Source organism: Buteo buteo, chromosome 1, assembly GCF_964188355.1.
Source record: "Buteo buteo chromosome 1, bButBut1.hap1.1, whole genome shotgun sequence".
NCBI classification, from domain to species: domain Eukaryota; kingdom Metazoa; phylum Chordata; class Aves; order Accipitriformes; family Accipitridae; genus Buteo; species Buteo buteo.
This window is the reverse complement of record NC_134171.1, coordinates 36,740,792-36,989,594: the sequence shown is the minus strand read 5'-3', so window position 1 is coordinate 36,989,594 and position 248,803 is coordinate 36,740,792. Positions and strand designations below refer to the sequence as shown.

Sequence of the window (248,803 nt, the reverse complement as noted above, 5' to 3'; positions counted from 1 at the left end):
AGACGAACTTTAGCTGCTGATCTTGCCAGCTGACTTAGTGGGCATCAGCATGTAAATCCCTTTTCCACTGAGACAGATGCAGGGCTGGGACCTCACTCTCTTGTTAGTTGGTGGAATGATGTGAAACAGGTGTCAGTTGGAAATACAGGAAGTGTGGTTTGATCTCTGTAAACAAATGGAAAAAAGAAACCTCAGGTTTACGCAGGATCCAGTCTTCAGCAAAGTTGCATAGGCCATACTGAAGCTCTGCTGCTTTGTTTTCTATTGCTGCCTAAGCTACTTGTAATCAGTGTGCAGCAGGAATGCTTGACTGCAGTGAAATGCACTCCTGGGAAGAGAAGTTGGAGAACTGGATACAGCAAAAGTAATGATGTCCCTGAATGCGATTGTTATAAATCCATCCTGCCATCCATACTGTATCTTGTCAACTGTAGATGGGAACTCTTTTTTTTTTTTTTTTTTTTTTTTCCTGAAAAAGCTTTTTGGATTTCGAAATGGATTGAGAGGATGCAATGGCTAGATTTTAGTCTAAGAAAGGAATTTGTGATTTTTCCTATTAAGGAGGATGTTTTCTCAGAAATTCTGACTTTGAATCTACAGCTTTCAGCTATGTATGAATACACATGCAGTTCTGAGATATTAATTGTTGGCTGTGGTTTTACTTCCCTTTCTCCCTCTCCTGTCTCATATTCTTTATTCTCTGCATATCATTTGGGCTTTGCCACTTTATTCCTGCTCTCTTTTAAAGACTTTTTCATTTACTGTAAACACAGTACAGTCTAACCTCTTTTATCTTCAAGTGTTACTGTTTTAAAATTAGTTAGTCTACTGCCAAGGTTAAACAGTTTAAGATGAAGAGAAACTTCACCTGTTAATATATTCAGGTTTTTTGGTTCCTGCAAGAGTTTTAGTCTTCTAAAGCCCTATACAGTTCTTCATATGTTGGCGTTCTCTACTGCTAGAGAAACATAAGCTTGAATCTTTACTTGAGATCAAATAGGAAAAAGGCTACAAATTTATCTTAACATATGCGCTTTAAATGTTAATAGATGCAGTCTAAAGACTAGGTCGTCTTACTGTAGTTTGCTATTTTTGGGTAGCTTCAGATGCCCCCTTTTTTTTTTCAAAAAAAAAAAAAAGAAGTTAATATATTTGTTCTAGAGTTTCCCTTCTAGAACACAGAGGATGGATGAGTTCTTAAAGCAATGCATCTGTCTCCTAGGCAAAAGAATGTTTAAGAGTTTGAGCTTGCATTGCATGTAGCTCATCACATAAATAGTTCCCTTTGGGTCTGGACAAAATTCCAATTTCATGGATTTTTCATTGTCTTATTCAGGCTTTGATCTTTCTGATCCTGAAAAGGAGAAGATGGGGATTTTATCCCTACAGTTGAAAGAGAAAAATGTCCTTCACTCGGTAAGTTTTATTCTACAAAAAAAAGTCTGTTTTCTAATATTATCCTAATGTTTGCATATATAATGATATCAGTAATGGTTTTATCTGTTAGGAGCTAATAATCACTTTGTTGAGTAATGCTGTCGCGCAGTTCAAGAAATACAAATGTCCAAGAATGAAAAGTCATTTGAGTGAGTATAGATAATCTAATGCATTTTTTTAAAATTAATTTTGCAAAGACTTTTGGTATTGATCTGGAACTTTTTTTTTAATCAGTGGTTCAAATGGGAGAAGAATATTACTACGCTAAAGATTATGCCAAAGCTTTGAAGTGAGTACCATCCATCATTGCTTCTTTCACACAACTATTCTTCTCACTAAGACCTAAGTCTTATTGCTATGGAATAATGTTGGAAGCTCATATAAGATGCTTCTTGTACCTGGATTTGATTGAAGCACAGCTTTGGAGTCTATGAACTCCACTTATATTAAAGAAGGCAAAACAGATATGATGAGTCAGAGTAGAAAAACTTCCTGCTGTAAGCTGTTGTGGAGATTTGCCTTATTGGACAATTATTATTTATTTCTAGCTCACTGATTGAGTGCTGTCTCTCTCCCAGAAGTGATTTCTGAAACTTGCCTGCTACTGCAATGAGAATGTAGTTACATTTAATTACAGACTTTGTAGTTACAAAATTAAAAAAATATTGAAATGTAGCTGAATTTAATTTTTGCTTATATACTAGAGAATTAGCAAAAGGAATTGTTTTTATTGATGTAGTTTTCTGCTATTAACAACTACAGAGCTAGGAAAGCTTAGTGCTGAGGTACAGCTACTGTCTTTTCTGAAGGATGTGTCTTATGTTTAGTTTCTTTGTATTTTTAAGGGGAAACAGGTCATGTTAAGTAGGAGTCTCACAATGTTTTCATTAACTAGGTTTCAAAGATCACATGTTGTAAAGGGAGTATGTTTGAGGTAGGAGAGATGTGTTCACTGTTGTGACTAGCTGGCTGGAAGCTACATGGAGGAGAAGGTAGGCTAGGATAAGCAGATCAATTTGCATCAAGCCTAATTTCTATACAAACAAGCATTTCTTATTTATGTTTAGGTAGATTTATCTGAAGTAGACAAACTCTTGTCTTGAACAGTTGAACAGAGTTTAAAAATTTCACTTGTCTGCTTTGTTAGTAATAGCAAACATTGCTGAGTATTAAAATCATATTAAGGTGTGCAGTTTTGCCTGATAAAGGATTGGTGCATGTGTTGTTTGTAGATCTTTGAAACCCTTGAAGGGAGCAGAGGATAGGAGGTAGGAGGGAAAAGAAACATCTCAGCTTAAGGAACATTAAAATTCTTCAGTTTGGAAGGGGACTTTATAGTGTGGGTTTTGGTTTGGTTTTCTTAAAACTTACCGCATACTCAATAGTAAAGCGTATTTTCAATGCAGTGCTGGATTAAGACTCTTCTGTCCAGTTGCTGTTTTGCTAGTTCTTTATGTGAAGACAGATGAGTGTTTCTGTTGTTCTTTTGTGAAGATTGTTCTAGCCTGAAATAGAAAATTCATGGAATAAATGTGTTTCTTTACAATAATTTCATGCTGTTTTCAATAAATCATTGCCATGTGTAAACAGTAGACTTTACTTTAATCTAGCATTTATATTAGTGAAGATGACTTTTGTATTAATAATACCAAATAAATGTGAGCTTCTAAAAAAATATTGGTGTGTCTAACTTGTTTTTCTCTCATTTTTACTCTGTTGCAGGCTCTTGGATTATGTTATGTGTGAATATCGCAGCGAAGGATGGTGTACTCTTCTCACTTCCATATTGACGACAGCTCTCAAATGTTCCTATCTGATGGCCCAGCTGAAAGATTATATAACGTACTCTTTAGAGCTACTGGGTAGAGGTATTCTTAAGAAATGTACTCGGCCTATACAGAAAAATTAAAGTACATGTATTTGGAAGTCTGACACTTCATTGTCAGACACAGTGCTTACAGTACTTCAAATGATTTAACTACAAAAGAACTGTATACCTGCGCTGAATTTTTACTACTTTCTCTCATATGCTGGAATTTGAATTTTCTTGTTCTTCTATTATAAAATTCACTGCATTCAAATAAGCTCTGTGCCTTAGATATCCTGACACAGTCTTATTTGAGACTGTTCAAATAATGTAACACAAACTTCCTGAGCTTTGGGATGGGGGACTAACTGTAGTATAGCTAGCACCATTTTTCTGGACTTTAAAATCCAAAATATGCTTCTCTCAGGCTTTTTACTAGAACTCTGCAGATGAAATATGCATGTGGTGTGTTTTAGGGAAAAAATGTGACATAGGGTGGCTGCACAGCAATAATGCAAGCATTCTGCTTTGTATAATGTCTGTTACCTGATGTTGCAGAAATAATCCTTTCGTGCCCTAAATTGCTAACTAATAACACTATTAGGGTAGGTGTGGTAAAAAAGGGTTTGCATCTTCTGTTAGCTAGCCAGGCTACTCTGCTTTGTATTAAAGAATAGCCAACAAGACAAACCCACCTTTCTTCATTTTCAAGAGAAGAGTGCTTATTTTAAGTAGTACTTTTTTCTTCCTGTCTAGTTGTTGTTTCTAATATTATCCGAGCTTGCCTCTTTGCATGCTTCAGACTTTTCTACTGTTCCTTCTGTTTTTAAACATAAATAACAAGAAGGTTTAGGCATTATTCTCTTGCGGTTTTCCTCCAATAACTTATGAAATGCTTGTCTAACCAAAAAATATTTTACTTGTTTCCTCTTACTTCCACTGGGCCCACTTAAAATGGGGGAAGTTCTAAAAACTGAATGAATCCATTACTGGTAGATGGATGCTAGATTTCGCCCCCCCCCACCCCCCCGCAATGTGTTTTTTGAAAGGTGCAATCTAAAGGAAAGATTTATTCTTAAGTTAAAAAAAACCAGTAAGTTCTGTCTTGTAATCTCTGTTTTTGTTCTGTTTGCTAGCATCTACTCTTAAAGAAGATCAGAAATCTCGAATAGAAAAAAATCTGATAAAAGTTCTAATGGTAAGCGGTAAAACTCCTGTCACCCTTTTAAATAATCTTGAGAGTGGTCAATGTTTGGTAACCTCCTTTTATTGTTATTTGTAATCTTCTTTCTGGATACAGAATGAAAGCCCTGATCCTGAACCTGATTGTGACACTGCTGCTGTGAAAGCATCACAAAAACTGTGGGCTGACCGTGTTTCATTGGCAGGCAGTAATGTTTTTACAATAGAAGTCCAAGATTTTATACCGTTTGGTAAGTAAGAAAGCAAATGTACACCAGATTATAAAATTTGGTGTATTTATATCTTGAAAATAACTAATTAGGAGAAAATATAAAGTGTGTGTTAAAGGCAGCAACACTGAAACTCTTGTTTCAGCACTGCTCTGTTCTTCATCTAAATCAGTAAGATAAGAAATCATGAGGAAGCCAGTGACCTCCTATCCCTGGTATGGATTACTGAAGAATAATCCCTTGCTTTTTGAAAGAATTCTGCCACTTTGGTGTGCTTAGAAGTAGGATTCTGAGGAAAGGGCAGAATGTGTGCAAAGTAATACTCCCCATAGAAAGGGGGCATGAGTGAGCATTACCTACAAAAGAAGTGTATCTAAGTGTACAGGTTTATTTTTTTTTCTGCTGAACATCTGCCTCTCCTCTGCAAAGGTTTTGGCCAAGTGCTGAAAAGTGGCTTTCTGTGACAGTGTTAGTAGCCAAACTTGTCCCACTTACATACAAACCAAAGTTTTAAGAGTATACACAGAACAATCCTTACTGCAATTATTTCAAGAGTGTACTTCTGGAATTTAATGTTGTAGTTTGATGTGTTTAACGCCTACTACTTGTTTCTTTTCTTTTTCCTTTTTTTTTTTTAATTCCAGTACAGTGCAAAGCAAAATTTCTTGCTCCTAGTTTTCACGTTGATGTTCCTGTGCAGTTTGATGTATACTTGAGAGCTGATTGTCCTCATCCTATCAGGTTTTCTAAGCTCTGCATCAGTTTCAATAATCAGGTAACTATGTTCTATCTATCTCTAACCTAGTGGTAGAAGCTTATCATAAGAATGGAATAATATCTACTAGTGTTTTTAAACACACAAAAAATTCAAAAGTCCTTTTCCAAAAATTATGTTAATACTTAAGTTGGAAAGGTGTTTTTTCTTTTTGCATTGTCTGTCACTTTTGACAAGTCTATTGATACTGTGATAAAACTCCCAAATGCAGTTTGATTAGTTCATCTATCATATCTTTGCTTTTCTATGAAGCTCTCTAAAGTTTCAGAAGGATCGCTTTAATGTCTTATTTTTCCTGATGTTCTTGCATGAAGTTATGTTAATATAATGGATATCTTGTGTCAAAGAATTGCATTGTAGTTACTCGCTAAGTCTAACTTCAGTAATGTGAAAAGTAGCAAGAACCCATCTAGTTTGATCCCCGTAACACAGAGCCTTAATCTTTGCTGTGCTACTATTACTTTCTAAAGATGTCTTAAGTTTGGGTTTATCAACTTTTTCCACACTCCTCCATTGTAGGATTACAACCAATACTGTGTGGTAGAAGAAGCCTATCAAAAAAGTGATATTCTAGAACAGTCATCACAAGGAACAATGTGCTTAGTTCCTGGCAAAACAAGAAAGTTCACTTTCAAATTTGTTGCAAAAACTGAAGATGTAGGAAAGAAGATTGAGGTTTGTCAATTTGTTTTACACCTTTCTTACTGATGCTTACAAAGAACTCAAAACTACAAAGCTGCTTCTAATCTGGCACCAGTTACTAATGTCACTGCAGTTCCAAATATTTGAATTCTTGAAACTAAGTACCAAAAATGACAGTAAAATTTTATTGACAATGCCAAAGCAAAAAACTGTAGCACAAAAACTTAACTACTGCTTCAAGGGTTTTTTGTGGTGTTTTTTTTAGTATGTGCAATACCTTAAAAAAAAAAACAGGGGAGGGGGGAGGTGATATAGCACTGTGGGAGGGTAGGAAACTACAAAATACTACACTCCACAGCACGGAGATGGTTTTCCCACCACTGTTTCATTAAATGAAATCCTGGGATGGTGAGGTGTATGCAGTCTGCAAAGCTGCCAGAAACGTTTTGATATACACAGCTTTATTGTGCCTACTTATGTCAGAAAACTATATTCTTAAAGTAGGTGATCTGAAGACAAAGTTATCAGTATGTGTTTAAATTTGTATCTCTCAGATCACCTCTGTGGATTTGATCCTGGGAAGTGAATCTGGCCGATGTGTGATTCTGAACTGGCGTGGAGGAGGTGGAGATGCTGCTTCATCTCAAGAGGCATTGCAGGCAGCACGTTCTTTCAGGCGAAGACCTAAGCTTCCAGATAATGAAGTGCACTGGGACAGTTTGACTATTCAGGCAAGCACTATGTGAGTAAAGACTTGAAAATACATATAATGTATCATTGTGAGTCTCCTGCGAAGTCCTGATCGCTCTGCCTGAAAGAAGACAAATTATTGGGACTTTAATATAAGCTTTTTAATATGTCTTTGCTTAACTGGGGATAAGATAGTACCTATCTTAATTCTTTAGGCCTTTTGAGGCTCCACATAGCTTGAAGTACAGAAAAAGCTTATACTGGTCTTTGAGCATACCAAGTATGCTTTAGTTCTTCCCTTCACCTAACTTTGCTAGGCAGACTTTTCCCAGATTTTTGTGTAGGCTAGGAGGTGTTATTGTTCTCTTACAAAAGCTGTCGCACAAAGAAAGAATTCCTAAGAAACTGTTTTGGAAAATAATTATTAATAAATAGGCTAACACTAATTTAGATGTATTCAGAATAATTAAATGCAATTGCTGTTGGTGGGGGTGCTTTTTTCTTTCCTGGCAGAACATCTGAACCATTAATGCTTATTACTGGGGTTCCAAATAGTTTTTATAGAGTTGTTCCCATTATGTTGCTTTTCAGGAATCTCGCATCTCCTATTTGGATAGGCTACCAGTTGTCAAAATTCTCTTAAACAATAGACTGTTTTAATCTTGTTTAAACTAGTCTTAAAAACTTGTTATTTAAGAAACATAGAATAACTGAGTCTTTTCTCTTAAAGGATTATTTCTAGAGTGCCAAACATTTCTGTTCAGCTCCGTCATGAACCTCCTGCCCTGACTAATGAAATGTATTGTTTGATTGTGACAGTCCAGTCACATGAGGACACAGTGGCCAAAGATGTTAAGCTTACAGCAGGTTTAAAGCCAGGTATTTGGTGTTATTTTATTTTAATCCTGCAGTCTCCTAACTGACTCCTTGTTCTCGATGCAATGCAGAGAAATGTAGTAAATGGCTCTCCTGCGGTAATTAAAAGCCAAACCAAAGTAAAGGTTGGGAATGATGAGATACTAGTGGTAAGAACAAGAGCTAACCAGACTCATTCAGCTATGGTTATCTTAACCGCTGCTTGTCAGTGGTGTTTATATGGCTATTTTCAAAAGATAAGTCTTTGAAAGAAAACATGGAAGCTTTTGTATTCCTTCCTAACTTTTATTAAATTTGGTCATAACTTTTTTTTTTCCTAAGAGATAGATCTTTTTCTTGCTGAGATGAAAGCATTAGACAGTGCTAGATAAATGTTTGCTAAGTATAGTCTTTGTGGGGTTTTTCCCACACCCACCTTTTTTTTCCCTGCCCTGGACAATGGGGTTTGGTTTTTAAACCACTTGAAATTTGGGGAGCAGTGGAGAACTGAGACAGCATTCCTTCAAATGAAAAGGAAAAAAATGCAAGTATTGTGTGTCTAAGTCCTAGTTAGCTGTATGTAGTTATTGCTGACAGTTTTCAATATGTGAAGTCCAAATGTTATACTCGGTACACCTGTTTGTAGAAATCAGCCTAAAAGGCAAAAGTATTTTTCAGCCACTAGCATATAGGATGCAAAATGTGCTGTGTGCTCTGAAATAGAACCACATTCCCTATACAGTTATATGGTTCATTAAAGTCAATGGAGTGTTCTTTAAACTTATTTAATCGGATGTTTGGGCTTGGTTCCTAAAGCAGTGTTTAACAGTTGGTCTTGACTCCCCCCCCCCCCCGATCTTAACTCTTAACACATGATATGCAAGGTCAGTGTGGGCTTGCTAACTGCATTAAAAGAACAATTGAAATTTGACATTTCATTTATAGGAAAGGTGATATATTTTCCACAGTTGCAAGCCTTTGGCAAGACATGGCTTGTTTTACTTTGAAAATTATCCCACATGAATGCAGTAATGCCATTATTCTAGTCAACCTCTGACTGAAGAATGGTGTCATTTAACATCTATACACATATGTATTTTCAACACAGATTTGGAAGAACAGTTTTTAAAATATGTAAAATCATTAAGCTATGCTCTTGAAAACAGAAGAATCACAGAACAGTGAAATTCCTTTTTACTTCATAAAAGTACAAAGAAAAACTTGGATCGCATAATCATGTTGTGTTTTGTATATGGTAGGGAACATCTAGATATGACTTCTGATTTTTTGAATTATTTTTTTTCCTGGCCTAAATAGATGAAACAAAAACCTTGCAGGGTGTGAATCCTCCAACTTAGAAAACTTTGTTGTCAAATCTACCCTCTGCTGGTACTTTTGAAAGACTCCTCAACCAAATGAACAAAGTTAATTCCACATGCATTGCTGTTTGAGATGAATATCTTATTGTTTGTAGTTATTGCTTTCATGCTTCAGTGATGTAAGCCTGTGTGGATATGAAGACTGTTTTTAATCCTAGGGCAAGATGCCAACCTGACTCAGAAAACTCAGGTGACTCTTCATGGAACAGATGCATGTGATGAGTCCTTTCCTGCACTGCTTCCTGATATCCCAGTAGGAGACTTGCAACCAGGGGAAAAGGTGAAGGCTTAAAACCTTATTTCTATATCACACTTAAGACAATGGGGATCAACTAATAAAAGACTCTTATAGAAGGACCTATGTTTACTTTCAGATACCTGAACCGATAAATGAAATACGGCATATTTTACCTATTGTTTACTTGTAGTTTAGTATTTCTTTAGCTAGATCCCCTTTTGGACTAAATTTGGGAATAAGATATATTCTGGGATTGATGATACAGCTAGGAGATAAATAAAATAAGGAGGCTAATCTCAACTGCTAATTAAACACACTGTCTAATGGACAGTACATAATAGTCAGCAAGTGTGATTCAACGTGGTAGAGGATCAAATATGCAGATGTTGCACCAAACCAAAATTGTGACTAGTAAATTAGAAGTTGGGTATATCATATATTACACAGTAACGGTTCTTTTCTTGTACTGTTAAGTAAGAGGCAAGCATCAGTCGCGAAGCCACTGGAGCTGTGCTACTCTGATTAAAATAATTTACTGTGTGATTAAGATCATGCATTGTAGGGGATTCTTTATGGTTAAAAGAATACCCATTCTACTATTGCCCTCTTGGACCAAGATGATTAACAAGTTTTGGACAGCTCTAGGCCTAATTAATGTAATTTAGGTATAGCTTGGCTCATACTGTCTCCTTTATTTTGCAGCTGGAAAAACCAATATACATTCGTTGTGGAACAGTCGGTGCAAGAATGTTTCTGGTTTACGTTTCTTACTTAATCGACACTATCGTTGAGGGGAAAGAAATCCTCTGCAAGTGTCACCGGGTAGGATGTAAAGATGCACCAATTGCTGGAGATACATTCATGAAATGCAAGAAGTATTTTCGATGTAAAAGCTGTAATTCCAAGTCTCTTAGAGGCCTTTCTAGTAGACAGAAAAAAATGCTAAATCAGCAGTAAGGTAGCCCAATTTAGGGTGAGCAGTTTCATAAGTATAATTAGAAGAAAAGTTTTCTATATTTATTCTTAAATATCTTGAAGATACATTCTGCCCTGGGGAGGGCTTGGTTAAAGTGATGATTAAAAGTAACTTTACATTAGTAATCTTTGACATCAGTAGCCAAGTCTGAAACTGAATATGACTTTTTCCCCCTCCTCTTCCCACCCCTTTCTTTGCCTATACAGGATGAAACTGTAACCATAGAAACAGTATTTCCTTTTGATGTTGCTGTCAAATTTGTCTCCACAAAGGTATGTGTTTGAAAAGTTGTTGATATTTTGGAATTGCACCACTTCCAATGGTTGTACCCTGTTTAGTTAGAAATAGCAACATCTTGTGTCTGTCTTGACAGTTGGAGCACTTGGACAGAGTATTTGCAGATATACCATTTTTACTGATGACAGACATCCTGAGTGCCTCTCCTTGGCCTCTCACTATTGTAACCACCCAGCTACAGCTGTCACCTTCCATGACCCCAGTAGATCAACTGGAATCTTATGTGGAGAATGGTAAGTTTTCTTAGATTATGCTATCAGGAGGATACTTTTTGCGTAAGTTGGGAGTAAGAAAGGGGGGTGTCTTAAACAGCATTTGCTTATCAAACTCTAAATAGAAGAAAGCTGCTTAATACTATAGTTGCTTGCCAGAACACAACTTAGCAGTATGCTTCAAGATGTAGTTCTGCTTCACTGGATCAAGTAAATAGTCTTGAATGATAGATGGTAACCAAAATTCTAAATATAACAGATGTAAGGGAAAGCACCTGAAAGTACTTCTGATATGCAACTTCTTAGACATCCATATGAAAAGATACTCAATAATTCCAGTGTTTATGGACTACATATGCTTTCTGGAATGCAAACGCTTTACCATGTGATAGAGACAGCATCCAAAGCCTAAAGTGATCCATGTCCATGATTGCAGTCATGAAACCAAAAAATGTGAAGCTGGACAGGTAGGCTATAAAGAATAGTTAGAAGTAAGCATCCTTTTTTATAATAACACAACTTAATTATTAATTACTTAATGTTACAAAATTACCTTACAGATATCAACCTTTTAAGAGTTCAGTATGTTAGCTTTAAAGTCAAATAAGTGGAGTACTTGGCAGTAGAGCTGATCCAAAATTTTCCAACAAAACATTGTCTTTGCATTTGCTGAGTCAGAGATGTGAAAATGTGTGTATTCTGTCAAAACTTGAAATAAAATGAGGCAGTCTGGATTGCTGCCTGATTGTGGGGCAGCTGTCCACCCATGTAATCAAGGACTTGCAAGACTCTAGTACCTCTGTAGGTTCAAGAGTTACCTGGCAAAACCCAATTATTTCCCAGGTCCTTTAGTCTCCAAACTATGAGAGTTCATCTTTAGCTCTGGCACCTTTTGCTTCATGGCTTCTGGCTGATGCTTCTAAAGAGCTAACTGCCAGAAGATACGAACCCCCTCAGATACCAGCTATTCAGCTGTCCACCTTTTGGGTGATTTCAGCCCCCCCCCCCCTCCCATAAGACTTGGTTAATTGTTATTTTGAATGACTGAAACACCTATTTTCTTAGTACTGTGTTTTTTTTTTTAGTTCACTTTCTAAGTGAAAAAGTACTTTTTTCTCTAGCTCATGCGGGGAGGGGGGGGGAGAAAAAAGTGAAAACTCAAAGCCAGTAGATTTTTCTTGGTTTCCCTCTCTTGCCCACCTCTCATCTATTTGGGTGGGAGAGGAGAATGTGTTCATTTTCATTTTAAAACCTGAGAGGCATCTTATGCTGATGTCTTGGAATTTGCTGTGGGAGAAGTATAGAATCTGAACTGGCATAATTTTGCCTTTTTTTTGTGCGTGAACTCTAAATTTGCAATGATTTGTTCTGTGTGTACATGAAAGATCTCATAATGCTGTTCAGAAAGTAAAATGTTGTATATTTGTATATGTCACCCTTTTATATGTTGGGATACTTCACAATCTTCATTGAATTTATAAAGGTATAGTTTGCAAGGCACTTCAAAGGCCTTTCTGGCTGAACACGTGTGTTTGTGTCATATTGGATTTTTAGACTTAGTGGCTTCTGCAGTAACGATTATGCTTTGATTTTAAACAAAATCTTGCTGATAGTTGTTTTACAGACAGGTGAGAGTGCCAGTGAGTGCTTTTGCCTTCGATGTCCTCCAGTTACTAATGCTAGTGGAGTGGCAACTGGATGTTACATAATTTCCTGGAAGAGGCAAGTCTCTCATGGCCTGGGTGGGGAGACAAATAATTTGGCTTGGTTTTAGGGATGATGGTGAATTGGTTGGGTTTGGAGCGGGGGGGCGAGCAGTGGTTTTTTGGCTTTTTTGGGTTTGGATCTTCCTGTAAGCAAGCACTGTCTATACTTTAGACCTTACTAATCACCACTTAGCCTCTTAGACTTTTGAATAAATACATATTTCACTTAAGAGAAAAATGTTATGTGGTTATCGTTTTAACATTTTGTAAAGCTTTCTTCCTTGTAAGATCTTAGATCAGTTACAGACCTGTTTTGTCACCTTCCACTCCCTGTTTTCTCCAGTCATGAAATACTTCACTTGAGAAGCCAAGTCAAAGGAATAGTTTTGTGATAGTAGAAACAAACAAACTTTTTTAATGGGGAAAACTGTTTTCCCACCCTAGATTGTGGGTTTATGCATTCACTCAGTTTTCAAAGACAAATGTTGAGGTATATCTTTCTTTTAGTTCACTTTTATTTAGTTTTAGAGCTGTTTAGTGTTCTTACTTGCCTTTTGCTATTTTATCCCCATGCTATGGCACTTTTTTTTTCTCACTTCAAACAATCCAATCTAAGGATTTGGGTTTTTTCTTTCCACCACTATAATTTCAGTTCAGTCACATATAGGTGGTGATCTTTTTGTGTACTTACTTGATACTTTGTTGTATAACTTTCAGCATGGTCTGTGTTTGACTTTTTCCTGCAGAAGTTCACCTGTGGAAAGCGTACCTGTTGTTAGTACAGTCATCACTCTACCACATGTGATTGTAGAGAGCATTCCCCTCCATGTTAATGCAGGTAATACTGATTTGGCAACGTATATGTCCCAGTTAGAATTTTTTAGGACTGCCAAAGCTTTACAGCATCCAGAGCTTGCCTTTACTGTAGCAAAAGACAAAAAACGGGTGCTGGATATTATGGAGCTAGTGAAAGAAACTGTATCGTTGCTTAGACTGTCTCAAGCCTTGCCCCTCTCTCCCCTCATCAATTCAAGGGAAGAGCTGGAAGATAGTTACGTGAATGCATTCTTTTAAAAGCTGTCAATGTTGACCTGTTATGTGGCAGCACAGAGGCCAGAGTTACCTCTGCTGATGCTACCTTCCCACTAGGTTTCTCTAGATGCCTATGGCAAGCATTGTTCCATCCACCCATGCTCTGGCTGCATCCCAGGAAAGAAATAGCCTGGAGAATTGGACCTGCTTGCAGGCAGGTGAACTGTTTCTCTTCTAGCACTTCGCCTGCACAAAGAGCAAAGGGGGAGTGGAGAGCTCACTGAACACACAGAATTACTATGCTTTCCTCAGTTTGGTTTCATTTGTACTGAGATTCTTCCACCATCCTTTCCTGTTACATTTTGAAAGAGCTTCCTGTCAGTATCTGGTAAGGTTTTGGTAAGCTGAAAATACCCAGCAGCAACCAAAGTGACTTCCTAGTTAGCATTCTTAGACAGCATTAGCAGTTGGGAGTTCTGTAACTAGATGTTGAAGGAGTGTTACTGAAAAGTTGTAATGAAGTTGTGTTCTGTTCTTTAATCTCTTTTCCTGAAAAATCTTGTCAGAAATACTTTGGATGCCTAGTTATTGTATATATTTTTTTCTTCTTCTTCAAACTTTTCAGTGCTCTTTGATAGACTTATTTTTTATGTATGGAACTTTTAAAATGTATTTTGTATTTGAGATTACTTGTTTTCTTTCCAAAGATCTGCCATCATTTGGTCGAGTCCGAGAGTCCCTACCTGTCAGATATCATCTGCAAAATAAGACCGACTTAGTCCAGGATGTGGAGGTGTCAGTGGAACCCAGTGATGCCTTCATGTTCTCTGGCCTTAAACAGGTACAAAATTGTCACATCTATTGATCCTGCTGGCTTATCTGGTAGTGAAGAATACATTGATTAGACTTTCACTGATGTGCAGAGAGGACAAGCTCATTGTTTTTTAGATGTTTAAAGTATGGTAAATTCTGTCTGGAAGACTGCAGGGATGCAGATTCCATGTAAAGAAGGCTAAATGGAAGCCTGACTAAGAGCTGTTTGTCATGTTGTTTATGGGTGACATGGTGTTTCAGTATAGAAGTAATAGATTAACTAGAATAGGACAGTAGTTGCATTCTTAAACAGTGTATAAATAGAAAGTAAACAGAGGACTGCTTCTGGTCACAGAACTTATCTATGCATGTGGCTTTTTTCTTTTCTTTTTTAAGATCCGATTAAGAATCCTTCCTGGCACACAGCAGGAAATGTTATATAACTTCTATCCTCTGATGGCTGGATATCAGCAGTTACCATCTCTTCATGTTAACTTGCTGCGATTCCCAAACTTCACTAATCAGTTGCTCAGACGATTCATACCGACACACCTTTTTGTAAAGGTAAGACTGTGAGAAATGCCTTATGTTTAAAGGCTCCCCATGGGGCTGCTCAGTTTTTGGGGACTACTATCTCAGCAGAATAAAATGGCCAGCTTGTAACAGAGTTACTTGCCTTAAAAAGTCTTGGGTAATGCATTGGTGTTGGCAATCAAAATCCTTAAGAAATCTGTTCAAGCACAACAGGTATTTGGTTACAATTAGATGAACTCGCTGAATGTGCTTAGCCTGTCCCTGTTATTCCATGTCTTACTCTGTAAAATGAGTTTTAAAGTTGTCTGTATTATGAGTACAATGGCATGAGCTAAGTGTAATGAAATACTTTTAATACCATAATTTGTAGCACTGCTGAAAAAAAAAAAGTGTTTGAGCAACCCATATGACTAGGTTCAGAAACACTGTAGCATCCCACACCTCCCTAAAAAACTTCTAAAAACACATAGTCTCAGTGAATCACTCCGTCTAGATTATTATGTTTTTTTCTTAAGTGGTATGACTGAAGACAATTCAATCTTGTCATGAAAAATAGATCACAGGTTTGACTTTTTAAGAATCATTTAAATCCAATTGCCCAAAACAATGCTTTCTTGTTCCACTGCTGCTGTCTCCAGAATATTGTATTCACTTTTTAGTCAGACTCCTAGCAAGCAAGCAGCCTGAAGAGTTTGTTTAAATGACTTGAGATGGACTTGTTCAGACATCTGTAATCCGGTTTCCAGGAAACAGGCCTGGCATTCTTTCAATTTTGTTTTAGCCAAAAGAGATAGGCAGAATTTACTCTTTACATATGCTGTCAATCAGTGGCTCTTCTAGATTGGTTGTCAAGATGTCCTTCTAAGCCAGTACAAAAGGTTTTTTTCCTCAAAATTATGGTGATCTCAATGGTCCTGTGGATTCTCTCAGGCTTCAGAATTATGCTTGCTTTTGATTCGGAGTTGTCAGGACCTCAAAAAACCTTATTGTAAAGATGCCTTTTCTTCTTTAAAACTTCCTCCTTGCTCCCTCCTATATCTAGTGATTCTACTTAAAATTCCTTTGTGAAACTGTCAGTTTCCTTCCTGTTTTATGGATCGGTAATTATCAGCTTTTTATACTACATAACTCTGATCAGCCACGCCTTGTGCTGTTGTCCAAATGTGTTTAGAGATGCTTTTGGCTTTTAACAGAGGTAGTTAAGGAGCTGAGACCTCTACCAAGCACTCACTGGGACAAACTGAAATTTCAGTTGCATGTCCTCTGTGTTTGTGCTGTGATTGGAAACCATTAGAAATAAGGATGGCCTTAATGCCTCACTTGTATACTAGAGCTGCATTGACCAACACAATGTATTGCAAAGTGAGTTTCATAACAGCCTTAGTCTTCTGTGTAGGTTTTTTTTTTTTCCTTTAATTCTCCATCTTTATTTTCTTAAAGCCTCAAGGTCGTCAAGCAGATGATAACTCGATTGCAGCTGCGTAACTTCAAGACCTGTACCCTGCACTTAAAGAAAATGGGATGTTGCACAGGATATATAAAGCTCACTTTGGAAACATGGCTTTGTTCAAACCATAAGAATTAAATTTTATTTTAAAATTACAACTCTTAGCAGAACTAATGTTTTAAAAAACCCTAGTCTTTCATAGACTTTCTTTAAGGAATAAACATACGGGGAAAACTTGGTGCTTTATTTAACAGGAATGTTCTTAAAAGTATTATTAAGGCATATTAAATGTCTTGAGTATCTAAGTGAAGAAATGCTAATTGATTTGACCAAAACCAAAAGACATTTTCATAACTAACAGTAAGTTGAAATGCAAAGTTTGTACTTGGAGATTTACAACACTGAAAATTGATCATCCTTCACAGAAGTTTGTTCTGTGCCACTTGTGTTGAGGGCAGAACAGGGTGTGCAGTAGCACAGTAAACTACAATTGGTTACATTGTACTGCTGGAATCAACCAGCTTACTTGTTCTTTAAAACCATAAATCTAAAAGGCATTATTTCTTCAGGGTAAGCCATACATCTGAATTTGAGGTCAGCAACAGCTAGTCTAATGAACAGAGAGAGATTAATTTGTAACAGCTGGACTATCCAACCTGAAGCTGGTATGGTTTTGGGTTATTTTTACACACACAGCTTCCAGATCAAAGATATGTCTTGGTAGTATCCTGCTGTGTGAATTTAAAAAATGGACATCCTACTGTTGTACAGCTCTGGATGAACTGGTGTTTAAAATACAGTAAATCATGTATATAAAAAAATGCATTGTGAAAACTTGGGTTGTTTAACTTTCTAAATAATTACATTTTGATTGCTTGGGAAATACCTTATTTATTGTCAAAGTGAAGTTCTAATAAACAGCTTGTAACAGAGTACTTCTGAAACTGTGTCCTTAATTGCATTGTTTTCACAGCTGTTGTTTCATAACTTTGGTCTGTCTTGTGGGCTGATACATTCATTTATGGCACTGAAGTCCAAAATAACAGCTGTAATACTTGGAGGAAAGCGTTAGAGAAGCATGTAAACATTCCTTACCAGTGAAAGGACTGTAGGCTAATTGGCAGTCCTGAAAAAATATGTGTGAGAATATACAGCTTTTCCATGGAGTGCAGATAAGATTTTTTTCAGTGTATAGAGGAAAAGACGATAACTGACAAACCTTGCTAGGAAGAACAAATGAAACCTTCCTTATTCCTTGCTTAAATATCATGAACTAAGTGGCAGTCATGGAATAGGTATGTTAACTTTGAGTGGAAAATGTATTTCATTTCCAATTTTTTTTTTATTTTAAGTAGCCACTCATATTACGGCAACTCTGGCACTTCTGCTACAGCTTCTTAAAAGACATGTTGATGCAAGTGGTGTAAGTGTTCAGTATAGAACTGGGGTGCCTTCCCCCCCTGCCCCAAAACAGTTTAACAGCAAAATAGCGATTTGCATTCCTTTGAGAAAGGAGAGGGCATAAAATGCTTTCGTGGTTACAATGATATTAAAGTCTTAAGTGAATTGTGTAAATAGATTTCTACTTAAAATGGTGAGTCGTAAAAGTAGGAACTGTATAAAAATAATATAGAAATACAGAAATGCAAACTTACCTCACACCATGGAAAAAAAAATTACTTGCTACTTACCTATAGTTGTAATTTCTATTCTTTTTGTCATTTGCAAAAAGAATTTTTTCTTGTTTTATGTGATCTTATTGTAGCTGTAAACACTACAAAGCAACGATTTTTGTCTTAGTTGTCTGTAAAGTGCTAGGCACACCTTTTATGCTATGTAAATGACTGATGTGGATGAAAACATGCAGCAAGCAGGAACCACCTTGTTAAAAATGCTTGAGAAGTGATTAATGATGACTATCTTACTGACTCATAAGACTCTAATGCTGAGGGGAATGTTTGTGATTCATAACCCAAATCACTTTGGAAGTCTTGAGGAGATAAAAAGGACACATATATTTCAGTGTAAGTACAGCTTTTTTGTTGTTTACTGTATTTTGATGAGCACCATTCAAACTCCAATATATACTTCTTAAATGTAGCCTATTTTAACTGGAACTAATTAAGCATCAAAGAAAAGAGAAGCTACTTTTAGACTCGTTTAAAAATAGCTTTCAGGGGAAGAAAAGTTCGAGATCAACATGTTCAGACTGCTACTCAGCTGGAGACGTAGCCCTAGCAATATTGTTTCCTCCCCTTTTATGCTACCAAGTGCGTGAGAGGGGAAGGACATGTCCCATCACCTTGGATCTCCTGGCCTACAGTGAAATCTGGAGCAAAGAAAGGTACTCTTTCTCTTCTTCATTGCTTCTGACTGCTAAATTCTAGTTACAAGAAATTCAGTAAAAGTGAAGAATGAAAAGAAAGATTTTAATTCCTGATCAACTTTTAGGGTCTTGCATGATGTCTTCTCAGATCATTGATTTACACGGGGGTTTTGGAGCTTCAACCAGCTTCCTTTTTGCATGACCTAATGAACAAGATGTTTTACTTCATGCTTTCTCTGCCTTCATTTGGGAGATTGGGAGTCTCTAGGTAAGAATACTTGTGCTAGGACTCTCCTTCAGGTTTGAGGTTGCTGTGTGTAGAGTAGGAAGAAGAAAAAAACATCTCAAAAGCAGCTCATTCCTTAAACCTGCTCTGCTGCTTCCTCTTCCGAAAAACAATGAGCTCCCGCTCCTTCTCGTCTTTTCAGTGAAGAAGTTAAGCTAAAGGAGTGCAACAGTGAACGTGGGTATCTTACCCCAACCTACCTTGCCAGTCCTTCTCCAGGGATGCTTTTGACAAGATACTGATAGGGCTAAGAGTAGTAATCTCTGCTCTATTCCAAGGCATTTTACCTGGTTAAATGAAGTGAGGGATGGAGACCGGTGCAGGACTTGTGACTAAGTGTGTTCAGCTTTCTCAAATTCAGCATGACTATTCAGATTGCTTTGCATCTCAGCTTTCAGGGTATCAGGCATTTGCTCAATGGGGTACTGAGGCAGCTTCTACTAGCCTAGTAGGTTTGTCCCATTGCCCCACCACACTGGGTTGTAAAATAGTTCATGACTATAACGCTTCTTGCCTCACCAGGAACATGATTATTGGAATAGCCGTAAAGTGCTGCTGAAAGCGAGTTGTGTACTCAATAAAAATTAGGATGTATCCCAATTAGTCATTTTGCTTAAAGAAGGTTCAGAAAACAAGTTTATATAATGTGTAAAATAATTTTAGGGAATTGGTTCTTTAGAGCATTCTGTGGGGATGGCTGTGGGTACTGTAGTCTGATAAAACTAGGTAAAGGGAAAAATAGTTTTAACTGGCTTAAGGTTTCTGCTAAAGTAAACTCTAGGTTTTGTGTGGTTTTTGTTTTTTGTTGTTTTGTTGTTTTTTTTTTTAAATGAGGGATGAACAAACCTAGTGGAAGTGTTAAGAGCTACCTGGGACCTGTTTAATCCTGCTAAATTTAAGGGCTAATATGCTGGGCTACATCTTTGTGTGCTCTGCAAAAAAACCACAGAGGTGACTTCAGATAACGTAGATGCAGACTGGTCCCGAGATGTGCAAACTGGTCAAAACTTATCCCAGCTCTTCTGCTCCTCTTCTCAGATATCGGCAATCCCTCTCTACCGGCAAGAGTGCCATCCATGCAGAACGTGACTGACTGCCCTTCCCCGTGCTGGTGGAGGGGGCTTGGCAGGAGCGAGGTCCCCGCTTCCCAAGAGGGTTGCTCGAAGGTTCTCTTCAAACCCAGGCAGTGCGCTTCCCTGCTTGCTTGCTTCCCTCTGCAGATAGGTACCCGCTTCCAGAGATCACTGTGACCTTCTGTTTGATCTCCCTTATGTTATTGTATTTCCTGATAATGTTTTTTCTCAAAAAGTTCTGCAAGTTTCCTCTAGAATGAGCTCTGATTTTTGCAATTAGTTAAGGAACTAATCGGTCTGCTGCCTTTCCTGGACCCCAGAACTCTACGGCTGAAATGCCCTTTGCACCTTGGATGCCAGACATGCCTTAGCTTTCTGGTTGTTCAGGGCAAAGCAGGGAAAACCCTTCCTTTGTTTGTACAGCAGATTGCGTTGGGACCTGCTGTGAGATTGTGCCTGTGGATTTCTGTGATAAAAGCCTGCTCTGAGAGAGCTCCCTCAGCCTCTGGACTTGGAGGGAATACTTCTTGGCGTTGCCCCACGTGAGACTGCGTATGCGCTCTCCTGCTGTGGAAATACATAGACGTGGTGCAGGACTTGGAGAAGTTTCCAGTCTCAACGCAGCTCTGAGACTTGTCTTTGTTTACTCTGCAGTGGAGGTGGAGACTGCTCAGTGTCCCCTGCAGCGTGACAAGCCGTAGGGATGGCAGCTCACAGGAGAAAGGATGGTTACCTACCAATTAACCACAGCTTCTTCACAGTGCGTTACTGATGTGCATGCTCACATTGGCATTTAAAAGATGGTTACTAGCTCTTTCACTTCTACTTCAAATTCCTGTGAGAAAGCAATTCTGACTCTTCTAGACAATTTGTCTAAAAGAGCTCTGTTCCCTTTTTATCCAGTTTCTGAACCACCTCTTCTTTCACACCCCAAGGGGTGTCATCCAGAGCTTAGAAACCCTCCCACCTTGGTGTTCACTTATTTGGTCGTGTATCTTAAAGCCCCTCAGGTTAGAAGTAACCAACCTTCCTCACCTTTTACTGCAGAAGGCTTCATGTTCTTTGCCTTGTTGTCTCATTGCCAGTGAAACTTTACAAAATGCAAGAACGTTTCACGTTGCAAGGTGTTACATTAGGTAGACTTGAGCATGATAAGCCAAATGAAAAAGAATAAGCTCAGTTCATCTTGTTTGTCTTTTATCTTTGTGGGCCTTACAGAAACAGTTTTAATTTGGGGGGAGGTGAAGAAGGAATATATGTTGCAAATACTAATGGGAGTGAAACAGATTTTAGGAAAGCAGAACTCTACATTTCCCAGTGCTGTCATTTTTCTTACTTCTAAAGAGATGGCAAGTGTTGGATAACTAAACCCAGGCATTTATGTATTTAAATAGAATTTTAAAATACCCCAAAGATTTATTCATGAGAGTACAAATTCCCTCACCTGAACAGAATGTAAATATTTTATTCTAATTTCTTCAAGAAAATTATGTCAAATTTCCTTGCCAGATCTCTAGATAATTTGCTGGGGAACATGATATTGTGCAAAGGCAATCAAGTTTGTATAGCCATGCTTAAAGGATGTGTTGTATCAATGCAAAACTATGTTAACTATGTGTGCTAGCTACCACAGTCTGAACTTGCCAGTGGGATGGGGAGATCTGGGAGTCAAAAATTTCTCCCTGGAAAGTAAATGAAAATATGTAGCTAGCATTTTTTTGCCTGCATTTAGGAGTTGTTAAAAATATTTGATTCCATTGGGACATTCAAAGCTGACCTTCAGGCTGCGATTTCAATTATTCTTTCTAAAAGTTTAACTGTGCATCCTCCAACAGTATTTCTACTTTAAAGCATGCATGTACTTTCTCCCTGTAAACCATTTTGCATGCAAATGTTTAGGTTTTCTGTCTTATCTGCACTCTAGCAATTACTGTGGGTTTTTTGGATATTTCAAAGTAGTTAATGGAAAAGCTTGAACTTTTAAAAATATTTGGTTTTCCATGCTTGAATTTTTTTTTTTGCCAACCAGTATTGAAATTACTCATTTCCCAAACTATTTTAATAAGTAATTATATGTAGTATATTGAATCTAGATGGCTCTCATTATGTAGCTTTTATCTATACATACGTGTATATGCACATGCACCTATGTATGCCAGTGAAATAAATTAATTCCAGTAAAAGAGCAATGAATACCCAAATGAGGATAAACCCCCTTGAATTTCAGTTCCCTGTCCATTAGCCTGCACTACGGGATGAACTTAGCCTGATTTTTCTTCACCATTTGATTTCATGATGCCATCTTAGAAATCTTGCCACCTCTTTTTTGTGAGCAGTAGATGTGCTTGCTTCAGCCCTGAAAAGTAAGCAAAACCATGGAGCTGCTTCACAGCAACCACTACCCTGTCCCTCCCAGAGCCACCAGCTATAAGCCTGGCATAAGCATATACATGTGTGTACACACACACACACACACACACACACACACATATATACACATCCTCTATTTTGTTATTGACATCAGGGAATCTCACCTTAACATCTCTTGGAAGCTTGGTACCCAGACATACGTGCTCAGTAACAGATTCCCCTTGGCTGTAAGAGCTGTGCTCTCTCAAGATAGTCCACAAGCAACAAAGCAAACAGCTGTAATAAATAAAAAAATATATATAATAATCACAGAGGGAAGGAATTTAGAAATGCACTTGAAAGTACTAGAAGGCTTACTATTTGTTTTTCTGTGTGATGTTTTTTCTGTGGGCAAACATTAGGAAGCTAAAAAGCAAAATGAAGCTATTTTAGTCCAATTTTCAACTACCAGCCTCTTTATAAGAAAGAAAATGCTGATTTTTCTCTATCTGCTACAAAATAGCCTGTTTATAAGACGTTTACCTGGCTAGGAGGTTGCAGAGATGTCAGACAAAAGTTAACCTTTTAATAAAGTCTGGCTCTCCCTGGCTCACTGCTCCTCCACTGAAGACTTATGTAGGTAACGTAGCAAGTGCCTGCGTTAATATATGACCTTGAAGATACTCATCACTCGGTGTGGATTTGGACTTGAGAAGTTTTTAGTTCAAATACGCTTATAGCCCAGGAATGAAGGGGATGCTGATAAGAATGATTAATGAATTCAGTGAAGGAGTTTTTTAGGCAGTGAGAGAGGAATGCTCTTATCCCCCTCAGCCAGGTACTGCTGAGTAGATGGGGCAATTTTAACAGAAATGTTTTTCTATTTCCTAGATTGGTTACATGTCCCTAAGAGGCTGTGCTCTTTGCAGGAGCAGCGTGGTGTTGCTCCACTGACTGGAAAGGAGCTGTGCCCGTTTGCACCTGGGGGAACCTGGCATGATGCTCTTTGTGCCAGGATTACCCCATGGGATGAAACATGCACTGCTGAGCGAAGCACGTGGGATTTACCTGGAATTTCATTGCCAGGGGAAAATCAGCATTACGTACAAGCACTATCAGTTATGAGCTATCCATGATGAGGAGAGGGCACAGCATTTTCTATAGGGAAATAGAGATGTACAGCTACGATTAAGCTTCATGTTTGTTACTGTAATGCAAATCATTGTGGTAAACTTTGGCTTGCAATTGCTGTCCTATTTCTAGGTAAATTAATTTGATGTTTTATTAATTTATCCATATGAGGAGATCAACAAATGCTGGCTGTTTGAACTCTGCTCTATGGCTTTACTGCAAGTAACCTGACTTCTTAGGTTGTAAAACTGACATCTGTCTCCTGCAAACTAGGATCTGGATCTCCTGGAGTTTCCCCTACCCCGTACCCACAGGCTGGAAGGAAGACTGTGCTCCTGCCCCTTCAGGAGCGAGCTGCCGGCCACTCCCCAAGCACATGTTCCCAGGGCAGCTATGGCCCACACTGCAGTTTAAGTATGGTGATTTTTTTTTATGGTAAAAAAAAGAAACAAAATAAGGGATGGGCTCTTCCACTTGGACTCCACTGAGCCCCAGAGAAACAACTTTCTAGGAAGCTCTCAGTTCTTTTTGTGTCAATAATACTTGGTTAAAACTTCCTTTTCTTGCTTGTAGACTATCTTTCTCCCAACAGCATCCGTGCACTTGGTCTGTGCTCCAGATTTGTGTCCAAAGTCAGGCCAATCTGCAGCCCACAGAACTAAGGCATGCCCCAGACGCCCTCCCTACCCTGTGCTGTTGCTCAGGCGTTGCACTGACCCTCACCTGTTCTGCTGATAACTTGCAAAATAATGAAATTACATTTTAGTGACCACATGGTATTTCCAAATCAGCTGGGTATTTTCCTTGCCCTTGTCTTGGAAAGCCAGCTAGCACCAGAAGAGGAGCTGGTCGTGTGGTGAACAACAGACAGGTCCTGCACGGTGAGTCCTGCGTTTGCTGTGTCCTAGAGACTCAGCTTGCATTGCCGTTGGAAGGAGGAGGTGTGCTGCAGGGATTCCTCTCTTATAAAGTCTCCTGAGGGTATATGCACACCAGTGATTGATTTTGCATAGCCATTTCCAGAAAGAAAAGCCCCCAAAACCTACATAAATGTTGAACTGGGATTTTTCTGCTTCTCTATCCTGTTTAGTTTCCAGCGTGCTCTGAGCCGCCTGCATTGCACGAGGGAGGTGTAGGGGGCTCCCAGAGGCAGCACGCACCAGCGGCCGCAGCCAGGCCACCCTGAACCCTCACGTCCCCTGCGGCAGGAGCCGTCCCCTGGGGCTTTCCCAGACCCCTGGCAGGGACGAACCCCAGCTCCTCCTCAACCTAAGCCACGATCGGGTGCGAACACGAGCACTAAAACCCGGAACGCTGCTGACAAGCTGGTCAGCGAAGGGGTGAACCAGGTGCTGCTAAGGACCAGCCCTGCAGGACTTACCTACGTATCTCCCTTGCGATCAAGTGGTTGCCATTTGGAGTGTGCCCGTGAGCAAGATGCTCTGCCCTGCCAGCCTTCGGCAAGGCTTCACGCACATCGGGAATACACCTGTACTGCTGAGCACCTGGCCACAGCCCAGTCCAGGGCTGGACACGAGGTGGAAAATGCCAATGGTAGAAAATACTGCTGCTCCTCGCCTGGTGGGCATGCCCACCATGGAAGCTGGGAGGGGATCTACTGTGCTCCTAGGCAGAAATGGACACCTTTCTCCCAGGTTTGTACAGGGATCAAGTGAAAATAATCACACCTCAGCTCAGCTGGGGCAAAGGAGGACATTATGGTAAAGTAAGAGTAGTAAAATGTTCAGAAATCTTCTTAAATGGTGGATAAAGGACCAGATCTGTTGAAAGATTAGTGCAGCGCTATGGGAAAACCTGAATGCTGGGGGCTGCAGTGGTTAAACGGTGTGAAAGAAAAAACAGAGAGGCCATGGAAAGTGGACTGGGCAAGGGACCCGGAGGCACTGCAGACCGGGAGGAGTGAGGAACCCTGGCTGTGAAGTACTGCTGCTTGCTTTGGGGCCTGAAGAACTCTTGCTCAGGGTTTTGACCCCCAGGAAGAAGGATGACCCAGCCATAGCTGTTTCCCACTCTACCCTGGCCTGGGTGCCACCTCCTTCCAACCCTTCTCCTCCTCTGGCCCTGGAGAAAGGAAAGATGTTGGAATGGAGGCCAAGCTCCAGGGGCCCCCCAAACCAGCACTGCTGGAGCAGCGGGTCTGCCAGGTCCCTCATCACCCAAACATTGTCACCTGAACTTCTTCCACCCTTGGTTTTCAGGGAGTGCCAGGTGTGCCTGTTCATGCTCTGCTGTTAGCTGTACTCCTCTGTGCTTTCAGGTTTCCCCTAAGGGTGCCCACGGCTAAGGGTGTGGGGCAAGACACAGGACTCGCTGCCAGAGCCCCGCAGGTGCCCACAGACTCCATGCACATTGCTCTGCATGTCAAAAAGATTGTGGGTTTGAAAACAGAAGTCATTGAGGCTCAGATTAGCAGCAGTCAACCCAGCTGCTCCTGCTCCCCTCCGTACTGCACCGTCTGGTGGCACCTGCTGAAGTGGGATTGCCACAGCCACTGGCCGGTTGGAGAGGGGTTACGTCCAGCTCTGATCTCCACGGGGGTCTTTCCAGATGCACTGCCTTGCGTGCTTCATGCAATGAGGCAGCATGACCAGAAAAGGAATTAAGCAAACCCTGAGGTTTCCTCCTTCCTCCCCCCCCTTCCAATAAACTCATGCCTCCTTCATGCCTGTGTCAGTATGAACCACCCGAAGCCATCCACCCTTTGAAGGCAACAGTAGATTGGCCTCAAAAAGGACCACAAGGTCGAGTATGGGCTGACCACAGTCAATAGCTGCAGCACCTCTGAATGTGCTCATTCAGCGTGGGGAAGCTGGAGTACAAGAGCTGGCTCTTAGGTTCTGTAACTTGCAGTGTTTCCTACAGCAAAGAGAAGGAAAAGCCTAAGTAGTTTTTTTCTAAATCTACCACATACCCTGGCAAAGCTCGTCCCATAAAACCCGTGGTAAAAATTACTCATTCCCACCTCTTCCTTGCAAAGAAACGATCTGATTCTTGGCTATTATCATGTAACTCTCTTCTGCACAACTATGAAGTAGTGATGTGTCCATTTATTATAAACAGACAACTTCATTTCCATGCAAATCAAGACAAAGTTTATTTATAAGAGTTACTACCTTAGCAGGAAATGATGTTTTCTCCTGGGTCTGACGTTTGCCAATGAAGTGGGCTCAGATTTAGCTGCTGAAATTTGCACTGGCCCAAGAAATAACCCAGCAGAGCTCAGACTATTCCCTGGTACATCTTACAGCCCTGCTACCAAGCTCTTAAGCTCTTGGTGAACTTTCCATCCAAGCCCACCCTCCACATCCCGGTGGGGCCAGGATTTCCTCCAGGAGCCACGGTGAAGTCACAGCTGTGCTGCTGATGTGACCAAGGCCGTTCCCTGCTCTCTCCTTCCACAGCTGAGCTCTGCTGCACGCTGGGGACAGCAGGGAAATGCAGGGTGGCATTGCAAGGAGGGCAATTTTCCCTAGGGAAAAAGGTGGCATTTTCCCTAGGGAAAGCATGAAAATGAACGAGGGAGAGGAGAGTGGAGGGTGGGTGGTACTGAATGGGGGAGGAAAGGAGAAAAGAGGAGCATAGTGGAGAGATAGCCACTGCTCACCATGCCCGAGACGTTTGAAACAATCAGCTGATAATGGCTAATAGAAGAACAAAAGCTAAACTTTCTGGTTTAGCCTGGCGTTGGGTCCATGGACAATCTTCAAAGAGGAGCTACAAAATTTAAAAGGAATTAAGCTCTGGGAAATGTTAAATCTGGCACACCTGGTTTACAAAGGGGTTTGTTGTTTGTTTTTTTTTTTTTTTCTGGATGCTGCTGTGTTTTCATTTTTCTGTCGGAGTGCCAAAGGCGATTCTCTCTGTCAGATGTAGACTCTTGACCTTCTAGTTGGGATGACGAGAGAGTTATCTCAGGGTGTGTCCACACCTGTCAGGCAATATTAGGCACAAAGTAGAGCTGTCTGTCTTCTTTAGCTAAAATGGTTTCACAAATACTTCATAAATGCCTGTCTTCACAGAGCAGAGAATTGCCTGTATTATCTCGGTGCATTCAATATTGAGATTGATGACAACTGGGGTCATCGGTTAAACTGTCTAATCCTGACAAGCCGAGGCAAAGGGAAGAGGCAAGAGAGCAGCAGGATGGCTGCTGAAAATACCGGCGAGAGAGAGGAGACGGGAGAGCAGGCAGGGCTAGTGCGGAAACCGGCGGCTCTTTGCTGTGACTCACACATCACATCCCGCCATTCGGAGACGCTGCCGCACGGACTTGGCTGTACTTGAGGATCACCGGTTGTGACATCGGGCAGGTTTACCTCAGCTCCCATAAAATAAAAGCGGAGCTTGCATCTGTAATTACGGCTATTATAAAAAGTCTAATGCAAGGGAGCAGCGTTCAGGAGATGGGAGCCAAACTGCCATTTACGCAAAAGGCTTAGCTATAATGAAGGGCTATTAAACCAGGAATAAATTCTCTTACACCCACCCCACCACCCCTTTCACCGACTCTGTGTTGCCAAAGGGGACCTGAAAGTGAGCACCTAGCCCATCAACCTTCATATTTCTCTCTTTGCTCTGAGTGAAAGGAAAATGACGGAGGAGCGGAGCAGCTAGCCGATGGCTGGCAGACACCGTAATCTTACTGTGCGCCAGTTCCTGGCACCCGCCTGACAGCTACAAAACCAGTGCTTGATGAGCTGCAGCCGGTCCTGCCGGAGAAGGTGGCTCTTACCTCCCTCCCCATGCACATGAGCATTTGCTGGGCTATTCCACTGCCCCTCACCAGTTAAAAGAGCAGAAGGGGATGATTCGCACGACACCATAACAGGTATTGGACTGTGTTTAAAAGTAATAATTGTTTATTGTAGGCAGCTGTAGGGTGCCTGTTACTTTCATATTTGTAAACCAAGCATGGCTTTGACTGAACTAGCTCATCAAGGGCAAAAAACTTAAGGCCTGAAGTGACGTGAAAAGAGAGAAGGTTATTGAACAGAGCAAACTGGGTAAGAAATTTCTGTAAAAAGGAAAAAGAAAATAAATCCCATGATGGTAATTTCTTTCTCAGGTCCATGTTGTTCTTTTCCAGAGGCATCTGTATCAAGCAAAGAAACACCAGAAATTGGCATCCTGATCAAAAGAAGACACAGATGTGTTAAATGCATGCTGGTAGAATGTCAGTGGCTGGAGAAGCAGCAAGCAGCAGCAGTGAATTAAAACCTGAGGCGGACATGTTATCCATCATCCTTTGCTACATCCAGCCTTCCCCTACATGCAAAGACCGTGGTAGTGGTTAGTCCCCTTTCCCACAGGAATTTTTCCTTGCTTGAGTGCAGAAATCGTCTTCCTGCAAAGCTCTGGGGGTTGGAAAGACATGCGCTTGGTTTAGGGGAGCCCAGAGGAAGGCTGTAAGCCTGGCACACATTTTCTGAACTGAGTTGTCGTCAGTGGATCAGCGCACAGAAAGTGGAAGGACGTCACTGGCCAGTTACAGAGAGCAAGCCCGCCGATCAGCCTGTGCTTTCTGGCACGAAAAGCAAGAATATCTTCGCACAGGTGGAGCCTCCTTGTATCGTGATTTACTGTATCTCTCTGCTGCCTATCAGTATGGGTGCCTGCCTGTTTGAAAGGGAAGGCAAAATCTCAAAGGGCTTTTACCCAAAACCAGCAACACCGGTCGCTTTCCCTTTTCCTTTCCCCGGTCAAAAAGGAGGTGCTGTCATCCAAAATGACAGCCAAATGACAGTAGAGCTTCACCATCCTGTGATCTAGGAAAGCCTCCCCAGACCTGTGCCATCAAGGGGGTCTCCGAGAAGCCAACATGCATCAACTAGTCCCTCCAGTGCCCCATGCCAGCTCCCACCATGCCTGAGGGCACCAGTGAAGGTCCCTCACCCCTGCCTGCAGGGGTGGACCAAACGGTTCCCCCCAATGTGGTGTTTTATAGCTCCACAGCCATGGTATTCTTATCCTTTTCAAGCCCCCATCGGAACCGTTCAGCTGAGACTGATGCCTACTCATCGGCCACAGCTCCGCTGCCAGGGCAGAGCCAAGGCTGCTCACAAAGCCTGTGCCCAGCTCTGGTTCCCACACTCCCATGTGCTGATCACCCAGCCTGCAGAGTGGCTAGTTGCACAGAATCCTCTTTTTAAAATATTTTTTTATTTTTAAATAATTTTTTCTTTTCTTTTTTTTTTTTTTTTTTTTCCCCAGGTGGGTATTGCAATAGCAGCCCCTGCTTAAATTCTTCTTCTGGAAGAGTTCATTTAGAAGTGGTCAGCTCTGCCTACTGTGCCTTCTTGCTTAGGCATAGAATATACTTCCGAAATTAAAGTGCAGGGCCACGGGTCACCATGCTCTCCTTTTGGTCCCCACTCTAATGGGGTCCCTACAGGAAAATCGAGCCAGTACAGGTTGGAGCTCTCGGCTATGCATGTTACATGAACGAGGATTTCCCTTTACCTCGCTTTGCCTATGTATGCCATTTACATTTGCATACTCTTAGGGGTATATGTATTTCACTGTAATTTTATTCTCCCGAGTGCAGCTTTGCACTGCCCACAGCACTTATACACAGGACTTGCCTTGCACTACATGGGAAGGGGCAGTAGGAGGAAAACACATCTATTCAAAGCAGAGAAATTTCAGATTAAAATGCCAAGGCTGGTGGACACCTTCTGATCTTCTTGGGCTGACTTTGGAGTCATTAACTCGGCGATGTGAGAACCACCAGGGATCAGCCACACACCTTTGCTTGGCTGGGTGAGGAGTCAGCAGAGCCCCCATACTTCGGGCCACAGGCTGTGGAAGGAAATATGAAAAAGGGCAGAGAAATAGATTTTATTGCTCTTTCTTTCAGGGTGCTCATGAAAATTAATGGCCATTTCATTCACAATTTCTTTCCATTACTGGTAGGGGAATCATAAAACCAAACCCCAGTTCTTCTGGTGTATCAGTACCCGCGCTGCCTGAATGTGTTTTCAGTGGTTCTTGCAAGGCAATGCAACAAGCAGATATTTTAGGGAAACTGGTGTGCCATTTCCATAATTAAAATTGCATGTTACCTGCAAGTATTGAGTCCTTTATGGCTTCAGTAGAGCACAACTGCGGAGTTTGAAATAAAATCCTGTCTCTGTCAAATACATCGTCTAAGCCCCCGCCTTAGTGTCTGACTGTAATCTGGCCCAAAGCAACCATCAATATCATAGCAGATAAGAGACAATTATAGGTTGGAAGGCACATAAAAATTTCTCTGCTCTAGAGATATAAACATACCCTTCTCTTCCCTCCTTATTAAGTTACAATCAAGAACTTCCCATGCAGGGAATCTATTCTGGCCCCTTTTACCTGTGGTGCTGTGATGAGCTCTTTACCAGCTTTTTGACTTCAAAATACCTGTAAGTCATTTCCCTCTTTGCAACTTCATAAATAAACAAAATTAAAGGGCTTCCCAATCCAGGGGTTTTAGTGCAGTGTTATTTACCTGTCTAAACATAGGCACCTGAGTTTGAATGTGAGAGAACTGTACCCTGTATTAAATGTGTCCTGTGAGTAAAGTGGGAACTTGTTTTCCGTGTCTGCTGGGAGGTGTTTTTTCTCCTGGTCAGCAGTAACTTCCCCAGTATAGGTAGGCTATTGTTAAGCAGATAATAGATAGTTGTCTACCTACCGGCTCACCTACCAAAGCGGTAGTCACCTCATTGCAAAGATTTAATACCGTTGCCAAAGATTTTCCTGAAGAGGAAGATGGGCACGCCTGCCATAACCAGGGATCTCCTCTCCTCCCTTGGGTTGCATCCTGCCCCTGGGATCCTTCTTGATGCCAGCAAGTCTGAGTCAGGTAAAAGCACAGAGCTTAAAAATTATGCAGTCAGCTGTTTCCTACGCTGCTTATTAGTTGGGTGTTTAGTTTGGACCTAGCTCATCACTCCTCACGCTGGAAACTCCCATTGACTTCACTGGGAACTCTGCCTGAGCAAGGACTTCTGAGCAGGACTTCTTGATGGAGGATGGCAGGACAGGACCGAGCACAGAAATACTTGGCTCCTACCAGAGCAGAGATTGTTAAACAGCCATTTCAGGGATAATTTATAATATCAGGTCTCAAGGGGCGTTACAAACATGAGAAGTACTTTCCCTGTATTACAGAAACTGATTACCAAAACAAAAGGGTAAAGCTAAATGAGGTGCTGTTTTAGGAATTCTTGGTGGCAAATCAGTGTCTTCATGTGATGCAAACTAGGCAAATGTAGAGCTACATTTACCTGCAAAAGCTGCCACGCTTCAGGCAAGTATTTTAAGGAACAACTACTAACACCCACCTTCCACAATCTTGCTTTTCTTAGATGCAAGTTGCCATCATCGTTCAAGATCTCCGTTGGTTTAGAGCATTCACTCTTCTAAGATTGCTCCTGGCTTTTCTCAGGGTATGACAAGAAGAGCATCAGGCCTGTGTATTACCAGCATACCTGCTCCTGGCCCTTCTCCTACCTGCGCATCCGCAGCGGCAAAGCCAGAAACCAGAGCCAGTTTACATCGTCTCTGTGTCTGAGCAAGTCTGGCCGGGCTCATGTAGCTCTTGTCTGGGGCAGGAGGAGGGGGCAACTCTTCTCAAAATTTATTATCGAGGTCTGTAAGCTCTGGTCTCGTTAGGGCTGCAGTAAGTGCCGTATTTGATGATGGCAGTCACAATGAGCTCCATGTGTCGCTGGGCCCCCAGTGTGAGTCTCCAGCTTCAGTCAGCCTTCCACAAAGGAATAAGTGCAGGTATGTTCAAAAAAAACCCTGACAGAAATATCTTAAAAATCTGTCCTGTAGCTGGCAGTTTCTTGCCAAACACACTTTAACCACCTGAAAACCCACGTAACAGTAAGAGTAGCTTCTTCCCGGGAATGAAGCGACTCGGCTGGGAAGTGTGCAGGACTTTCTCGCCATGTAACAACACTGGACAGACAGTAAGGAGGGAAGGTATCATTTCTTCTTGTATAAAACCACTAGAGAGATTAAAAAAATAGTTTTCTGTTAGGAAATACTCTTTCAAAACCTCTCGCAGAAGAAATCCTGAGTAAGGCACTTGCTGCCTTACTGCCTGAATATTGCCTCTGAAGCAGATCCCTTGCTGACATACCATGTAGGCTGCAAAATTGCGTAACTTGCCTTACTACCACCACTAAATATATATATTTCACCTCAACCTTTCTTTTCCATTTCTTTTCCCGGAGAGTTTTTAATGAGGCGATGTTTGCAGCAGGCAGAAGTACCACACCTGAGCTCTGGATCAGTATAGACAGCCAGAGAACACAGCTTCGTCAGGTTTGGTTTGGCTTTCTGCTCCTACCTAGAATAAACGACGCCTTTTGCTGCAGACCTCCTGCCACCGCTGATGCATTTCAAAGAGTCGCGTCTAAATCTTTAGGGGTTTCGCACTGCTAGCAAGGTAAACTTCTGCCTTTCCAAACACTTCAGAGGCACTTAGGAGTTCCACTTGACCGGCTTTCATTACTTGGCTGTAAGAAGATTGTAGGCTGTCTTCCTGCTTTTATTTCTATCGGGAAATAACAGATCAGCTTTAGTCTCCCTATAGGTCTTGATTGCTTGGGAGAAGTCCCTTGAAGTGACAGTGAATGAAAAGGAAGGAGATACTGTTCAACCCCAAACTGGCAAGCAACAAAACATAAATAAACTGAAATAAACCAAACCCCCCAAGATTCTGAGGCAGAAAAATTGTTTGAAATCAATAATGAGATGGGAAAAAAAGGGGAATAATGAATGATGAACAGTTTACTCAGTACACACTTGTTGTCCACAGCCTTTCCCCCGGCCCTTGAAACAAGAGGAGTCCCTTAACCGGGGCCTCGAGGTCCCGCTCAAGCAATCCTGGCACCGGCTTTTACGGGGGTGGCACCTAACCCCAAGCACATGGTGTATTTTGATTCGTGCCACAAGCACCGCGCTCCATCCAGCACGTTTTGGACAAATTATAGCATGCTCTCTTTTGTTCCTTTGCCATTACATTTGTGTGTGACATTACATTACGCGTGCGCAAGCTGCGGCGAAGGGGCAGCGTGCCGATGGAAGGAGAGAGGGCGGGAGGGAGGGCCAGCCTGCGAGCGCAGGGGAGAGGCGTGAAGCAGCGCGAGGGAAGAGGTGGTGAAAGCAGGGTGGGAGAGGATTAGCAGGCTGAGGACTAGCCTTTACAGGAGAATAAGCCAGGGATGAGGAAGATGTTGACAGCCCGCAAGTGTTACTGCAAATCCCTTGCAAGGGGAGGCAAATGACTGCGTGGCATGTTTCGCCACACCAATTGCTTCAGAAATTAGTATCGAAAGGAAGAGGAGCTCAGCTAATGGAGGGAGCAACGCCGGTGCTGTGACTGAAGGCTGCCAGGCGTGCTGCGCTGAACGCGCACTTTTTCCAGAGGCGGCAGGAGGATCACAGATTTGGCTAACGCTTGGGATATGGGGGCTGCAGGCAAAATGTGGGGCCCCGGCATCTAAGCGCTCAGTACGTATCTGGTGCAGAAACCTAAGAACAGTCAAAAGGCTTAATTTAGCTCCTTTGTTCTTGCAGGTAGGAATAAAAACTGAAAACCCATCCAAGCCCTTAAGTTACCTGATGACTCTGATCAGCGGTTGAGATGTCAATGTGATGTGCTCCACACAAAGGCAACACAAAGGTGAGCCCTGCCCAGGAGAACTGAAATGCAAGTATGATGGGCAAGATAAAAGGCTGATATAATGGAGAGAAGAGGAAGGCACAAGGTAAGAATAACATGAGTATGACAAGATCATGACAGTAGTTTCAACACACTAAGACTAGCTCTTTTAACAGGCAATCAATGGCTCAGGTGAACTTTGGGAAGCAGTTTGGAGGACAATGAAGATGCCGGGGAGGCCTCTTGCAAAGCTTAGGGCTGAATGACAACGCGAAAGCGCTCCTTTGAAATATTGACGGCAGCACCATCAAAACTATTGCTGGCTCAGGCAAGGGGCACCTTGAGATCTTGCTGTGCTGGATATTTGGGAAGGGGTTAGAGACTTGTGAGCCAGCGTTAATAGGCTCTGCTCCTGGCTCAAATGACTCACTGTGATTCTGGACAATTTATTTTACCTCTAATTTCCCCTTTGGTAGAGTTTGTTTCATACAGCTTCCCTCTTCGTAAAACCCTTCAGGATGCTGGTAAATTTGACCTTCCTTGGTACAGTGCCTAGACAGCACTGGATGAAACCTAAAAAGTAGGGAGTGGGAATATCAGAGGAGCCTGACTGTTGTAGAGTTCCCCGGAGAAGGAAATGGATGAAACTAGATGGAGAGTGCCACAGGATTTGAATGAAGTTACAACCGAACAGGCGATAATTTAAGGGGGGCAAAAGTGCCAAGGGATGTTGATGTGAGGGAATTTGGGAGCCACAGGTAAAACACCGTAGCTTGTGCATGGTGCAGAGTGTGGTGGCTGTAGCCTCCTCAGTTACAGCTCTTAAACCACCACCCGGCAGCATGGCCACTGCCTCTTCTCTCCCTCCCCTCTCCTCTGCCTCTGCTCTTGCTCCTCTTCTCTACGGCGCAGTTTTCTCCCTTGCGTCCTTTGCCTTTCTGGTGCATTCCCACACTTTGCTGCCCGTTTCCCCAGTGCTCTGCTGGGAAGAACCTGGGTCCCTCCATTTCTGCTCGCACCTTGCCTGTTTTTGCTGAGCTCTCCCTCAAGCCTCACAGGCAGCCGGTGTGACCTGGAGCACAGAGGAGGCAAAATCTTAAACTGCTGGAAAGAAGCCCCTTGCAGTGGCTCCGTCACTATCAGATTTCAGTACCCCTGAGACACAGCACGACACAGGATGACTACGGGTGAAGAAGCAGCTTATGGACGTTGGGACACGGCGGGGTCAGTGCCGCTCGCTAGGTATTTTACCCACAGCTGCGTGACCACTGGAAGAAGCAGAAACCTAACGACCGTGAGAGGCTTGCTGGGACAATCTGGAAGTGGCGGGGGGGATGCCCCCGTACAGTTCCACACGGGGAAGGGGCGGGTGAGATCTCCCGAGACCGAGGAGTGCCGGGAAGCCTACTCCACCAGCCGGGGCACGCAGCGGGCTCGTCTCGTTCCTGGGGACGGTGCTCCCGTTCCCGTGCTAGGACGGGGAGACGGGGGGGGCGCGGGCTTCCCGGCCGGGAGGCGGCGGCCGCTGCCCGCTGCGGGACCGGTACCCGCGGGATAACGCCCCCGCCTCGCCCGCCGTGCCGGACCGCGCCGGGGGTGTGCCGTGCCGTGCCGTGCCGTGCCGTGGCGGGGGTGTGCTGGGGGCGGAGCGGCCCCGGGCCGTGCCGTGCCGTGCCGGGCCGTGCCGTGCCGTGGCGGGGGCGGAGCGCGGGCAGCCGTCCGCGGGAGGCAGCGCGTCCGCGGGAAGGCATGCCCGTGCCCATGCCCGGCGGCGGGCGGTGAGCGGCCATGCCGCGCAGGGCGGAGCGGTGCCTGCAGATCGCCCCGCACTCCCTGGCCATCGTCCTGGGCGCCGCGGCCGGGGGGCGGCCGGGGGGCGGCGGCGGCGGCGGCGCGGGGCCGGCGGCGGAGCTGGGCCGCCACCGCATCGGCTACGAGATCTTCGCGGACTTCAAGCGGGAGAACATGCAGCACTTCTGGGACCGGCGGGCCACGGCGGCGGTGGCCGAGACCTTCTTCCTGGGCTGGATCGACGAGCAGGTGCTGCTGGTGCAGGGCAAGGAGGAGCACCTGGAGGTGCTGCGGCAGGGCTGGGCGCGCCGCTCCCTCAAGCCCCCCAGCGGCTTCCACATCAAGTGCCTGGGTAGGTGCCGCCGGCGCCGGGGGGGCCTGGGGGGCTCTCCGCCCCGGGCGGGGGGCGCGGCGGCGGGGCGAGCGCGGCGGCGGCCCCGCGGAGCTGCCCCCGGAGCGCCCGCCGACGGCGGGATCAGGCACTGGGAGGGAGGGGGGACGGGGGGGGCTACCCCTCTCCGGGGGGGACGATTTGCGCCCCCGAAAGCGGGGGAGCCGGGACAGGACCGGCGGCGTTACGAGGATGCGCTGCAAGTGATTGGGGTTCGCCAGAAGAGCTACAGGCGACAGCCGTGGGGTCGGGTTGGGGAGGTGCGCTCCCCCGTCTCCTTCAGCGGGCGAGGTTAAAACCATAAATTGTAAATTTTGGAATATACCCCTTGCAGGCTGAAATGCCGGCTGTCCTCCCGCGGCTCGCTCCCCGGGCACGCTTGTCTCTGGTGTTTCGCTACAGGGGGGTCCCGCACCCTCCTGAGCTACGCGACCTTCACACGATTCAGGAGTAACTGCTAGCATTTACACCCCGAGCTTTTAATTAGAGTTATAATCAGTTCACTAAACAGAATAATTTCTAGCATTAGAAATTTTAAAAGTTAATTTTAGCATTTTTAGGCTTGCTAAACCAATAGTTCGCTTTGTATTTGGAGCTACTTGGTAGCTCGGACTTGTGTCACAGTATTGCTGAGAAGGTGCCTTCCATAGCGAGGAGGAGGAGGAGGAGATGAGGAATGAATACGTGGGCTTTCACGGTGCAAGGCAGGTGGCTTTTGGAGCAGTAAATGGCAAGTCTGTCGCGCCGCAGTGGGCTGAAGATTCAAGTTACGGTGCGATCCCCCAAGGGAGTCCCGCCTGTGTGCAGCGCGGCCTAGGAAGGAGCACGTGTCTTCCTGAATTTTCTTCAGGGGGAAAAAAAAACTATCTTGGCATGGACAGCAACAATTTTTGCAGCACTTATTTTGACACAGAAAATCTCCCCAGAAGAAATAAGGCTTGTGGTTATTGGGTGTATGTATTCGAGAGTTGTGAAGAGCAACAGACCTGAAGTTTTCCTTAGGATTTAAGGTAACTTGCAGCCTTCACAGCTTGAAACACGCAGCTTCTCTTATAGAGGGAAGACAAATTGTGAGGATTTGTTTTATTGCTGTCAAGGTCTCGTTGCTTCCCACAGCCGCTGCAGTGGTGATGGTGAGGCAAACTCTCTTTTCCCTATGTACAACTTCTATCATCTGTGTCTTATGCGGCAGGCACCTGGAACAGGTCACAGAGCTTCAGATGCTCTTTCTGCACTGGGAGTTTCAGACCCTTAAAATGGGATGCTCCCAGGCATTTCTTTTAAAAAATTATCTGCGTAAAGTTCCTGCAAAGAATGGAGCGTGAATATTCAGTGTGTCTCAGTTTCCTTTTTTATAATCTTGATTTTGAGTGGTTTTAGCTGTTGCTGTCCTTCTGGAATAGGCAATACAGAGTCTGATCACTTCTGTTCATCTGCAGTCTTGCCTCTTACACAGTTTTCAGACACTACTCTGTCACTCACTCTTTCCTCATCAGACTTACTCAAATATTAGCATTTCTTCATGCTGAGGGAGAAGCTCAGGACAAGTTGCCCATTTGAAAATTAATTGATGGATCTTTTTTTCCTCATCATAGAGAAATTCCCTCTGAACCTCTGACAACAAACCAGTGTTGGAGAACAGGTGGTAAATCCTATTCTGGTGATGGAAAAGTTCTCTGCATTCCACCAGTATTTAGAGAAGGGTAAAAAGTTGATAGACAGGTAGTGGACTTGCTTTGTGGCTGTGGTTTGGATGGAACTGCTGTTCATGGCCAGCAAACAAGGTGAGAAAACCTGCATGTGCTTTCCACCCAAGGCTGTTAAATGCTTATGCCTTTACTTTTGGAACGAGGTGTAGTGGTAAGTGTGGAGATGTGGGCAGTGGTTAGTGCCAGCTGCTCAGTATAGCCCATGTGGGCTTTTTGGCTCCAGCTGAACCGAGGAAGAGCTCCCGAATGGGTGTCATCGCCTGATGGAGTGTAAGGGTCAGTGTTTGATTTTTGGGGTGTCCCTGGACCTTGCCCATCGGGCAGCATTCCTCAGCCTGCTGCGCAGGAGGGCTGTTGAAGGGTGCGCTCTGACCTTGACGTTACTAAAGCCAGACGTGGAATGTAAACAGGTCTTTTGTGGCCCGTTTTAAAACACGGAAACACAACTTTTGCTAGAAGTTCGCATTAATAAGTAAGCTCACTGCTGTGTAAATAATATGCATTCCTTGGGGGGTTATCTTTGCTGTGAATTTACAAAAGACTGGAGCCAAAAGTTTTGATTTGACTTTAAAAATAGAAAATGCCTCTCAGTATTTGATTAAAGGCTATGGCAGAAGAGTGGGGACCTGCTGGAGTCTTACTTGTTGTGCAGTGTCCTTAACTGTGGTAAATGAGATGGGAACATTGATTTTTCTTTTTTTTTTTTTTTTTTCACTGCCTTTTTTCCACACCCAGACTGATAATTTAGGTCTTGTATCTAAGTAGATTCAGCTTGCACTTACTGTAAAGTTGGGTAGATAAAGAAGAGTCAAAGTAACGGGCCTGGCCCGTGGGCATGAGCATCTGCTTAAATGTGTGTAATTGTATTTTCAACATAATTAGGTGCCTAATGTGTAAATGGCCGTGACTTATTTAGGAGCTCTCTCACACTTTATTCTCCACTTTGCAGCATTAAAGCAGTGAACAGTCCACCTACAGACAAAAAGAAAAAGTCTCCATACTTTCCAGCTTTTAAAAAAACATGGTGGGTATCTTGGGCTGAGAGGAAAACCTGCCTGGCTGGGAGGTGAAGAGCAGTAATATTTTACTACTGTTAATAAATAACTGATGGGGTCAAGGGGAAAAAGCGGCACAGTATTTTTGCTGAAGGTGAAGCTGCTGTTTTCTGCTGCTCTGGCCCGACCCGTAGCCCCCGCGCTGTGGTGGGAGTAGAGGGTTGCCATGGCCGGGCCTAGCGGTGAGGGGGTGCATGGGGTTGACCCGGGGGGTCTTTCTCTGCACCCCAGGGCCATTGGGGTACCCAGGCAGTGCTGTGGCAGACTGTGGGGTTGGTTCTTGCCTTTTCTCTTGGGTGTCTGGCTGCTTGCAGAGAGGTGGGGGTGGCTGTCTGCCCCAGCTGCCCCCGGAGGCCGGCTGGGACGGGGTAGCTGGAGGACGAGCTGCCGGCCCCAAAGCGGTGTGGGGAGAGCATCCTGACCTCCCACTGTTGGCTGGCAGGGGGCAAGGGACAGAAATGTCTCCTCTTCTCGGCTGCATGACCTCCATGCACAGGCACCCAAGAGCCTTGGACAAACGCTTCCCGTCACCTGCATCGTTAAGTGCTAATGTGACCCAGAAATTACGACCACAGCCTGACTTTCAAACCTCTGCTGGTGTTGCTGACATTTCTTGTTCGTTGTGGTCCAGAGCCTTGGCTGGTCTGATGAGTAATGGGTTGTGATGGCCACGGAGATAATAACTGGAGGAAAAAGTAGCTGGTGAGGAGGAGGGAATACTAAACCTTCAAGATGCATAACATCTTTTCTGCTGCTAGGATTGTAAGATGTAAACCAGGAGGAGACTCGTCGCTGAATAGTCTTTCCACACCCTGGCTTGCTAATGAAAAGTTCATGAAAGTGTAATCTGTAGTTAACAGGGACTGGACAGTCCTAGTATGCTTGGTGCAGGCGTATCTGAGCCAGAAGGTAAATGGATTAAAATCTATGTGAGATTCCAGCGTCTGGAGATTCGACTCTTGAATTGTAACGTTAGACCCTACCACAAAATAGGGCAGGAATATGAAGCACATCAGAAAGTTGCTTTAGCACCGACAGCTAAGGGCTTGAGCATACAGGGGATGAAGTGTTTCACGTGTGACTTTAAAACTCCCTACTCTGGCAGTTTTCTTAAACTAAATGGTTATGCCAGAAAAGCTTGCTCAGCGTCCATTTTTGCAGTGATCAGAGTTACTCGGGTATTAGGAAATTGGTGGGTGTATCTAGGTTCTTAAGTTGGCTGAAGGGGAAGCTTTGGGAAACATAAGCAGTCTTTGAATAAACAACCCCCCCAAACCAGTACATGCTAAATACGCTGATTTAGAGGGTCAAGGAAACCTTATGCAAACCTATAGGTCCCGTGATGAAATTCGTTGTCTTTGGTAAGAGTGATTTGAAGCTTTCCTGTAACTTTGCAAGGCTTTTGCAACTTAAGTCTTTAATGAGCGTTCTTATTAAAATAAGATTTCTGTCTTTGACACACCTTCCATTTGCACCCACTAATATTTGTCATCCTGGAAACTGAATTATTTTTTTCCCCTTTCAGCTCTTCTATGCAAGGTGCTGCTGGTGTAGCAGGATGCTCCACCTTGTTTTCGTGTCTTCATCGCCTTTTGTGTTCCCAGCTGAGACTTCCTTCTGTATCTCTTGCACTTGATTTCTGTGTCTCAGACAATGGGCATCTTTGAGAGGTTTTCATACGCTTCGTGGAAGGGCCGTGCCCTTTTGTAACGATTGCTTGAAAGGAAGTGACCAAACTTTATAATAACCCTTCGGTCATGCCCCAAGCAATTTCTCCAATTAGAAGCTGATGTTTCAAATGGAGTTTTCAAGAAATGTACGTGCAATAATTAAACTAACTAGCAGGAGTTATAATTCAGTGAAGTCAGTGGGGCCAGACCGTTGTGCATTGTTCCTGCTCGGCCAGGCGTGGGGGGGGGAACTTTTTTTTCCGGGCTCGGAGCTGGAGCTAAGTGCTCCCTTTCTTTTCTCTCCCTGCCGTGTTCTCTCTTGCCACCAAAAATTAAATTAACACCCCACCAGTTTAGGTTCAGTAATTTTCACAGCAAGTTTTCCAGTCATTAGTGGATGATTATGGTGCAGTGTAGACTGTTGGACATTAAATGTTATTCATCTATAGCCAGTCATAAAACATGAATTGTCTTTTTTCCTCCCAATTATCTCCTTTATATCATGAAAATTTCTTTTCAGTGAGGGAGCATTAGGTTTCATAGTAATAAAACCTCTGAGGAGTTTACCGCACACTCATCTACACCTTTTGTATACCTCGTGGTATTACCATGGGAACTTCAGGGGTTTTAAACTACAGGTTTTTTCCTCCTTCTCTCCCACCCCAACTTAGAGCCAGTTAGAGATCCACTAAGCACTTTTTATATCCGTGAGGTTGTTATTGCAGCCTAAAAAAAAAGGGGGAAGGTAAACTTAAGCTGATGGCCTGGCTGAGGGGCTTATGAATTTACTCTCAACTTTGAGCAAAGAAGTTCGCTGCTCAGAAGTGCTGGGTTGGGCCTTTAATGTACTTTGTAAAAGCAGCTTTTAGAAACTGGGGAGAGAGAGGCAAGAGCTAAATGAGTATGGACTGCATATCAAGTGCTTGATTTCTCAGTATGTGGTTTGTGCTTGTGTTTTGGGAGTGAAATCTTGGAGTCGGAAATGCTTTTTGCTCTTTAAAGTAAGCTGTGGATGGTCTGCAAGGCTAATGCAGGTTATCTAAAATGTATTGCGAAAATAAAAAACACACAGGAAGGAAAGATATGACCTATTAAATTTCATTTCTCTTTTCACTCAAAGCGGCTTCTCTTGAAGAAGCAAAGTCAGATACACTGATGTATTCATTGTGCAACTCAAGTGAAGGATTGATACGGTTAATGGCCAGCTAGTACTGTCTCCCCACCTCCTTCCCCCCCACAAAGAGTGCCATTGTATAGTAGAGAGTCCTTCGGTGGCAAATAAGTCATCCAGCCTTGCAAGTTAAGCGTACACTCGGTATAAAGAAGCAGCGATGCTGTAAGGGAACCGCGGTGGCCAAGAGCAGCCCTTGGTCGCGGGGCTCTGCTGAAGCGGAAGTGGCACCAGGGCCCTCGCTCCTTCCATCTCTTTGTCTGTGCGTGAGGGTCCGGTCTTTAATTAAATGCTCCTCGTTTCCCTCCTCAAAGGGCCCTTGTCTTTACCGGGGAGCGGTACAGTGGCTGTGCACTGAATGAAGCCCTTGTCAGGTGTTATTCCCAGCGCTTAAACGGGCTCCTGGCCTACCAGCATCACATGCTGCCAGGCCGCTCGCTAAATCACTTTTCCATCCGTCCTGCTCTTCTTTTGTACATAGTAATTTTTGTTTTTAAAAAGGCTGAGGTGGATGGGGTGCCCCGGAGCCATGGCAAGGGATGGCCATGGGGCCACCAGCCACAGGCACCCCCATCCTGCCCGCTCCTCTTCACGGTTTTGCGGCATGAAAACTCAGTAATGTGTTCCCAACTTTGTTTTGTCTTTGTAATTTGCTAGTTAAAGGCATGTTGCTTAATATTTTATTTATGGAATTGTAATGATTTTAGTGGACTAAGTTCAGACATTCTATGCATGTTGCCACAGCTTAAAACAGCTTGAAATGGGTTTGTTTTGATTCCTGGAGAAATGTGTGTTCAGCGCAGAGATGCTGTAGGAAGGGTCAGTCTTGTATGAGAACACTGCTATCCCTGGGCTTGAGTGGCAGGTTTTTGATTCAGCTCCTTTGTGAAGGGAATGGTAACAAAGTTGGCGCACTCTCCCAGCTCTTCTGGTGCTGTTGCCTCGGGCCGTTCATCCGGATGGTGAACCTGTCCTCCTTTCTTCTGGCCAGGAGAATTACAGCTTGTCCCCCAGGTAGGGCATGCCAAAGCTTTACCACGTTCTCATCTGCATTTGAGACATTCATTTAGAGTGAGTGGCAGAAAAGATGCAACCCAGACGGATCGGGTGTCCTCCAAGACTCTTGGCATCCAAAACTGCCTTCTGAGCAACATCACACCTTCCCTTGGCTTCGGCAAACATGTGATGGCCAGGCTCCTGTTTTCTTGGTAGTCAAGTGTTGTGGTTTAACCCCAGCCAGCTGCTAAGCACCACGCAGCTGCTCACTCACTTACCCCCCACCCAGTGGGATGAGGGAGAAAATCGGGAAAAGAAGTAAAACTCGTGGGTTGAGATAAGAACAGTTTAATAGGACAGAAAGGAAGAAAATAATAATAATGATGATAATAAAATGTCAATAGTAATAATAAAAGAATTGGAATATATAAAACAAGTGATATACAATGCAATTGCTCACCACTTGCCGACTGATACCCAGTTAGTTCCCGAGCAGCGATCCACTCCCCCTGGCCCACTGCCCCCAGTTCCTATACTAGATGTGACATCACATGGTATGGAATACACCTTTGGCCAGTTTGGGTCAGCTGCGCTGGCTGTGTCCCTTCCCAGCTTCTTGTGCCCCTCCAGCCTTTTTGCTGGCTGGGCATGATAAGCTGAAAAAACCCTGACTTAGTCTAAACCTTACTTAGCAACAACTGAAAACATCAGTGTGTTATCAACATTCTTCTCATGCTGAATCCAAGACATAGCTCGATACCAGCTACTAGAAAGAAAATTAACTCTATCCCAGCCAAAACCAGGACATCATGGAAAGGCTGAAGTGTTTGGAGAAAATAAAAGCTGCAACCAGATGATGATTTCCCCTGCAGAAACTGTGGCTGTGAAACATGAGGATGGGAGGAACTTCTTAACAGCCGTTTTCTACAGTAGCAGAAATTTAATGGGGTTCTGAAAATTCAAGCTCTCTCCAAACTTTGTTTCTTTGTTTTAAATACAAAAGCGTACATGTTTTGATTATTTTCTAATGTTGTTGACTGCTGGGAACATTACTGTAGTCTCTAGTTTCCAATATTGAAACTGCTTCCTGGGTGGGCCAGATCTGGACAGGTTTTTAAGGATATTATGTTCATCTTGGAATAAAATCCCTTCACCTAATACGTAAACATTCTTTCTTGTGTCCGGTGTACTTGATCCCTCAGTTTATGACCTGGGATTTCACCTGAGACCTGTGATGAGAAATATCTGAATGTTAAGAATGTACAAACATGTATATTTTGGTGAAACAAAAGTGCTTTCCTGTTGACATTTGAGCAGGTCTTTACAGCTCCTTTTTTAATTGAGCTCCTGTTCTGAGCCACAGTAGTAGTAGAGCATGCATTCAAAGGTTGGTAACTACCCAGGGAGTCTGAATAGTGGTTCTTCTAGTTGTTGGTTTTTTGTGTTTTTTTTTTCTGTAGCAGAAGAGCAATGGTGTAATATTGCCATTGGCACTTACTAAGCCTATTTTTGGTTTTCTTATGAAAGAAAGTGACTATACTGTGCACTTAAATATGCACAGTATAATGACTTCTGTAGTGTGTTTTCTGGAGCTGGATATACTTCTAGCCCATGCAGTATGAGACTTCGTTGTTCTTCTTCCGTGGGGGGATGGGATGAGACACCAAAACTTCAGAAGTCTGAGTAAAATACAGCAGCCTTTATCAGACGATTAACAAAGGGATATGCAGTGTATCAAAGATTGCTCTTTTAGAAAGGCAAACCAAAGGCAAACCAATTCACTTAAACTCTAGGAAATTACTCCAAACTTGGTTCTTTACAAAATATATACACTGTGACAGTGAAAAAAGTTTCTATCTGAAGAGCATGGTTTGGGTAGCTTAATGAAGTTTTAGTTTTAAAGCAGTTTTTGCTAGCTGTTAATGCTTCAGAAGCTACATACTCTAGCTCATGCTTGCCTTCGGAGGAGAGTGAGGATGCCGAAAGGGCCATTGCTGGCCCTGGTATGGGGAGTTCCGCCGAAAGAGTGGAGACGGGCTCTTGGAAGGTGACAAGTCCCATTGGCTTTCCCAATAACATGGCCAGCAGGACTAGGCTGGCCGTGGGGGAGGCTGATTTCTCCTTCTGGTGCAGGCAGAAGGGGAAGAAAGGTGTGTTTTGGGAGGGGAAGACCTGGGGCTGGACTGTGGCTGAGCAGTGGCTCGGTCCCCGCATTGGTAGCGAGGCGCTGCATCACTGTGTCCATCCTTACCAGTAACTGCAGCTCCAGTAACTCCTGCTTGTCTGCTGGTGGAGTAACGTATGCTCTCTCTGGGTGTTCGGAGACTCTAAAGAAGGAGTGAGACTGCAAGGACCGTGTTTAACACTGGAGCTGTAAAACTTGCAATTTATTATGAGCATTAGAAAAAGCTGGGTGCTGCCAGTGTGTTTGAGATTTGGCGGCAGAGCCTTAGATATTATTGTGGGGCTATAAAATGAGTATTTTTTTTTAAAAATGGGAACTTTTTTTTGTCCTTTAAAAAAAAGCCTATACCAAGTCTAGTGAAACTTTTAGCTTGAGAAGAAAGACAAATTAATATTCACTCTTTCAGACTGTAGTTGTATTTTCCACTTTGGTCACAATATCCATGGATATCTTTCTATATGCAAAGAATATGGAAGAAATAGATAGGTTTCGGGATGCATCAGGCTTTTTCCAGGTCATTGTGAGGAAGACTTAATAGGCTAATAAATATATCATGTCTACTTACCCTGTCTTACCGACATCCTTGGGTTCATGAGCTTATAGAGCCCTGCAACTATATCAATAGCAATGCATACAGTTCATTACCGATGTCCCTTCCCAAAGACATCAACCCAACATAAATGGGATTTATCACTGCCTGTTAATTTATTGTGTTCAAATTCTAGAGAGGTAACCAAAGTGCTGCAAGCTCCATGTGAACTTCTACGCATTTGGTGGGGGTTTTTTTGTTTTGTTTTGGGGATGGGGTTTCGTTTTTTTGGGTGTTTTTTTTTTTCCTCATTTTTTTAGTGGTGGTGTTTTAGTCAAAGGATTCTCAGTGTGTTATTTGGCTGCCAGCAGTGCTCAGCCTGCCCTCGAGCCTTCCAGCCGCTCCTCAGCCCGTGTGGGAGTGGACTCTGCCCTTGTCTCCCGCTCCAGCAGACCGGCATTTAATGTTTGCTCTCCCGCTTGCGAGTATTGCACAGTTAGTGCCCAGACAAGTTCCGTTTTCATTGACAGATGAAATAACAATAGCTGGCATTACGAGCAAGCTGAGTGTTTTCTTCGGGTTTCCCTGAAGGGCCTCCTTTGTCTCCACCGTGTCCGCTCAGGGAAACCCGTACACCTTGCTTAATCCGAGGGTGCTGTCAAGATGCTCTAACTTCTGAAACCAGAAGTAGGTCAGCACCCGTGTGAAGATTTCCAATCCGCTCTGCTTGCCTGCTTAGCGGGAGCCTCCCGGTGAGGCTTTGCAAATGGCCCCTGTCCGGCGGGGTGGTCCAGGCTGATGCGGGTAATCTTGGGAGCCCAAAGAAGAGGGTGAAACGTCCACAGCACTGGGAAGGAGAGTAGACGAGGGAAGTCCTGGTGGACTGTCACATACTTGGTGTTTATATGGCTGTTTAAGTCAAAGGAGGAGCAAATTGTGGACAGCCGGATGAGCCTGAACAGGGGTTTTCAGGTGCCTGGTGTCACGTTGTGTGTGGCCCTGGTCCAGCTGTGAGAAGTCAGCAACTCGCCTGGGCTGTAGGGATGTCCTAATTAGCTGCATGTTCACAAGGTGGTTTAACCAGTTGAAAAACAGGATTTTAAGGTCTATTTTAAAGCAAAGACAGTATCTGACGTAGTAGACATTATTAGCAGGAGGGGTTATTAAAAAATAAATAAAAGGGTGGGAATTTTCTGCCTAGTTTAATTTGAGAAAAGAGAATTCACATTCACCCACTGTTTCTGAAGTGGGGCTAAAAAAAGCTTTGAGGACCCTGAGCTTTCCTCCTGTCATTGCTGATTTGTCATAATTATCCTTTCGGTTAAAAAGAAATATCTTCTTCATGTTACTGATTGAAAAATCCTATGCAGTTAAAGAAGAAAATATGAGTTTTGTGAGAAGCTGTGGAGAACAGTCATGAAGGGGTAAACAGGCAGCAGGAAAATAATAACTTCCAGTCTCTGCAATCTTAGATGCTCTAGAAGGAAGAGTGTTTTTCAAACAGGCATCTTTAGACTAGGCATCAGCCTTGTATAGAAGCCTCCTTTATGAATATGAACATTTGGAAGGAGTGGGAGACAGAAAGAGGAGGGGGGTCAGCCAGGTTTTTAGATAGTCTTGGATGTAGTGCTTCATGTGGTAGGGAAGCAAGTCTGATAGGTGTCAGGTCTGCTCTGTTTTTATTGAAAGGGGAGACTTTAATAGTACTTAATGCATTTTCTTAGCAGGTCTAGCTACATGGTATCATCATCTTTCAGCAGGTTGGGAGGTGCCTGCAAGGTGGGAATGGAAGAACATAGGGCTCGTAGGGCTGTGAAACTTTGCAGGGTTTCTCAAAGAAATTTTCTGTGCAAAAAGTAGGCAACTTGACCTACAATCATTCTGGTTTCTTTCCTTGGGAAGAAATTAGTGGCTATCATCTTGTTATTTTTTATTTATGGCAGTAGCTTGTAGCCTTTAGTTTATAGATTTCTTATTAATTCAAGTTCTTTGGTTTTGTTTCCAAGGTATCTTCTGATTGTTAGTTTGTCTTTGTTAGAGGTGTACAGCTAGAGCTCCTTGGTGAAGCTGATGCCAAATAGCTGTTGCAAGGTCTGTAGGGACTTGCTTCTTGGCTACCTTTCAAGTGCAGTATGGCTGTCAAATGTTTTAGTGTCAGAATCACTACATCTATCATTGTTCTGCTTTTCTCTGTCAATAACTAGTCTCATTCAGTGACATATTTGATCTTAAAGAAGGAAAGCAGATTTATCTGTGTGCCAGCTCACGAGTCTTTTTAATTTTTCTGCTCAGATAATTGTTGGGCTTCAGGTTTCAGTGGTTACTTAAATTAATCCCAGTGCTGTCTTTCCAATCTCTTCAATGTTTGTGTTGAGAGAGAGGCCAAAACATACCCTGTCTGTTGGGAGCCACTAGACACCAATCATCTTGTGAGGTGGAAGAAAAGTGAGCTACAGACTTCAGAGCTGATTTTTGTGATGAGTGATGGGGGTAAAAAGGAAATAGTTTTGACAGAACTTTCTTCCCACTAGCTAGGAAAACGTTGAACAACTGGGACATGCTATTGTAATTTTTTTCTTGTTTCCGTGCTCGTGAACACTTTTGCTCAGTGGCTTGTGCTCCCATTTCCAATTCCTAAGGATTTTCCATTGCTTTGAATAATTTATGTTGCCTCCTGTGCCAGTGAGTAATAACCCACTAGTGTAATGGTCCTCAGCTTTCTTTAGTTTGCAGATTGCTGAGTTTCCAGCAGAAATACAGCAAATATAAGTGGCGCTCTTCACTTTTATCTTTTGGTAGACCTTTTGGAAAGTAGTTCACAGATCACTTGGGGTTCTGCAGGCCCAAAGTTGAAAACCACTGACCTCACCAAGCCCAGCATTTAACGCCTGAGTACCTGTGCAGCTGAAGCTTGTGCTCCCCTACAAGCATGCTGCAGACGCCATCAAACCTTCCCTTCTCATAGTTTACAATTTGTCATCTATGGCAGCTACTCTGAACCTTGGTGCTTGCTCTGCACCTTTTCCCCTTCTCTGCTTTGAGGACACCTGTGGTGGTAACTTTTGGACCAGCCCACCTAACTGTGTACCGGGATGGCTGGCGCTTTGAGGGCTGCCTGCTGGAAAGCTTGGTCCAAATGTTGCTCCTTGTCTTGTGTTTGACAGCACAAGTGCTTTGGGGCAGAGAACTTATTGGCTCTGTCAGATCAATGTTGTGCTGGGCACTGCAGCGCTGACCTGGGGCTGAAGTCTGTAGGTGCTCTCGCAGTGCAAACCTCGAGATAATTATACTCACATACGAGGTTACTTGTGAATGAGAGGTAATAACAGGCAACCAGGCAAAGAATTCTTGCTCCAAACCTGCCTGGATTTGCTTTACCTGTTTTCTCACTGCTTGGGCTGTAGTAATTACTTGCTGTGGCACCCCTCAGCCTGCTTCATGAATGAGTTTCATGCATAAGTCTTTTGAAAGCTTTAGTAGAGCTATGGTGAATTTGCAATCACAGATACTTAGATATGTGTTTGGCTTGAATCTGGAGCCATACTTTATTTGCTCTGGTTGTTGACTAAGAAAATGAGTGCAGGACCCATCAGGTCAGTGGACGTAAGAGTAGGCATGTCATACTGTCCCGGTCTGTGGTCTTGCACGCTTGGTATATGCCATGAGAACACCCGCAGTGATTGCATGGAGTGTTGCCGAAGGGAACTGGAGCCTGTAATGTCTTATATGGTGTTACTTTCACTAACCTGCAAAATAATGGTTCTTGTGTGATATTACCTATAGATTTTAGTACTGTGTATGACTTCTCTTAGGCTTGTTCTTTCCTAATTATGATAAGAAAAGATGAGATTTGCACCTCAAGGCAACTCTGTGTCTTCTACTGAAGCATGTTTGTCAGTACTGTCCAGTTCTCTTCTCTCTGTGGCAATGCACAGAAGTACATCTGGGGAAGTGACCTACTCTCATCCTGGAAAAGTGAGAGAGGGGAAGTGGTATCTTGTGAGGTTTTCTTTTCCCTTCCTGAAGCCATAGGTATCAGCGCTTTTGTAGGATGACGAAGCTTTGTTTCATCATTAGGCTCCTTGATTTTTTCCTGCATGTGTTGCAGCTGAACATAAATGTATCTGAGCTAGTTTTGAGCTAGCCAGCTCAGGTATGGTTTTCAGTCTTCAACTCCAGCAATGATTATGGTTTTCAGCAGTGGCTGACTCCCCTTGCTGCTCAGGCAGCCTGTGGTGAGCTGCTGCAGTAAGTGACTTAAATCGTTAGATTAAAGCTAGCTCAGGCTTATCTAGACTACACTGCAGCATTGGGACACTGTAACCCTCCTTTATAAACGGAGCTGTTGCAGTGAATTCCTCAGGGCTTTTTACTTCCTGCCTTTTGAATTTCTTTTTCTGTGAACTTAGCAATTGTGGCTTTTACCTTTATTCCTGACTGACCTTTTCTCAATGCTATCTCTCTGCTTAAAAGCTTGCAGCAGCATGCAAGCTCTTGTCTTCCTTCCCACTGGTGGCTTTGTGCCAGGATCACACCAGCCTGATGAAGTGTCGATAACAGCCTGTCCCTTTCCAGCCTACCTGCCACCCCGCTGCTTGCAGCATCGTCATTCTTCTCTTGGCTCTGCTCTAGCTGCTTTTACAATCTCCACCTTCCTCAGAGACATCTTGTCTCTCCTGATGGCTCCAGAAATGTCATTGGCTAAATTTGGTGATAGCTGGGGTTGAGCCTTCAAAAGTTGGCTCTTGGAATGGATATAGAGCTATTTTGCTTTGAAGTCAGACCCTGCGTTTTGTAAACGGCACATTTTTGACCCTTAAAAACATGAGAAGGTTAAGGCAAGGCATGGTGCTGAACAACGTGGGAACAGCAGGGTTGAGAAACCATCTGTTGGGACCTAGCAGGGTGGATATGGAAAGTGCTTGACTCAGTCTTTACCAGTGTTGTCCCTAACTTCCCTTTTTTATCACAGCTTCCTTTTCATTGAGGAAGGTGCAGGTCCATTTTCAGATGTTTTACTACAGGAGTGTAGTCACTCCTTATCATTTTTAGCAGGAACCGAACTTTCCTCTGTATCTGCACTGACACAGTGGTTTGAGCTGGCATGGGCCAGCACCACAGAAGGTCTTCCAGCCTTTCCTCTCCCTTTTGCTCCGACACAGGAGCCCACAGTGAGCCACCTCAAAGGCAAAAACCTAACCTGGGGTGAGGGGGGAGGAAAAGAGAGATTGGGATAAATTGCTATGGATCTGCAGCCTTATCTTCTCTGCTTTGTAGTCTGCGAACGGATATTTGTGGGATCATAAGGTAATTTGGGTGGGACGGGACCTCCAGAGGTCTCTGGTCCAACCTCCTGCTCACAGCTGTGACATTGAGCCAGGTTGCTCCCATCAACTAACCTGTAATGCCCTGTTGAAGCCCACAGCAGCTAACAGCAGCTCTGGTGGATCTCTTATATGATTTTCATATTTCCTGCATGTTTTGCTGTGGACAGGTCCTTTTGTAACTCTGGCTCCTGCATAACAGGTTCCCCTGGTCCTCCTGCCTCCAGTTGCTCTGCGTAATGGGAGACTGGGGAGCACACAGCACCATCAGGCTGGCTTTTCCACCCACGCTGTTTGGACACTGGCTTTTTTTGAGGCAAATGGGATACCTTCTTGAATGCACAGCTATGAACAAGATTAGGCAGCTGATGCCGTCGGTTGCAATGTGCTTGTTTTTTGAAGAAAAAAAATCCCCCAAAAGCACACACACACACACTGCCCCTCAAATGTTGGCCTGCCTCAACTGTATTTGTCTGTTTTGACAGATCCTTAAGGTTATCGACAGAGTCATAGTTGCCAGCAGCTTTTTATAGGAGGATCTCTTCTTACTGTGCTGCTTGTTCTTGGGAAAGACTTCTTTTTTGCCAGTCACTTAATCCATGGTTTAATATTTTTTTTTTTTGCCAGAAACCCAGCAATAGCTGCTTTATGTAATTGTGGCAGATGTCTTGAAATGGCCAGTAAGGCTGCCCTTTCTGTAATTTTAAATGCTGAGAAATTAGGTTGTAATGACTTGGTGAATGGAAGTTACAGAAAACCAATTAATGAGTGCTCTTTTTTTTCTGTCATAGCCTCATTTTCCCACTTCTTTTGTGACTTTTCTATCTGCAGTTGACCTGCTGCTTGTGCTACCACAGTCTTTTTACTCAGCTCATTAAATCATGTTTTCAGTCTGGCTTTAGACTCACGAACTACTCTTGTTAGTGGGCATTTCCTTCTTATCTCCTTCCTTTCATTCTTATCTCCTTCCTTTCATTCTTATCTCAGCCTTTTGGCAGAAAGCACTTAATGGAGGCTGCGAGCCTTGAAGTTGGTCTCACTGAATAGAGGGGAGGAGGAGACATTGACCATTCACACTTTAATTTGAGTGTTTCTGCAGTCTTATGGATACCCTCTGGGCTATGCAAATACGTGCTTCATTGACTCGCAGAGAAGTAATCTTCTGAATAAATAATTAAAAAAAAAAAAGAAACCTTAGTTATGTATTTTTGCATAGATTGTGGTGTCACTAAAACCACAGAAAACATACAGTTTGTAAGCTTTTTGGCCCATCTACTACAATTCCTAATACAACAGATCTGTTAATCTGCTCCTGATGCAGGGTAAGACTGGTTTGTTCAGTGTGGCTGGTCAGCAGATTTGGGTGTCTACACCACAGAGGATGTGGAAAGGGACTAGTTAAAGGAAGATGCCAAGTAGATGGATGACCCTTCTGCTTTTAGGAGCTGTTCCCTAAACCCGGTGGGCTGCTGGAGGAGGCACAAGCTTGAACTACAGAGCTTCCCATCCCATCTTACTTAAAAGATCCAACTTTTATTTCCATCAGTGGGAATTTTCCAGTGACCATAGGAGTTAGACTGTGTTTCTAGTGACATGAGAAACAGAGCTGCCTCAAGCTAAGAGGAATACAACAGGGAAAGAATATATGAAAAAATAGGCTTTGCGATTTGTCTTATTCTTTCTTCTAATATCCATTTCCTCTCTTCTTGCCCCCCAAGATATGTTTTGCTGTTGAATTATTGACAGATCAGCTTCTGAGGGTCCAGCCAGGAAATACTTTCTTAGTCACCAGAATGAGAGTGCTCTTTCAGAAGCAATTTACAGCTTTCATCATGGTTGTGAAGATAACATGAATAATGACAGTTGGGTAAAACTGCTCTGTAAGTGCTGGAGCCAAACTCACCCTGGACTCAGTAAAGAGAGGAGGTCACACACCTTTTTTACTGTTATTCCGAGTTAACTATGAAGGCTGCTGGTAAAGTTGAATGTTCATGTTATTTAGTTGCTAGCAAGAGCAAATACATTATCCTAGTATCTTCTGGACAAACTGTAGCTTTCTTTGTAGTGCCCTAAGTGGCTGGTTTCAGAGAATTGTAAAAGATAAGGTGGGATGAAACAAAGCAATTCTCTGCTCATGTGTTCCAGTTATTCTGCTTTACATTTAAACAGTTCAGAAGTGTGTGTGTGTGTAAGCAAAGTTTACTGCCAGTGGAGCGAGATTATATACCTTTCCTGATGGTATAACTCAGACAAAATATGCTGCCCAAAGCATCGCTAGAAATACGATATAGTGGCATTTGCAAGCCCAGGCAATTATATACAAGATTTTCTAAATGTAGAATCCAGAGCTGCCTGTCTGACTAATACATTGGTAAGGGCATGCCTGTCTTTATTAGATAGGAGTCTATTCTTTGGCTTTATTAGATAAGTCTATTCTTTGACTTTATTAGATAGCTTTAGTGACTTAATCAAAGAATAGACTCCTACCTTATTTGTTTTGTTGTTTTTTTTTTTCTTTCTGACTAGCTAGCAATGTCTGGGCAAGCTGTCTTACACTGTTAACTCCTGACTCCTTGAAAATAAAAGCATTGTCCTGTTTCTTTGGAAGTTTCTGAAATTTATTACTGTACATTGTAAACAGGGAGGGGAAAATACAGGTGTTGTGTTAAAAGGATTATTGTTGGTGCAGTTTGTATTTCCTTCTCTTGGTCCGTTTGCCACTTATTTAAATTAAATCTCTCTTCCTTCCCCATCCCATCTTTGTGTTGAGTGTCAGCGTGTGTATTATTATTTATGGTGGTGGCGCGGGGCATCCCACACGCCTGGCACTTATGACCAGGAGTTCACGCTGATGACTGGACAACGCTGAGAAATGCAGATGCACAACAAACATAATTAAAATGTCTTTGTTCCTTTTAAGAACAATTTTTGTTAGGTATGTTTAAATGCAAGGGTGTGAATTAGCTTCCTAACTACAGTTGGGTTTTGGTTTTTTTTTTGAAGGTCACAGCTTTTCCATTGGAGGAGTTCTTGTGTATTTATTCTGGCTGAGAAGACAACTGGACCAAAGGTTTTTGCTCAGCCTTCTTTAGGCAGCAGCCCAAGTATTCAGGCACTTTCTGTATAAAGGATAGAAAAACATTTGAGAAACAAACTTAAGTTGATAACAGAAAGGTAGATAGAAAATTGCAGAAACAAAGGTAGGAACTTAGGCTTCCTCTTTGATTTTTTGAAACTTACAGTGTTTTACAAGTTTATTTTGAACTTAATATATGGGTTTTTTTCTGTAAACTTATGGTTTAAGAAATTGAAAATAGAACTTAAGATGATAGGTTACCAATGTATAACCACTGTGGTGCATAGGTATGTTGAATACTGTGTGAAGTTTGTTTCTCCAAGTTGGAAAAACCCACCACCAAAAAACAAAAAAAAAAGAAAAAAAACCACATGAAAAAAGCCAGAGAACTAGAGAAGATGCAAGGAAAGGTAACAAGAGTGCTCCAAATAATGGAGCAGCTATATTGTGGAAGCTGATTGAATTTTAAGTCCTGTGGAGAAAATGAGCAGAGCAATGATGTTTTTCTGTCTTTTCTGATGTAAGGATTTGGTAACATGAAATTAAATTATTAGGAGGTAAGCTTGAAACAAACAAAAGAGCTACTTTTTCAGAAAACATAAGAAAACAATGAGAAAGTTATGTTTTAATCTTTTAGCATCCCCTGTATCTTATATGAAAGATTTCTCTTAAAACTAAACAAAACAAAACAAAAAACCAAACCAAACCAACCAAACAAAAAAACCCCAACAAAACAACCTTTCCCCCCAAAACCTGAAAGTTCTTCTGTGAATATATCTATTTACTTTTGAACAGAAAAAAACCTGGCATACACAAGAACTTCTTTGTGTGCTGCCAGACCTTGTCTGGCTTCCCCTGTGACTAATGCGGAGCCGTTTTCTGTAGCCACAGGTGGCTCCTAGAAGAGTTCACAAGAGGAGTCACCCGTGGAGAGTGGTCGCCGAATCCCAAGGGCCAGGGGGAAGTACCTTGCCTGTGGTCTCAGAGCAATGAGAGTTTGCCATCCATGGTTTGACTGGGCTAAGAAGGTGGGCAGTAGGTGCTGGAGACAGGGAGCCCTTCTCGCTGAGAGCCAAAGAACAGGGGTGCGTTGAGTGGAAGAGCCCAACCTGGAAAAGCTGCGTTTGAATTCCCCATCGTAGGTTGAAGGGGGTCAGTGCACTGGTATGCTGCCTATTATATGATCTTCCTTCTACTTTTACAGACACATCATTTTTTTCATCTGATAATTTGCTTCAGGGACCAGAAAAGTGAGTCTGTGGAATTTGCCCCCGTCGCTGAAAGAAAAACCTGGGGACCTCCCAAGAGCTTATTATAGACTTGTAAGGACCTACGTGAAGCCAGGGGCTCTTGCTGTCAGGGGCTTGTTACAAAAAGAGATATTTACTACAGCATTCCTTTAAAAATGGACTTTTACTTAAAAATGCTGAGCTTGGAACAAACTGAGTGCAGCACATTAGTGGTTTTGGGGTACTGATCTCTGCAAATGCCTGAAGAGGAGATGAAATGTTTCTTCACAGGGGTAGTTATAATGACTTTGGTGTGATTACTCATGTGAATATTTTCCATAGCGTGACCATAAAGAACAAACATTTGGGATAACATGTAATCTAGGGAGGTGGGGAGAATTCTTTTGTCACCTCTTTTGAATAGCACAAGCAGAACAAAGATAACATAGTTCATTAATACCTCCAGTAAAAGAAAAAAAAGTTAATGCTACCCGTGCAATGTGAAACTATTTGACAAGTAAAAATATACCTGCTGAACTCTTGTGGAACATAGGGTCTCACATAGGGTCTCATTTAAGATTTTTGCTCATTTCTGATTGTTGCGTAGGGGTTTGTTTTTTTTTTTCCCCAATGTTCCTGGTGGAATAATTCAGTGTGGCAAATAACAGAGTATGAAACGGTTGTACTGGGCTTGCTTTCTGTTGGTATCATTCCTTAAGGTTGGATCCACCAGTGAGAATGATCTCCCAATTTTGGTTTATTGTATAGGGCTTTATGTAACTGGTAGTAGGAAGGACAGCAGTGGCTGGGCCCTCTGTAAGTAATGTAGGGAACACCAAGAAGCAAGATGCTCACTAGAGAGAGGCCTGTCTTACGCCATCTTATGTGGTGGTTTGAGAAGTAGTTACTTGGAAATCTTTCTCTGCACAGATCGGCTCAAGGGGTGGTTTCATGGGATTCAACGAGCTGAATGAACAGCTCGTCAACGTGCTCCTGCGACTTACCTTGTGTTGACATGAGCTATAACGGGGTGTCCCAAGAATTGCTTTGCTTTGCCAGCCCTAAAGAAAACAAACAGCTGAGCCGTGCACATCCTTAACATGGCAAAAATGCCAGGAGCGGTGGGGACAGAGGAAGGGCTCGTTCCTGCAGATTGGGGCGTAATGTCCAGCCCACGTAGGGTGTTGGCAATTTGTTGGGGTAGTGAGGGGGGAAGCTGAGCATGTTAGGGACTGTGTCCTTAGCCACTGTGCTTGTGTGCAAGACAGGCTGATGACAGTGTTGGGAACAAGGCTTGCTGATGTTGGTGTGGCACGCTGAGGAGAAAGAAGAAGTTTTTGAACAGTTAGTCCTTTGCAATAGCTTTTCCTTCCTGTGATGGCTTCAGCATGATTAAATATTATTCTCAAAATCACACCCTTGTTTCTTTTCTTGCATCTGCTAGTGTGGCTCAGCCAGACCATGTCCTACAGAGGCAACGCACCTTGTGAAATGCCGCATCCTAGGAGAAGGCTTTAAATCCCAGCAAGTGCTTTGGGATAACCACTCCCTTATGCTTCAATCTACTGGGCTGTGCACAAAACTAGATTTTTGACAGAGCATTTATTGCACTGATACCTGCAAAAGCAAAGTAAGACTGTATGTTGAGGGAATCAGGCCTTCAAGCCTAAGAAAACTAAAACTTTCAGAAGCAAATCCTAATGTTAGAGCTTAGTCCTTTGCGTGACCCAGCTGGCCCAGCTAGCCAGATTGGTGGCAGAGAGACAGTGTCTTGACATGGGATGTGTCTAGTGTTAACTCAGTGTTATGGAGAACAGAGGGAAGAGAGAATGGAAAGAAAGGAATTGGACAGAAATAGTAAAAATGAAAAGAACAGTTGGGATATACATTCATTTGGAGAGGAAAGTCAATGTAAGTAATCCTCTGGGTCTGGTACATGTATGTGTGTATATTGTGCTGTGGTGGTGGCCATATGCCATTTGCAGTATGGGGAAACCCCGATGTGGCTGGGGTTTCAGTGCTTTGGCCTTCCTGTAAGCAGAATGTCGAAAAGGCTCTCTATCTTAAAGATTTAGAAATAATTTGTAAGTTTAATTTAATATTGAATATAGAGTATTTCATGATCAAAACTTGAACAGAGTAGGCAAGGAGTGGCTTCTTGAGGATCTGGGGTTTATCACTGGATTTTGACTTCCCAGTCTCCTTCCCCTCCAAACTTTTCTTCCCCATTAAAAAGCTCAGATGAGGTAAGACGTATTAGTGTGGAATCCAGGGGCTTTCCTTGCCATCACGTAGGGTTGCTCTGCTGAGTATTTTGGAGGATTTATCCCTGTGTGGTTCTGTTGACATTATGGGTACTCGCCCTCTGCTTCTAAAACAGTGGCAGAGCTTCATGAAGTAGGGCCTTTATCTTTGCTTTGGGTGAGCTTTTTTATTACAGGGCAGCAGTCTAGCAAAGCGCATCTTCACTTGCATCGATCTATATAAATGTACTGTTTTTGTCTTCTCTCTTGCGTCTATCTTTGTCCAGCTTATTAGTTGCCTTGTGGAAGGAGAGATATATGTGTCTTGCTGGCTGACTGGTAAAGCCTAATTCATTTTGCTCTAAGCCATTTCTTGAGTTTATGTTACAAAATGTAAAGCCCTTTGACGCAGTGCAGAGCAGAGTTTCAGCTATTATGGGCGTAATGATAATTGGTGAAGAATGCAGGATAGTTAAGTGCTGCTGTCAAGCTGGGCTGCGTTTTAGACCGATCTGACAGGTAAAGAAGGCTAAGAAATAGCTATATTTTGCTCCCACGACCTCGTTTAAAGGTGATACAGGACCTTCCTCCTCCTGCTTTTTCTCTCCTGCAAAATACTCAACTTTTGGTTAAGAGCTGAGCTCGCTGCTGTCTTCCCCCTGCCGTCATGTGAGCAGTTTCAGCTCAACAAGGAATGCTTGATGTAATCTTCTGAAATTAGGCACGTAGGTGTGTTGTCATTATTAGCCTGCTAGTGGCCGTTTAGCTATTTTATCTTAGTTATAATTAAAAGAGTGTTACCTGGAAGGGAGTGAGAGGAGGTGGGTCAGGGAGCTGGATCCAGGGCGGAATCTGTTTGGGCTTGTGGATGGGAAGTGTCTGGCAAAGATGGTGCCTGTGTCTTCTAGCTATCAGACTACCTTTATAATGAAAAAGGAGATTTCTGGTACCAAAACATCCCATTTACCCTGTTGTTTGAAGAGGTTTTTTGCCACTTGGTGCAAACTTCTGCATAGCTCTCCTCAAATCACCCACATCAATGTATGGGGTGTTTCTGTCTAACAGAGATAAAGCATTTTCCTCCTATAAAACTATTTATTTTCCCCTACAGAGAGGTGAGAAGGTGCATGGAGTTTAAATATGACCAGCTGAGTGTGTCTGCTTGGTTTGAACTATTTTGTTTTAGGATCTCACACAACCCACAGCTTTCCTTGTGAGCTGTGACTGACTCTTCAGGTGTCAGGGAAATGGACTGTGTCTTTGTTTCAGCCTCCTTCATCTACAAAATTAAAATAAAGTTGAAGTCTTTGTTGAGTGCCCTTCTATTGTTATGGCTTTCCCTTGGAGTGAATTTGACAGGGACGTCGATGGAGAGCTCCTGAAAATGGCTGGTGCTCTCTGGCTTCCTGTTTATACATCCCTGGAAGATCTACGGATAGAGGAAGCTGAGCAAGTGTGAAATCACATTAAGAGGTTGGGAGATCCCTTATGTCTAAATTAGTGCATTTGAAATGATGGAAATATATTGGTAGGGGTAAAATTACCATCCTTTTAAAAGCAACTGGCAGTGTCATCAAGGGAGGGGTAAATGTTGTAGCATCCTGAAGTGACGAGGAAGCTAAACCAAAGGTGCGCAGGAGAACAGTGCGCTTTGCTTCACAGAAAACCACCCAACCTTGTGATTACTTGCGATAGGCCAGATGTAGCTTTCTGCCAGAAATTAGTAACAATTTAGAGAAGAACCAAAGTTTGCCTCTGGATGGGGCAATAATGGTGTAAATGAGATTTTTGAAATGTTCTTATAAATTATTTTAGCAAGTGTCAAGTGAATTCTTTTCTTCAAATGAAATTGTGGACTAAGTTGTTTCTGGCAGAAAATGAAACCTCATTTCTTTAGTGTGGGGAAAGGGGGCTGGGACAGTAGCGACAGACCCAGAAAGACGCTGAACATCTGCAGGTCTCTGGTAAGGAAGGAAACTGGCTGTAGCTGTTGTCAAGGAAGGGATGCTGCTTCTCATAACCCAGAGGAAAGGGTGTGAAATGTGGTAATAATTGTAGGAAACAATTGTCATTGTTGTTCTGGCTGGACTGCGCCCTACACGGTGTATGGAAATAAACACGGATCTCTCTGAATCTCGTCACTGCGCTGGTTCAGCCTCGTGGTGCGATGAGAAAGAAAATCATGAAGTAAAAGGGATCTTGGCAGGCTTTGGTTTTCCTCTGCAGAGAGGTGGGAAGGTGAGCAGAGTTTAAATGTACCCTGCAAAATATGTATGTTTGGTTTGAAGTATTTCAGAGTCAGGCAGAAGGTAAAACACCTATATAAACTCCTGACTTCTTGTCCCTGTGGGCTACCTCTGTTTGGGGTTCTGGTATTAACACTATGTAAAAGTTTTGGGGTTGTTTCCTCTCTCTAACCTATATTCTTTCTCCTGGGCATGAGGAAACCTTTCTCCTTGAACTCTGATTTACCTTCACATCTTTTCTGTCTCAAGACCCTTTCTTGGTCAGGTCAGTACCTTTCACCATCTGTGTTTGGCTGCTTTGCTTTCAACTCTCCTCTTCTTATCCCCTGATCTTCTTTGACCTCTCTGGCTGTCCTGCCGGCACCTCCTTGGTTCAGTTCTCGCTGCCTCTTTTCTGGGCTGTCCTGCACATTCCCGTTGGCTCTCTGATCTGTCAGGCCCCTTGCCTGCTGTACACCAGCCTGCTCCAGGGTTTCAGCTACCATTTCCATATTGCTCACCTGCTCTCCCTTGTTCATCTCTTTCCCTTTAGCCTTTCATTGCCTTTCTCGTGACACTCCTCTCTATGCAGCTTACTGGTGGTACGAGCCATCTCCTTACCCTCCCTCCCAAACACCCTTTCTTAATCCATCCACAATTTTTGCCTGTCCCATCCCATTTGGGCATGTAGTGAGTAGTTCTTCAGTCTCTGCCTCTTGCCCATCCCATGCGTCCGGACTACGTGCACAATCTTCAGCTACAAACTTTCGAGGAAATCTAATTCTGTCTTCATGAGCTCAGGCCTTTGCAGGCTGTAATTACCTCTCACTGTCATCGCTGAGACCTCCTTCCTGCTGGCTCACCTGACGCAGGCACGCACGCACACATGTGTACATATACAGCATCCCTATTTCCCCCAGGTCTTTAGCCTGTGCAACCGTCGGATCACCTGCGCTGGATCTTTGCTGTCGCTGTCTCTTGGCACGCCTCCTTCAGCTGCTTGCAGGCTCTGCCTAATTTTCCTCCCGTCTGCTGAGCCAGGTATTGTCCCCCACGTTACCCTTCCCCATCAAGCTGGTGAGGAAGGACTCGCTCGTGAGTGTCTGTGGTGTCGTTCTGGGTTGGCCAGGCCTTACTTTTACCATATTGAAATACCCTCGGCGGTTTCCTCCTTTGAATACCTTCATGCCTTTTCTTCAGCATCTCCAGCCCCCTGTTAACACCCAGCCTTGCAATAACTGCTCTGTGTTTGTGGTTCCCTTAGCTCTCCTGTGGTCTAAGGCAGGCAGGCACCCTTCTAGGTAAGGGTGCTTTCACATTTCAGTCTGTCCTGGGCAGTGCACAGCATCCTATTCGGTACTGAAATACTTGTTAACAGCTGTGGTGAACTCATCCCTAGAGTGACATCGCCTGTCAGTGAGGTTAAATTCTTATACTGACCTTTGTAAGAAAAAAAAAATAGCACTTTGGAAATCAATTGCAGGGGTGTCTGTGAATTTATGGAGGGCATAAAAGGAAAGTAGGCTTTCTTGGAGAAACAGCCTTATGTCAATGTACCTGCTTTCTCCCTCCCTAGATGCACAGTCAACATTGTCACTGCTGTTCCTTGGGTTGAATGCCTGAACCATTAAAATAGAGAGGAGGAAAAGCCCCTGGATGTGAGGCATGAAGTAGCATTGCTGCATTCACTCTGGCTTGGACATGCTTGTCTGATTTCAGAGTCATTGGAACAATTGTGGTATCACCCTTTGTTTTCTCCCTGCTTCTCCTTGGAGGCCCCTGCCGCACCCCCCCCCGGCAGGTCTCCGAGGGCAGAGTTTGCAACCCAGGATGGTATGATCCTAGATTTCAGAGCAGAAACCCAAGGAAGTGTCATTTTAAACATATAAAAAATCTCTGCATATCCAGCCCACCAGCACAGGGCACCCAGGTGAAGGCTTCCCTCTCCTGTCCTTCATCCCCTGGTTCATTTTCCTCATTTCTTGGTGTACATGAGGTCATATACTTTGAGCAGTGGGGCCGCAGAACAAAGCAGTTTTCAAAGGAAATAAAGATAGTTTTTATCCAGTTTTCATTTCCTTTTTCTTCTATTTGGTAAACTGTACAATATTCAATAATAAAAGACTTGCTAGTTCTTGTATCACAGACGCTGAATTATTAAATCTCAGAATCTCTGATTTTGCTAAAGTGTAATTAGTGCATGTAGTACCTTCCTGACACGTGCTAGAGATGTAATCAGGAACCAAGGTGCTCTTAGCAAGAGCTTTGTTAAAGCATACTTTAAAACACAATCTTACCAGGAATGGAAAGAGCCTGTAGTCATATAAAAAACCACTCCTCTCAGAAGCTGAGAGGTTTGGGAAGATGGGATCAGGTATATGTAGCATTAGAGACTGCGCTCATCTGCTGGGTTTGTCCTTTGTTAAATTTTCAGCATAGATCCTCATAACATAGTGTCAGCAGAAACACAGGCAAAGCTTTAAGGATTACTCTGAATAATACGAGGATGCGAGTTTTGGGTTTTGTTTGTTGCATTAGAGCTGAAGGAATCATTTGGGTGCTTAGCTTGGACTTGAGCCCACGTCTAACCATATGGTAAAGCAGTTGATGGAATGCAGATAATAACTTCATTTTCTTTGCTATTTATGTTCAAACTTGTGCTAACAGGTCCCCCCTCCCAAGCTTTGTTTCGACCCACTATGTGAACCTAGTAGCGAAATTCATCTCTCTGTGCCTCAGTTTCCCCATACTGCAAATGGCAATAATAACACACATCTTCTCTGTTAATGTGTTTGGAGCATATGGATGAAAAGCACCGAATATGAGCTTGCTATTTAATTATTTGGCCTATTGCTTGTACTCAATTTGTCTGACTGTGCAATGGGAACACCCATGATTGGGAAACCTGGGCTTCCCACGTCTATCTGGGCAGCACCGGGCAGTGGTGCTAGCCTCCCCAGTTGGGTCATGACCCGCAACGCTGGCAAAGATAGCTGGCATTAGCCAGCTGGCCACTTCAAAGGGTGAGGGTGAGAAGGGAGTGAGAACTTGCAGGGGAGAAAGCATGCTTTGAACCTGAATAAAGCAAAATTTTCCTCTTCTGACCAAGGAGCCTGAATACCCAGGCAGTGCTGCTTCCTAGGTAATTTGAAGCTGTTTTAATGTTTCAAAAGAGAAGTGAGTCAAACCAGCTAATCCATGTCAACTATCGTCATAGGTACGTGGTGAAATCCATGTCTGTCAGCCCTGAGAAGTTGTGTGGGGTTGGGTCAAGGCATATCGGAGCCACCGTTTCCCTGAGTAGTATGGGAGCAGGGTCACAGGGAATGGGAATACTAATTTCTCTTTCTGTAATGAATCGCTGATGAATGACCTGTCAGATTTGGGGTCCTAAGACACACTGTGAACACGGATAGCATATTTTTACTACTTTTTACAGGATTAAATTTAGCACAGGAGGAATCTGCTTTGGAAGGTACTTTGAAATTTTGTAGGCAGGCTAAACCAGCCCCTGGAGGGCTGATAGTAATGTGCATGCTATCCAGATAAGTCATGATCTTCTGAGGATAAGTATAGCTATTGTATGTACATTAGATATTATATGCATATTTTAAATCTTCCCATTTAAAAGTAAATGTTTAAACCCTGCAAATAAACCAGTAGCTTAGAAAAAAGTGTAATATGGAGCGATTGTACAAAGAATTGTATTGTGATGTAGTGTTACACCAACTATACCAAGCCTATAGGCAAAGGCTTATGCCTTGGATTTAAGGAGTATATGGTGTGTCTTGGTCTCACTGTAGAAACTGCATGTAGGAGGAGACAGTTTCAAGATGCAAGACCTCTTGTTCTCAGTGATTGCTCAGTCTCCTGACTCTAAGGCTTCTTGGCCTGAAAGCAGCAGGCAATCGGTGAGGTCATTTTAAGGGGTTTGGAGCTGATCTTCAAAGTCACGTTATTTTTATAATGTTTTCAAGGAGAAATCTGATTGCGGAGTCACACGTTACTCCATGAAAAGTCTGGGGAGTTGATAGTGGTCCAAAAAGTTTGCATAGATAGATATATAAGAGCATAGTTTGGTAAAATGAAGATTAAGTATAAATGGTTAAGAGTGTCCCTAACTTTTAAAAGCCCTAAGGTGCTTTGCCGTCTAGCAACTGATGAAATCTTCACTCTCTCTTTCATGTTTTTGTCCTGTTGCCTTGCATCTTTTATTTGATTTCATTGTGCTTATGCAGTTTATGTCAATAGTGGTATCTTCCAGTAACAAAGTTATGTCCTTCAGATAAAATGGAGAGCCCTGATTTCTCTTTTAGGTAGGTGAAATATAAATTCATTTATGTGATCTGAAAAAAGTCTCAGTATCAGAGTACTGCTGATGTCTGCGAGCTAGTTTCAGTCTAGCCATTTTCCTGTGTAGTGTGACCTACCTGACATATTATGTGCTCCCTCCACCCCGCTACCCCCACCCCCCAGCTTTTCTCCTTTTCCAGTTTTAGTGCTGTTTTGCTTTCCTGTTGTGTGGAGATGGTGCTGATGATATTTTCTTTTCTGCGTGTGCAAGCCACCTTCTTCCCTCCTCCTGCTCTGTATCACTGCTGTTGTCTCTTCCAGCTGACTGACCTCCACAGCTTCTATGTGAAATGGAAGTTATTAAATGTAAATGGTATCTCAACAGCCCTTTAAAATTTAAGTACGTATAATGAAATTGGTTTAGCTGTAAAAGAAAAAGGGGAAAGTGACCCTGTACTTAGTTTTGATGCCGTAAGTGATTGCTTGTTTATCTGAATGACCTGAATAACTTTGATCTAGATTCTGCTAATGCATATGGTCTGCAGATACCTAGGTTTGGAGAATTATTTGTGCACCAAGTAATTCAGGATGATCACAAAGTTTTTGCAGGAATGGTGTTAGAATATCTCGCAATAACTTTTCCAAGCACCTAGCCTGCACACAGTGTTTTGGGTTTGTTTTTTTTTTTAGTTATGCTTAAAACCCAGCCTCAGAACTTGTTTTTAAATATTAGTTAAATATTTTCTTAGTGTGCAAGCTGTATTACTAATTAAGACTAAAGTCACTGTAGCATTAAATCACAGTGCAGAAAGCCAGAAATATGCAGGATCCAGGCCATTAGTTGTACATGGCGAGGGAGGAAAACCCTGCAGTATCCCACACTTAAAAACTCCCATTCAGCAAGCCCTCAATTTAATACCTGCTGCCCTCATTTGTGTTGTGTGGGACACAGTTTATACGCCAAGAAGTGGAGAAACTTGCTCTCGTCTGTTATTTTGACGTTGAAAAGAAAACATCACGTCTGGTTCCTCTGCATACATTTCTCCCAATGAAGCAAGGTGTCATAGTCTGGTGGAGCGAGTGAGAAATGGAACTGGAAGCGTCGGTCACTGCACTCCCCAGCTGGTAGGCAGCTCCATGCCTTGCTGTGGTCTAGACCAGATTTTTCTTGGCGGATGCTTCCCACTGGTGTTGGCAGTGATGATGGCAAGTATGTAAGCAAGGCTTACTGATTCCTGCCCTCATTAGTCATGTCACCGAGGTTATTACTGCTGGCCTCAGGAGCCCTTCTTGCTTGGCCCTGCCAGCCACCTCCACCTCATGGGACAGGTACGTTGGGAAGTGCTCAGCTGTAAAATGGTAGGGTAGAGGCAGTCTAGGCATTACTGGTTTTTTAAATTTATTTTATTTATTATTTTTTTACCTGCTTAATACCTTTCCAATATTTTCTGAAGGTCAGGAGCTGCAGAGTGCTTGCCGTCAAGCTTGCACTTGCTCTGCTGCTTTTGAAATCAGAGCTAATTTTGCCTTCTTCCAAACTTCCTGAATGACTGCAGGTCTTGGAGGTTTGATGCTTCAGATCACTGAATAACTTACTGCTACTTGTGATGTACTATCCTGACTTTTGGGCATGATTCTGCAGGCTCGTTTCAATGCCTGCTCTGTTTCTGAGGGATGCTCATTCAGGAGGCAGCTTTTGTCCTTCTCCGATAGGAAACGTCTCACGTGGCCCTTGGCGATGCTGTCAGGGGCTCGATGCGGCTGGCTCGGTATTCCTCTACAGGGAGAGTGAGCGAGGAGGTGAGAATTTGCCTTGTAGCATCTGTCATGGTTTGGAGCTGTTTGAACAAGTCCCAAGCTCGCCGCCTTTTCAGGCCCTCAGATCCTGGGAATGCTGCTGTGGTTGCACACTGGGAGTTGTACGGCATCGTGGCAAACACCACAGTCTCTGTGCAAATATGTTTGTGAATGCAATAATGTTTGCAGCTTCTGCGTGGTTGGAAGGACACAATGTCTTTTCTCTGGCCAAGCCCTGCGATAGCTACTGGCTGCAAGCAGGTCTCTTAACTTGTGGAAATAAAATCAAATGCCACTGTCAAAAGTTCTTGCAGACCTTCCTGGGTCTCCTCAGCCTGGTTGTGCCTGGCCCTGTCTGAAAGTCCAGCCCAGAAGAAGCATTGGGCTCTCGAGGATGTTAGAAAGAGGGTTTCACGTCAACCCGGGACCTTCCATGTTTGGGGCTGTCCGGGGCAGCCTCTCGGGTAGACCATCACATGGAAAGGCCACCTCTGAGCAGGCTTAGCAAGCTGGTGTTGCCACAATGCCATTTTGCTGATCTTCAAGCGAGCACTCCTCGGTGCTGGCTGCAGAAAGGCCATCCATTGCAGGCTGCTCGTGCCAAAGACAGGTTTCATCGGTGCGCAGAAAACCAAACTGGGACTGTGATGGGGTAAAAGCATCCTCCCATGGGAATGGATCTGGAGTACAGATTTACACCAACTCGTTTGGGTAGTGCTATCACCATGACCCTTAAACACTGCTGTTTCCCTGCTGCTGCTGCTGGATGTCATTACCTGTCAGGAAACAGGTGGAAAAACTGTCCAGGAAAAAAGGACCAAGTTTTTGTAATAGGCAGTTTGGGTTTTGGCAGCTGGGGTAAGCAGGCGTGTTTCCATTCAGCATCTGTTTCTCCATGCAAAATGGCAGGAAATCTGGCCTTTCAATCCCTTTGACACTTTTCTGTGCATTAACTCAAATGCCCCAAATATTTCACACCTGAGATAATATCAATAACAAAATAATGTTTAATTTCAGTGTTGCAAAAATCTGAAGCAACATGTTTTGAATATTGCTCCCATCCAAAGTGGCCATTGCCAAACCTGCACTCTGTGTAGCCCTGTGTCATGGGAAGTGGTAGCTAGAGAAAGCGTTAGCCCCTCTCCTCTACCCATTTGTCTTTGCCTCCTGCTCCCCTGTTTGGATTTGGACACCCCTCACGTTTCCCCATAACAAATCTTTCCAGTTCCCTTAATCATAGGAGTGAGGCAAGGGAGCTGAAGGGTGGTTGGTGGCAATCCTGTCCAACTCCCTTCCTCTCCCCCAAATTTGTGCCTGCTTAAATGTGCTTTGTGTAAGTGGCAGATGGGTAAGTCTGTGTTCCTGTGGAGTCAGGAATAAGAGAAGCATCAGGAAACTCTTGTGTTACGAAGACTGGTGGAACTTCTCAGGCTCTGCTCTCTACTTCTAGATCAGGATGATTGCGGAGCGCTAACGCTAACATTTTTGCTTAAGGCTCCTTGATCAAGATGAAGGCTAGGACTGTGCAGCTATGAGCCTTGAGTCATTTTAGGTATGGAAGAACAAAGCAGGCCCCTGGAGGGCAGGAGGGAGAAAGCTGGTCTTGCTTCCTTCAACAGAAATACCTTGTTGTGTGGTTTTTTTTTCTACCACCCTAGAAGGGTCCCTAGCTGCAAGCCTGTGCATGTGTGAGCTGAGCAGGGTAGTGTGTGTCACACCACCTAGCTCTGTCCCATTTACAAAAGTAGCATCAGCTTCCCTCTACCTTCACGATCTTCTGCTTGAAAGTCCTGGGCCCAGCTGACCCCTCTGCAACCCAGTAGGTTTGGTTTTCCTTTGCAAATCACTGAGATCCTGCTGCAATGCAGTACAAACAGCCATGCAGCTTTTTCTTCCTCAGGACCAACCTGGACAGAACTTCACTTCTTCAGTGCTGAAAACCTGCAAATGTAACTTTTCTTTTTCTTTTTAACAAAAGGAAGCAATTCTAACTATGTAAAGTTTATGAAACATTGAAGTTTTCAAAATGCACTGTGTACAAAACAGGTGTACTTCCAATTTCAAACCTTTTTTTCTATAGCGAGGGGGTCAGAGCTTTCCTGCAGTTATCAGCAGGGCTGTACCTTTCAATAGCTTTGAAAGTGAGCAAACGGTTCTCTCTCTATAGTGCCTTGCTAAATATTACACTAAAGCAGTTTGCGTACATTTAACTGGTATTGTGAACTGAAGCGATCCCCCTCCTCCCCCTTTTTTTTAACCTCTTTGAAACTGCCCTGGAGCAGAGATAAAAACTACTAAAATGAGAACATGACAGAAATACTCCACAAGTGAGCAATCTAGGATTTCTTTTTATTTTTTTCTCCTTGACTGACTAATCTGCAAAAGCACCTGGAATGAAAAGCATCCAGCTTCATGCTTGGAGAAAAGAAGTCTTTGGGTATTTTGTAGAGTAATTGCAGCAGCAGAGATCGGGAGCTGGCTGTAGGGCCCCTTTGCTGTTCCCATGTACCTATTAGTCAGTCTGGAGTGATCTCAGTATTTATGGCATGGGCTGAAAGAAGAGGCTGGTGGCAGAGCCCTTGTGCAGAGGCTGTGGGTGCTTGCTAAATCTTCCTCCTCCTCCTCCTCCATCACTGGGTGCTGCAGCTGAGCCTGGCCACTGAGGCACCTGGCAGCCTGGTGGTCTGTGCGGCTTTCAAATGAGTGGCCACTCCTCTCCGAAGAATGAGCTCAGGAACACTGGCCCTATTAATTTATTTTATTTGGCATTATTAGAAAAAAACCCCATCCAACCCCAAACCCTCTGTTGTCAGGATTTTCTTTAAATAGCCAGCTCTGGAAACAGGAAATTCCTTTACCTCTGGAAACAGGAAACAGATCTGACTATTACATATTTGTTTTAAATCTTTCAATTATCCACTGCTGCCCCTCACCTCTGACTTTCTTTCCACTGCTCAGTGAAATTCTCTATTTTTTTTTGATAAGCCAGTATCTGTGGGTATAGTGCAAGAATCCAGGGTATGCTGCTGTGGAGTAATTCAATGTATTTTGTTACAAAGCTGTCAGGGCTGGTGTTTTCTGTATCCACCATGTTCATTATACATATGAATACAAGAAGTTCTGTTCACTGAGGTTTGATACAGAGGTATGGTCTGATGACTCAATAAAATAATAGAAAAAGAAGGGAGAAAATGAGAATTGGCATCACAGAACTAAATGAAGGACAAGATTTTAATTTTTTTTATAATTTTTTTTTAAGGCTAATAATCAGAGCCTACTGACAAGAAAGGACATACCAGTGGAACTGGAGTACTTTTAGAAATTCAGGGCCAGAAGGGACTTCAAGAGATCTTCTAATCCATCTCCTTGCCCCCAAGAAGGATAGATGTTTATCTTCAAAACCTCTGATGAGGGTGATTGCACAACCCGTCAACAACTCCTGTGCCAGGCCTTCACTCTCCATGTAGTCGGAAAGATTTTTCATAATACCCTCAAAACTTATTAGGTGTAAAGTAGGGTTTTGTTTTTCTTTGTGCAGTAGAACAACCGATGACCGTCCTTTTTGCGCAATTATCTGGTCTCAGGCCTGTGTATTCTCAGGATGTATTCGCCACCTCTGTAACCTTCTCTCAACCTTCTGAGCTTTTACCTATAGATCATGTTTCCAAATGTCTTTTGGCTCTTGTTGCTTGCTTCTTGGACTCTATCCCAAATGTACCTGTCTTTTTCTGAAAGGGTTGTTTCCCAGGCTGGGCAAAGTCTCCATCTGAAGCCTCACGGCTGTTGAGCAAAGAGAAATAGCTGCCTCTCAAGCTGTGCCTGTGATAACCTGTAAGTCTGTGCTTTGGTGGCCTTTGCAAAAGCTGTGTGTCATTGACCCCTGACTCGTTTGCAATCCTCTGCAATTGCAGCTTTGGTGTTTTGGTGGTACTGCTGCCTCTCCGTTTATTCCACTTTTGTTTCTGTGTAGTCCTCCTTTCCAAAGCAGAGCACAGTGCTATTAACTGTCCTGGGAATGTGTTGGCTCTTAAATAATCACAAGCGGGGCCACTGTGCCAAGTTTTGGTTTGGAGTAACTGTTTTTTCTGCTTCCAGACCTTGATGTAGCTCCAGAAAAATCAAGGTGTTTGCGGATGCATTATGAATTAGCACCCTGGTTGCCAGCCCTTTGTAGCTGGGTCCCAGCTCCAGCAGGGTGCTGTGACGCCTCTCGTGCCGTGAACATGCTCGAGCTGGTGGGAGTCTCGCTGTTGATCCCGTAGCGTTCGTGTCCAGACCCTCTCCCTGCCATGGTGCAGTGGCTTGTTCTGAAAGCCTTTTGGTAGCCTCTTACACGCAGGGTGGGACTCATCTTTGCTCACCCCAGCCCTGCTGCTGCCCTTGACACTGAATTCGTTACCTCTTGCTCGTTCCCTCCAAGGCTGGCAGGGCATCAATGCCTCGTTCCCTCCTTCCCAAAGCACTCTGAGATGCGCAGAGCTGCAGGGGTTGCAGAGGATCAGCGGGGTGTATTTGCTGTCCGACCTGTGCGATGCTGGGCTGCAGAGACCCCCTGAGCCGGAGCCAGAGGGAGGAGGGCTCCCCGCTGCCCCCCAGCACTGCAGCTCGCCCCCCACGGTCCCAGGACACAGTGTCAGCATCCATCTCACGCACTCCCTGTTTGTAACCTTGCTTTATGCTTAGCTGACTTCTCCTGTAAGGGTCTCGGGAACAGATGGATAGGTAGCGGTTAACGCTGGTTTAGCAGTGACCTGCTGCCAGTAGGTGCAGCTGTTAATCTCTGTACACCCCACTGGGTAGCCAAGTAGAAAGTAGTTAACCAGCAGGCTTTAAAACCTGGGGAAGCCTAGCTTGTTCAGCAAGCAATCCCCCAAATATATTAACAGTTTTAACTCCTGGTTAGTACAGAATCTATAGTGTCTCGTCCATGCTTTAAACAGCATGTTGGTGCCAGGCACAGCGTGCTGCACTGCTCAGCCCTGCAGCTTCCACCTGATCTCTGGCATCGGTCTGGTCCAGGACACAACTGCTTTTGATGTTAACTTTATTTGCTCTCAGCAAAGGGTAGCTGCTCTTAGCAAAGGATCCTAAAACAGTCACCACATTAGCAAGGAAATAAAACAAACCAGAAATAACTCTTTGTTTTAATTCCAGCGTAACGTGTTGGAGCAGTTCGAGTATGCTTTGGCATGCTGAAGCGTAATGGAGACTTTTTTTGCATTGGTTAGTTTGAAAAATAACAATTGATGGCAGCTGAAAGAAGGAAGATGTGTGTCTTCGGATCAATAGCTTTGTAGCTCACAGACAGCCTGTACAGCCCGCTGACCATTCTGATACCTCCTTGTTCTCAATTAGTGTGATGTTTTTCCCTTTGAAACATAACCAATGGGGAAAAAAAAAAGTGATTAGCTGCTAGTTGAAGATAAGCTTCCAAATGATGTCACCAGAAATGTAAGGAAAAAGAAAAAGAAAAAACTTTTTTTTGCATCCAAAATAGTAGTGGTATTAATTTTTTGTCTTTGCCAAGTTTCTTTGGAGCCCGTTGCGGTGTATGGTTGAGTTTACCTGAGGTCAATGGGAGCCTTGCCGGTGATTTCATCATGTCTCAGTGCAGCTCTGAACTGGTGACAACTCATCTTTCCAGCTTGCTTGGGGAGCAAGTTGGAAATCCTGATTCTGATGCAGAGGAGCGGAGTAGCCAGCTAACCAGTCTGGCTGGGTGGGTTTGATGTCGTCTTCCTGGATTGCAGAAAGGCAACTGATCTGTGAGTTTTATTCAGTGTCCCTGAGCCAGGGTGCTGTGCTTGTGCCTACGTTTGGGTGGCAGCTCTTGTCAGTGTCAACTCACTGGGTGTGCTGAAGTAATTTTGCACAGAGGCTGAATTTCCTACTTACACAGCAATGACTTGCCAGGGCACCTGCACACATACATGAGCTGGGTTTGGGAGCAGTACTCGCTCCGGCTGGCGCTTCTTAGCAACTCTGACCAAGGATGTGGCTCGTGGCTGTAGCAGAGGAGGAGGGCTGCTGCCAGAGTAACCTCCCAGGCTGGCCAGATATGCCTCCTGTGCTTGCTTCACCTGGGAGTTTTATTCAGGCCTCATAATATTTAATTATTCCCATTCCCATCAATGTATATGAAGGTGCTAATCATTCTTCCAGTTCTCCCCAAGCGCTAGGCACTAAGCACAGTCTCTTGGACTGCAGCGTGTATTTTTCTAGTGACATCTGTTTTGCTCCAAATAATTTACCTGCATCAAATGATCATTATACTCCTGTTTGGTATGTGAATCAGAGTTTTGGTATAAAGCACGCTAGCATTTTGGAGCATGACTCATATTGAAGGCATTAAGTTTTCAAGGAGTTAAGTATATTCATGTGTATTTCACAGTAAGGCATGTGAAAAATGGTAAGTAGGTTCCCTCTGCTGCCTTGAAGGAGACTTGCCCTTCTTTTAAACCACAGATGATCTCTACTGTCTGCCTTTCCTTTAAACAAATGCATAGCTGGTAAGTTTGTTGCTGTTGTTTTGGAGAACTATTGAATCTTTGACCTGTGGCTTCACACATGTATTTTCACATTTGTGTTAGTTTCTATAAAATATGAGTAGCACATCACGTAAACCAGTCAAATTGCTGGGTTTTCTGATGGCCAGAGGCCTGGAGCACATGCTATGGAAGAGGCTGAGGGACAGGGGCTTGTTCAGCCTGGGGAGGAGATGGCTTTGGGGGGGACCTTACAGCAGCCTGCCCCTACCTATGGGGAAGTTAATGAAAAGATGGAGCTAGGCTCCAAAGCACAATGGTTGCAAACTGGAATGGAATTTTCTGACAAAATATTCAAAAAAGAAAATCTCCATGAGGATAATTAAGCATTGAGAAATTGCTCAGGGGGTCTCTAGGAGCTCTGTCCTCAGAGGTTTTTAAGGCCCAACTATACCAAGCCATGCGCAACCTCACGTGAAGTCAGGGTTGGCCCTGCATTGAGCAGGAGGCTGGAGACTTCCCAAGGTGCCTTCCCACCTGAACAACCTTATTTAGTGACATTACCCATAAACATGGGCTTTGGAGGCGAGTGAAATGCAGTGTGGACTGAGCTTGCAGTCCCTCTAAGTGTTCCACATCTAAATGGGAGTAAAAAGGGACTGCACTGTGATTGTGCTAAACTTGGTGTTAGTGGGAAGGTCTGTCACAGCAAATGTTTCCATAAGCAATTGACTTCTGCCTGCCTAATTGCATCCTCATGGGGGAGCACTGGGAGGGCAAGTGGGGTGGTTATCTGTGATGCAGCAAGTACAGCCCTGAAGTCATCCTAGCCTTCAGCCTTGCCATTATCCCCCTTTCCCAAATTGATGGGTGAACATTGTCAGACTGTATGACTTGACCGAGATAGTGTTGCAAATCCAGATTTTGTTGTAGGAAACTGGAAGAAAAAGTAAATCAAATAAAAATAAGATAAAGTCTTCCGTGTGGGCTGGAGCCTGCTCACCCCAAGCACACTGGCCCTCCAGTTGTTGCAGTGCCTCTTCCAGTGGTCAGGCATTGGGCCATCCATGGGGGGGGGATGGCAAGCCCGTGGCAAGCAGGCTGTGGCAGAAAGCTGTTCTCCAGTGGTCCCGGGGCCGGTGTCAGCGGCTTGGGTGGCAGCCGTGGGTTGATCAGCATCCTCGCCAGCACCAACTAACGTTTTTGCAGTCGTGTTTTCACCAACTCCGGGGGCCAGTTCTGGAAAGCGAAGTCTGTGGAGCACGTGGGGGTCTTGCGAATGCGTTTATGGATGATGCGCGTAGTTCAAAAAGCCATCGGCAACAGCTCGTACATCCTTGGCGTTTGGTTAAAAGCTGCAGGGCCGCTGGTGCAGGGAAGGCGACAGTCGGGAGTGGCACTGCTTAGGGAGTAGAAATCGTGTGGAGCTGCTGCTGTTGGGGTGGGTGGGGAGAGGGGTGCTGGCGCGGAGACCCTGGCCACGGCAGTGGGGCTGGGGGGCGTGGGGCCGGGCGGCGTGGGGTGCCGCTGGAGGCCCCTCCAGGCACGGGGATGGTGCGGGGATGGCGTGGCCGTGGGTTCATCGACTCCCCTTAGCACAGCCGTGGCACTGCTGGGCGGGCAGAGGAGAAAGGGTCCCACAGTCAGATCCGGTTTTTTTGTGTTTTAAGTTAAAATCTTCTCAGCAGAAGGGAAGAGGGAGGTGATGCATTGTGGCTCTCTGTTTTTTTGTGGGATTGTTGGCACCGGCCCCCATGGTGATCCTCCGGACAAGCTCCACATGGGTCGAGCCGAGCTGAAACAGTGGCGATGGGTGCGTGTCCCGACCCAGTGGGGGAACAAGGCAGATCCCCTTCCAAATCTGATCTGTGGCTCAGCCTCAATAGATCCCGTGTTTTGCACCGTTTGCTCTGAGCACTGGTCTTTCTGCTGACACACAGCACGAGATTGCGGAAACACAAAGTTGAAAGTATTACCTTTGCCTTTTTAGCTCTAGATTATTTTATCCTGCCTCCGCATGTCACGTTCTCTGGGAAATATGTGCCACTTTAGGTCACTGGTACTTACGTTATTCCCTATTTTCTTCTTTTTTGCCCAGTCTCTCTTATCTTTCTTCTCAGTCGTGAGGATTTTAAGGCAGAAATTACTGGTGGTCTGAAAACTTCAGCTGCATAAATTTATCATACAGATTGTGTTTGGCCATTGCAAAGTGTATTTGACAGCGCTAAGCTAAGTGGCTAAATGCCTTGGTGGTTTATAGTTCACTTAGGGTACAAACATAGTTGTTCATTTACCTCATCAAAACAAAGAAGTTCACCATTAATGAGGATAGTTCATCACAGCTCGGCTGCCCTGACATAGTTTGAGATGCAGGGATGGCAGCTGAGATCTGGGGAGGGCGCAGAGAGTGCAGCCTGGATGCTCAGCGTGTTTGGGGAAGGTGTTGCTGGCACTTGCCCTCTCCTTGCAGCCTGCCCCATTGAGGCTTGCAGTAATTCAGAGTGAAAGGGAAGGGAAATACTTTTTCTTTCTTATGTGAATATCCCTGGATATATTTCTACAGTTGTTGGGCACTATCCTGTTAAGTATAGTGTATATAGTTTAGATAATAGCAAGCATTTAATGCATTTAAAAACTGTCCAAAGCTGTTCTTCAAATGTAGGGTAACCCAACAGTACTGATGTACTCCTTCACATTCAGAAGCTTTATTGAATTTTGGGTGAACACTTTTGTGAAAATGGTAAGTATGGAATCACTTAAAAACAAACGAACAAACAAAACAAACAACTGATGAAAAGCACACTGTTCTTCCCTTTTTTTACCTCTCCAAAATGTGTGGGGTTTGGGTTTTTTTTTTGTTTAGAGGTACACCAAATCAGATTTTTCAATACAGCTGCATTATTTTTATAATCTTAAGTACAACAGCACTAGGAATGAAGTTTTGAGCTGAAACAGGAGCTCCCAACTTTCTGTCTCACAGTGAGACTTTGTATTTGCATTTTTAAGCTTATAAAAAGTAGGGAGTTAGAAGTTCTGGCAAACCGTGCTTCAGCATGTTGCAATAACACTCAGGCTGCAATGCCTGTCTGCACAGCTCACCACCATCTGCCTGTTTCTTCCCCTCCGCTTTTTTTCCTCTTTATATTGTTTAGGTTTGAACGACTGTGTCTAAACAACAGGCTGGCTTCCTATACACAGTATCTTCTGCTATTTTAAAGGAAAAGTTTACAGAGTGGAAAGTCAGCAGGAAAATGTTTTAGAGATGAGAAGAATGGTGAAAAGGAGGCAAAGCCTTCTTGATCCATGACTTCTAAGGGATAAAAGAAAGATACATTTCTCCTAGCTCTGGTTCCCGAGGGTTTTGACACAGCCTTTTCCATCTTCTTCTTATGATGGGAGATCTAGGAGAGAAATTGAACTCCCACCCATCAGCAGTAGCTTGGTTGTTTCTTCCCCCATCCTAACTGCTTGGTCTTCAGCAGCTGGGTTGCTCTTCCACAGCCTTTTTTTTTTTTGTTCTTTTTCCTTTTTTAGGGGCCAACTTCTGTTTCTACCATATCTCTTCCTTCCAAGCTGCTCCTCCGGCTTTTCACAGAGCTGTCTGTCCTCATTCTCCATCTCGTCCTGCTCTCCTGCTCTCTCAGACGTGCAGTGTCCCATGGCTGGTTCCTCCTTGTGTCCCACGGTTGCGCACCTTGTTCCTGGGAGGGGGAACGGTCCCTGGGATCCAGCAAACAACCTGAAGGAGTCAGGCCAGCACGCAGCCTTTTACCAACCTGCAGGTGAGCGGGCAATGTCAAAGCAAGACCACAGGAATGAAGGGCAGGAGGTGTGATGGAGCACAGCCAGGTCGGGGATAAGGACTGGCGTTGGCCAGGTTCCTGCAGCGGTGCTGCCTCCTTGCCCTCTCCTGGGGTCCCACCCCGGGCTGCGGCGCCGATGCCTGTCTGGCCCTTTGGAAGCTTGCGTTAGCTTCAGCATGGTGGGCTGAGACATAAATGTCCCTGTCCTGCAAAGGGGAAGAAAAAAGACATTTTGGAAAGCTTCTCGCTGATCATCTGGCAGCAAGTCAGAGCAGTCTTGGGCTGGGGCTCAGCTCTGATCTCCCGGTGGGGGTTACTTTCTAAAGCACTGGGATAATAAACACAGCAAAACGTGAGAGAGAGATGGAGACAAAGAAAATCTCCCCTCCCTTTCCATCTCTGTGTCTAGCTGTGCTTTCCTTTGGTCCTGGGAATGTTCCTCTTCAACTGAAGAGGATATAAATGATGAGATTCACTTCTGAACAGCCTATGGAATAGCCCAGGGCAAGTCATTCCTAGAAGACGCTTTCCCCTTCTTAAATGGGTCATTAACGTTTGGAGCTAAATACCGCAGCAGCGAGATGAGAGAAACAAATGGGGAAATATTTTCCTGAAAGGAGGAAGAAAGAGCTGTTATTCGTATTCACTCATCTGTTCAGGATATTCTTAGATCTGCGTGGGAACAGCCTAACAAAAGGAGGAAGCTTGAGAGAGGCAAGCCAGGTGACAGTGATGTGCATGGGGACAGTCCTGAGGGAGTTGGAGCCATGTCATCCTTAGGCAGAGACATGGTAATTCTTCCCGAAGGAGGTTTCTTCCCCATTTCCCATCTCCATCCCCTGCTCCCAGTAGAGGGGACTGGAGGGAGGAGAGGTCTTTAAAAAGAAACTTGGTAGCTTTGATTGCTGCTGTGCAAGTGTCAGTTGTGATGTTGCTGTTAGTCTGGTGCAAGGAGCTCAAGGGAGGCATCGTGATGCAGAGCTGATCTCAGGTTGCTCTCCTGGAGATCCCAAAGTGTTCATCCGCTCCGATGCGCTCTTCCAGGATGGTGGGATTTAGCCAGTGGAGCAGGGGCAGGTCTTGTTGAAGTGATGGGGGAAATGTGGCTCACAGAGAGCTGGACAAACGCTGTGAACAAGGAGTCTGTGTTGCCTGCAAGGAGGAGAATGAGGTCCTGCGGGGTCTGGTTTGAGGCTTGTGGCAGGTTTGCAGAATAGCAAAGGATTAGAGCTTGCCGCCTCTCTCTGTTCCCTACTGGCAGATCACTTTTGACCCCAGTCAGATTTAATTACTTTGGATAGGTAATTAACAGACACTTTTATTTAGTAATTAGGGGTGTGTGCTTATATTCCCAAGGGGGGGGAAAAGTTGTGGCTGAAAAGTCCAACTGGCAGGGCTGCTTTCATCTGCCTGCAGCATCCAGCAGTACAAGGTCCTAATACCCCTGCAGGTCTTCACTCCCCACGGCAGCAGCTGTGGGAGGTATCGCTATAGACTGTCGGGGAATGCAACGAGTCTACGGAATTCCTGACAGTTCGAGAACAGCGCGACCTTGAGCAGCTTGTAGTATATCTTGAAGAGTCTGGAAAGATCCGAGAAGACCAGTACAAAAACAAGATAGTGATAAGAAGAACCGTCCTAACGAACTCACCAATCATGAATTGTTAGTTACTAACCAAACCAATCATATACTAACACATACTCTAAAGAAGGATATAAAAAGGTGTGTTAGAACAATAAAGTAGCCATTTTGCGTGATCTATTACTTGTCGTGTCCATCTCTACTGCGACAATAGACCACTTGGATGTGGATTTAGGTTTTTGTTGTTTTTTTTTCCTGATCACCTGAAATGAAAGAGTGATAAAATAGACCTTAAAGAATGACATGCAAGAAGGGCAGTTTCTTTGTGGAAATTGTGGAGATGCTGGTGTTGCTCTGCCTGGCTGGCAAGGCTGGGGGAGGTGTGAAGGGTTGTGCTGAATTTCTGTGGCAAGAGAAAGTGGTCAGTTTGATGGTCATCTCTCCAAGCTTTCATAAAATACTAGATCTTGGATTATAGCAGCTGCATTAGGATTTAAATGCCATGTCTATTATGCTGTAGCTAAAAGGAGACAAAGTGTATTAATGGATAGCAAGGTTTTGCACCTGCTTAATCAAATTATCTTTCCTTGCCATATTTCACTCCTGTAGATGCTTCTAATAGGTGCTGATGGATATATCATGGCAGAAGAAAATAACATTTGCATTGCCTGTTACATTAATTTCTCTGATAAAATGAGGCTACCGGGATGACCCATCTGACTCCCATGATATTTTTATAAAGAACAAAATTGAGTAGTGTTGTTATGATTAGTGTATTAAAAGTATTAGGTTTGTTGTCTTAGCTGTGCTGTGTTTTCTCATGCTCTCTCTCATGCTGATTGCTAATGACAGGCTTTGGCAGGAGCTAGCCTAGGCAGTCTTTGCTGTGATGGGAACCAGATGGATGGTTTTGCTCTGGCTGCCCCTCCCATTGAACACCAGGAACGGGAGGAGGGGGAGCCCTTTTGGGGAGGTCATTGGTAGAAAAGTAAATGAATGGCGGAGGACCAGTTCTCCTCTATCCCCCGCTTCTCTTCCCTTGAGGCTCCCTGTTTTGCAACTTTCAGCCTCACCCTTGGCTTCGACTTCTTGGCTTTCAAGGGATTGTGCTATATGCTACATTTTCATTACTGGTACAATTGATGGAAAATCACATTTTATTATGTGAAAAATGCAGTGTTCTTGACTGTCAAAGTTCCATTCAGCTGTAAAAAATCTCTGTGAGGCACTCTTTTATATTTCATGTATTTTGTGCATTGGTTGGAATGAAAAAATAATGAAAGGCTGTATTTTGTCAACTTTTGCATCTGTCTGACTGGCAGCGCTGACTGATTTGTTTTTTAAATGTATTTATTTCTTGCACTGAGCACTACTATTCTCCACCCTTTCACGATAAATGCAAATAATATGTGGAATGTTGGGAAAAGATAGATGCAAATTATTTGGTCCCTCCAGGTAGGTCTGTGAAGGAACTGGAAATGTGACTGCAGTGTGGAAAAGTACTGTCTTTAAACAAGCTGCAGCAATGATAACAGGGCTGCTGTCTATATGTGTTTCAGGTTTCTGTGGACACAGCTATTTTATTTTATTTTTTTTAATTTATTTTTTCTTCTTCCCTTTTTCACTTTCCTCTCCTGCTGTGAAACTTTAAATGGGATCTGGGGACTTTGAGCATCTGAGGTACATCACTCTGTCCCTAAATCCCTCTGCCCCTCGTAGGACCACTGCTGCTCAGGCATGATGTGCCCAAGCTGCTGAGGCTATTGGGTTGGGCGCTGGGAGGGAGCTAAATAACCTTGGTGTCAGCGAGAACAGGCAGATACCTCTCCTGAGATCCAGACTGGTACACCTTTTAGTGTGAATCAAGCTTTCCCTTAGGGGAGAAACATGGCTTCCCTCCCTGCGCAGCCATGCGCCAGCTGCATTGGTACGTGGGCATGAGTCAGGTGGAAGGAAGCCAGACTGACTTGGCGTTGTGGGATGCTGCAACTCTTGGGATGTCTTTGTAGCAGGACTAGCTTTTGTTCCTACCTCACCGTCACTCCCAACTGTGCTTCTGCCCAGGGGAAGATATCATGCCACTCTGCACTGCTGAGTGTTGGGATGTGGCCCCAGGCGTCTCCACCATGCCCTCAAGTACCGCATGAGCCGGTAGCCTGGGAAGGACTGCGGTGCAGCTGACAGACCCATCCTGCCAAGCGCTGGAGTGTACTCCATGGTTCAGGCATACCTGTGATTCAGGATCTCCCCACAAACTGAAAAACAGCATTTTCTTTTCTTACAACAACTTTTTTTTTTTTTAAATGTCAGAATTGTCTTTGTACCTAGATCATTATAATCGCAATTTCAAGTGAAGAGCCTGTGAAAAGAGGTGTCAGGGTGCTCCTTCTCAGCATTGTTTCATTATTGCCACTTGTAAAATTCACTCCTGATTCCAGTTAAGATTTTAACGTGACACAAATTTTCAGTTATTCTAAATACTAAAAAAGCGATGTCTTTATTCTTGCTAGATCCATATGAGTTTTCTTTCAATGCAAAAAAAGTAAGATGAGCGGTAAAATCTTACTGCTAAAAGTAAAAGCTTGCAGAGAAATCTAGAAAATCCTTCTTTATAGCTGAGACATTGTTTATCTCTGCACTTCTCGACTCCCAACCCTGTATGTGTTAGGAGCTCTTCAGTGGGGCCACTAGGAGAACCTTGCTCCGGAGACCTTCCTGGCTGGAAGAGGGAACCTCGGTCTGCCTTTGTAGTGAATTGGCCCCAAAATCCTTGCAAGGGTGTTGGGCTTCTGAGGACTTGCTGGCCTGGATAGTAAATGGTCAGCAGCGCTCTGGTTTGAGTGAGAAGGTCAAACAGAAGAGGATCCCAGGAGAAGTCGGGTAGGAGGAGACCTCAGGAGGTCTCTGGTCCAACCTCCCGCTCAGGGCAGGGACAGCTGTGAGATCAGACCAGGTTGCTCAGGGCTTGATCCAGTCAGGTCTTTGAAAGCCTCCAGAGACCTGGATAGCACAGCCCTGCTGGGAAACCTGTTCCAGGACACTCTTGGTAATTTGCTGTTAATTTGCTGCTCATTATGCCTAGCACATAGAGCAGTCAGAGGTGGTCAGAGGTAAATACGTGCCGTCATTCTCTCGCTCTGTAGAAGATGTTCCTGAGACTCTTTTTGTTTAGGAGGCAGTGTAAGCAATGACCCCACGAGCCTGGGACACTTCTACATGGCGCTCCCTGCCATGAAGAGGTGGATGTGAGGGATGAGGACCTGCTTTGTCCTCTTTTGGGGGCAGGTGTGGGGCAAGCAAAGCCATCCTGCCGATCAGGGGGGCGAGAACCAGTCCAACCCCTTCTGTCCCTGGTTCTCCCTGACCTTTTTGCCACAGTCACATCTAAGTGATGGAGTAGGGACTGTGGTGCTCGTGGGCTGTCCTCCTTTCTCCCTGGTAGGCTATAAATCTGTCCTGGCTGAAATAGTTTGCCCTGGATTGGTGACGGGGTAGCTGTTACTGCGGTTAATAGCAGGGCTGAGCCTTGGTGTCTGCCTTTGGCAGAAGTCATTCTTGCCATTTGGCTTCCGACACAGGGTTGGGGCATGGGGATGTTGCAGCACCTCACTCGGTGCCCGAGATGCCCAGCGTAAGCCTTCAGAGAGGTGGGCACCTCCCGAAGCCTCAGCTGGGGATGGAAAGCCAAGCCTCGCCAGGCAGGACGCAGCCCAGGAGGTGCCTATTGGACTCCCTGCGCATTTGCATTTTCTAATCTGCTGCCTAAAGCATTATCTTGCTTGCTCAGACAAGTCATTCACCACATCAGGAGCGTGTGGGAAAATAACCCAGTCGGTATAACCAGAGGAAAATAAATGATTGTGTGGTTGGCCATTTGGAGCTGAACTAGCTTGGGATTTTTTTTTTTCTTTTAGCAACACCCTGAAAAAAATGCAGTGTGAATGGGTGTGAAATATAAAGAGAGTTTGCTTCCTTCTCGCATAGGCATACATCCAAAAAAAGGCAAAAGTAAATATACAGACAGTTAGTCCTAAATGCTTTGGCAGGGCTTTAGAGGATCCAAAGGCTCAGTGTGTTTGACTGGTAGGACATCGGATCTTCTCCACTCGAATTAGCTTTGAATACAAGGGAAGTCTCTGACACGGGAGAGAGGAGAAGCCGTGGTGATCACCTGGGGTGCCTCAGTGTGCTGCTTGGTCACCCAGAGTCTACTTCTCCTCTTGATTCTCCATTTGTATTTGAAGAGAGGACCCCAGACGTAATGTAAGTACAGAGGGGCAAACCATGTCCTGTGGTGGAGGCAGCAATATGAAGCTGCAGTGGGTCAGATCTGAAAAGGGGCTGATGTTTGTTACCAGGGCAGGGAAAGAAGAGAAATGTGTCCAGGCTAAGGGAATTCTGAATTCCTGCCTATTAAAACCCTGGAGTTATTTTGCTCCTGTGAGATGTAAACTGGATTTCACAGCTACTGTTTGCTGTTGCTATTTAAGAGATGGCAGCAAAACAGAACAGGATAATGTCTTCTGCTGCAACAGAACTGCCAGTGTAAATAATTTATTTGCTAATTGGTAGACATTGCTCTAATGACAGAGATCTTTAACAAGTTATTTGTATCATATCAAACCCTGTATTCTAGAGGTGGCTTTTTCCATCTATTGGGTGTTAATGCAGTTGTGTGGATTAATCACACTATAATGCAGCTGAACAGCTCTTATCCCTGCTTCACTCAGGGAGCAGAGGCTTTATGGCGTGATACACGCATGAGAAAAATCACATCCAAGTTTTACAAAGTATATTTTGGAAATAAAGGCTGAAGTTTAATTAAAAAAACAAACAAACCACTTTTTTTTTCCCCAATAAATGAGGTCATGCAGCCTGATTGCCTGGCCCATCTGTTGCTGTTCATAAGTATGTTATTTTTTTAAAGGGCAATACTAAATGGTATTATGTAGTTATCTACTTTCGTATGCCTCTTGGCTTGTCAAGCACTGTCATTATATCGACCGCTGTTCTTAAAACAGGATTTTGGTTAAAATAGTATATACCTGCCATCTGGTTGAAAAATGTAAGCTTCCTACACAACTAAGTGGAGTTGTACTGCAGTATTAGGAATAGCTCGTGTTCTCTTGAAAATAGCAGCTGATGGCAGATTGCAGAAATCAGCCAGTTATCAGTTGTCATTAAGCTATTTGATATGTGACACACATGGAAAGCATGCTATTTATAAGTATGCAATTATGTTATAGAACTATGCCTCTTTTTTTTTTTTGGTCCCTTTTTTTTTTTTTTCCTTTCCTTTACCCATTTAAATGTGTTGGTTTGACTGGACTAGAAAGCAAAGTCCCCCTTAATATCCGCAGAATAGATGTGCTGCAGACTGAAGATGTGCCAGACTGTGGGCAATATTCTGCCATCAAAAAGTCTAAGAGGGGTGTATAAATGAATTTGGTGTTCCCGTGCTATAGAACTATAGGTTTCTGAAGAGAAATGTCAGCTACAAAGAGCCCAGGAAACAGAAGTGCATGGAACCAACTGGTAGAAGACTGCACAACTAGAAATTGTAATGGAAAAGATGCATTTTACTTTAATATGCATTTGCATTTCTGCTAGGAGAAAAGAACTCGAGTCTCAGGATCAGCTAAAACAGAAACATGAAAGACATAATTATTTGCTAAACCTGGGCAAGGCACTGAAGGCTCTCAAAGCTCTAGGCTAGTCGCTAACATGGAAGCTTAATGCTAACCACTAAGTAAGGGTTCATGTACAATGCAGGGCAGAGGATGCTGCTGGAGAAGGCAGTGAGGCATGGTGATGCTATGACCCGTTGCCTTGTAATAAGTGTTGAGGTAAATGATGATTACAGAAAACAAGGCAGAAAGAGTCAGCTGAAAAAGAGGATTAAGTATTACTTCTGTGAGTGGAAACGTGAACAAGAAGAGCAGTTAAAATAGAATGGAGTGCTGCAAGGCTATTAATTTTACTCAGAGATGGTATGAGGAAGTATTATTTTCATGTGGGCTGGGGGTTAGACCATGATTAATCTGCCTCAGTGACACTGAAATCTTGTGAGCACATCCTGCAAGATGTTGGTCAAAAATGCTATAAATAATAGCTGATTATTCTCAAAAGATTTCAGATATATTAAACCAGAAATGTTTTGAGAACTATGAGGAGTTTGTTGTCCCCACTGGCAGCCCCCAGGATCTCTTCTCCTATATGAGGGTTGACTGGAAAATTAAGGTCTTTGCTCTTTTGGCTTCAGTACAATCCTGATTAGGTTTGAATCTGTTGGGTTTGAATCTCAATCTGAATCCTCTTGGCTTTTCGAATGACATCTGAGATTCTGGTTGTGAAAGGTCTCTAGTCATTTTGCTTTTAAAAGTTACTTCACCCACAACCATCCATCCACGATGAAAATGCATTCAGCTTCGTAATTATAAATTTTAGGGTGTTACAGTCAACAGAGGTATGTTCTAACAGAAAACTGGGTAGCAAAGGTGTAGGTCAGAGGTTGTGGTTTGCTCTTTGTTCATTGGCTTTTCCTCACTAGAGGAAAATTGGAGATTTTATTATGGAGAATAATCACGTCTCCCTTGCTTCAGGCTTTTGGAGACCTTCTTGGGCCATCAAAGCAGCTTCAGCAATCTCAGCTTTTTAGCAACATTGCAACTACCTTGACCATCAAAAGACTGGAAGCTGGTGCAGAGAGCACTCCCAGCAGAGGAAGGTTTGCAGGAGCGGGTGGTGCCCAGGAGCGATTGTGGCTCTCAAGCACTCTTTTCCAGGTGTGTGCACACATGCCAGCTCCCTGCGCTTTCCTGCTAACCGAGCTGGTGTTCCCAGTGGAAAGCTGTGGTCTGCAGGTGCTGTGGACAAGCCTTCTGCTGGCACACAGGGAAGGCTGGCGGAGGGGGGCGGGGAGGGTGGGGGCAGAGACCCTTGCAGAGTGAAAAATGCAGATGTTTGACAGTTCAGGGTGGTTTGGCAGAAAATCTCTTCCTCTCCACTTCCCAGACGGCGTACAGTTATTTGCAATTCCTAGCTGCTTATTCTCTAATTTAGTAGCTAACCACTCATCTGCCCTGGTGCGCTTCTCCTCCCCTCCCAGCCACCAGCTCTCCCTGCTTGCTCACTTGCTTACTGGCCGACAGGAGCAAATTTGCTGCCTGGTTTGGTCCCCTTTGGCTCAACCTTCGCAGGCCATTTCAGCTTCCCCACCCTGGCAAAAGGTTAGTGAAAGCCCATTTATATGCTTCTCTTTCTTCAGTTTGTAACTTTTTCATGTGTTTATCTGCACTAATACAGGTCCAGCAGATGGCTAATAAAAAAAAATAAAATCAAGTTATCTAAGTTTGTCTTGTGTGGAGGGATTTGCAGAGAAAATTGGGAGGGACAACAAGCACTCATAGGTCAAAAGTAGCTGTGTAGGCAATTCTGTTGATGGACAGAACACAGTATGGTGTTTTGCTTATCACAGTTGAGAAAAAAAGTGTTAAAAACAGTGATTATAGTTGAAGAAAGCATTTTTAAGTGTATCAAAACTTGTAAAGACAATCAGGAGTGGTGTGTGGTAATTAGGTGTCAGTGTGAGAAGCAGGCAGCATCCTGGCAGACAAGGATATTTCTCAAAGAAACTCAATGGTTTTGCAACTGCGGAACAAAGTTTTCCTTTCTCTGTACTGGAGGCAGGTGCCAGTAGTACTGGATATGGTGGCGTGTTACTCCTAGCGTGTGTATAAGGAGGTTAGGAAATGATGTAAGAACGTGGTAGCAAAAATAAGTTGTTTCTTTCAGATGGGTTCTGAGAGCATTGCATGTCCAAGTGAATTCATTGTGTCAGGTGTAAATGTGAGAACTTACTCTCGTCAGTCCCAAACTGCTAAACTTTTCCAGTAGAAACTTGTCTTGGAAATGAGCTTTCTGGGACATTGTCCTGGTGCTGTTCTCAGGTTAATTATTCCAGGTCAATTTTTCTTAGAGAAGCTTAAGTCATTTTCTCACCTTCTCAAATTCTGACCTCTTTGCGTCAGGGGGGAATCTGGTAACACCCATATTTAGGCCACCAAATGTACTGTGTTATGAACGTTTGGGTTTTTTTTCCCTTATTTTTAGGGGAAGCAGCGGGTGGGGGAGAGGAACTCTAAAACTGGTTTTGTTTGCAGCAGCATATAACTTGCCTTTGGCTTAGGGGAGCATCTCTTCTTTGACTCGGGAAGTTCTGCTCTTACCAAGAGAGAGCTAGAAAGTGAAAATTTTCTTACCATGGCCTACATCCCTTGAGAAAACTTTAGGCGTGCCAGAAAATACGTACTCTGACCACACAGCCTGCAAAGCAACAGCAGCCAGAACAGCTCTGGGATTGCCTCGGAAACTGCGAGACAAAGGAGGGCTTCCCAGCATCCAGCATATACCCCAAGTACCTTGCTGAAGGGCACCAGGTGATAAAGGACTCTCTCATCTTCCAGCTGGGAGTTGCCCAGGAGCACCCTCCAGGCCCTGCATTTAGTGCTGGGGTTTCATCTCTCCCTTGTTCCTACTTCCTCCCAGAGTAACCACAGCCTTTCCCTATCATCTGATGTTGCTCAAGAGGAGAACATGTGTGCTGAAGTTCGGGATCAAGTTCAACAGGCAACGTCCAATGTAACCTGTCTAATGTGAAGATTTTTTTGGTACAGTTTAAGTTTTTGATGAGTGTCGTGTAAGTAGCTGCTGGTGCCAACAAGTATTCTCCATGTATATTACTGAGTATATTACACAGAACATTAGTGGTTTGGCTTAAAATGAAAAAAAAAAGAAGAAAGAATAACTTTTAAAGTCTGTAAACTTGGCACAAAGTACTCTTGGTGGCAGCAGCGGTAGCGGCAACAGGAGATTAGCCTTCAGTAATGAGGCCCATCAGGGCAGTGTGTTCTGGAATAATGGCTTTCCGCAATGTAAGAAAGCAGATATTTAGGGTTGTACACATATAGTGTAGGGTATGCATATGCATGTAGTTAGCAGCCTTTCTGTTTTCCTTAAGATACCTTAGGAACTTATGTGCTGAAACCTAAAGTTAAAAGCTCTGAAGCTCTCAGTTTAAGAAACAGCAGATTTAATTTCTGGTACAACCTTAAGTTTTGACACTTTCCTGCCTCTGGGTTATGATGGACAAAGTTTTGGGTTATGTGTATGGACCTTGCTATCTCTGTACCAGAACATATTTGACAGTTTTCTGTCTCTGTGATCACAGAAGCCCTTTGGGGAAGGATGTGTTACTGTTGTCACTTGACAGCTGAGAGCAGGAGAGAATATGTGACCACATACCATGTTTTTCCCCAGGACTTCTGCTTCATACTAGCTACATAGTAGGTGTATGAGGGAAAATACAGTGAGGGCCACTTGAATCTGGGCTGTTGTACCAGGAAGGGTGTCCTATGGCAATGCATTTGTGGCATTATTGCATCGCCTCAGGTGTTCATACATCTTCTCACCAACTGGGTGTCTTTGTAAGAAGATACAGGGAGAGCTGGAAACTAATACGCTTTGCCTGAAATTACACAAGGATCCTTGTTAAACACTGTCTTTCTGCTGTACGGGAGACTCGTTTCGTGACTGTCATTATGTACAAAGATATGGTTGTGAAGTGCTCGTTGTGCCCTGCTGAAGAGGATGGTTCTCGTGTGTGGGGTTCCTGTGGACTCGGGAGGGAACGGGCCTGTGTTTCTGGGATCCTGTACCATTCTGTGTGAAAGCGAGGTATTTCTGCTCTAGATAATATAAGGAATTAACATAGAGCTTTGAAAGAGCAAAGTCCTTTGGACTTCTTCATCATGAAAATATAATTAAAATTTCTCGTCGACTACAGGAAAGATGCACGCATTCACATGTACAAGTGGTGCATTACATTACCTTCTCCTGTAGCAAGCAGAAGCCCACGCAGCGCTGTACTTGAAGACTGATTTGGGTTGCCCTTGAATCAAGGTTTTGCCTAGATTAAAGGCTCAGACTGAGTTATGTGAGGTGCTGCAACCATGTGCATACTCTGCTCATGACAAATGCAAGGTTATTTGACTGATTTTACATCTCAGGTAAAAGCCCTGGGGCTAATAGCACAGAGATAATGTTCAGCTGATGCCTGGTAGCTTCATTACAAATTGACTATTGAGAAAAAAGCAGGGGTGTTGGTATATATGCTACTGGCCGCTCCCAGCTGAAGCCCTACTTAGTGATGACATGCGGGTTAGCTCATTTTAAACAGGAACAGGCTGAATTCAACCACCCAACACAGATCTAAAGCAGACCTGCCAAATGCTTGAGGGTTGTCTGACGTGTGATGCTTCTCAGCCCTGCTTTAAATGGATATTTGGCATCGCCGTCATGTTATTGCTGTAGCCCAGCAGAGATGCTGTGCGTTCAGCAGAGCTGCAGGATGAGCTGGCTGGGGTGGCTCGTGACCATGGAGCAGAGGCCCGAGCAGCTCATCTCACTTTGGATCATCAGGGGGAACTCATAGGAGGGAGAGATGGCAGAGGTCTTCCCCCTCCTCCACTGTAGTGCCTACCATGCTCTTCTTATTTCAGATAGACCCTACTGGAGCCCACAGATTTCTAGGAAAAAACATATGGAAAACTTAGGACTGGGCTATCTGGCACATTGCCAGCTTGGCTTATGGCAGAAATGAAAGAAATGGGAAGGACGGCTCCCTCGCTTTCCTCCGGGGGAGGGAAGCCAGCCGCAGCAAGCTGGCTGGCTGTACTTCTTTTTCCTTGTCACTTTATTTAAAGGAAAAATGAAGGAGAAGCCTGAAACTTGGCCAGTTACACAGCGATGATACTAGCTGTCTGCCTTGTACTTGGTCTGTGTAAGACAGAAAAAAGGATGTATGTATGAATTCTTCCCTCTTCTCTGGAGTATCTCCTTTCATTCCAGGTTAGAGCAGAGATTACCAGTTTGGGAAAACTTTTTTCTACCATAACATCTTCATGCCAGTTTTTTGTACAAGAACAGTGTGGAGACCTTGAATGTTTCATGTCTCATATAAAATAAGATACCTTGCATTTTCATGTCTGTGCAGGTGTGTGACATGCCTGTTTCATGCAGCATGTCTGCATGCAAATAACATTTTTTTTTAATGACCTAACTTCCTTGAAGAGGTTTTAGTCTTGATCAACTTTGTTGAATTTGATTTTGAGTAGAATGCTAATAAACTAGTTAAAATGCACAAGCTTTGTTTCTGGAAAATATTCCTAGTTCATGAAATGGATCAGAATTCATAGTCTGCTGCAAGAGAGTTTCTGTTAATCTTCTTAAAGACAGCAGATAAGATTTCAGAATCGGATTAAATATTTGTATTCCATATTAGGAGACCTCCTCAGTGCTGTCTGACAATCAATAAATCCTCTTCAGGCTCACGGTTCTTCCAGTCTGTGTTTACCTCTTTCATGTTGTGCGTGAAGGACCTTTTATAGACTGTTAATGCACATTTATTTGGAAGTTGAAAATTACATTAGAGGTTTGACCTTCCCTTATGTTTGTTTGTCTTTGTTTTGTTTCTTTTAGCTGAGGGTAGGGAGAGATGGGCGCTTCCAGCTCACTTGAGTTTAGGAGGCGCAGCAAGGGCAGTGTGTAGACCATGTCCCACTGAGCTGTTTAGCCATCATGAGTGTCTCGTGATTAAATCTCATGCTGAGGGTGCTGTACGCTCCCCCCACCCAGCCGCCCAGCGTCTCGGCTCACTCTCAGCATGAATTTCCCACTATGTACATGTGGGAGTCAAGTTGACAGCTTGCTCGCAGACAGAACGCAGGATACTAGATGGAAAGAGAGAGTGTAAAAAACATCTGCTCTGAGCTGGTACTGAAGATGTTTGCATAATTTGTTAGTATTTTTAGAAAACAAGCGTAATTAAGGAAATAAATATTTGTCATACATACAGCATATCCTGTTGTTTAATATCAAATGATGTCATTGTTCAGTGGTGCTTCGCTATTACCTCTGTATGCAGCAGAGGGCACTATATGGTGCTTAGCTTTTAAAGTACAGCAAAATTCTGCATTTTTTTCTTCATTACCCAGACAGCTGCCTTAAGAATACTTCTTGTATGTTTTAGTTACCATCTAGTACTTTTTTGTGTGCCTTTCTCAGATTCTTTCCATTCTGTCTTCATAAAATCTAGAGAGATGGCCCATCCAAGGGCAGTCTGTCAGCAGTTTTACATGTTTTCAAAAAAAATCAAATGTTATTTTCTTAGTTCATCTGCAGTTATCCTTGTTACTGTGACTCCTCATAAGTTTCCAGGCACAATCGTGATGAAACTGGGGAAGACCTAGACAGATCCCTCATCCTGCAGTGATGACGTAGGTGAACTAGAAAAATAGGGTTAGAGTTTGAAGAATTTGCCAACTTAGAGCAACCACTGCAAGATTGGAGACTGAAGTATTTTGATGATTTCTACAGGCAGGATATTTTGCACAATGCTATAACCACTTTTCAACAGAAAAAATCTAAAATAACTTTTCTGGAATCTATATATTTCTATATATATATTTCTGATATAAAAAGTGTGTGGGATGGCTCATTACAAGTTTCATAACTGTACACTAAAAAGTAGTTTATATCACTACCATCTCTTGAGTACATTCAACTTGCCTGGTTCAAAAATAAATTAAAATAAGGCAAGAGTTCATTGTATTTAAATACAACACATCAGGGATGAAAACATTCTTCACGGTAAGAGATGAGGAGGTGAACTGTTTATTCTCCAAAGAAAGAGCATATTGTGGTCAGCCTTTGTCATGCATGTTTGTGCATGCAACCTTGGTTATAAATTCCAGTATTCAATAATGCCACTGCTGGATTCTTTCTGTATTAAGAGCGATGCTATCCTCAAGAAATAAGACTGTTTGAAGTTCCCAGTAGCCACTATCCCATCAAATGAGGCAAGGTCAATAATGCTGGATAAATCTGTGCTAGTATATAAAGACAACATAATCATAATGTGCAATGACATGATGCTTCAGCTTCTAGCCATAATGCATCATGTGATACACCTTAAAATTGTTGCTCATCTAGGTACTGCTTGTCACAGCCAAAATACTTTTTTGGGGAAATAAAAGTGAAGGGACCTGGGCTCAAAAGAAAGAGGAGGTGATTCTTCATGCCAGAGGGAGTAACCTGCAGGACTTCTGGCTGGATGATGCTGTGGGTGCAAGTTTACATAGTCTGATGGGGAGACAGGGCAAGCCTTTGGCAGAGAGGTCTCACAGAGACTACTCAATAGAGGAATCACAGCAGGCACAGCAAATCCCTTGAGCTGAAAATGGGGGGAGACACAGAGATTATTAGGGGGAGGTATGAATGCTGCCTTATTCTTCCCAGGCTGTGCACTGCTGACCTCTTTAGGAGGCTGAATATTGGGCTAGATGTGTATTGAGGATTACTGGTGCCTTCTATTTTAATGGTCTTCTAATTCAAATTAAAAAAAAATGAAGCTGTTGAAAGCAGTTCTTGTGCAAATGAATCATAAATGTAAAGCAGTTTCAGGTGCCTGATGAACTGCATTCATTGCTTGGCTATCAGAATATAAATCATAGTTATAAACCCACGCCCATGGAAGATTTCTGCTGTATTTATTCAGATGGCTTTCAAGCGTCACTTAGGAATGTGTTTCTCTAGATGTTTTCAAATGCTACCTTCTCATATTTTTTTTTTGTTGAATAGCTGACTAAAATAGTATGAACTGAATCATTGCGATGTATTTCCTCCCCCTGACCTCCTGTATTCTGTCAATTGCCCTAATAGATCTCCAATTTGCAGGATGTTAGAATAGTAAGTTGAATAGTTGCTTTCTTTAATGTCTTATCCTGAGCGTCAAGGTATTTGAGCAGGTTACAAATGCTATCTGCTATTCAAATGACCAAAATGTAGAATTCTGGACTAAATAAATGTGCGTTCATTGCAGGAGTCCTGTGGCCACAGTACTAAGTTCAGTCTTGTCTCCTAGTGGAAGGGCAGCCAGTTCCGGCAGGGAATTACAGCTGCACGTCCCGCACTTGCTGCATCTCTGTCCAGCAGAGTATCGCCGGCATCAAAGGCGTGTCTTTGAAGGGAGTCTTTCAGTTAGTCGCCATGTAATCTTCCCAACCTGGCACTGACGGGTTTTACTGAGCGGGAGAAGCCCATCTCATCGCGGCTGCGGCTCATGCAGGGCTTTGTGCAGGAAGATGAGGTGCACCAGCCTGCTGGTGGGACGTTCCCCTGGCTGAGCAGGGCTCGTCTTCCCTGCATCTGCCAGGGAGAGCTGGGTGCAGAGCAGGGTGTGGAAATGCCAGGGGGTACCAAGATGCTGTGGATGCCCGGAGCAAGCAGGCACTAGCTTCTGTTGGGTGGTGCGTGCCGTATTTTTGCCAGCCTCTGGCGGAACAGCTTTTCCCTTGGCTGGGTTTTGCTGTGGCCGGCTGGCCTGCCCGGGCTTGGGAGAGCGCTCAGAAGTACGTGCTCCGAGGTTTGATCTGCATTGCTTTAATCATCCCAAACAAGCCAGTCCTGTCCACATGCAAATACTCAGTAAGTGTCAAACTGTGTCATCCTTTTGTGTTTCATTTAACAGTTTCATATTTTTCTTAGTTTGACAACTGCTGTCTTATGAGAATCAGAAACAACCCCCTTGCTTGGAGTTGGGCCCTTTGCTTATTTGCATATATGGTTTCAGATAAGCATCAGTATTTCAAATCCTTCTGCTTTCCCCTTCTTTCTAGCTCTGAGCAGAAGGTGCCAGTGGTGGGACTGGTGGGATGGTCTAGAGGCACGCAGGCATGCCTGCTGGGAACTGGGCTGAGGTAGGGCAGAACAAGTTTTCAGATGTAAGCTGATCGCAGCTTGAGCCTGGGGCTTGTGGGGCTTCCTCTAACAGATGAAAGGTTTTGGTGTGGTAATGAGCCCTGTGAGCAGTCTTCATTCTTCTTCCTGCCTTAAATCACTGCTGCATTAAAAGTATGTTCCTTTTTTCTAACGCCATTCTTCCCCATGTCAAACAAAACTGTTTTATCATAAAGTTGAGAAAAAAAATGAAATCCTTCAAATTATTTTTTCAGGGGACATTGTACAGATAGTTTAGCATTAAAGATAAATGAAAGATTGGGATCATTTGTATCTGTATGTCTCAAAAGCTACCCTGTCCTTCTATCTATGCTTGTCACTTTAGGGAAAGCTGACATGTAGCCCACAGATAATACATGCATGAGGAACATCTTTTTGATGTCTTGTTAGGATGCAGGGCTGGCACTAGGAGATGCGAGTGCTGTTTCTAGCTGCTCCCTGCGTGGTGCTGGGCGAGCTCCCTGGGACGCTCTGGAGAGCAAGCAGCATGCTGGTGTGTTCCCCTTTAGGACTCTGTTGGAGCCTGCTGGGAACTTATTTTCTCCCTGTTTTTTCCCAGGATGCTGAAGCCCAATGCGAGCCAACTGGCCACATTTGCAGTTATGGGACTTTGGACTTCTGTGAAAAATAGATTTAAAAACATCATCCTTTTCACTATGAAAGTTGAGGCAAGTGAAATCACTGGACAGCTTTTAAAAACAGAGAGTACTATATTGTGTGCCTCTAACTAACTAGCTGCCATATCTCCCAGAGCACAGGGAGGCTATTTCAGTTACTTGTATTCCAAGTTACAGAAATGCTGTAACTAATATATTCTATAATTAATAGACCATACTGTCGTGTGGGATTAATAAACCCCACTGACATAACAACTCAAGTACTTGGAAATTTTTTTTTTCTTTTCATTTTAAAATGTGGATGTGGATAGGAAGAAGATGGGTAGTGGCTTCACATATTTAGAAAGAAGAGTTTTTTCCTGGTCTGGATTGAAGTTTTCACTGTACTTGCATTAATGTATGAAATTTAATGTTCTTTCTTCACAGTAGAATGAATAAAGATGCCATGAAAAAAGAAGTTGTTTCCTCTGTAGACTTTATGTTCCTGTACAGTTGTCAGTATTGCGCATATTTATGCCTGTTAATTTTTATTGAAATAAGAGTTTCTTCTAGTAAAACTTCATGCTTCCATAGAATTTCTCCCCCCCCCCTTTTTTTTTTGTTAAGGAAACAGTGCAAGCAAATTCAGTTGGAAAAGTAAAAGCAATGTTGTGGGAGATGAAAAGTACATTTTTACTTTGTTTTTCCTTCAGGACATATAGAAATAGAAAATGTAGGATTGTATTAGTGCACTTCGACCATCGCAGACTATTACATGCCGGAGGAAGGGAGTCAAACGCTACAGTGAAGCAGATGGTGTTCATGAGTCTGTCTGTGTAACACTTCCTACACCACAGAGTGGGTGGAGGGATGGGGGTAGACTTCTCTACACTGGCACAAAGACTCAGATGCTGCACCACATAGAGCACCGGGCTGTCTTGCACCAGATGTTGATGGGTCAGATGTGAGTGTTCCTGCTTGGAGCCTGGCTTTCCCGCGCTGTACCTGCTTCCTTCTTCTGGGCTTCAGTCTCTGGACTGCTGCTGTGGGATCTGCCGTACCCACAGTCCCGCTGAAGTCCTCAGGACTGCAAGGGTACTTATTGCAAGAGGAGTTGTTTGGAGCTCTAATTTATTCAGAGAGGCTCCCCTGTCCATCCCCACGGTAATATACCTATGGATGTGAAAATGTGATCTGTAGCCAGCTGATCCATGCAGCCATCCTGCATGGATCTTTTCAGCACATACCGGCCTGTGAGGGCACAGATAAGCATATCCTGTATCACATTTACATCCTGGTAATTCAAAGAATCTACTGAAAAATGTCTTGCTCTACTTTTAGGACTCTTGCTAGTACATAAAATGACACTGACTACTTTTAATCCTTTACTCACTTTAGTTGCAGTACAAGAAGACAGTGAAACTTTTGCTAGTGGGAAAATAACATAAAAGTTCTTTGTCTGGAAAACATGGGCTAGGAAGTGGTTGCCAATGGCCTTTACAATTGTAAGGCTGGTTATTAACCATAGCTGAGGGCAGTAGCATTACTGTAACTGCAGACAGAAAATACTTTCTGATGATTGTCGGGGACTTAGACGGTCACACCTTTCCTGATTTTCAGCAGCTAATTTGTCAGTTGAAATATTTTAATTCTTTTCCCAACACTGTATTTACACATAATTGGATTTTATGGGCTTAGAATGGCTGCATTATTTTTCCATGCCCAGAAGATAATGAGAACAATTAAAGAGAAGATAATGGGAACAATCCTAAAGAGGGGGTGAGATGATCTAAGAAGAATCTGTATTTTCAAGAATGGTTCATATGGCAGGGCTCGCTGATACACAAACTGTTTTTTGCTTCCCTACCACATGACTGTAGTTTCATCATGCATCATACAGGGTTAGCACCAGGGTTGCATCCACAGGGGGTAGTGAACAGGGAGCGGTAGCAGTTCCTGGATAGTGTAAAGGGTACAGCCAGTAATTACAGGCTCACTTCCCTGCCCTGGAGGACCTCAGCGACTTCTGTCCTGTACCCAAGCCAGTGAGCAGGGCAGCTGTAAGTCTGTGATCCCCTTTAACCCTTTCTTGAGCTGCAGTGTTAGACATACCAGTTACTTAACTCCCTGGCTGTGAGAAGGGTCAACTGTGACTTTTGTCATTGTAGGAGAACACAACGTAATTTGAGGGTACATACTTGATCCCTTGATGTTGTGTGTAGGTAGCTGTATGTACTATGTATTTAATATATACATAATATATAATGTAGCTGCCGCTAACATAAGGAAAGTTTCTTTTTTGCAAATATATGAGTAAATAAACAAGTTCAGCCCACATAAGTCATCAGACGGAGAGTGATAACTCATTGGCCATCTGCTTCTCTCTGCGACATTGTTTTCCTTGCCTGCTTTTCGGATATAAAAATGTATGACAGAGAGCTTCAGCTTGCCATCTTCAGCTAATGCAGTTGTTGCAGTCGTCCTTGGGTGATTACATTTTGTTTCTGACCATGAAAATCATGATATCCAAGAAAAAGCTGACTTCCAAAAAAAGTCAAGCAAACCATGAACTCATACATGAATTATGAACAGGATTTCTCCAGTTCATCAGAATAACTATTTTGTTACTGGAGTTATTTATTTTTAATCTAAGACCAGTAATCACCCTTTTCGGTAAATGTGGAACCCTAGCTTGTGCAGGAATAGGTTCAAACATGGGTAAACATAATTAAGTTTCTTTAGGGGCATTCAAACCCAATAACTTGCCTCCATCACTTGGGAGGTGTTTCTGCTTGTAGTACCTATAGTAATTTGTATGCACGTTGCTTGATACATCTCCATAACTGACTCTAAAGCTATGCATCCTGTTTTGGAAAGGACTTGTGTAGTTCTTTACATTAAAGGTGTGCAGCGTCACCTTTTTTTTCTTTGAGAGGGCAAAGATAGTCCGAATGTTTTCTGAATTTGTTCTTGTTTTGACCACTGAATTTTCTCACAGTTGGTAAGCTCAGGTCTTTTTTTCTTAAATGTTATTTTATGAGTTAGAAGGTTTGAATGTCTTACGTAATTGTTTCAGGGGTGGTGGAATATTGTTATTAGAAGATGGATATGGTGAAATATGTGTCTCTAGTCATGTTTTCTCTCGGTCTGTTTGTTCTGAAATCGCCAGGCTTTGCACTGATTTTCAAGGCATAGCAATCAGGGAGAATGCAGTTTTCTGAAGTGGTACAGATAAATAGGAATCTGTTCAGACACCCTCCAAATCAAGATCTTACCACTTTCGAAATGGCCTGCTCCACATTTCAACTTGCTAAAAGAGGAATCTGCGTTATTGTAGTCGTGTGCTCGGAGATCAGTGTTCTTGTTTAGTTTGGCTTTTTTTTCTTTAAATATGGAAAAAGTAAAATGTGTTGGAAACTTCTCTAACTGGTTACACCGAAACAAGAAGTAGAACTAACTATTTAAATGAGTTGTTAACAGCATAGAGTTATGAAAAATGTTAGTGGTATATGTCTCATTAAAATTGATGAGAAGTCTTACTCATCAGAAATACATAACTTTTAAAAAATATATTAATATCGAATCGCTAACATTCTTTTGCAACTAATGGGTGGTTGGTTACTTTAGTTGAGGACAGAGAGTACTAGTAGTTTTGTTTCATATTGAATTTTTTTTTTCCTCTTGGACAAACCAGGCTGACTGACTGTAGTTGATATTGCAAGCAGTGTGAGTCAAGGCAAGCCTGAACTGTGTCAGTGAATCATTGCTTCTGACTCCTAGGAGATTTGTGGACCTAACCTCCTCTAACAATAAACTACCTACCTACCAGGGTTCCTCTAGGGACACTTTTCTAGCTGCACACTTTGCTGAAGCCTAGGTGCAGGTTACAACCACCTGGAGTTTGTTCTTACTTGTTTTATAGGAGTAAGGAGTCCCAGCAGACAGGCAGAATCACTACCTATCTTGTGTTGATTCCTGCCATGAAGAGTGAGGATTGAATACGAGAGCATTTTTGCCTGCCAGGGCTATGTCCAGCAGTGCCTGTTCTTCAAAGGCTTTGTCCTGCTTCACTGGCCTAAAGCAGGGTGTCAGGGCAGGGCATCTGTTTCAGAAGAACCCTGTCTTCTTTTAAACTGTGTAGAGCCAATACTGCCTGTGCAACTAATTATTGAGGCATGTTCTTCTGTGTGCTAGTCTGGCATGTTATAAAAGATGTCTGTGATCTGTAATCATAGTTTCTGTGCTTGTTTAATCATCGAGGAACAATAAATCTTCTGCTTACCCTCCTTTGCCTTTCATCCTCCTCCATCCCACCTTGCCAAAAGCATGTCATGATCCTGAGCTTGCTATAACTTTTCAGCCCTTTTCTGTAGCTGGAACATTTCTACTTTCCCTCCTGTGAACGTACCCAAATAATATACTTATGTCTAGAAGCAGAGGACAGCAGCTTGTCAAACATGCATGTAGTCACAGCAATGGCAGTTTCTGTGGACTGGGCTACACTAATTTGCAAATAACCCAACATTAAACAGCTTGAATAACTTCAAACTGCAGTAGCCTGGTTCTTCAGGATCACCAGTGATTTAAACACACATTTGCTGCTGGCTGGAGCACTTGCTTCCATTAACCACTTCATCTAATTAAAGGGGTTTTTCACGCTTGGTACCTTTCATGAGACTGAAGTCCAGAGGCTCCTCAGACTGCGGACATCACTGTGGCAACTGGTTACATTCCTCTTCAACTACACAATCTCTAAATCTGGACAGGGATGTTTCTGTGGAAGTCTGGTGGAGCATCTAGCCAGAAGCTACTATGGACAGGGCTCGTGAGACCTTGCGAGACCTTGCAAGACCTTATGAGACGAGCAAACCAAACACAAGTTCCTCAAAATGAATGTAAAACTCATTTTTCGTTGAGTTTAAGATACCCAAATGAGGAAGTAGAGGCATTGGGTGTTCAGGGTGGGGCAGGGAAAACTCCTACCACCCCGTTTACCTCCAGGGGAATGCAAGTGGACAGGAAAACTTGACCACTGACCAACAGTTTTGAACAACAAAGCTCATCACTTCCACCTGGGGCCTATGTCAGTGGCAGGGCACCGTTGTGTCTGCCTGCTCCCCTGTCCTGCAACTCTCACATAGTTTAAGCTGACAAGTACTTCTTGGCAAAGCTGGTATGCTAAACTAATTTTTTTTTTTAATCTACCTTGAAAATCCCATCTTCCTGCAAATACAGTAATTACCTGTATTTGTCGAGAAAAATTGCAGCAGACAAAAGGCTTGTTAGTTTATGGGATAAGAGGGGATAAAACAGGTCTCACAATCCTCGATCCTTTTGTGTGCACTGGAAGGCTCTTGGCAGAAAGATAGTTGGATTTCCAGTGCAGCAGGGAACCACACTGGCTTCTATTGAAATAATTGGGCAGATGCTGCAGAAGATTATGCAATAAAACCTGTATGTTACTTTTAAGTGGCTGGGTTTTTGATAATTGCTCTAGGACCATTTATTAGGTAAATAATTAGTCTTTGCAGATAAGAAGTAGGATACACTGTATATTGGAGAGATTTATGAGAGCTAAAAGGTAACACATGCATATATTGGCAGCTGTTTACAGCACTAATTTGTGTGTTTCATTTCATTCCTGAATTTTATTTCAAAAGCTTCAGACAATGCAGGATTGAGAATACGGTGGCTGAAAGCGAAGCAACTAAGAAACGTATTTGAAAAGCCTGCGTATGATATCCATTCCTTTTATAAGGAGTATTTCCTTTATGACCTCCTCCTGTTTTGTATTTAACATTTCAAAGAACTTTGGGGGACTGTCTGTAGGCTGTGTCTTCATGAAGCCAGTAGCCAAGGATTTAAAGTATTGTCATTGCTGGCCTGAAGCTGAAAACTGCAGGCGGTTTTAATCCCGGGGTGTGGGGGGGTAGGTGTTTAAACCCAACCTTTTGTGTTCAGATTAGGAGTGCAGGAGGATAGACTTAAGGGGTGTTAGTGAGAGTTTTTTCATTGGTAGCTCAGTAATAGCATCAGGCTTTGAAACTACTTTTTTCCAATTCTTTGTTATTTCAGTAATTACTATGTGGTGGGTAGAAATCCATGGGGTTTGTGTTTTTTTAAGTACCACAGCAATGACACGGGGATGTGGGCAATAAAAAGAAGTACTTGTTTTTATAATTTTTAACTCCTTGGACGACTGAGGGCACTTAAATGCCTTCTCGGATAGTCTGTCATTGTTTCAGTCCTGGATGTCTGTGTTTATTTTGTCTTGGTTCCATCAGCTGGGGTAATAGTAAGATCCATCTTTGCAGAGGAAGGAAGTAAAAAACAATTTGGCACTAGCATCATACTCTGACAAATCCAAAATCTGCCAGTTGTGAAGGCAGATTGCCTGATCTACCTTACACTGTCTGAGAGATGGAAAGGTTACCAAACATCTACCCCATCAAGGAAAAGATCAAAGGCAAGTTGCTGAGCACTTGCATACGAAGTTTCTTTTACTTTCTGTTAGAACCTAAGAAACATTTGTCCCAAGTATTTGTTGATTCCTGGAATAGCTGGGGGTAAAGAGCACTTGGAATTTTTATGTGTGGAAACATGATGACTGCTTGCAAGAGTTTCTGCAATGAGCACCATAACTAATAAGATTTACTACAGTTTGCTTGTGTAGGTATTGAGTTCAGCTCAATAGTGATCAGTTTTAATGAAGACTAAAGACTTTCTAGCTCTTCATTTTGTATAGGATTCTTTCAAATAGAATTGTAATGCTAGGAAATGTCACTTTCATGTAAACTGTCTCACTTATGATGTTTGCTTCTTTTGAAAAAGATCTTTTTAGATTTCCAGAAATATTAAGTATAAGTGGTTCTCTCTGCCTTACAAAAATTCATTATAATATGAAAAGCATTTTGAAAGAAACCTTATCCTATGCCAGTGCCATTCACATGCTTTAAAGGATGTAAGTACTCTTTTGTGGTGGGAGTGAGGAGTATACGTTTCAGAATTAGAGGAGATTTTTTCTCTATTTTTCTAATTTGATATTAGTTTACTTAATTTCACTATTTCAGTTTGGCTATTACAATGATATTCCTTTGTAATAAGGGATATTTTTCTTCATAACATCTACTTTTCACTTGTTCTCAGCCTTGACTCTGGTAGGAAACTTGTAGGTTGAAAAATTCACACCAGATACTGCTCTTCAATCCAGTGTGACGCTCAAGTGCTATGTTAGAAGCAGTTTGCTAAGGTGAGGCTTTGGGTGCTGTTTCTGCTTAGCTTCACAGAGGACTTGAAAGATCTTGCACTGACCTTCAGAAAATCTGGACAATAACAGTACTCTGCTGGCTTTACATCCCTCTATGTATTTAAAAACAAATTAATAACAAAGCAACCGACAGCCACCCAGTAATATAGAAGGATATATAGAAAAAAGTAGTAAAGCTCCCTGTGGTTGATACATTTGCTTTAACAGATTGCACTGTTATGTAGGGCGTCACTTAGTAAGACAAAAATTATTTTGTTGCACTAGTCCCCAGCTGAAGAATTTTTCTTACAAGGTGATGGGAGAAGTTTGAGACCCAGTGCTGTAAAATGTTTTTTTGTTGTTCCTCTACTAGAATACAAAAATCTCTGCACTCAGGAGAAATGCTCAGAACAGCTTCTACAGAGAGGCAAGTGCAAGTGGTGCCTGCATAAACCTTCATCTGAACAGGGCAATGGGAAATTGTCTCTGGGTGCACACAGGTGGGTAATGTCAGAACTTCGAAAGCCAAGCAGAGGGTGGCAGCAAGCTGTGGTAGCCAGGAATAGGCAGAGTAGCTGTCCCAGGAGTGGAGTCTTCCTTCTGGTGGGTGCTACTGCGGCATCAGAAGAGAACAGAGAAGCTCCAGGGTCCCACTGAAAACCAATGACTAAAGAGTACCACCTTCATGGGAACAAACTGACTCTGCAACACTGCAGTCTGGTCCAGAGAACATGCAGGCTGATAGTTTTGCATTGAGTTTCCAGAAGCCTTTGGGTCAGGCATGTGTTGAGTCACCTAATTTCTGACTGTGTTTATGACTCCTCTCTAGAGTTTTTTCCTGCCCAAATACTAACAGATGCCAATGAGACAGCCTCTGAATCTCTAAGACTATAATAAAATATGTAAGGAGTAATTGAATTACTTTTCTGTGAGGTGATGAATCAGTGCTTTTTCACTCTTGGGTTTGTCTCTTGCTTGCATTCTCTTCAAACTGATGGGTGGGAACCATACATTTTCAGTGCTAAACTACTATTTTAAAGATCTGCTTAATATAGGCAGAGCTTCATGCACATATGGAAGTAAATTCATGACAAGAGGTTGTTTACAAAGGGTGGAGCAGCCTATTTTCAGGCCTCCCAACTTTTCTAAGGTTTTTAAGATCTCTGCCTGTTATACATGCTATATATATATGCATCTATAAAATATACCTACTATATTGCACAGCTGTATAAGCAAGAATTCTGAGAGGGAGCTTAGTACTGGGTTGTTCAGCAAATGCTCTGTGGAGTTATAGCAGCTGCTGGGATTTAGTTTCCTTGGTGTGCTGCTTCAGTTTTTAGGACTGCCCATCAAATATGCTCATTGTCCCATTTGCAAACATGCCTGCTTTTGTGTATGGCAAGTAATTCTTCTAGACAAGAATTTAGAGTTTAAAACTAATATACTGATAAATAATATCCATGCAACATGCAAAACAGTGCCCACTTGCTCTAGCCAATGGCTTCCTTTTCTTTCTCAATGGATTTTTCCTTTAAAGGTACCTACCTGACACACAGAATCTGCTTGTTTGTGTTGCTGTAGCACCCAGGAGCTTCAGCAGAGCCCAAGGCCTGCTCATGATTGGTGCCATCTTCACAATCTTGTGAGGTGTTACCTGAGCGTAAAGCAAAAACACAGGCTCTGTGGAGGAATGGGAAGAGACACAGAGATGTGTGAATTAGTCTTTAAAAACATAATCTGTAATGGCTTTTACTGCTGGTCGGATCTACATTGGCTACTTACTTCTCGCTCTCTATTTTTTCAACTCCCAAAGCAGAAGGATAGGCTGTCTTTCTAACTTACAGTACAGCTGGCCCCCATATATCAGTATGTTACTTAAATACCAGGGTACTAATGATACGTGACACCAGTGGAAAACAAGAAAGTTAAGGCCAACACTTTTGGCACATCTTTTACTACTATATCCTTTGGAAGAGCAGCCAGTGAATGAATTGACTTGCTGTAAATCCACTTCTCCAAGTTTTTGAACTCTATTATATGCGAGAGGTTTAATAAATACTTGACTCTGTGAAAATGTGTGCAGGATTCATGGCTAGCCTCCCTCTCCAGTTAGTTTTGTACACCGAGGAGTTACAAGCCCAGCTTCCATCCGTTTTAACTAACCGGCTTTGAGTCAGTGATAATAGGAGAGGAAAAGCATGCATCAACACGAAGGCTGTATCCTACAGCCTGTGTTCCTTCTGGTACGCTGGTATGTTTTTAGGTAGTCTTGGGTACCCAGATTTAAAACCCTTCTGCATCAATTGTCTTCTGTGCAGAGGAAGCACAAATGCAGTCAGAAGGTCTCGCATAAAAAAAAAACAACAGGGGAGCCTTTCTTCTCATAACAGAGGCAGGTTTTTCTTAAAAGTCATGCAAGTTAAAATAAATACCACAGCGCATAAGCTAGCACACAGAAAAATGAATCAGTGAGCTACAGCATGTGTGCAGCAGCAGTACTGCATTCCTGTCATCACACATTCCCAAAGCATAACAGTGAGAGAAATATGATCCGAAACTGGTTTAAGTGGTGCTGTAATTAAGCCAGGATTACTACCATAGTATAACACAACCTGATAGCGTTCCAGAGGTAGACTGAAGACTTGCTTATGATAAGCTCTGAAACATTTTCTTTTTTATATTTGGAAGTTTTTTCACTTACACCTTTGCCCTTGGGATTTTTTCTTTCCCTTTCTGGTGGACTTTCACAAACGCTCTCTTGAAGGAGAGAGGGTTGTTTGAGCAAGCCCAACTTTCCCCTTGCCAATAAATCCATCAAGAGAGGCTGCCTTACTTTGTGACCTGGACCACAAGCATAGAGTAGAAGTACTTGGCTTCTCTTGCACATTTGAGTAACAGTGGGTACCAGAGAGAGGTGACAATACTGTTAATGTCAGAAATCTAAGGGCTGGTGTGAAAGAGGATGTGCTGCATCATGAGTTTTCTGGTTTGTTCTTGCCAGTATATCTGATTACAAAGACCTGGAAGGGAAAACTAGTGCTTCCTACAGCCAAGGACAGTTGCAGTCTGTTGCCAGACCTCCTTAACTAGTAAGGGATTGCACAAAACCATCTTTTTTAGCGTCTGAGTTCTGCACATTTGTTAATATAGAGACACAAGAATCCATGCGTGGAAATGGTGAGTTTATGCAGTGGACAATTTTCTCACTTCATGGATTTATTAATATTAGAAACGCAGGCAATGTATTTTGTCAGGAAGGCTCTTACGCAGAGCTGTAGATCTAATAAAACCATATATTGCCAAGGCCTGTGATGTTATACCTGAGATTGGTGTTTTCCCCAAGTTCTTAAATACATTTTTTCCACCTCTTCTCGCACTCAACTTTCCTTCCCCCTCCTCTGCTTTACTGCTTTTCAACTGCTTGTACTACAGGCTTTTTACCTCTTTATTTTCTACTTATTCCTTTCTGCTCTCCCTCTTCCACTTTCATAGGCCCTGCATTTCATTCCCAGCATCTTGCAGCATCCTATCTCCACCTTTTAAAAAGTTACAGAATTTGACAGTTTTGTTTTCATAGGCCACAAAATGGCTCTCTGCTCCCTGTTTTATGTGGCTGCCAGTGACTGTGGCTGCTGTTAGGACAAAGTCTCCCCTGTGTCCCAGTAATACCAACGCTATTTGTAGTCTTTGTTTCTGAAGCTGGGGACCGGGAAAGGACCCTTATCATAGACCTGCAGGGAGTAAAGCCACAAGGCTTTGTGCCGAGCACTCGGTATCTTGACATTGTTGGTTCTTCTGGTGGTGTTGGGTGCTTGTCAGACACCAGCTCAGCTGACAGTAATAAAGCAAAGCCCTTTTAATTTCCTCACTGCAAGGCAGACAGTTGACTACGTGCAACAGGCAAGGTAGTGACAGGGTAAGGGAGAACCCAGGCTTTGAATGCATAGTTTGAGAGATGACGATTTTAGAGGTATAGCTTGTCTTAGCAAAGAAGGGGATTGCTTTCCTCCTTGTGTGTCCTATTATTTTGCCATTTTTATTTTAGTGGCTTGCATGCTTATTTCATTTGAAAACCTCATGCAGTCAGTCCCCAAGCCAGTCAAGCTGAGGCGGTAACACCAGCCCACCCTGCTACTGAAGCCTGCTTCTCTCCCGCTATGGAAACTTGTTTGTCATGGGGAGGAAAAAAGAAGTAGCCCCAACTGAAACTTGAAATACCACATTACATGAGAGCAATTACCATATATGCACACGTGCACAAGCACGCATGCACACACACATGCAGAGAAATATATATATACAGCTCACCATATTGTACCCTGCTACATGATTATTATTTTTCCATTGAGGAAAAATTAGCCTATGAAATTGATGGTGGGACCCTTGAGTTTTAAGCATATTTGCCACTGATTACCTACACTCTTCTGGGCCAGTGATGTCCTTTTCTTTTTGCCATTTTCCGTCTATAAAATGGGAACAGACCTGCTTAGCAACTAATAAGTGAGTGTTTATGAAGATCAAATGCAATAGAGATCCTTAGTAATATTTGTTTTCTCACTTTTCAAAAAGATAACACAGAAGGTTTTCAGAAGCTAAGATTTTGAATTGCTTCTCTGAAAGCCTTCAGGTTCCCTATGAACTTGGACTGAAGGAGGGTTGTGACTGAAACCTTGAACACATAAGAATCCTTTGTAATGTCTTATATGTACCTTAGCTTCTTTTTTGAAATTCATAATGTTAAATCAGTGCCTTTGAAGTGTCTACTATTATGTTGCCAATTCCTGATATGGAGTTGTTAGGTTAAGAGGGAAGCAGGATGCCTATTTTTGGTTTAGTTCAGACTTTTTTCCCAAGATCTCTATGGTCTATTCATCCAAGCCTCACCTATCCCTCTAGTAATTCAAGAAAGAGATGTTACCTTTTGGACTTTAAATACCAAATGATAAAAATAAATGCTCTATCTGATTCTCAACAAAAAGCTTCTGTAGTAAAAAAAAAAAAAAAAAAAAAAAAAAGCTGGGGGTGAAAAAAAAAAAAAAGACAGCAAAAAGTTTTGAAACCATCTCCCTTTCCTCTTCATCATTGATAGCAAGTGATCAGATTCCCTTAAGTTCAATTCCTGCTTGGAAGAAGTATTTTTCCTTATTCCTAGCAAGCCCCGTCAGACTATTTCCATACTTCTTTTTACAATTAGGCAAAACTTTACCAATGTGTATCAGGTAGGCAAAAAGATTTGTAAATTAAAGCAGAATTTCCCAGTGGTTTCAGCCAAAGAAAACTGGCATCCCCGCCACTGTTAGAACTGTTGGATTAAACAGCGTATTTTTTTTTTTATTTCAAACTGTGCTTATAAGGGTACTGTACTATTGTTCACCAAGCAGGACGCCATTTGTAGCTGGGAACATTTCTTTCTCTACCCTGCTCTAACATAGCTGTATGAATCCAGACATTTATTTTCTTGTATTAAAAAAAACCCAACTAATTTAAAATGTCTAAGAATAAAATGTTGTGGGTTTTTTTTTCGAAAGCCCTCAAATTTTAGCTTTCAGTTCATATGAAGAAAATTATTTTATTTCAGTTTGGCCACTGAAGCAAAAAATCAATTACATTCACAGTTCTAGCTCTTTTTCCAAAGCAAACAGCCAAAACTTAAACTTGGTCTTTAATTATATGTTTGATTCATCCCAGTAACAACACTTGACTTCAAACAATGCAAGAGCAGGAGGAAACTTGCTCTGAATTCCTCTCTTCAAAGAGAAGAACTCTTTCAGATACCATGTCAGAAAACTTTAAGCTGAAACCAAACAAGATAACTGTGAGAAGACTGAATACAAGAAGTTTTAGCTGACCACAGGAATAACGTCTCAGTACGGAGAGGAGGCCTCCAAAATTGCTTTTAAACAAATCTCCCCACATTTGGGAAAAGAAAGTTGACCTTGCTAGATGGATTGCTTATTCCTCTCATTCCCTCCTCCCCCTATTTTAATATGAAAATAACTTTTCATAGTTGTAGGAGCAAATTATTGTTTGCTTAAAATTATCACACAACAAAAATGCATCCTGTTATCTGTGCCCAAAACTATGAGCCAGTCTGATTCCTACAATTGATTAAGTAGAAGGTACTGTGTGTTAATCATATGTACTGTATTACTCTCGTGACCATTCCCGCAAGTGTACAAATTAATTAAACTACTTGAAAGACAGTCACCGGTTCATTACTGCACAGCAAATTGCTCAAAAAGAATTGGGATATGTGTGCTTTATCCAACAGCTGCAGAGCCATCCCTTGGCTTTTTATCTGATACTTGTTACAATAGCTCTGGAACTAGACGCAAATCTTTTTATTTGGGAATAATTATGCAGAAAGCCAGCATAAGGATCACTGTGGTCTTGTTCCTCCCCACCCCCCTTTGTTCTGTCTTTCTACTTCTTGACCTCATTTTTCCTCCTCATTGCTTATTCCTATTTGTCTCATGTCTTTTTTTAATGGAGCAGATTGATATTTAGGGCTGTGTCTAGACTAGGAGAAAGGTTGAGTTTAGTTCAGCTGTAGGTTGATGCTAGCTGGCCAGCTATATTCAACCACTTCTTGACAGCTGGAAATGCACTGCCACAGTTGGTTCAACTTTCAGACAGTGCAATAAGAGTTTATGCTCCTGGCTAGAATTTAATTTGCTTTTACATCTGGTAAAATGGGTAAGTTTTTTAAGTTTGACTTAGCTAGGTAGCGCTAACCAATTTATCCCAACCTCAGCCTTTGATGAGAAAAGTTTAACAGTTCTAGAAGTTCTCCTTACAGTTTTTCTGGTCTGAGGGTGAAAACATGTTCTATTATAAGCTTTGCGTAGGTTGATGAGTAAATTGCTAGATGAGTAAGTTGCATGATGGAAAATATCTTATATTTTTATTAGTGGAGCTCTAGGCCATTTTTTTTGCTCATCTTTCTTACTTTTTCCTGGTTGTGACCAGTATACAAAGTATCAATGGAAACATGTCATTCCTGATGGCTTCTCACACAGTTGGAAGGAGATGAGGCTGAATGAGAAAGGACCCCATAGTATTTAATTTTCAATGTTCTTGCTGGGTTTCATTCACATCATTTCTACTCACGTGAGAGGGATGGCTGCATATGAAACCCTGAATCATTCTTTGGTGTGTGTTCTGCCCACAGTAGTATGGCTAGCCAGGCGAGCTGAGGTGGATACTGAAGTGATTAACCCAAAGCTGTGCAGCAAGGCAGCAAAGGGATAATGTCTCAAGGTCTGCTGGCTTTGATGTTCAATTCATTCACCGACGGTCATCCTTTCACGGGTTCACCACTATTGAAAAATTTCAATTACTGACAAAATTACAGTCCTCTGATTTTCCACGCTCTTAGAAATGTGACACAACCCACTCTAAGAAAGGTTAAATAATTATAAAAACGTGAACAGAAGTAATATATTGGCAGCATTTTCAAATCCCTGCGTTGCAGTCGTAACGCTGGCACCACCTGATGCCAAGCGCGCTCAAAGCTGTCCCGCGGAGGAGGAACCGAGTCCCCTCCTGCCGTTGTGGTTAACCGGGGTTCACAAAACCCCGCTTCCCTGGCGGCCTGGCCCAGTTCAAGATGGCGCCCTGGCCCAGTTCAAGATGGCGCCCTGGGCGCAGCCGCAGGCGCCACTGGGGTGAGAGGGTGGGCGACCGCCTTCCCACCGGCGAGGTGGGTAGGCCAGGTGGGTGTCCTGGATATCCTTGCAGGGTGCAATGCTTTTTTAAGGCGGTGGCATGACTGACCAGGCCCTCCTGGGGAGAGCCGGGACGCAGCGGCTCTTCAGGTGCCGAGGGGGAAAAAGAAGGCGATGTTGAGGGGGGTGAACCCCGCGGGCTCCACGAAGGGGTGCCCCGGGGGGTACAAACCTCTCCCGGCCCCCTTCACTCCGCCGTATCCGGTCGGCCCGGGGCGGGAGCGGTGCCCGGAGGGGCCCGGAGACGAGACGAGGCGAGGCGAGGCGGGCCTCGCCGCCATGGCCGCCCTGCCCTTCCGCCCCTTCCCGCCGCTCGGGGCGGCGCGCGCCGCCGCCCCCTCCCCATTGGCTGCCGCGGGCGGCGCCCGGAGCCCGGCGCTGCGGGGTGCCCGGCGCTGCGCACCGCGCTCGGCGCCCGCCTCCCCCGGCGCTCCCCCGCCAGAGCCACCGCCGGGAAGGAAGGAAGGAAGGAAGGACGGGAGGGAGGACGGACGGACGGACGGACGGAAAGGAGGCGGAGCGGGCGCGGGCAGCAGGGGGCCGCGCCCCCCGCGGTGCTGCACGGGGCTTTGTACGCGGGTGCCTGCGAGCCGGCCTGAGCCCCGGCCGGCGCTGCACGGGGGAGCGCGGAGCCCGGCGGGACCCGCAGGCCGCGCCGGGACTAGCATGAGCCCGGGCGGCGGTGCGGCGCCCGGCGCTCCAGCAGCAGCTGCTCGCGGCGCGGCGGGGCGGAGGGAGGGCGGCGGGCGGGCCGGGCAGGCGGGCGGTGCGGCCGGCGGCCTCCCCGCTGGCCTCGCCCCCCGCGCCGGCCGCCCCTAGCGCGGAGCCGGCGGTCGGTCCAGCCCCGGGGACAGGCGGGCGGGGGTCGGGGTCGGCCATGGCGAGGCGCGACGCTGCCGGGGGCCGCGGGCCGCTGCCGGCCGCCCGGGCGCCGCGGGCCTGAGGGGAGCGGCGGCGGCGGCGGGGGAGTCGCGGCTGCTTCCGCCGGTCCCGCGGCCGGGAGAGGCGCCTGCGGGCCCTCCCTCCTCCTCCTCCTTCTCCTCCTCCTCCTCTCCTCCTCCTCCTCTCGCCGCGCCGGGAGGTGCCGCCGCCTCCCCAGCGCCGGGCGCGCCGCCGTCGGGGTCGCAGCCGGCGGCCGCGGGGTTTTCCTCGTTTGTTTGGGCCTTTTGTGTCGCGGCTCACAGTTGGCTAAGCACGGCCGGGCTGAATCGGGCCATTGTTCGGGACCCCCGAGCTCCCACGCTGCACATCTCTCATCCCCACCCCCCGTCCCGCTTCCCCCCCCCGCCCCCCTTTTTTTGCTTGAGAAGCCACATAACGTGCCTTTCCTCCACGCGAATCTGGGAGCTGTAAGCCGGACCGATTGCAAATGAAGTGTAATGCATTGTGGGACGTGTGTAAAATTGGATCATTCGAGGGGAAAAAAAAAAAAAAAGGAAAGGACCTGCGGCTGGCGCCCTAGAAGAGGTAGCGGCGAGATGCGCGCAGGTTGCGCCCCGGCGGTACCCGCGCTAGGCTGATGCCAGGCAGCGCGCATCCGGCGAGCCGCAAGGCCTGACCCATGCAGCGGCGGGAGGATTAGGCTCGGGCATCCTCAGGATGAAGAAGACGCGGAGTACGACCTTGCGGCGGGCCTGGCCTAGCTCCGACTTCTCCGACCGGGCCTCAGACCGCATGAGGTCCCGCAGCGAGAAGGACTACCGGCTGCACAAACACTTCCCACCGGCTTTCATTTCCCAGGCATCGCGGGGCTACATGACATCAGGTTCGTAACGTTATTTGTGCGTGCGGGAGAGCTTTATTGCGAGGCTGGTGCGGGATGTGTGTCTGGCTGGGAGGGCTGCGTTGGTGGGTACGGAGGGGAGCCTGCGGCCGGGAGCCCAAGTTGTTATGAATAATGCAAAAAAAAAAAAAAAAATAGCATACATCCACCATTTTGTACCTCTGCAAGATTCACAGCGGGGCCCTCACAATATGGTGTTTAAAATCTATTAGTGGGGTGAAATAAACGTACGAGAGAAACGGTCACGTCTGTCGTGGAAGGGCAGCTAAAAATGACTGGGTGCGCAGAGCATGGAGCCCTTTGCTCCTTTTGTGCGTAAAAGCATGTGCTGGGTATTTACTGCTGCCCCACACGCTCCCCTTTAAATGCAGTTAACTCTAGTTAACTTGTTGGGGTTTCGTGTTTTTCCATTTTGGAAATGAAAAGGGTCACCTGTGATTGCAAACGATTTCGCCTTGTTACAGGCTCTCTGGGTTTCAGCTGCATGTTTCTGCAATGGCAAAGCACGCTTTGGTGCAAATGACTATAAACACATTTGGATCTGTTATTTGAGGTGTAGAAGGAGAACAGACTTGTGTATGTGGGGGAACGCACACGTGCCTGTATATTTGTTTGTCGATTGCTTTCAAGGGAGGCTGTAGGGAAATAATGGACACTGCACCAACATGTTTGTGCATGGGAAAGAGAGAGCGCAAACAAAACAAAAAACAGCGCAGGGAAAGGCAGGCACTGGGGAGAGGCTTGGCCTCCGACAGAGTGCTGGTGCGATTTTGGAAAGCCTCAGTACTGTTAATGGAAGCTGCTCCATCCTGAAATGCATCTTAATGGCCTTAGAATTCAGACATTTCATAAACACCCAAAAGAAGACTTGGGAAAATGCTGATGGGGAGGGGGCTGGGGGCAGAAAATCCTGCAAACCTCCTTTGTTGTTCTGCTGCCTGCTTATTGTGATGGTCGGACATAACGTTTCATTACTGTGATGGCAAATTCCAATTTATCATGAAGGCACGTTTTCCCTCTGAGGCTCAATTTAGGTTGAGTGGGCAGATTCCTTTAAATGAGAAAAAGAGGGAGAGGGAGAAAATGAAGGTATTTATTATGCATTACTGAAAACATTTCCAGTCCTGTGCCCTGTCCCATTCCCCACCCCCCCATTTCTCCTGCAAAGGTTGAGCCAAAGATTGTGGTTGTCAGTTATGTGCTCACTTTCCTATCTCTGGCCCTAATAAACATATCTCTTTGGTCAGGATTGGTTTCTCATGTTTTAAAAATGTCTCGTGACTGTTATTTCTCTAACGCCCAAGCACAGGGGAAATAATATGCGTTTTATTGAAAAAACTGCCTGTGTAAGAATATTGTGCTATTTTGGCAATAGCTGCTCTGATTTTTCCCTTTCCTGGGAAGCCACATATTGAGAGAAAATGACAAGGATAATTTATGCTTGAACAGCTGAAGGAGAGGAGAATGGTGGTGGTGGTGGTGGTGGAGGGGTGATTTTGTTTCATTGGTGCTGCAGGACCTGGAAGTGGCTGGAAAGCCAAATCTGTCCCTACTGTGAAGATTTTTGTTCTGTGTGAATGTCCTGATACTCCCGCTGTAAGATACACTGTGTCGGTTCTGTTGAAGTCGGTACTTAAGGCCTTTCTTTCAGTGTGGAAGCCAGTATTTAAAAGAGAAGGAGCTCACGTGAGCATTTTGTGCCAAGCGGTGTGGTTTTTTGCTTGTTTTTAATTCTTCAGGGAAGCAGTCTGGCTCTGTAAAAGCTTTATCTTGGCAAGATTGGTACAATCCAATCAGACGGTCAAACACCAGCGATCTGCAAAATCAGATGTGTCGCCCTGCATTTTTTTGGCAGATATGTGTGTCCTGAGGGGGGCCGGTGGGGCTAGATTTGTAATCTGCTATAAATGTTTTAAAGTAATCTCCAGACCCCCGGAATACCGTGTTTATGAATATACAGTGCATTGATTTCAGTTGCAACAACTGAAGAAGAACAAACATCATGTTTAGTTTGAGTAATTTGCAAAAGTTGTTGGAGGGAGAATACATTGAAAATTAAAATCAGAATTTTTTTTTTTTTTTTAAACCAAAACAACAACTTAGTAGGCTTTGAGCTGGAAATGCAATTGTTCTCTTGATGGATAGTTTTCACATTCATTTATTTTTAAAGGATCCTTGTCTGCTGCCTTTCCAAATATTAGTTTTGGGAGGAATGGCTACTGTATCTAAACACTTCTCACTATTTGAAGGAAACTCACTTTCTTGCAAGAAATCTATAGGAAGTCCTCTGGAATAAAAGTTGTGGGGTTCAAGAATACAAACACGTTCTTTGTCACGCAGAATGTGGTAGGGGAGAAAGTGTCCCGAAACACATGAGCTTTTCAGAGGGCTGCATTCTGTTTATCCCAACCATTTAACCTCATCGCCATTAGCATTGTTGTGGTTCTCTTTTAATTAAATGCCACATTGTTTGGGATGGGCGTGGAGAGTGGGAAAGAAACCTTGGGGTTTTGCCTCAATTACTCTGCTTATGGAAATATGAAAAAGCAGACAGTCAGATGGCCTTCAAGAAGATGCTAAAAAGCTTGAAACGTTAATATTCGAGTATGCCTGAATGGTGCATGGAGAATTGTATATATATTTCTTTCAGCACAGAGAAATACTGAGTAATGGTGTTGCAGTCAATGCTGTGGTGTTTTATCTGGGGAAAATACAGTCTCTAAGCAGAACTGTGTTTATAATGGAATTGCAAACCTCATGCAAGAGTGGTGAAGCACACCCGATTTTAAGCAGCTTTTTCAGTAAAACTGAGTAAGGACCAGTTTGATACATGCTTGATTAGAAGCAGCATTGGTGGCTGGCAGTCACATTTTCAATACTTGGGGAACAAACTGCCTGTAATTACAGAAAATTGATGCAGATGCAATTCATCTGAAATTTAAAGAATGTTTGACAGATGAAGGGAGATGGAAGTAAGAAGGAAAAAAAGCAGGGAGTTTAGAAAATCACACATTTTTACTGCTGAATAATCTCTTGATACATGCTATTAAATCGGCTGTACTCCAGGGTTTCTTTAGGCCTCCTAGCAACCACTAGGTTCAAAGGCCATGCAAGGAGTTCATTGTTCATGCGGAATATTAATTTCCCAGTGGAGGACTGACTTGGAGAAAAAACACTGAAAAAGAAAACTACAACAATGTAGAGCTTTGACCTTGCGTGAAAAGAGATGTTGAAAAGTTTGAATCCAATAAAATTCATACACATTACTGAAAAAGGGGAAATGTACTTGAAGTTTTTGATAGATTGCTGCTTAATTGAAGGGAAAATAAAGAAATAGTATGAAACTGCCAAGCAGGATAAAACTTACTGAAACTTAGGAGGGCTCCAAACGGTCACACGAAGTAATATGTATAGCTTTTGAAATGTAAAAGCTTCTTGCTTTTTTTTCTTTTTTCCCTCCTAAATAACAAAGGCAAATCCTGGATTTTCTTTTAGTGGAGAGAAGAACTGCACCCTGTGGTTGACTGAGACGTTAAATGTTACCAGAACTGAGTAGCACTCTGGAAAGAACTATTTTTTTCCACAGCCTTTCTTGAGCTACTGTAATTGAAGATCTTGGTGTTGGAGGTAATGTGTCAGTTGGAGATGGGGGTGGTGTAGGGTAACAGTCTAGCACATGCAGCATGAAGGAATGTCTGAAGAGCTTTCTGCAAGAGTAAAAACTAATTAATTCCAGAGCATACTTATTTGAAGATTACCTTCTGAAAAAGTTGCAATTACTTTATTGCTCTTTGCTATAAAATTTCCCTGTAGAGGTTTCAGTGCTCCAAAGTTGAAGGGTAAAATTCAGTCTCGGTGTTGCCCTACTGTTATGGGAGTCTAATTACCAAGTTGAAGCAGAAAGGAAAGGAGAGAAGTGTGTAACACTGCTATCCAACTGATGGCATCTGTGTGCGAATTAAAATTTGTAGGAGGAAAAGATATCCTCATTCTCTGTTTCAAGGATATGTGATGGAAGGTCTAGGACTGCCTCTTCAGCCTCCTTGAACAGTAAGAAGGATCTTGGGAGTCATTTGAGCAAACCTGAAAGTCCTGAGTATTTTTTTTTTTTTTTTTTTAAGCTTGAACCTGTAACTTTAACAAAAACTAATATTTGGAGATAACCATCCATGGTCTGAAGAACTCAGTTTAATGTAATTGAGAAATGACAGACACATACAAAGCCTTGAAGCTCATTGAGTTCTCCTGTCCCTTAATTCAGTTATCCAAAGGAATACGTTCTAGCTTGAAAGTAGCTGTGTTGTGATTAATATTTAATGGAATAATCAGTATTGCATCACCTTCTTTTTCTCTCAGTGTGGTATTAAGAAACACCTTCCAATTTATCTGCTTAACAGTAATTTGATCTATATGCCTCCCTGAATTCTGAGTAGCTTTAGGCTGTCTTAGACCAGACCCGTTAATGGGACAGTAAAAACTGAGACCGTGTAAGGTGTCAATGCCTAGCAGGGCTAGTTTTGCCTCTTGGCTCCTGCTCCGTCTCCTTTGCTTCAGTCTGTGCTGACCTAGTGAACCCCAAGTGGGTCACTCTGTTCAGTTGCTTCAGGGACTATGCTTGCCTTATTGCTTGGAAAGTTGCTCCTGGGCTTGCTGTGCCTTCCATTCCATTTTGGCCTCTGCAGCATCCACTTACCCTGATGGAGAAATAGGAACTTCTACTGCATCCTGATCAGGGGAGGGGCTCTAAGTGTGCTCTGTCTTCAGACCATAAGCTTGGTCCAAATTCATAGACCAGTAATTTTTGCACAATTTCTAGCTCATTTCCCCCTGAAGGAATACAAAAGACATTCTAAAGAAGCCTAAAAGAATACAAAAGACAATCTTCTCCTTTTGTAGAACCCTGGTTTTCCCTCCTGTGGCTGGTTACCTGTGCAGTATTAACTCACATACAGGGCTGTGCCCATGCCTGTGTGTTACACCACTGTCTCCACACCTCGTCCTTTCCCCCCAGATACCAAGAGATTTTTTGCTTATCCAAGACTTCACCTTTAGACCAAGCTGCAGAATGAATATAGGAAAGAAACAGAAGTCTGTGTGTGTGCCTATCTTACCTAGACCTGTTCATGTTTCTATCTCAGCTCAAATCACTCATCTCTGCAGGGCTAAGTGTCGGGTTATTTTTCCTCCCCAGCCTCTGTTGCTGCTTGCATTCAAAGTCCCTGTGTTTTCTCTGCTGGTTTGCTTGGACCTTCGGCCGGGCTGGTGTGCATCAAGATGCTCCAGGATCAGGTCACCAAAGGGTGTCATCTCACTGGCGTTTGCACAGCGGTGTCAGTCTGAATCTGAATACACTTCTAGGTGTGTTTTCCAGTAATACTGTGATTGAAGTAATTTGTTATATGCACACCAGACATGGTGGTAGCCTACTGAAGATACAGGACGCTCCTCTTTCAAGTATAGACAAGGGTTCAGAAGAAACACAGTACTGATTCATCACAAATAGCTCCCAGTCTCTCACAGGTGTAGAAACTCTGTCTTTGTTGGCAACATTTGATAAACCTGAAGGGTGTTGAATATCTTGCCATTTTGGAACTGAATAGCAGCCACATCTTTGCAAAATGCATTACTTGTTGGAGGAGGCTGACATGTGAGGATTTTGCAGATCACCTTGGTTTAGCCTAGTGACCTGCTCAGTTGTGAGCAACAATAGGCCTTCATTTGTATGCAGGAGAGTTCATCCCAGAGTAAACTACCATCTTTGTAACATTCTTTGCACAGTTTAAAGAGGTGTAAGTACAATTAGGTATGAAGACTAAAAAGATGATATTTTGCTAAGCAAGTTGTAGAAATCCTCCAAAAATTGGGGGTTTCTTTTCAGTATTCTGGGGAGCTTCTTTAGGTGACTCTGCTTCATAAACTGTAGCAGGTTGTAGAATATCTCTGTGAACAGCATTAAAACCAAATCATGCTATCACCTAAACTGGGCTGTGATTCAGGTAAAGCAGTGCTGAAAAAAAAACATTTCAGATACAATTACTCTTGACTCCTCCTGAGCATGTTTTTACCTGGTTGGAAGAGGCCAGACAATATTAAAGCCGTGATCAAAAATTGTCAGCTAATTCAGAACTTCAGAATCACTAAATAATGCAATATTAATTGGGGGGGGGGGGTTTTGCTTGAAAGGCATGATACATTACATTATTTTAAATTATAAAGCTACCATTAAATTACCGGAGCTGGATATTTGGTGGGTTTGGTGGAGTAGATATAAATCTGAGCCTAGAAATATGGGTTGCCCTTTGTAAGAAGTGTCTAATGAATACTGTATGCAATTCTGCCTAACTATTGGGTTTAATTTTCACCAGAAAAAGGAAAGGGAGTGGTAACCATTGGAACTGAGACCTGAATGTCTGAACTTAACCAGAACATATTCAGTTATAGGTCTTTTTTTCTAGGTAGATTAAATATGAGGACAGAAAGACGAAATGAGGGCTAAAAGCTTCTCTAAAAGTCTCAGGGAACTGTGTGTTTCTGTACTTTTCCTTGCAGTAATTTTTGGTGTCAAGGCCAGTGGCAACCAGAGTAGGCCTAGGGAAAATGCTTGAGTATTGAAGCTGCAAAACTCTCCCAAACCAAGCAGTTGTTGCTCCCAAGTGACTGCCTCTAGCAATGAGGGGTATGAAAGTTGTTTATAGATACTGGCTTGCTTTTTTCAGCACATTTATCGAGTGGGCTTGCTCTACTGATGCTGTTTTGTATCTCACTCTTGGATGACATATAGGTGCTGGAATTATCTTGCTCAAATAGATGGGGGGGGGGGGGGGGGGGGGAAGTAAGACCTGGCTTTACAGGAAGCATATTCGCACATGCAGCGTGATGGAGTGGGTAGAGCTGTCTAGTTTAGACAGAACCCTGGGCTCTGTTGGCAGCTTTTAAGCAGTCTGCAAAAGGTAACCGAAACAAGAAAATTTGATTTTCAACAGGCTTGAATTCATTATAAAAAGGATAGCAAGTTTCCCTTTTCCTTCCTCCAAAGAAAGATTAAAATCACTGGGTTTGAAAGTCAGGAGGTGAGGAAGGTGTTCCCAATTGTGTCAGTGGTCACCTTTGTTTTCCTGGGCACTTCAACTGTTTCTGCAGTTCCCTACACTTATATTGTAATCTGTTCAGTAGGAGAAGTGTCTCCTTTATTTTGTACTGTAATATTGCCAATCACAAAAAATGTCCTATCTCAACCCAGGCCTTGAATTGGTAACGATGGGTAAGAATGAACATCCAAAAACAGGTGTATTCAGTGAGAACAGAGCAGTCCTCATTCCGCAGCTGGAATCCTGTGTTCAGACATACCTTTGGTTGCCACTGTGTTCATAAGAATTTTCCATCTCGCCTTCCTGCAAGCTGAAAAAGAAGGCCTGCTTATAATACCAGCAGTAAATTATGTGTTATTCAGTACTGTTATCCCTTCTACCTTGTCAACCAACTCCTCACAACCCAAAGATAGTTGGTTTTTATCAAATTGTAGATCATGTGATTCCTATAATTTTTAAAGTATAGGAGTGGTTCTTGTTACTTCAGTGGGAAATACTGTCTGCAGGAGATAGCTACAAATGCACGATTCATTAGAAATCTCAAGTTGTGTTGTTGAAAAAACAGATCTCGATGGTTTTATTGGATCTGATACAGTGTGAAAGCAGAAGACAAAAGAGGACGAATGAACAATTTATTTGAGGAACTGCTTTTAATTTGTGGACTTATATGTGGACCTGTGCTTCTTGAGGGTAGGGATGGCCTGTGTATTGCACATGGATTTCAGGTATTGTGAATGAGAAGTTGGTTGTATTTCGACTAGGTCTTTTCATTTAATGAAAGTAGCAAGAAGAGAGACAGCAGAGGTATCTTGCAAGTCTTTCATTTTGTATCTGTCACGTAAAGTTACTCCTAACTTTTGTTTCTCTGTGATCCATTAGAGGTATTGGTGGCTAGGCAGTACACTGCATACTTTAGCTTTCAGCTGAAACGATTAAGCAGGAACTGCTTCTGTTTAGCAGTTTTTCTTTACAAGAGTTGTCCAGATAGCCTAGATGAACTGTAGCCCTCTCTCTTCCTTATGCCTTATAGACCAGGGGTTTTGTTTTGAAAAGTATGTCTAACAGTAGAGTAGAATGGACTCCTGGACACTAATTGTCATCTTTCCAAATGTGATGGAGAATGCAGCTGCCGTTTGTCTGGGATGCTGGAACTGAAGCAATACGAGAATCCCTTCTAGAGTTTGGGTACTGTCCTCAGTGCAATATGCATGTCCATGAAGCATCTCGCACACCCGTTCTTGAGGTGCCGAAAGTGGGTAGAAATCTGCATTTAGTGATCTCAAAACACCTTTGCCAGCTACTATTTTCTTTCCCAGCTGTATTGTCTAAAGAAAAAAAATGAATGGGCCTTTGTAGTGAATTTGACCTCAACATTTTGAGGCCCGAAGAGTATAATAGACAATTCAGAAATACTTACTTAATGTGGCCTGGAAAAGGCAAAGTTCAGTATGAAAGCTGAGTTCATCATAACACAGGAAGCTGTGCTGGGAGAATCTAGATTATATAAGCTAGTTTTCTTGCCCATTTGTGTTCTTTTAATTTCCTCCATATTTTCCTATGAATTTCCTGTTGATGACCTGTGACCTAGTGTCAGAAGATGAACTTCTGACCATATGTGATAATGTTTTAAATGCCATAAATTGGACTGTTTATCTTATAAGGCAGTAAAGATGATGTACTAAATTTCATTGTGGTACTTAACTTTGCCTCTTAAATTTTCACAGTGTTTTAGAGCAAAGTACCATTCTTCATTTTCATAGGATGTTCTAAATTCTGGTCTCCTGAGAATTTACATTCTTGGATCAAACAGTGACCTTGTTTTACTACACGTAAACCTTAAACTAAATATTTTTTTAAACAGGGTGAAGCGGAAATATTTTTTACAAGGTTTTCTTAAGATTTGTGTGCTTTTAGGTGTAAATGCTGCATGGCTGGCTGGGTGAATAGAGGGAACAAAAATCTCAGAGGAAAAGTTTTATTGGCTTTAACATTAAGTTTGAAACAGCTGCAACCCCCACGTGTAAATTGGGCATGTGTGCAGCACATCTCTTTTGAGAGACAGAGGGCAGATACCACTGGCCATGGAAAGTTCACCCAAGGTCCAAGTGGTCCCTTAGCCTCTGGTGTTAACTTTGGGGCGGGTTTAATGGTGCAGAGACAGGATCACAGGTGGGAGCAGCATGGCTCACTGCAGTTAGTCCACAGGCTGACTTCCTCCCTTTGCAGTAGTCCAGTCCAAACTTACAAAGAAAGGAAATCCATATTTCGGGGTTTGTAATATGTTCCTGGGTCTTTAGTCTCTGCTTTCATTGTGGATAGATGTAGTTACTTTCTTGCTCTTTGGATACAAATGTTTTACAATTGCACATGTTATATTGGTTTGTAATGGAAATTGTGAAAAATTCTCAGGGAGATTATGGGGAGTGGTATGTATGTATACACTTAGTCAATAGGATCATTGTATGGAAGTACTGTGAGACCAGGGCTTAGTGAAAATCATTTGGGCTTCTGTATGTGACAAGTGTCCTTCCATAGGCATTGAATTTCAGGAGTGAAATCTTGAAATCATATTTGTGTGGGATATCTACATAAGAATGGATCTGGTTGGAATATATTCAAAGAACACAGAAGCAAAAAATGGGTTTCTACATTTTTTTTCCAGCCAGCTCTAATGAAGTCTCAGCTTCTGAACAGCTTTTTAGAATCTCTCTGGAAAGAGATATGGCCATCCCTAAATGAAAATTTTGCAGAATTTTTTTTAAATTTTTTTTTCTTCCTAAAATCACAAGGTGTTTTCCTTTGAGTCAGTCTTAGGTTCAGTCTGTATAATTATTTTAATTGCAGAAATGTTCTCCAGTAACCATGAGTGTAGAATTAAGGCATCTTTTGGAAACCTCATTTTAAACCCCACATTCTTAACTACCTCTTTTCACAAGAGGGTGAAGTAGCTGTGTAAGGTATTGTTTGTTTTAGAGCCACGTGCAGTAGCTTTTCATCAGATACGTGGCCTGCCATATTGCCTTGTGCAGCACAGAAAAGCATAGTTTATATAAGTTTATTAAATTTTATATGTTGCAAACCTGTGCTCTGTGTGTGTGTGCTAATGGTTATATATGAGAATGCATGCTAAGTCCTCAAGGGTCCGATTTTGTCCTTTAGTGGGAAAAGTGAACAAATTTTTGGTTGACTGTTCAGGTAGAGAACCTTAATTCCCAGCAGTGCTGCTTCCCAGAATGATGCACGTACCCATCTCTCTTGCTCCTGTTGTTTGCCTATTCCCCAATTTCCATCAGGGAATTGGAAAGGCTGAGGAGAGTGTAGCTGTAACTGCTGAGTAATGCTCCCTTTTAATTGAAGTCTGCTTTTGAATTAGGGCCATAGTTTGGACAGCTAGAGAAACTGGGGCAAGCTTACCAGAAACAAGGGTGGGTGTGATGGCAGCGAACAAAAAGAGGAGTCGTGGGCAGAGTTGCTATTCTGCCAGAGCAGGCTTGTGTTCTTGCATCCTGGGCATAAGAAGTACGCTTCCCCAGCTCACCCTTAGATTTCAATTTAAGTCATTTAACTTGCTGGATTTAAATCAGGACCATCGCTCCTTCACTTGCATGTCTCTGAGCTCATTTCAAAGGCTAATAATTGATACAACTTTTTTTCTGCCTACCAGATGATAATGTCATTCTGTTTTCATCACAGTGCTGATTGTTCCAAATAGAGCAATAGGCATGCAGCAGTACAGTGCATTCAGCTTTTTATGGTTATCCCTTTTTATCCTAACAGTGTTCTCTTTTTCACATCTACAAGAAATGTGCTAAAGTAAAATTAAGCGTTTCACTGTAGCTTGCATTTACAGTTAAATTGTGAAAAGGTAAGTTAAAAAAGTTGTGAAAAAAAACTTTATCTGCCTGTGTCGTCATAATTCATTCACTAGTTAATGGGGCAATTGAATAGGATGGTATATTTCAAGCAATGAGGAAGCATACAAAATGATGTTGATGTTGGATTTTACTCATGGGCTGGTGTCAAACCAAGCTCTGTCAATACCAGGTGTGGCAAAATTGGCTGGCGGTGCAGCTGCCCTTGGGAAGTGTCATTTTATCTCTGGTAGCAAATTAGCTTCAAACCCAACTTTTCAGATCAGAGGATTTGACCTGTGTTTTGTAGTCCGTAATGGATGCGTGTATGTGATTGCTGTGCATAACATTGCGAGGGCTGTTTTGTTATGGGGGACCAGCAAGGAGAAAAAAAAAATCTAAAAACTGCTGTGGTATACATTGCCATGCAATGACAGTTTTGGATGATGGCTTTCCAGCAAGAGCTGGAAGGAGTGTGGAAAATTTTTCTTTTTTTTACCATAAGTGAGAACCCAAGAGTGGCCATGCCAGTTTAGACCCAGGTCTGTCTTGCCCACTTTGCCGTGTCCAACTATGACCACCAACAGGTGCCCAGGGAAGTGGAAGAAGAGGGCAAGTGCATGTGGTGCTTCCCCACCTCCAGCTGGTTCAGGCAATGTGGTTTGTTTAGCAATCCTCAACAGATTTCTCTTGCAGGTATACTCTGTGGTACCTGTGGGAATGTTAGGGGAGTTACAACTGCTCACCTTGTGTTTGAGGAGCTGCCCTGTGGCCGTCCTGAGTTGTGTGCATTATCAGTACTAAACTTGTATTAGGTCTCATCCTGTCCTGTTTTGCAGCATTTCTCACTAATGAGGAATATACGCACACGTGAAGAAGGTTTTAAGGCTCTTGGTATTTTTGGTGGTGGAAGAGCAGCAGATCAGCTGTTAGGTCAAGAGGCAACATCAATCCCCTCTCTACAAATACAACACACAAATTCCAGATTCCTGTAACTGGGATATTAATAGTATTCACATCATCACACATTCTCTTCTGAAGTCATGAAAGAAGCATTTGTTAATTATTTCTGCAATTCCACTTATTCCTTCTTTCAGTTAGTTTTATTCCCTTAGTTCCTCCCTTTCCTTTCCCTCTGAATCTGGGCATTGTGAGCCATCTCATCTTGAAGGTGACACATGCCTAGATGAAAGGTTTGCATTAAGCAGGAGTTTCTTGTTATATCAACTCTTGACATTCCAAAAATGTCAACTCCTGATTCACATTGCAAGCAGGATCTGATGCCAAGATGGTAGTCGTTTCCAAATCTTCCGCTTATTAATAAGGTAGAACTGCTGTTTCAAGACAGGATTGTCATGAGGAACTCCTGCAGAAGCAGATCCTAACATTTCATGTCTCCGAGGTATCCCCTTTCCTTATTTTGGAGGCACTGGCTGGCTCACAAGATTAATCTTGGTTGAGAGGTCATTGTTCAGCTAATAGCTAAAGGCCATGACTTTCCAGCATGGCTTCCTGAGCTTGTGACACATTGGGTGTCTCAGTGAAAGCGCTGGTTTTTCAGGAGCCGAATGTTCAGCATCTCTGAAGGCTGCTAAATTGAGCTGTGTGGGTTTCAAAGTGCACGTATCTGAATTTGCATCTGGGCCTGAACTGACCTCATCCATGTGCTCAGCAAATAGGCTGCCTTTGAAAATGGTGGTGGAGCAGAGAGCTGAATAGCTGTCCAATTGCTATCATCTCTCTGAACAGCTGCCAAAGCATCCATCAAACGTATGTCCCCAAGCCCCGCTAGTTCATAGACCAGCATCAGAGAAATGTTTTCTGAAGCAGATTTCAGGTGTGTTGTGTAAATGTGGATAGAGACAACTGCATGTGGTGGTTCTTCCAGTGATGCTGTGTGTGTGCACTGCACATGGTCCAGCCCTCCCAAGGGACTCTGTATGCACATTCAGTGATGATCATGGGAATCAGCTTTTTGCTGTCTATGCGCAAAATAAATTTACCGTGCGTGCTGAGTGGCCTAATATATAGGTTATAGATCATTTTACCTTATACTTATGTTCTTTTTAAGACTGCTTTCTTTAATCTTCACCCTTCTGCTGAAGTTTTTATATTCTACTTGTTAATATAGCATCAGAGCACATCCATTTCATATATTCTATTTGAGGAGACTATATTGTATATCAATGTGAGTGTATTTTGTTTATGCTTTGTGTACATCCGCAGGTGTTTAATTTAGATGCGCATGCTGTTAGTAATTGTAATTGATGTTGCAGATGTGTTTCCTAGGAAGACTAAAATATAAACGTTGGAAAAACAATGAAAATGGTAGAAAACATAGGATGCAAAACAGTAAAAATGATAGAAAAGTGATGAAATTTTAGTAATAGACTTCAGTTAAAAAAAAATTAAGAATTCACTCTCAGCAATCTTTGAATTTGTCACTTCTTGTTTCATCTGCAGAAGTGTTGTTAACCACTGTTGTAGCACTGAGATTCTCACAGGAGATTGATTCTTGTCCGCTCCAGTCCATGATCTGATCTGTCTAGTGGGTGCTTAATCAGAGTAACTCCACAGTAGATGATTTTAGAGGCTAAAGTTACTATTGCAAATTACAAAATTTAGGATTTTAAATTCTAGCACACAATAAGAACATATCAAATGTGCCTTACAGGATCTAAAACCTTTAATTTGTGAACTCTTGAAAAAAAGCACATGCTTTTAGTCTGTATTAGCTAATCTAGAAACAACAGCAAAGGTCAAATGTTAAATGTTTAATTTGACTTCTCTAATTGTAGGATCATTGAAAATGACCTGATAGACCATGGGGTCAGATTATTCTTTGTATACCAGTGCAATTCTATTGATTTTTTAACACAGTTGTTGCTAGTTTAGTGTAGCGTGTGAGCAAAAGCAAGGCCTTTGAGTCCATTGCTGGGACCAGTAGAGAGTCAGGCAACAAAATTGGTCTTCACTTGGTGATGGTGAGGGAAGACCACGGATTATTTGCGTTATGAAAATCAACACACTTTAGTCCTCTGTCTGTTAGCGGTGTTGGTTTATTCCTAATTGTCTGATTTAGAGGGAGATACTGATGCTCACATTGAGTAGTACCGTATCTTTGCAGTAACGTTATTGAAATGAACAATGTTACTACTATGACAGTGGTGGTCTCAGTCTGGTCTTGCATGTGCGTGTGGGCTGGTGATCCCCTGCTTGCACAAGGGGCAAAAGGGGACCTAGACCTCTTGGTGCTCAGCTGGAGGCGAAGGAGAAGACCCTGGGGTACTTATGTCAAAAGCATGTAGGTGAGGGAGGGGGAAGAACTGGAGCCTAAAGTGGTTATTGCTGAGTATTACTTGCAGACAATCCTAAAATTAGGCCAAGGTGCCAGATTTTGTGGTAAGATGTCATGCCTTGCTGAAGCGTGCTGTGGTGTGACACCGTAGTTTACCTTTCCCTCCTGTGATCCTGAGCTGCACCTCACTGTCATTGCAATATGACAGAATGTTCTGGTTTTGGCTGGGATAGAGTTAATTTTCTTCATAGTAGCTGGTATGGGGCTATGTTTTGGATTTGTGCTGAAAGCAGTGTTGGTAACACAGGGATGTTTTCGTTACTGCCGAGCAGTGCTTACACAGAGCCAAGGCCTTTTCTGCTTCTCCCACCACCCCACCAGCGAGGAGGCCGGGGGGGCACAAGAAGTTGGGAGGGGACACAGCTGGGACAGCTGACCCCAACTGACCAAAGGGATATTCCAGACCATATGACGTCATGCTCAGCATATAAAGCTGGGGGAACGAGAAGAGAGGGTGGGGATGTTCAGAGTGATGGTGTTTGTCTTCCCAAGTCACCGTTACGCATGATGGATCCCTGCTTTCCTGGAGATGGCTGAACACCTGCCTGCCGATGGGAAGTGGTGAAGGAATTCCTTGTTTTGGTTTGCTGCATGTGTGGTTTTTGCTTTACCCATTGAACTGTCTTTATCTCAGCCCATGAGTTTTCTCACTTTTACCCTTCCGATTCTCTCTCCCATCCCGATGTGGGGTGAGTGAGTGAGCGGCTGCATGGTGCTTAGTTGCTGGCTGGGGTTAAACCACGACATAGTCCCTCCCCTTGATTTTACCGATAGTTTGGAGGACAGGGAGTTGGACCAGAGGCTGATATTTAAGTGAAGCAAGAGTGAAGCAGGCAAAAAATTCAAGTGTTCAAAAGGAGGTTTCTCTGAGTGGAGGCTGCAGGGCTTTCCGTGGTAGTTACTCACAACTAGCTGTTAAAGCAAAGAAAGCCAGGAAGTTTTTGTGAGCTGTTTTCCCGTCACTTTCTTTCATAGAGCTTCTTTCCCTTGTGGGTACTCTGTTGTCTCTTTGGATGGCTGAGCTTTGGCTTCAGCCTTTCCTCAGTACACCTTGTGATGGGTCACCAAAACTTGTGGGGGATATAAGACCTTTGAGACTGCTCCTCCTCTGTCAATTTGCTTGATATTGTCCAAGAGTTACGATGCGGAAGAACTGACAGTGCAGGGCTAAGAGAGACAGCAGTGTCACACCACATGTTCCATCATGAAACCAGACGCCCAAAAAGGTCTACAAACATGTCTCCTAGAAATATAGGGGGGCCCTAATTTCAGAGTATTTAATTTACTTAGTAGTTAGATTATAGAAAAATTATGGTTAACCCCAAAGCATTTTATTAAGAGCAAAAGGTTTGTCTTGTTAATCCCAGTTTCAGAGCTCTTCACTAACAAATTCTTTTAAGATTTTCCCCTGCCTCTTCAGCAGTGGAGAGGAATAAGCTGGGTAACTGCTAGAAACCTGTAGGCTATGCTCTCTGTTGCAAGGCGTAAGTGCCCCTTTCTACTTTGTGGGTAGGATAATTTATTTAATGCAGCATCAAGGGGAGCATTGGATGTGTAAATATTAAAGGAATGGGCCACAAATAAAGTTGGAACATTCAGCAGCATTTCATAACTCTGAAACAAAATGTATGAAATGCATTGTTAGCAAATGTTTATATAAAACATGCTACAGTATTACATTGAACAATTAAACCTCGCTTATCTCAGGCACTTATCTCTAGCTAAAGCCAAGTGGCTTGCAGGTTTAAATTGCTCACTATTTTTGAAGTCAGTGTGGTAATGAAATATGCTAAGCAGCTGGGTTTTATGTGTGAGCATTTTGGATATTTTTTTTGGCCTGACTACTTTGAAGACACAAAAATAATGTAGTCAGAAGGAAAAGGCCAAAGTCTAATGAGTTTAATTGCAAAGAGCTGATGTTCGTAGTTGCATTTAAACCTTGTCTTTAGCATTTGCCTGTCAACTTTGCCATTTTTGGAAGTCTTTTGTATAGAAATATTTATATGAGTGTAAATCCTACACCCCCCTCTTGTAACCTCTTTCACAGCCGCAAAGGGCTCTGATGACAGCGGGGTTGCTGTTCCCACGGTCAGGGGCAGGGTGGTGGGACTCTGAGACCCCTTGCACAAGGAGCTGATGGCCTGCCACCAAGCCTGTCTGACCAAGCATTTGTGAATGGAATGGATGGGAATAGTGTAAGCCAATTTGTTGGATACCTCATGGCTCCTGCTGTGTTGTATACTTGTAAAAGCTGCCTGAAACCAGACCAGAGCAGCAGTGAGAATATGTTGAGGCAGGGCTTGTTTCTAGAGATCTAGAAATCAGTTATGCTCAGATTTTTCTTGGTACATGTGCGTTCGTTGTATTGGTTTTGTTCTGTAAAGAGCAAAAGGCGTAACCTGCTTTTGTAGCTTGCATTCAGATAAAAAGTTCATGTTTGCTGTATAGTTTAAAATGGCAGAGATTTTTTTCCTTTAGTGTGCGACCCACAGAAGTTGGTATATTATGTTGCTTGTCTTCACTTTCATGATTATAAAAGACTATCATCTCTTGTTTGCAATAATGTCTCCATTGTGATTGCAGCTATAGTTTACATGGAGGAATAACATTAGGTAACAAATTAATGTTAGATTTATAGCTTTTCTTAGGAGATTTCATCAAACAAGACCAGCCAGCTCTTCATGTGACATGAGCAAATGCTCTGTGGCTCACCAGTAGAGCAAACCTCAGAAGTACTGTGGTCTGGCTTTGGAGGTCAAAGGTGGGATGTGCTTTCTGGTGGTTCTCAAGGCATCAGCAGTACGGAACAGGTGGAGGTGTGTTTTTTGTGGTCTTAACAGTAAGTGCACATGCTTTTAAGTGGTTTCTTTTTTATTTCAAACCTAGCACTCCTTAAGTTCCTATGCTTCTCATCCTGACTAATCAAAGGTTAACTTTTTTTTTCCCTTCCCTTACTTCTCACTCTTTTCACTCTTCACTCCCCCATTGCAGTTGGGAACAAGTAGAAAGTCCAATGTCAGATTTCCTGAATTTTACTCTGTATTGGGACCAGTGAATCCAAAGAAGTAGGTACTACTTTGTAGCCAGAGACAGGGAACCCAGGAACTTGCTGGTATTTAAGTGCTGGTTCGTAGCTTCTTAATGTCACCTTCCATGCTTAGCAGTACTTTGCCAGCTTCCATGTTGTGATTTTTTTATTTTTTTTTTTTTTAACTAGCCTTCTAGCCTTGCCTCTCTGGGCATTGGTCAATTGGTCAAGTGGACCACAGGTCCAATATGACATTTGAGAAATTCTGATTGTGCCCCTGGCTCTTGAGAGAAACAGCTTAGCATCAGTATCAGTTTTACAAAGGGGATTTGAGTCTGCCTGGAGGGAGCTGCGTTGTGGTACTTGGAGGAGCAGTCAGACAAGCAAGAGTAGAGAAATAGCTCAGGAACCCTGAAGTCGAGAGTACTGACATGTCAAGGGGTTTTTAAGCTGCATTTTTGCAGGATTTATACCTTTCTTTTCTTTTTTTTTTCTAAAGGTGTCACTGACAAACCTTCCTCACACCAAGAAAACAAGGTATATTTCTAAGATTGTGTCACCAAGAGAAACACTACATTTTTATTTATTTCCTTTGTTGATATCCTAACGTGTCCTTTAAAACACCTTCAAACATCTCAGGATTGTTGGTGTCCTGACAGTGAATGGCTCTATTCTGAGTTATTTCCAAAATAAAGCTTTTACCTCTTCCTGTGGACTTTGCCAGCAACTTTCAGATAGTTTCCTGTGACATTTGTAGGAAATTTGATCTGTAAAATGTCAGCAAGTATAAGGAGAATTTCAGAAAAACAGATTAAGCCACTGATTCTGAGCTACCAGCACATCTGCTTTACCTCTGGTTCTCTCAAATGAGAGTGCATCTGTGCAGCAGCAAGACGTTTTTTGCTCCTGGCCTTTACCCTGAGACCCTTCTGCTTTTATTTCACCCTCACCTCTTCTGGGCTCTCTGCCCCCAACTGATGACCCTGCTTTCAGAAAAGGTCCCTTCCCACAACTTTGCTTTCTGCTATCATACCATGTAGGCAGAGCTTGAAGTGTGAGGCTTTGAAGGTTTCAGGAAGCAAGACCAAGTTTGTTTTCACAGGAGACTCAAAATAGAGCTCTGACTAATCAAAATAAGCAAGATATCAAGACCTATTGGATTTTGGGGTACAAGCAATTGCTCTTCGGGTTACCTACTGTGAATATTACAATACTGTAATTGGAGAGAGAATATTTATTAATTTTTTATTACTAGGTGGCGTGTATATGTGTGTTGTCTCTATATGGATACATTTACTTGTGCCCAAAAGTAGTGGTATTTCCCTCATACCTAGTCAGGATGTTTTACTGGGATCTGTACAGTGCATTCAGACCAAGCTTAATGCAAATCAGAGCGCCTTCTCAGTAAAGATGCCACAAGAGGTTGTAGCAAATTGGGTATATGTTGAGTTTTTCTTGCTACCTTTTTTATTAAAAACCAGCTTAATTTAAAGATCAAAACCAAATATTGTGCACTGATCATTGGCATGGCTTGTTTTGTTATTTGTGGGTAAGCTGTTTTGTTGTTTTTACTGATCTGAAGTCTTACGGTTTGGGGGAGAAATAAGGTGGTTGTGTTTATTTTTTGCACGAGCAATGTGATATTTTGGCTTCCAAGATGACAGTGGTATGTTGAAGTAACAGTTTAAAACTATTTAGAGGCAAATGCATGTTTGTTGTGTAAAAGTCACTGCTAGCTGACAACTGTAGTAAAATAATCTTGAATTTGTTGACCTAACTTTACATAGCAGATAGCAAAGAAACTTCATCCCAGAAATATAAATTCAGATGTTAAACGATCTGGGATGTACCTTTCCCCCATTCTTAAACCATTCATTAAAAAGAAGGAAAAGAAGAAAAAACCCAAAGAGTTAAGGTTAAAATACTCTGACCTTCAATCTAGTCATTCTTCTGTGAAAAAAAAAAAAAGATATTTAAAAATCACGTGGCTTGCTTATGTTGCACCTCTGTTCCAGTTGCAAGAGTACTTGTTTGAATTCAGACCATTCAGGATTTTAAAGTAGTTTAGCCAGACTTTTATATTTGAACTAAAATAAATAGGCATACAGCAAGTGGAAGAACATATAGTCACTCTGCTGCCTGAAAATTCTTTTGAGGTCAAGAATTTGAAAACAGGAACCTATAGCGTGGCTTGTGGACACAATAGGAACAGCTGGTGCTCAGCACTTTTGAAAACGAGGTCACTTTATTCTTGGTTGAAATGTGCAAAATGGGTCATCTGGGTATAGGCTTAAGACAAAAGCTAAGCACGTGGCCATTTATAACCAGGTTGTCCACATTTCCAGAACTAGTTGGTTAAAAGGATTTAGTTAAACAAGGAAACACTGGGATAGGTCTGCATTTTCACCAACTTTTCAAAGCATAGCTCCCACTAGGAAGATAAGTCGCTGCCATATATTTTCAAAGATCTGCTCATCCTAAGGATGACATCATCCGTATTTTCCACAGTCACCCCTCCCTCTTGTGCCTTTCTGCTCGTCCTTCACATAACCTACTTTAGGAAACACTGCTCTATTGTAGAGTCCTTGGGAACGCTGCCTCTCCACCAGTCTCAGCCCTGGGACTTCCTGGTCCTGCAGCAAAACAAAGGAGAAAATCCCAAACATGCACAAAACCCATAGCATCATCAGCAAAATCTAAAGATGCATTAGGAAAGATGACAAGAACTCTACTTAGATTTGACTGTTGAGTTTTCATTATAAATATTCTGTTCACAATATGCATAAGTTGATAGCATTGAGGCCCAGATTCTGCACTTCTGGTTAATTGAACTGCTGTTGCTAACACATCCAAGGTGATAGTGCGAGTCACAGGATACAGGTATATCAGAGTTTGCAAATTTGAGACCTGATACTGATCACTGTTGACTGTTGCATGAAATACATCAGAAGTTTAGCATGAGACCTGATAAGTATTTTCAATAGGGGTTTGCAGGTCTTGGATTCCAGACCCTGCCTCCAGTCATCCCAGTAGCCTGTACAAATTGGCATCCGACTGAAGACTTAGAGGGTCAAAATCATAGGAAAATTCAGATTGGAAGGGATCTCAGGTGATAACATTCCAACCTCTTCCTTGTGAATACAGGCTGTTTCTTTCAAGTGGAGTTGAATATTTGTGCACAAACAATGCTTTTAAAATTAAATTGTTAATTTAGTTGGAGAGTAGTACATGCAAATCACACTGGCCTTAAGCAAAAGCTTGAAGCCCACGGTAAAATAAAGTGCACCCCTAATTCAAAGACTACCTGGTTTTGTCATTAATGAACTTACCTAGAAGTATATTTTGTTAATCTAGGCCTATTTTATGCCATTTCTTGCTTTAATTGCAAAAATACTGATTTCATGGATTACATAATATGTGTGTATCATTGTTCTCTTTTTTTTGTGCACTTTTATGTCCAGTTGATGGAATAACCCAAGAAGGGATGTAGTGACATAATCAAGAATAAACAAAGCAGAAGGAAAAAAACCTGTTCTCAAATCTTGTGCATTTTGCCTTCTGAGGTGGACCTGTGCTAGAGTTAGCTAGGGCTGCATCTCATAGCTAGCACCAGATTTCAGATGTGCCTATGAGAATGGTTCTCATTATTCTATTATTATTATTGTAAATTTAATTTACTGAGGCAGGGTTGGTGATTGCCTTCATAAAAGTGAGGTAATTTGCCTGTCTAAACCAAGCTTACATTTTGGCTAGTTTTTAACAAGACCTGTCAAAAAGAGCATGGAGGAAGACAACAAAGTGGTGATAGCAACAGTGCATTGAATTCTAGACTGGGAAAGCAGAATATAAGGAGGCAGCTCTGTGGTTGGCAAAGTGCAGCCAGGGCTGAGCTGGGATATCAGCACACATCATCACAGAACAGTGTTTTGTTTGTATGACATGCTTGTTGTAGGTTTGGTTTTGAAAAGTGTTTCTCTTCACATATATAGCTCAATGAAAGTTTCTTCAATGGATGTGATAAGTATTCAATGGCAGCTAAGTAGTTAATATGAAGATGCATAATGGGTTGGGGTTTTTTTCTCTCTACCACTAAGTCTTGGATATCTTTCAGGAGTCAGAAATATTATCTTGTGATACCACGTGGCTTTACTACTTTCAGTTTTACTGGTAGAGGAAAGCACTTAAAAGGTGAAGCATAAGATTCCCACAGTGTCTTTCTGTTTCTAAGGTTTGAATTGCTGCACTGAAGAGTGATTAATCACTAGCCAGGCGGTGGAACAAGGGTGGCTGGCATAGCAGACAGAAGCAAAATTGTCTGCTGGATGCCCAGATGAATGGGTTGTGTCTGGAGGAGCAGTGGTGGTGTCTGTCTTGTTTTCATGTCGTGAATTTTGTCTCCCTTTTGACTTCATCCCAAGTTCTAGTAGATGGTTTTCAGGTCAGGAAGGAGACTGCTCCAGCTTTTGTAAGCACTGTAATTGATTCTTGCTTTGCAGAAGAGGTATTTAAAGGGTAACAGTAGTATTTACTAGTCATTCCACAGTGCATTTTGTATTTCATTTCATCCTCAATTGAAGCTGTTGCTGGACTAAAAAAAATAACAGTTTGTAAGTTACTTCTCTAGAATTTCACATGTAGCCATTTCTATCCTTGCAGGAGTGGCATGCTAAAGAAGCTGCATATGGTGTGGCTTCCGTTTAGAAAAGAACCATTTCTGGCATCCTTGTAGTAGCTTTTACATGACCATGTTTTTATTTTCTTACAATCCAGTGTTCTGGATTTATATATTTATATTTTAAACAATATATATTTATCAAACAACCCCCTGCCCACCAACTCTGCCCAAGTCAAACTTAAGGTGCTTCGCTTCCTTATGTACCTAAGGTAGTGGCTGCATAACAGCTCTGATGTCTTCCCCTGTGAAATGCAGTATTGCAGCTTGCCATACTTAATGTTGGATGAGGTGTCAAACCCCTTGATTTAAACGATGTTCAGGGTGTGAGTAGCTTTGTCTGCAATATTCTAGTATTGGCTGTCATAAGAAATGGTACTGAACATCTTACCTGTGCTAAAATCTTTCTCACCTGCTCCAAATCTCACCCCCAACACTTACGTTGTCTGTAGAAGAAAAGTTTATTCAACAAGTAATGCATGGTTGTATGTATATGTATATATCAAAAATACACAGGCATATTTGAATCTGCACCTTTTTTTTTTAACTTTTCTGTGCTTTTTTTGTTCTGTACCATTTAGTTTATTCGAATGCATCGTACTGTGGTACTGAACACTGTCTGCATCTGCTTTGTTAGATTTTTGTAGTGTTTTTACAGTTTTAAGTGAAAGCTGTGGGCTCCTATATAGAGTCTTTGTCATGCATATGAGCACATTATCCAGGCTTACTTTATTCTATCTCCATGAGTCTTGCTTGAAGAGTTTTCTGTCTGTCTTTTGCTTTTTGTGCTATGGGTTAAATACCATACGTGATGCTTTTGTTTGTTTTGTGGACAGATGACTCCCAAATTCTAAGACCCTTCATGATTTCCCTGTGAACACTGTCATTGTGAACACTAATATTAATACATATTTTTACAAGCATTTACTACGCTTTGTGTCTCTGAGCAAAATTCAGCCGAAATATTCTTGGAGATCAAGTGCAATGTTTTGTTGATACTACTACAGTGGGTTTTCATTCTTATTTCATTGAATTAATACACTTTTGCCCAATGATAATATTGAGGTCTTGAAGCATTTGGTGTCAGATACTTTTGTCTCAGCCTTTTTCAAGAGTATTTTGGCCAACAAACTTGAGCCTTTGCTGTTTTAAGTAACTTGTAGGTATCTGTCGCATTGTAGAAATACTTGCTGGTTGATTCTGAGGGGAAACAGTGGGAAGGACCTAAGGAGACAATTTCTTAGGACCCACAATGATGGTGAAATTTTGGTTTAGCCTGACCTCTGCTGGGTAAGTCTTGGACTTGACCCTTCCTCTCTATCTCAACCAACCCAGCTCTCCCTTTCTATTGACAATGACCTGCCCATGACCAGAATTGCAAGTCTTCGGTCTGCAAGCACAGAGACTTCACCAAGGTTCACATGCCTGGTGTGCAGCTGAAGAGAAAATGCCGATTTATTCTTATCGTAATTATTTATTTGTATTGCAATTGGGTGCCATTGTGCTGGGCACAGAAAATAAAGGATTATAAATACTGTGAAGCCTTAAGCTCTAAACAGTGTACTCAAAAAGAAGTAAGATGCAAAAAGAGACGGAGATGCAAAATATATGCAGAGTAAAATATTTTCCTACATTTTATACTGCCAGTAAATTCTGTCAGTGAAACAATAATGCGGCAAAGAATCCATTTATTAACTATAGTTTGCAAGAGAGACCTCACTTTGGATTTTGGGGAGTGTGGAATAAATCATCCTTTGGGAGTTTTTATTCCCTTTTGTGCAGAAGAGCCATTACCTTTCCTATCCTTGTAGTTATGTGCAGAACAGCTGAGTTAAAAAAAACCTCTATAAATGATGCATAAACTGAATTGATTTTTGTTTAAAAAATATCAACAAGAAAAAAAAAAGAGATTGGAGTGATTCTTAACCTTCTGTCATTCAGCCATTGTCTGATGATGAGAACCTGTGTGTGTGTTAGAGAGTACGTATATAAATGGAGAAAACTGTTGGTAAGGTAGACAGAGCCCCTCCATTCTGTAATGAATGGTCCTGTCAGCAGCAAGGATGTAGTATGGTTTTTTAGCATTTGGGTCACCTCTCTCTAGTGGTTTGATGTTAATTTCTGTTTTCCCAAGACATTGGGAAAGCAGAAGGCAAAATTGGGAATTGCCTGTTTGCCTCCAAATCACTGTGGCTACCAGTATAGCCAGAACTGTCTTAACCACAGTGGCTAGTGAAGTCCTCCATGACATCTGCAAGGCTAGACTCAGTAATGTTTGCCTGGGGGATGTTCAAGACAAAGCTGGGTTACAGACCTGCTACCTGTCATCGCTGAGGCTGGGAAAAGGGAAAAAATGGAAATGTGGGGTACCATATTCTCACATGTCAGCTTGGCTTGACTGAGCAGTGCTGTAAGGGAAATGGTGTGCATATGCTGTCGTGGCACATGTTCAATATGGATCACTGTGCTAGGTGATGGGGATGTAAGTGATACTTGTTTTATGGGGTTTTAAGGAACTTTGAGAACTCGTTAAAAGCTGTGACTATAACTTGCTGATCTTTTCTTTTCTGAGCACTGACACCCATAGAGTGTGAAACTAACCCAGTTTGTTAACAAGCAAAAGAACTAGAAGGAAAAAAAAAAAAAACAAAACTTTTGGGGTCATTCTAGCTGCTTGTACTCAGTTGTATTGTGCTTTAAATATGCAAAATAAAGGAAGTCCTAGTGCATGGGAAAACAAGGCTTCTCATTTCTAACTAAGCTTAAATTCCTCATGGGTGGGGTGCAGGCCCTGGTATGAGGAGGATAGGGTTCATGGAGGTAAAGTATAATACCTGGTTATGTATTCACAGGAGATGTTATTTGTTGCCTTTGTAACTAAATATGTAACAAGAAATGGAGATCTGTAACCCATGGAGGCAACCACCAGAAAATTAATCTACTTGGGGTCTCATAAACTCTCTTGAGCTTCTTAATGAAGAGTTCTCAGGTGATACATGCCTAGATTAGGAGAGATTATGGGTGGATATTAACAGGATGCTGAGCTAATCGCTGACACAAAGCTGGTTCCCCTTCTTTCTTCACTTTGAACCTTAATTACATCCTGAGAATGGAGAGTGAACCAAGAAAGAGAAAAAAAAAATCAAATAATCAACCAACTGAAAAAAAAAACCCAACACCAAAACACCCCAACCCCCCAAAAAACCCCAACCCATAGAAGAGTTCCTGGGAATCAGTTTTCGATAGCAGGTCATGTGGATGAAGTGAGAGTGCTGCTGCCTGGAAGGTGTTCTGACTTCTGCAGTAACCTGGGTAGAAATCCTTCCTCTGTGCACCAGGTTGTTCCACAATTGGAAGAGCTGAGCAGTATTTTGAGGCTGTGGACTCTACCTCACTTCCAGTCCTGCCATTCCCCAGGCCAGCAGCCCAGGTCTGTATCCAAATAGATGCTTGGAATATGCATTCAGGATGCTCAGCCTGTTCAGCGGTGCGGGCCAGCCTAGGGCTTCTGCTGTGATTTTTGCGCATCATCCCCAAAGAGCCATCCTTTCATTTCCTGTGGCCAAGTAAAGAGCTTGTTAGTTTTGTCTCTTTGGTCTGGGTAGCAAACTGTTGTGCTGACGGACCATTGTGCTGATGTTGGTTGCTTGCTTATAGGTCTCCCCTGATCATAGACTTGTCCAGTTTTTCTTTGGAGGAGAAGCATTTTCCAGACACCTTCCCCTTTAAATGCCAGAGCTTCATAACAGACGGTGTCAGCATTTACTGGCAGCCCCCTCAGGATAGGTCTCTCTCTCACTTTCTCCTTTAAATCTTTTTTTTTTTTTTTTTGTCTTCTAGCTTGAATTTTTAAAAATTACATCCATTTCCCTAATGCTATAGATGTTTTTTCTCAGGAATTTAAAAACTGGCAGTTCATCTGTTCTCCCTAACTCTTCAGATCTCCCCTCCCGCTCCCACTCCCCTTGTTCATCTTTCTCATTTCCCCTTTCTCATTATACCATGTGTGCTCTTTTGTTCCCCCCCCATCACCATCAGCCCTCCCCCAATCCTTTCAGGCAGGATAGAGTACACTTCTATCACCCTTAGTTTTTATCTTCTTTCTGAATCTTAAGCAAAGCCTTTCTGATCTCTGTGTGCGTTCTGGAGCAGAACAGGATCGGGACAGGGTGAGGCTGAAAGCAAGATCATTGAAGCAACGATTCAGAGTTGTCTTGAAAGCAAAAAGTTAACTTCGTGATTCATTATCTTCTTACAAGAGCTAGAAGGTTCTTTCCGTGTTCCTATGTTTAAAGTGCTTGCATTTTGAATGAGCTCAGGAGGTTTATTTGAAGAGGTGAGGTACTGGGATGAGAGTTTTAAGTGCATTGTTTGAGCACATTTACGTGTTTTGGAGTCTGGCATTTGTCACATCAAAACATTTAAATTGTTCCCTGTCTTTTTGGGGGTGTTTTGGCTGGGTTTTTTTTGCTTTTAAGGGGTGTGCAGGGGGAGTAGTCAGAGAGTCAGGATAATGGCTTTAACAAACAGAAATAGTTTGTGTGAATAACTCCAGAAGCAGCTCCTCATTTGAGCATAATTAGAAACACATTTTAAAACACTTTCACCCATACAGTTTTGTGTGCATCCTTTGGGTTTGTAATAGAAGGTGGCACAAAATTAACTCCCAAGATGAGGGATTCTCTTCTGAAGAGGCTGCATGGCTTATCCATGGTATTCCTGAAAGATCATAAATTTTTTTTTTTTCCTTTCCACATGCTCAGAATCTACCTGGATTTTTGTCGCAGCTCTCTACAAGGTACAAGATCCAGTTAGATACAGTAGGAGTTCAGGATGAAGTTTCTAGCTAAAATCCTTGTCTGCCTCTTAAAGTTTAGGTGTGTCTTAGTTTACTGCACTTTCAAAAAGTTGGTGCTACTTTTTAATGGACTTTTTTTTTTTTTTTTTTTTGTGGCTAATAGCTGGTTAATGAATAGCCCTGACTGTTACAAGAATGGTGCACAATTCAACAGAGGCATGGGGACATTCCCAGTGGTATGTCTACCTTGTTTTGTGAGATACTACCAATCATTAAATTTCCATTTAAAACAGCTGGTGTTAGGTGCTGATCTTTGTGAGAGGTAATAAGAATGTCATAGGACTTTCTTGTTTACATCTTGGTAATAGATAATTAATATTAAATGATGCTATTAAGGATCTGGGCTCGAATAAGAGACAGTAGAAAGACTGGCAAATAATCTATATTCTTGACCACAGAGCTCAGGCATAAGATCACAGAGATGACAGACAAATGCCTGAATGTTGTGTCCAGGTTTCAAGAACCTGTCCACCAGTTAGATCCTTTTTTCACAATGCTTGTTTATTATTGCTATTCAATACGTTCACTAGCAGTGAGAAAATGCCAGCTTTTCATGGGCTGTGAGTGTTGATGAACTTTAAGGCAAAACCACAGCAGATCTTTAGAACAGTCTTGGAGTTTTTTGCCACGCAGCAACCAAAACTTGTTTTTCAAGAGTATTTTTGTATGCATTAGAAATTGGTGACACAGAATGTTTTCATAGTATGATTTGTTCACTTACAGCAAGGTTACCCTTTCTGATCCCTTGAACATCAAAGTAGGAACAAACGGAGGGCTGGCAGTCCCTTCCTACAGAAATGCTTGGTTAGGCACTCCAAATCTTATTCCCAGGAGCAAATTGTCTGCTCCTGAGACTCCCGCCTCACTCACTGAAGTTGCTTAATCTGCAGCCTTGTACCAGGTCCCAGCCTGACCTGAAAAACCCTGCTAGCTCCACATTCTTCCAGCAGCAAGCCTGGGCTGCTAAGCTTGACAGTGTCCTTCTGAGCTGATAAGCAACTTGCAAGGTGGGGAGGATGAAATCATGCTCTCAACAACATCGCTGTTCTGGTTCCTTTGCTTGGGGCTTGTCTTTATTACTTCAGAATCAAGATTTGAAATTAAAAATAAACATTTCCAAAGCAGTTCTGTTGCCCCACAGGGGTTTGTCTTAATGCTTGCTCCTTTGTAGCCTGTCTTCCAGGCATTCAGATGCTTCTCCAGCTAACACCGTTCCCACAGCTGCCTTCTGGTAGGGGCCTGAATTTGAAGACAGATGCATTTGGGGTCTTTGAGTCCCATCTCTTGCTACTGCTGCAGGTGACTGTTAAACCTTTTCACAAATGGCTCTACATCCATTTAAAAACCAGATTTTGTCCCTGCTGTTCCTGTTAGAAGGCTGTACTGTTACCTTGCCACTGTCATGGCTAGCAGTCTTGGTCTTGGTTCCTGTCTGAATTTGCTGTCTGCTGAAACACCACTGTTTTCTGGGTGACGCATGGTGAGCATCTCCCCCAGCACTGGCTGTCTGGGAGCCTTGCTGTCTGTTCTGCCTAAATGCATAGCTTAGCATAAAGAGTGGTAAACTTCTGTGGTGCAAAATGAGGTGGTTTTTAAGGTTTACATTTTTAGATTAGAAGAAGAATTACTGTGACAGTCATTTACGTTAGATGCTGACTGAGTCTTTGGAAGTAATCTGTTCTGTAGTTTATCAGCTGTTTCCTTTTGGTTTCTTTTCAGTTTGTTTTCTCTGTGAGTGTGATGGACAAGATCTCTGTCTCAGACTTAAAAAATTCCTACTTTCTTTTTGAAACATTTCTTCAAGCTCTTTTTTTTTTTTCATGCATGAAGTGCTTAATGCCCTCAATCTGCATGAAAATGTTTTGTATATAACTCTAAAAGCTCCCTTAGGACTGTAGACTTTTTAAAATGGAACAATTTAAACATTTTCCACACAAATGGGCACTTGGGGCAAATGTCATTATAAAAATTGTAAGCGTATTTGTTAGATATTTTCACTGGTGTTTTGGTTTTTTTGGTTTGTTGGTTTTTTTTTTCTTTAAGACCTGCCTTTCCAGTCACAGTGGAAATTATAAGCAGTGGAAATTACAAGTCAAATAGAGTCAGCATGATTTCTGCTACTGGCAGAGAAGTAAAGAGTTTGTAAGTCTGGGAAGTTAGACGTTAATAAGAGAGAGAAACAATAGACCGTCTTCTCTGCTTCAGTCAACATGGTGCAGGTGTTGAGGCTGATGTAATGGTGTTGCTGCTTTCCTACTCTGAGTTGTACATACATATTTATAAACACATGCAAATCAATCAAGTATTGCATTCGCAAAGTAAACTAGCAAAACAGGGATTTAGATGCAGAACAAGGCAAAAACGCTTCACGTTCAAATCCTGCTCAGACTGAATGAAAGTTTTCATTCGAAACTAATGTATTAAGATTCTTAAGTTTTGCATGAGGAAATATATGATACTGGATATTCTTGTAGGGATGTGTGTTGAAACTTGTGTTTTAAAACTTGAGGCTTACATATGGTTGACTAGTAGACAGAAACTCTATTTTTCTGGAGGTATTCAGATTCTAAGGAAATTGTTTTCTGGTTTGAAACAGAGCTCCAAAGTAGTCAAATTTCACATGGAAGAAAATCCTAAACCCAGTATTTTTAGATCAGATGAAATACTAAATTCCAACAGGATCAGACTGTTTTGTTTCAAATTTGACTGTTTAAATATTTTAGATGTTGTTTCACCTAATGCAGCCTTTCAGAACAAACTAATTTGAAGGGAGAGAAAGAAACATCTCATGTAGGAATGCAGTAACAGGGAGTTCTGACATTTGTCATAATATTTCTCCCTCTCTCTAAAATTAGTATTTCACAATATCAGTATGGTTTTCTGATACATTTTAATATCAGTGGAGTTGTATTCTACACAGTAGGATGTCATTCATGTGAAGCCATTCTTCTGACTGTGTGTGTCATCCCTGTTTTGGGGAGATACTCCAGCAGCGGGTGAAGAAATGCAGCATTCTGCCTGTCTTCTCCTGCATGTTATTTTCCACTAGAATGATCAGTATCTGATGTCTAATAGACTATATTCCTTGGGAAACTCAGTTATTGCTGGTGATGGTTTTTAACAGATCCTTGGTACTACTGATGAAAGTGGGTACATGCTGTCTCTGTCAGAACAGCACTATTTTTAAACAAATTCTTGGAATGTGCGCTTGCTACTTATATCCTTGTTTATTCCAGTTATGTGTCCTTACTTTGTTCAAGTCTCGATGGTCTATTGGATATGACAAACTATGCTTGCTTTTGTAAAACTTGCCCTTTGTAGATAAAACCAGTGCTGATAGACATGAACCCAGATGCCATGAAAACAGATGGAATTTAGTAAGCCTTTTTAAAGCCCTCTGAAAATTCCAGCTGTCATGTGGAGTTGTTGTCAGGGTGGTGACTGTCTCAGTCATTTTTGTGGTGAGTGGCCATATTACAATGCAGTTTCATGATAACTGAACAGTTCTTACATACAGCCAGTGCCCCCCCCTGAGCAGGAGGTCCTGTTTCTCCATAGCTGCATTGCCTGTGGGCTACTGCCTTCTACTTGGATCTGAGACAGGGCCTCCTCTGTCCTAACAGGGCACCCAGTTGGGGTTTGGCATAAAACATTCGGGGGTTTTTGGCAGGACTAGCCTTTTGCTGGGTTAGCTCCCTAAACTAACTCACGGGGAGGGTCAACCATAAATGCTGACTGTCCTGGGATGGGTAAAGAGGGCAATGGTTAGCCTTTAGATTGGTTAGCTCTGTTGTGCAGTTAGACCTATGAATGCTTTGGCAAACGATGACTTGTGTGTGTAAGGGCTTCCAGTTTCCTATGAGCAAAGGAGAAACACCACAAAATACCATCGGCATGGTGATAGATTCCTCGTGCCATCTGAAGTAGCAGCGATGACATCCAGTCAACAGTATTTTCAGTATTAGTCTGTAGGATCTAGCTGAAAATAGTTGTTAGCAATGGCTTCGTTTTCCACTGTAGGTTGGGCTGGGATGGTTTGGTCTTTTGGAGTCTTACCCAAATGTACCTGTTGGCAGTGCAGCTGAACAAGGGTTGAATGCTGTCAGCTGATTATGAGCACCCAGGTCAGCTTTGTTTTCTCCAGAGCTGTTGAAGGGAGTTTGGTTCTGGTTGCACTGCCAACTTAAATGTTTTGCCTAATCTGCCTACCTGATTTCCTAGTAAGGTTTTAAGCACAGACAAGAGTATGTAATTTCTAATGTATGCATCTGACATGAGTGTTTCAAGGGTTTTTTTTTTATTGCCTGTTTAACCCTATCTCTCTGTTATAAATGGAAGATTTCTGGCATGGGAGAGACCAGTTTGCATAAACTATTCAGTAAGGTTTTCCAGATGCTAAGATTTCAAAATATATTAAAAAAAAGTCTAAAAGGGCCAAATATATGTCTAGGATATGCTGAGTACTAGGGGCTGTAAGCATGACTTCATTTTGTATAGGCAGGCCAGAGCTAACTCCAACCTAGTCAGCTCTGTTAACATAAGCAGTGTAACTGCTGCACCACAGTGTTCAACACAGACCATAAAAACTATTTGAATAGTCAGGGAGTTACCCCACATGGGTAGCATGAAGCTGACTCAGGCACATTTCCATCAGTTACAGTCACAGCACTAAATGTACCACAAACATGTCAAGTAGCTTTCTGTCTTCCTGACCACCCCTTGCTTTTGAATCAAAGCTGTTTTCCTGGTGCCGTTTGGGGAACCCTGACGATTAGCCTGCAGGAATTAGGTGTGCTGAACCTGTCCTGGAGCTTTTCCTGGTGGCAGGAAGAATCCAGGTGTGCTGTTTGAGAATCTTCTCCTGGAGTTCTTACTGGTCAGTGCAGGGCCTCAAATTTGGTTCTTGCTGTAACTAATTTGCTTGATGATCGTCTGTTAGTTCAGTCCAGGTTGACGTTTTTGAACCTGCATCTGGGAGAGGTAGGAAGTTGGAACAAATTGAGTGCCTAGCCTAGTTTAATCTTTGCCATAATCTTTCCTTTTTAGCAGTGAGGGAGAAAAGAGCAAAAACATGTGTAAGCTTCCAGCAAAAAATCCAGAATTTTAGTATCTGGGCAGATCCTGTATGTGCAGGTAGTAGTTAGATCATTCCAGGCTTCCAGTTAACAGAAACTATGTGGAGACAGCTAAGGAATCCTTTGCTTTCAGATACTGCAGAAATACGTGAGCACCAGATTTTTCCTTATGTTTTTTAAACACAAACAGTAGATGCCAATAGAAGTGATAGCTTTTGATTGTAGGCTTATCATCCTTAAGCTAATAGTCGTGGCACAACTTCTACGGATTGTGCAATTTGGTTGAGCAGTTGCTAGTTTAGCTGTAAGCTATTGTCAGTCATCTTGTCCTCCCTGGTTGTTTGCCAGGTTCTTCCTCCTGTACTTGAGGAAGAAGGGAATCATGAATGTTTAATAACTGAAAGTACACGGTTGGTCCCAAAGCCAAATACCAAAACTGATAAAATCATCATGAGCCTTTTTTTTTTTCTTTCTTTTTTTCAAAGGAACCTTTTAAATAGAAGTAATTGATAAGTATGTAAAGCTGAAGATCACAAGGAGGAAGTGATCTCATGCTTCCATGGCCTCATAGATTGTATCTGAAACATGTTGGCTCTGTATGAACTAGGCTGTGAACTCCTTGGGGCAGGGCCGGTCTTCTTCCAGATCTTGTAAAATGCCAGACACTGCTGATGTCACCCACTAAAGAACTATTTCCTCATACCTGACTTGCAGAGGAAGTGATGGGTTTCAGTGGCATTAGTGAAGGAAAGACGATTGCCAGCATTTAAAGGTCCCAAAGATTAATGGCAAACAGAGAAGCCAAAGCAATACTATGGTAAATTGATGTATAGGCAAGAAAATGCTTTGGACACAGTATGGTGGTACGCCTTTTTAAAAACCTTTGCACTGTCTTGGCTTGTAGCTTCTATGCTGAGCCTTGCCCTGGGATTTCCTGCATGCCAGAGGTTGCATGATTGTAGGTACCACCTGCTGTTGCTTTTTTATACTGGCTGGCATGGGGAAATTGGATTTATAGAGGGTTGTGTTCAGGTTTTTTTTCTTTACTCTTTCAGCTATTTTTTTAGTATGAAAAGGCTGTGCCAGTGGTCTTGTGGATTGTGTGTGCATTTCCAGTGTGTAGTTGCAGGGCGAAGGAAATCCTAGCACTACTTCTGCCGTGCAGCAGTTCTCCGTCTTGCTTAGAGTGGTAGTAGTTGCCTTTCAGAATTGGTATTACTCTGCTGCATTACCTTCTTGATCTTTTTTTCCATTGCTCAAGCAGCAAGTTTCCATTTCTTTCAAGTTAGCCAGCTCCAGTAATGGGTTGCATGTCAAAGTCTGGAATAAAAGCATTTGTGCAGTTTCCTTAAGTAATTCAAACGATGAGTGAGGTCATAAAGGGAAGAACATTGAAATTCAGGCTGAATCAGTGGTTAATTGGCTGCTAGTCCAATCTTGGCTTCCCTCGTGCCTGAGCGCTGGAGGAGAATGAGGTCATGGTGCTGATTCTTGACCACAGCATGCAGACCTCCCATGTCTTACCAGGGCTTGCATCAGCAGCGTCCCAAACAGCAAGTTACTGTGACACAAATACTGCTTCAGCTTTCTCCTAAACATCAGTCAGTGTGGTGTGGTTAGCCTGTACGTGTCGCTGATGCCCATGAAGTGTGAGACACACAGGCCCTAAAAACCAAGGTGCCCATTTACACTTGTGAAGAAAGCCTTCAGCCCAGGTTCAGAGCAAAGTTCAAATTCATCCTCAGGATCCACAGCAGGCAGCTTTTGTTACCCTGTGATTTGCCTTTATAAACTAATTCTCTTGCTTGCTTTTGATTTTTTTTTTTTTAAGACTGTATAGTCAGACATAATTTCCTAAGCAGAGCCAAGAGAGGTAGAGAATGTGGTTTGTTTTAGCTTTCTGATTTGCTCTACAGCTTTGGTTTTCACCGTATGTGTGCTGGTCACTATTTTTACAAAGCATGTTTGGGTCATAGAACCTCCTGCATCTGTTCAAGATAGAGATATCGGGACTTTGTACCCTTCTTGGGCAAAAACATTTCCTTTCTGGTTGTCTTTTTAGATGATAACTTACTTTTAAAAAGGTGGAAAATCGGCCTAAGTTTCTGTATAGGTTTAGATTCTACCTCAGTAGCAGCCAGAGGGGAGTGTTTTACTGTGGTCCTTTGTTTTACCTTCTTAAACTTTAAAAACAAAACAACAATGGATGCCTTGGATCAATTATGAAGCCATGTTGAGTTACACAGTTGCATAAAATACTTGAAAGGTTTAGCCTTTTGAAGGAGGAGGTGGATTTGGTTGCGGTGACTGTTCAGATTTACTTCTGGCGTCAGCAGCACACGTCCCATCACGCCGCCGCCCTCGGGGAGGCAAAGGGGTTTTTGTGCCTTTACCGCTTTTTTGGAGTACCAAGTCCCCGCCGCACCCTCGCTTCAGGTGGGAAGGTTTCTCATGAGGGCAGAGTGCTGATACAGGAGTTGGATGGAAACCTGCTTCACCACCGTGTAAAATTCCCAACCTCAAACGAAAACACAAAGAAACCCCGCAACCCCAAGCCCAAAGAAACCAATCAACAAAAAACTTTTTTATTTTTGTTCCTGAGCTCCACCTGGCTGAGACCCGGGTGGTTCCTGAGGCGGCAGCAGCACCCAGAGGTGCCTGTCCCATGGGAACTGCTCCCGCATCCAAAATGGCGGAGGCGCGGGTGGCCTTTGCTGAAGGAAAACGCTGCCCCCGGGTTTGGCTGAAAACGCGAAAATGTGTGGCGCAAAGGTGGGGGTAACGTCGCGTCTTCGAACTGGGTGAACGTTGCTGTCCTGCCTTCTTTGGGGGGCCCTGAAGGCTCGCCAGCCTTCCCTTAAGATTTGGGCAGGGAGAGGTGGGGGCCGGGCACCACGCGTTGCCGCCACGCGTTGCCAGGGCGACGGGCCGCCGCGCCTCCGCGCGGGACATGCCGGGACGGCGGCGGGGCGGGGCGGGGCGGCCGCGCCTCAACGCCGCCGGGGGGTGCCGCTGGTGAGGTACCGCGTCGCCGGGAGGCCGCCGGGCCGAGCGGAGCGGAGCGCTTCGTCCCCGTTTGAGTCGATTTCCCGCTTTGCTGCACAATAAAAGCTTCGTCAGCGGCGGCGGCGCGGGGCGGTGGGTGGCTGCGGGGCGCGACCCCCTCGGTCGCGCACGGGTGTGGGTTGGTGTGCGGGCGGGCCCCGGCTCGGGCCCGGGCGGGCCGGTTGTACCGGCGGGGCTGGCGCTTCCCGGGAAGCGTGGATGGTGCCTTGCCCTTTGTATTCGGGATTAGCACGGGGTGTGATGGCGGTTGAACGTGCGTGGTGGTGCAGCGGGCCGCTGGACAATTACCGTTGTAGTAAAGGCCGTGTGTTTCTCTTCAGTGCAGGTTGAAAGAGGCGGTCCAAGTCAAAGCCGGCTCTGGCGTAAAGCACACGGTTCGTTTGAAGGCAGTCGTGTTTTGCAGCACGGCTGAACTCGGCCGCTATTTACAGGCCTAGAAAGCTGTAGAGGTTAGTGGCAAAGCGAGTAAATCCGGTATATCTAAGCACTTCCTTTGAGATTCTTTATTGCTAGTGCTGGAGGGCAAAAAGCAAATAGCGTTTTTAAATGGCTTACAAAATCTCAAAGCATATTTAAAACACTGTGAAACATCTCACGCGTTTGTCCGTGTTATTTCTTCTCACCATTTTTAACAGTCCCCCAACTGCAAAATAGAGACCTAAGTTTTCCAGACCGGTGGGTGAGACTCCAGATGAAGTCTTGATCAGCTACAGCAAAGTTGTCCAATGTTTTCTTCCAGTCCTAGAATGGAAATTGGTATTAGTGCCTACGCTCATAATGCTGGAAGTTTCTTCTTCCAGCTCCAGTAAGCTGTAAGTAGGTACTTACTTAAAATTTGCCAGAAGTTGCAAGATGCTCTCACGCTGTACAACTGCTTTATGGTTGCATCACAGCTCAGGTTGCAAATTACAAATCAAGCTGGTTTAGGATTTTTTGATCTTAATCTTAAAATCTGGGACAATCCCTGACAGATAAATTATGCATGCATAGTATACCTGATGTGTTGGACCTGCTGCACATGTGAGATGAGTCTATATGCATGCAGTATCCAGTTTCCAGACATCAGGCATCCAGCGTTGCCAGGCATCAGGAAAAGTGGGCAATTACTTCAAAAATATGGGAAAAGTGTTTTCATGTGTAAGCATGCATGGGGCATAGGATTTCTGTGAATAATGTAGTAAGTCTGTTCTCACCTGGTATCATCCTTCCTTTTGTTCCCCCCTCCCCCAGTGGACTATAACTCCCTTTAAAAGCTGAAACTAAATTAACTTTTAATTTGTGCTCTGGATAGTTGCATGGAAGCCTCAGTGGTTCCTTGAGGGGCCAGGAAACGTTCATCGGGTGATTGCATTTCTGCTAATCTTGATTTGCTCCATGGTGGGGAAGTGGGGAGATAAAGGTTTTGGAATAGTTTCAAACAGGTTCTGGAATTCTGTGTTTTACAAAACTTTTAAACAGGGCATTCACTGGGGAGTAAAGCAGAGAGTGTTCAAAAAAAATGAACCACTAAGAGTGTAATGAAATTATTCGTACAAGTGTTTTATTCTAACAGTAATGTTCATGGTAAAAATTCCCGTGACTGCAAGTATATTTTGCAGGGGAGGTTCCTCTAAATAATCACTGTTTCTTGCATTTTAAACAAGTACTTAAAGCACTGTAACTTACAATGCATATTTTCTTTGATCTTTCTTAGGAACATAGACTCCTGGTTTGGAATAATCTTCAAAAATCCTTGCCTAAACAGTAAAGTGGTCTAAGGCAAAATGTTTCCAGACTTCCTTTTCTCAGGTGGTTTGGTGGTGGGGGTTTTTTTTGGTTACTTTCTGGAACTTATTGCTAGCTTTGAACATGTGTGAATAAAATAACCAGCAGACAATTTGAGGAGAGTGGTCTGACTGCTGTCTGTACTTGCAAAATCAAATGACTGAGGAGTCAAAAGATATGGAAGTTGTTTCGGGATTCATCTCCCATGTAACAGCTCAAGAGGCAGCCTGCAGTTCACTCAGTTACTTGGGAGCTGTCAAAGAAAGCAATATCTTACTTTACAGTATTATTGAAAAAAGGGTGCATGCCAGACAAAGACAATTTACAACCCATTTATTTTCAGCATTCTCCTAATTCCCATTATTTGAAGTAAAACCCATCTTCCTGACAGACCAGCTTCTTAGTTCCCTTAATCCTGCATCAAATTGATAATCCTCTATTTGTGACCTCATAGGCTGTTGCTATGGAGAATGCTGTGATATCACAAAGCCAGCACTGTGACTTCACTGTTGGTGGAAGCCATAGTTGAAGGAGATGGTCCACTCTCTGGAGGCCTGGGGGAGAGTTTATGTACTTCTGGTATTCTGCAAGCACTTCCTAAGGAGCAGTATCTGGCAAACAGGCTTGCATAATGTCTGTCTGCGTAGGTGATGAATAGTACAGTCAGAGGCTGCATATGGGGGGAAAATTTGTGGTGATTATGTTTGGCAAGGTTACTCCTGCCCTTAAAAGAAGTTATCAGGAAGAAAATGTCACTGGGAAGTTAAACAAGGCTTTTGCATCCTCAGTCTCCAAAGATATTATGACGAAATGACTCTGAATACTGGAATTATTTTCTCTGAAACCAGGACCTCCTTACTCTGTATCCCTTTTTTCTTTTTCTTCATCTTAAGAATATCATTTTGCAAACCCAAAACTTTTCTTGGAAACACTAATTACATCAAAACTTCAATCAAAAAAAGTTTGTCAGGAGGAAGGCAAAACAGCTGTAAATCACATTCAAACCTTTATGCCCTAAAGTAGGCTTTTGGGCTCTTATTTATAAATGGAAGTATGAAGGAGGTGTGCAACTTAAGGCATTGTGTCTGACAAGTTCATGTATTCCCAAATAGCTTATGTGCATGGAGTCTTTTCATGTTCCAAGTCTGAGCTTTTATGCCAGGTTCCAGAAATGAGTGCCTAAAATTAGGCTTCTCAGTAACTCCTGATTTTCAGAAGTACTGAGAGTACAGCAGCACTCAATGGAGATAAAGGGAAGTGCAAATCTACATCAGTTTTGGAACTCAAGCTGTGACTATTAGAAACAACATATGGCAATAGGAAGCAAATTTGGCTCCTTTAATATCTCTGCCTTTGACCATAACAGGAAGTTTTTAGAGAAATAGTTCTTGTAACTCTAAATGTCAATGGTTGTGTACTCTTCAAGAGTGAATCTATCAGAACCCAGGAAAAAATACTAGTAAAAAAAAAGGGTAATTCCTTTGTTTTAACATTTACTTCTTGAATACATTAGGGAGCATACAGTTGAACAACAGGACAACACATTCTTGCCTCTAATAAAATTAGTATTTTACTTTTACTATTGATTATTCCATTTTTAATTTTCACTTTTTTATGCGTGGTATGAAGGGTCATGCAGAGGAATTTAGCAGGATTATGCATGTACAACTGTACCCATTGATATAACTTTTGGAAGTTATATAAGCTAAATCAGGTTAAAAAAACACTCTTCTTCCAGACTAAATGGGAATTAACATAGGTATAATTACACCAAGATAATTCTGGCAGTGAATTAGTCTTTTAGACCACAGCCCTGAGATCAGTTTCCATCTTATCCCTGTTACAAAGATGTTCTCCAAGTTGTGTTCAGAGAGTGTACCAGACTGGATGCTGCATAAGAGATCAACGCTGCAATGCCTCAATTAACTGTAGTACCAGAATTAAAATAAAAACACCACCATTTAAAGAAAAAAATCACAAGCCTCATGCAGAGGCTTTGCAGACCACACATGGCATGCAGGATGCACTTTGGGCAGCCTCACATTTTAAAGTTCTTGTGGATTACACCTTCCTTCAATGAAACTACATGTGCATGTGTGTTTCAAAGAGCTTGTTATAAAGCAGCAGAACACTTCTAAAGACAGTCTTGGTGATGACATGCTTAACTGCTTTCACATGTTTTGGTGTAGGCTGCCCAAACCATTAGCATGCTCCCTCAGTGGAGCAATGTTGCATGTGTGCCTTATTAGCATGCACACTAATTTACTCTCAACTCTCTTTACTGTCCTGTAAGCTCCCATCCTTCCCTGACCTTTGATCTTTCATCATAAAAGCTTAGGAGCAACCCTTTGGAAAACAAGCTAAATGTATGTTTTTAGCTATTCTGCCTGTTCCAAACACTGGCAGGGCTCTTTCAAAGCCACTGTAGGCTGCAGGTTCCCTCAGCCAGAGCCAGGATCTCTGGCTTGCGCCTGAGTTGCCTGGGATGTTCCCTCTGCTGTGTGGCACTTGGGCTCAGGCTTTGAGCTGTAGGGAAAGATAGGTTTGTTCCTTCAGGTTTGTTCCTTCAGGCTTTTGATTGAGACTTTGAACGGAGGATTTCATTGAATGCTTTGTGTGGCATGGGGTGAAGGTCAGCCTAGAAAACAAAACAAAGGCAAGCACCAAGTGGATGCAGAGCACATGCAGATCGGCTGTCACAAAACAACTGTCCTTTTGTTCACTTCTTTCTTCACTGATGCACGCAGCCATTCCCACTTTGCTTATTCCAGCAATCCTGTAGACCCTTCTATTTTCCCAGCCTTCCTACAGCTGGAGGTACTAATTTTATTTCTTACCATTTGGTTATTATTCCTCCTTCCGTTTAGCCCCACTAAGCATTTGGATTCTTTTAACAAGTCTTCTTTCATCATTAACATCACATATGCTGCATTGCCTGCTTTAGGAATCAAACAAAAATCATCTCTTTCCTCACATTTCCTTTTAACCTTTCCTGTGTTTTTTCTTACTTATATTGTTTCTTGGTTTTCTCTCCAATCTTCTGCTGCTGCTAATTCAATCTTTGTAGCCTAGGTTTTTCTTTAAGTAGCCTCTACATCAGCTCCTTAAGACTAAAACTTGTAGCTACGAAACAGGCAGGAGGAACAGCAGAGGTTTCAAAAAATGCTCTTAGGGCTACTTACATCCCCTGTAGGCAGCAGTTCCAGCCTCCCAAATGGGATGGCCAGGTGAGGAGAGGGGTGTGCACCCTCCCCTTCACCATGTGCGATGCAGTGTTTACTGATGATCAGAAATGCTTTTGAAGCAGAGTGCCTTGTCAAGCTCTGACTGTGACAGAGACACTTTATACCCTTCTAAATAGGAGTCGTGTACCCTTGGGCCCATAAGGTCTGGGTGAGTCAAAGTACTGCCTGTGGGGGTAGCTCGTTGAAAGAATACAGCAGTAACTGTAAGCCCTTTTTTCATATGCTGCAGAATAAGGAATGACAACATAATGACAAGATAAGGAATGACTTCTTTTGTTGTTTTAGTGTGTTAAGAAAATATTATCTTGCTATGAAATAAAACATAGTCATTCAGAGCTTGGATTTATACATTCCCTATGCTTTGATCTCAAAATTTTGTTATATGTGATTTTCTTTCTGTGTCCAGTGGTTACTTGCCAAATTTGTTCAAGAAATTATCCCAAATCTCTCCTTTTGCTAGCCTTTTGGTTTAGCTCAATGTAAGTTGAGATCACCATCAGCTCCTGAGATTGTCTCAGGAATCTAGTCTTGATATTCTAGTTTAGGTCTCTCTACTGAGTAAGAGGGCAAAGACACTACTATTTTTATGTTTTTCATCTTTCAGAAAACTGGGTCATAGTGACACTTGGGGAGCACAAGGACTCTTCCGTGCTCTAGTGCTTTGTAAATGCTTGGTGCAAGTCCAAGAGAAAAGTCTTGTTGAGCTCAGTTTAGAATACAGAGGAGAAAAAAAGAATGGCCAGTTCTGGTCCCTGGAAAGGGTTAACAGTGTTCTGTGCAGCAGGGATCAATACCAAATGTTTGGGGTTTAATAGCTATATTAGAAATTTGAAAGATGGAATGGATAATGAAGTGGTAGCCCTATCTGTCAGATCACAGTTGTTCAGGTTCATTAAGACTGCTGAGGAGGACTTCAGAAGGCACTAGCGACAGCTGAGTAAAACAGCTGAGCAATTCTGCAAAGTGGTGACATCAGCAACGTAGTGTAAGGCAATGCAGTGAACTCTGAAAAAGTCGTGCTAAAATATGTTAGGTTCCATACTGGTTTTTAGGAGCATGGTCTGCACATTGCTGGAATCAGCAGTGAATATGCTAGATGAGTGAGGGGCCGGTAATTAAAAGCCTAAACATAAGACTGTAAATTAGGAGATACGCAAGAAGTCACGCAAGAGAACTCTGTCTGTGAAATTGGTAATTTCCTCCTTGTTTTTGATACCGTGTTTGGTTTAATGGCTCCTGTACACGGAGATTTTCAGATTCCTGAATTTTCACTTAAAAGAAAAGAACAGGAGGTAGGGAGGTGTTACGGTTGTAATAGTAGTAAAATGCCTGTTGTAGGTTTTGGTTTACTGCTTCCTGTAATAAAACAAGTGCTCAGTAAAATTAGGAAGCAAAAACCATGTAAAATGGATGGGAGGAAACATTTAATCTAGTGAGTTGTTTAATCCTGGGAACTCCTGGTTTCAGGTACTGTAATTTATTTGGGGAGGTAGGTTTTGATAGCTGCATTTGCTGATAGTCATGCTAATTGGGAGAAAAAATGAAAATCTGCCAGTCCTTGAGGATCTCAAAAGAACTGTTTTTGTCTGGAACAAGGGCATTTCCCTTCAAGGTGCAGTATACATTAGTGGCAATGTGTGCAGTTAGTTTTCTAATGCTTCCGCTAAGATGCTTGGCCAGAATATGAGAGGCGGCAGATTTGGTGAGCTGCTGAACTGTTGTGCCATGGTATTTCCCATGTTCCCATCCTCACAGCTGATCCTCACACAGGGGAGACCAAAGGACAGAATTCAAAGGTGTTTTGAGCCATAGTGGGAAACAGGGGCACTACATCTATCCCATGCAGGTAGAGAGCATAGGGGCAGAATATGCTAGTATAGCTACTTCATGTATTAGGGTGTAAGATATTTTAATTTCATAAGCGTTAAAGTACATCATCTTAAATGTACTCCAGCCATAGTGAAAATTCTGCTTTCCACCACAGGATAAAAAATGACCCAGTAAACTCTCAACTGCTAAGTCTTTGGAGTGTCTAACCCTTTCTTTTTAAAACCACTTTGGCACTATTTTAATTGATTCCATGCCTGGCCTTTTCATCAGTTCTTTCGTAGCCAGGAAAAACTGGGATGTTAAAGGCTGCTGCAGTACCATGGGACTTGTGTTCAGTGTTGCGGGTTCTTATTTTAACCTGGAGTTATCTGCCAGTCATCACTATTTGTTTGAAGAGCTGTAGCCACCGCAGTATCATCTTTGAGATGAAAATCCTTCCATGGTTACAGCAGTCAATATAAATGAGAGAGGGCACACTATGTCGTTGGGTTGTATTGCTAATCATCCCTTCACCTTTCAAGAATTTTAGCTGCTGACTAGACTCTTACTGATCATTTGCTGCAGCATCTCCAGCTGCACTGAAAATGTGTTCTGCCTAAACTGAAGAGGATAGTGAAGAACATGTGGCTAAGACAAGCTTGATTGTTATGTTTCAACAGCCGTGTTCTGTGCTTTCAGGAGCATTTGTAAAGGAATATTTTTCTCTGCCTTTATAAAATTTCCACTCTAAAAGAAAATATCTAGATTTATCATTGGTTGGGTTTTTTTTTCCCTTTTGTTTCTCATGTGCTCGCTCTCTGTTGCCAAATTTCCTCTAGTGTCAGATCTTTTAAATGCTTCTATCTTTCCTTGCATTTACTGTTTGCTGCCAGAAAACTGGCAGGCTTTGTTTTTGAGGGTGTGGGGTGGTGGTGTGGTCGATGACAATATAGCTTTAACATTAATTGAATTAATTTAATAGTAACAGGTTTTTATGCAAAAAAACCCCCAAACCCTCCTCCCCTCCTGTCCCATGGTCCTAGTTACAAAATCTGTTAGAGAATTCTTCTGTGTGGTTTAAAATACCACATACTTTACAGTAAGCTATAATTTAAAGAAGCCTCTTTCAGTAGTCGAATTCTAAAAAGGCAATTGTTTTACCTACTGGACTTTTGAGGGAGAGAGTTTTGTTGGTTACTTTGTTTTTTCCTGTTAAGACTTGGTGGGTTGTATTAGCAAGTGTGGCACAGGGTTATGGCTCTGTTCTGCATTAGGTAACATTTAAAATTGGGGGTTTTTTTTCATTTTAGTTTTTCTGACTCTTTTTAGCACGTGATAAAGTGGAGATGCTTAAAAGATGGATAACAAAGAAGAAGAATTGGATGGTCAAAGATCCTTAATCATATCCACAGAGTGAGCTGTTAAAGTATAATGGGCAAGATCATGGTCTTGGGAGTCAAACCCAGGAATATTTGCTTCAAACTCATTAGCTGCAGGTGGCATAAAAAAGATGTCTGGAACTGGTTGTTCAGTTGTGGGGTGGGAGTGAACCACCAATGTAGTACAGCTGTGAAAAAAGCAAGTTTTGTTCTTATTGTATATAGGGCAGGGTATTTCCACTAAAAGTATGGAAATTTCCATTTCCTTGCACCTGACACAGGTGAGAGGTTAGCTAGAACACTAGAATATGTTGCAGAATTCTGGTTGTTGCTTTTTAGAGAAAAGTTATCTAAGTAGCAGTAAATGTAGAAGTCCTCTAGAAAGATTGAAAGGACAGGAAGGGCAGACCTACGAAAGAACACCTGAGAGTGTGCTTTTTTTGAAGCCAGTGGAATGAGATCTGAAGGAGGGGAGGTGTGTTCTCTGCAAATACATTGGGGTGTAAGCAGTAGGAGGGGAAAAAAAGAATATTTAAGCTCCTCGACAACATTAGCACAAAATAGATGGGCACTACTTGTTGGGATATTGCTGAATTTAATACCCTGATCATGTTCCCTCTTGTGTTTTCTGAAGTCATTTCTTAAAGAACCAGGAGATTTGTTCAGGTAAGCCAAGTGGAACTCACTAGTGTACTGCAAGTAAGTTGTTATTAGTGGAGCATTAATATGTCAAAATTTTTAGTGTGAAGATATTTCCTAAAGAAATATAAGTGTAAGTTTGTATCTTTCTGATGTTCCTTAGTCTGGTTTCTTCTGGGGCTACAAGATTCATGGGTTGTGTTCCCAGTCAGGTATTTGGGTGCTTCCTGCTTTCTGAAGTCGGTTCTTGTAGAAGTAATCATAATGGTAGATGACCATAGTCTCTGCAGCTACAGACTACGAATGCTGAGTGCTGATGGCTGATTTTAGCCTCCAAAATTTGGGATCCACTGAAACTGGTACAGGCTAGTCTGAATTTTCTCATGCTCTTGATAACCTTCTTGGCGTCTTTTGGTGATATTCTTTTTTAACCTTTTTTGTTCTCTGCCCCCCATTTGAGCACATTCCTTTTCTCCTCTTGAGTTTCTCTCTGGTGATGGTGAAAGGGCTGTGGCAAAGGAAAGGAATCCCAGGCCCTGGCTTGGGAGGACTCAAGGGATGTATGCAAGCTAATGTGGAGTTTGACAAAGGAGTCTGTTTTCAACTTGAACACAATGCTTGTGCAAAGGAAGAAAATGTGATCTTTACATTATCTGCTTTCTCAGTGTATGATAGAGATCGGTCTCAGGCTACAGTGTATTCTGTACTGGTCTATTTGGATGCATGTGCATGCATGGAGTTATACAGAGAGAAGTATATGGTGTATTCATGCCATACGCTGTCAATAAGGCAGCTTTGGTTCATTACCAACTTCTGTCATGTGTTGGGAAGGAGATGTAGGATGGAGGAACAGAGTAGCTGCCTTGATTGGGAAGTGCATGTAGTATTTTGGCTAGGCCTTCCTCTTGTGAGGTCACGCTGCAGTAACATCACTGATGATCGCAGCACTAGTTTATCCATCAACTTCCACTCTTCTAAACTTTCTCATTTACATTTTTCCCACTGCTGGTCTCTCCTTTCACTTTAGCTCTCTGCCATGCTTGAGGTATCAGGCACTTCTTGCTGTTCTTAATACTGATTAAAGGGCTGAGTAACGGTGCTGTGAGCTGACGAATTTGAATAAAGGCATGCCTAGGTACATGTGCACATGAGATGTATGTGCACCCTAGGTACACGTGCATGCTCAATGCATTCTAGGTGTCTCTAGGACGTCACACGTGCAAGAGGAATTGTCTCACTCAAAGAACTTGCAGTTGTATTAGTCTGTTCAGAGTGGTCAAGCTGGTCCTGACTATATAATTTGGGTTCAAGCGCTAGAGAAATTTGTTAGAGAGAAAGGGTATTCAGGTTGTGGTATTACTTTTATCTTTCTTCTGCCAGTATTTTAACTTTCGTGATAGTAGCATGACTACTGCTGCAAGAACTTGTGCATGCGTGTCAAGACAGTACTGCACGCACAAGCCCAGCTATTTAGCTTTGCATGAATGTTGTCTGGTGCAAAGGAAAAGCGGATTGGAGCTCTCATTTTTTCTTTCAGTAGGTGCCTGTTGTAATTTGCTTTTAAGCCCACAGAAATTTTTCTTCCTGGAATGAGTTTCGTTGCTGTGAAGTGGGTGTGGGCTTAGCAGACAAACAACCAGAGTTTCTGCAGGATGATCCTAGGGGACCCAAACGTTGCAGATGCCAAGTTGGATTCATTAGAGGCTTTGTGGCTGATCCTGCAGCCCCAGGGAAGGCAAAACTCCTGTAAAGTTGAAGGAAGATTTCCTGGAATGAGGCCTTTCAGGGAACACGGAAATTGATGACTTTATGTGTAGCAAAAGCTGAGCTTTTAATGTTGAGATCTTGGCTACTGTGTAACTACAGGTGTAGCAAAGCACCCAGCTTACCTTAAATTAGCCTGTTTATAATATGGCTTTGCTACATAACAATCACCATAGACCTGTAAACAAAAGTGGTGTTTGTTAGTTGTGTAACCTAGCTATTTACTTGTCCTCTTGAAAGACTTACATAGACCTATTTTAGGCTGCATTTGACTCTTTCTCTGCCGGGGTAGTTGTAAGGCTGGGGCTTGCAGCATAGGGAGGTGGAGACCTTTTTACTTCATTCAGTCCTAAATACCTGCTGTGTTCATTTAGGGGAGAACCTAAGAGAACTGCCTGTTCCAGCACAGCACAGGTGAGCCCTAAAGTGCTGTGTTTCAGGATTTTATGTATTATATGCCTACTGTGCTTCAAACTATTTCAGAGTGCTTAGGAACCTTTAAAGAAGTGCCTCGTGGCTGCACTCCTTTTTTTGTTTATCCTTCCATTTCTGCATATCGGTCTTCTCATTTTGATGACTAGATCACGGCTAGAAATAGTTCCTTTGCAGTAAAGGCAATTTTAAATGTTTTCTTCTCTTAAAAGAAAATCCCCCCCAAACTAAAAATGCTTCTCCAAAACAGCAGCATCTGTCTCTCATCACACACTATTCCTACCTCTTCTTCTGTGTTTTCCTGATGTGTTAGCTTAGCATATCCTCAGCAAGCAAAGGAAAACCTAGCACTGGGAGTGAGATCCTGACACAGTGACCTCGTTCTGAGCATTACCTTCTTTGTCAGTAGCAGCAGAAGCTGAAGCAGCTCCACTGGCTCTCGGCACTTGGAGCAGTTTGACATTTTCTGTCTGGTGTGGTTTCAGGGCTCACTTTGTTGTGAGCCCAAACGGTGAATGGGGTGATGAAAAATGAGCTTGCAAGAACTTGTCCACTGCTTCTAATTTTTTGATAAACAGTTTGTAGCAGCACAACTTTGATCCAGTGTACAGCAGAGCTGTTTGTTATGTGCAGGTCTCCAGCATTCTTCAGGACTGACAAAGGAGAGTAAATCTTTCTTTTTAATCAACAGAGTAAAAACTGGTAAGTGTCATGGTAAATAGTGAATAATTTAAGAAAATATTGCTCTGTGTAAGTGTCTGTGTGCGCACGTGTGTCTGTGCGTTTGTGTATTGGGGGGGTTGTGTATTACAACAGGAAGATACGTTAGGGGTAAATTTTTTTGTCTTGACTAGAGGGTTAAAGCTTTAAGTTGTCTTTGCTAATGCATGTAAATAGCGTTCTTGTCCACTTAATGAGGAGGCTGGCTTGTCATCCTGTACAATGCAGCTGGGCACCATTCCAGAAGCAGAGGCACTTCGTTTCAAAGACAAAGAAGCCAGCGCAGACGTAGGGAGAAACCTGGAACATTGCGCCGTGGATTTTTTCAGAGCGATGACTCATTTCAGTTCACAAAGGATTCTGGGCAGGGTAGTGAGAAGTCAGGCTGGCTGATCCATTCCTATGACTTCACTTTGCAGAGAGCCAGGGAGAAGAGGAGTGACACTGCAGAATCCTGAGGCACTGCAGTGGAGAGGTGCTTTGCAAAGACTGTGAGTGCCTTCGGAACAGGGGGTGGTGTCAGAATGTGATTCCAGCCATTCCGTGGAAATAGGGCAAAAAGAGAGAGATGTTTTCAAAACACTGTGTGGGAGTTATATTTGTAGTCCCTTTTAGATCATTACCTCCGCCTCCTCTGTCATTTCTTAACCATTTATTTCTTGTGCTTATGTGAGAATTGTGTGAAATAGCATTCCTTTAAGTGGACCTGCATAGATATTGCATTATTTTTTATTTTCTGGAAGTCCCGATTTCCAGCTTTAAGAGGTGGGTGTTCAGCATATTACTGCTTAAAAGCATGCTTTGTTTTTCTTCTTTCAGGTCCTGTGGCACTGACCTGTGCTGCAGCCAGCCAGCTTCCACAGTGATATAAAGCCCCAATATGCACATTGTTGTTACATCACAGCTACTCTGGACACTGTAATGGAGCATGGAACCAGACCATAGGGGTTCAGGTAAGTCCCCCTTTTTTAACATATTGTGTGCCAGGAGTACAGACATGGACATTTATTAAAAGATGCATTTGAAAAATATTGTTTGAGAAAACACATTCTAAAGCACACAATATATTAAAAAAACACAGTCCCACCCTCCTCCTTCCCAGGATAAGCAACGCCACCAAAATCTCGTCAACTGAATCCTCTGGGAAAGTTCCATGCTCCAGCAGAAACTTTTTATGGTCATAGTTGTAACATGGGCTGGGATATCACTTTGGATCAGGAGGCAGCTGGCCACAGGACATGAACAAAGAAAAGGAAATTTAAATCACAGGAAATATGCAGGATGAATGCATGTAAGACAAGTCTGCTGACTGTGGGCAATTTAGCACCTGTTTGTGAAAGTTAGTGCCACTTGGTGAACCTGGAGATTGTGATTTTTAACTGCATCTGAACGACTTAAAAGATTGATTTACATGATTAAAGTTAATAACTGGCAAGGAACTAGAACTTTGTTCAGAGGCAAGTGTTTTTCATATGGTTGGTCGTTATTAAGGTTGCTGTGTTTTCTTCAGGCTGGTTAGAATTGGAGTGGTCACATTGCCAGGTCACATTCTTGAAGCATTCATGATCTGTGTCTGCAAGGGAAGGTATGTTTTGGTGTGCATGCATTTCAGATGTGTAGAAGGAGTTTGCTGGTTAGCGAATGTGTGTTATAGCATTTGTTGAGCCTTTGTTTAAGCTGCTTTTAAACAGGAATAAATGGACAAATCTTTAATGTATTTTTTTATATTATTATTGGTCCTTTGATATGTGTAACTGTCTTGTAAACACAACCTGCAGTTTTGTTCATAAAATACTCCAGGAAGTGTGGTTTAAAGGAGGATTTAGCTATGGCTGAGAACAGTGCAAGCAACACACCTTCTAATTGTCTTTATTTCAGATTTTGCTAGTAAAATGTGTTCTTTGCTGTGTTGGTGTGCTAGTACAGATCCAACGTATTTCAGAGTAATCTGGGTATTACCACAGAAATCTACATATTCTTCCTGTTCCCTTCTGTTGTTTAATCAGATGGAACCATAGTCTGGCTTAAAATGGCAATTATGTATCATTGTTGTGAGTTCATGTAAGAAAGGTTTTGTTTGCTACATCTATGTAAGTATTCTATAATTAGAGTGATTCAGCCAGGTTGGGATTTGGGGGAAAAAGGGGTAATGTGCAACCCAGGCCAGATATGTAACTTCTTAAGCCTCTGTTCCTCCTTTAAGTAAATCTGAAGATATGCTTTTTCTAGAAGAGCCCCTTTTTGCCCATTACCTGTAGTTTTGGTTTTAGCTATCTTTTGTTTGAAAAAGACCTTTCCGTAGTTCTTCCCAGACTGAAATCAGAGGTGAATGTTGACCAGAATAGTCTGTTGGCAAGAAAATTTTTGTAGGGGATTTCCATTGCAACCACCACTATAATCATGAGGTGCCATGAGGTTACTGTGCTCTAGTTTGATGTTTTCTGATTAATAATGTAGTTCTGTAAGGAGCAAAAGTAGTGAAGTCAGATTTCCCTTGACAAGTGTTTTTTGACTGGATTGTCTCCTGTCTAGTGGGAGGTGGCTATGCCTGAAGTTCTGTGCAGCTGCAGCATGCATAGCAAACACTCTTTTAGAACCTCTGTTGTCTAGTGAGGCTTGACCACTCTGGCATATGCACATGCACAGACTGTGATTGTGCAAGCCTCATTTCTTGTGGAAACCAGGCTAAAAATAATGTTTAAAGTTTGTCTTGATCCATAGGAAACAAAAGGTTAAAAAGGTGTTGAGAGGCTGGATGGAGAAGAGAAACTGGGCTTTGGCTTCCTGTGTTTTACAGGATGCAGAGTGTAATCAGAGGGTCTCTTCCCCATTTCAGGGAAATGGTGTGTATAAATTCTAATATAGTGTGGCTTTGCACTGTTATTTCCTTAATTTTCCTTCACAGTGGCTGTATTGAAGTGGTTCCATTTATAAGTCAAGAGGTGATTTTTCAAACAGTCTTCATGCAAACTTCATGAGACAGGGAGTTTGACTTCCAGGTCACTTCTTTCCAGCAGCAGAATCACTAATAAAAATTCTGTCATCAGTATGTAGTGGGTAGTTTAATTGGTGAAACGTGGTGCAGAATATAGTCTACCTCATTTTCTCCCAAGATGGTGGTATCCAGACTTCCAGAGAACAGAGACACTAGTTAAGCTGGCACAGGAAAGGTTCTGGCTGGGCTGGGTTCAGGATGTGTGAATTTTCATTGCCAGCTCTGTCACAGACCATCACTTTCTCATCTGTATGTTAAGGATAGTTACCGTTACCCATTTTTTTGGCATGTTTTGAAATCCACTGAAGAAATGTGCTCTGTAAGAGCTAAGTGTTTATTTTATGTGCTACATAATATTTTGTTCTAAGTAACAGTAATTATTTTTTTCCCACAGGGCAGCGCTACAAATCCTCAAGGCATAAATGAGGACAAATCCCATTCATTGTTTGTTATATGCTTAGACATTTTTGAAAATTAAGTGCCACTTAAGAAGTCTAGAAAACTTTTTTTTTCAATTCTGTAGAGAAAAATTTGGAAAGACACTGCAGAAACAGAGCTAAAACTATGTATATAGTATTTAAACAAAACATGCAGTCAGCTGGTGAAAACTGCTTTCTGAGCTCCAGTTTTCATTTAATTGGGAACATAAACATATGAAAGTCAAGGATAGTAATTTGATTTCAAAAGAAAGCTGCTTGAGACAAGCATCAGTCAGAGCTAACAGGAGCCATATGCTAGATGTTTTATGTAAGTGATGTGGTCTTCAAAAGAAAATTGGGAAAAGCATATTTGACTTTTTTTAAGCAGATCTTTCTTAAATAAGTTGTAGTAAACATTCTGTTCAACAGGCTAAGCAGTATTTATGCGCGTAATTGATGTTAATATATTAAATCGTAGATGCAAGATATTTTCTGTTGTTGTGCATCAAAGAAGTTTGTTCACTTAACTATAACCACAGAGTGCTTGTAATTTCCCAGAGCCACAGGATAATTAAGATAAAACTTGGCAAATTAGAGCCTCCCTGAGTGAGGGGGTTTGGGCTTTCTACCGCTAGGTCTGCTGAAAGTTTTACAGATGTGTGCTAGCCTTTTTAAACCAAGAGGCAGTAATTATCTCCAGCAGACAGTTATGGACAGCAAGCTATGGAGGTAATTCTGTGTCTGGTAGTACAACAGAGGTGAAACGAGAGTTCTCTTGTCATAATGAAGAAGGTTGAAAAGCGCTCAGTGGAAAAGAATAAGGCTTAACTAGCAATAGTCCCATACAAAACAGAAAGAAAGGCTCTCACATAAACCAGTATTTGCTGGCCATTTCTATTGCATTTAAAGCCATTCAAGTTATTATTTTATGGACGTTTATAGTTGTCTGTATATTAAATGGTTGTTAAGCTCCCAAATATTTGCAAGCAGGATGTATGTTACTCTGGCATACTAACTATACCATGCTTTGCTAGAGACTGTGTTAACATTAAGGAACTGATACTGAATGTTTTATATTGATGAGTTATGTGAAGTATAGTTAGCATTTCGGTGGAAGCTCTTGGCTTGTTGCTGTTGACAAGAGCCCAACTGGCAGGGTTCAAATGTGCAGACTGAATGTTTTCTGCACACTAACCTAGAAAATCAGTTCCATGCTGGAGGCCTGCTTTGAAAGGGGAGATTGTGCAAAGTGCAAGGTCACTAAAATTCAGGTAAACTTTATTATTTTTTAAGTTGTACTTAGCAGCTTTAAGGTAACAAGTCCTTACTGGGAGTGAGCCCAGACATGGATCTCTGCAGGCTCTTGGCAGTCAGGGAAGACGGATGGGCTGCTCTCCCAGGGGGTGAGCAGAGTAACTGTTTTGAGTTCTTGTCCAAGCATCTCTCTGGGGCAGCTGCAGAGCAAACCTATGTAAATTAGCAGCACTTGCTAGGCTTCACGTATAATGCTACTTGAGTCCCTTTGCCACTTCAGGAAGCTGATTATGGTATTAAGGCCCATTCATTACATCCTAAATGTCATTCTGGTTAGCTGTGAGTGGATCGTTCCAGGTGCAAGGGAAAGGAAGAGGTCTTCCTCCTGCTCTACCATCCTGGTGCCTGCATAGGTGGCAGCGTGAGTGCATGGCTGGGAGTAGGCACAGGGATACTCTCACCATGGTGCTTTGGTTTAAGAAATTGCCAGGTCTTTGATGATCCAGATAAAACAATTCAGGAAGTTCCTGCCCTTCACCTGGATGCCGTTAAAGCTACTCAGAGGGCCCATTTCCATGCCCAGTGAACCTGATAAGGTTAAACCTCAACTGAGGACAGTATATGCCAATCTCTTTGACATTGCACTGAACTGAACTTAGTAGTGCTAACAAGAATACCCAGGACACAGATAATCTCTGTGTGAAAGACAGTAATTTCTTAAATTGCTTAGCTAAATCTGCATAATTCTTACCATAATTCTGATGCTTTTTAGACCTGAAATAATCATTAAAGAAACTGATCCTCTGCACAAAGTGCATGGTGACTGTTGATCAAAGTTGGTAAACTTAAGTGTCTGACTGATTACGAAGTCTATGAGCAAGTTTAAGCTGACAGTAAGTGTAATTATTAGTAAATAGTAATATAATAACTGTGATGTTCTTTATCCATTCTCAAATGTTGACGGGACAAATGGTGTTTGCTCCCAAGTCATATGAAAGCATATCTCTCACGTTTGCCTGTAAGCGGCATATGATCTTCTTGATTGCCATTGTCTGTAAAGCACATGGCAGGAACTTCTCAGGTGTATACAAATAAAAAATGTCCATGAGAGGTTATATTTTAAGGTCATTGTTCTGTGGTCAGATAAGAATGAGGGGGATCTTGGGGTGCACTGTGTTGAAGCTGGAGGAATGCTGCTGTGTTGGGACTGCAGCATTGATCTGGTCAGGCCTGATTAAGCAGAAGCAATCAGGAGACAGTGTAGCACAAATGTGTATGTTAAATCATTGTTGTGTCTTGGATAATGTGTATCACTCTTGTACAACAGATTGTACAGCTGGTCTATTGAAAAATATTGCTCATAAGTCTCACTGAAGCAGTTATGCAATTTGCTGCTCCTACCAATTCTTTTTTTTCCCCCCAAAGTGCTGAGTATAATGCAAGATTAAATGCATTTTGATAATCAGTTTTAGAGACGGCTGTTCCGGTTTAGTAGACGTAATAGGAATATAGAATTAATAGGGCAAATATTAAATCCTCTAAATTGTGGAGGGAAGTGAATTTGAATTAATTTCCAGTAATTTGATTCCTGATTTGATCACAAGATACTGCTTCATGATAGCAGAAATAGGGTGATTTTCTTGAGATTTCAAAGCCATTTAGGTAAACCTTAATCCCTAGCTATTGACTGACCTGTGGCCAAAAAAGGATTTGTAGTCAAGCACCCCTTGTTCTGGCTGTTACTCTTTATTGTTCCTTTTCCACTGGCAAAGGAAATCCTTTAGCCTGCTGCTTCCCTCTATTTGAGGTCATTGGGGAACTGTTAGCACTTCAAGAGGAGGTACAGAGCAGAATCTAAAAGCATTTCTGTATTTATATAAAGTATGTTAAAATGCACATGTATCTGTGTATTTGTGTAGTCATGCTAGTATTATCAAACTGTAATTTCTCTTATAACTTTAATTATGAGGATCTTTCCATGATTTTTTAAGTATGGGTTAATGAATTATTTTTAAAGGCAACATGAGAAAAGTTACAACAAAGTTAATTTTCATGCCATCCTGGAACCATTAAAACCTCTCTTCTAAAAAATACATAGTCTGTACAAAGACATTTGACCTGTAGATCCAGGAGAGATTTATTCAGGGTATCAATCTCAAGGTGTTTCATGCTTTTGTGCCTCTAAAGAGTGTTCTGCGCTTTATCAGCTGAGTGAAAATGTTATTCATTAACTTAGCAACATTGTTTTCTGATCTTTGTTACTCTGAAGAAAAAGCATTCTATCAAGTGGAGGTGGTGGGTGATCCATATCACTAGCCTTTGAAAGGGGAGTGAAATCTCCCTTTTTATGTTCAGAGAAATACATGCAACTATTCTGTTTGTGTCCTACCTAGTAGGATATTCAAGCACGAGGTTTTGCAATCATAAGTGCTAATTTGTTGGCATTTTTCTGAATCTGTCTATTGCACCCTTTGAAAAACTTAATGTCCACTTAGTGTGTATATCCCATTTTCCAAAGTTCACCATGTCTAAGTTTTGAAATAAGCTGTTGGAGGGTTTTCCATTGTAAGATTTTTATCCCCAGCTCAGTACAAAGACTACAGAGCTGTGTGCATCTTCTCCAGTTGTATCTCTACATCCTTGTTCTATGAGCAGATTTTTAAACAAAACACTTCATTACACATCTGTTGTCTTTTTACAGGTGATGTATCACCCATCAGCATGTCTCCCATCAGTCAGTCACAGTTTATTCCACTTGGGGAAATCCTTTGCCTGGCAATCTCAGCAATGAACTCTGCCCGAAAACAAGTCACACAAGAAGCACTAATGGAGCACCTAACAACTTGCTTCCCAGGTAACTGGACGTTAATAAATCATCAGTCAGATGGGCTCATGTCTGTAAAAGGGCAGTTAAAGAATCTCCAATTCCTGCCCAAAAGGTTGCTTATCTTTTTGGCTTCCTTAAAAGACGGAGTTTCAGTGTTTGGTAGTCTGTTTTAATTCACTGTTCTGGATGGGAATATTGATTAATCCTGAGATGCTACCAAAAGTAAAAGGAGGCTTTAGGGTCCTAATCTTATAACCTTTTCTTTATTCTTAAACATATATAGAATTGAGTTGTCTTTGACAGGGCCATTCATGTGAGATGCATTTTGCAGGGTTAATTCCTGACTTTATGTAAATATTTAAAATTACTTGAGGTACTAAATAGCAAACTGTGTTGGCTTGTTTTCTTCTGTTCAGACTGGTATCAGAATAAGCTTGTTCATGATTTTTCTCACAAAATAACCTTCTTTATCATCATAGTCAAAAGAGCTTAGGACTTTAGTAGTTAGAGAGAACAAAGCATGTGTCATAGCCAGAGCACACTTATTCCACCTTGTGGCTTTCAACCAGTTGTAAGCTAACTCACAAGAGCTCTGTTGACATCATTCAGTCAGTTCAAGTGGCATTGTCCAGTCTCCATAAAGATAACCTCATGGAGGTCTCTGTGTAGAGCATTCTCTCTTAAAGAACATGTTTCCCACATACTGCAAGTCTTTCTCCACCTAGGACAGGCTCTCAAAACTGGTGTGGCATGATGCAAGTAATAGAGTCTAATGACAATGATGTGCCTGCTCCATGGAGAGGTTATATTTAAACTGAAAAGACGTTGTCAGCCTGGTTTCCAGGGGTTTTCAGTTTTCAGAGCCTTCTTGGACACAGTTCTGGCTTTTGCTTCTGTACTGCCCTTGCTTGAAAAATCTTAATTTTTTTTTTTTTTTTAATACTTGACAGCTCTCTCCATAACTAAAAGGTTTGGAGAGCCATAGATATACTTGCTGTGTTCATAAACGCTGGTGTACTGTTCAGAAGATATTCTTGGCAGCATTTGATAATATTTATTAAATGGTAAAATTAAAATGTCTTGGATTAAAGATACTGTAACATCAAAAAAAGGAAACCTATATTAGGAATGTACTCTTGAATATGCTGCTTCCCTACTGACAGTCTGTATCTGGAGTTGGTGAATCATGCAAAATGCATCTTGTAGAGACATCTAAAAGCATGGTGTAAAAGCGTTGGACAGAGATTTACTGCTCAAGAGGGCACAACTTTTTCACTTGTGCTTTGTATGATCCTGGGCAAGATGTTTAACTGTTCTGTGCCTGAGTTTAGAATTCTCTAAACTAGTTGAGAAACTTCTCTACTGTACCTCTGTTACAGCTGTAAAAGGCAGCTAATTAAAAATGCTTCAGTAGGAGAACTACTGAGGCATCTGTCTCATCTAGGCAGCCTAACCATAGCCATGTTTTGATGTCTTTCATTTTTTTTTGCTTACATTTCAGAGCAAGAGTTACTTAAATCCTTGAAGGTTATATGGCTTTTGCTGTAAATGGTACTAAGTTTTGAGATTTTAAAATATAATACTGGATTGAGATCTGTGTTTGGAATGAACAATTCTGTCTGACATTTAATAATTGCACTTCGGAAAAAAATACTGCAAGTATCTTTTGTAAATATTGGCTTTCTGTCCCAATTTGTGGTTTTGTTTATCAGTGGTTTTTTTCAGTATGCTTGGCTTATTTTGAAAATAGTGGTAGAAGTTGTGAGGGATAGAATGCAAAAAAGACAAAGTTCACAATTGTAATTACAGTTTAATTAGTTTTGATGATTTTTTTTTTCCCAAGTTGTGTTTTCTATACAGGTATGTACTAGAAAAGTTCCACAGATTGCAAGTATTTTTCCAATGATTCTATCAATATTTTTATATAAACATTATTGCATGGTGGAAATGATAATTTATTGGTGACATCCCTTGGGTTTTCTGGGAATATGATTATCGGTTGACTTGGTGTGTTGTGCTATTCTTGCTAGACAGAACCATACATCAAAAATAATTCAACAGGCTGGATTATTTTGTAGACTCTGCTCAAAAGAAGCCTGAGGCAAGTTAGCACACAGTCTCTTGTTACCTCTTTTTTTTCCGGTAGCCATGAACATGGGCATTTCTCAAGTCTGAGATTAAAAAAAGAAGAGCCTTGTCTTTCCTATCTCACTTCCCAAAATGTAAAGAAAATTATTTGGAAAACAAACAAACAAAACAATCCACCTTTTGTTGTCCATTTTTTCCCCTCTGTAGAGAAATGCCTTTCTCTCCCAGCCATGACATGTTTAACATAGCAAACATATATGTTCTCTCAGTGTATGAGGATTATAAAAAAATTTTGTCTTTTCCAATAAGCAGAACCTCTTCTTGTGCTAAGTGATATTTTTCACTTGTCTGCCCAAACTCTCTCATAAATCAGCCATGGCTTTTTGAGCCCTTGTATTCACTGTGGCTACTTCAAAATACTTGATATCCTCCCATATTATGATAGTTTATTTTTCCTGATTAGGTGCTGATGCTCTGAGAGAGAGGAGAGCATTACCACTGTAGATGTATCTGTTATTGTCACATAACCTCTCTGTATCTCACCCTGTAGCAGCACTTGTCTGCCTGTGTTGTTTGTGTTTTAATGAACAGATGCTTCACTGCGTTTCATGGCATGTATGAATTTCCTAAGACCCCAGATGCTATTCTCAAACTGTCTAAGAATAATAAACCTCTTTCCTCAGTGCAGGATCTTACACTAGCAGTCTAGCCTTCTAGTTTGCTGAGCCATTGTGCAGGCATAAATCTGGGCCATGGCTCTATCTGAAATAAGGTATGCTAATTATTTATAACATCACATAGCAACCACTCCACATCCTTAACTAGTATTTCATGAGCCAATCAGAGTATTTCTTTTATCCCTTGTTAAGCCTTAGCATCAGCTCAGGAGAAAATCATTTTAGCAGATTTAACACCATTTAAATACTACTTCAGATGTATTTTTCATGAATTTATTTTATTGAAAAAGTTTGTAATGACAATGCACATCTTATTTGTGGCTTTTTTTATTTGTTAGGTTTTTAAAAAAGCAAGAGGGCTCCTACTGCACGTGCTCCCATTATTCTAACTTAGAATTAAACAATGAGATGTTTGTACAGCCCTACTTTATAATTTATTGACCATGGTTTAAATCCTGTACATTAAATGTAAATCTTTGAAATCCAGTATAAGGAGCTAAGAATGTAACCTCTGTTCCTCTGGCAGCCAGACCCTCTTATCTGTATGAACCTGGCTAAAGAAAACATCAAGCCTGAGTCTATGCTGCCTTTAGTAAGGGTTTTTTTTTTTCTTTTTTCTTTTTTTTTTTCCCTTCCAATTTTGTCCATGTGTTTATTAAAATCATTTTAAGGTGTTCAAAATTTCAGTGTAGAAAATACGTGTGTATTGGACTAGGATCCTTTTGAAGTGAACAGTTTTCTGAAAGCTGGCAAATTCCTGTGACATACACCTTCATAACTGTTCACTCTTTAAATATATGAAATGTATATGTAGCACTTAAAATAAGTGTCTTACATTAACAGAGTTCACTCTAGGTCAGTGTTCTTTGTGAGCAGCAAACAAGACATAATCTTCTGTCTGGAAGCTCAGTGGATGGCATAGTAGACTCTCCTGAGATGCAGAAAATGTACATGTCTGATGATTCAGTGTCCAGACAGTTTCTGCTTTTGAATTATTAAACCACTACATAATCTTAAATAACACCACTGCTGTCATGCAATATTTTATATGCTAGAGTCTCTAAACTACTGGGTTTTTTCCTGTTGTTCCTATTTAATGGAGAAAGGGAGACCATAAGGAGACTTCAGAATGCAGTGGGGTAGGTTAGATAGAGACATGATGTGGGCAGGTTGCTGTAAAGAGAAAAGTCTTGAGAAAGCCAGGAAATCTGTATTTAAAATAGCAACAATGGGAGCCAGAGTAGTGTCAATTCTCCTGTCCACTGTGCAGGAAAGCCTAAGTTGAGTTTGGGTCTGTTTCTGCTTTTGTAAGTGCCTGAAAGAGATCTGAACAAAACCTGTAGCTACCATTAGCTGGCAATGCTGAGCTCCAAAGATCTGCATCTACCATCATCACTTGTGGCTTAGTGAACTACAGGGATGTACTGTATGCTGGGAGTGATAAAAGTGATAGTCTCCAACTCCAGAGAGAAGGCCGACACAATTAACTTTACAGCATCATTGACTGCCCAGGCATGCTTTTTTTTTTTCTTGGTGTTTATCTGCACAGTCTCTATTCACAGGGCTTAGTCAGTTAATGTAACTACTGTGCATCCAGTGTTTAGAGACTCATTTACCCAACACATTGTACTCATTATGGTTTACTGGGTGAAAAATACATATTATTATTTTTACCATGTATTTGCAGTGCATTTTTGCCTAAGTTAGTGTAAAACATCAGAAGATCCATTTCAGTCTCATTCCCTAACTTTTCTGTAAACTCCCAGGAGAATGTTTTCCTCTCTTTTATTTTTGTTCTGATGTTTTTGAAACAGTATGTTAAAAAAAGTAAAATAAGTAAAATAAGAATGAAGAACCAAGTTCTCATAGACAAAGGTAGGTATGTGTTGAGGTATTTACGTGTAAGCTCCTGGAAAATGTAGTGGATCGGTCAGGTTGTTTATGTAGAGGCAGGAAGGGAGATTGGCTGCTGCACAGCACGTGCATCTCAGTTGGACCGGGATTGGACCCTGCAGTGCATTTTCAGCACAGGATGGAGAAGCACATGAGCTTGAGTTTGGGGTCATCCACTTCTTGTGGTGATGCAAGACATAATGTAGAAGGGGTGGTGTTACATAGCAGCTCCACCACAGGATAGAAGAGGTTAGATGATGACTGCTGGTTATGGGAATTGAAATCACTCTTTGTGTTCCTGTGCTTTTCTGAAAGCTCATGCAGAGGGCAGCCTGCTCTCCAATTGCCACTGCCTCACGATCCAGAGGAAGCTCAGCATTTTGTTTACTTCAGTCCAGAGAGATTCAGGACTCTGGGCTAGGGAGGGGTAGTCCTTTTTTCCCCTGGCTCTCTGGATTTCAGCTTTTCCCATCTGTTGCTATTTCTGGCATGTTTGCTCATCCAGCAATTCTGGGGGTCTTTGCTACTCTCTCTAGAATTATCACATAAATTGTGGACACCCACATGAAAAGGGGAGAAAATGCACGTTCCTGATTCTCAATTTCATTTGCGTATTCTTTCCAATTTTCAGTCTCATTTATTCTCTCAAATTATATCCTTTCTGTACCTCTTTTAATTCCTGTGCCTGGATTGGCCCCAATCTTTCAGCTCTGTGGACTGTGCATGAAATATATTTACTGCCCCCATGTACTTCTCCCTGGCACCTTGTCTGTTGTAACTGCTTTCACTCATGTGTCCATGTTATTCCTAACACTTTGCTGTTTCCATTGTAAGATTTTTAGTTACAGATATTACTGGATGTGAGCAGTATGGTCATGTCTCTAAATTCAAACAACATTCAAAACCAGACATAAGAATACTTACTATGTTGCCTGCAACCCAGTAGCAAGGAAGAGGGTGAGTTAAGGAATTAGTACAACTTCTCTATTTCTTGTCGCTAATCTTTTGACGGGGTGTTGGTCATAGTGCCAGAGCCCTTGCTGTCATCCTCATGTTTGCTAATATAAGGAGATCAGTGAGCTTGCATGCTCCAGCCTTTGACGTGTCGGAGAAGAGTTGGTGACCAGACACTATGTGCTACTGAAGATACTTTGTCTGGGGCAGGTACACCTGGTTGAGATTTTTCCTTGAAGTATTTTTGTAAAAATCATATACTTTGTTGAAATGTTTTTGCATGTATAATTCAGTGGAATTTCTGTTCTTGAAGATAGTCAGAGTTTGACTTGACAAGGCCCTGGCCAACCTGATCTTAGTTGGCCTGGCTATGAGTAGGGGTGTTGACCAGATGACTTCATGAGGTCCCTTCCAACCTAAGTTACTCTCTGATTCTACTTTTTTATTCCTAAATTAGTTTTGTTGAAAAGAAAACTAAGACCCAGAGTAAATAATATTAACTTTTTTTAGTCTAAAATAGACCATCCAAACTTTTGAAGAAGATTTCTCTAGTTCTATAAATGTAAACCAGGTTGGTACCCAGCATTAAGTTAAAATTAAAATGCATTTTAGTTCAACAAAATGTATTGATTGAAGATAGCGCTTTCCACTGAAAATTTTGAAGGATTTTTATTTCTTACTCAGCCTGAACAGATTTTTTTTTTTTTTTTTAAACTAGCTCGTGAACTAAATCTCTTGTTTCCTGAGCTCTAGATGGAACTTATTCCTATGCACAGCATGCTAACTTGGTATTTTATCTAATAAAGTATTGAAGACTTGGTTCTGCACCACTGAACCCAGCAGGAGTACTGGTAGTGGGAGGGACCAGGCTCACAATGCCAAGTCTACCATGTGGCTAACGTTGCATTGATGCAGGGTTGTCATACTTGTCCCTCTCTCAGTATGTGATGTATGCCCTTGGGTAGCGTCCCTCACATCTCACATGAAAGGCAGGGAACTCTGAGAAGAAAATTTTTAGGAGCTAAATCTGTAACTTCCGGCAAAGTGGAAAAGTCTGTTTGGTTAAGATGAACTGTATCATTGGCGTGTCTTTTTTGGAGCAACTGATGTAGTTGAAACATTTCAATGGGAGAGCAAGTCAGTTCAGTCAAGTTTGTGATAAAGGGGCAGTTTGGGGGAATGCTTTTTCTTTGGTGTAGTATTCTTCTGTGGAAAAACAACTTAGGCATACAAAATAACAAATAACCACTGTTTTATACGTGACTGGGCATTATAATAAATAGTTCTGGTGAATTGGGATATAAATATTTAGTTGGAAGAAGGATAAAAGTGAAATGTTTCCCCTGACACCCTTTGATTTCCAGTGATTCCATCTTGTAGGTTAAGGTCGCCTGCGCAATGGAAGTGACTAGAAGTTCTCTCTCTCTCTTTTTTTTTTTTTTTAACACTCCATTAATGGCCTCCTTTCTATTTAATTAATAATTGATATGTCTGAAGTGTAGGAGATAAGTGGAAAAACAAACAGACAAGAGAATGCCTAACAAAGTGCTTTACTGGATTTGTTTGTTCAGCATATTCCAGCTTGCACATTGGAAAAAATAGCTTTTTGCTGGGGAGGGGGGAGCCGGAGTCCTGCATGGTTTTATGCACTCCCTGATATGTGTTTACTGTCATTTCTAGGAGTTCCAACACCCAGTCCAGAAATCCTTCGACATACCTTGAATATGCTTGTACGGGAGAGGAAAATATACCCAACTCCGGATGGTTATTTCATTGTAACCCCACAGACTTACTTTATAACACCATCTCTCATAAGAACTAACAGTAAATGGTACCATTTGGATGAGAGGATACCTGACAGGTCTCAATGTACCTCTCCACAACAAGGAACTATAACTCCCTCCACCTCGGGATGCGTCAGGGACCGAACACTACCCAAAAACCACTGCGACTCCTGCCATTGTTGCAGAGAAGACATGCACAGCATGCATGCATCTACCCTACAGAGGAAATCAGCAAAAGACTGTAAAGACTCATACTGTCCTCCTTCATTATGTCAGGTCCCACCTACTGAGAAAAGTAAAAGTACTGTCAATTTTTCTTACAAAGCAGAGACACTCACAAAGCCTAAGGATGTAGAAAAGCAGTCTAAGAAATTTGGACTGAAACTGTTCCGGTTAAGTTTTAAGAAGGACAAGACAAAACAGTTGGCAAATTTCTCTGCCCAGTTTCCTCCAGAGGAGTGGCCTCTAAGGGACGAGGACACCCCTACCACTATACCTAGGGAGGTAGAAATGGAGATTATTAGGCGCATTAACCCAGACTTGACTGTGGAAAATGTCATGAGGCACACTGCACTAATGAAGAAACTTGAAGAAGAAAAAGCTCAGCGCAGCAAAGCAGGATCTTCAGCTCACCACAGTGGACGAAGTAAAAAGAGCAGGAATCACAGAAAGTCTCATGGGAAATCAAGGTCACACAGCAAGACTCGGGTATCCAAAGGAGACCCATCAGATGGCTCTCATTTGGATATACCTGCTGAAAGGGAGTATGAGTTCTATGATCCCTTGACTCGATCCCCACGGGAAGGCTGTTTTATAATAGAACACAAGGGAGATAATTTTATAATGCACAGCAATCCTAACATGATTGAATCTCACTTTCCCATGACACCAGAGTGGGACGTGTCTGGTGAGCTGGCCAAAAGAAGAACTGAAATGCCTTTCCCTGAGCCTTCCAGGGGAAGCTCCCACTCCAAGGTCCATCGGAGCCACAGCCATACACAGGATAGAAGATCAAGGAATGAGCGGTCCAGTAAGGCTAAAGAAAGGTCTAGATCTATGGATAACTCCAAGGGACCTCTGGGCTCAGCTACCTTAGGCACACCTGAAGATATAGGTGAAGGCTGTAGCCCAGATGACCAAACAACTAGCCAAACTTACATTGACGATAGTACCTTAAGGCCATCTCAGTCGCTCAGTCATCAAAGGGCTCTGATTTCATCTGCAAGCTACAAAGAGACTTGCATCCCTGAAATGGCTAGTGGCAGTGTAGAAACCCCCAGTTCTTGTAGCCTGTTGGAACAAAGCAAGCCTACAGAGAATTTGCCATCATATAGCGAGCTCAACTCCTGCACAACAAAATCTGCAGTCGATGACTATTTTCAGTGCAACACATCCAGTGAGACTGTGCTTACTGCTCCATCACCACTGGGAAAGAATAAAGAGGATCATGATACCCTGACAGGGACAGATGGGCTCAAAAAAATGACTCCTGCAGAAAGACAGTCTCAACATATTGCTAGGGAGCCTGGGGTGCACAAAGAGGAGTCCCCAAAGGGCCCAAGCAGTGGTTCAGCAGTTGCTGGCCAAACTCCAGAGGTTATTGCAAATGGGCGGCTGGTTCAACACCATAGTGCTGAATCAAGCAGCCTTGATAAAAGGAAAGAAATATTTAGCAAGGATACGCTCTTTAAACCTCTGCACAACACTCTTTCTGTGAATAGTTATCATAAGTCTAGCGCACCCCTGCTAAAGCCCCATCAAAAGACCCCCTCTGACACATTGCCAGTCAGATGTGAGAAACTTGAACAAGCGATAGTAACCTCAGTCACACAAGTCATGCCCGTTTCACAGAGACAGCAAGAGACAACTGGGAACCAGGAGGCCTCCTTTGACTACTACAACGTATCTGATGACGATGACTCAGAGGAAGGAACCAACAAAAATGCTGAGGAAGAGAAGAACAGGGATGATGTTGGTACAATGCAGTGGCTCCTAGAGAGAGAAAAGGAGAGGGATCTGCAGCGAAAGTTTGAGAAAAATCTTACTCTTCTCACCCCAAAGGAAACAGAAAATAGCAACAACCAGAGAGCCACCCACTCAGCCCGCCTGGACAGCATGGACAGCAGCAGCATTACTGTGGACAGCGGGTTCAACTCTCCACGGTAGGACTGTCACATTCATTGCAGCTTTACAGACTAGAAAGTTCCATTTATAGTTATATGTGTGTGTGGTATTGGTGACATAATGTAGGATTATGTTAAACAATTTCACACGTTTTCAGACAGTGTTTTCTACAGCTCTGGAATCTGCTATTCATAAGTGCGGGTTTCCCACCATACCATAAGCAACCAATGACCATTTGAGGCATTGACTCTGTATTAGTTTGTTTGCTCTTTGCTGAAAACCTCCCTGTATCTTTTTTTTTCCTGTATTAAACTTGTGTTTGCATTTAGAATAGGAGGGATGAGCTCCTGCATACTCCCCCCCCTCCTTCCCTTTCCCTCTAAGATACCATCAACAAGACTAATCGGAAGACTAGACGTGACTAGGTGGCATAATCTTTGGCTCAGACAAAAAAAAACAAAACATGATGATTGTTTTGGGTTTGGGCTTTTTTGTTTGTTTCCTTCAAAAATTTTGGAAGTGTATCTATCACCATTCCAGACTGGTGAGACTGGAACAGCTGCTCCCCCCACAAGGCTGAAAGTGCTCAGGATATTTGAACATCAAAGGTGACCCAGCGCTGCATCAGCAGAGAGAGAGGTGCCTTGCCTAAGATACTTGGGAAGAGAGTCCAGACATTTGTGTGTGGTAGTGCTGGTTAGTCATTATCTCAGACATCATGGAAGTCGCAGTGTGCTAGGAGTCTTACAGGCATAGGGAAGAGAGAGTTGCTGGTGTGTTCCCTGTCCCGGAGATTTCACAAGCTCATTTCCAGGCTAAGAATCCTTCACTTGAGCCTTCTTCCTCCTCTCTCTGACCTTTGAAAGTCCTAGGTCTGTGCTGGAATGGAGCCTGACTGGTTTTGTTTGCCCTGGATAGCAACCCATCAGAGTTCAGAACAGTGACTCCAAGAACACAGAAATAATTTACAGTAGTAGTTCTTCTATAGTGTGTTACTTAAGCCTAAATTATTTATTGCCTGTGGTTAAAAATAAAACCTCGGAGACTGGATTTGTATTAGGTGAAAGAAAATGTTTTGGGGTTGTTTTTTGGGGTTTGGGGTTTTTTTTCGGTGAGGTTTTTTTCACTGTAAAAGGTGTTCTTATTCCTCAGAATTACATATTTTTTTAAAGCAAAGGCTCTCAGAAATGCATGTGGAAGATTTCCTGCTTCTACACAGGACTAAATTTCATTTTCAGTTTAAGTCATGTCACTCTGAAATAAATTCCTTTGGATTTGATGGCTATTCCCGCTTGATGTTAATGTCAAGGCAGCAATTATTGGGCCTGCTACAGCATGCAGTGGTTATCAAACTAGAGCAGGCTTTTAACATATGTATAATTTTTCTGAGTAAAAAATTTGAAAAATAATTGGAGTAAATTGTACCACTTACGCTGAGTCCAGCTTAAAAAAGAAACTTAAGGTTTTGAAATTGTTCTTGTTATTGATTGTTCTGCAGATGCTTGGCATCTTTCTTACATACAACTGTTCTATGAGGGTATTTGCACTGTTCTTTTTTAAATGTAATCTCTTCTTTTAGTTGAGTTGCTATACTTGCAGTCAGTTTTGGGGGGGGGGGCGTATATGGTGGTGTTTGCTTCTTACTCAGCCTGTCTCACTCCGCAGAGTGCATTTCACCTCCAGGATTGGATGTCAACTGGATAAAAGTCAGTTCTTAGACTACTATTTTGCTAGCTGTATGCTAGCTGAGTATCATGCTTGTGTTTCTGGTTAATGCAAAGGGAGACATTTCCTTCCCTAATTATTTACACAAAAGCTAAAATTTCTGTTGATGCTAATCTTAAACTTAGCTAGCAAGAGAACAGAACGTGGCGAGCATACTGGATTTAGTGCTGCTATACCACTTTCTTTAGATCAAAAGGGAAACAGATAAGCAGCTTTTAATAATGGTTGTGTTCCACACATCCCTTTTTTAAATTTTATTTTACTGTTTACTTATTAACAATGTCTTTTTTTTGCAAGGCCACATAAAATAAGCTGCTTTTTAAAAAAAAAAAAAAAAGGCAACGTTCTGTAGGGTTTTCTTGTGTATTTGTTTTGTAAGACCAGTGTATAGTTTGGATATTTCAAAGGGTTTTTCATGAGCTTTGCATTAAGGTGATTAAATTGGATGATTTTGCTGAATTTTGGTCACTCCTTGGTATAAGTATAAATATAAATTGAGCTGTGAGTGAATTCAGCCCTTTGGCTATAATTACCATGCTGTCACTACTTTCCTACCTCATAGCAAAAAATGTACTTCACAGCCCTTTTCCAGGAAATACAAAAAAGCCATCCAGCATCCATCTGATAAGATTCACCTAGATCTGACAGTGTCCATTAGCAGATGCCTAGGGAAGAGTACAAGAACAGGATGTGCATGTAGTGATACTCCTCAGGTATACTCTTCTAGTCTCCACTGATGTTGTAACTCGCGAATTCCTGAGGTGTAGTAGTATCTTTTCATTTAAACTGAAGTGTGCAATGTTGCCTGGGGAATCAAAATTACCAATTCCACACTGTGAAAGAAAAAGTATATTTTTAAAGTGTGACAAATAGAAAAAAGGGGCATTTAAAAAAAACCAGGATGTAGTTAAAGAGATTTGCAATGGTCATTTGACTTGAAAAGTATTTTGTGTGAGAAATTTGTGAACACATCGTCATTGGAAAAACAGCCTCACAGTATTTTGTTCATTGCTTTTATGCAAGTTGTATATAGTAAACGTTAGCTGTCAATATTAGCTTTATTCCTTTATTTTTAGAGCTTATATAATACTGCTGCTCTTTTGTCACCTAAAGAAAAAGCTAATTTGGGCATTACTCTGCATGCAGAATTCTCACTGCAGTCTTTGTGTATACATGCTGTAATGGTCAGTTTGTAATATCAGAATTGAAAATGTTTGAAGATCTGGAATTGGTGGTCCCATAAAGAATGATATAATACTGAATGATCTCTGAAAAACAAAGGTTGCATCTATTTTCATTAAAAAGCAGAGAGAGAGGAATCAAAACATGAGCAACAGAAGTGCACCATACATCATTCCAGCTCACAGAGATCTCTTACTATGCGTGTCACCCATCATAGCTGTTTGGAACTACTGACAATAAGGCGATAATTGGCAGAAGATGATCAGAACCATTTTGATCAATTTAAAAGATCTATGGGAGTTTTCATAAAACTTCACTTATATTCCAGATTCAGTCAGTTTAAGATGATTTAAATCTGCCCTACAACTAAACAAGGTGTTTCTTCCTTCCTCTGTGCCATGCACTGACACATTTCTCCCCTGCCACATCCACAGCTGTGCATTCCTACTCTTCCCCTGATGCTAGCACTAATATTTTTTTTTTTTTTCCTTAGGGCTAGTATTTAACTGCGAGCAGTCCCTGATCTGGCTGGCTGCAAGGCTCAGCATCAGGGAAGCAGCAGGAACATGTGGCAGGGTCAGGTCCACACAAGGCAGGCCAGAGCTGCCCCTTTCAGTAGCAGGTAAATTTAGGTTGACTTTAAACTGACTATGAAACTCTGTCATTAGTATCTTTGTTTCTAGTGCTTACTTAACAAACCCATTCAGTCCTCTAAATGTACTCTGTAAACATCTCCATAGCAAGTGGTGGTGCCATTTTATAAAGAAGTAGGGATATAGGTGAAGGACACATAACCAGGGGCCACATGGCTATTTGAAAACCAAATCTCTTTCTGCACAGGAACACATTATTTGGAGATCAAAAATTATTAAAAGCAGAAAGAGAACAAGAGTAGTAGTAGTGGTAGAACTAGCCTTAGCATATCTTGGCTGAGTTTCTTAAAAGCTGTAGACTAAAATACGGGCTCCTCTGCATTCATAATAAGATGTATCATTAAAAAGCTTAGTCTTTAAAAGTGCCAAGTGTCCTGTCACTCCCATGGATACATGATATATTAGAACTAAAGGAACGTTGTCCATTTTATGAATGAAATAGCAGCACTAGTTGTTGTTTAGGGCATGACACAGACCAGGCAGTTAAGATTTCTCAGCATCTTGTAAGTTCCAGTTGTCTCAGCTGCACAGCAAAGTTGAAGTGTTCTGTTTAGAAGCATTGTGGGTTTAACATAAAATAGCGTTTTTAGTTAATATTTTTTGTACAAAGACATAGATAGAAGAGGACACAACAGAGGAAGCTGTGTTACACAATTGCTCTCCTAGCTCTGCCTAGTCACATAACTGATTTGATGAAGTTACTTCGTGCAAAAATGCACCATTCAGGAAAGAAAATTAATATGTTCCATGTGCAAGATGGAAGCTATTTCCTTGGGTGAAAAATCCAGATGCTTGATACTGGTTCAGCTTACAGTTTGTGTGATGGCTTCAGCTCTGCTTAGTGCTATACCTGTGTTACAGTATGATGACTGCTGAGTACCTCTGGAACCCGTTTTGGAGGAACATATGTGTACTATCAAAATGAGAGGTTCATTGATGTGACATTACATACAAACACAGGAAGCCTGTTATAAAACACTCTATTCTCCTTTCCTGTCTGGTCGATAAATATATAGGCATGTCATATATGAGTGTGTATATATATTTCTTTTCCGTTCTAGTACTCGTGAGAGCCTGGCATCCAACACTTCAAGTATTGTTGAAAGCAACAGACGTCAGAACCCCGCTCTGAGCCCTGCACATGGTGGCGCAGGCCCAACATTCAACTTCCGAGCCACTGCAGACCCACCAACAAGTGAAGCTGAGAAACTGCAGAAACCTGCTAACTGCCTGCAAGCTTCTGTCACTAGTGTCTGATGGTCATCCTGCCTCAGATCTTCTGTCTCATCCTATACAGCAAAGTTTACGACACTGGGACTGATGTTTACATCTTCGGGGAAAAATTAAAAAAGCATCTCAACCACAGTTTTAGTGTTTACTTAAACTGTGCTGCTATGTAGACTAGGGGCAACAAAGAAATCTTTATTTCAAGGTATTGCTTTTCACATTTGCGGCTCTGTAGCAACAGAATAGCAGTAGGGATAATATGTACACTTTTTGCTTCACTTAATTGTAACTGAGCACATATATGAAAGTCTAGACACTGTAAGTGTAATCTGCATTTTCAATGTCCATGCAGTTGCCAACTTCATTTAAAAAAAATGCCACAGATGTGTGATGCCCCTGGTCAGAGGCTAAACTCTGCTGCAGAGTTGATCATTTTTTACTTCAAAAACTGAGCCACTGCTGAAAGTAACCAGCCAGGATCACCATGAGGAAAAACAATGCCAAACATGACAAGTGATGACCTCAGCTCTATCTGTGAATTATTAATACTAATCAGTCATTTTCACTGTGCGTTTTTGTGACACAATTTTGCAAATACCGGTTTAAGCGAGTAAAAAGAGGTTTGGGTTTTGGTTTGGTTTGATTTTTTCTAAGTATGGAGGGTGGGAAGGGAGGTGGTGGCTTCTTTTGTGTTTCAAAAGTATAAGAGATGTTTACTTACTGAGACTTGCTACTTGACCTTCCGTAGTCACAAATGAGGAGGTGGGCCTTTGCATAGAGGGGGGAGTGGGGAGGGAAGGGAAAGTTATAACTGTCATGGAGCCACAACGTGGAGTGACACAAAAGAGAACAAATGTCTTCAGTATAAATCAAGTATTTAAAAAAGATAATCTAATTCTTGGGTCACTTCTGGTATTGCAACTTGCCATTAATATAAGAATCAGGATAACTAATTTCTTGGAACAAAAATATTCTTTATGATATAAATGACAAGTATGGCCTGAAGAATTGATTTCTTTCTAGTGGAAGGACATAAATCTATTTTATGTAGCTTATTAAATAGAGTGCCTAAATTAGGCTATTAAAAATAGCATACATTGTAGTGATTATCAGAGAACAAAATTTAGAGAATTATAAACTTCTGGCCTTTTTATTCAGTGGATGTTATTTGCAATTTAGCATTTTATGGACATGTCTAGTTTCTAGAAATTAAATGTGTCCACATGGTTGGCAGTAGAAATCTGAATTCTGTAGGTATGGTATATCCTAATTGCTCTCCCCTAAACTGTTACTCCAAAGTAATTAGTACCATGCTGATTACTGCAGAGTAATTTCTAAGGGTAGTTAAACTCCAAGAGTAATTTTTAGGTATAGGGTCACATTCTGCTCTGTTACTCATGCAACCTGGTAGTGCAACAAACTGACTTCAAATTTAACTTTTTTTTTTTTTTTTTTATCAGAACAGATGAATTGGTGGAAGAATAACAAAGACACTAAAATGTTCAACAGCCCAAATTGTTGCATAGAAAAGGGACATTTACATTTTCTAGCTCTTGTAGTACACAGGTATGAAACCCAACTGTACATATTAAAAACCAGTATTTTCATCAGGTTCTGGTGACATGTATTACTCTGTACACAAAGTCATTTGAGCTTCACTCATATTCTCTATTGTCATCAGAAGTCTTTACTGAAGATTCAGCCTTATGTTATGCAGTTGGATATAGTTCATTTACTTATAAAATGGCTTTCTAACTCTGGACACGATAAGTTTCAAGTTCTGTCAAGAACACCCAGTCAATGCACAGGTCTGTTTTCCTTGGTTTCAGTGTATAATTTCCATTTCATAGGAGCAATAAGACCTTTCAGTGCACATAAAGGAAATTATTGTGCTTTTGGTTGGTTATTGAAGTCACTTGGCCTTTAGCCTTCTGCCTTATCATACCTTCCAAGATGTGCTCTAATTACCATATAATGCTTTGCATGACGCATCTTATTATTCAGTATGTAACTCCAGCCGTACTTATTCCATGCGAACTGTAGAGTCAGAGTTTTTGTGGGGAATTGTCATATACTATGCAGTGGCTGACTGTGATTTTGTTTCTGAGATGAGCTCTGACATCAGTAGTATGTATCAATTCAGTAAATAAAAATGTCGAAACGATAAAAAAATTTACAGTGATGATCTGAAGTACTAACGGCAGTATTAAAATGTGAACAGCAAAAACAAATTTCACCTTTGGGGGAAATGTTTGTTTGTCATAAACTAATCAGAATTTACGCAGGCAGCTGGTTGTACCGAAGACATAATTCCAACAAAATATGATAGTACATACCTATAAACTGTATAGTATGTTATTTCCTAAAGTTCCCAGAGACCAGCAGACAACCTAAATGTCATATTAATGTTGACATGGCATTGTACCAATACTAATGTGACTCTTGGAATATGGAATGTAAACAGAAGTTTCAAATAGAAACGTTCTAATCTTGAATTTTTTTTTTTTTCCTTTTAAAATCAACAATGGAATATAAGGAAATTCCATCTTGAGGTTCTGGTAACAAAACCGCAAGAGTGGAGCTTGAGTGCTTTATGTCACCCTGATCCTTTGATGAAATCATAGCCTTGTATTACATGGTTGCTTATCTATCATTCTTCTAATGTATCAATTTAAAGGTTTACAGAGTTAGATTAGGTTGAATCTGTGTTGTGTTCAACTGTAAAGGGTCAACACAAATCTGTCGGCATTTTGCACACTTAATATGTATTATTATAATACAACATGTTACTTTTATGGTAATTTTTTTTACACATATAACTACCTCCATGAATTTGATGAAATGCAGCAACATGAAAAGTGTATTGTACAAAGCAAGGTTAAAAACTTTGAAGCATTAGGTCATGGCGTTCTCTTGTGTGTCAATGCTTGCGTATGAAATCATCATGTTTCCATTGCCACAATTTCCTTGTACAATATTAAAAATCTGGCTTTCAGATGAGTCACTTAGAGTTTGACAAGGCTGCATAATTGGGATAAAAGTGAAAGGGAGGCTGAAACCTTCCATCCTCTCCCCAGTTACTGCTAAAATTTCTGCCTGGTAGAACTTGAAAATGTATTTGTAATTTAGCAAATTAGGAACATCTACAGTCTGTGAAATATGATTGACAGTTTGGGGTTTAACAGAAGACACTCTGGGTATTTTCTTGGCAGCCTTCAAATACTTTGGGCCCTATTCTGCCTCCGTCTTTGTCAACATATCAGGTCGTGGTTTCTCTGAACTCACAAGGGTGTTAAAACAGCTCTTCCTTTAATGATAAGCACTCTGTTCTCTAGATTGTGTGCGACTGAAACGCTTGCTCCTATAGAAATTACCAACAGCCTTTAATTGACTTTGCTGGGAGCAGTATTAGGTTCCCTACTTGAGGTATGTGCCTATTGTTCAAAGAACGTGGGCGAGTTTCCAAGAAAAATGAAGCTGGCTTTTGAAAAGTAGCCAGCTGCAACAAGCCACCTTTCAAGAGGGAAGAACGAAAGATTTTTCCAAAAACCAAAGGAAGAAAGTGACAGTTGAACTTAAGCAGATCACATTTATATACAAATCCCGATTTATGAACACCTCTTTCAGCAAACCTAGTACCGTTATCCTGATGCAAATTAAAATACAATCATCAGTTGAGCTAATTTTGCTATTTTAAGTATTTCAGTTAAAAATTACAAGAAATCATTAGCCATTTGACTTCTTGCACCACTGTAAAACGTCCGTTGCACACAAAACAATGTTCACTCAACTTTAAAAAGTAAAATGTATTGGAAAACAAATATTTTAATGAAAACCATGGCCTAAGTGCTTGCCAGCAGTAGTCGTTTTTAGAAAAGAGAACAAGCAAACCAGTATTCAGAGGCCATCATAAACACAGATAATACTTTGCACTTAAATCATGCCTTTTCGCCTGAGGGCCTCAAAGCACTTAACGTGGTACCAGCTAAGCCTCGCGAGCCTGTGAGGTAGGCAGAGTTCACTGACCCTACTTTATGTCCAGGCGCATTGGAAAAAACAAAGGCTAGGAGTCTGCAGAGTAATTTATTAACCAGTTGCTTTCTTGAAGTTATTGGAATACATTTAATAGTTAACCAAAGTGTTTCATGTTTATACTCTGAAGTTACTCTTTTGATGCATTCAGTTTGTTTAAGCAAGAGAGAAACTAATTTGCAGTCCTGCAGAGGCTCTTGGATTAGCAGTGCCAAAACCAACCAAGTTTTCAGTCGTATGAGTACTGCCAGCGGTGGTTTTAGAAACAGTTATTTTAATTAAAAATTTGTTTTTCAAATACATTTTGCAGAGTTTTTCCCAACACAATTGTTCAAATTGTGTGTGCTGAGAAGGCAAATAGCACTCCTAATCTGGTGTCACACCCACAGTTTACAATTCTCTTTGCTCTTCTGAAGAAAACTGTACAGTATTAGAGAGAAAAGTTCTATTTTTTACGAAATTCTTTAAAAAAAAAGAAGGTATATATCTAAACCGTTCCCCCCATCATAAGTAAAGTGCATCATTACTGCATGAGAAGCATGCAGTGGACCCACCAAAAGCCACGCTGGTGCTAGAAGAAAACGGGACTATCACGTTTCTTTTATAGCGGCGCTCTAAATGTTGGTTTCAGTTATGCGGGCGTAAATCTGGTGTGACTCCCCTGATCTCCCGCGGATCTGACGGAGATGGGAATGGGTCGTTAACTCCATTGAAGCTCAGTTCTGAGCTGAGGGTTTCCGTGTTCCTCCCCCCGCCCCGAGACACTAAATGCACAGAAGGAGCAGAAGGCCACACGCACGCACCTGGCTGTGGAAGGGCAGCCTGGGTTGAATCCCTGGTGAAATGCACAGCTGCCCAGCCAGGATGCTGCGACAGCCACCACGCGTTTCCCACCTCGGAAGGGCGGTCTTCCGTGCGGTACGCTGCCCTCGTCTTGTATAGCGGTTAGAGCCACCCAAAGGATACCCACCCAGAAGTATGAAAGGGCCCTTGGAGTAATTGGCACAGATGTTACTTTTATATGTGGAGGAGACTTAAGTTTAAAGGGATCATAATTCTGCAGGTAATTTTCTGTGAGTGACTGAATGTGGCTGTTGCATTAGGTTTAAATGAGTTAATAAATGCAAGTGGGACTTACTGTATGTTAGAAGGGAGTTTTGCAGCCAAGACTGCCTTGTATAAATGTGTTTGCACTGAAAAAAAAATTAAAAAATTACTTGGTCTCTGGTTGCTGTAAAGGTCATCCAAGATGGATGTTCTGTTTATATTGTATAGTATTTCATATGAAATAATTGCAGTTCATGAAATGTCTTCCCTAACGTTACTGATTTATAACAGCACATTTGTAACATGGTTTTTATTGTGTCAGTGTACCATATTGTAAATGATGATTACTTGTCATGCTTAGTATAATAATTTAAAGGAAAAAAAAGGACAGGGATTTTTGTAAGTCTATATTTGAAAGTCCCTCCATATGGTAATATTGTGTTCATGTTGTTTATGTAGTGTTGTGTGAAATATCCATTTTGGATTGTGTTACTTTTTAAGATATTAAATAACATTTGGTTATATGTTTTAAGTGGATTCTTTGCACCCATCAGTGCATAACAAACCAGAAATCTCAGAAAAACAAGGATCATAACAACTTGCTGTGCTTCTGTATGCTTCATAAAAGGTCTCTGAGCCATTCTAGTAAGAGCGCAAGGGAGAAAATTCACCAATTTTGAAACATCCTGGTTTGGACTGGACAGGAAGGTGATGGGTGCAGGGGGAAGCGTGATTCCCACTGAATGCATAAGTGCCCAGCTGAGATGCACCTGAGCTCCAGGAAATTAGAAGTTCGTTAGGGCATCCTGATGCCAAGAGCAACAGGTGTCAGGTCCCTCTTTTCCTCTCCCCTCCATCCTCACGAGCCAAAGGAAGACCTGGTGCACACACCCAAGAGAAAGGGCTCTAGCAAGGAGTTTTTGTCACATTCTTCAAAAAATTACTAGGGGTTTTTTTCCACACTGTGACAGCAGCTGATTGGAAAGGCCCAAGTGGACAATGTAACATGCAGGTGCCATTTCCTGCCCTCTTACCACCACCTGGAAGAAGGTTTTGAGGAGGTTTAGGCTTCAGGAGCTTTGCCAGAGTTTTGCCTTGAGAACTGCTGTTTGCCAAGGTCGTCTATGGGTATTTACAAGATAAAAAACAAAGCAGCATCTATTGGAAGTAGGTGCTGTCATAAGCACCTTGGCTTGTTACCTGCTAGTGGCACATGCTACTACCATGCTATTTGTAGTCTTTGCTGGTTCCCCTTCATCCATCTCCTCCCTTTGTAATCCATCTCCTTGAAATTGTGAATTTTGAATTATAGGGGGCATAAAAAGCCAAAGCCAGGCAGCATTTGGTTAGGGCTTTATGCCAGCACTGACCTAGTGCCTTGCACAAGCAAAGCTAATTTTGGGTGGTGGTCAGAATCAGACTTTCAAGGCCTTTTCAGTATTGCTGGAGAAGTTTGCAAGCACTGTTTCCCCCTCACAGAAAGCTTTGTTTCTGTTTCTGTCCTGATGGTGGGCTCATATTTTAGGTGATAGATTTTAGGCTGATAATTATCTAGAAAGAAACTACTGTTGTCCAAATGCATCACACCTTGCACTTTAAAACTTGCTTAGAAACATGGCTTGAATTCTCTGTATACTTATTCTGCTGACAGGTAAACTGAATATCTTAAGGAAGTGACGTCTTGATGAAATGTGGCATATAACATACTTAAAACGTTTAGGGCCACTGCTTGGCTGAAGAACTATTCTCTTGCTGTTGGATCGTGCCTTTCTGCTGAGAGCACTGAGTCAAAACAGCAGATTTCCATGTCTCTCTATCTACAGATACCTTACATCGATAAGATAACATTTTTGAAAGTTCTCCTTCCTCCAGACTTTCCCTCCATCAGCCTCTCAGCTGTTTCTTTAGAGTATGGTTTTTGCCTCCCAACTTACAATGTCCTTCTTCCATTTTATCTTTTTTTCCATGTCTCAGAATCCCCTCCTCTTCTGCTCCATTTTGACATTTACTCTCCTTCAGGTTGGGGTTTTTTCCACACATTACTTGACATGAGATGTCCTCTGCTCCTTTTCTCACCCTCCCCTCTCAAAATATCATTGTAATCCTATAGTGTCTTTTCCTCACTTTTCCATTACTTTTTCACTCTCCCTGCTCATCAGAAAGACCTTGGAGAAGAAAAGGTGGTCAGCTGCTTCAGGATAGGCACTCCTGTCAGCACTTCCCTTCAAGCCATGCTGTTGCAGGTTTGTGATTTTAAAAAAGTTTAGGAGTGTAAATATGCCCCTGCTTTTAGTCCCTTCTGTTCTCTTCCTCCTTTTGATTGCTGCTCCTTTTGTTGACTATGTGCTTTTCTGCCCAGCATCTCTGTGCTTTGAGGGCTCAAAGAGGAGACCCCAAACCCTGAATAGCACTAGAACAACAGGGCACGTTTGTCTTCCTCGGGGCACCAAGCAAGGCCCCAGGTAAGTGCTTAGAAAAGCAATTCTAAAGATATCCAGCTGTGTTTCTTAGAACATCTATGAGGGGAATGGCCTCATCTTGCTAGCCTTTCCTAAACTGTACGGAGGGAGCCCACTGGTCCAGCACCCATTCACCGCAGCTGGTATGTGCAAGGAGAAGGGTTTTGTAGCAGAGTCAAAGATGCTGGGACTTCGATAGCCACCAGTGGTTTTGTGTTGAGATGGCTGAGCTTGCATTTGTAAGCAAGTTCCTTCTATGCCTGTAGGTCCTCGTGTTTAACAAAGTATTTTTAGCCCAACTGTCACAGAAGTGATGAATGGGGACTGGGAACGGGAAATCCCAAGTACTATTTTTTTACATCTTTTATCTCTCATCCTAATAAGCACAGAAAACCTAACCCTATGCTGCCAGCTATTTGAAAATAAGCAAACACAGTAAATAAATCTACCAGCATGTCTGCGCGTACACTAAAATAGTTATGTACCCTATTTGCTTGCTTGCTTTTTTAGGGAAACCTGGAGCCTTTTGGTTTGAGTTCTTTCTCTCTCTCTCCTCTTGTCCCTCTGCTTGTCACTGGTAAAATTGGACTGGTTGTCTAGCAAGTGCCAAAGAGAGTCAGTCTGGCAGGAAGCTGCAAAAGTAGCAGCTTCCAATGCATTCAGGCTTTGCACCAGTAGTGGGAAAATAAGCAGGAGCCAGCGGCCTCTCCCATGTGTGTAGGCTTTCCTTGTGCAGAAGACAAAGGGCACACCAGCACTGGCGCTTCAGCTCTGACTGTGCTCTGGCAAGGGCTCTCCTGGTTGCCCACGCTCACCGTGCTGCAGCTCCTATTGCAGCGCGGTCTCGGTGCAGGAGGGCTGCACCGCTTGGTGATGAAACTTCTGCACCAGAGGATGCGCATCAGGAGCACAGCCACAGCACTGCAGCTCTTTTGGGTCCCGTTGGCTGGGTTTTTTGAAAATAAGGCCCTAGGCAATTAATTTTGCAGGGCCGCTTGTGTGCTGAAGGGATTTGAATGCGAACCATGTCCCATGTACCTGGAGCCGGCCATCGCTACGTAGCTGTGGTCTCCACCACGTGCACACCACTACCCATGTACCACTGCCAGGAGCAGCCGTCACGGTTGCAAACTTGAGGCCGCAGGAGCGCAAACCTCGGAGCTGGGTGTGCCTTGGGGTTGTGGGCAGTGACCGGGACAGGGACAGCAGAGAGGGGCATTTGCCTTTCTGGCTATGGCAGATGAACGCTGCCCCTGCCGCCGTGGCGAGGCCCCCTCCTCCCTCTGCACTGCTGCTCCTGGCGGCCGGTCGTCCAGCCCACCCCAGCTGCCTTGAACCAAACCCCAGCCTCGGCTCCCTCCCAGGCCCTTGCTGCCGCTCGCCCCAGCACGGGGAGGCCATGGGGAGAGGGGCTCTTCTCTGTCCAGTTTAGTGCTTGCCTCTGGCTCAGGCCCCAAGTGAACCTGCCAGAGAAGTCCTGTTTAGCATCCAGCTGCCGCAGTTTAACATGCTTCTGCTGGACACAAGCTGGTGATGATTTTCAGGTGCTTGTAACCAGGCCAGCTGTAACCCTCACCTGAGGCATGGCCCTGGCAGAGCTTCTCAGTAAAACGGTAACCACTTTTTTTTTTTCCTTTTTTTTAAACCTAGACAATGCAGTATATTTTTTTTCTTTTCTTCTAAAGGAGTGCTGAGGCACCTTCCCTGAAACTTCCCAGGAAATTTTGGGTTGAAGCAGAGGTCTCACTGTCAGCCTGATGCAGAAGCATCAGTCAGGGGAGGCACCTGAGGAGGAGAGGGGCAGGGGACGATTTGTCCATCGTGGTGCAAGTGCACGAGGCCACTCCGGTGCCCAGCCTGAGGAACAGAGCCCACAGAGGGACCCCAGTCAGAGCCCAGGCCGCCTGCCTTGTCCCACAAAGGGGAAGGACACGGCCAGCCCACACAGTAGAAGAGGAAACCCAAAAAGCTCCCCAGGTCTGTTGTTGCTCTGCCGTCCCTTGGCTCCTGCGCCCAGCAGGCTGGCAGCCCCCTGGGAGCCCTCCCCAGCAGCACAGGCAGTACTAGCGTCCCATCTTCTCCTCCCCACTTACTTCTGAAGAACGTAATTTTATCTTCCAACCATAGTGTTTTATTTGTAAGTAGTCACCAGTGGACCCTGGAGATTTATTATTCATTCACAATGAAGAAACTCAAGAGTCCTCAGGCCTAAGGCAGCCAATATATTTATTGTTCCTCCTTAAAGGTAGACCCTTCACCTGTTATGGTTTTATTATTACCTATAACCCAGTACGGAGAGATGGTATTTCTCATGCTTCGCTGTTAGACAGCAGATAACAGTTTCACTAAATCACAGTTTGTACAGAAAAAAACCAAAATGAGTAACCGACTTATTTTTGAAGACAGAAGTAAAACAAACAAACAAAAAATCCCAGAAAACTAAAGCCTTACAGAATGACAAACAGTTTTGAAAAGCTCTTTCACTACATTTAAAACGTTCGCCTAGAGACGAGTGGACTTTCCTTGAACCAGAAACTAATAAAAGACTATTGCCTTTAAATATTTAGACCATTGCAGATTTCAGAACTGTTTGTCTTTCTAAAAATGAGCTGCTTGGGATGTTGCTGAAGAGGGAGCTGCATTTTTGACACCAGATTAGTAGCAGGGCTAACTAATCATCAGGTCCAGCCAGTCAAGACCACCAGCTTCAGTCTCAAGACAGAGCAGACTGAGCTAGTCCCCCATGTCAGGCTAAAAAGGAAGACTGTTGGCATTTATTTTTTTATAAAAAAGAAGAAAATAATCGCTGGACTATATTGACATGTAGTGTGTGAATTTTGTGTCTCATGACTGCTGCCTTGTGCCATGGATAATGCAGGCAGTGGTGCAACCCTGGTGTTGGTCTCCATGAACAGACGGGTCAGCAGGTGACCAGCTTCTGCCCAGATTTCTTCCAGACTGGGGCCTCTGCAATTTGAGGGGAAGAGAAGGAGGGTGGATGCTTTTCCCCAGAAGGAGAATGAGGGAATCGGAGTATCACGTCTTAAAAACTTGAGAGATTTCACTAAAACAAAGAGGAAAACTTGAAAAGAGGGCAGAGGAACATGAGAGTGTACTTCAGTAGCAGGGGAGTCACTGTTGGGACCGGCTGTTTGAGAACATGTCCATGGTTGTGCTGTAAGGATGGGGTGTCCCTGCACGATGCCCAGCTGGGAGCTGGGACGCAGCGCAGCCGCTGAGAGCAGCCGGGGCTGGCTCCCCCGGAGGTGCACCCTTCACAGGCGGAGTGGGATCCTGGAAGAAGCCCTGTGGGAAAGGATGGAGAGGGATTCCGGCAGCGCCTGCCTGGCAGCGCTGCCATGGGTGCTCCTCTTGTCTGCTGCCCAAGCGCAATGGCCCTCCTTATTCCTGGTTAACTCCTGACCTGAAGAACAACTTGCTGTCCTTCAACCTTTAGGTAGGAACTAGGCATAGCTTGCAAAACCGGCAAGGTACTTGGCGCTCTTGGCAGTATTCCCCTCTGCTCAGACAGCCTTCTAAAACACAAATCATAATTGCTTGTCTCAAGCCATCAGCCTTCCCCCTCCCTGTGTGCACAGGAGGTTTCTGCTTGTGAAGGTTTTGCTCACCCTCAAGGCTCCCACATTCATCTTGGAATCAAACCTTCTCCCTTCTTTCCCTCCATTCCTATCATACGTGCAGTAGCTTGCTGTTTGTTCCTTTGCAAAGGCTGCAGAGCGCCTCCAAGCTTAGTTTGCGTCCAAAAAACCATCTCCTCTCTCCAGCAGGAGAAGGTCCGTGATGCATCCCAGATGTTTGCACGTGGCAGCAGCCTCCAGACACAACAGATGACGGTAGGGAGATGGATACGCAACAAGCAATTGCTTCTCCTTGTGCCCCTTCTCAGAGGCAGGGAAGTTTTGGCACTGACTCTATTTACCACACTGGTCTATGAAACCTTTTGAACGTCACTCGGAGGTGTCTCTGTTTCTAGCTGTGGTTGTCATGGGGAACTGGAAGGGGGATGCAGAACAGTTTCAGATCATTATATAAGATTCATCTTGTATCTTCTCTGTGGTTACCTACTGCCAGCTCCAAATTAGCCCATTCCCGTCCCTTCAAACAGAAGAAAAGTGCTGGCTAAAACCGTCTCTGCCCTGCAGCTGCTGTTCATGTGCTCAGTACGGCCTTGGGCTGCATTCAGAGCTCTCTCTGGTTGCCTCCTTTTTCCCACCCCTGCAGGATTTTTGGCAAGGACTGCTTTTTGGGGCCGGGTTTGTTACCGGCCAGCTGGGGCCCTCTTCCCTGGCCGAGGCCCTGGATGCCGAGCTCATTATAAGAGAAATTATTCAGTCTTAAGATGCGGTTTTTTATATGAAAGCTGTTCAGCCAAACAGAGTCTCTGTGCTGCAAAGACTACCTATGCCCAAGTGTAGAGGCACTGTGAATGGCTATTTCCCACAGTGAAGCTGCCCACCTGCTTTATTATTTGGCATGCTGGCTAGGATGGCACTGCTAGGGCTGTCACTACCCACGCTGGTGACAAACAGCAAGGCTAGTGGGGGGGTGAACACAGAAAGAGAACTCCTTTTACATAGAAAATATCCCATGCTTCATCAACACCGTGCTGGAAATAGGGCCATCGAAAATAAGATTTTTTTTTCAGGAAAAAAGTGGCTTAAATACTCAGCTTCACAGAGACAGGCAAGGGGCTGAGCGGCTCTTCACTAGAGATTTTTTTCTTTTTATTTAGAGGTTGAAACGGGTAAAGACCTTGCCCACTCTACCATGCTATCAGCAGCCTCAAATGAAACACTGTTGTGCTCAGCTTCCCAGAAGGATTATTGTATGCCAAAGCTTAATGTTAGCAGAAGCAATCCTTTCCTAGGGACAAGGGGAGAGAAAAACTGAACAAGTAATTTATAGCGATCTGTATCGACAGCTTTTTCTGAGAAATAGTCCAGTCCATATAATTCAGAGCGGGAAAGAGAATTGTATCAACAAATTACTTCAGAAGAACAGACTTTGATGAGGCAAATGGGACCAGTCCCCCAGCCTGCACTTCAGTAGAAAGTAATTTCTACAAAATGCTGTCCCAGTGATACCTCACACCAGCTGGATGTGTGGAGAGGGGCAGGGTAGGAGTAAATGTGGGAGGAACAGCATGGAGAAATTGTGATGACAATCATGGTGGCATCCTTTTCCAAATGGGATGAGGAGCTCTGGCTTGTACTGATTCATAGTTTGTTTTCATGGCACTATTTATAAATCTGCTAACACTTCCTAAATGGTAACCCTAATGGCAAATTACAAATTCTTCATAATTTGACATGTATCTGAATTATTATATGTGTTTTTAATGGGAAAAATAACCATTTGCTTGACTGATTCAGAACAGCAAACACTGGAGACGGTGAACTGATTGGGAATGATGAAGCACCGTATGCCAAACCTGGCTGGATATTGCCTATTGGATTGGAGCAGACCTGGCTCTCATTGGAGCTGATTTGGGAAAATCCACCCTTGACCTCAGCCCCTTGCCTTTTCCATCACGGGGTACCGCAGGCATTTTCAGAGGTGCCCAGGCCACCGGCTTCAGACATCTCCAAACGCAGCTCTCCCCCAGGCACCAGGGGAAGCTGTGGGATGTGTGGGACAGCAGCTTCTGCAGTTTGTGGGGTCCTTTGGTGGGGGCTTTGTTCGGAGCCTGTCAGTGGCAGGCACAGGGCAGCTCTCCAGGGCAGCAGGGACACGTGGCTGTCACAGCTTTGCCTATCCCACACGATGAGACGCTTCACCCACCATGGAGCAACCCCTTTTGGAGAGCAAGCCCCGTTTCATCCACCTCAGCTCCTACACCATTAATTCCTCCATCCTCCTCCTTTGAATTAATTTCTTAAGCTGCTCTAGCTGTCACATCTGCACATGTACCAGCTGGTTTCCCATTTTTAATTGCCCTCAGAGGGCTTCTTCAAGAGCCACACCTGCTTTTGTATGGGCCTTAATTTGTCACTGTCCAAACTGGAGCAGCAAGCATTTAAAATTCAGCTTCTATGACTGTGTTGTATTTCTTCAAATGCGTGATTAATTGCTGAGCCTTTACAGGCTGCATTCAGCTATTTCTGCATAAAACAGAGTCTGTCTTTTGCTGGAAAGCTCACCACATCATGGTTATTAAATATCTTCTTGTCAGTGGGACTTGCGTCTGTTCATCCCATTTGTCTTGCAGAAGGAGGCTGTATGAAATGCAAAGAAAGCTTGGGGCTCTCTCAAGTTTATTCTGTTTAGAGGGAAAAAAACCCCAGTTATTTTCCTTTATCAGAACTATTCTTATAAGGAAACATGTGAGATTAGGGCAGGAGGGGATGTTCAAGGTCATGCCATCCAGCCCCTGCAGCAGTGGAAGCAAGCAGGTTGTATAATCCAGCTCATAAATTGCTTGAACTCCACCTTAAAAAATATTAAGCTTTTTTTTTTTTTTTTTGTCCTCCTTCACAGCTGCTATGGGAAGGCTGCTTTAAAACCTTATTTTTAAGCCCAAGTGATTTCCTTATTATGTCCATGCTCGGCAAAGCCCTCCATGGCTGGGCAAGGGTGCTTTCCCTCTCTTACAGCATCTTCTCGGCCGAGATGTGTGCAAGGTGTGGGATGTGGCCAGCTGGGGTTACCCCTGTCCCACCCGACATGGGTTACCCATCTCCCACCCCTCGGATCCTCGGGCACAATCAGTGAGCTGCAAGCTGAATACCGTGGTGCTATCTACTCTGGCAAACACAGAAACAAAGGCTTGCCCCAGAAGCCCCACCAATATGGGGAAGATACGGAAGGAACAGCAAGGCATAGAGAGATTTACAGATAGATGGATGAATGGATGGATACATAGGCAGGCAAATATGCACCTTTGAAAGATTAGTTTTGAATTTGCCAGAGCCCCCTTCTGCCCAGGGATCATGTAGAGGGTGGGAGGCTCTTCAGAAACCAGAAGCAGGCCCCTCCTGAGTCACTTTGTATGGCCATGGCCTGCAGGGGCAAAACTAACCTGAACAGGGGAGCACAAAAGAGTGATTGCCAATGCGCTGGTTGGTTTAGTACCGTAGGATGAGCAGCACATTTGACCACTGAAGAAATGCTAAAACTGCCTGTTATGGACAGGTGGCTCAGTTATATACATTTACATGGCACGGAGGCAGCCCAGTGCGAGCGGCAGGTTGGCCGGGCGTTCAGTGGGGATTGTGGCTGATCCCCTGCAAGCCCTCCCTGCGCTCCGCAGCCTTCGCAAAAGCCGGTGCCACCTAGGCCTCCCTTTTTCTATCCGGCAGGGAAGCAACGCCAGTGTCTCCAGCCAATTTTGAGGGTTACTTAATATTCACCATGCGATATATCTAAGTGCTGAGTAATGTTTTAACGTATTATTAATTTCTCGAGAACAACAGAAGGCTGCTAGAGAGCTGTCAGTGCCCACTCCCGCAATCACAGAAAATTGGTCACGCAGGAGATGCCCACGCGGTCCCGGCAGAGGATGCTGACGTTTGGGGGCTGGCTGCCCACGACCCCTCGGCGCAGGACACAGGGGCAGCTCCTGTGCACACGCCGGTGCCCCTTGCTCTGCAAGGCTGCTACAAGCCTGATATTAAAAGGCCTCGTTCGCCGCTGCTGAGGGGGGAACAAAACGAGCTCCCCAGAGCTCAGCTAAGCCCTGATCCGTGCTGGCGCGGGCACTACGTCTCCCCTGCCTCAGCCCACTCGCCTCAGCCCTCCTCGCTGTTTTCTTGCTGTCTTTTATTGCTCTAATCAGATCCCTCCTGATCAGCACTGCTGGGACTGCCTGACCAGAGGGTGCCACGTTTAACCTCCAGTGAAGCTGCGAGTGAGAACGAGCAATGGAGCAAGGAGCTGCGTCGCTCATCCCTGCCGCCCTCTTTTGCACACCGATTTTGTTTCCCGCTAGCGGGATCAGGCTTTAATAACAACCAAAGCAGCTCCAGAGGCAGCCCAAGTCCTCTGTATTTGGAAGTGTATCCAGCTGATTCCTGCCAAGGATCATTAAGGGCCATGTAAAGACCCCGGTCTCTCTGAGGCCACCCTCCATCTTCCTACCGAAATTAGGGCAGAAGCAGGCAGGAGGCTCGCTCAGGAAACTACGCAGAGGCAGCAGGTGTGGGGGGGTCGGTACTGCGGGAGGAGGAATCAGCCATAGAGGAAAGGAAAGAGAATTAGAGGGCAGAAAGAAAAAAGCTGCGATGAGAAACACAGGATGAAAGGAAAGTCCCAATTCTTACTTCGCTCGCTACAACCCTCCTGCCTAAAATGTACTGCTTTCTCCCGCCCCACCCCAGCCCTGCCTACTTAAATCACCCCATTTTTTAATTTTTTTTTTTTTTTTCCCCAGGAAGGCTGCGTTTTCCTCCCTTCCTCTCCTCCGAAGGGGAGGGTGGTCGCGGGGCTCCCCCAGCCCCGCCGCCCCCGGAGCCTGTGCCGCGCAGGACGGCCGGCAGGGGGCGCTGCCGGGACGGGCACGGGCCCGGGGGTCCCCGCCGACACCCCCCCCGTAAACGGGGGCTCCTCGCTCCACTCCTGCCCCGGCAAACCCAGCCGCCGTTTAGGAAGCTGCTCCCTTTGCTGCCGCCGCCGCCTTGCTGGCTGTCGACACGAAAAAAAGGGGCAAACAAGGCCATAAAAGCCACTTCCAGGTCCCGTAGGGCCTTTTCCCTCACGAGGGCCGGGCGGTCTCCCCCCTCTCCTCAGCGCCCCCCCCCCCCCCCCCCGCCCGCAGAGAAAATACTGTTATCTCGGTGCTGCTGCTGGTCGACGCCTTCCACCCCGCAGCGGGAGCTTATCTGCAGGCCCGGTGGGGGAGGCCCCCCCAGCCCGCCGGGAAACGGGTAGGAGCCGCGGGAAGGGGCGGCCTTGCCGCCGGTGTGGTGGGGTGGCTCCCAGGCCCCGCACCGGCCGGGGCAGCCATCCCACAGACGCCGGGCAGGGCGAGGGAGAGACCAGGGCAGGTCTGCTGGCAGCTCGCGGTGACTTTTTCTGATGAAACTGGGCCGGTAGAGCGGAAACGGTGTGACTGACACCGACCTGCCAGATCTGGGGTAACGTTTACACCAGTTGGCAAGTCCATGGCCACTTCCGTATAATTCGGATTTCATCAGAATAATCTATACAGCTGTAAACATCTGGGCGAAGCTTGAGAATTACAGTGCCCTGAAGAACAGAACTGAAATGCTGACATTTTTGAGCACTCCACAATAACCTTCCCTTAACATGAATGTATTTCAGTACCTACACAAAAAGCATTATTCCACGTCGGTGAAAGTTGTCTTTCAAAACAGCTGTTAAAGACTCATTATACTAAAATGGAGGATTTCAAACTTCTCCCTTCATTGGGCTGTGTTTTCTTAAAAAAATTCCCATTGGATTTGCAGCTGCCTGCCCTCTCTGCTGCATCCTTACAGGGAAAAGGAGGAGGGGGAAATGTTACCTGGAGCTTTTCCAATGCCTTTCACTTCCCAGTGCCCAGAGCTCCTTCGGTCTGCATCTCCCCCTGAGGTGTGGAGTTTAACCTCTTACAGATGTTTCACTTCGGGTTGGGGGTTTTTCCACACAGTACTTGACATGAGATGTCCTCTGCCCCTTTTCTCACCCTCCCCTCTCAAGATGTCATCCTAATCCTATAGTGTCTTTTCCCCACTTTTCCATTTCTTTTTCACTCTCCCTGCTCATCAGAAAGACCTTGGAGAAGAAAAGGTGGTCAGCTGCTTCAGGATAGGCACTCCTGTCAGCCCTTCAAGCCATGCTGTTGCAGGTTTGTGATTGACAGAGTTTTGACTTCTACTGAGCAATTAGGAGATGAGGAAGGTGGCCAGCACCACAAAATCTTTTAATTAATCCCTTAGCTGTGAAGTCCCCATACTTGTGGCAGGTCTGGCCAGCATCCAGGCCGATGGGAAAGTGTCTCCATGAGGCTGTAGTCTGTGTGGGCAATGTGAGGGATGCTGGGGGGCTTAATCTGCTGAGCCCTGGCCAGCTGTGCTATTTACACAACTGCCAAGCTCATTGATAAAAAAAGGCTCAGCTTATTTAGGTGGGAAATTGCCATTTTTTGGCACTGCTATGGGGAGCTGACTGAGACTGATTCCCATGCTGTCCCCATGCAGGCAGTCCCTCAGCACCCTCCTGTTCACGGGACCTGTGTTCATGGGACACAAGGGGAGCACCTCTGGGCAGACCTTGGTGGTGCTGCCAGTTCAAAGGGAGTCCTGCTGTGAATTAAAGGACTTGTTGGTGTACCTGCACTGCTTCTCCTCCATCATCCCCTCCCTGCCCCTGTGGTCAGTTAATGTAAGGAGAACAAGATAAATTCCACTGAGCCGGTTTGGAGACTTATTTCTGTTAAATCAGTTTCTTCCTCAAACATCATTGTTGGTTTTTGGAGCTTAAAGCAGGAGTAGGACTCCTTGTCCTTGAGGCCCTTCGTGTTGGTTTTTGAGGTCTCATTGCCATTTGCACCACCCCATGCTGGGATGTGGGGTGTACCGTGAGGGCTTCAGAAAGCCCGAACCAACTGAACCCTGGTACCAGTGACAATGCACCTGACTTCTGCACAAGCAACTGATGTGATGGTAGCACGGTGGGCTTGGAGAAGTGGGTCTGGAGAGAGCATCCAGGGCTCACCTCTCTACTTAGGAGAGCAAAATGGTTTGTTATGTCCATTTGCTAGTGTGAATTACATGTCCCTGGATGGATGTTCAAAAGGTTAAATATTGAAATGTATCTGGAAAAAATGACTGCGTATACAAGCTACAGTATCTTGTGTGATGCATTTAATATCCCTAATTTACATGCTGACAACTTTGCCATTTCTAAACAATGTTATCATTCATCTTTCTGATGATTAATCAGCACAAGCTTCAAACACTGTTTATCACACTTTGATGCAGCAATCAAACAAGAAAGGCAAGGTGTTACAGGGGCGTTTTTTGTTTGGGTTTTTTTTTCAAAAATCTTACAGTATTTACAAAAAGATGCTTTATTTTTTCTAACACCATTCTTAGAATTATTCACTCATTCACAATCAGTCATTGTATAAAAACGTCATTCAGAAATAGGTTTTAAAATACACCCACCCCTGTTGCATAGTATACAGAAAAATAGGCGAGAGTCAAGACACTTGATTTTTGAATGAGAATGTGAACTGATTCAGAGGTACAACATCTCTGAGGAAGAAAGATGCACTTCTCAAAAAATGATCAGCTGTAGTTCTCCTGATGCTAATGAGCTTCTTGCAGGTCTACTATCAAATTTCCCTTTTACAGATCAAGTATCTTTTGAGGTGTGTTGCCATACACACAATGCTTGCATTAAGGTCAAACAAATCATATTGCGATTAGATTTACTCTGCAGTATTTGCATGTGGACACTGACTACTGTGAGTTACACAAAGTACTCACAAGGATCAATGTTGGTTTCATGTGTCATGGCTCATCCCTGGAACAACTCAGTGGACCTGATTTGTTATTTCCAACTTCTGTATAATTGAGAGTCTGAATATACCCTTATACTTTGAGGATCTTTTCTTCTGTAAGAGGACCTTGGGTTCTGTTCACTGTAAGAGTTAAAAGGGCAGGCTGTGGAGGGATTAACAGGCACTGACTGTATCTATCCTGTTGACTTTCAAACAAAACTTGGTAATTTAGTCATTTGGTTATCTTGTATACTGATAATTTTTTTGCTTTAAAAATGTGCTCCAGTGAATTCATCGAGCCTGGTCCATTAAAGAGCAACAGGGAACTCTGAACAATAGGTGCTTGTTTTACAGCTACTGCAAATGCTTCGAAAGCACTAAATTGCCTTTTATACTCAACAGTCTAATAACAAAGACTGATTTTCTCCCTTTTTTTCCCCAATTGATTTGATGGTTCACTTGAGCTTTAAAAACACATTACATAAATCTTTACGGTTATTATAGAAGTCTTTTGTCAAGTTTAATTTGGTGTTTGGTTTTTTTTCCATGGTGTAATCATTCACCCTTAAACTCACGGTACCACACATACCCAGATCGTGCTTGACTCTGGATCCATAAGAGTAGTAAGTCCTAAAGGTTTATTTTGCATGGGGAGGGACGTAAATCCTTCCAAAGGCAGTTTGTCACTGAAAGCTCTTGGTTCAGAGGTATATCAGAAAAAGCGCCAAGCACTCCCAAAGGCACCTCTGACAACAGCTCTATCCTCTCCTGCTATTTAACTTTGCCGTTACAACTTTGTTTGGGCTTGATAGGCTGTGATGGAAATATTAGCTAGGATTAACTGAGAGGGTGGGAGATCCATCAGTGTAGACCTCTCTCCCCGCTGCAGAATAAAGGGGAATGTGCTGCTCACCGGGCAGATGTGTAGAAAGCAAGAGCTGGTAGAAAAGCAGTAAGTGTTGAAAAACCTTCAGGAACACAATTGGGTACAAACCCCTAAAACCTGAGCAGATGATATTCTCTTCACCAGAAAAAGCGGAGAGGCTGTTAAATGCCAGGCTTCCTCATCCTACTTTCTCCTGACCCCTGTGTGTCCAGATGCCTCTTCACTTTCCTCCTGTTTTTGAAGTGGAGGATTTCTATTGTTCTCCCCTTTCCCAGCACACCCCCCCCGCCCCGCCCCCGCGTGGTTTGTGAGGAAAGCCGGGCCCTGGAGGTGTGCAGGGCCAGGTCTCACTTTGGGGAAAATGAAGAAGGGAAGGCTGGGAGAAGTAGGATGCTCTCACTGCAATCCCACCGATCCACCTCTCTCGGCATTATGATCACTCAGCAAAGCACTTGGGTCTTTGACGAACGGGTTGGTATAGATGGGGTTTGGCTGGCCCTGTAAGGAGAAGGTGGGGCTCTGCTGGTGGTGGAGCTGGAGCTGAAGGAGTGAATCAGAAAGAACCCAGTTAAATGCACAGAGGTTTATCTCCATGCCTGAGCTTCTCAGCACTGGGAGCCAGGGTGAGCCTCTCAGTTAAAGATGCTGGGGTAAGATGTGTTCAATGCTCAGAGATGTCCACGTGCACACACCAGAAAATTTTGCGGATAGCCAGCCGGGATTCTGCTCTCATTGCCAGCGCTATAAATCTAGAGCAGCGACACCGACTTTTCTGGCTGTGTTTGGAGCAGCACAAAACCCAGCTTTACATTATAACCACTGTAAATGCAGGATGGGTCAAATTCATGCTTGGCGGAGCACGACGGAGGAGTGGGGGACAGCACTCTATTAATGAAGCTATTATTCAAACGAAGAACTTTAAAAAAAAAAAAAGAGAAGGATGGAGTTGCTGGTGACACTGACCAACATTGTTCGGGGATCACAGTAAGGAGATCTGCTGGGCGAACAGGGAGAGCAGAGCTAGCGCCAGGGCGCAGCTGCCGCCCGGGGGGAGCGGTGCCAAGGGGGCCGTGTTTCGGAGCATGCACTCCACCCTGGACCAGGAGCCATTGTTGGGCAGCGGCTGTATTCCTGCCAGGCTGCACATGATGTTGTAAATATCCACGGATCTGATGGGAGGCGCTCGGAAGTTGGATCGGAAATCTGTAGGGAAAACAGGCAAAGAGAGGAGTTGGCGTTGTATGGCTTGGGGTTAGCTCCTGAAATGTGGGCTGCTGCGGGGCAAGGGCCTTCCCTCAGACTTACCCAGCAGGCTGGGATGTGGCACACTGTACAATTTACAATATAGCTCAGCAAAAACATTTTAAATGTTTTTATTCATTATTTTTACTTCTAGTCCAATTTTATTCTGAAAACTAAAAAAATAAAAAATTAAGTACGGGAGCTACTTTACTGTGTGTGCTTGGTAGAAGATTTGATAGCCTCAAATAATTGTATTGCACATTCTGCTTTCCTTTCGCTCCTGTCTGCAGTTGCAGCCTGGTGCTCAGCGGTGTTTAAAGGGCCTGATGAAGTGGAAACCAGGGGGTTTGTGTCTGTCCGTCAGACAGGTGGCTGAGGTGTGCTGCAGCCTTCTCAAAGAAAGTGCTCTGCGTTAGTGAGTCCGAGTCGACCAACAAAAAGAGAATTCATGTGTTTCAAAGAGAATTAAAAATTTAGGCCAAAATTTAGGAAAATAGGGCAAAGGTATAGAGATACTGCACTGAGATGTCTGAGAGAGGCTGACCAAATCCCTTCACATCTCTCTGTCCTGTTTCTCCAGCTACAAAACAGATACAGAGCTAGAAACCTTCCTGGCATCCAGCCGTAGTGAGGAAATCCTGCCATCTCTTTGTAATTTTGGGGTGTCACAGAGTGCCACATCAGGGTCCTGACGTGCCAGGGGCTGCAGGGATGCTGGAGCAGGGGCCATGGGGCTGTAGGTAAGCGGGACACCAAGGACGGTGGCATTGTACCTGGCCCATATGCGATGAAGAAGGCTCTCATGTCCATGAGCTCGTTGTCATAGCCGTGCCAGCCGTTCTGCCAGGCCTCCTTCCTCCCCGTCCCGTTCTCCCAGAAGGGCAGCTTGTCCCTGCTCTGGGCGAAAACAGCAGAGCGCGGTTAGTGCCCGCCTGCCGGGCTGCGCGTGGGGTGCCATGGTGTGCCATGTTGTGTCTCCATGCGCTGTACCACCCCATCAGGCCCCTGCACCATACTGTCAGTTGCACAGGGGCTCATCACCAGGAGGGCTGATCCTTGGCTTTGCCATCTCAGGGAGTAGCCATCTCCCAGCTGAGCGGGGAGGACAAATTTCTGCCTCTCGCTCATCTAAATTTCTGCCGTGAGCTCAAAGTGTCACAGCTATATGTGACGCCTGTAAGCAAGGTGGTGTCCCTCTCCTGCTGCATGCTAGCGGTGCCGCTCTCCCACCCAGCGCCACGCACTCCCGTGGATTTGATCGGGTGTTGTTCTGCCCAACATGCCATTGGTACCATAGAAAAAGCAGCCATTTTTGCTCCATTTGACTAGTCAGCCTAAACAATACAAATACCACCCCTACCATATACTTTCTAATAATTATTATTTCTTCTCCCTGCTCATTTTAGTATTAAAGCAATGAAGTTCCTTCCAGGAAACACAGATTTGGATCTAAGATGGTACCCCTCTCCCTGGCATAGACCACTCTTAGTTTTATCTCCCTGTTTAGTGGATCCATGTTTTAATAATTTGTCATCATAATTTTTGTTTTTCCTTGGCCATATTGCACTTAAGTTGTACTTTTAAATTCCTTCCTTACTTTCTCCTGCTCTATATTAACAGCTCTTACCAGACTACCTACAATAGGGCCATATCCTGGCCCCCTCGGGAGCAGCGGTCTGGACCAACCCTCTCCATGAATTTCTCTTGTCCCATGCTCCCTAGGGGTGGCAGCAGGTGTGACACTCCAGATATCCCCAAAACTACGGCAGGAATTTCACTTTAATGGATGAAGAACATCACCTGACAGTTTATTAGACCCCTGGCATTAATTTCTCTGATGGTTACAGAGAAGGAGCTACAGTTGCCTAAAATGACCAGGTCTGGGCTGCACACTCCATCACAGGAGCACAGAAGATGCCCCAAGAGTCTCCCACATTCCCACCCTGGGCAAGTGGTGCTGCAACCGCTGCAGATGGTTAAGCAGATTGACCGAGGATCCCATTTCTTTTACAAACATTTGTTTGATTCTTGTTTTCCTCCTCTGCCCAAGAAGAAAGCTGACCGTGCGCAGGAGCACTGAGGACAGCAATGGTTATGGCTATGAGGTGTAGTTCTTCCGACTGCTTTCCAGGGGAGCCCCCGGAGTAGCCCTTGCTTTTCTTCGTATGTAATAGTCAGCAGATGTACCAAATAATTAAACAATTTTAGCTGACAAATTAAACCTCTTTCCTTGTCCCCATCTATTTCACTGACAGCACTCAGAGCAAGCCAATGAGAAAACAGACTCCTTCCCCCTCTTTCTACCATAGCACCTCCTTATGCCGTGGCTCTGCTTACTGTGCTTCCTGGGGGCTAATTGTCACTGGGCTGCTCACCATTAGGCGACCCGTACAGCATTTGTTAGCACCAGCTCCAGACAAGCCAAGTCACATCTAATTTGCGGTGTTTCTTTGGCAGTATCATGACATTGCCGAAGCTACACCCCTCCACGGTCCTGTCAGCTGTTGTGGACTCAGCTGCTTCCCCAGGAATGTCAAACGCAGGAGGTAGGGTGCCTTTCCATCACCCACCCAGGCACCAGGAGATACCTACTCGCAGCTAGATGTGCAGTCAAAGCACAGTCATTTCCATTATTTTTGCTGCTAGTTGGGTCAGAAAACACTACTTTTTCTTTCACAACTGCAGCTGAAGTGAGAGCTTGTGAAACCACTGTTAACAGCAGTAGCTTGAGGGAAAGGGCTGTGCAAGCGTCTCAGCGCTGCCCTCCTAGAGCAACAGGCTCTGCCTTACAGCAAACCCCACAAAGCCCTGGGGCACCTCTGGGGCCAGGGCGCTGGCAGCACCCCAACATGCCTGCCTTAGCAAGCCCAAATGGGACAGAGGACTCAACCAAGACATTAATTTATCATGCTCAGCCTAAGCTCAGGCTAGCACTGCTCCTCAAAGGTGAAGCAGGGGTGTCTGGGACTGCTGACGATGGACTTTTCCCTGCATGTGCGCGGTTAGAAGCTGTACAGCAACTGTTCCCTAAAACTTGGGAAGTACACTGGGATGGGTACAGGGTGAGCGCACAGCCCTGAGGGCTAACGCTGTTGTTGCATGCAGGAGAGCAGCTGGGGGAAATTCAAGGATGGGGATCACTCACTCACTCATGTGGAGGGAACAAGATAATATTAGCAGACCAGCATCAATACAGCTGAAGATGTGTGGAATCCTTCCTCATCCTGCTTTAACTGAAATGTGGATGGACTTTTGTTCCTATGCTCCTTGCTGGGGAAAACCCACAACTTTCCAGATACATCCTCTTTCTCTCTCTCAAAAAAAAAAAAAAAAAAAAATCCCCTTTTTCAAACAGCTTATAGCTATCCACTAGCCAACAGAGAGTTAAAACACCCCATGAGCATGACAGGGAAGAGCTGAATATCCTCTCTTCGGTGGTTTGGGCAGGAAATATAATAGAAGGCTCAATTATTGCTTTAAAAATATGACAGGAAACTTTCATTTTCATATCCCATTCACAGATAATGAAAATGTACCAAGGAGAAGGAAAATCTGACAGCATTAATGAGAGGACATTCTTGAAAATCAGAAACAATGGGAAGGAATGGGCAGAGAGACAGAAATAATTACCATAGCAGCAGTGTTTGCTGCACTGTTATTAAGGTTTGTCAGAGTTTCAATGATTTTTTTTAAGTGCTTTTTTTTTCTTACAGACTATGTAAAAATGTTCTGTGTTGAACTTCTGTACAAAAGAGTTTAGTTGTAATTTTTAAAATCATTTTGACAAAAATGTTTCAGATTTCTACTTTATGTGTCTGAATCTTAATTCTGGCTTTTTCTTTTTTTTTTTTTTTTTTTTTTTTAACCAGAAATGTGGTGCTCACCCATCCATACTCAAAAGCAATCGGGTTTTTTTAGAGGTGCACTTTTTTTCAGGTGTAGAAATTATTATCCTAAAGTCAGGTTGGCTAGCGAGACATGTGGTGATGTGGATCACCTTCAGCAAAGCCTGATAAGCAGTAACTCTGAGGTACATGAAAGAAAATGCTCAAATGAGTGACAATAATCTGCAAGGCAATGATGGGCAATGACTATGCTGGGACACCAAAAAACCCCAGGACGCCTTGGTCCTGTTGCCAAGTTACTGACTTAATGTATGGCCTTGAGCAAATCACTTAGTATTGCTCCCCTGTTTACCCACTTAGAAGATACACAAGTTGCCTTGCCCTCCGAGCTGTGGTGAGGCGCAGTTAATATCTGCAATGTGAAGATGCTCAGTAGCAATACAAGTACAAAATAATAATAAGAACAACAATAATTTATAGTAACACAATAAGTTGGTATGAAAAATCTCTTCATGTGCAAGTCTAATTGATTTGCTGCTCAACAAGCTCTCAGATTTCAGCGTATGCACTGGGTATCTCTGAGGAGTAAACCCCCGTCTGACCCTCCTGAGACTGGAGGGCTTGGGAGAAACAGGGCATTTTTAGGACAGAGTCTGGTGGGTGGGAAGCCAGGCAGAAGGATAAGTTGCCACAAAGTACTGCTGAATGGAGAGACAGTAAGAGCTTGAAATGGAAACACTCTTTTTGTGCCTGAGATGAAGGTAGATGGGCAGGGGAGAGAGGAGTAAAGCAACAGAACTGGAATGCAAAATACAAAAACTCCTCCTGCTTTATGATGACACAGAAAAAAGAACGATCTTGACTATTTAATTTTGTCTAGCTTCAGCATAGCTGCCATGCCTTTAGGCTCTTTTAAGCACACGGCAATACTTGACATTAGCTTTGTAGTCATCCCAGGTAAGTGATGTAACACTTTAACTCAATGCCCAGCATAGACTTGTACATTTTTCTTATTGTTTTCATATATTGCACCTTTTCACATTCATGTCTAAGTATTTTGCTTCTCTACTTTACCTCTACTATGAACCATCCTTTCTCGGCCACGAGAGTTAGAGGAGACACAAATTTTCCTTTTTTGTAGAAAAACCTGTCTGGAATATCCTGTATGTTATAAACATGCATGTGTTCCACAGCTTTCAGTTTTTGATATATCTGCAAAGAAAACAAATGTTAGGACACCATATGGCTGTAAAGAGCATATATGCACCTATGGATACATGGAAATACCTGAATTTGTAAAATAGCTAATTCCTTTTAATGGCTAATCATCAGCACGTTCAAACTGGGACTTTGCCGGTCCAAAGATGATGGCTGTGCAAAACCTGTTTATGCGGTTTAGGAGGTTCTGAAAACTTGGATCATAAACACATAGGAACGCATGAATTCATGTATGAAATATATTTATAATACATGCACTCACAAATGTATGCATGTAAGTATATCAATGTGCAGCGATAGACCAGCAGAAACCAAACCACCACAGGGGACAGTAAGCTAAGTGGTGAAAGATGCTCAGAGGCACCACGTGGACTGGGTACAGATGCAGAAAAGGGATATTGCCTTTGGCCTCTGCCACTCATTCCCTCTTTGTGCTCTTGAGTGAACAATTAGTGTCACCTCACCTGTGTTTCTTACACTTAACTAGTCAAGCCCTATCAAAGGGATTGATAGTGCTTAATTATCTGCTTCATAAGGATGCCGTGAGATTAATCAGCCAATGCCTGCGGCTTTGAAGCTGCACAATGCTGTACAAGTGGTTTATTAATATTAATCATACTGTCTGGAATATAATCACACAAATGTGGTTAAACCCCAAATTATTCAGAAAAATATTTTAAATGTCTAAAGAAGATGTTCATATGCCAGGAAGAAGGCAGTTATTGGAGTCCCCAGAGTGTATATTGCTCTTTTGCTTAAATATAAATAATCCTTAGGAATAAATAGCTCGATTCTGCAAAGAATGAAAGGTCCTTCATTAGCCTTTTAGCTAAGCCCCCCTTCCATGTATATGTGTGCAAGAGATTTGCACTGATACGCAGTTGCCAAAAGGACGGCACCAGGGTGTGACGGCACGACTCAGCCAGACCCTCCCACCATGACCTGGACTAGAGAGTGGTCCTGGTGTTTCACCAGTACTTCGGGTGCTTCAAAATGGAGTAACTCTTAAAGATGATAACCACTATGTTATAATATGATCTAATTCCTAAACATGGCTCTTTAAAGTGAATTAAGAATAGAGGAATCTGGCTATTGGGAAACAGAAAATCAACTTTATTTCACTTAAAAAAGCAGCAATCCACTAAGAAGTCCTAAAAAGAAATGAAGGAAGAAAACAAAACCATGGTGCGATGCACTGTACTTTATTATCCTTAGGGATATTAGGCTGTTTAATGAGAGAGAAGCATGTGCTTAAGAGCTTTGTCGGATGAAACCCCACATTTGCATGAAGTCGCAACTTATACTTGCCCTTCTTTGAAGGCCTGGCCTACAAAAATAGGGATCTCTGACTTAAGGCTGAGGCGAGCATCTATAAACTCTGTGATCCCCTGCAGGAACTCTGAGTGAATTGCTTACACATGCCTCTACGACAAATTTCAATTCTGGCACTAATTTTAAATGTTCACAATATCACAGCTATACAACTCCTGGAGAGCCTGTTTGGGTGAAAAAATTAGCAAATATTCTCTTAAAAATATTTGCCCAAGCTACAATATACTGGAATTGGCTAAAATATAATATAGAAAACAAAATTATTCACCTGGAGCATGGACTGCCAATTTTGTACATCCACTCATCTATATTCTGAGGACAGCAATAATGACTTCTCAAGCACTGGTTTCTGGTTAAACTATAATGTACTAGTCTATTAGTTACAGATGCTGCATTTTCATTCTTTTCAAGTGGTTTCCAAATTTTTTCCTGTATTGTTTTAATTTGTCCCTTAAAATCCTGCAGTTCTAGCCTTGGGCTTTTATGGTTGATTCAATCCCACATGCTTGTTCATCAAAATTCTTCAAAGGAGAATATTGTAAAAAAAATTGGTTTTTGTAATTCTGGTCTAATGGAGTTAATTCCTCACACTCCATGGGAGTTTACTGGAATATGAATGCCTGACCTCCTCCAGATCATTTGAAAATCCCAGCTAGAGTGTCAATAAATTGAGTCTTATATATATAAAATCCTAAAAATGGGTTTTGAGCTAAAATCTTTCAGCTATTTATCAGATGCACATAGTGGTGGGGTTTGAAAGCATGTATCTGTGCCAAATAACAGTCAAAGTTCACGTTTTTTAATTTGGCTGGTGTGACTTTCTTTCAGAAACCAGTGTCACAAGAGTGTCACAGAATCCAAGTCTGACTCCCGATAAGAGCCTCAGGCTGATTTTTACACACATATCTGAGACCGGGTTTTGGATGTTGCGAGCAAACAAAAGACATAATTGTCATAAAAAACAAGGAAACACAGAACTAAATAAATACGAATAAGCTGTACTTACCTCTGCGTGCTTCTCTGGAGCTGGCCAGAGGCTCACAACAGGACCTCGATCCTTCATTTGTATGGTATCACTCATATTGATATAGTTTTTCAGCTCAATCACTTTGTCCGCCCAAGAGATGTCTGTCATCCCATGATCAGAGAAGAGGAGGACGTTGACATCATGCTGAAGACCCATGCTCTGTGAAGCGAGTGCATGACAGCCGTTATGGCCAGGAATGTGTTTTGCTTTGCCTGCTGGCAAATTTTAATTCCCACTTGACTGCCACTGATTTAGTGGAAGTTGGCCAGAAGGAGCATGGTTGCAAATGCCCTTCAGTGTGGTTTGCCACCACCCGTAATGGTGGATGTCCACTTTCACTTGCTGCCCTGGAAGAGTCTGAGAGGTTAGCGCCAAAGACAGATTTGCCAAAATAAATCCACCCCTCTGCTAAATAACTAGATGCTACATCCCGGTCCCACAAACCAGTTGTCCCAGTTTGTCTTAGACAGGCCAAATGGCTGGGGAAGAGCAACTTTTTCATGGTACACCTGTGGCAGGGGTATTTCTCTCTTCCCCTCCCAAACACAGGCATTTAGCATTAGAGCTTTTATAATTCAGTGAAATTGGAAATACATCTTCCTCTCCTCATTGAAACACATAAAAAACTCCAACATGCATTTATCATTGTCAGAAATATTCACAGAATCAACATTTACCGAAAAACTTGGTATCCTCCTTTTCTCACTGCAAAATAATTTAGATAATGTTTTTTAAAACAAAGTTTAAAGTACAAAGTTCTGAGTGGTGCCATAAAAACCACTATAAAAGTTAATTGTCTGATTCCACAAACCTTAGGAAGTGAGTGGTTCTGATTTGTTCGCCTACTATAAAGCCCAGCCGGCAACACATGTTATAAACAGAGCAACATGTATATCGGTTTATGGCTTCCTGGGGCTATTGGTATAATAAGCCACTAGGAGGATTATAATGCCATCGACAAAAATAAAAATCAGGGGAATGGTGCCTTGACTTCCACGTGATCTCGGTAGCCTCTTTTTCTCAGGAAATAAAAGTTTACAGCCAACGCATCCAATTAACAGGCATTAAATAGGCTCTCGGGAGTGCCACAAAGAGCAGTTTGAAAAGTCTTTTCCAAACGCACCCGGGAGCTGGGTTTTTGGACGCCACTCACCTTGATGAGCGTGATCATGTTGCTCAAGGCTTTGTCCACCTCCTTCAGAGCGTTCTTCCGCTGCTGGGACGAAGGGCCGTAGTGGTGGCCTTCCACGTCAATGCGCTCGTAGTACACAGCAGCCATTTCGGCGCTGCCGTTGCTGGAGGTGGGAGGAGAGGAAGGAGTGAGAGGCTGTCACACATGGAGAGCTCCTGGCTGCCGGCATTATTGTCCTCACCGCCACGTAGAGCCACAAAACCGCAAAGGAACATTTTCCGCTTCCAGCCTGGGCTTCCTAGCCGCTCTCGCAAGGCTGGGCTCCTTACTCACGCCCAGAGTCGCCTGGGTTCGCGTGAGACTCCCATCAGAGATGACAGGTAGAGACTGGCATATGCAAACACAGGCTGGCCTGGCAGCCCTCTGCTACCTTTTGAATTAGGAAGGAGGCTTTTCCTTTAATGACAATGAAAGACCTAGAAGAAATACTAATTTCTGTGCTGAATGCCCTTATTAAAAGTATTGTGGGAATTACCCATTAAATCTGCTTTAATTAAAGTTTGGCACTTCTGACTTTCTCCTGTGTGAGGTCTTCCAAACCACCGAGGTCAGCTCAGGATGTGTTCTTCCATGACCTTGCAAAATCCCGAGTGGTATGAATTGAGGTGAAATTTTAGATGGGGTTTTTATGCAGGAATATGACCAAAGGAAAACTAAGGTAATCTCAGAGTTGCACAAGTTTAGCTGATCACACGTTTCTGCACTGAATGCCCTCAGCCTAATTAGTGGGGATTGCGCATACATCAGTGCTTAATTACATTTTCATGACCACTCTACAGTTCACTGTAAAGCTCCCTGAGAGCAGTCGTGTGGATAAAATTGCAAATCCATGCTCATGAAGTTCAAACCCAATCTTTTTCTACTGTACTTAATATATGACAGGGTGTGCCATCCATAATACATGCCCTCATCCAGATCAAGATCCCTACAAAAAGATGTGTGATGTCCTGACAGGTCCACCTTCTCTGATTAAAGACACCCGAGTAGTCTGGTGTAATGAGTGAGACAGAAGAGAAAAAAATCAGAGGTGAGGGACTGACTGAATGAATTAGGGTCTGTCATTTGCATTTTTAAGTTTGCTGAAGGCCTTAGAGGAGCAGTCCTGTAGGAAGCCGAAGGTCTCTGCTGTGGTGGGAATTTCTCCACTGATGGCCCTGAAGAACAGTGTTCTTTCTCACTCTTCATGATTTTAAAATCATTCAAATGAAGCAGCCCTTCCCTCCCCCCAATTTCATTTTAAGCATTACTTTCCATCTGTATTAGGCATAAATTAATTTCTAAAATGTAACCCTGTAATTTCTATATTGCATGCACACTCACTGGACCTATTGAAACAGTTTTCTTCTGCTGCAGTGTCTATTAATTAGCTATTTAGACTGCTTTGTGTCACACTGCTTTGTGTCTTCTCACCTGTAACTAAATGATCAGAAGCTAAGAAACAGATTTATTGCATAGAACAAGTGGTCTTATTTAGGCTGTGGTGAGATTTCTCAGTGAAGGCTCAGTGCTGTAAGGATGAACATTCAACTTTTTACATGACTTCAGTGGGACAAGATCCAGTTATGTGGCATGCTTAGGAATTTGCAGGATTGGGTACAGCACATCCAGAGCTTGTAAGACTGAGTTTGACTCTGTTTCCTGTTTTCCTAAGAAAACTAGGCATCTCTGATCTTGGCTTGCATGGGAGAAGTACTCTGTCTTTCTAACTGTGCGTTAGTCCTGTCCTCTCCCATCAGCAGTAATTTTCAAAAGAAATGGCTAAGGAAAGCTTGCTGAAGAAAACTGGATGGCATCGATGGCAATACCAAAAAGGGTTTTGTATTTTATCAACAGACTTTTGCAAACTTCGTGACACCTGTCCAGGATGGTAAGTAGATTACCACAGACCTTAAATTATAGTTGTGGAAAAGACATACGGGATGTTTTAGCTTTACTTGCCAAAAATGGGTGCTTGACTTTCAGTTTTGAATATTTTTGGTCTGAACAATGGTCTCAAAGCACCTGTTTGAAGAGACTGGAAAATATTCCTGAAAGATGGTTTCCTCTGGTTGCCAAGAGGAGCTCAGTGGCTCCCTGATGAGTTAGGTACTCCTGCCCTTGCAGAGAGCATTGATAAAACTCCCTTTGACCCTGGTGAAGCTAAGATAGGTCAGGATGTTCCTTTGCCCAAATTCAAGTTAATCCTAGGCCACCATGCCACAATAAAGGGCTTACTTTCTCTACCTTGAAGTCCCTGTAAGGTTTGCTAATGGTGGGAGCATAAGTGCAGTTCATTAGCTACTAATACCTGCCATTAGGGCAACTGACCTTGCCACAGGCTGTTTTCCCACATATACCTAGTGCCAGCCTCAGCCTAATGGGCTTTTTCAATTAGTTGGGGTGTGGAAAGGAAACAGGCTGGATTTGCCAGCCTTTGAAGATGTAGATGACAATAAAACACAGCTCAAGACTCTTCTACCCAGAGATGCTAACTCCTGCTAAATGAATACACCTGCAATAAAGGCACTTCAGAGGCTTTACTTCTTATGGGCTGGCCTAGCAGCACTGAAAATTGTTTGCTAAATTTCAAAGGACTAAACAAAGAGGATGAATGAGAGAAAGGATAAGGAAAACCTACCTGATTTTTAATCTGTTCATTCTCTACCCTCCTTTCTTACTGTAAGTCTCTGCAGTATTTACACCCACAACTGATTATTAATTTTATCAATGATCATTCCTTTTTCCTCTTTCCTGCCTTGCTGCAGACAGGGCGCTTAGTTTAAAGAAAAGGAACCCAGGCAGAAATTCAAGAGGGATGGTGTGTAAATGGACACCAGAGACCAGACCTCCCACAGCTCCAGGATGATCTGTAGGATTTGGCCTCTTCAGCAGGCTGTAGCTGGTGTTTACGGCAGACATCGCGGTGGCAGGGATTTGCTCTTTTCTTGAAATCACTAGCTTTCACCTCTTGCAAGCAGCCCCACCAACACTGTTGTGTCTCTGCCCTTTTCTTCTTTTCCACGGAAGGCAGCAGCAAGCAGCCTTGTGATTTAGGCTGAATTAGCTATTGAAACCTTTTCAATGGGCTCCAACTACCCAGAAGAGCAGCTTGAAGGGCTGGAGCTTTTAACAGTTTGTGCCTTGCCTTTAATCATGTTCACAATTACAAAGCTGCAAACCGTCCTGAGCAGCCTTATGCACCTTGCTTCATTGAAACCAGGCAGGAAGCTTCAAGCGTATCTTGACTTATCCCCAAATACCTCACCAAAAGCTTTCTATGGTAATTCTGGGTTTCTACCAGAAGTCAGAGCTGGTATCTGTATTCAGTTTCCCATTCCCTTTTTTATTCACTGAATTAATAGTGTTGCAGAAGCTCCGGAAAGCCTCCTATAGCACATATGACCTCCGCATGTCACATGCAGATAGCTATCTTAAAATCTAAGCTAAATCATTTCAGGATCAAATGTCTCTCACATGTTCTGAGATGGCTTCTCTCTAAGCCCCATGCTGTAAACGACACTATGATTTGTGAGCATCTGTGCAGCAGGACCCAGTGTGCAACTGGAAGCAACATCTCCAGCAGCGCTCTCATCATTTTGGAGCCTTTATTTCAAGGACAAGCAACACTCAGCATCTGAATACAACACTTTTTTGGATTTAAATCGCTGTGGCAATTTGCAAGTAGTATACCAATGAGGTTTTAAAAGAGGAAGCTTAGTTATAGCTGAGGTAAGGCATTGGCTCCTCATGTGGTGGTGCAATCTTCCCTGATTTTACAACCTATGCGGAATTGTCCCTTGTTAATATTTGGATGAGAGCTGGTAGAACTGGAAAGCTGGCTGTGGAGCATATGTTCTTCCTAGGAGTTGTCTAAGAGATGTGTTCCCATCAGTTGGGCTAGATGATCGTTGTAGGTCCCTTGCAACTGAACTATTCTATTCTATTCTATTCTACATATATGCATGAAATGAATGCCTGCTCCACAATCATTGTGCCTGAGATGTTCTAAAATGCAGAAGGAGCCAAAGCATTGGCCTCATAAACTAGTGACTGGAGCTGTGTCCCGATTTCAGAATTTCCAGATTCCCAGGAGCTCTCTCTAAAACCAAGCATTTCAAAGTCTGCTCTTGCAGGTCAGTGAACAGATACTCACAGACTGATCTTGAAGTTGTTTGAAACAGCAAATTAAAAAAAGTAAGTTGGGATGTCTCCTCTGTGTTGTAACCTACACATGAAGAGAGGAGCACGTCTTCCCCTCCGACCTTAATGTAAGCCCTATTTCTTTTACGGTCATGTTTCTATGACAGTACTGTAAAGCAGTCTTGGCCCCCATCTTCCTACCTGGAGCCAATCCTGAAAATTTCCTCGGAGCAAGGCTGATAGTAAACCCGAATACTCATCCTTGAGCGAGGAAACCCCACACCGCAGAAGTCTAGTAACATACCGCAAAGACTCGAGAGCATCGCTGATGGCATCTGCAAAGTTTTTGTCTGTTGGGACGCTGAAGTATTCGCGGCAATAACTTGGTCTCACCCCAAGGATTTCGACCTCGCAACCTATGAGCGAAAAATACAGTAAGCTCTGCTGTTTCACCTTGATCACAGACCCCACACCGTGGGGTCCAAGTTCAGGTTTGCAAATTCCCTGTGACATTACTTACCTTACACCTTCCCTGCAGGAAACCTTGTGGTTGGGAAGTGAAAAGGGGAGAGAGGTTGGTTTGACGAGTGCTTGTAGGAAACCGTACATTGGATCCTTTTATTTCTCTCTCTAAAAGGAAGGTCTCTGTGTGACCTTCCCACAATAAAACTCTTGATTCCCTCGTGGCAGACGGTTTCCACCTAAATCGCTAGCTTTTTCTCATTTTAACTGCTGCAGCCACATAGCCTCATTTCCAGGCTTCCAACATAAAAGATTTAGATATTGTTCCCTGAAAGTTCAGCAAATACTTTCCAGTTAGACACGCTGTATCTTACGTCGTAATATCCTCTATAAACTGTATTTTATTATGTGATACTGGCATTCCACTATTAAATCTGTTTCCCAGGAGGTCTTATTAAAACAGTATAAACCAATTAACTCTCTTGGTAACTTGCAGCCTTCCTTGCAAAATACAGTCTGTTTTGTGGCCCAGAAATTTATGGCAACAAATCCTACAGGAGAACATGGCCCTGAACACACAAAAACATGTTTTTGTGGGTTTTTTTGCCCTTTTGCTCTCTGGTTACTATGCTGCTGAATAACATTAATATTTAAAAGAAGTGTGCTTTCAGAAACACTGGATTAATGCAAATTATCTTTCGAGAGCCCCAGAGTCCTCCCATCACAGTTAGGCATTTTCTGGTGTATTCCTGGGGCACAAGGAGGAGGAGAAAAAAAAGGGATTTCTTGCAAAATGGCCTCTGTATACAGGAATACAGTCAGGGCAAAAAGGCAACTCTAAGCCATAGCCTGAATCTGTGTACATGTGGGTCCCTTTTCTCCTCCTTTGGGATGAAAAGAACAGGTGTTAAGGACTGTCATAAGTTGACTTGTTGCTTGGTGAGGGGAAGAACGTTGCACAGGAGGTGTAAGTACAGAGAGGGCACTAGAGCAAGCAGAGCTACTTTCAGAGATGATTTACAGTGGTTTGCTTACTGGGACACTCAGTAAAGAGAATTTGTCAGTGTCTTGCATCTCAGCCTGCATGAGCTCACATCGCTGAGGTGCGTTACGGGGACACAGGGAAAAAGCACACTGCTTGCAGGCTAAGCTGGCTGAGAGATTTCTGATCGTGCCTTCTCAGGACTACCATGAAAGGTTAAAAAAACTTAAATATTTAAGCTTAGGGAATTTTAAAAAATCTTCACTGATTTGCAGAAAGCCAGATAAGTCAGATGGAGGTTACCCTTTCCAAAAGTTCAAGAGCCCTAGCACACATGACGAACTCAGTCTTTTTACCCAATGGTCCATGGTAGTGACTCCCAGGTCTCCACATTCTTTGTGTGTTTCAAGTGATCTCATCTATTTTAATTGTTTGTAAGAATTAATTATTTGCAGTAATAAAAGGAAAATGTAGTAAACTAATTTGCTTTTCTGTAAAAACATATTTACATAATTTTGAACCTCTATGTAATATTTGTTTTTATAAAAACTGTGGGAGTGTGTGATGGTGCTCACTTTTCATTCTTCCCCTGTTGCTCCAAACTTACGTGACTTAATCCTCTCCTTTCTGCATGGAGATACTTTAGTGTTTATCTCTCCACCACGAAAGTAATCTGCAGTCTGGATGAACAGCCTGGAGATTGCTTGACTTGACAAGAACTGACTTTCCATACCATCCTACAGTAAAACTTCTATACAACTGCACACAGCACTTTGAAGAAATGACGTTGTGCAACAGAGACAAGTCCCAGCTGCTACCTAACCAAATCATCAAAAAACTGTATTCCATGAATGACCTGAAGTCATCTCCAGGAAGCAGGAGCCCTTGCCCCCTGCTCTGAGGGCATGCAGCTTCAGTCTTTTGCATGATGTCCTGGGTGCTACCAGCAGCAAAACACGGGCTTTCAGCTACCTTGGATGCTAGTGGTGATGCAGTAGTCCTCTGCAAGCTTTGCTACTATTTCAGGAGAGAACTGGAACTTCAAAGCCAATTTCTCCTCTGACACTTGAATCAGAGGGAAGAGATTGGCTCCAAAGCCAGGCAAGAAGTTAAGGACGCATTTGGAAATGCGTTGGAAACACTTAGTATTTTAGTTCGGGTGGATGATTGCTCATAGCCAATGACTAATATGATGATTTTGCCTCTTTTTTCCTCTTCAGATACTGACATCAGATTATAATTTTCTCAGATAACCTTCCTCAGAATTACTCACAAGATAATTTGAACTGGAAACATTAACCTCTTGGGGATCTGGGATATTTTAGTTGCTGAGATATCTTTGCTATTTCTAGATTGTCAAGTGATGAGCATGACATAAAAGACTACAGAGGCAGCAAAAATTAGGAATCATTTTGGCCACTAAATGTTGGTCTTCCAGTGTGCAGTTCATTGGCAATAACAATGAAAACTCAGGCTGCTTAGATACCAAGAGCTTCCTTTTTCTTTTTTTTTTTTTTTTCTTAGCCTCTGTGATGAACAGAACTTAAAATTGGATTTTTGACATTAAGGCTTGTTACAATTCCAAAATACTGGCCATGAAGACCCTTTAATATTTAAATTTCATTTTGGTAGAGGCCAGGACAGATGGTAAATTTTCTCATTTAAATATTATGGGAAAGGAAATTTTAAAAAATTTGGAGCCAGACAAAGGGAATGTTAAGTTTTTCTTGGTTAAACTACAAATAGATGAGCTGTATTTACTAAGATGTAATGTTAGATACCTTTCTGCATAGTTTTGTAAGACACTAAACCTTTATTTAAAAACCTGAACTACTGGAGCAGGAATAAGGATTTCTTTCACAGTGATATATAGGCTCCTCTTTATCTATCTGACATGGAGACCTGAACCTCTGCCAGCTTTAAATTGCATTTCTAAACATTGATTTAACAGTTGGACACTTCATGTCATAACAGAAGGTTTTGAAAACTTTCCAGACTAGCTGCACGGTCTGGTAAATGTTGTGTTCAAATGGCAAAATGTTGGTTTAGAGTCTTTTTTTTCCGCTTTCTCTCATTTCAGTGTTTAGAAAAGATGTCACCGCACTTCAGCTGAAGCAGTTGCATAGGCTGCCGGAAAATGGAGGGGTTGGAGGGTGTGGGGTGTCATCACTCACTGGGCTGAGCGTGAGGAGTGCTATAAAGCTTTGACTTTGGTGGTACCGCCAGGATGCTCTCGCACTCCTCTGGGGCTTCTCCATCCGCTGGAGCTGCAGCGCTTCAGACGGGCAACCTGGGCATGAGGCTGCACATTTCACCCCACGGATGGCGTTAGCTGTTGTGTTTTACTTAGCAATCAAACAGTCAGAGGATACGTTTTTCCCCAGGAATGCTTTGAAGAGCAGAAACTGCCTAATAAACACCGTGAAGAAAGGAGAAAAATGTCCCTACAAGCCAAGTGCTTATATTTTGGCAGAAGCAGTGGTTGGGACCCTCAGCACTGTGGAATTTTGGCTCCTCCGCTTCTAGAGGCAGGAGAGCCCAGATGAATTCTGCCCATGAGTTGTCTTTGCTGTGCTTATGTTGGGCCCACCGATAAAGCTGTGATGGATGGGTGTTCACATCCAACAGCCCTCCTGCTCTGTGTCCCTGTTTGCTGGGGTCTGGATATTCTTCCTTTAAGCACTCACTACGCATGAGAGGAACATACGGAAGAACACAAAGCAGCAGATTTTGCGTTCAGACTTTGCAAAGCTTGGAACTGGCTCTGAGGAGGAAATGGCAGTGGTGTAAGTTAACCTTGGAAATCAGCTCGCTGGCATTCACAACATGTTTCTGCTACATTTGATCAGTCTCGTTTGTCTTCACTGCTGGCTGGAGAGAAAATAGCATCTTCCAGAACAAAGTGTGATGAATTTGGCTGTACATTGCTGTTCCTATTAAGAGCTTCCCAAACTTTTCCTGTTTGGATCTTTATCAGATTTGCAAGATCCATTACTAAGCAGCAGTATATTCTCAGGCTGGAAGTTAATCACTAATAGCAGATCATATGCAGTGCAAATGTCTGTGGGACCTCTACCCACCTTGGTTATTAAACTCTTGTTTTTTCTTTCATTTTGTTTGGCATCACTCCCCAGTCAAATGCCTTGTTAAGAATTAAAGCTTTAAAATCATAGATCTAGAATGTTTAGAAAGGATTACATCCTTATTATGGAACTAGAAAACAGTTCAAAAAAATTGTATCGGGAAAACGTAATAAATACTATTGCATTTGGGGTGACTTCTGTTTAATCCAGTTACACCTGGAGTCCTACTGCAGCCCAACTGCCCTGTGTTTTAGTTCCATAGTACTACATTTCACCCTGCTTCCTGCCCTGCGCCTGACCCTGTATGGCCAATGTCTCCTTTGAGACCATGAACACCCCTAAAATAAGCATGTGCTTAAGCGTTTGCTGGACTGAGGCACTGATAACTTTGCCAAAGGTTGTCTGTCACAAATAAATAATTAATGACAGACAGACGTACACGTCACAGTCCACAGCTAAAATACCAGATCCATGCAAAAAATTCCCCCTTTGTGTCATAAGAGAGTCAATGCATACACTTGGCAGCATAAGCACTGGGAAAAGGGAGGTTCTATTGTTCCTTGCAATTTTCCACTGGAAATAGTAGACAGAAAATTGTAAAGGGTATACATATGTATGCAGGGATACATACATATAGACCTCATATGTCTTTCTCCCTGAGAGACACTGCTCAGAGGGCAACAAGAAGGAGCTAGGTAAAGTCCAAAGGCATTTAATGGAAAGTGATACTGTTCTTTTGGATTTCAGTAGCTCTCTGTAGACTGTTACATCTATTCAGTACCTAATTACACCTATTCAGTGCAGTTACATTAGTTAAAAATTAATAGTCTGTAGAAACAGGTCTTTTTTTAAACCTTTAGAAGAATTTCTACATTCTTGCATAATTTCTATATCCTACTTTGTGCATTGCTGTTAGGTGACTTGGGCGATCTTCAATAAGAAGCAGCTTTTTTTTGAGGGCTGATCCAAACCATTGTATCTAGTCTGCAATTCCAGTCCCTTGGACTGCCTTTGAGTCCATAGGGCAATACTGTCACCCTCAGATCTTTTTGCTCTGCAGTACTGTAGAAACACTCTGGATGGCTTTTCAATGTTTTTCATCTTGGCTCGCTCTTTCTTCCCTTTCCTGAGAACTGTGGCCTTTTTTTCTGGGACGCCATTAGCCACATTGCATGGAAAGACCATGACCAGGCACACGTGCGTTGGGATGCAGAAGACGAGCTGGCCGGGAGCCCGCAGCATGAGTCAGCTGCTGCTGCCCTACCCACTGGCACTGGCTGTATTCAGTACGGCTCTTCTAGCATGTGGTCCTCTAGCCTGCAGTTACATACAGGAGGATATTTGCGTACTGCTTAGGTAGCAGAGTTAAAAGGTCAAAAAGTTGAGAAGCTGGGTACCTTGCAAGGGATTTGGTCTGGCTGCACAGCTGGAACATATATTTCCATTGTGGGTCCCTAAATGGGCAGCCTAAGTGTATATTCCTGTTTGTTAAAAAAAGACTTGCTATTATACATTCCTAGGGATTTCAGTTGTTCAATATCCACAAATGAAGAACGAAAAGCCCTCCAGATGAATGGCTCAGACTCAGAGCAACTGGGACCTCAGCTGAGTTAATGATGAAGGAGGACAAAAGTGCTCACTCCAGCTCACCGAAAGATGCTTTGCTTTCAGCTATATATTGCTATCCCCACAGAATAGATTGTCTTCAGCTCTCAGCTACTACTTTCCAGCTTGAAACCAAACAGGCATTGGGGGAGGATGGTTACTGCTTAACTTTGATCAGTGACATGGTCTACAATTCAGCACACCAGAAGCTACAGGTGGGCAAGAGGAATGAGCAGTTGGTGGAGGAGGAGATGCTTTGCAAGCCAGCGCTCCCCTGAAGGTAACGTTTGGTGGAAAGCTACCTCCAGTGGCACTCCAGTCTCTTCCTTTCTAAGCATGTGCAAATTGTCATGGCCTAAGAAAAGATAATTCATTTCTATGAGTGGTTAGTAAAGTACTCATAATTCTTGTCTGTATTTCAGAATGGTATTAAAGAGCCATCCTACAGCGTATGGAGTCCTTAGATGTAAAGATGCACTGTTAAGATGGTAGCAATTTTTGACATACTAACCTGGCCAGTAGTACATGGAAACATTCTTTTTTTCTTTCATCATTGTGACCCACAAAGGCTCCGATCCATTCCACCAGAGAGGCAGCATGCTTTCTTTATTCACACCAATATCAAAAGATAAATTTGTCTTTTGGTCCCACATGTAGTTTCCAATCATCTGATGGACTTCACAGTGGCGACCTTCAGGGGTGGAGAAAAAAAACCAGCACAATCAGATTGGTGTTCTCCAGCAGAAGGATGGCACCAGCACCACCACTGCTACCACTGGATCATCCAGCAAATCAGCTGAAAAACCCTGATTTGAACTCAGAGACCTCTCACCTTGCAACCGCTCATACGATCTTCTTGACTCTGTTACCTTTTATTGAGGTCCTCTAGGTAGCTCTCTATATCCCCCCAGTTCAGCCACCTAAAAGTTAGTTACTGAAGCTTGTCAGCCACCTGCGTTCCCTTCACAGTCAAAGGAGAAGAAGAGGCACCTCTAGAAAGCAATCCGTGCCATCCTAACATAGGCATCTAAGGGATGCTAAGGAGGAGTTATCCTCTGGCGGTACATATTGCTCTCTATTAGTTGTAGAGAAAGATCACATCATTCACTTAGCTTCAGACAGCCAACTTTTGGACAGCTGAGGCCAGAAGAAACAAATCCCGCACCCCGTGGCCTGTTCAACGTGCCGTACCCAGTCCGTACACACAAACCGCCGCAGCCCATGCAGGTGCCACGTGTTTGGCTGATGCCTGGCTCCTTCTACACACACAACATCTGCCAAGTCTGAGGCCATTTTAAGGTACCCGCCAGCGCACAGACCCAGAGAGCTGCAGGAACAGTCTGTGAATGGGAAGGGGTAAGAGCACGATCTGGAAACATAGAATAAAGTTTGGGAAACTCACATTTCCCCTCTCCTTTATCCATAGGGCACATTATTTTTCTGCAAACCAGCAAAAACTAGGCTAAAGCCTTTATATATTACTTTTATTGTCCATTATTGTTAGTTTTGGGTTTTTTTAAATGAACACACTTTGGTCTTGGTTGTGGGGACAGCAAACATTTCATCAGACATTTTCAGCCCTCTTACTGCATCTTGGGGGCCCTTGGGGAACGTTGTACTACAAGAAACCAGTATATAATAGCTGAGAGATGTCTTCCACTTCTTGTCATTGTCAGAAGAGAAGATACTGTGTTTTAAGAGTTAATCTGCAGGTGGATTAACAAAAATGGGAAAATAAATGTTGAAGATTAAGATGTACTGGGAGTTCACAATTTCCATACCTTAAAAAGCAATGACTGATGCATGTGTGAGACACTGTCATCATAAGCTGGTGAGTCACGATATTGCAAGGCTTTGATTATTGTGAGACTGAGCGTGGTGATCAGAACTGAAATAACCTTGGCATGCTTGTTTTGAAAAGGCATCATTTTGAGCAGAGGACTCTGTTTACTTTGGGTACATGTGACCTTGAAATGGATTTTGAACTCTCCTTCCCTGCTACGAAGTATTTCAATTATGCAAAACATTTCCTCTTTCCCAGAGGAGAAAAGCAGTCCCAATTTGTGGCAGTCACTATTTACCATATTAAACCAAACAGATTTAATATAGGAGAACTGGTGGATTGGATGGGCAGTAATCTGTCCTCTTTAGGCTGCCAAGTGCTTTTTTCACTGTAAGTTTCAAAAGAACTTGAAGGAAGCCTCTACAGTGCATAAAAAATGCAGCCTTCCTACTTAGAGGACAACCCTGTCTCTTCAGCTTCTTGAAGTCCACGTACTCCTGAGCATATATCAACCTGCTAAGCTGCGCACAGGCAACTGGTGCCATCCTGGGAAACCTGCAGGTCAGTGCTGAAGCTGTTAGGTCACGTATTTGTATGATGTATAGTGTAGTCTTCATATAGAAACTATGAGCTCTAGCCGCTACTGCTGTGAGCTCCCTATAGGATTTAAGGTCTGCTGTCAGTTTGCCCACCTCTTTAAGGAACAGAATGGAGATTGTTCTTTGTAGCATTGTTGGGAAGTTTAATTAACTGTGTGCACTAATACAGAGGACAGTATTCTTCTGATCTCCACATCAGACAAGTTCATTCTTCTATGGACTCCAACTCTCTTTTTTATATTGAAAAAGAGGCCTAGAAGACTGTAAGGCATTAGTTTTCATTGCAGACATCCCTGGTTTACAGGACCAGAAGGGAAGATCAGATGAGCAGACAGACCAAAAGACATGACCATTTAATGCTGCCTGGAGCCACTCACATCTGCTTGCCTGAAGCCTGTCCCCCAGAAAGACCCTGGACCTCACTGGAAGACATCAGTAACCACCAAATCAATCTCTTCCTTGAGTTGCTCATCTCAATTATTTATCATCAGTAAACACTATTCAAAAAGTATGCCTGGTCTCTAATTTTGTTTTTGAGCTTTGTTAATCTTCAACAATAGCTATTCTGTGCCTTGCTCACTAGATTAAAAAGCCCTGCAATAGCTGGCATTTCTGCCCCCCCCCCCCCCCCCAAGACAATTGTACACAGAATTCAAGTCACTTCTCAAATGTCTTTTGGGTCACCTGTACAACTCCAGTTCTTTACATCCCCCGTTGTAACTTTTCTCTAGCCTGAGAAAATGACCTTTGGTGATCTCCTTTTTAATCATTATCAAAATAGCAACATGGTGTTAGACAGTCACCATAACACGCTGAATTTATTATTGCTTCCATTACTGCAGCTTTCCTCTGTAATCAAACATTATCTTATGAGTTTCAAAACTAGAAACAGGGCAAAAAGCAATTTCAGCATAACGATGTCATTATTTAAACTAACTGCAATTGTAGTAAGAAGCACCCCTTCCTCAAGCAACAGAGGAAAACAAAGAGGGTATAGTTCCCAGGAATATGATAACTGCTGTATCCTTCTGGAAGAGAGCCAGCAAAAGCATTTGCAAGTCTGCATGCTACAGCTTACTTGGACACTCCATTTCTTACAGCATTGGCTTTGTCTAAAGCACATTCCCATGTCTCCAGGCACTTTTGTCAGCATTCAAATGAATCTATGCAACACAAAGATGAAATTAAAAAAAAAACCAACAAAACACACAGCCACTTGGCCACCCACAACAACAGCACAGTAATGCTGAGTGCTGTGCACCCTACATTGACCATGTGTGAGATTTGGAAACCAGAGCGTGTGCTCCTGTAGCATTTGCTACAGGAATGACCTCTTCTTTCTTTGGTGGTCTTTCACTGACTGCAGGGGTAGTGCGTAGGATCACCAGTTGGCATGATATATCATACAGGGACCACCCGCATCTAAAGCTACAAGAGAAAATGCTTTTCTGAGACAATCAATGATCTTTTTTTTTAAAAGAGAGGCAGCATGTGGCAGATGCACAATGCTCTATCTGGTGCATCGGGCAACGAAACAGAGCTAAACTGTGTCTGCACTGAGCAAGTCAGATTTATCAGTCAACCCACAGTGTGTATATTAGCCAATGCAGCAAAGGTACCATAATCTGTACCCATGTGGTATCCACCTGATGATGAACATAAGTACATGCATTTAGCTAAATGTACTGTACTATATAATATTATACGCATGCCTTGCCGCTACAGTGAGACCTTTCCTCCCATGTCCCACCACGATGTCCCGACTCCCCAGGAGGGCGAATGCAAGCACAGGTTGCCATGGGGCTATAAAAGCTGGGGAAGGGTTAATTTCCTCCACACGAACAGCTGTGCACACATAAGGTAGGTAGGTTTTAACAGCCCAAGTGAGACATGCAGCTGCCTTTCTCCCCTTCCTTCCCTCCCCACAATGTCTTTCCTCTGCTATTCCCTTTCTTGAAGTCACCTAAATGCTGACCCAGACCTGCTCATTTCTCAGCTCCTCACCCCACTTCCAACCCTCCCAGAGACCTGCTGGATGACTTGTGCTGGGAAACGCTCTGCTCATGCTGCCTGCCATGAGGAGGAAGAGAGCAGGACTTTAAAGTCACCAGCACTGTATTCCTGCTCCGGAGCAGGTATCGTGGTGTTGCCGTCCCCAAGGACTGAGGCCAGCCTGCTGTGAGCGGAGCATCCTGAAGGGCCCAGCTCTGCCTGCTTTGATGCCCTGCTCTGCTCTTCCCCTGCTGGGTCTCATCTGCCCTGCTTTGAAAAGAAAGACTACAGGGAAAAACCCAAAATTCATGTGCTAAACCTTAAGTGGCCTGGAGAAGGCTCATGAGAAGTTGGGGAGGGGGAGAGCTGGTCTGGGCAAAGTGGCCCTGCCATCTGCAGGTCCCCAACACAGCAAGATGTGCATGGACAATTTGTGGTCCCAGAAGAGCTTGCTGGCAAAGTCTTTCCAATTTTTTATGACTTCCAATACCAGATAGTTTCAAAGCAGAAACACCTTAGCCTATGTCAGGCAAGACTTTGCAATCCAAGTAGGATCACATCAAAAGGCACAGAAAAATCTCTGCTATACACAGCATTATTTCTTTCTCCTGAAGGGGATTCATTTAATAAGAGTGTGAAACTCTTAACTCAATGCTTTCATAATGGGGCCATGGATGGGGTGCATGAAAACTGCTTCCAGAGCATCCAGCTTAGGCTTTGCAGATGCTTGCTTGTGTGGGAAGGCAGGTCTTGTGTCCCTGGAGAGCAAATGCTCCGAGCTGTCTGAATTGAGTGGCAGCAGTGGGCTGAGGGACCACGCTGGGACTCCTGACCACCCACAGCTGGGTACAGCTCAAGGGCACCGCAGCTCCAAGCACTACAGAGGGCCTGAACAAAATGATGGGCAAAGCTGCTGCCTGCACCATTAGAGAGGGTACGAGCCTCTGGCAGTTCTCTGTTTATCAGCTGTGACTTCAGCTCTGGGCAAGGAAATACCTTGACACGTGAATGTCCACCTACTGCTGCTAATAGCTGGTAGTAGGTATACTAGTTGTGAGCTGTGAGGTTGTAGCTAGTAAGAAGGAAAAAACTATATGTGCTTCAATTTGTAGCATATGAACTTGTGTTAGAGAAAACTTTCTGTTCCCCACTTTGAAAGTGTTTCCATTTTTTTAACTGGAAGAAAGCAAACACAGATTTTTACAACATTTTGTGTATGTGTGAAAGAAAAATCTTGGCACTTGGCATTGCAGCCTTTCTGCAGGCGGCAAGTAAACAAAGAGAGATGAAGAATGAGAAAATGAAAAACCCTCCCGGTTCCCACTCTCTTCTCCAGCCTGTCCTTGCTAGGATAGTACCCCTTCCCTGCCACTTAATAGTATTTCCACAGTCGTCTTTGTGCTCTTTTGCTTCCCAACACACAATTTTAGAAATGGAAAGCTACTGAATCCAGGAAAAAGAAGAGACTATTGATTTTAAAACTGTTTGTCACGAACAGAATCTTTTCAATCTTTGCTGCTGCTGGCATCTGTGGTGGTTAAAAGAGGAGCAAAAAGAAAAAAATCCTATTGCCTTGTCACTCATCATGCTCCTTGTGTCCTTCTGGCTTTTTTCTCAGCTTGGACAGTGAAGTTGAGATAGTTTCAGTTCATGTGTATGCATAATAAATTTCCCTGTTGTACTCCTATCCCTCCATTTTTTGTGCCTCAGACAATATGCAGGTATTGTTTATGTAGTTAAAAACTTGCTTAACTAACTGCTAAACAGAAATTGTCAGCAACCTTTCCTGAACGAGGCTGGAGTCTGGATACCATTAACTGGGCAGCAGAAAAGAGGCTTCTGCTAAAGCCATCACCAGGCAGGGCTTCCTCTGGGTACCTTGTGGACAGAGAGCAGAGATGCTGTGCTGTAAACCAGGAGACCTCTCACAGCAAACAATAAATGTAGCAGTACACGTGCACATCAGCCAGACCCCAGACTGGCTATTTATCAGACTGCAACATCATCCACCAAAGCCCCTCAGCTGTCAAGTATGGCAACACTGAGCGCGAGGAGTGGAGGAAGGACGGTAGAAACACGGAAGATGGGTGAAACCTTCAGCCTGGCAAAGTAGACCTTGACCGTCACCCATCCCTGGGACCTCTGCCCTGTTGCCCATCTTCCTCCTGCCATGCAGAGGAGAAGGTGATGGGACATGCAGGGCTGAGCCACAGCAGCTGGGAAAACACCACGCACCACCCCTGTATTTTAGAGAAGCCCCAAACATGCCGTCACTGAGTTACTGCAAGCGTGGGACAGCCCTGCAAAGACCACAGCCCTCACCTTGGGTGCAGGAGACTGAAACATCCTCTGTTCAACCTCCTCCTCCACCCTGCAAGCTTCGCAGGACCTCACAGCTTCTCTGCCAAGTATTTAAGATCAGGTCCTGTCCAAAGAGGGGCATGGATGCTTCTCGCCTGCTCCTCTCCGAGCAGCTCCCCACCTACCCACCTCTGCGAGCAGGGACTCCCTCCACTTCCCATGAAGGCCAAAAGAAATACAGCTCTTAGACGTGAGGCCGCACAGCTGACCAGGCGGCTGGCACGTCCTCACAGATGACCTGCCAGAAAAGATCTAATTCGTTGTTGTTAGAATCTTGGAAAATAAATCCTGCCTGGGCTTCCAGCTCAGATGTGATACCGTCCACCCGTGTTTATGCTGGCTGGGGATGGAAATGTGAGGGGCCCCTGTGTGCCCTGAGCTGGCAGGGGCTTCAGGGGAACTCGGGTGCAGGGGGTCCCCCAGCACACCCCCCGCCAATGCCTGTGGGTTGGCAGGTGAGGGAGACCCAAACCCCTCAGCATGAACATCTTTCTTTGAGAGATCTGGCATGAAGGGCTCTGAAGCAACAACTCACGCTTGCAGCGGTTACGGGGGAGACCTCAGACTTTCCGTTTAGCTTGGCATGAGAGCTTCCTGCAGAGCCAGGCCATGGCAGGGAAAGGGAAAAATTAAAAACTCCCCACAGGATAAAAACCTGAGGTGGCTTGTGGTCTTAATTCCTTTCTTTGCAAAACAAACAGTGCATGGTCTGATTAAGTGATCCTTTTGGGATACACATATTTGGACTCCTTCTTCCCGCCTTTGCCAAGCCTGTGTCAAGCCCTGCAAAGCTCTCGCACACACACCTGTGAGCAGCAACAGCTCTTTGTACCTAATTCACCATTTTATGTCACACCTTTCAGGTCAATAACCGCAATACCCTAACTGGAGCATGGAGAATGAGGACACCAAGTAGGATTCAGCCTGGCAGCTCAGAAAACAACCCAACCACACAAGAAACAGTCTTTACACCACTGGGGAAGCCAAAACTGGGGAAGGTGGCATGAATGAAGTTGTTAGAGAAGATTGCTTTTCAAAGAGTGGGATTTTAAGCCGGTACATCCTTGGACTACCTTGCACACCACCAGGTTTTTGTAACAAAACAACTTCTCTGATTGTGCGTCAGCAAGATCCCTTTGCTCCAGCAATGACTTGGCTGGTGTTTGGTGCTTCTTCAAGCAAATAGCATTTGTCTTTCAGCTAATTCAGGGCAGTGCTTTGTTTTCCCGTTGAGCTGTGAGTACCACCCCAGCTCGTCCTCACTGGGAGACCCTGCAGTGTGCTGGGTGGCAGCTGCGATGCCCAGTGTCTTTATGCTGGGCAAGGGGAGCTGGAGGAGGACAATGTCACCCAGGACCGCATGGTGGGTGCAGTGGGGAGCCTGGGTGCCTGTGGGGGGATGCCCCGGAGCAGAGGGTCATGATGCGGTGCCCTGGCTTGCAGGGAGACGGGAGCTTTTCGCATGCTCTGAATCACTCAGTGACTTTACATGAAGACAAACCATTCGTGTTCCTCTTGTTTCTATGCTCTGCTTTTCTTTCTCATAATTGCTGTAGACATGGAGGAAGGGAAAAGACCTCTAGGTAGGCCCCGGGCTTTGGGCGGAGGCTTTCTGTGTCACTCCGGGAAGCTCCAGCGAATATTTTCTTGTAGGTTAACAGCAGCAGCAGATTTAAGTAGGAAGGTGCTCTGCCACGGAGAGCTCTGCCATCGCCCTGCAGCGCTGCATGACCTTGGGCAAGTCATCTCCCTCCTCCCGCTTCCCTTCCAAAATCTGTTTTGTTTACCTAGGCTGGGCCCCATTCCTCCATGTCTGTACTTCGCCTAGCACCTAGTCTCAGCAAAACAGGGTATGCTTCACATTAGCCTACATTAGTCAGTTGGTTTTAGATCCATGGCTCTTAATCATCAGTTATGGTTGCATCTATTTGGTTATAGCTTTGAAAAGCTCAGTAAACTTGTTACTTCTGTGAGTATTAAATTCAGTTAGGCTGCCCTCTTGAAAACATCAGTAAAGTAAAATATAACGACTAAAAGATCCTGCAGATAATCAGGCGGCTGCACTGTGTGCTATTGCTTGCTAGTTGCCCGTTGCAGAGGAAAGTTACCTTCTGGCAGGGCTGACGGGTGCAGTTTGGCGTCTGCACTGAGATGCGGCGGGGCAGATGCTGCTGACCTCCATAACCTCCACCTGCAGCTCTGGGCAGGAGGAGGAGGTGAGTTCAGATTTGAGGGGACCGACTTGTCCCAATGGTGATGGTGTCTGAGGAGCAGAGTCCACTGTCCTCCTCCAAAGCCACTGAAATGAGGGAGAACATCCCACGTAACAACTACCCCCTCCAGAGTCAACAAAGCTTGTGCAGATGCTGGGTGAAGGATGGTACACAGAAAAGAGAGACCTTACTCACGTGAATGGATAGAGGCAAGAGAGAAATACATCCCAACCGCAGGGTTTTCATGCACACACTCTCTGAGACCTGGCAGTCGTGTATGCTCCTGAATGGATGCAGAGCCACAAGACCTTGTGAACGAGCAGATAAGGAAGGGACAGGAGTGTTTATCCAAAAGAGTGGTGGGATATAACGAACAAGTCAGGGGTAAGAGTGTGCAGGTGGGGTCAGAAATTTCTTAAGCTGATTTAGCTGCAAAAAGCCAATAAACTATGAAACTGCACTTACAAATGCTAAAATATAGCAATTTGGAGGGTAAAACATGACTTTCTTAACAGCTCATGAAACGACAATTCAGGACGAGGCATGAAGAACAGCCTGTCCTTGGTAGTCCCTGATTTCCCTGAAGAAATTGTGGCAACATTTAAGTCCCTCACGTCCCACTTGCAAATGGAAGCAAAACCAGTTACAGTCCCGCACCCCCTGCAGCAGAGATACACGAATGGTGAGATGTGGTATAAGCTTTCCCACGCTCATACAACAGCGGTGGGGAGACGGTAACTTGCCCATCCCTAAGCAGGTTGCTACAGCACGATGCTCATGTCACCCCATCATGCTGCATTTTTTCCAAAAGCTGTCCCAGCTTTCCGAATCGAATGTGCACAGACTGAACACAGCTAATGCTACATCTGTCACGTGCCCCATCCTCCTAACCCCACCATTGCCTAAAATGTGTCATCTCCTTTCTGTGGAGACCGCACCTTGGCATTAGGAGTAAGAACGGCGCAGCCACGGGATTTACCCTGCTGTCATGTCAGGACACAGCCACTGGGTACACTAACACCCCGAGGGCTCAAGTGCAATCTTGGATCTTCCTTTGGGCATGTTCATCACCTAAACTTGGTCCTCAGTTGGTTCCTGACCTATTTAACACTGCTGTGACTCATGTGTTATGAAGGTGAATTGTTATTTGCAGTTAAGTTGTATGTGCATTGAGATCCTCATTATGAAGGCCAGGAGACTTGCAAGAAGAGTTGAGTTTGGTCTCACAGATTGTCTCATTGCTTCAAGCTGGGGTGTAGAAACTGGTTCCCTAAAAATGTGAAAAGTCTAGTAGTGGTGTTTCATCATCTAAAACAAAACTCGTTCTTTGTGAGTACGAAATAGGATGTTTTCAAAACTCCTTGAAAGGCTGATTATAGACTTCACTCTACACATACACAATTAATAGCAGTGATGATTAAATGTGGTAAGGAGCGAAAGCAGTCGCTTTCCCTCTTGTCTTTAAAAACTCCATCCTAAGGCTTTTTGCACACATGAAGTGTTAAGCTGCTTTGCCTACGTACGCCTAAAGAACATGGTCTGAAGTGGAAGGACACCTCCATTTTCAGTCATGACATTTGCTCTGCATTCATGCCTTTGCACCGCTTCATGAAAAAAAACTGGGGTGGTTTTGTACTCTTCTCTGTCCAGAGATGAGCAGGAGAAAGGCATTCCTCTTGAGAGAGAGGGAGGAAGGGGTTAAGCGGTTTCAAAACAAGCTGGGCACAACTGATGTCAGATTTTTGTCTTACAATGGCATCTGTTTGCTTTCCCAGCAAGCGGTGTACGGACCGCTGGGCATTGTATTGTTCTAAGGACAGCAGAAGATGCCACATATCTTAGGAGAGGACAGATTTTCTCACTCCTCCTCATTAGGTGGAAGGTCTTGTTTATTAAATAACTCCAGAGAAAAATCCAATTGGAAATTCCAGAAAACCTTTTCTGATTGTTTTTGTTTTTTACTTAACTGTTGTTTCCAGGGTGTCTCTCTCTCTGATGGAAATGGCCCAGCTGTACTCCGTGCACCTTCCTAGAGTCACTGTAATCATGTGTTGCTCCACTTAGATTAAAAGCAAATCGGCATCATGAAAACTATGATTATCCTCTCAATTTTCTGAAAGCCTTTCCTGGGCATTCAGAAAAACTGTAAGGGACCAGAAGCAAAAATCCTTAATGTTTTCGTCTTCAGCTATTTCAGATTATTACAGATATGACGACTTAGGGCAAAGTTAAGACAGTGACCTATGAAAGTCTGTTAAGTTTAAAAAGAAATCTAATGCTGAACTTGCCAAAGCAGACCTGCTGACTGAAAATAAGTTCTTATCTTAGCCACCCTCAGTTTACACGCCTTTTTGTTAACTGGAAACGCTCTGAGCAGGCTCCGTATTAATTTCCCGTGCGTTTCCCACTCGTTTGTACGTTCTCTATGCAGTAGCCCCCATCAGTGCTCCCACCGGGGAGTTCTGGATGGCCACGCCGCTGCGGCGGCAGCAGGTAGGGACCCGGCAGCACTGTGGGAGAGCAAAAGGGAACTCTAAAAGTCGTCTCCACGCAGCATTTCCAAGTTCAGGGCAGGTTTTAGACAAGCAATACCGAGCTGCAATGCCCTAGTGCTTTTAAACTCCCGGCTAAAAGCACAACTCGTGTCGTTTTTACGCCGCCTTCGGGGGACAAAGTGGCGGGGAGCCGCCCTCCGCTTTGGCGGGGGGAGCCGGCAGCCCCGCAGCCCGTCCCGGCACGGACCCGCGGGGACTCACCCGTCATCAGCGTGTAGTAGTTGGGGTAGGAGAGGCTGGGGAAGTCTGGCGTCACGTAATCCACCTTCACCCCCATGGCCACGATGTCCCGAAAGCCCGGCAGACCCTCCAGCTCGCCGTCGTCGATGTAGTCGAAGCGAAAGCCGTCGAGCAGGAACACCAGGAGCTTGCGGTGGCCCGCGGGGGCGGCGGGGGGCGGCAGGAGGGAGGCGAAGGCAGCGGCCAGGAGGGCGGCCAGGAGGCTGCGGCTCCCCATGGCGGGCGGCGGGGCCGGGGAGCGGCGAGGGATCTGCGGCGGCTCCGGGGCTGGCCCTGCCACTGCTGTCCTCCCCCCGCTCCCGCCGTCCGGCGTTAAAGCTACAGCGCTGCCCTGCGCGGCCGCGGGCGTGGGAGGTCACAGGTTAATTGCAAGCAGATGATTAACGTCGAGCGAGCGCGGGGCGGGGGAGAAGCTGGGTACTTCCCAGCTACAGGGAAAAAGAAAAAAAAAAAAGCTTCGCAGCGGTGGGGAAGACACGGCGCAAAAGTAAGGGGAGCCTGCGGGGATGCTCCGGCGACCCGGCCGAGGCGGGAGCGCAGCGCCCAGCCCAGCCCGGCCCCGCTCGGCTCGGCTCCGCCGCTGCTGGCAGGGAGCAGAGCCCGCCGGGCGGCCCGCCCGGCTCCGCGGCGGGGCTGCGGCTCGCCCAGGTCCCAGCAGAGAGGGGCTGCTCTCTCTAGAAGAGAGCGTCACACCTCCAGCCGCGCAAACGTGCGCCTTCTTCTTCTTCTTCTCTTGCTGGCTGGGGCTCGTGATGGAAGCTCAGGCTGAGATTCAGGCGAAGCATCTCCCCAGGGTGGGAGGTGGAGTAGGTGGGCTGAGGTCTGGCGTTTCGGTGGCACGGCCGTACCGCAGAGCAGGCTCACCTCCACCTGCACCCAAGCCCCTGCAAAGGACCCCGTCCCCTCCACTTGCTCTGCGCTGCCGTGGGACTAATGCAGCTCCTGGTGCGCTAGTAGAAAAATCGAGCTTTCAGCATTAGACAGAACAAATTACACACTTAATTTCGGGCCGCTGATATTATTAAGAGCTGGGTGGTACCAAATTTCATATTAAAAGTGAAAAATTGTTCACATTTTAGTCACGAGTCACCACCAGCTGCTTCTCCGGCCAGCCACAGGAGCCCAACTATACCTCTAATGCAATGCCAGCGCTTGTTGTAGAGTGTAATTACATACTAACTCACTTTACTTGAATTGTTTTTCCCAAATAAAAGAAGTTCATAGCGTTGTCTCACTCATCATGAGAACGGCCCCTCACAGACGTTTGCACCTGGGGAAGGCTGCAATAGCTGGCCGCCACCCCGATGTGGATGTCCAAACCTCTGTTTGCTCCTTACCAAGCTCCCAATTGCACATCCAGCACGTCTAGTCGCCTCTTACCAATCACCAGGCTGATGCAAGCTCAGCAAGATGGCTTTCAGCCTCCCTTGCCCCAAACGCTTCTTTACGGCTGTGCAAAACCCCCTCGCGTCCTGGCTTGCCTTTTGCATGGCTTTGTACCGGGTGCCAGTGCCCGTGAGCCAGAGCGGCTGTCTGCAGGTCACCGCTCCCAGACCATGGCTGGAGAGGTGCTGTCCCTGCCCTGCTCCCACGGGGCTTCCAGCTCAAGAAAGAAGATGCCCTGTCAGAGAAAGGGGTGCTGGGACTCAGTCATTTAAGGCAGGTGGAAGAGGCCGGAGGGGGAGCCGGCAGTCGAGCAGGGCTGCTCAGGCTCTTCAGCTGGCTATGCTCGTGTTCACCTTCTCGAATTCCTCACGCTTCCTCCCTCCCAGTGGACTAAATGCACTCCTCATGGTCTCTCCCTCTCTATGACTTGCTCAGCCACTCTTTTCCTTCCTTTTTTTTTCACGTGCCCCTTTTTCCATCCCCTATCGCAGAGCCCAGCACTTGGGATGTACCTTCACATCAGAGTTACACCTGAGCCAAGGACTCGGAGCTGAGGCCTGGGGCCATCCATGCAGCCCCGTGCCTAGGAGAAGGACAGATGGACTGTGGTCCCCAGTCTGCTGGGACGATAACAGGTCCCGGATCCTCCCCCAGCCCAGCCCCTGGAGCAGACATCGCCCGGGAGAGCCGGGCGGTACCAGCGTGCTCTAGCCTAAACTTTGAAGGAAAACACCCAAATCGTGCAGCACGATGGGAAAGCCGCCGGGCTGCGTGTCGCAGGCGTCCCAGCCTGTGCAAGGCTGCTGCTGCCCTGCCCGCCGGGGACGAGGCTGCAGCTGCGTGCCAGGCTGGCAGGCGACGTGACAGCCTGGGCAGCGGTGTGGGCAGCTGCCTGCCTGCGGGACGGCACGTGCCGCCTGTCATACCTATGGAGAGCCACCGCTCTTCTCGGCCATCTCCAGGCTCAGTGGGCTCTCAGCTGAGGATCTGCCTCTTCACCCACCTCCCGAAGGGAATATGGGAATATGCACATCCTCCTGCTGCTGACCTTGCCGGGCCTGCAGGACGGGAGGTGGCCCTGCAGAACCTCCACTGAGACACGGCACTTCTACCAGTGCTTACTGAGGATTTTTACTAGAGCAAAAACTATATGAAATGGCCTTGGAGCTCCCTGTAGTGTGGTGTCTTGGCCAAGCCACTGCGGTTATTTGCTATGTCCATACTTATGTTGAATGAACTCATAAACATGTCCAGAAGTGGGGAGGGCAAGATGATTATACACCCCTTGGCAAACCCATGAGGACATTCACACTGATGTCTTGGCTTGTCCTCTAATGGGTGGCCTCTGGTCTTGCCAGCAGGGCTCAGCAGAAGCAGTAGCTACTGCTCATGAATGGATGGGATAATCAAGGAGAGACAGTCAAGTGCCCAAGCGGCACTCCCACCTTGAAAGGATGAGCAGGTTTTTGAGGTGGTTAGGACAAGAAACCAGGCTTCCATCATGAGATGGTACAAAGATATGTCTTCTTATCATTTCATGGCATTAAGAAATAATGCCTTCCTTTCAAGAGGGTTGCAATCTACTGGTTGACAGCTCCTGAGGGAAAGATCTACCTGAACCAACACAGCAGCATGAGGGACAACTGGTGCAAGGTACCAGAGCCCAAGGTCTGCTGTAAGAGTGGGAGGTTCACAGGTTTCCACTCAACAAATAACAAGAGTGGAAGGCCTGAGAGGGGTTAAAGGAGTAGTGAGCCATGTAACCATGACACCGTACAATACCAAATTGTGTTTTGACAGACAATCCCCCTGAAGAGTGGGACCGGAGCCAAACAGTCTAGCTTGGCAGAGACAGACCCTAGCAATACATTTCATCCCTGCCAAGCAATGTTGATTTGCTTTGGTTCACATTCATTTGTAAGCACCCTGTCTGCGCAAAGCCCCAGATGGCCTTGGAGACTCCAGCACAACAATATTTTGATACAAATGCTCTTACAAAAGCTATCAGAGCCTGAGCTGGTGTCCAGAGACAACAGTCTTCACTAGTGAGCTGTAAGACCAGCTTTAGGAAGAAGCATATATAAAGGAAAGAAAATCCCTCAGCCCAATTTGTACATGAGGAGATACCCCACAGATCAAAACTTTGTTTGAGACAAGATCCTCAATGACTTAGATTGCTCAGGAAATCCTCCTGGCAAAAAGCAGGTTTCCGTTTTCAGAAAACTGCCTCCAGTGTCCTTGAATCTCTCTTTTTTTTTTTTTTTTTTTTTTGGTCCTGCAGAAATCACAAGCACAATGATAGAAATGAAAGAAAATTCTCTGGGCTCACACCAATGGTTCAGTCTGTCTTGTCAGCTGTACCAGCCTCCCCAGCAGCACAGCTCTATCTGCGCCCTTAGGTCATGCACACACAAGAACAAAAGCTGCTAAAACTAAAACATGGTTTCCCTTTTCCCCAGTGAATTAGAGAATCTAAAGGGAAAACTTGTCCTTCTTTCTCTTCTGGAAGAAAGACAAGAAGGCATAACATGAGTCATTGTCGGCTTATAATTCCTCTTCAGTTCCTGTTCTCCTTCACACACAATAGTAGTTGAACACGTTGGCCAACACGGCCTGACTTACTTGTTTGGTTGTTTCTTTTCTCTCATTAGAGAAGAAGGCATGGCCACCTCCAGACATAAAAGCCTTGAGGGGAATGATAAGTTGCTTGCATCTCTTTGAAGAAGATGAAGAGAGTTTGTGCCAGTCTGAAGTTTTAAGGTCAGAACTCTGCTGGACTGAGGTCCTTCTTCCTCTTCGCCAAACCCAAGCTGACAACATCACAGGTGGTACCAGCCCCTCTGCTGACTTCCACATAAAACATCTGGCAATGCATGTATCTGCCTTCTGAGCTGACAGAAGGTCTTACCGTGGTAGAAGTCGTTGGCTGCAGAAGTTTAATATCAACTTCTTTGCTCCTGCACTGTGCATTCTCACCAATGAGAAGCATGGAGGGGCACATTATGCAAGGCATCTGCTGCTCCATCAGATCTTCCTAGACGATATTTAACATAAAGTCCATTATTTCTGCAATCTTTTGGTGTGCAGTAGTTCAGTCATGAGGAATTCAAGACATAGGAAACGGGTTGCTCTTGCTGTCATTCACAGGTGTATATGATAAAGTCACACACTTGTTAGCTACAGACCATTTCAAAGCTAGAAACTCTAGCTTTCCTGGAGGAAAGCAGTGATCTTTCACAGCTTCTAGAGGCACAGTTTTCCTCTAACCTACCTGGCTGGTGTAAGACTTGCCTTATTGGAAGCATCCACATGCTGGATAATGAATACATCAAAGCGGGACAGTGGCGGTCCTGATTGACAGCCAGGGGCTGATTAAATGTTCTTTGAAGTGCCTCGGTCCAGGCAGTTGTGATGTTTGGAAAGCGGATCTCACTCCAATCCTTCACTGCAACAGTCACAAGTCATATTGATAACTTTTCTATTAGAGAAAAATCTAGGGGAGATAAAGAAACTTAATGACCCAGTGGAGTCCCCTCAGTGGCTCCCAGTTACCTTGCAAGGAGCTGGATAGGCTTGGTGCATCATCACTGGCACTGCCCTTCCCTGTCAATGCTCCCTGACAATGTTCCCCTTGGGGAACAGGCTGCGCTTCCATTAAATGAAACTAAATCAGGTTCAGAACGAGCAAAGCAGGTGGCTGTTCACACCAAAGTGCCATTCAGGTGTGCAACGCCTTGTCCCTGAAGACCATGACTGTTAAAATGTACGTGGGACAAATTCAAAGGAAAAAACTTCACCTGGGGCTGGGAAACACAAAAAGCACCGGCTCCAGCCATCCTACCACTTTATGTCCTCATGGAGGGAGAAGAGCAGGAGTATTTATTCAGCAGGAGAACCTCTTAAGTGTTTTGCTTAGTACCTTTCTTAACCCAGCTATTGTACGACCAGCACCCAGGTCTCCGAGAGCATCTTCTCTTAATGGTTTTTCTTAGGCAGTAATTGCAGCTCATTCTCCCCCCTTCAAAAACACAAATTACCTGAACTGCATACATAGTGAAGGAGAGAAGAAAAGTTGGGGGGGACAGCAGCAGGGAGTGATGTGTCTCCAACAGGACTGAACACAGTCAGCGATGCTCTCAATCTGCTCGTTGCTGCTGCCCAGCAGGAAAGGCTGCACATCTGCAGGGCTGAGGTAGGGACGTGCAAACACCACATGGAATAAACCCCCAAAAGGTGCCCTAAGGAAAATCACGTTTCATATAGCTAGTGTGTATTGGAATAACAATTTTAACCTGAACCTTGCAGAGCCATGGAGATTTATGAGTTACTTTCTAGTGGTCGTGAATGCAATTAAGAAAAATAAGCTGATCACCAGTGCGCTTAAACTCACTACGCAGTGAGTGTCTGCCACTGGAAGATATGAAGGAGCTCAGGTCAGGAAAGACTGGGAAGCCTGCACCAGGTGATGGCACCTCATGGCTGCATGCGGCAGAAGACCACCTCCTCCTCACCCCACGGTGTGTCGGCCTGAGCACAGGACCGTCCGGCTCGGGGAGAGGGTATCATCGTCTTGGACTGAAACCAGTCTTCACTCCTTCCAAAAGATTTGAGTTTTGCTTGGATATCAACCCATCTCCACCTCCAGTACCTCCCCAACATTTCTAACTCATGTCCCTGCAACATCATTACTTAATTAGCCCAAGACTGTGCTTGCCTGGACGCGGGTGTCCTGTAATGCAGGAGTTTTTACCTCATTGAGAAAACCTTGCGCAATGCATTTCTTTGTCGAAATCACCCAGTCAAGCTTGCTAGATGGCAAAACCAGATAGTCCTAAGTAACTGGATACTGCATTTTCTGCTTCATCTCTACTGTCTGGTCATTTCTCTGTATGGTGGGCGACTGTGGTGAAGGATTTTACTGCTATTCTAGAAACAGGGGTCAATGTACAAGGGTGTGGGTGGGGATGGAAACTTGGCAAGCTAAGCAAGTTGATCAAGATTAGTTTATTTAGTATAAAAAATAAAACCGTAATCAGCAAAAATAAAGTAGGTGTTACTAATCCTGCTGTGCCATGACACTAACATGTTCCTCGGGACACTGAGCTCAACACATCCATTCATATGCCAGTGGCTCCTCCAAGAGAACAACTGGGTATTCTGCACGTCTACCAGTGCCTTGCACAGCAGTTTCTGCCAGTTTATTATCTTGCTTGAACAGCAGCCTTAAAAGATGACAGTATGAGCTGAAAGTCTAGCAATCTTGCACAATCTTACAGTCATCTAGTGCTAGCCAAATGTAGACCTATTTCAGCAAAGTATTCGGATTTCAGTCTTTCCCATTAAAGGAGGGGTAATTTGAGAGGCTAAATATCTGACAAATCAGTGCCCATGTGCCTGCTTTCCAAGAATAAAATAATATTCTATGTTTGATCTTTCTGCCACACTTCTACATGGAGCACAAAAGAGACTTAAAATGTTGGCTTGAACTTAGTATAGGTACAAAGTAAACTATCCAGGGCTAGCATAAAATATCATTTTAAAACTCCCAGATATTTTGCATTTGGCATCCTTTATAGCCCAGAGGTTACACAGAGTTCAGCTTTAACTTCTGACATCAGTGCTTAAGGACTGTGGGAGTTGGGCTTGCAGCATGACCTAATGAAGAAAAAGGCCTTTATTCTGACAGTAGTTATTTAAGCTAACCTGAGAATATTTATAATTAGACCCCAAAGGCTGGCCTTTGCCAGGCTGCCTGCAGCAAGCGTGTAGTGCAGAGAGTTTCCAAGTCGTTGCCTACAGTTGCTGTTGCTTTCATCATGTGCCACTGCACTTTGTTCATTTTGGCTTTCATATTTTTGATGTCATCGATCCTGACTTTCAGTTACCGTATCTCATTCATCAGTAAGGCTCTGCTGGAGGTTGAAGCCCTCACCTGGAGGACACAGATTAAAGTCGCGGCTTTGCCCATCGTGCAAAAACAATGAGTGTCTGGTTCTCATCCCACTGACTGCTGAGTCACCTCTGGAGAATTTGCTCCCACAGAGAAGAGACAGCTGTTTTACAACCCAACCTGTGCTCTGGGTAGAGCAATATTTACCCGATATCTGTTTCCCAGCTTTGGGTGTTTCTCCATCAGCAAGCTACAACTTCTCAAGCAAAGCCAATCTGCATCAGATTTTCTTACAGGTAAGGTCCCAGCCCTGTCTAAATACCATCAGTGACGTCCTTCCCTATAGGAGGGCAAGGTCATATCTTTACATCAGGGTCAGCATTACTTTCTCTCACTAGCTGAGTGCTCAGGTTAGGAAATCCTAACATGTTGCTTATAGCCTGAGCCGGTCTTAGTGACTGCAGGAATCTTTTATCTGAGGACAGGTGCTAGGACAGCCTTCAGCCCTGGGGAGACCTGGTCTGATTTTTCCATCTGGGTGCTCCACAGGTGTCTGTCTGAGATAAATTGCCTTGATTCCTGTCCCCTTTATCTCTACCTTAATGCAACCCAAAGCAGAGTTTAGCAGGACTTCAGTGGGACGTGGACATGGCGTAGTGACTTTAGTCTGCTCTGAATTCACTATGCCACATCCGCATCCTCTTTCCGAGTTGCCTCGACTTAGTGGCTTTAGATCACTGCTCTTCTGCCACAGTCCTGAGATTTACAATCACATCTTCCAATTTCAGTAGTGGAGACAATCTATCATTTGACATCCTGCTCCTCACTGTTCAAGCAGTTTATCATACACTTAAGTGAAATAATTTGTTTTCCCTGAAATCTGTCGCCAGTGTGGAGGCTCCTCTTTAATGCTCCAGCTTTAGCCAACGTAAAAGTGCTCTTCTCTTCGTATGGATGTCCTCAAGTCAATATGTTTGTAACTGACCCCACCTTTCCTAGAAATACCTAAAGCTTCCCCTCCCCTTCGCACTGCTGGGAGAAGCTGGAAACCTGGAGCGCCTGCGTTCTCCTTTTCTTCTTGCTCTGTGAATGGCTCTGGACTGTCTCGGGGCCATCTCCTGCCTGCAGAGGGACCTCGCTGCCTCCAGCAGAAGGGATCCTGCCTGTGCTGATGTTTGCACATCTTCTGGCAGCGCAGCTTTTCCTCTAGCCCAGCGCAGCCCATCTGTATGCTGGCAAACAAGGTAAGGGAGAGTACGTGTAAAGCACGGCTGGACTTGTACGTTGTCACTCCTTTAGTCTGAGCGGCTGGCCACTGCAGTGTGCTGCTCTTGAGTTGTTCCCTTTAGACTGAGTAACTCAGAGGAGTTAAGGATGTAGATAGTTTTGAGTGGCTCTCTGGTTTTCTTTGAGAAGAAGCTAAAAAAAAATCTCTGATCGCCTGAAATGAAACAGTAGGAAGGCTTGCTCCTTCTTGGGCAACCATCTTCCCAGCCAGTCTCAGAACGCACAGTGCTTTGCTTTCTTTCTGGCTTCAAGATCCTTCCCTCAGGAGGTGCTTTTCTTCTGGGACTCCTCCAACCTCAGCTGCCTTATCAATCACCCTTTCAGGGGGCAAGAAAGGTTGTCGTGAACAGAAATCACTTCAGGGGCTTCTTTTCCCATACTGTCCCCTATAGATACACTGGGGGACCTGAGGCCGATACGGGGCAGGGAGCAGTGGTGGTGGGCTGGAAGGCACCATGCTGACCACTGACAGAGAGAGGTAGGTGGAAACATGTCCTTTCCACTGCTCAGGCAAACCAGTAAAAACTTTTCTCTTTCATCATTCCTCTTTTAGCACCAAAACAAATAGCACATGAAAACAGCACATGCATCTTGACAAAATGATACGCCTTTCACTCTGAGCAGCCGCCACAAAAAGGCATGGCAATGTGCTGGTTATCCTGCACTGAAGATGAAACCTCTGCTGCCTGACTGACCGAAAACAAGGTCTGATCCCAGGCCGTGGAGCTGGGGGCTTCGCTCTGCTGAGAAGTTCATGCTTCCCCAAATTCATTTTCACCTTGTTTCCAGGGAAACGTGGGCTGTGCCTGTGAGTGCTGGAGGCCACCACTGGCTCCTTTGAGGATAACGTGTCAGAAGTAGCCGTGGCTCCCCTACTTTTTTTTGAGTCCAAACCTATTTGAAAAAAATTGCTTCTTGTCCGCCCCGGGCCAGGGCCGACCAGGGCTGTGGTACCAGGCTCTGGACTGCATCCCGTTCATGGCTCCCTCCCATGAAGGGGAGTGGAAAATCGTGGCCGAGGCCACATAGGCAGAGCAGAGGCAGCTGGTGGCCCCAAAGTGGAAAGCATGGGCTGTTCCTCCAGCACCAGTCCCCCGGGGCAGCCCGACGCCAGCAGAGCTTTCCGCTTAATCTATTTTAATAGCACACGGGTCATATTTTCTACGTTTTCCCTCCTGACATTATGCTGATGTGCTAATCCACTGCGTGGCAGCAAAAAAAATTCTGAAATTTCCTACGGTGCTGTCAGCTGCTGGAACTGGACACCCTGTAATAATCTCCAGGGCCAATGGCCCGCTGCCTCTAATTCCTAGTGAGGACTTATTTTCCTTGGCATGGCCAACATGTGCAAAACCCCACTCTGTTAGTTTTTTGAAAGAGAAAATAGGTGGCAAAGTACTTAGCTCTTTCAAGGAAGTTTGGAAACGATGGAGAGCAACCTCATGCCGGGTGAGCACTGAGTGTGGCTGTCCAGCTTCCAGCACAGAGCAGTAAATCATCTCCTGAATGGCTGTCACAAGCACACCAGATCACCACAAAGAAGCTATTTTTCTTTCATCGTGACTGCCCATTCGAGATAAAACACTGCTGCAAATGAATTTAGCAGGTGCAAGAAACATTTGAAAATTGATAACTTTTTTGTTTTTCCCCAAGAAATAACGTTAACAGTTTGTTTGCTCTGCTTGTTTGGAGTTTGGCTTATTTTGTTATACTCCTGCACAGCTGCAGTTTCCTCCACATGCTGGAAACGGTTGCACCCGCTCAGAGGCAGCAGAGTGTCAGGGCAAACAGGAATATTTCCAGTACTGCAGGCAGGGATTTACAAGGTGCTTTAATGGGGCATTCCAAACTGCATCCAAACGTTACTGCCTCCACCCCAGCTGGACTGGAGATGTACCGTGGTCCCCACACCTGGGTGCAAGGCCCAAATCCAGGAGATGGTGCCCTGCTGTGGAAGCACTGCCTGTGCCCAGCACTGGAGTTATCTACTCCTTTACCTGGGGAAACGCATCAGTGTCACTGTGGGCAACACCGGCTCGGGTGTCCCTGACGCGATCTCCTCTCATCTGACATGCCGGTGGCTCCCGCTGCCCCTTGCCGGTCACCATGCCATTCCCCAGGCAGTCTCTCGTGCCCAGCATCTCCAGCATCTTTCATGGCTCTGCCTCCATGGCAGACTGGGAAGGTGATTTCCAATTTCTGTTCTCACTTGGGAATTAGTATTGCACGGGGGTCGGGCACATCCCTTGGGAGTGCTGCGGGGTCCGGCACCGCCAGCAATAGCACTGCTGCCACAGTGGAATATGCCACAGGAGTAACCTGCAAGCAGAAAATTGGACCAATACTTCCTAAAGATGAGTTACAAGCGTGTTATTTTAAAACATATGACATGAACATCTGTCAGGAAGACACGGGATGAATAGTAATTAAAGATACGTTGCATGAGCCATTAAACACTTTCCTAGTGACACCACTTTGAGCACATCTGAAGCCGAACATGGAAAACTGGAGGGAAAAGGCTGCTCATACCCCAGCATGGGACGGTTTCCTTAGAAACTATCCAGGTGGGGGGTCCCTCCCACCACAGCATCGCTGCCGCCAGCCAACAGGCAAGAGTCAAAAGCGCCCTGGGAGCAAGTTGCCATCTCCTGGCAGCCAAAACGCTGAGCTGAGCAACTTCATCCACAGGATACCGATCAGAAGAGCTCAGGAAAGCTCTTCTGAAGAAGAGAAGGGAAGCGGCAGTTTCTGAACCAAGTTTCATTCTGGATTGCCCATAGGCAGAAACTCATGATTACTCATCCGAAGCTGTTGTGTTTTATGTGGCCCTTGTGCAGCTGTTAGTACCCCTTTCCTCAAAACAAAAGCATTATATGGTTTTATGAAATATGAAACCAGTAGCGTTTTATAGCAGTTGCTCTAAAAGCATACACTGTAACAGAGAAGTGGTTTTTGTCTTCTCCTTTTGAGCCAATGTACCGGATTTTATAGTTGAGGTGTGCTTTCAGAAGAGCCCCTTCTGCTGTGGTTTGCCATGCCAGACACAGTGTTTCCCCAAGTGGGCACCTCCAGCCGCAGCTGCCTGGCAGGAGAGCTCCTCAGGAAGAAGGCTTTTGGCTCTAATTCTTTGAGTGCTAAGATGGCCTTGGTATAATGGAAGAGGATTATGAAAGCCCAAACCCTTGATATTGCCCTTAATGAATATTGTTAATGCTACGTCAAGACCCTTTTCTCCCCAGGGGATCCACCATCATAGTAACATACCCCTCAGCATCAGGGCTGAACCAGGAGGAGGTCTGTCGATAACGGATGCTTTCAGTAACTAAGCAGTTGGTGTAGGTCTTGTTCGTATTCAGGGGTTCGTTTGCAGTGGCTATTTCTATGTGCCAAGATCAACTTTCTGCTATTTTGGTTTTATATTGGGGAAGGGGATTGCATGTGATGTGACAGCAGCAAAGAATAATATCGTTAATGTGGTCATGAAGAAAAAGAGAGGGACAGTATCAAATATAAACAGTGGCCATAAATGCAGACATGTATATATTTGAACACTGCATGAAGTAAAATATACTATAGCTAAAACAATATGAGGGAATACTTTGTCCTTAAATGGTTCAAAGTTATATAAAGCATCTCCATGTACTTTCAGGAGTTCAAGTATGTGTACAGAACAAATATTTTCTGCTTGGACAAGATGCCCTGCACCATCTGAGCTTAAGTATCAATTCCCTGGTCGTCTGAAACGCTTGTTCGATGGGGAAACTGAAAGGAAAGACCGGATATTTAAAGGTTAAGCAGTAGCAGGGAACTTCCTGAGCTCAAAACTTCAATGGCAGGGTGCCTGCGGTGTCATCACAATAAGATCTGTTAGTTCCCTGACTCCATCTGCACCCTTTCAGAGTGCCAAAAAGCCGACTTCTGTGTAAACACCACCGGCTTTGACCAACTGCACGTAGGGAGCCCTCTTGCACCAGACTCCCTCCCAGTTACACGGGGAAAGTAGAGCAGGAACACATTTTCCTTTTTCTTCATGTATTTGTAAGCCTGAAGCCCATTTCTACAGCTTTGGATAAAACAGCTGTTACAACTGGAAGGAAACCTGCCCCAGAAAGAGGGGGGTGAGAAGCAGAGAGGGGGCCCAGGCTCTGCGGGCCCCTGGGTGGGAAGTGGTTAGCATTCCTCTGAAGCTACCACTGGGGCCTTCACCCCGCCGTGCCAGGCAGGTAGGGTAACCATAAGGAGAGCTGATGGCCTTCGTCTCCTAGAGAGCTAAGGGGGATGGTCAGGGCGGCACTATTGGGACCATCGTGGAGAAACGAGGTGCACAGGGGCGAGGTGAGCCAGCACAGGGCACACGGAAAGTCAGGCAAAACTGAAGCCATGTCTTCTGCTGGTGCTCAGAGTATAGGGACAGGATGTGGCTTTCTGCATGAAACAGCGATATTCCTGCTAATAGCATCAAGGCAAAAATAAAAACAAACTTCCCAAGTGCACTCCAAGCAGGTTTGTCCTATGTTATTCTCCTTTCCCCCGTTTTTCCCCTTTTGCTGATTTCTGCAGTCCCAAAGATCCTATCTGCCTTTCAAGGTGGAAACACAGGAAGGGGTATATTTAGGAGAGAGCTGAAACTGCTTTTGTTTTGGAAAAGCACTTTTTTCTGCCTGTGCCACGTGGAAGGGTTAGAGCAGACCTAAGTTAAAAATAAAATAACACCAATAAATGGTGATACCAGTATGGACCTTCTGGGCCCAACCAAAGGGTCATCTATAGCCCAGCATCCTCCTTCAGAAAGAGGACAAAACCATATGCCTACAGGGCAGTATCAAAACAGGGCAAGCACTTGATGATACTTCACCCAGATATTTTCCCAGCCTGCAAAAATTCAGCGACTGTCTGAGCCCCTTTCTGTACTTGATTATCCTCAGTTAATGTCTCTTCCTTGAACTCGTTCAGTCATTCCTCCAGCCTTGTGAACTTGAGCTTTTGGGTGAACTTGAGCACCCAAAGCATCTTTTGGAAAATATTTTCACAGTTGAGCTGCATGTTTTTTTCCAGTTCATCCTTGGGTACATGATTTTGAGAGGTATTGAGCATCCATGTGAGCAGCTTTTCTCTTTCTCCTTGTGCCAGATGAGCAATGCCCATCCCTGTCACACTCCACACATCCATGGAGGCGATCAGTCCCTGAATGGCTTCTGACCAATGCAGAAGCTCTCTGAGGAAAGTGTCTCAGGAGTAAGACAGTATGATGGTGAACCGACTTAAACTTTTGTGCTGGCTTTTGTGGAAAGATCTTGCAACAGTTAGGGGAGTATGAAAAGGGTGAGGCCACACATCAAGGCAGCAGCAGTGTGGTTTTCTGAAACTTGTCATACCAAACGCTTTTGATGGGTAAGTCCCTTGAAATCATATCCAACTGTTCAAGAGTAGGTCATCAAGTGTCTTCCTCCTTATAAACAACCTGTACTGCTCAAGACCTGCAGCTAGTCTTTGTGACGCTTCAAAATGGGGAGACAACAGCATACCTAAGCACTTCCAGCTGTTTTTGTGATTTCCAAGCCTAAAACTACTTGTCCACTTAGATTTTTTAGTGTCCCATCATTATTATTTTCTTCAGTAGTTAATGGAACAAAGATACTCGTCAGGTCTCTAACCAAATTGGAAGCACTAAGCCAAAGAAATGTCAACTTCCTTCCTTGCAGGTCACCACTGATACGTTGGGAGAAATGAGTCAGCTGGTTTCTCTGGCCTCGTCCACGCCGACACTAGATGTCAGCCCAAACCCGCGAGTGCTTCTGCTCTGAACTGCAAACGGAGGAGCTGCCTGGGCCAGCCTTTGGCTACGCTGGCAGCTCTTCACCCCTGAAGGAAGGGGAGTCGTTGCATTGTAATGGCAAGGGGAAAAAAGGAAGGGTAGCTCTCGCATCTTTGCGCAAGGTCCCTTTTATGATAAACATGTTTTGACACAAGCTGAAAGGAGCCACATTTTATGGGGTGAAAACTCCCACCCGAAGTTCCTGCCCTTGTCCCAGAAGTGCTGGAAGGGGGTTAACGTCTCACGGGGACCATTAGCAGCAGCGTCCCTGCTCCCTTCACACAGCTCTTTGGGCAGGCTGGGGCTGTCCCGGTGGACCCTGCTGGGGAAGACTGACAGCTCGGGGGGGTTTATTGCTATTAAAAGAGAAAGCAGCTATGACCATTACCTCCAAGCAGGTACGAGCTGCCAGCCGGCCTGAGCTCAGACGACAGGGCAGAGCAGGCACTTTTGGTTTTACGGTGAAGTGAAACAGGTGGCAGGGAAACAGGACTGACCAGGGTCCTTTTTGCAATTAGTTAAAAGTTCCATTGGCGTGTCGTCTCCTTGCAGCATTGTTTCCCCAGAGCATTTAGCTCACAAACACTGGTAACCAAGGCTTGTGTTGACCAAAAACCCTGTGAAGACAACAGAAACTGCCTCGTGAAAAAATAGCATTTCCTCTTATTTCCACTCCGGCTGGGGACAGAGGCAATTTCCCCTTCCCCTGTTTAGAAAGCATCCTTCCTTCCCCATTCCCCCCCCCCCCGCCCCCAGCTCCCACTGTGACAAGCCAGCCTGGCAAGGGCTTCAGGCTGCAGAGGTGAGATGCCCTCATGGAACCTGGGGATTAAAGATTAAAATTTAGCAGTGAGCTTCTGCTCCCACACCTCTGTTCCTGCATTCCCACCTTCTGATTTTAAAAAATGAACATCTTGGTTTCCATGTCCAGTCCCTGCCTTTCCTTGTGCCAACCCCATGTGAGCTGAAAACATTGAAATGAGAGGAGGGCAGAGATCACCTATCCAAAAGCCAGCTGGGCTGCAGCTCCGCAGGGTATTTCCAGAGCACTTCCCTGGGACACCCCTGGCCTGGCAAGGGCTCACCGTGGTGGGGATGCAGTTTCTGGGACTGAGCTGGCTGGCTCAGAAAGGGCTCAGGTATCCCTGCACCCCTGGGAAATCTGCCCTTCATGGAGACAAACCTACAATCAAACCAACCTGCAAGGTCTGGCACTTTTAAAAATACCTCTGTCTTTCAGCGGAGGGATTTTCAGCAAAGCAAACGCAAACAATTCTGGCTCAAAATAACAAGTATTTAAGTCGTTCCAGTCTGGCATCCCACAATATGTAGCCTGTTCTGTCGCCTTAACTGCTTAGTAATACGTGTTTCATTGTCCGAGCCACTTCCTTAAAGAACAACTAGATGAGCAGTGGATACAGTTTGTTCTTGTTTACCACGGGGGAGAAAGAAAACGGCAGCACAAACAAGCACGCGTGCTCCTCCGAGCGGCGATTCTTCAGCTGCTGGGACCGGGATCGGCCATGACAAGGCTGGATTGCAGGGGGCCAGCGTCGAAAAGTGCGTGTGATGCCAGGCAGGAGGGGTTCTTGGATTTCAATGTCTTGACATCATGCCTTTCCCTGGTTTGTTGGGTTTGGGTTTTGTTGGTTTTTTTTTTTATTTCCTTTACGAAGCTCTGCTCCTGGCCCAGTTCCTGGCAACACTTCATTACACAACGGCAGTTGCCATGGCCACTAAAGGGGAGGCTGCAAACAGAGCTGCCGCAGCGCTGGCAGGAGCTGCCGCGGCTTCCCGGGTGCGCGGATGCATGGGCGCATGGGTACGTGGGTGCAGGGGCGTGCGGGCGCATGGGTGCACTGGTGCATGAGTGCATGGGTGTGGGAGTGCAGGGGTGCATGGGCAGGCATCCCACCGGGGGCCCAGCGTCTCTCGGCTCGCTGGCAAGCACGAGCATCCCACAAACTGCCACCAGCCATGAGCAAGCCATGCATCACAGAAAAGTTCCGATGTAAATGCGGTAAAATATTTTGCATGGGCTCAGTGTGGGCATCTGCAACTTTATGTCTGCTTTGGAAACGGGGATGAGTGTTAGAAAGGGGAGGAGTGGAGGCTGCGAGGATGCTCGGCATGTTGCCAGCTCTCTGTGCACATTCAAGTCATGAAGGTGACGGGCAAAAGCCAGCACCCAGCAATTCAAGGAGGAGTGGGCTTCCCTGCAGAGGCAACCCACCCTTCCTGCTGATCATCTCTCCTACTGTGCACAGGGCTTGTGAGGGAGTGGGAGAGATCAGCTGAAGTCGCTGGGGCTCACACAGTCTGTTGGCACACTGCAGGTAACACAGCCGAAGAGGGAAGCGATGCCCAGCAGCTGCTGGCCAGGCAATTGAAGCCATGTACAGTACATACTGGAGCCAGCTGTACTGAAAAGAGGGGGTCTGGTGTGGGACATCCGCCCGAGCAAGGTGTTTGTTCCTGTTACCTGACCACCGTCCAGATTTATTGAGGTCCCCAGAAGAGAAGCTGCTGCTGGGGGTTACTCATAGCCTCAAGAAGTTCTTGCTGGGGTAGCTGAGGAAATTGCCACCCACTGTTTCTTTTTCGTCCCTGCACTGCTGGAGATATTGGGGCAGGAGCAACGGTAGCAGACCTACACCGGCCACCAGAGCTCATGGTTTGGTGTGCAATTTTAGCCTGGAAGCTAAAAATTTAAACCCGCCATGCAGTGGGTTGCCAGTGGAGGGGAGACTGCACTGCATGCCTTGCTACTGCCCCAGCTGTAGCGGAGGTGCAAGAAAAAGGACTGGTAACTTAAATAAATGCAGTGAGCCCAGGTAGGATTAATTTTCCAGAGCCCTTGGTTACTCATAGCACGTTCATTTGGTTTATATTCTGTTCTGTAAAACTAAATAGTTCCCTCCTCTTGGTGGCTTTATACTCTCTAAATAGCTCTAGCACATTTCCCATCCCTAGTTTTACATTTGCTTGCTTCTTTCTCAAGCCAGTTCTTCCAGTGTCTCTTAAATCATGTCTACTGCTGTTTGAATCCCTTCCAGTTTCTTGCCATCTGTTCAATGCTAAAGTGAACAAAATGTTCATGGTTCATAGCAATATCCACTATGACACAGAAACAGGAGCCTCCCCAGTCAAATAATGTCAAGATTAATGCATTGATCTTTGTGCCTCTAGTGACTGCACCTTTCTTCTTATGCTTTTAACTTACAACAAGTACATAGGATTTCCATGGGTGAGCTTTTACACCTCTTCTCTTCTCTTCTCTTCTCTTCTCTTCTCTTCTCTTCTCTTCTCTTCTCTTCTCTTCTCTTCTCTTCTCTTCTCTTCTCTTTTCTCTCCTCTCCTCTCCTCTCCTCTCCTCTCTTCACTTCTCTTCCCAGAATCCAGGGCTTGCACTTGTTTTGAGTTAACAACCCACTAAGGTAAAAATTCAGACCTCAGCTGAATGGCCTTTTATGCCATTTTTGATCTCTGCAGCATGATCACTTATTTGGATAGTGGTATTTTGCTCTGCGGTCTCTTATTTGTAATACTTCTTCATGGCATCAGCCAAGAAGTGCCCTGAAATCAATCTCTGACCTCGGTGGCTCAAAAAATCCAGGTGGACCTTTCAGTTGCTCTGGACTCAGCTGGGGTCCTGGGTTGTCGCATCTGATCTTTATTTTGGTTTTAGAGTCCCAAGAGAAGCTGTGTTCCTTACGAAATCGTGAGCAAGCCTCTCTTTTGATGGGTCTTCAATCACATTTTTCTCTTGCCAGATGTTAATAATATAATGTTCACAAAAATCAAGCCAGCTGATCTGACCGTTCACCATTAATTCCTGGAAACTGGGAAAATCACATGTTTTCCTTTAATCCTGCAGAGATCATTGTGCCCAGGCTCTCTGCCTAGTCACATCTCCCATTTTGCGGCGAGGGACCTTCTTCACACCCAGAGCAACACAGCCTGTTATCAGGCTCCTGATCCCTGAAGCACCTTTTCTGGAAGGATGAAACACAAGCCTTCAGACGTCACTGCTCTTACCTCAGTCAGCTAAGTAATCTTCTCAGCTGTAGATGAAGCTCCTCAACCACACCGACTTTCACGATGCAGTGTCAGCTTTCGTCACACCTTGCAGCAGGGCAAGGCTGACCCATCAGAGACAGCAGCTTGGAGCCATCCCTTCAACACACACCAAGCACAAGCGCCAGATTTTGCTTTTCTGGTGGTCTTGCATTTCATAGCTGTTACAGGGCCAGGCAGAAGTCTCTGTAAATGCTATTTACTGTAAC

The 248,803-nt window shown here is 43.6% G+C and overlaps 3 protein-coding genes and 1 long non-coding RNA gene across 6 annotated transcripts in view; 3 read left to right on the top strand and 1 right to left on the bottom strand.

The window, feature by feature from the left end:
- TRAPPC11 (trafficking protein particle complex subunit 11) overlaps window positions 1-17,182 on the top strand; it is a 28,483-nt gene extending 11,301 nt beyond the window's left edge. The window contains exons 9-27 of the mRNA XM_075031376.1: window positions 1,337-1,416; window positions 1,508-1,586; window positions 1,672-1,726; window positions 3,160-3,305; window positions 4,381-4,442; window positions 4,545-4,677; window positions 5,301-5,431; window positions 5,951-6,106; window positions 6,628-6,815; window positions 7,494-7,642; window positions 9,156-9,277; window positions 9,938-10,057; window positions 10,418-10,483; window positions 10,585-10,741; window positions 12,334-12,442; window positions 13,173-13,264; window positions 14,166-14,299; window positions 14,668-14,835; window positions 16,246-17,182. Of these exons, the coding sequence (XP_074887477.1) occupies window positions 1,337-1,416; window positions 1,508-1,586; window positions 1,672-1,726; window positions 3,160-3,305; window positions 4,381-4,442; window positions 4,545-4,677; window positions 5,301-5,431; window positions 5,951-6,106; window positions 6,628-6,815; window positions 7,494-7,642; window positions 9,156-9,277; window positions 9,938-10,057; window positions 10,418-10,483; window positions 10,585-10,741; window positions 12,334-12,442; window positions 13,173-13,264; window positions 14,166-14,299; window positions 14,668-14,835; window positions 16,246-16,290 (2,192 nt within the window). The 3' untranslated portion in view covers window positions 16,291-17,182. The remainder of the gene's footprint in view (window positions 1-1,336; window positions 1,417-1,507; window positions 1,587-1,671; window positions 1,727-3,159; window positions 3,306-4,380; window positions 4,443-4,544; window positions 4,678-5,300; window positions 5,432-5,950; window positions 6,107-6,627; window positions 6,816-7,493; window positions 7,643-9,155; window positions 9,278-9,937; window positions 10,058-10,417; window positions 10,484-10,584; window positions 10,742-12,333; window positions 12,443-13,172; window positions 13,265-14,165; window positions 14,300-14,667; window positions 14,836-16,245) is intronic.
- A 20,020-nt stretch (window positions 17,183-37,202) lies between these two features.
- On the top strand, window positions 37,203-184,002 carry STOX2 (storkhead box 2). 3 transcript variants are annotated; one of them, XM_075027975.1, is made up of 4 exons: window positions 37,203-37,281; window positions 163,969-164,121; window positions 171,387-173,652; window positions 178,236-184,002. In XM_075027975.1, exons 2-4 carry the CDS (start codon window positions 163,989-163,991, stop codon window positions 178,429-178,431), a joined length of 2,595 nt encoding a protein of 864 aa, XP_074884076.1. In that variant the 5' UTR covers window positions 37,203-37,281; window positions 163,969-163,988; the 3' UTR covers window positions 178,432-184,002. The 3 variants fall into 3 exon arrangements, with proteins under 3 accessions (XP_074884076.1, XP_074884063.1, XP_074884067.1); XM_075027962.1 differs by lacking the exon at window positions 37,203-37,281 and adding an exon at window positions 108,404-109,833; XM_075027966.1 differs by lacking the exon at window positions 37,203-37,281 and adding an exon at window positions 158,034-158,184.
- LOC142037367 (uncharacterized) lies at window positions 144,796-146,721 on the top strand. Its single transcript, XR_012652359.1, has 3 exons — window positions 144,796-144,919; window positions 145,173-145,296; window positions 146,541-146,721. It is a non-coding gene; the product is annotated as an uncharacterized LOC142037367 (long non-coding RNA).
- Window positions 184,003-196,952: 12,950 nt separating the features above from the next.
- Window positions 196,953-230,873, bottom strand: ENPP6 (ectonucleotide pyrophosphatase/phosphodiesterase 6). The gene is made up of 8 exons (XM_075027952.1): window positions 230,101-230,873; window positions 218,908-219,087; window positions 212,569-212,680; window positions 208,107-208,248; window positions 206,933-207,112; window positions 204,451-204,588; window positions 200,305-200,428; window positions 196,953-199,492 (listed from the first exon to the last, which is right to left on the bottom strand). Exons 1-8 carry the CDS (start codon window positions 230,354-230,356, stop codon window positions 199,269-199,271), a joined length of 1,356 nt encoding a protein of 451 aa, XP_074884053.1. The 5' UTR covers window positions 230,357-230,873; the 3' UTR covers window positions 196,953-199,268.
- Between the last annotated feature and the right edge of the window lie 17,930 nt (window positions 230,874-248,803).

Bases quoted from the DNA above. Each gene is read 5' to 3' on its own strand.
- ENPP6 (XM_075027952.1), bottom strand. From the start codon at position 230,356: ATGGGGAGCCGCAGCCTCCTGGCCGCCCTCCTGGCCGCTGCCTTCGCC. The intron at 219,088-230,100 runs GTGAGTCCCCGC...CCACCCCTGAAG, and splicing joins CTACTACACGCTGATGACGG to GTCGCCACTGTGAAGTCCAT. The intron at 212,681-218,907 runs GTTAGTATGTCA...TTTCGCTCATAG, and splicing joins TTCCATGTACTACTGGCCAG to GTTGCGAGGTCGAAATCCTT.
- STOX2 (XM_075027962.1), top strand. From the start codon at position 109,668: ATGAAGAAGACGCGGAGTACGACCTTGCGGCGGGCCTGGCCTAGCTCC. The intron at 164,122-171,386 runs GTAACTGGACGT...TGTCATTTCTAG, and splicing joins CCTAACAACTTGCTTCCCAG to GAGTTCCAACACCCAGTCCA. The intron at 173,653-178,235 runs GTAGGACTGTCA...TTTCCGTTCTAG, and splicing joins AGCGGGTTCAACTCTCCACG to TACTCGTGAGAGCCTGGCAT.